The following is a 288,358-nucleotide window of genomic DNA, read 5'->3' as shown; positions in this document are numbered from 1 at the left end:
CAAGACTAATGAAGAGGCTTGCTCTCTCCAAGTAGAAGGCAGTGATCCTGCAAACAGTTGTTATCAGAGGAGAGCTGATGCTGAGAGGGTGGAGGATGGGGTGGATTTGCCCAAGGTCAACTGTATCTGAGGGAGAGGTCTCTGCTAAAAGTCATGCTTGAAAGTATCTGGGTGACCTTTTTCAGATCAGCTGAAGCAAAGGCCCATTATATGACCTATAAAATCATCACCAACTCTGGCTTTGTCTCTCTGTGACAAGTCCAAACTTTGTGACTTTTTTTTTAAAGAGAAAACTCCCCCCAAATAATTTGTTACAAAAGTTGTCATGCAAGCAGATGACTTTCATTTATTTAGCTGAGCTCTGTCTGTGTAAACCTTTCAAGATTTTATTCCCCGCCTTACTCTCTTCTTTTTGCTTTTCTTGATCTGGAATGCTGGGTATCAAGGCAACCTGAGGTAGTGGATCAAACCTTTGACTTGGAGTTAGAAGCCTGGGTTTGGATCTCAGTTTCATCACTTTGTAGGAGGAATAATCATGGACAAATCTATTAAACTTTCTGAGGATCAGTTTCTTCATCTGGAAAATCGGGATAACATTTGCATCTCTCATCTCTAAGGATGGCTTCACAGAAAGTGCAATGGACAGCACAAAACTTGGAGTCAGGACAGTTCGTGTTTGAAGCCTATTTCAGATGCTTATGAGCTGTGTGACCCCGGGAATCTCATTTGATATCTCTCAGACTCAGTTTGCTCACCTGTAAAATGCAGATAATAATAATACTTATTGCACAGGGTTACCATAAAGATCAAGTGAGACTATGTAACTTTGCAAACCTTAAAAAGTTGTATAAATGTTAGCAATTGTACATTTATCTCTCTATTGATCCCTTATCTGTTTTGAGCCTTTTCATGATGTCAGAGACTTTGGGGGTTGAAGGTGACAGAAAGAGACAATATAGTTTCCTGTATCATTGTAAGGATTTGGCATTTAGCACAAATACCTCCTACTTTGAAAAATAAAACACTTATTTATTGTTGCCTGTTTAAGTATCATCTACATTTCTCAATGTATTCCCCCCACGATGATTTATTTTATTTTATATTTTTGGAGGGGGGGAAGGCAAGGCAATTTGGGGTTAAGTGACTTGCCCAAGGTCACACAGCTAGTACGTGTCAAGTGTCTGAGGCTGGATTTGGCCTCAGGTCTTCCTGACTATAGGGCCAGTGCTCTATTCACTGCGCCACCTAGCTACCCGCAGAGTTATTCTTGTAACAAAGTAGAAAGAAAATTTAAAAAATCAGCAAAACTAAACAACATATTGAAACATTCTGATGTTATACATAATGCTCTATACACATGTTCCATTCCCCACCTTTGCAAAGAAGCAGGAGAAGAATGCCTCCCACTTTTATGACCTATATTCCTTGTCTGCCAAATATTATGCCACTTTTAGAATAATCACCAGAAACACATAACTGGAAACCATATAGATAGGATTTCTTTTTTAATTATAGAGGCCCATGTGATGGCACCAACTACTCTTCTCTCTGTGCCAGTTATTCCTGACACTTTAATAAGTAGAGGTGCCAGAGAAGAGACCTTTCCTGCTCTAAATAAACCCTGTGATGGCAGAGCAACTTGATGGACTATCCCAGTGTCTAAGGAGGCAGCATTTTCTGCAGGTACAATATAATAAAGCATACCTTTATTGTGAACAGAATGCTGATAATTATTGTTATCCTATTTCCATAAATTTCTCCTTGGAGATGAGTTTGGGAGGATCTATTTTCCACTGTGCCTTGTGTTTGAAGACAATGCTCTTAACCACATAAATGTGGCTGAAAAGAGTAATGTGCACTGAACAGTCCCTTGTACTCTTCCAATTCAATTCATTTAAATTCAACAAACATTTATCACGCAAATGTCAGAGCTGTCCTTTGATTTGCAGTGTTTATTGGATTGGTGACTAGATTTCTCACACTGATAGACGACTCAGAGCCCAGGCTCTGAAAAGAACTTTCCCACAGCCACTATTTCTGATCTTTCCATAGAGCTGTTTGCCCTCACAATGTCCCTGTTACACTGAGTTGTAATTGGGGTCGATTTTAGGGTTTCATTGCTGTGTATCTTCTGGCCACTTTGAGTTCCACGTAAGCTTCTCACTTGTCAACTGCTGTCTTAGTCATCTCACAGCTATCTATGGGGAAGAATACCAGGCTTGGAATCAGACGACCTAGATTCCTGTTTGACCTTGGGCAAATCACTGAAACTGTCTGTGCCTCAGTTTATTCATCTGTAAAATGTAGGCATTAGACTTAATGACCTCTGAAATCCCTTTTGGTTCTACGAATACAATCTTATGATATTTTATGAGAATATGATCTACCCCACGGAACCGAGTAGAAGCAACTAAAATACTGCAAATGAATAGAAATGATTACATGAGGAAGGAATAACTAATTCTTTGGTCAGACTAGGTCTCAGCAAGATTAAGGAGTTGGAGAAGTTTATTTAGATATTTTCATCTTTCCTTTTACATCTTTCTCTTTTATTGTTGCTTCCCATTCTTCTAGGTTCCTACTACCTGAACTGTACCCCAACTGTCTAATATCCTCCAGCACAGCTGGGGATTCTTAACTGGGAATCCATTTAAAAATGTTTTGAAAACTATTTTTAATATAATTGATTTTCTTTATAATCCATATTTTTGTTTTATGCATTATATTCTGTGAAAGAGTATGTAGGCTTCATAGGGTTGTAAAGGGGTTCATGACACCCAAAAAGTTAAGATGTCATATATGACTATCTCCTGTAGGCCTTCACTCTCAAGTAAATGTACCTGTACTCTGTACCTGTCCCTTCTTTGATTATCTGGAGAATGTTGGACTTGGCATTAGGAAGACCTGAGTTCAAATATTGCCTCGGATACTTATTAGCTATGTGTTCCTGGGCAAGTCATTTAGTCTCTTTCTGCCTTAGTTTCCTCATCTGTAAAATGAGGATAATAATGACATTTATGTTACTAAGTTGCTGTTAGGATTAAATGAAGTAATATTTGTAAATTGTTCTGGAAATCTCAGAACAATCTATGTGTCTCATATCCTCAGCATCTTGGTCACCTTTCCCATGTCTCTTTCTCACAAAATCTTATTGTTTGGTAGCTATCAGGTTGAAAAAAACAATCTAAAAACTGATTTTTACTAAAGTGATTATTTATATTCCAACTGTTGAAAACAATACTCCCTTTTCCCACCCCCTACTCCCCCAAAGAAAGAAACCCGAAGAGTAGAATTTCAGGCAGTGAAGCAAGCTTTTTAAGGGGTGAAGGGTCATGGATAGGGGTTGGGAACAACACACTTTTCATCATACCTCATTTGTCTCAGCATACCTCAAATCACACTCAAAAACTGTTGTCTACTGGGCCTATTCATGAAACCGTCACTGAATCATTTCATGGAGGCCTGAAAGATATTCTCACCGCTCCCTTTAGTCTCAACTCTTTCCTGCCACTGAGCTTTCTGGTCAAAGATGAGGAAGAGAAAGGACCAAGAAGTTTGAGCCTATGCTCCCAAAGACCTGATGAAGATGACCTTGAATTTGCTGCCTGTAGCCTTGCTTTCTCTTTCTTTACCCTTATGTTTTATCCTCTCCAAAATCTTTCCATGCCAGGGATCACACTATGTTTCTGTTCTCAACAGATGGACTCAGGGTGCAGAATGAGGCATATTATTTGGACATGGCCAATGTAGGAATTTATTTTATTTGACTATGCATATTTGTTGCAAGGCCTTTGTTTTTCTTTTCTTTCCTTTTCTAATTCTTTTCTTTTTCAATGGGGGAGATGGTTGGGAGAGAAGATACATTTTTTAAAATTAAAAAATGAAATGAAATTAAAAAAAATAAAAAAGAAATGAGTGTGATACAAGTGCTAAGTTACAAGCGTCAGAATAGGAGCTTCTACGTTTGCTTTAATCTTTGGTTATTTCACTGGAAGCACAATTTCATCAGTTTGTGTACTTCCATAGCTTTAGACTGCAACCTATCCATGCTTTCTCAGCCTGTGTGATTCTTGTCCATGACCTTGTGTAAATCTTCCAGAGAACTAGATGTGGAGGCTCATGATGGTGATCCTTGCTACCGAGGCAGCTGATGCTGGTAGATTGCTTGAACTTAGGAGTTCTGAGTTGCAGTAAGACTAGTAACATTAGGGTGTTTCTATTAAGTCCGCAACTAACATAGTGAGCTACCAGGAGTGGGAGCCCACCAGACTACATAGGGAAGGGCAAACCATTCCAGTTTGGTAATGTAAGAGTTCAAACTTGTGTACTCATGGGATTGAGCCAGTGAGTCATTGCTGTACGTCCAGTCCAGATGAGATGATGGTGATGATGATGATGGTGATGATAGCAATAGCATTTACATACTGTTTTAAGGTTTGTAAAATGCTGTGCAAATATTAGCTCATTTTATCCTCACACCTCCCTCATAGACCCAGTCTCCAATAAAGAAATAACTGAATAATGAAGGAACCTTCCAGATTGTCCAATACAACAGACATTTTCCTCTACTATGGGTCTTTCACATTTCATGGGTAACAATGCAGCTCAGGCTGTTCATCTGATAGCTGTCTAGCTATATGATTGGTTTATCTCCATTTCTGACCATACATTACCTATAAAGAATATCTACACCACCACTCATAAGTCACTGCTAATAATATTCTGCAGTCTATCTATGTCCCCAATATGTCCCACCTTTGGATCACCCACAACTTTGATTCTTCAGCAATTGTAGTATTCTGTGATCTTCATCTATATAACAGAGGCTGCTAAAACTCATAGAAATGTTGTTTCGAGTGACCTTTAAATGATGTTTCTATTCATTAATTTTTCAACCTCATTTTTGAAAAAAAAAAAACCCCAAAGCTTAATTTAGTTTTTTGAGAACTTTTTTGTCACTTTGGCAAAGGACAAGTCCCTTGGAAATAACCATATTGCCACTATGATAAATTGTGCAAGATGTGAGTACTCAACACAATTAGCTACAAGTGTTCACTAGTCATCAATATCAAAGGTCACAGAAAAAGAATATTGAATGCATGTTATTAAAAATGTAGGCTGACTCATAGTTATATTGACTGTGATAGAACACATTTTCAGACATCGGAAAAGAGAACCAAAATAATCAAGCTTATGAATGAGGATAATTGTTAATATGAAAGCATAATTAGTTTAACGTCTCTTTACAATTGAGTACTTTCATATTGAAAACGAGAAGGGGAGAGGAAGATATCTCATGACGCTGCTAAATCTAGGGCCTTCTGAAGTGCAATCTTAGGTCTCATCATATGTCATCTCTGTAATCGTAGAATCTCAAAATTTCAGTTCTGGAAGGGATCTCAGTGTCCATCCAGCCCAATCTATACACAAAATCTCCATTATCACAAATCCAAGTGGCAGAAAAAAGAAAGATTGAGCTTTGTCCAAAGAAAACTTAATGAAACAATCTCATCAGTTTGTAATTCACCAAACTATGTTCTTAAAGACAATTAAAAAGAAAAAAAATTAGTGAAGGAGATTAAGTTGATCTGTAGAGAAATCCATGGAAGACTATAAGTATTCCTGGTGAGTTCCTGGGATACATACTGCAGCAGGGTAAAGTAGCTGAGTGTCTCTAATTGTCTCCTTAACTCTTCTATTTGATGTCCCCTTGTCATCAAACATGTCTGAAACTGAGCGTCTCATCCTCTCGGTCATCCAGGTTCAAAATCTCCAAATCATCTTTGACTTTTTCTTCTCCCTAACTTTTCATATTCAATAAGATGCAAATTTTTAGTGGCTCTATCTATGCAATACCTCTTGTATCTGTCCTTTTTCCCGCACTGCCACGGGTACCACCATGATTCAAGCCTTCCATACCTTTACTGCTCTATCGTAACAGTCTCATTTATTTCCTGCCTCTATCTCCCTTTCTAATTCAGTCTCACATAGCTGTCATAATGATCTTCTTCAGGCATAGGCATTAGCATGTCATAGAAATCTTCAGTGGCTCTGTATTTTCTCCAGGGCAAAATCCAAACTCCTTATCTAAGCACTTAAGGCCTTCCAGAATCTGGTTCTGACCTATCTTTCCAACCTAATTTTATTTCTCTCCCTTCCTCTATCTGTGTTCCAGACAAAGGAGACTTCTATCTCTTTGTCAGATATTGAGGATGCTGGTAGAGGGGTATTAGGCCTGTGTCAAATGCTGAAGGAGCATGTAGTTACTTGCATCTGTTAGCTACTCCCTGGGCCTCTTTAAGTAACTCACATCCAATAAAAACTCTATGTATGTATGGAATAAGGCAACATTCCTTCTCAAGGCTAGAGAGGAGGTTTCTTCCTCTCTTCTCCCCAGGGATAAGCAAGAGAAGATGGACTGAAGTGGAGGGATGATACCAGACACTGAGCATTCTGGCAAAGAAGGTATAACTTTGATATGAGGGTATGCAACTGTCTATAGTTACCAGTTAGTTACTCACTGGATTAACATAAGAAACATAGGAATGTACTTTTGACACTCATATTAAGGTTGTGGGAAAAACTAGACCCTTAGTGTATGGTAGAAAGTTTAGTGCAGGGGTTCTTAATGTTTTTTGTATTGAGGAACACTTTTTGCAGTCTAGTGAAACCTATGGATCTCTTTTCAGAATAATCTTATTTTAAAAAATCATAATTGAAGGAAATGCTCAATTTCAGTTACAAACGAGTGAAAATAAATATGTAAGTTTCCCATCCAAGCTTATAGACCCCCTGAAATCTCTCCATAGACAGTGGACCTCAGGTTAAAACCCCCAGATTGGTGTGTGTACTGTTGAAAGGTGAATTAGTACAGGGAATTTAGTGCAGGGAGCCAATGTGTGGTCCCTGGAAAAAGTAGTATGTGGACTAAGAGGAAACAGTCTATGAATGCTAGAGATTGTATCGAAGAGACTCCATGCATGTTCAGGCTGGGATGTGTAAACTGACAGAGTTATAAGCAGACCCATAGCACAGGGCATGAGTGACAAGAACATGACGGGTTATATGGGGTAAAGAGCATTCACTCAGGAGTCAGAGGACTCAGGTTCAAATTATGCCTTGAATGCTTATTACCTTTGTGGTCTTACTGTGCCCCTTAGACTCTGGACTCTTACGACTGAGCTTTGTGCCTTATCTTGCCCAGTACTGGGCTGCTGTGCCACTTCTTGGCCATTTCTAAACCATACTGATGCAAGCAGCAACCTCACCTCACCTTTGAACTCTCCTGTATGTGATAATTTTATTATTCATATATTTATTTTTATTATATTTACATAACATTAGAATGGAAATTCATTTAGGGCAGGGGCTGTATTTGTACCTCTCGAACTTAGCATAGTGCCTGGCATATAGTAAGTACCTAATAAGCTACTAAATTCTTTTTGATTCACTCACTCACTCACCCACAGATTCATTCATCCATGCCTGGTCTCTGAAGGACAAAAGCAAACGTTCTGAAGGGTCATGGGATATAGTGCCATATGCTGAAGCATTGCCATAACTGAATTCATTCCCATTCCCTCCCTCCTCATTCTCTCCCTTTTTCCCTCTTCTACCATTCCCTTTCATTCCTCCCCCGCCCCCAGCCACCTGCTCAATTCAGCTGCTTTCCAAGCAAAAACATGAGCAACAATAAAGAGCATAACAACAAAATGACAAAACACCAAGGAAATACAGACAACCTCCAAAGATTTTCTCAGGGTAAGTAAATAATTTAAAATTAAATAAATCATTATTAATTATCAAACAAATAATGTTGATTCATTTATTATTAAACAAATAAGTGAATATGGGAGTGTTATGAAAATGAGAGGTATGAAATTAGACTGCAAAGTACAAGGCTGTAATTAAGGCCCTGTAGCTGAAGTTAATGTTGATGAATGAATGAAAAAAAAAAAACATTTATTAAGCACTGAGTATGTGCCCTGGGGATACAAATACAAAAGCAAAATAACCCCTGTTCTGAAGGTCATACCATCTTTTCTCTAGATTTTCCTGAGCCTGCTCTTGGTTCTACTACTTGTCTGATCACTCCTCAGTTTCCTTTGCTGGATCTTTTGTCCAGTTAGCCATGAGTGGGGGTCCTCTAGGGCTCTGTCCAGGTCCTTATTCTCTTTTCCCTAAATAGTATTTCACTCAGTGATCTCATCAGTTTCCATGGATTCAATTATCATTTCTACACAAATGATTCTCCAATCTATTTGTCCAGCCCTAACCTCTCTCTTGATCTCCAGACTCGTATCTCCACCTGCCTATTGAACTTTTGAAAATGGATCTCCCATAGAAATCTTAAACTCTACTTATTCAAAACCAGACTCATTATTTTTCACTCCAAACCCTTCCCTCTTCCCAAGTTCTCTATTACTTTCAAAGGTACCACCATCCTCCCAGGCTCTAAACCTAGGTATTAACCTTGACTCTTCATTCTCTCTCATGACACCCAATCAGTAGCCAAGTTCTGTTGATTCTACCTTCATGACATTGTTCAAATATGTCCCTTCCTTTCCTCTGACACTTTCATCACCCTGGTGCTCTCATCACCTCATACCTAGACTATTGAAGTAACCTACTGATTGGTCTTCCTGCCTCAAGTCTTCCCCTACTCCATTCTAACTTCCATTCATTTGTAAAACTGTCTTTCTTAAGAGCAGACCACTCACCATATCACTTTCCCCTCACTCCCATTCAATAGATTCCAGTGGCTCTTATCTCTAAGTAACATAGAATCCTATGGCTACATAGGGTTCTATATTATTTATGATAATGTAATAAGTAATATTTTATATGAGATACAATCTTATATGTGTTATATGTATTATAGCATATAATAAATAATATAAAATCTGGTGTTTGGTTTTTAAAGCCTTTTGTAACCTGTCCCCTTCCTTTCTTTCCAATATTTTTATCCCTTTTTCCCACTATATACTCTGCAATCCAGTGACACCGGCCCCCCTGCCATTGCTTTTACAGTACATTCGTTCTCCAAGGCTCCTGGCTTTTTCCTTGTCTGTTCTCAATGCCTGTAACTCTCTCTCACCTCATCTCTGTCTCCTTTCTTCCCTGGCTTCAAGTCCTACCCTCTGCAAGGAGCCCTTCCCAATCCTCCTGAATGTTAATGCCTTCCCTCTGAGATTATCTCCTATTTATCCTATATATATCTTGTTTGTACATATCTTGTTTGCATGTTTTCTTTGCATTTTCATTAGTCTGTCATGTTCTTGAGCTCAGGGACTGTCTTTTGCTTTTCTTTGTATCCCTAGAACTCAGCACAGTGTCTGTCATATAGTAGGTATTTAATAAATGCTAGTTGATTGACTGGCTGTTTTAATTTGACGGAGAGGGGAAGTCTGGAGAGTATAGAAGCTACAATGTCAAAGTAGAAGGCAAGAAGGCCAGGGAGAAAAGCGAAACATGGTAAGAGCACACCTGAAATAATGGACCAGGTGAAGCACTCATTGTTCAGGAGGGTAGGGGCCCCCAGGGTAGAATCTAGATTTGTATGAGTCCATCAAATTCTCGAGATGATGAGAGCCTGCACTATGTTGTAAGACTCCTTTCTTTTAAGGAAACAAATGGTCTGAGGAGTGGGGCTGATATTGAGAAACACAAATGTGATCACATTTGTGGTCATCTGAGAAAATATAATTCAGGTGAATGGAGATACATTTTCCCCCAGAGAAGCAGACTATCCAGAAAGCAACAGCGGCAGATTTATCAGTTCAGTGTGTATCAGACAGAACAGAGAGCTCATTGTGAGCTAGGGTATCCTTCCACCTAGGAGATGACTGGGCTGAATCTTAAGCAGCCACAGAACTGACCAAAGCTACTGATCAGAGATGGATTACATATATTTGCAATGTGGCAAGGGCACTCATTCATCAGACTGATAGACCCATTTGGCAAGGCAAGCCGAATTCCTTGACACTTTAGGAGGGAGTGGCTATTACTGGGCCAAGTGAGTTGGGGGTGGGGGAGTGATTTGGTAGCATGGAGGAAGCACATGGGGCAATTTCAGGGAAGGGAGAGTGACCTATCCTTCAGAGAGTACTGTCAGATGCTTGAGTCCCACACCGTTAGAGAACCCCAAGGCAAGGAATGAGGATACTGGTAGTCACAGAGAAGAAGCTCTACTCCTTAATACTTTAGAGATTGGGTTAAAGACCCATTGACCCCTAGAAAGAAACTCCCTTGAGGTTTCTGTGGAGGGGGAAAATATTCCTGAACCACCACTGATACACAGATAATAGTATCCATGGTGTAGTGAATACAGCACTTGTCCTGGGCTCAAATCCTACTTCAGGCACTCACTAGCTGTGTGACCTTGGGCAAGTCATTTAATTTTTCTAGAATTGTTGGTCATTGACAAAATGAGGGGTTGGGCTTGATGACTTCTAAAGTCCTTTGTGGGTTAATCTATGATCTTAATGACAGCATGCATCCTAAATGTTTCCTTTGCAGTGTGCGGTTGATGGTGGAGTTATTGCTGGTGTGATAATAATTTGTCTTTTTGCTCACTCTGATGTTTTTCTTTCCTGCCTTCCAAAGAGAGAGAATGGATGTACCTCCTTTTTCATTCTCCAAAACAAAACAAAACAAAACAAAAAAACCCAATTGCACTCATTGACATGGAAGGAAAGAATTGAAACCTGTAATATTCTGGGAAAAGAAAGCCTTTGGGTTTCTTGTGCATAATTCACATGTTTCCCAGGTAGCAGGTATTGTGGTTTTGTGTTCATTTGGAAAATAGTAACTTCACTGCCTTTGTTTTTTACCCTTGGGCTCAATCAATAAAACTGCCTATATGCCTTTGTTCTCTTAAGACAGAAAATCATTGAAAACTATTCCATGGTTGCATCACATTGAGAAATCTATTCCCTTTTTTTTGAGCCAAGGTGGGGTGTGGCATGATAGGAGGAGCAGGTAGAGGAGATGGCTTTAGAATGACTTTCCTCCATAAATGAGATAACTAATTAGTTATGATAATCTGCTTTGATAAATGATTTTTAAAAAGCAATTTCCCTCATACTTGGACAGTCAAGTCAACAAGAGTTTATTGCCTTTGTAACATCTCTCACATATGTCCCCTTCTCTCTTTTGACATGGCTCTTGCCCTCATGCAGTGGGTGTCCCTATTAACTCCAGGACCAAATATAAAGTTTTCTGTTTAGTTTTATTCTTTTATAACCTTTCATAACCTAGTCACTTGCCACTTTGACAGTGTTCTTCTATCTACTTCCTTCCAAGTATTCTGTGACCCAGTGACACTTGACCTCCTTTGTGTTCTTCCCACACAACATCTTCCAATTGTGCATTTTCACTGGCTGCCCCCATGATGGAATTCACTCTTCCTCTCTATCTCATGGCTTTCTTCAAGTTTCAGCTAAAATGCCACCTTTAATGAGATGACTTTCCTGATCCCTCAATGCTAGTCCTTCCCACTGAGATCATCTCCAACATAGTTGTTTGTATGTTGTCTCCCCCATTAGATTGTGAGCTAATGTGAATTCCTTGAGATCAGGCACTGTTTGTCTGTATTTTTGCTTTTCTTTGTATCCCCCAGTGCTTAGCACAGTGCCTGGCACATAGTAGGACAGAATAGTTAGGTGGCAATAATTTACAAGTTAGAAAAATATGTACACATCAGTCAGCAATATCCTCAGTCCTTCCTTGCTTTGTGCATGTCAGTGATGGTTAGTGCTATATTGGCTGTCATATTTCAGCACCATTTCAACCTATTTCTTTGTTAGCATTGCTAAATATAGCCCTCATTCCACAGGAAGGACATTATTTATATTTAAAATGTATCTTTCAAAGTAACTGCTGGAGGATTAGAGAGATGTTCAAATTATCTAAGACAGAATAACAACGCCATGCATTTGGATAACACTTTATACTTCTTGGAGGGTTTTCACATATAATATTTCAGTTGAGCTTTGATGTTATTGTATCTGGGGCTCCCTAGCACATCCCTGAAGTGATGGGATGGAGTTTCAGAAAAATTGCCTTCTCAGATAAATAGCCAGGACTATTTCTGGAATGATATCATAGACATGTCTTTCTTTTAAATAGATCCTCCCTACTCCTCGGTAGGATGATTGGATTGGGAGATGACAGGATGAATACCAAGCACAAGATGCCAGTGAGAGCAAAAGATAAGCACATCACAATCCTTCTGCCCTTCTCCACCTCATTCCTTGCACTTGGCAGATGGACACACTGGCAGAGCATACAGAAAAATGTTAATGTGAGAGGAGATCATCAGGATATTTACATCCTGTAGTCACATCCTTCTCTTGTCCTGGAAAGCTCCCTCAGATCTGATCCGCATCCCCCCACCCCCGTTTGCCAACAAGGAAACAGTATTGCAGACAGTTATGCAACTACCAACAGTGATAACCATCCATGCTTCACTGAAATGGCCCAGGTAAATGTCATCATCATAATGGTGGCATGATAGGGTTTACTTGCTCCCTGTAGCTCTACTAGGTTAAAATAGATGTTCCTCTCTTTTAAAATCCTTCCTCTTCCTCTTCTTGAGACAGAAATTGTCATCTGGACTCCCTATTATATCCCAAATATGCAGATGACAAGATGCTTGGAAAAGAGCTCACTCACTGAGATGAAAAAGTCAGGATCAAAAAAAGATCTCACCGGTCTAGAACAATAGACAATACTGAAGAAGATGAGATTTAATATGCATAAGTACAAAGTTGCACAATGGTATTTCAGGGGCATGACAACAACAAGAAAAAGCTAATGCAATCTTCGACTCAAATAATAAAAATAAAAGCACCTTGACCAAAACAAGGAAAGATGGTAATCCCTTAGTCCTTTGCCTTGATTAGATTATACTTGCATCAGTGGAAGAAACAACAGCATAAATGCATGGATACTTGGCATATTGAAATGATTATTTACCTATTACGCATTTACAACTCTTCTCAAACCTAGCACATTAAAAAATCCCCTCGACATTCTATTATATTTCAATCTCTGATAAACGCTATAAACTGCATTTCTCAGTCTTCTATTTTATTTCTCCAGTTCTCCCACCAGCATCCTGCAGACTGTTTAGTCTCTTATGTTCCAATGCTATTTATATACATTTTACAAGTTTACTTTCAATTATAGTTTGTACCAGTTTGAATGGACTTGTGAATTTCTTAGCTTCTTTTACATTCTTTCTCCCTCTCTTAAGCCCTATGCTACTCCCTGTCTCCTCTATTTCTATTTCTTTTGGATCTTGGGAAGCTTTAAAACCAGAATTTTCTGCTTTGCCCTTTTTCCTCCTCATTTTTTTAGGTTTCTACTTTTTCACTTTCCCCTCATTTTCTGAGGACCCCAAGCGGACCTTCCTTAGGAAAAAAAATAGCTGTACCTGTTATTCAGTCCTGTTCCTTTTGTTTTTATTTGCCTTGTGTGGTCTCCCCCAGTCTGAAATCCATCTTCTTTATTTCCTTCCATTTCTTCCTGAAGGCTCCATTTTACTGCTTGTCCCTTGTCTTTACAGGCCCAGGTAGGTTCTTTATATTTTGGGGGGCAGATATTTAAGCTCCTGTTGTTTCATTTCCCCTTCTACTCTGGATCTTTTATGCCAGTCCAGTTGCACCTGCTTTCCTTTTACTGTGACTTGATCTTGGACAGTTGACATAAATATGTCCTTCAGCACAGAGATGAGACAGAAGGTCCTTTTCTGCCCTTGTCCTTTACATCTGAAACTCCCAACTACACAATGCTGAGATGGTTTTTCACATCACATCTGTGGTATTTCTTTGGCCTTTCTTCCACATCCCTTAAATAAACAGCAACTGACAGGTATTTAACCTCCTTCTCCCCTGGACACTGCTATGTATTTCACACATATTCCTCAACCCAAACCCCAAACCAGTCTGCCCCTTTTACTAAAGTGGTTGATAACTCAAAATATCTGTTAAATTGTAAAGAGAGCAAAGAGTTCAGGCTGAGCTCTGCTTTTTGAAGGGGATAGGGGGAGAATAGGACAAAGGTGTCCACATTTTTCAAGTGTTTTATACCCTTTTCTAACTACTCCAGTCCTAATTATTTACCTAGAACAGAGGAATATGATGGGGCATGTTAAAAACAGTTTTCTTACTTCAATTTCATTTGGGTCCCTTTTTATATGAGGAAAGAGATGACTGGCAATATTTGCCTAGCCAGGAGATGTGATAAGAACTATGAACGAAACTGGATTTCTGTCCATGTTAGATGAGAGCCGAATTGAAGTAGTCAGAGGATATGGAAGAAGAAAGAGTGGTTTAAAGAGGAAACAAGATCCTAGTCTGGGCATCTTTTACCTTTAGTGAATAGTGTAGATGAGGGAAAATAGTTTCATAGCCACTAGCTGAAATAGCTTCAGGGTCATTGACTGAGACACCTGACCAAGGAGTTTTGTAGCTTTCTTTTTTTTTCTGCAGGAGAAAGGCTTACTAATCATATCATCCCTCTCCCTTGATTCTACCATCTGGTGGAAGGCAGAGAGCAGCAGGTGGCTCTGAAGGCAATACCTCAGCTAAGAGGTCAGAGTCGGTGTTGGAGTGCATAAGCATTTATTAAGTGCCCAGTATCTGTCTGGCACTGTGCTAAGCATTGGAGATACCAAGAAATGGATAAGACACTCCCTGCCCTCAAGGATCTCAGTCTAATGGTGGAGACAACACATAAAAACTAAGTTGAAAAGAAGACAGGAGGGGAGGGGAGGTTCTCTGGGTGCCACTGGAAAATGATCTGAAAAAAATGAGAGTTGAAGAGTTGATTTCATCTTGCAGAACGATGTTTCTTTAGATGATGAAGTCCAGGAAAAGAGTTGCATAAAAAATGATAAGGAAGATTTCCTAAGTTCTCTCCTTAAATGGTGGAGGATCAGAGCTGAGCTCCCAGATGTCTACCTCTCACCCTCTCCCACCAGAGGGAAGAAAGGACCTCAAGGATCTCCTGCTGAGCACAAATGAGTTGAAGAGTTGGTTTCATCTTGCAGAATGATGAGTTTCTGGACATTATTAAGTCTAGGGAAGCATCTGGGTGAGACTGTTGTGTTGTTGTTATGTTTGCCCTTTGTTCTCGACGAGGACCATGACATCAGGGACATGATGACATGACTTGCAGTTGATTTTGATTTGAATGAGGAAGGACTGTACAGGATCATCAGCCTCACTTTCTCCTCCACAGCCCATCTGGGTGAGAAATGACTAGGTGAAAAACTGAAAGAGTAGAATGAAATAACTTTAAACCTCTTCTGCAGGAAAAAGCTTTACTAACCACAGCATCCCTAGTGGGTGGTGGATAGGGTAATAGTAATAGTAGTAATAATGATGATGATGATGATGATGATGATGATAACTCTATAGAATTTTAAATTTTGCAGATTTCTTCTCAGATATCCCATTCGACCTTCACAACAGTACTATAAAGTAGGTACTATTACTACCCCCATTTTCCAGATGAGGAAAATAAGACCAAGAAGGGTTAAATGATTTTTTCAAGGTTAATGCAGCTAGTCTGGGGCAGAATTTGAACTCCTAATTCCATTTCAGTAACTCTATCTACAGTACCATCTAGATATCCTGAGGACAGCTAGAGAGCTAAAGACCAGCTGCAGTGGAGAAACTACACTTGGTGGGGAGCAGAAGAGAAGTGATGTCCAGTGAGGACCAACACGATCGTCTATAAATAGGAACAGATAGCAAAGGTTGGCATAGAGCAGGTTCAGGAGAGAATAGCATGGGGACATTACCAGAAATGTGAGTTGCCCTTCCACATGTACCTTTACACAATCCTTGTGAGTGTCCCCTCCATGTAGCTCCATTGGGCTCACATATTTCTCACGTGTGAATGCCCCATATATGGTTCCTATGCAGCATGAAAGTGAGGAGGTTGTGCATTCTGGAAAGGTTGTTGGAGGGGGGGGTGGCTACCTGTGCAAAGATATGGAAGTAGGAGATGAAATGCTATATAAGGGAAACAGCTAGCAGGCCAGTTTGACTATAATGTGTGAAGCGCTGAGTAAAAGAAGTAGGCAACATGTACAGACATGGTATGTTACCCATTCTGTAATATAGGTGTAGGCAGTTCATTTACTATGCATCTTCCAGATTAACCAATAGTAACAGAGAATGAAGAATAAAAGAAGATTAAGCCCTTTTTTAGATATATGTAATCTAGCCTCCAACTCAACCTTCTGGGTTTGAGTGAGCCTACATTAAATGCATCTTGTTTGTGTTATAGTTGGACAAAACCTTTAACTTGTAAACTTACCCTGACTTGAAGTTGTCTGAGGATCCTGACCTACCTTTCCATTTGTGTAAATTCAGTGTGTTCTTAAGATTTTGCCGCTCAAGCTGCCTCTAAGGCAGACAGCCTATCCAGTTTGTGTGTGACTCCACAGAGGCAACCCTGCAAGTCAAGTCTATTCATCTGTATTTGTTTATAGAAAATGAATTGAGGAAGTTAGATTGCCTGGATCTTGGACAAATCAAAGCAGGAAAGACTGTAATGATGATCAGTTTAAAGTTTATGCTCTTCACTACATGTTTTATCATACTATTTAATTCAATTTAAGCACACTTATCAAATGCTTATAATGTCCTATGGGTATAGCACTTGGGGACATCTTAGTTCACAGGGTTGGGTCGCTGAAAGAATAGCCGTTCAAGCTAAAGTTATGTTGTGGGTCTACTACCCAAGGTGCAAGGTACTCCATGGGTCTATACTCCTTCACCATAGCTCATGAGCCCTCATTAATGTGTTCACCTTCGTTGTTATTGTTCATGTGTTTACCCTCAATAAATAGCCAGGGGACACAAATCGTCTAAAGCAAAGGCATTTAATGAAACGACATGGGATAAACAGCATTAGCAAAACACCGTAAGCCTGGGGAAAACTCTCAGATAAACATGCAGCCTCAGGTAGAGAATGGACATCCATGCACAAAGAACACAAGTGGAGAAATAGACGTGTGGGATGGATACATATGTGGCCAGCACACGCAGGAAAATACATGACTGGGTACATGTTGCAGGGTTGATTGATTTCACTGTGTTGCTATTGCTGACATTGGTCCCATAGTTTTCTTTGGATATTGCTTTGCTGGATGGTGCTGAATGCTTTGCTGCTGGCTTCCTCAGAGTGCTTCTCGCTTGGATAATGCCAGACATTGCTTTACTGGTCTGCTTTGGCTGAAATCCTTAGCTAGAGTGCTGCCATGCTCTTTTTATCCAGCTTTTAGAAAAGAAAAGCAGTAAAATATTTCTCCTAGAATCATCAGAAACATCCTTTATTTTGTTCCCTCAGAGCCTGGGATCTGAGGTCTTCCCCCTCCTGGGAAGGTGGTTTTCAGCCCCCGGTGCCAAGTTCTTTAGACCAAAGAGTGGGGTCATTCCAGCTAGCTAGTGCCCTTAGGCTTTATCATTTATTGTGACTGCTCTTTCTATAGAGGGTTTTGGTGACCTAGGTTAGAAAGCTAGCCTATGGCAAGTATTCAAAAAAACTTTTAATTTTTTCATCTTCCAGAAAGCTAGGCCAGGCCATAAAGAAAAGAATGGTTATTTGCCTAATATTTACCAAATAGTTCTGGGGAATTGGGGTTTCACAGTTTTTAAATCCCAAGTCTCTTATTTGTTCATGGAGATAAGTAGGTAGAGAAAAGCTAAGATAGTAAGCGAAGGCAAGGGCACAAGGCCCTTATCTCTGTTACCTGTTAAGTAGCACTCCTGGCGACTTCATACACAAATGAGACTACTCATAGTCTGAAACAAGATGTGTCCCACCCTTGTAGTAGTGTATACACACTTTACATACAATCCACACAATGCATATGCACATACTTTATGTGTATATCTATATCTATATCTATCTATATATATATATATACCATATAGATGTATGAATTCATATATACATACATACATATATATATATACATACATACATATATATATATATACACATATATATATAAACACAGGCATGGGAAAAATACAAAAATGGGGGTGAATGTGTATAGTTCAAAAGATGTAGTAGATAGGGAATAATTGGAATGTTTTAACTACAACCCTTAAATTTAAGTTACAATATCCCTTTTGGACATAAAATGTATTTTGTGTATTGGACAAAAGTATATTTTGAACCCATGAATGATTCAATTAATCAATAAGCTTTTATTAAGTGTTATCTGCCATGTGTTGTGTTAGGTGCCAGGGATACAAAAAACAAAAATAAAAATAAAACAAAAGCTAAACAGTCCATGCTGTCAAAGATATTAGATTCTACTGGACGGAAACCATATGTGCACATATAAGTACATACCACGTACCTAGATATTTAGACATGTTGTTGTTTGTCCTTTGTGCTAAGATGTTGGGGTCAATATACAGTGTGTCTAGCTATGGACATACATACTGAAAGCTTTCCCTTACTCATATGCAGACACACACACACACATATGCATGCATGTATATGCATGTCTGTATGTGTGTGTGTGTGTGTGTGTGTGTGTGTAAAGTTATTTGGGGCACTAGAAGCTGGAGGTATTAGGAAAGGCCTCATGTAAAGGGTGGTATTTGAATTGAGCTCTGAAGATATTTTAAAGGGAAGTGAAAATAGAGAATCTAAGTGTCTGTAGTGAAGAAGGAATGCATTCCAGGCATGGAGGGCAGCTAGTACAATGGTATGGAATGAATTACCTTAAATGATAAGGAATATTGGAGGAGCAATGAGATTTAACTTGCTAAAATTATATTTTCCCCCATATAATATATTAAAACTGTAAGAAAGAAATGGATGAATAATGATGCTATTTTGCATAATACTCCTGCTACAAATAAAGGTCATGAATTGTCAATGGGGAAAGTGGGCTTACAACTCAGCCAGGTGAAGATGAGATATGTACACAAATAACTATCACACAAATTAGGCTATGACTAAGTACATAGGAGAGATTGAATAAAATGACATCAGGGATTTTAAAAGGGCAGGATTACATTTTTTTACTGGGAGATAAGAGACAGTATCATGGAGGAGTTGTACATGATCCGGGCCTTAAAGAAAAAGGAAGATGTCAGTTATTTGGAACTGGGAGGCAAGGAGTGAATTATAAACCTGGAGTACAACATATGAAAACGTAGAAAGGGGGCAGGACAAGACTAAGGATGAGAAAGCAGTTCAGCTCAACTGAAGCGAAGATTATGTGAAAGGGAATATCTTGAGATGGGGACACAGAAGGAGAAGAAAAAGAGGCAATAGCTTTTTGTAGGAGTTTGAGAAAAGGAGAAATTATGATATCTTGAGGAAAAGATAGCATCTAAGTCAAGTTTTTCTAGGATAGGGGAGAATGGGGCACGCAGAGAAAGAGCCAGGAAGTAAAGCATGAAAGATTGAATATTAGAGAGAGAAAGCAGGGATGACTGATGAGGCAATTTTTATATAAGATAGGAAGGCATAGAGTAAAGGCTAAAGGGGATTCCCCTCCCCCTTATCCAATCACAGCTCTTCTCTGTTCCCTTTTCACTGCACTCACAGCCTCTTCCTTAGTTCCATCGCTCAACACATTTCACATGGTTTATTGAAATCATCTACTGATTGGACTCTGTGCTTCCAGTCCCTCCACTTTCCAATACATCCTCCATAGTGCTGCCAAAATAATCTTCCTAAGGTGCAGGGGACGTGTGTGTGTGTGTGTGTGTGTGTGTGTGTGTGTGTGTGTGTGTGTGTGTATTTTAAATTTCCAGTACCTAGCATAGTTTCTAGAATTTAGAGGGTGTTTCAATATTTTTAAAAACTGGGTTGAATTGATAATCTAATTTCCGGTCTCAGCAAGGTTGTATAATTAATAGTTCAGGGCAATGCAGGAGACAAAATATACCTAGATTTTAGCAAAGTATTTAACAAATTTCTTATGCAGTAGATGATAGTTTGATTTGGTGGCCAGGAAATGATTGAATGATTGAGTCCAGAGTCATCATTTATGGGTCAATGTTGACTCTGAGGGAGGTCCATACTGGAATTCTATAGAGAACTATCCTTGATCTTGTGTCATTTAAGGTTTTCTCTATTACTATCCATGAAGGTATAGATAACATGACTATCAAATTTGCAGATGACACACACCGAGAAATTATAACTGCCAATTTGAAAGAATTACTATCCCAAAAGAGCTCAATAGACTATAAGGAAGGGTTGAAAATGTTGAAATAAAATCCAATAGGGATAAATACTTATGCCAACACTTGGGTTTCAGAAATCCACTTCAGAAATACAAGTTTGAGAAGGCATGTCCAAAACAACATGTCTAATGAAATTAATCTATCAGGAATAATGAATTTCAAGTTCTACACAAGTGAATAACAGCATGGAAGCAAAAAAAAGGATTCAAATTTGGGCTGTGTTGAAAGGCATAGTGTCCAGAAACACAAGAAATGATGAGGGTCCCGATGTACCTTGCTTAATTAAAGAATGTGTATAATATTGTGCTCAATTCTAGCTGGAAAATGCTCTGAGGAGAGTGATCAGAATGGTAAGTGGTCTCAAGACTACGCCAGACTAGCAACAGGGAATGATTAATCTAGAGAAGAAAGGACTTCAGAGTGCCGCATGTTAATTGTCTGCAACTATTTGAAGAGTTGTCATGGAGAAGGATTGAATTTGTGCTCCAACAGCAAGTGTGTGTTAAAGGAAGGACTTGAACACAGGTCACCATGACTTGAAGGCCAGCCATCTAGAAATGATATCACACGTCTCTTTCTCTGTCTTAGATATGTTGAGTTTAAGGTATCACTCGGAGAACCGATTTGAGATATCTAGTACTTTGTTGGAGCTGGAGAATTATAGACATAAAATTTTGGAGTCAATTTCATCATTTGATGAGGATATGGGAGTGTCTGAGGATGCTTATGATGATTTTGAAATAGCCATCTGGGGATGTAAATAGCCCCTATGGTTTTTCATAGTAAGTATTTCATAGTAACCTATCTCTTCAATGTAATTATTGTACTTTCTACATTGTAGATTCCATATAAGAGTATAAGCTTCTTGTGGGTAGGTATTGTTTTATTCCTCACATTCATGTTTACTAGCTATGTGACCATGGATGAGATGCTTAACCTCTCTAAGCCTCAGTTTCCTAATGTATGCAATAAGCATAATAGTAGCTGCAGTACCTACGTACCTACCGTGTAAGACTCATGTAAGATAATATACGTAAAATGCTTTGCAAACATTAAAGTGCCATATAAAAGACAAATACTAAGATCTTACCTACTCTGCCGCCACAGGGGAATAGATTTAGAGTCATAGGGAACTTTTAAAGTTATTCTCTTCCAACTCCCTCATTTTATAGATAAGAAAAATACAATCCCAAAGTTAAATGATTTGCCCAAGATCACACAAGTAGCAAATCATACAGCTGGGATTTGAACACAGAATTTCTGATTCCAAATCTGGTATTTTTAGTATTATTTTATTGTTGTTATCATGGCTCTATTGGTGTCTCTGGACATTTACCATATAATAGATTCTTAATATGAATTTGTTGAATAATATACATGAATTAAAGAGTTAAGTGACTTGGGTATCCAAATTTCTTTCCCAGGTACCCAGTAACCATTAGTACCGAAGTTATAATAGAGATCAGTCAAAATTTATGTCAATCAGTAAGTTAAGAACCCCTAAGTCGTGTCTGTAACACCCCTAAAAAAGACAGAAAATTGAAATGACATTTGTTCAAATGATCATATAGATCAGTGTTGCCATCCCATTATACTTAAACACAACAGTCTATTGTCGGTTCTGGTTTTCTGGTTTCCTGTGAATCCCCAGTGTTTCTGAATATTAAGTGGAAAATAAAAATCACTCCTGTAATCTCTGGAACTGCAGTTTGTGGCTGAAATGAAAGGCAGCACAACAACTCATGACACTGAATTTTGATGGGCAAAGTAGTTTCTGTTTAATGTCCCTTGTCTGGCCAGACATAACAATGACCTTGCTCTTTCCTCTGCTTCTGATGGGAATGAGTAGGGTCCAGTTCTGGGGCTATTGTTGGGAAGCTCATTTGCATCCCTCACAGACTAGGTAGGAAGCTGTTTACTGTGATGAGACAGGTCTAGGTGGGGAGCTGTTCTCCATGGGTCCATGACATCTCCCCTGCCTCTCTCCACTCCTCTTTCCCACGCACAATTCTTGTGACGAGAAATGTTATGACTTCCTTGGGGGGTGAGGATTAATAACCCAGCTTGCAAGCCTTCTACTGGGAGAAGAATGCCTGCTCCCTCTCTCATTTGTCTATTTCCCTCTCTGGACACAATTTTCTGAAGCTCGCATTTCCTTACCTTATATCCTTAAAAAGTAACCAGTATGGTTGAAATAGGAAGTGCCAGTGGTGCCATAAGCAACCAGGGCACACATAGTTGGGTCCTAGAAAATACCAGAACCTGGGTTCAAATACCAGCTCTGACAGCTGTATGGCTTTAATCAAATCTTTTAACACCTTTTAATCAGTATCTGTTGTTGTTTGTCCTTCCTTCTCAAACAGGATCACTACATGTGGAAGGTGATGTCATGACTTGCAAATGAATTGGATTTAACTGAGACAAGCCTGTGCAAAGTTATCAGCTACAGTCTCTCCTCCAAAGCCAACTGGGTCCAATGGCAAGATATAGATCAGGATGACTGGAATGCCTGCAATGCTTTCCTGTTTACTCTTGCAAGTTTCTTTGTTATAGATTTGGAATAACATCAGTAAAGATAAATGGACCTCCAAAGCCTTCCAGTGTTCATTAAATAGTCATTGACTAGATTTTATTTCTTTGCTCAGTCATTTCTTTTCTCACAGGGATCCTATATGACATAGACAGTAATATGACATAGATGATAATAAAAATGGTCCATTCAAACCTCATAAAGTAGTGGTGCCAGTCTATTCACCCCAGACTAGCATTCGCAATTAAGGTCAGTTTTTTCCATCTTTTCTCTGTATGTGTCCATCTTATACACTCTTTCACTGAAGGAAATGTAATTTTATTCATTTTAATAGAATAAGGAGAATTTTTAAAAAGGCAACAGCAGCCTTGCCACTATGGGAAAAAACCCCAAACATATTAGATTTTTTCAAAGCCCTTTATCTTGATTTGGAAGGACTTGAAGGAGCCTCAGCTGTCTGTCATTGCCCCACTACTCCACCCTTCACCATTCTTCCCCAACAACTTTCTGGGCTTCTGAATTTCCTCTTCTCATTGAGTGTGGTTAAGTACAGTGGAATCATAACAGATTATAATTACAGTGGAAGAAAATGTTTGCCTTTTAACTATGACTGAAATCTCCCGACCAGCATAGTTTTTACTTTAAAGTCGAAAGTATATTTACCTCAAGCTTTTTGCTTGGAACAACTAAAACAAAACTACTCAGATGAAAAATTCGTTTCTTCCCCATTTCATATGTCTGCTTATTTCAGGTGAAGTTAACTATCTCCCTTCTCCCAGGTTCTGATTCTTTTGCTGAAAATAGCCTTCTTATTTTTTCCAGAGCCAAAGTTTGTGTGTGTGTGTGTACATATGTGTGTATGTGTGTGTTTGTGTGTGTGTTTACAACTTGATTGATCAAGTGGTAAAGGAGACTGGAACTCTAATGAACCACTGGCTTCCTGGGTTCCCTCCCTCTCTCTCTAGCTCATTCTAGGTAAATTAAAGGTGAGATATACCTTGAACCATTTAAAAGGGGTTCCTATGCTCAAATTTCTATTGGGAACCAGGATACAGGGTTTGTAATAGACTGAAAACATTAATCACATTGATAGAGTCTATTATTGGCCTTGTCTTCACTTCTGTCTCTATACTTTCTATCTTGGTCATTTGCTAGGTGCTTTGCTTTTGATAGAGAGGGAGGGAAGGAAGAGGGAGAGAGAGAGAGAGAGAGAGAGAGAGAGAGAGAGAGAGAGAGAGAGATAAGGATACTTGAGTTTTCTTATGACTACTATTCTGTTCCATTTCATGTTTCTGTCCAGGTAGTCTTTAACATACTCTGATGATAAAAAAAATGACTTTTTTCTTTTATGATTAATTTTCAGCTAAATTTTTTTGCCATGGTTTCCCCCCTCCTGATAATATCTTCTTAAAATGCTGTACAATGTCCTCCCCTTTTGCTCTTCCCTATTCTGTACCTTTTCATTATAGTACCATCCAGAGTTGTATTCTAATAACAGGGTTCCTTGGACCAATCACAGTGGTATCTAGGAGGCAAAATTTACCTCCTTGTATTATAGATTCCAGTTTCTCTTGCTTGTTGACAAAATTTCAGGCATTTGTTGCTCTTCCCTATTCTGTACCTTTTCATTATAGTACCATCCAGAGTTGTATTCTAATAACAGGGTTCCTTGGACCAATCACAGTGGTATCTAGGAGGCAAAATTTACCTCCTTGTATTATAGATTCCAGTTTCTCTTGCTTGTTGACAAAATTTCAGGCATTTGTTGCTCTAAATCACTATTGATTAGAGGAATGCGAATTAGAACAACTCTGAGATACCACATCACACCTATCAGATTGGCTAATATGACAGAAAAAGAAAATGATAAATGTTGAAGAAGATGTGTGAAAATTGGAACACTAATGCATTGTTGGTGGAGTTGTGAACTGATCTAACCATTCTGGAGAACAATTTGGAACTATGCCCAAAGTGGTATAGAACTGTGTATACCTTTTGATCCAGCAATACTACTGTATCCCAAAAAGAACATAAAAAAGGGAAAAGGACCCACATATACAAAAATGTTTATACCAACTCTTTTTGTGGTGACAAAGAATTGGAAATTGAGGGGATGCCCATCAATTGGGGAATGGATGAACAAGTTGTGGTATATGAATATAATGGAATGCTATTGTTCTATAAGGAATGATGAACAGGCAGATTTAGGAGAAACCTGGAAAGACTTACATGAACTGATGCTATGGGAAATGAGCAGAACCAGGAGAACATTGTACACAGTAACAGCAACATTGTATGATTATCAACTATGATAAACTTAGCTCTTCTCAGCAATACAATGATCCAAGGCAGTTCCAAAAGGCTTGTAATGGAAAATGCTATTCACATTCAGAAAAAGAACTGTGGATTTGCAATAAAGATCAAAGGATACTATTTTAACTTTTTTCTTTTTTTTTCTCTCTTGTGCTTTTGGCCTTTTGTTCTGATTCTTCTTTCACAACATGACTACTGTGGAAATATGTTTAACATGATTGTACATGTATAACCCATATCAGATTGCTTGCTGTCTTAGGGAGGGGGAAAGGGAGAGAGGGAGGGAGGGAAAAAATTGGAAGTCAAAATCTTACAAAAATGAATGTTGAAAACTATCTTTACATGTAATTGGAAAAAAATAAAATACTATTAAGTGCAAAAAAATTCAGACATTTGTGCATAGACATTTAAGTTCATGAATTTATTATTGGCTCCTTAAGTTTTGTCTCCTATGAACTTCTGGGTGTTTCAACTGTTATGTTTCCTTTTATTGTTTCTGGGTGACTGGACAACCACATGCCATTTTCTTCCCTATGTCTTAACAAGAACCTTATAGCGATATTCTCCCTTTTTCCTTTTTCTTATTAATCTCGTATTGTTCCATCACATTGCTTTACTTACCTTTTCTTTTTTTTTAATTTATTTTTTATTTTATTTTTTAAAATTTAAAAAAAATTAATATACTTAAATCATTATTTATTTAATATTTTTAGTTTTCAGCATGAATTTTCACAAGAGTTTGAATTACAAATTTTCTCCCCATTTCTACCCTCCCTCCACGCCAGGATGGCATATATTCTAATTGCCCCTTTCCCCAGTCAACCCTCCCCTCTGTCACACCACTCCCCCCCATCCCCCTTTCCCTTACTTTCTTATAGGGCAAGAAAGATTTTCATGCCCCATTGCCTTATTTCCTATTTCTTATTTCCTAGTTGCATGCAAAAACTTTTTTTTTGAACATCTGCTTTTAAAACTATGAGTTTCAAATTCTCTCCCCTCTTCCCTCCACATCCACCCTCCCTAAGAAGGCAAGCAATTCAACATAGGTCACATGCATATCATTATGCGAAACTCTTCCACAATTCTCATGTTGTGAAAGACTAACTATATTTTGCTCCTTCCTATCCTATCCCCCTTTATCCAGTTTTCTCTTTTGACCCTGTCCCTTTTCAAAAGTGTTTGCTTTTGATTACCTCCTTCTCCTATCTGCCCTCCCTTCTATTGTCCCCTCCCCTTTTTTTAAATCTCCTTCAACCTTCTTTCCTGTAGGGTAAGATACACAATTGAGTGTGTATGTTAGTCCCTCCTCAGGTGAAATCCAATGAGAGCAAGATTTGCTCATTCCCCCTCACTTGCCCCTTCTTCCCTCCCAACAGAACTGCTTTATCTTACCACTTTTATGTGAGATAATTTACCCCATTCTATCTCTCCCTTTTCCCCTCTCTCAATATATTCCTCTATCATCCCTTAATTTGATTTTATTTTTTTTAGATATCATCCCTTCATATTCAACTCACCCTGTGCCCTCTCTCTCTCTATATATATATGTATATTCCTTTCAGCTACCCTAATACTGAGGTCTCATGAATTATACACATCATCTTTCCATGTAGGAAAGTAAACAAAACAGTTCAACTTTAGTAAGTCCCTTATGATTTCTCTTTCTTGTTTACCTTTTCATGCTTCTCTTGATTCTTGTGTTTGAAAGTCAAATTTTCTATTCAGCTCTGGTCAGTTCATTGAGAAAGCTTAAAAGTCCTCTATTTTATTGAAAATCCATATTTTGTCTTGCATCATGATACTCAGTTTTGCTGGGTAGGTGATTCTCGGTTTTAATCCTAGCTCCATTGACCTCTGGAATATCATATTCCAAGCCCTTTGATCCCTTAATGTAGGAGCTGCCAGATCTTTGGTTATTCTGATTGTGTTTCCACAATACTCAAATGGTTTCTTTCTGGCGGCTTGCAGTATTTTCTCCATGATCTAGAAGCTTGGGAATTTGGCGACAATATTCCTAGGAGATTTCTTTTTGGGATCTTTTTCAGGAGGCAATCAGTGGATTCTTTTAATTTTATTTTATCCTCTGGCTCTAGAATATCAGGGCAGTTTTCCTTGATAATTTCTTGAAAGATGATATCTAGGCTCTTTTTTTGATCATGGCTTTCAGGTAGTCCAATAATTTTTAAATTATCTCTCCTAGATCTATTTTCCAGGTCAGTGGTTTTTCCAGTGAGGTATTTCACATTGTCTTCCTTTTATTTCATTCCTTTGGTTCTGTTTTACAATATGTTGATTTCTCATAAAGTCATTAGCTTCCACTTGCTCTAGTCTAATTTTTAAGGTAGTATTTTCTTCAGTGGACTTTTGGGCCTCCTTTTCCATTTGACTATTTCTGCCTTTCAAGGCATTCTTCTCCTCATTGGCTTTTTGAAGCTCTTTTGCCATTTGAGTTAGTCTATTTTTTAAGGTGTTATTTTCTTCAGTATTTTTTTGATTCTCCTTTAGCAAGTCGTTGACTTCTTTTTCGTGGTTTTCTCACATCACTCTCAATTCTCTTCCCAATTTTTCCTCTACCTCTCTAACTTGCTTTTCCAAATCTTTTTTGAGCTCTTCCATGGCCTGAGACCAGTTCATGTTTTTCTTGGTAGCTTTTGATGTAGGCTCTTTGACTTTGTTGACTTCTTCTGGCTGTATGTTTTGGTCTTCTTTGTCACCAAAGAAAAATTCCAAAGTCTGAGACTGAATCTGAGTCAATTTTTGCTGCCTGGCCATGTTCCCAGCCAACTGCTTAATCCTTGAGTTTTTGGTAGGGGTATGACTGCTTGTAGAGTAGAGAGTACTTTGTCCCAAGCTTTAGGGGCCTCGTGCTGCTGTTTTCAGAGCTATTTCTACACAGCAAGCTCTGCCACACCAGTGCTCCTCCTCCCCCAACAACTGCCAACCCAGATCAGACTCAGATCTTAAGCAGGCTTTGCACTCCTGCTCTGATCTGCCACTTAATTCCTCTTACCAGGTGGGCCTGGGGCCAGAAGCAACTGCAGCTGTAGTTATGTCCTCTGAGCTGCACCACCTCTGCTGCCCCAGGGCCATGGCTGAACCGCAAATTCCTTTCAATCTGTCCCCACAGCTTTTCCCACTAACCTTCTCTGTTGTTTTTGATGTTTGTGGGTTGAAAAGTCTGGTAACTGCCACAGCTCAATGCTTCAGGGCGCTAGGGCCTGTTCCACCTGGCTGGTTGGTCTGGGCACAGCCCACTCTGGGCTCTGCTCCACTCTGTTCCCAGCTCCGTGCGATAGACCTTACCCAGCAACCATCCATACTGTCCTGGGCTGGAGCCCTGCTTCCCTCTGCTATTTTGTGGGTTCTGCAGCTCTAGAATTTGTTCAGAGCCATTTTTATAGGTTTTTGGAGGGACCTGGGGGGAGTTCGTGGAATTCCCTGCTTTCCAGCCACCATCTACTCTCCTTTTCTTACTTAACTTGCCTTTCCAATAATCTTTTCCTTTTCCTTCTCTTCAGGTTCTTCAACATTATTTTTTAATGTTGTTTGCTGAGTATGCCAGATTGAGCCCTTTCTTATATATTTCAAGTTGTTCTCCTTCACATTATCTTCACGTTCTCCTACATTTCTCCTCTCCTTAAACCAATCTATTCCCTTATTTATAAGTATAAACCCTTCCCAATTTCCTTGAGACTTTCTTCTTATTCAGCAAAAAAAAAAATTTCTCTCCCCTTCTTCCCCTGAAAGCTTCTCACACAGAAGACACAGATAGAATTAATTAGACTACCATCCACTTGTGCATTACTCCCAATGGTACACATTCAACCTCTACCCTAAATTCAAACCTTTTGATCCTGAATTCAAATCCTGCATGTCCCATGAAATTGTAGCACTCGCCACATTCAAAACATAATTTATTCCTTCACAACAACCCTTCTGAGTTCGCATTTTTTGCCAATGTTATCATCATCTTTTCTATCATTTTGCTCTACAACATAGGAGTCATCTTCAGTTCCTTGCTCTTACACACTCCCTGATTTCATATTCAATCAGTTGAAAATATTTTCTCAATTCTACCTTCACAACATTTCTGCCTCTCTCTAATCCAATGGCTATTACTATACTTCAGGCTTTTATCCCTTTTCCTGGTTTATTACAGTGACTCCCTGCATCTGGCTTCTCCCTTCTTCAATTCATTCTCGATATAGTTGACAGACTGATATTCCTAAAGCACAAATCTATGTCACTCCCCTGCTTATGAAGCTTCAGTGGTTCCCTAATGTCTCTATTATGAAAGACAAACTTCCCAGTTTGGAATTTGAAGCCCTTATGATTAAATTTTAACCTACTTTTCCAGAATGATTACAGGTGACTGCTTACACTCTACATTCTAGCCAAACTGGAATATTTGCCATTCCTTATATATGGCATTCTATCTTCCACCAGCTGAACTCCTAATTCTTTGTAGGACTTTTCTAGAATGTCATAGAAACATTTTTTACCCTGGAAACTCACTCCACTCTTGGACTACATCTCACCTTGGATACACCCTTTACCTCACTGAACTCTCTCTCTGATTGGCTGATTCCTTCCAGAACCTCCATTTTAGGGGGGAGTTCAGGCCAAACACATTATTCCTCTTCAAACTGCACTTCTGACTCTCTGGACTTTCTCTACCATTCTGCTGGCCTCAAGGATGAACTACAGCTAGCTCAGTAGTTCAATAGATCTGGCTGTTAAATTTTCAGCAGGAGCATTTACACCTTGGATATTATCAAATTCTACAAATCATAGTTTAATTTATTGTTTTATTGATTGTATAAATTTAAGAAAGTAATGGGGAAATTCCTAATAATGCAAATTAAGGAAAAAGTATATTTAACATGCATTTTTTCCCAGATCTGGTTGATAAGTATTTACCAGCACACCTCTGCCCAACCATTGGTTTTCTTCATTTCTCCTGTGGCCTCCCTCCCCATATCTTCAACTTCTTTTATGTCTTATCCCTAAAAATGATAAGCTCCTTGTACTGTTCCTAGTACTTAGCACAATGCCTGGCACATAGTAAGCATTCCATAAATGCATATTGACTGATTGGCATCTCCGTGCCTTTTCATAAGCATAGAACATCTCCATTCCTGGAATGATCTTTCTCCATACCTCTGCCTCTCAGAACCCTGAGCTTAAGGAGCAGCTTAAGTACCACTAGTGACTCCTATGGAGTAACCTTGTATTTGTTTTGTATTCACCGTACTGTACTGTTCTGTATTTACTTGTTTGTATAGATGTTGTTTCCCCCAGTAGAATGTGTACTCTTTGAAAAAATTACCTTAGCCAACAATTCTATATGCCTACTATACCAGCCACTGTGCCAAGAGCTTTATAATTAATATCTCGTTTGATCCTCGCAACAACCTTGAGAGGTAGGTGTTCTTATTGTCCCTATTTTTACAGATGAACAAATTGAGACAAACAGAGGTTAAGTAACTTGCCCAAGATTCCACAGTTAATAAATATCTAAAGCCAGATTTTATTTCCATCCTTCCAGACTCCAGACTAACCAACAATGGTAGGTGCTCAACAATTGCTTGTTCAATTTAATTAAATGCCCGCATGTCCTCAGACTGATAAAAACGTCAGTTGCCTAATTGTCAGCATTATCATCATCACCCTCATCATTATTATTTGGATTTGCAATTACTTGAATGGATGGAACTACAATAATAATTAGAGATTGAATGTGAACTTGGTTGGAGGCCTCAGGCAGAATGCCACAGGGGTTTTTGTTGGTTCTTGTGCTATTTGACACTTTTGTCACTGATTTATATAAAGATATAAATAGCATCATAGTCTCCTAAAAGACCTTGGCAAACTAGAAATTAGGATTAAATATAACAATGTTATGTTGTTTAGTTGTTTTTCAGTTGTGTCTGACTCTTCATGACCTTATTTGGTGTTTTCTTGGAAAGAATACTGGAGTGGATTTCCATTTCCTTCTCCAGTTCATTTTATAGGTGAGAAACTGAGGCAAACAAGGTTAAGTGACTCACCCAGGGTCACACAGCTAGGAAGTGTCTGGGTCCAGATTTGAACTCAAGTCTTCCTGACTTCAGGGCAGGCACTCCGTTCACTGTGCCACCTAGCTGATCCCAATAACATTATATTTGATAGAAACAAATACAGAAATGAGTTCATTTCATCTTGCTATCTCTTCAAACATTAAAAATTGCAGTGTTCTCCATACCACTGGCCCTTCTTCTAGCCCAGGCCATGACGGAGGGGAGAGGTCACTGCAGAGAAACTTTCACCTTCCCCAATACCACAAATGGCAAATGTGGATCACTTTCCACTGATCAGCAGGTAAGCCCGAGAACCCTGGAAGTGGTTTGCAGCACCCTCTAGGCCACTAGTCCAGCACTGGTAGCCATCATCCTGGGAAGTGGCCCTTTGTGGAGATGAGGCTTAGCAACTGTTACTAGGGTGCTGCAGTCACAACTTCTGAATTTGTGGAAAAGAAAGTTTGTGCCACTAAAGTCCTTGTTTCTTTCAGATTTTTCAAAATCAGAATCTCATGGTAGAAATTACATTAAAAATGATATATTACATTCTAATTTGTTACTGAACCTTCAGTACCATGAACACTTTCATCTCCATCGTACTTGCAACTGAAACAGCCTAATGTTTTGTCTTCTCCATTAGTATGTGGGCTCCTTGAAAAGAGGGGCCATATTTTTCTGTTTCCATGTGTTTCTATCTATGTCTCCTTTGCTTAGCACAGAACAGAGAACACTTATTCATTTGTTCATTCTTTCATTCTACCTCTTATACTCAAGGTCCAAGAAGCCATTGTCTGTTCTTGTTGTCTCTCTCCATTTCTTTAAATCGCCTTTATTTCTCGACATCATGCATTTTAGCTTATGGCCCACAGATTCAGTTTCAATTGTTCTCTTCAGAGTCAATCTTTAAACTGCTAGATTCAATTGCCTTTTCTTGGACCTCAGTCTATTCAATTTCTCCACACCTGTTGACCATCTCCTCTCCCTTTCATGTCCACAACACTGCTCCCTCTTGGACACTCAAGGCTCTAGCTTGGGCCTTCTTTTTTCTTCTCTCCATATACTTTCCCACTTGGACATCTCAACATCTCCCATAAATTCAATTATCATATCTATGATGATGATACCCATATGAAAAAATTAGCCTAATTGTTTCTCCTGAAACTCTTCTGCTAGCAAAAACTCTCTGCTAGGATATCCCTTAGACTTCTCAAGCTCAACATGTCAAAAACAAAACTATCTATGTTTCTTCCCCACCCCCACCTGAACTCATTCCTCCTTAAAACTTCCCATTTCTGTTGCAATCACTACCAACCATTTAATCACCAAGGTTGTTAATATTTGAGTCATTCTCATCTCTTCTCTCACCTACATATCCCAGAAGTTGCCAATTTTTGCTATTTCTGCCTCTATAATATTTTCCCAAATCATTCTTTATTTACACAGACTATTCCCTAGTTTAAGATCTCATCTCTTTTTAAATGAATTATTGACACTCCCAATGGATCTCCTTGATTTCACTGTTTTTCTCCCATGCAAACCATATTCCACACAGCTGCAAAACTAATATTCCTAGAACAGAGAATTCTCCAGTTACAAAATCCCTATTGCCTTTAGAATAAAATAAGAAGTCATCAGTTGGACTTCTAAAGTCCTCTACAAGTTGGGTCCCACCTACCTACCTTTCAAATTTTATTTTATATTACTCCTGTATTATATTGAAACTGGCTTGCTAAGTGTTCACAATATTCCATCTTCTGCCATCTGGCCATTGCATACGTTGTTCTCTATTCCAGTATCTACTGAGTCAATGCCTCTGTTCTTGGATATCCAGAAGCCAATTGGTGAGCAGGGAAGGTGGAAGAATGAGAATCAGGTGTACATCAATTTGAGCAACATTTATTTAGCACACACTGTGCCAGAGGAGGAGGATGGGCAAAGGAAAGTAAAAGAGATAGAGTGGAAAGGGACTCTAAAGTGATTGCTCTCTGACACTTCTGCTGGAAAATAGTCAAAGGATCCATTGGAGTTCTCAGGGCTCCTCTGGGCTTTTCCCCAACAAAACAGGTTGTCAGCCGAGATTGGGGTTGCTGATGTGCAAATCTACCATATGGTCATAGGGTGGGAATCTGGTATGCAAGGGGCAAGGGAAGAAAACATATTAGTGCTTTGGGTGGTACTGAAATCCACTCTCTTCACCCAAATGGCACCCTAACCTGTCCCTCCTTTCCTGCTTACTTCAATAGTGTAGTGGTGCAGGTCTGTGGGGTATCCCAGGTCTGGGTCTGTGTGGTGCCCAAGGTCCTTAAGGTGTGCCTGCATATTCCCACCACCAGTAGGAGCCCTATGAAGATGACTATTAAGCCTCAGAGAGAGCAATGTCAGCCCATTTCTTCAGTCCTCAAGCGGGAACCAAGGAGAAAAAGGTTCCAACCCTTGCTGCTGCTCACATCTTGGAGCTGTTGTGCCAGTTTGTGTAGTCTGGCTACCACTTTCTTCACTTGCTCAGTTTTGGTTCTCCAAAAACAACAGGTGTTGGTTGATGTTATTATCTTGAGAGGGTGCTGAGTGCTACAAGTCTGTGAATGTTTTCTTTTCTCCTATATCCACACAGCATCTGAATTCATTCTCTTCCAAGGGTTCTTGGCTCAGCTCTGTTAGTGTCTGAGGCAGGGTCTGAACTTGTGCTGGGTGATGGGTAATTCTGTTTTTAGGGGGTTTAATGATTGGATGATGGGCAACTAGGTGGCGCAGTGGATAGAGTGGCAGGTCTGAAGTCAGGAAAATTCATTTTCCTGAGTTCAAAGATGGCTTCAGATATTCACTAGCTGTGTGACCCTGGGCAAGTCACTTAACCCTGTTTACCTCAATTTCCTCATCTATAAAATGAGCTGGAGAAGGAAATGGCAAACTATTCTAGTATCTTTGCCAAGAAAACTCCAAGTGGGGTCACATAGTCAGACATGACTGAAAAATGACTCAACAATGATTGGACCACCCCCTTGTCCCAGGCCTGCTGTGTTCCTAGGGTAAGATTCCCAAGTGTATGCAATACCTTAATCTCGTTTGCTATCAGGGAGATAGAGGAGGGCATGGGTGGTGGTAGTAACTAATCCTTTCCTGAATGCTTCCCCAGCATGTATTGACATCCCTTGGGCTCCTTCTCAAGGGTGTGGTTGAGGCTGATCAGGCACCTCTCATGGCAATCTTTTATTGTTCTTTTCTGGTCTCAGGTGGCAGAGAACTCCTGTACCTTTGTCATTAACTTTAGAAGCCCAATTCCTAGTGCTATTGTCATTGTACATTGTACACAGGCTCTCCTGTTCCTCCTCCTATACCCTCATGGTCCCCACTCTCTGTACTAACTCCCTGCACTCCCCACTCCTTAACTCTAACCCTAGAGGGCCTTGAGGGGACTCAGGGTTTGCTTAGCTTAACCCAGGACTTTGTGGCCTATTCTACCCAGCCTGAGCCCCAGTGAGAAGCATATTGATCCAGGGCCCTGTCACTGATCAGGAATAGTTACCCAGTGACAGATGAGGAGAAGCTCAAGCAAGAAAAGAATCATCAAGCAGATTCTATGGGACTAAGGTTAGGTCCTTTTAGGGTGGAGGGCATATGCAGATTTAGGAGAAGGGGTTGAGACTTACTCCCCAATGTCTTAGCACCCCATACCCAGGAGAGTTGGGGTGGTACCCTCTAGGCTGGGATTCCATTGGCAACAGCAGAAGCTACAGCATTTCCTCACTCAAGCAGCGACCTGCTTGGGCTAGTGCTTCCCTTTGTGTCTCCAGAACTGCTCTTGGGAATTCTCTGTCTAGTAGGGGCCCAGCCCTGGGCCCCAGGCACCCAGCTCACTTCTCTTGTCTTCTTACTCTTCTTCTTTTAGAAACACCTTCTGTCAGCTCAGGTGAACCACCTCTGGCACTGCCCTAGACCCTGAGTGCACTCCTTTTGGGCTAAGTCTCAGGCACAGCTAAATACACACTTGGGAAAAGCAATTAGGGCAGACGTGTAGCCAGGCATAGCATCATCACCCAGGGGTGGGGCCTAGGAGAAACAGATGATAACTGATGGCCACTGCCTCCAGGGGCTAACGAGTACCCCATCTTGTTCATGAATTGTGCCAGTTTCAACAGAGTGGATACCTCAGTTCCTGGATTCCCAGGAGTCACTGGGGAGTAGGGAAAGTAGAAAGGGGTGAGCTGGGCATGGGTCAGCTTAAGTAGCATACATTTAGCATGTACTTAAGGTCTTGGAGGAGGATGATCAAGAGATGGTGAAAGAGGCAGGGTAGACAAAGACAATATGAAGGGGGTGCAGTCTTTCCCTTCTGGGTTGAGGCTTATATGATTTTTTTCCCCTTCAGAAGCAAGCTGTCTGCTGACAAGGAGGTGGGTGATTAGTCAACCCTACTGTGGTTGGTGCGGTGCTGATATGTCAGAGGCAAGAGAGGAGAAGGGAGAAGGGACGAAGGGCAGATTTTCACCTCTAGGGATGAAGCCCCTTTGGGGGTTGCCAAGCAGGGCACACTTTTATCCTCATCTCTGTCTCTTATAGTGTTTTCCTTCAAAGCATGGTTTCCCACCCCATTCCTCCTTTTCCTCCACTATCTTCCTTCCTCTCTGCTGATCTTTATTGATCTCCGACTCAGTCTCTCTCTTTGGATCTCTATACATTGTGCTTTTTCCCTTTCCCCAGTGAAATATAAATTCTTTTTCAGAGCTGGGATTTTTTTCTTGGGGGAAGAGGGTCTTCATATTCCCAGTGTTAATTTGAATTGAATTAAATTTAACTGAAAAAATCAGCATTGCAAGTGATAGATGGAAGACATGGCAGACAGTTTATTTGAAAAAAACATCTGGAGGTTTTAGTCAAATAGAAGCTCACTGTCACTTGTCAAAGTGATACGGCAGTAAAGAAGCTAATGCAATCTTAGGCTTCATTGAACTTCATTGAGGGGCATGGCATCCAGGCCTAGGGAGGTGATCAGAGCATTCTGGCTTGCCCTGGTCAGGCCACATCTAGGATACAGTGCTCAGTTCTGGCTCCAAACTTTAGCAAGAGCATTGACAAGATCCAGAAGAGGAAAACCACTATAGTGAAGGACATTGAAATTCAGATGAAAAAAGAGGAGCTGTTCATACAGGAGAAAAGAATTCTCGATGGGGATCCAGGACTGATGTCTTCCAATATTTGAAGCAATGTCACATGGAAGTGAGTTTAGATTTTTTTCCACTTGGTCCCACAGAGAAGAATTAGGAATGATGTGTGGAAGTTGAAGAAAGGTTGATTTTGACTTGAAGCGAAAATAAACTTCCTAATGATTAGAGCTATATAAGAAGATAATACACAGATAGATAACATCATATAGTTTTTAATAGTTTGCAAAGAGTTTTCTATATGTGATCTCATTTTTCCTCCCAACAGCCCTGTGAAATAGATACTATTATCCACATTTTAAAGATGAGGAAATTGAGGCTGAGAGTGGTTAAATGATTTGTTTAGTGTCACATAGCTATTCAATGTCTGAGGCTGGATTTGAACTCAGATCTTTACTCCCAAGTAGAACGGATGGCCCTTGGAATGTATTTGCCCACAACTGTGGTGCTTCTACCCTGACCATCATTAGTACCTCCTCTTCCCAATGAGAACCTTGTACTCTGTCCTTTGTACTCTGCCTCTGACCTCTGATAAGTGAGCTTTTGCCTTATGTACTCAGGATCTTCCTAGCCACCAGTTCTAAACCTTGTAGACTTCAGTAGCTCCCCCTCTGCCTTCCTTTCTAACTCCCCTCTATGTATTATATTATATCCCTCCATTACAATGTAAATTTCTTGAAGGCAAGGGCTGTTTTGTTTATTTTGATTGTACCTCCAGTGTTTAGTTATACCGGTGGGGTATATGGGGTGTCCAGGGAGGACTAGCACCTCTGGTATGATGGACTGCTAAGCCCTTTTTCAGGGCTGCTCATCCACCTTTGGCATCCAATTCTCATCTGTGGCTCCAAGAAGCTGTAGCATAATCAGCAGCCGCACCTTGGTAAAACAGGTTAAGTGAACTGGCTAAACCAGGTTGAAGGTAACTGACAGACTTCAAACCCATTGGTGAGTTACGGGGATGTCTACACCAAACATGTGAAGATTTCCTCCAGTGGAATGCGTGGATGAGAACAATTTGTTCCAATGGCCATGAAGGCAGCTGAAGCAGGTATTTCAAAGTGCTTAGACCTTGGTCAGATATCAAAGATGCCAAGGCCATCCACTTCATCCCAGGCCATTGCCAGTCATCTTGACTTTTGTCCTGCCATTAGATTTTGATGGGAAGAAAGAGTAAGGCTGATGACTTTATGCAACTCTGTCTCACTTAAATCTAATTCACTCAAGTCAAAACATCACCCAGTGATGTCATCTGTCTTTTCTGAAAATGAAGAATGAACTCCAACAGTACCTGGCACATAATAAATGCTTAATAAATATTCTATGTAGTGCAGGGGTTTTTAAGGTGGTGTCCAGGGGTTCCAGAAACTTAGATGGGGAAATATACCCAAACCTATTTCTCCTTCTCATTTATTATTTCAATCTGTGAATGAGACAGTATCTCTATGGTATAGCATATTTGCATCACCATTTTCCCTTTTTTTCCGCATCTGCCATGCTTGTAAACTTGTAGTCATTTTATATGTTTTTCTCTCGCTTCACATATGGAATCAACCAGTTTTCCTAATTTTACCTTCTTCCTCTGGACCCTGCTCTCCATTCCTACGGCCATGGTTGCAGTGCAGCTCTTCATTCCCACCTGCAGAGAATATTGCACAACATTCTAATGGGTTCTCCTACCTATATCTAGTTCATTCTTCATATCACTGGCAGAATAATCATTTTTATGCATAGATTTGATAGCATTCTCTTTTTCTTCTCAGAAACTTCAGTGACTATGTCTTGCCCAGCCTTCCTTTCTAGCCTCACATATACCGTAAACTCCAGTCAAAGTGTATCACCCTCTTTCTGTCCCTGAATATGTTTTATCTTCTTCCACTTCCTAACCCTTGCTCACAGTTTCGTCTGCCTTTTATGCTCCTTCTCAGTTTTCATCTGCTTATATTTTAACCACTACTTAAAGCCCAGTTCAGATGCCACCTCCTCCATGAAGCCTTCCCTCAGTTGTCCCTATGGATAATGACCCTTGCATCTCACAAAGCACTTTGCAGCTCGCTAATGATCTTTTAATTTAATTTTGTGCTTTATAATAATCTATATCTGTGTTCTAATTACCCCCCAAATATATTATGAGCTTCATGAGAATTTGAATTTTTCACAATCCCTAGAGGAGTTTTGTGAATGTACACTCAATTATTAAGTGTTGACTGTGTTTAGATCTCTCTGCAGATGAGATATGATACCTGTCCTGACACAAATTTTAGTCTAGAATTTAAGGCAGCTAGGTGGGACAGTGGATCCAATACTGACCCCAAATCTGACCTCAGAGTCTGAGGAATTTTTTTTTAACCTTTGTCAGCTTCGGTTTGCTCATCTGTACGATGCGGACAATAATGGCGCCTACCTTCCAGGGTTGCTGAAGGGACCAAATGCCATAATATTAATAGAGCATTTTACAAACATAAAAGCCTTATGCTGTGATTGTTGAGTCAGTTTCAGTTCTGTCTGACTCTGGATTGACCCTGTTTGGGGTTTGCTTGGCCAAGATAGTGTTTTGCCATTTCCTTCTCCAGATCATTTTACAGATGAGCAAACTGAGGTAACAGGGTTAAGTAACTTGCTCAGGTCACACAGCTAGTAAGTGTCCGAGGCCAGAGTTGAACACAGGAAGTTGAGTTTTCCCGAGTTCAGACCTGGCAATCTGTGCCACCTAGCTGCTATGTACCATGTACATAGTAGCTATTTACTTAAATACCCTGAATCTATATTTATTAAGAGTTTTATCTCAGCATTAGCTCTATTACCTGCATAGAGTATGTTTTTATAGCTCTATGTCAAGTTACATATAGCGATGTCACCATCATCATCAGAAATAGTCTGATTGAAAGACTGTGGTAAGTTAGGTACTGTGCTAGGCAGCCATCAGGAGTTCTTTACATATTTTGTGTCAAGGCAGTCTATTTTGTCTCTGGCAGTCTACTGAAGCTCATGAGCCACTTCTCAGAATAATATATTAAAATACAAAATATAAACCGTATAGGATTATAAACAAACAATAAAATAAATACTTATTAAGTACTGTGCCACACACTATGTTAAGTGCTGGGCATACAAATAAGAAAAAGACAGTCCCTGCCCTCAAAGAACTTACAATCTAAGGAGGAAAGACAGCACAAAAAAGAAAGCAGGAAAAGGTTGGGGAGGGGGAGCAGGCATCCATGAGTCTAGTGGAGTTGAATCCAAGTAATACAGCTGGTGGGAAATGAAGAGTTGGCTGGGCTTATGAGACCTTTTTAAATGGGGCTTTGGGAAGAATTTTTTTGCTCTGCCCTCCAGCCCTCCAATCAGTGGGGCAGAGCCAATTGAAGTTCCTGATGAGGTGTGAGTACTAAAGCTGATGAAATCTCAGTGATAATGATATTCCTGGTGATGAGTTTTTCCTGGAGGGGAGGGGTGGCCAACATAATGATGGTTGGAATTAAACCAAACAATGCAGCTAGTGGGAAATGAAGAACCAATTATATTGGTTATCAAAATGATAAAACGAAAGAAAACAAGGTCACAAATCTCAGGTTAAAAACCCTTGTATTAGATAAAAAAAATAATTATGCTAATCACTAAAATTATGTAGATCTATAAATCTATAAGAAACTCCCTATATCCATTCTAAAAGCCAAATTGTCTCTTACTCTCTTTTTCTCTCACGTAAATTTTATGAATGATTAGTGAGTGGGCATGCAAAGGTAGGCTCCCTTACCCTTTGGACTGATGCATCCTTTACTCAATTACCTGCTGCCCATGTGAGGAAGGAGTGAAGAAAGAAGTGTCATATTAAGTTCTGAAGGAACATAAGATTAAAGATAGAGAGTTTTAGGATCAGAAGGAACCTCAGAACCTCACCATAGTGACAGACCTAAATAGGAATACAATTTATAACATCCTTGATAAGTGGTCATCCAGCTTCTGATTCAAGACAAAATCATTCCTTCTTGGGAAAGCTATTATTGTTAGGAAGATTTTATTAAGCTGGAGGTTGTCTCTTACAGCTTCCATCCAATGTTCCCAGTTCTTCCCATTGGAGCCAATCAAATCACACATCTAACTAGGCCCTTTTTCACATGACAGCCACTTCAGATTATTGAAGGCAATTAACAAGTGCCCCCAAGAGAAATATCCCTAGTTCTTTCAATGATGCTCATATAATATAGTGTTAGACAGATAACACCCAGGAGGCACTGGAGGCTTCGGACCCAGCCTCTAAAAGGTTCACTCTTGATCTGGTCAGACCAGAAAGACAGCTTCAAAGGGGTAAATAATCTCACTTTGTTCTAGTCTAGTTTTCCCTAACACAGTATTGCTGATAACAGAAGCACCACAAACTCCTACAATGTTCCCTAATCATCCTCCTCACAGGGGCCAGCAATGGGGCCAATTAAGACAGGCACACTTGTGCACTCCTCTAAATCCCCTCAAGTCTCAATGGGGCTGGTTGAGGCACACACAGAATCCCTCCTCCCAGGCCTTGATGGGGGCTGATCAAGGCATACATAGCACCCTAGCTTGTGTATTCAACCATAAAGGTTCCCCCTAAGTCGTGATGGGGGCCAGTCAAGGCACACACAGAAAGGTTCCCCAACTCACTGACCAGTGCCCACCTGTTTTATAGGGCATCAGACAAAAAAGGAATATTGCCAGCAATAGCCTCACAAGTTTATATCACCTTATCCCTGTATCTCACTGGGCAGTTGCAGTGTATGTTTACAGTTTCAGCACACATGTTTATATTATTTATCATTATATAATGCTACATGAGCATGGTGGAGATGTTTTGAACCATGAGACTGAGAACTCATATCTAATACCTGGGAAACAGAGATTATTATGGCCAGGGATCCTGGGAAACTGTACTCTAAGAAATAATAACAAAAATCTACTTTACACACACTAAAATCCACCTTACTTACACTAAAATTCACCTTACTGACATATGGTTTGTAGATCTTTCACTACACTGGACATAAGCTGCTAAGCATGCTACATCTTGTCAATGACCCACTTCATATGTGGCATCTAGAAATGCACATCATGTGCTGTATGTGATCTAACCTGGGCAGAGTATAGCAAGATTCTAACTGAATTGTAGAATTTGATATTTGCAGGGGCACTTAGTGACCAACTAACCCAACTCATACCTAAAGATTTTCCCTCTGCAGCATAGCTTGACAATTAATCATCTGGCTTTTGCTTCCTCCATATATCATAGTCCCCCATTTAAATCAGCTTAAGATCACATATTTTGGAGGGAGTAAGGTGTGTGTGGGGGGGAAGTGGTGCTGCCATGTTGTATTATTATACAACTGAAAGTTCACTCAAATTTGCACATTGTTTTTCTCACATGGACTGTTGTCTAGTCACACCTCTCCCATACTATATTTTTACCCTTTGTGGCTAAACTCCTCGAAAAGTTTGTCAATAGGTGCCTTGTGCCTTTTTTTTCTCTCCTCTCACTTTCTTCTTAACTCCTTACAATCCAGCTTCTGACTTCATAATTTCACCTAAACTGATCTCTCCGAAGTTATCCAATGATCTCTTATTTGCCAAATCCAGTGACTTTTTTTCAACCTTTATTCTCCTTGACTTTTGTGCTGCCTTTGACACTGTTGATTATCCTCTCTTCCTTGATACTTTCTTCTCTCTAGGTTTTTGGGATACCATTCTCTTTTGTTTCTCCTCCTACTTATCTAGCTACTCATTCTCATTCTCCCTTGCTGCCTCCTCATCTAGATCATACCCTCCAATCATCAGTGTCCCTCAGGGTTCTGTCCTGGGCCCTCTTTTCTTCTCCTGTACTACTTCATTTAGTGATCTCATCAGCTCCTCCAGATTTAATTACCATCTCTACACTGATGAGTCTTAAATCTATCCTGCCCTAACCTCTCTGCTGACCTCTAATCGTGCATCTCCAACTGCCTTTCAGACATCTTCAACTGGATGTCCAGTATACATTTTAAACTCAAAATGTTCAAAACAGAACACATTATTTTTCTCTTTAGATACTCTCTCACTTTCTTATTTTCCTATTACTGTGGAGAGAAAAACCATTCTCCCATTCCCTCAGGCTCTCAACCTGGGAGTCACCCTGGATTCCTCACTATCTCTAACCACCTTCAGCCTCCGCAGCCAATTTGTTGCCAAGGCCTTTGTAGCATCTTCACTTTCACCTTTGCAATATCTTCCAAATTTGTCCTCATCTCTCCTATGAAATTGCCAGCACTCTCAAAAGGGCTCACCATCTCATGCCTGGACTATTGTAATAATCTATTTGTAAGGCCAACTACCTTGTCTTTACCTATTCCAATCTATCATCTTCTTAATTTAAATTTTAATTTTTTAAAATTTAATTTATTTAATATATTTAGTTTTCAGCATTGATTTTCACAAGAGTTTGAATTACAAATTTTCTCCCCATTTCTACCCTCCCCCCCCACTCCAAGATGGCGTATATTCTGGTTGCCCTGTTCCCCAGTCAGCCCTCCCTTCTGTCACCCCACTCCCCTCCCATCCCCTTTTCCCTTCCTTTCTTGTAGGGCAAGATAAATTTCTATGCCCCATTGCCTGTGTATCTTATTTTCTAGTTGCATGCAAAAACTTTTTTTTTTGAACATCTGTTTTTAAAACTTTGAGTTCCAAGTTCTCTCCCCTCTTCCCTTCCCACCCACCCTCCCTAAGAAGTCAAGGAATTCAACATAGGCCACATGGGTATCGTTATGTAAAACCCTTCCACAATACTCATGTTGTGAAAGACTAACTATATTTTGCTTGTTCCTAACTTATCCCCCTTTATTGCATTTTCTCCCTTGACCCTGTCCCTTTTCAAAAGTGTTTGTTTTTGATTACCTCCACCCCCACCTGCCCTCCTTTCTTTCATCCCCCCTTTTTTATCTTCTTCCTCCTTCTTTCCTGTGTGGTAAGGTACCCAATTGGGTGTGTATGGTATTCCCTCCTCAGGTCAAATCTGATGAGATCTAGATTCACTCATTCCCCCTCACCTGCCTTCTCTTCTCTTCCTGCAGAACTGCTTTTTCTTGCCAATTTTATGTGAGATAATTTACCCCATTCTATCTCTCCCTTTCTCCCTCTCTCAATATATTCCTCTCTCATCCCTTAATTTGATTTTATTTCTTTTAGATATGATCCCTTCATCTTCAACTCACCCTGTGCCCTCTCTCTCTCTCTCTTTCTCTCTCTCTCTCTATATATATATATGCACATACATACATACGTACATACACACACATATATATATACATACACACACACACACACACACACACACACACACACACATATATATATATATATATATATATATATATATATATATATGTATATATGCAAATTCCCTTCAGCTACCCTAGTACTGAGGTCTCATGAATCATACACATCATCTTTCCATGTAGGAATGTAAACAAAACAGTTCAACTTTAGGAAGTCCCCTGCAATTTCTCTTTCTTGATTACCTTTTCGTGCTTCTCTTGATTCTTGTGTTTGAAAGTCAAATTTTCTATTCAGCTCTGGTCTTTTCATTGAGAAAGCTTGAAAGTCCTCTATTTTATTGAAAATCTATATTTTGCCTTGGAGCATGATACTCAGTTTTGCTGGGTAGGTGATTCTTGGTTTTAATCCTAGCTCCATTGACCTCCAGAATATCTTATTCCAAGCCCTTCGGTCTCTTAATGTAGAAGCTGCTAGATCTTTGGTTATTCTGATTGTGTTTCCACAATACTCAAATTGTTTCATTCTGGCTGCTTGCAGTATTTTCTCCTTGATATGGGAGCTCTGGAATTTGGAGACAATATTCCTAGGAGATTTCTTTTTGGGATCTATTTGAGGAGGCGATCGATGGATTCTTTCAATTTCTATTTTGCCCTGTGGCTCTAGAATATCAGGGCAGTTCTCCTTGATAATTTCTTGAAAGATGATATCTAGGCTCTTTTTCTGATCATGGCTTTCAGGTAGTCCAATAATTTTTAAATTATCTCTCCTGGATCTATTTTCCAGGTCAGTGGTTTTTCTAACGAGAAATTTCACATTGTCTCCCACTTTTTCATTCCTTTGGTTCTGTTTTATAATATCTTGATTTCTCATAAAGTCACTAGCTTCCACTTGGTCCAATCTAATTTTTAAGGTAGTATTTTCTTCAGTGGTTTTTGGGACCTCCTTTTCCATTTGTCTAATTCTGCCTTTCAAGGCATTCTTCTCCTCATTGGCTTTTTGGAGCTCTTTTACCATTTGAGTTAGTCTGTTTTTTAAGGTGTTTTCTTCAGTATATTTTTCAGTATTTTTTGGTTCTCCTTTAGCAAGTCATTGACTTGTTTTTCATGATTTTCTTGCATCATTCTCATTTCTCTTCCCAATTTTTCCTCTACTTCTCTAACTTGCTTTTCCAAATCCTTTTTGAGCTCTTCCATGGCCTGAGACCAGTTCATGCTTTTCTTGGAGGCTTTCATTGTAGGCTCTTTGACTTTGTTAACTTCTTCTGGCTGTATGTTTTGGTCTTCTTTGTCACCAAAGAAAGATTCCAAAGTCTGAGACTGAATCTAGGTGCGTTTTTGCTGCCTGGCCATGTTCCCAGACAACTTACTTGACCCTTGAGTTTTTCAGTGGGGTATGACTGCTTGTAGACTAAAGAGTACTTTGTTCCAAGCTTGGGGGGATGCGCTATTGTTTTCAGAGCTATTACAGCCAGCTCTGCCACACCAGCACTCCTCCTTCCCCAAGAACCCCCAACCTGGACTGGACTTTGATCTTCAGCAGGCTCTGCACTCCTGCTTTGATCTGCCACTTGATTCCTCCCACCACGTGGGCCTGGGACAGGAAGCAACTGTAGCTGTAGTTCTGTAGCTGCCCCACCTCCGCTACCCCCAGGGCGGTGGCTGAACAGTGAACTTTATCACCCTGTCCCCAGCAGCTTTTCCCACTAACCTTCCCTGCTGTCTTTGGTGTTTGTGGGTTGAGAAGTCTGGTAACTGCCACAGCTCAGTGATTCAGGGTGCTAGGGCATGCTTCGCCTGGCTCCTGGTCTGGTTGGTCTGCGTGGCCCACACTGGGCTCTCCTCTGCTCTGCTCCGCTCCCAGCTCCGTGTGTGAAAGACTTCACCCAGCAACCATCTAGGCTGTCCTGGGCTGGGCATCTGCTTCCCTCTGCTATTTTGTGGGTTCTGCAGTTCTAGAGTTGGTATAGAGCCATTATTTTATAGGTTTTTGGAGGGACTTGGTGGGGAGTTCATGCTAGTCCCTGCTTTCCAGCTGCCATCCTGGCTCCATCCGCAATTCATCCTCTTCTAAGTCATCAAAGTGATTTTCCTAAAGTTGAGGTCCAGTCATGTCATTCCTCCACTCAAAAAACTCCAGTGGCTATTGCTTCCAGAATCAAGTACAAAATTTTCCATTTGGCATTCAAAGCCCTTCATAAACTAACCTCCTCCTCCCTTTCCAGTCTTCTTATATGTTCCTCCTTGCCATGTACTCTTCAATACAGTGACACTGGCCTCCTATGAACAAGACACTCCATCTCTAGGCTTTTGGCATTTTTTCTGGCTGTGTCCTATGCCTAGAATGCTTTCCTTAGTCATCTCCCCTACCTGGCTTTCCTCACTTACATTAAGTCCCAACTAAATCCCATCTTCCATCGTTAGGTTTTTCCAAGAATGCTTACATACCTACAGAACTTACCCTCTCTCATTGTTATTTCCTATTTATCCTGTATATAACTTATTTGTACATATTTGTTTGCTTGCCTCCCCATTAGATTGTGAATTCTTTGAGGGCAGGAACTTTCTTTTGCCTCTTTTTGTGTCTCCAGCACTTAGCACATTGCCTGGCCCATAATAAGCATCTAATAATTGTTTATTGACTGATTTACTGACTTCTGCATTGCATTTTTGGTACCTAGTCGTAGTACTTTACATCTTTCTCCACTGTCCATCCCTTTCTTCTTTGTGAGTTTACAGTTTTCCATCACCCACTTTCTTTTTCTATTGCAGCACGAAAGCTCATCTCACACCACATAGATCAAAGCATTTTTCTTCACATAAGTAATTAGAGGAAAGAGAAGAGCAGGACAGAATACTTTCTATTTCTATGAAACCAGGAGCAAAAGCCACAGGATTTGTGCAAGTAATTCAAAGGGGGTAGAAAGGCAGGTATACCTGCCTTTGACTCTAAGCCAGAAGTAGAATATTAAATCAGCAGTCTTAACAAGTGAGAAAGGAGTGAAAAAGAGGAGTCAGAAGTCAAGGAAACAAGTCAGTAAGTCAATGATCATTTATTAAGCATCTACTATGTGCCAGGCATAGTGCTATGTTCTGGGGATACAGAGAAAGGCAAATACAGTTCCTTGCTCTCAAGGAACTCACAATCTAATGGGGTGGGGGAAGGAACAGCTAATCGTCTTCATAGAGACTTTTCAAAGCCATGTGGAGATGAACCTCCTAACTCTAGTTTTTACGATTGAGGGGAAGAGAGCCAATCTGACTGCTCAGTGTGCATTTCTACCAACCACCCACTGGAAACAGCAGCAGCAGCAGTGATATTCTCAAAGTTAGAGCCAAGCTTGCTGTAGTTACAGAGATGACTTTGAGTCAGTCTTCCCTCTTAAGCTTCTAAAGCTTGTAAAATCACATTCATCTGTGACGAGGAACAGTGCTGCCTTCTCTTTATCCTGTTAGAGTCACCTGCTCACGTGGCATATGATTTTAGTTTGTCAGAGAGACACCAGCTAGGCTGCTGACAGCCAAGCAAACAAAGCCAACATACAATTCACAAAAATGCATATGGCAAACAAAACCAGAGGGGAGAAAATGTACTGCTATTCCATATTTCTACTGCTGCCAACCAGATAAATTGTAGCATCTATATTTCAGGAAACAAAGGAGAACTGATTGCTACAGGGCACCTTCTCTGCAATAATAGATCATACACTCATGGACCCAACTCAATTTTATGGTCAAGGAAGGAATTAGGAACTCATGAACCCCGGGGGATAGACCAGGGGTGGGGAACCTGCAGCCTTGAGGCCACATGTGGCCCTCTAGGTCCTCCAGTAAGGCCTTTTGACTGAATCCAAACTTCACAGAACAAATACTCTTCATATAAGGATTTATTAAATCGTTTTTACATGCAACTGGGAAATAAGATATACAGGCAATGGAGTATAGAAATCTATCTTGTCCTACAGGAAAATAGAAAGGGAAGGGAATAAGAGAAGGGGGAATGATAGAAGGAAAGGCAGATTGGGGGAAAGGGTAAGCAGAAGGTAGGCAGTCTTGGGGTAGGGGGAGGTGAGAGATGGGGAGAAAATTTGAAACTCAAAATCTCGTGGAAGTGAATGTTGAAAACTAAAAAATAAGTTAATTAATAAAAAACTGTTTATTCTGTAAAACTCAGACTCAGCCAAAAGGCCAGACCCAAGGACCTAGAAAACCACATGTGGCTTTGAGGCTGCAGGTTCCCCACCCTTGAGATAGGGTGTATTCACCTGAAAGTCTTACCTGCTGACTTTTATAAGAGAATATCCAGAGCCTCACAAAAGTGAATGGACAATGCATTTTACATGTAGACTTTCTGAGCTATAGGTAAGGCAAATTGGATCAAGATCTCTCAATTCTCCTGTTGGGTCAAATGCTTTATCTGGACATACCTATATGTCCCTGCACCAATGTACAAACCAATACTTCATCACAGCATGAAGAGAATACTGGGTTTCCAAAAATTATACCTGTAAGTCCTACCAAATTCTTTTTATGACACAAATATGGTACCAATACCTAAACCAGGAAGAGCCAAAACAGAGAAAGAAAATTATAGACCAATTTTCCTAATGAATATTGATGCAAAAATTTTAAATAAAATATTAGCAAAAAGATTGCAGCAACTTATCAGGAGAATAATATACTACAACTAGGTAGGATTTATTCCAGGAATGCAAGGCTGGTTCAATATTAGGAAAACTATCAGCATAATTGATCACATCAATAACAAAACTAGCAGAAATTGTATGATTATCTCAATAGATGCAGAAAAAGCCTTTGACAAAATACAACACCCATTCCTATTAAAACACTAGAAAGTACAGGAATAAACAGAATCTTCCTTAAAATTATAAATAGCATCTACCTAAAACCATGAATAAGCATTATATGTAATGGGGATAAGCTAGATGCATTCCCAATAAGATCAGGGGTGAAACAAGGATGTCCATTATCACCCCTATTATTTAATCTGGTACTAGAAATGTTAGCTTTAGCATTAAGAAAGGAAAAAGAAATTGAAGCAATTAGAATAGGCAAAGAAGAAACTAAATTATCACTTTTTGCAGATGATATGATGATTTACTTAGAGAATCCTAGAGAATCAAGTAAAAAAAAAACTACTTGAAATAATAAAAAAAACCTTTAGTAAAGTTGCAGGATATAAAATAAACCCACATAAATCCTCAGCATTCCTATACATTATTAACAAAGTCCAACAGCAATAGATAGAAAGAGAAATTCTGTTTAAAGTTACTGTAGACACTATAAAATATTTGGGAGTCTGCCTACCAAGACAAACCCAGGGCCTAAATGAATATAATTATGAAACACTTCTCCAACAAGCAAAGTCAGATCTGAATAAATGGAATAACTTCAGTTGCTTGTGGTTAGGCTGGGCTAATATAATAAAAATCACAATTTTACCTAAATTAATTTACTTATTCAGTGCCATACCAATCACACTACCAAAAAATTATTTTACAGAACTGGATAAAATAATAACAAAATTCATCTGGAAGAACAAAAAGTCCAGAATATCAAGGGGGTTAATGAAAAGAAATGCTAGGGAAGGTGGCCTAGCCATACCAGATGTTAAACTGTGCTATAAAGCATCAGTCATCAAAACTACCTGATACTGGCTAAGAAACAGAGTGGTAGATCAGTGGAATAGGTTAGGTACACAAGACATAGAAGTCAAGTACTATAGCAATGTATTCTTTGACAAACCCAAAGAATCCAGTTTCTGGGCTAAGAATTCACTATTCCACAAAAACTGTTGGGAAAATTGGAAAACGGTATGGCAGAAACTGGACATGTATCAATATCTTACACTGTATACCAAAATAAAGTCAAAATGGGTTCATGATTTAGAAATAAAGACTGATACTATAAGCAATTTGGGAGATCAGGGGAATAGTTTACCTATCAGATCTATGGGAAAGGGAAGAATTCATGACCCAACAAGAGATAGAAAGCATTACAAAATGCCAAATGGATAATTTTGATTATGTTAAACTGAAAAGTTTTTGTATAAACAAAACCAATGAAATAAAGATTAGGAGAGAAGCAGGAAATTGGGAGAAAATCTTTATAACCGGTGTCTGTGATAAAGGCCTCCCATCTAAAATATACAGGGAACTGAGCCAAATTTATAGGAATAAAAGCCATTCCCCAGTTGAGAAATGGTCAAAGGATATGAACAGGCATTTTTCAGAGAATGAAACTAAAGATATCTATAGGCATGTGAAAAAATGCTCTAAATCACCGTTGATTAGAGAAATGCAAATCAAAACCACACTTAGGTACCACATCTCTCCTGTCAGATTGGCTAACATGACAAAACAGGAAAATGATAAATGCTGGAAAGGATGTGGGATAATTGGAACATTAATACATTGTTGGTGGAGTTGTGAACAGATCCAGCCATTTTGGAGAACAATTTAGAACTATGCCCAAAGGGCTATAAAAATGTGCATACCCTTTGACCCAACAATACCATTCCTAGGGCTGTATCCCAAAGTGATCACACAAGTGGGAAAGGGACCTGTATGGACAAAAATATTTAGAGCAGCAATTTTTGTGGTAGCAAAAAATCGGAAATCAAGGGGATACCCATCAACTGGGGGATGACTGAACAAGTTGTGGTATATGAATGTAATGAAATACTATTGTGCTATAAGAAATGGGGAAGATATGGACTTTATAATAACCTGGAAAGACCTACATGATATGATGCTGAGTGAGCGGAGCATAAGCAGGAGAACATTGTACACAACCACAGACATATTGATTCTGTGATGACTGACTTGGATAGACTTGGCTCTCCTCGGCAATACAAGGCTCAAAGACAGCTCCAAAGGACTCAGGATGGAAAAAACTGGCTACATCCAGAGAAAGAACTATGGAGTCTGAATGCAGAGTGAGGCAAACCATTTGCTCTCTCTTTTTTTTTCTCTTCTTTTTTGGTTTTGTTTCTTCTCTCTCATGATTCATTCCATTGCTCATAATTCTTCTTTGCAACTTGACTATTGTGTAAATAAGTTTAATGTGAAGGTTTATATAGAATCTGTATCAGACTGCATGCTGTCTTGGGAGGGAGGGGGAAAAGAAGGGAAGGGAAGAAAATTTGAAACTCAAGAACTTGTAGAACTAGGTGTTATAAACTAAAAATAAAAAATCTAATTTATACAAAAACAGTGAATGAGGTAAAAATATTTTCACTGATTTTTTAAAAAGAGGAAAAATACTTTTAAATATTGTTTAAGGGTTTTTTTTGGTATTTTTTGATCAAAATAAAGGACAAAAGCATTTTCTTCATTTAAAAAAATATACCTGTAGAGCACATGGTCTGATGTGTCCTGTCAAGCTAAAAAAGCTGAGAACATGGGTCTAGCAATGGACTTCTGTATGATAATCTCAGCCTCACCCTAGCTGAATTCATAAAGGCTTATCAGCACAAGGCTGGCTACCAGGTGATTTTTTTTCTCGTAAGAACCCATGAAGCTTCTCTACTAAAGCAAGGATGGACTTGCAATCTGCCTCTGGGGAGGGAGTATCCTCATCAGTGAAATCTCAATTCTTTTGACTCCTTGAGGAATTGAAGCATTTGCTTGACTTTAAACAAATGTGTTTTGACTAGCCCTTTGTCCTCTGGACCTTTGGTTAACGTAGTTATGAAAGGCTAATATTCAGGACTCCAATGCTTAGCACAGTGCCTGGCGCATATTAGGTGCTTAATAAATTTTGATTGACGGGAATGCTGTAGCAGAAATCCCTATTTTCAAATGTGTATGTAGAATGTGTATGTGTATGTGTGTAGGCATATGTGTATATGTTTATATAGAAACACTAACATACAGAAGCAGGAATGATGCCATTGAGCAGTATGTACTCAGAAAGATTTTTTAAATAAAATTAAATATTGCATATTGGATATGAATATCCAAAGGCTTGGCTATAATTATTTGAACTAAGTGGTAAACTGTACAATCATCCTATCATTTAGCAGCTCAGGACTATTCCAGAATTGATCAAAATTATTAAAAGAGCACAATTAAACAGAAGTCAGCACTCAGTATGGAATGGATTCTTTCTAGATGAGGTTCTCCTACTATTAAGATGGTGGGATTCTGATTCTGGTCTGTCAAGATATAACATCTTAATTTTACATTGACTACTGTGGAGTTCTTTATACCAGACATCAGACATCTTAGCCTTTAAGATCCTTTCTAGCCCTCAATTTATGATCTTTCTATCCTATGATGAAAGAAGATGATACTAATTTTCCATGGGTCATAATGTGAAGATGGTCCAGAACAATGGAGGGAAGGCATTCACTATAGTTAATGGCCATGTGACTTGTGATATGGAGTCCTTTGGACTCCATTTACTCACCTCTGAAATGGGAGGACTCATACCTGTAAAATTCTTTCAGTTACTAAAGTTGTGATTCTAATTTTAGCATCTATTGATTTCTACAACTCCCTCCCCCCAATGTAGGAGAGACAAGCTGTTGGGAGCATTTAAAGAGGTAAAAGGCTGAAAAAGTACTTTGACTAGAGTAGTCTTATCTGGACTATGTAGAGAGACCGTTAATGCTTCTAAAATAAATTTACTTAATCAATCAAATGTTTTTGTCTTTCCATAATCTGAAATAGTAAACTGGGGAAAATATTTTTTAAATGGGGACTAAAGTATAAAAGAACACTACATAATATAAAATCACTGTCTCTACGATATAAAATTTGTCCAGGAGATAGATAGTAGTCTTTCTTAATAGTCAGAAGACAGTGCTATGGTTTTGGATTTGATCACCTGGTGTTTAGGATAAAATACTTGGTGATAGCTGTATGTAGTTCACCGAGTAGGAAACTAATCATGCCTCTTTAGTCTCTCCTTTTAAAAGAAACTCCTCTTTAAACTTGGCTTACTTTTAAAAGTGTGCTTATTGCTCTCTGTGGTGCTATCCACACCAGGAGACTAAAGACCTAGATTTTTGCCTTGATTCAGCCATTGGTCTGATTGGCTTCCTATTGTATGCACACAGGTCCTGAGAGGGTGGCATGATTACCTTCCTTTGGATATTAGGTTAAGCTCAGAAGCCATGGTAGTTATTTAGCCAAATTTAGCCTGCTTATAAGAGACCAAGGCAAGAACTCGCACAGGAAATATGGCATAGATTAACCAAGTGAGCCTAGAAAGCACAAGCAGCAATTTAGCCTTTGTGGGAAGTGTGGAAGTAGGTTAAATAATTTAAGACTTTTATTTGGTCCACATCCTTTACCAGTATCTATCTGCTTGCTCATTTAATTCATTTTAAAATGATTATCCTGGAAACCACAAGGATGGATATAATGTATTCTCAGGATTCAAGGAATTAACATTTTAGGTTTGGAGAATAAGACAAATTCACAAATAACTACAATAAAAGACAGGATGTGATAAGTGAATTCAGAGAGCTTCCAACTACAAGTAGAGTTAAGAGGAGTAAGATATCACATCTGATTGGAGTGAGATGGTCAGAGAAGGCTTCATGGAGAAAAGTGGCACTGAACTAGGCCTCCATGCTTACTAGCTGAATGACTCTGGGCAAAACTCTTAACCCTGATTGCCTTCAAAAAAAAAAATAAAAGATAGGAAGGCTTTAAACAGGCAGGTAGGTGATTTATGTTCACCTGCTTCCACAAAGAATTTGAGCTTTTATATTGTCCCTAATACCTCTGAAATTCCTCCTACTTTGACATAGGTTTCTGTTGTGTTAGCCCTGGCCTGGAGACAGTTACATCATTTGTATCACAATTCTAGTTCATTGTTTGCAACTTCTTGTGGTGATAATGTGAGTGGAGATCTTTCCCACCCATTCAGTAGGCCTTAGGTGGGGCAAGTTTAAGAGAGGCAGGCCCATAGTTTTGTGATGCCAATCAGTGATTAAAGATCTTTCCCACACTCTTTTGCCTATTGGGCCCTCGGGGCCCTAAAAGGAACATATACACCTAGAACGTAGCTATTGAGAACTGAGAATTCAGAAGTCAGAAGAGAAGCTAGACTTCAGAATTCAGCCCAACAAGAAGGAGTAAGAACTCCAAGTCCACAGAACTGCAGAAGAGAGTGCTGAGGGAAGAATGGAGACCAGATTGCTGCAGACCAGACGACTGAGAAGGGAGGGGACACAGGCAAGCAAAGAGCTAGGATTCGTGAGTGATTGCTTATGGGAAGGCCCTAGCATGGAGGAAGGTTACAGGATGACTTGGGTCTTTGCTGTGATACTGTGTTTTAATCTCCTTGTTGCTACATTGGCTTGGGCTTACTGGTTTTGGAATACAATTACTGCTATATTGCATTGGAATTACTGGTTATGGGATCTGAGTCTTTGGTGCCTAAATAAATGTTATATTTCCTCTGCCTTCTACCTAGAGAGGTTTTCATACTTTGCTATTCTGAACCATATAGGCATGCTCATGGTCATCCTCCAGGTAATGAATCTTGCCTTACTGATATACTTCTTGAAAGAGAATTTTTAAAAAATCAATTTTCATTGATGACATTTGTATTTGTATCACCTGGTGGAAAATATTATACTATTTTATATCATTTTTAATTTCAACTAGACCCAGAGCCTGAATTAATGAGTAACTGGATAAAGATCCAGGACCTGGGCTTCTTTGTTCTTTCTAAAAGTTTGGTCAGAAAATACCCTTACCTCTGTCAACAAGGCCAGATTAGACTGACCTAAGGACATTCTTACCCCTGATAGTCATTAAAGGATGAGACCCTAACTCCAAGAGAGATTACCTTGCTTAATATTCTACAGATATATACTATGTTATGGAATATAATGAGACACAGAGATGCTGGGCTGTAGTTTCAACTGACTTTTGTCAACATCCTTTACAACTCTATTCCATTAAGGAAAATCCTCTTCTTGTGTCATGGTTAAACATACATGGGGGTCATAAACGTGAGGTAATACAGGCTTGCTGGATCTGCTAAAATAACTTATATAAGTTTTCTCATTGCTTTGTTCAGACAGCCAGAGCTTATGCTCTGACTCCTTGTATGTACAAGTAAGCTAGCTTAGCTATGCTTTAAAAGAAAATAATAAACACGAATTTTTCTATCACCTAGCTCTGTTGTTTCCTTCAACCAAATTTTCAGGTTTAACAACCTACATTTCCTAGCATGATTCTGGGAAAGTGACTCAATCTCCTTTGGTCTCAGTTTCCTAATCTGTAAAATGGGAATTCTTCTTATAATCAAAATATTTACTTATAATTAGCAAGAAGTCATTAAAATACCCAAATTTTTTATTTTCCTCACTGGAAATACTGTTAAGCTATATTCTTGTATCTTGTACTTGTGAAGCTCACCAAAAAATTCAAGTGTAGAGCTTTACATTTATTTTACTTTTTCTCCATGGCCTTTTCCTGCCCTCATCTCTCCACAGCTAATCTTGTCTCTCTACAATTTGACCCCATAATCAGCCCAGCCAGTGATTCATTATACAGACTCACTAGGAGTTATCTTATCTGACACTAATTCTTTCTAACACTCCAATTACAGTATACTCTAGGAAACCCGGACAATGTTTTGTTTTCTGGATATGTCTTATACTTTCTGTCTTCCACTCTCTGTTCTTCCATGAATTGGATAGCTCATGCTAACCATTGTGTTTGAAATGCCATCATCTCCACCCTATCCTCTTTACCAATTCTGTCTGCTGAAATTCTATCAAGATAAAGATAATTGACAGAAGAAGGAAGGGTAGAGAAAGCACTCAGTTGAGCCCTCCCAATATTCCCCACCCAACAACTTTAAAATAATACCTCAAATAATATTTTGGAGTGGCAGAGACAACAAAAGATCGGAGTGAGACATTTTTCCAGCCCAAGACAACTTGGAAGGTTGGAAAGAGAGATCTGTGACATGAGGGTAGAGGCTGATCTGAAGCCCATGTGGATGAAACACCAGTGGTGGGAACAGGTAGTAACAAGAGAAGCAAAAGCAACCTTGTGTGTGAGGTAAATAAAATGTGAAGACTTCACAGGGAAGATATGTATGTATGTGTGTGTGTGCATATATATATATATATATATATATATATATATATATATATATATATATATATGTGTGTGTGTGTGTGTGTGTATGTATATGTACATATATATGTATATGTGTATATATACTAAGAAATGTTTAAAAATCAAGAAATAGGGAAATAGGGAAGTGGAAAAATTCTGAGGCCATGAGAGTCTGATGGCTCAGCCTCTGGGAAAAATTTACCCTGAAACTTTTTGTTCTTTCTTCTGGTTCTGATTTAAAGATTTGCTCAGTAAGAATAGGGTCACTGTGACCTGCTTTCCTTTACTGTAAAAGTATTGTAGAAGAATGGAGGTCTCTCCCTCACCTCATCCTATTCTCCTTCTTCAGATTTATAGATGTCACCTCAGTTGTAATCATTAACTAAGGGAATGGGAATTGGAGTTTCTGTGCTTTGATTTCCTGGTTCTTTGTCTAGCTTTTCGAGCTCAGATTGTAAGCCTGCCTCCCAGCCAATGGTGAGAAGGGTCAGAGGTAGGTGGGAATTCTCTTGTTAGGTATAATTATTGGTGCTTTGTCTCTGGTACTTTGCCTCCTTTGCTGGTTCTGTTCTGTGCTGGCAGAGGATGCCGTATTCTCAAGAACTGAATAAAATTTATTTCTGTTCCTACCCTGAGATTGGCTCCTTATTATAAATTAACTTTTTAATTGATGAGGGTCTTTCATCCCACACACTTGTGAATTGTCAAACCAGAGATGGTCAGGGGACTAGCAATTGGTAAGAAAGAGATTATAGGGGACTTCTGTGCTAGCGCTAGACTTGGGACCAGACATTGTTTGGCAGCTCCATTGCCTATACTCACTTTTGGGTAATACTTCAAGAGTAGAGAGGGGTATTTTTAGTCAAGTGGGAGCAGGTACTCTAAGGAGCAGTATTGCTTTTGGTCCCAAGGGATCAGGGCCCTCGAGGAGCAATATTATTTGCAAGGGATCAGAGGCCCTTCCTGGGTAAAAACCAGAGTACAGCATGAAAGCAGCATCCACATGTCTGCAAGGATCATATTTGAATACTTCAAAACACCTAGAACTAGCTCTGAAAATAACAATTTGAAAAAGCTTGAAGCTTGAGACAGTATCACTCCCCTGCCATATGCCAGGAAAAGATCCCAACTTAAACATAATGTTCAAAACCAAGAAATAGGGTGGAAAAATGAATAAACAACAAAAAGGAGCTGACCAAAAAAAGATGCTATGGTGAGAGAGAAGATCAAGACACAAACTCAGAAGAAGATGACAAAATCAAAACAACTGCAAGCAAAGCATCAAAGGAAAAAAGAAATGTGAATTTGACACAAGTCCCACAGGAATTCCTAGAAGAACTAAAAAAAGATTTCTAAAACAAAACAAGGGCTGTAAAGGGGAAAAAATGGGTAAAGCAATGAAATCAAAGAAAGAAAATTATGAAAAGACAAGTAACAGCTTGGTAAAAGAGGCACAAAAATACTGAAGTAAATATCATCTTAAAAAACAGAATTGGCCAAATGGAAAAAGAGGTACAAAAACTCACTAAAGCAAATAATTCCTCAAAAGTTTGAATTGGGCAAGTGGAAGCTAATAACTTAATGAAACAGCAAAAATCAATGTTGTTTGTCTTTCATTTTTGAAGAGGACCAATGGTAGCATGGGGTAATGTGTGTGTGTGAATTGGATTTAAGTTAGAGTTGTGCAAAGTCATCAGCCTCTCTCTCCCAGGGTCATCAAAGTCCAGCAACAGGATAAAAGTCAAGATGAGTGCCAGTGGCCTGGGATACAGTGGGTAACTTTGGGACCTTTAATATCTGATCAAGCTCTAAGTGCTCCATGGCACCTGCATCAGCTGCTTTCATGGCCATTGGAACAGTTTGTTGTCATCCACCCATTACACAGGGAGAGGTTTTCACATGCTTGGGATACACATTTTCCTAAATTACTGATGGGTTTGAGGTTTGTCAGTTACCCTCAACCTAGGTTAGTCTGTCTGCTGAGATGGTTTACCAGAGCATGTCTGCTATACATGGATGGCTTCTTAGAGTCACAGGTGAGAGTTGGGTCAAAGTTGAAACCAAAGGTATATGAGCAGCTCCAAGAGGTGCTAATAAAGCCTTTATACCAGAGGTGCTAGTCTGCCCTGAATACCCCATATAACAATAAAACAAAATTTAAAATAATGCAAAATAGAAGCAAATGTGAAATATCTCATCTGAAAAAAGAAATGACCTGGAAAATAGATCAAGGATGGATAATTTAAGAATTATTGCATTATCTGAAAGTCATGATCAAAGAAGGAATCGACATTATATTTCAAAAAAATTTCAAGGAAAACTGCCTTGGCATCCTAAACCAGTGGGTAAAATAGAAATTGATAGAATCCATTGATCACCACCTTAAAGAAATCCCAAGATGAAAACTCTCAGGAATATTATAGCCAAGTTTCAGAGAGCCCAGGTCAAAGAGAAAATACTTCAAGCAACCAGAAAGAAAACATTCAAATGCCATGGAGCCACAGTTAGGATCACAAAAGACTTAGCAGCTACCATATTAAGGGAGCAGAGGGCTTGGAATATGATATTCTAGAAGGCAAAAGAGCTGGAATTACAATCAGAACAGCAATTACAACCAATACCCAGCAAAACTGAGTATTATCCTTGAAGGGAAAAAAAAATGGACATTTCATGACACAGAGGACTTTCAAGAATTCCTGATGAAAAGATCAGAGCTGAATAGAAAATTTGACTTTCAAATACAAGACTCAACTGTAGCATCAAAAGGTAAAAGTGAAAGAGAAATCATAAGGGACTCAATAAGGTTGAATTTTTTACCTGTCTATATGGGAAGATGATACATGTATCTTCTAAGAACTTTATCATTATTAGGACAGTTAAAAGGATTCAACATTGAAAGAAGGTGTGGTAGTGTTTTAATAACCCAGCTAGCAGCTTCTGTTGGGGCATAAGATTCCCCCCACAGCCAGCACCCAGGAGGCTGCCGGCACCCAGGAGGCTGCCGGGATGCCGGGAAAGCACAGGTTCTTTCTATCTGCTTAAACAAGGAAAGCACGGTGAAGGGGCTTACTTTAATCCAGCATTCAGTTAGCATACAGACAACATTAATTTAGTTCAGGGGAAAAATGCCAACATTCAGTTAGCATTCAGTTAGTTCAGGGGAGCATACACACAAGCATCAAGAGACATACTTCAGGGGAAAAAAAACAGCACCCTGAGGTTCAGAACATTCATTTGGTTCAGGGGAAAAGAACCAGCATCCCGAACCTCAAAACCAAAATACAAACAAATTACAAATATCAACAGACAGACCCAATACAATTCATAGTTACCAACATCTGGGCTCGGCCCAAGAGCAAGAGCTGGCCCAGAGTCACACTCCCCAACACTGCTGCGCCAACCGGAAAAGGAAAGAGGGCTCTTCAGGCTGTCCTCTCCCCTCTTATAGAGTTTTTTGACATCATCAAGCGCCGCCTGAATGACCAGGGCCGATTGGTTCTTGAGTTGGCCTCTCCCCCTAGAATAGACTAGGTTAACACTCAATAGGGCATGACTCTGGAGTCAACACCTCCCCTCAGCCAGCCCCATGACTCATCAAACAGGAAGTTCTCTTCTTCCTGGCATGGTTTCTGGGCTTCCTGCCCCAGAAGAGAAGCCCCCAGCACCCAGCGAGGCTCAATGAGGTAAGCTGAGTCACTCAAAGAAAACAAGTACTTTGGAGCCTTAGAAGCAAGTAAGGCCTGAAGGAAAACAGGCAGGTGGAATTGCTGGATGAGGTTTCCCAGGGGCTCAGAGCAGGAGATAATCAATTCCTCCCAGGGCTCAAGCTGATAAGCTTGGCCCCAGAGGACTGTGCTGAAAGGGCCAACTTCTTGAGATTATATTGTACATGGAGTTTTGAAACAGGAGCAAAAGGGTCTTGCTCCATCGATAGAATAAAGTTGGGAGCTAAGGTATGGGTAAAACAGAAGCCAGATGAAGTCATACTCGGAGGGAAGGTGACCTCGTGTGATTCACGGAGGAAAAGCTTGTACATCTGGGGAAAGGCTGGGAGGACAATCCTAGTCTCCACCTAGGGTGGGATCCTCTTGGCTTCCTTATCGTGTTCCTTTTGAAAAGAAACATTTCCCACCTGAGTTTGGCTCTGATATTGGATCTTTGCATAACTGAAATCTCAACCAAACTGGAGATGATTTTATTTGAAGGATAATAGCCCATACTTGCCTACTCTTTTTTTGTTCTTTGTTTTGGTTAACTTTGTTGCTAGTTCTGTCTCCTTTAGGCTTAAGTACCCTGCACTTTCCGGTGACTGCCTAAGCATGTAGTGTTCTTGGAATTCCTGCCAGCTCGCTAAAAGAACTGACCTCTGGAATGGGACTCTTTGGGGCAGGCACAGCCCTACGTCCAATTTCAGCATGAAGAAGCTATGGAAAATGAGACCTTCACCCCTTACCCTGAGATTTTGAGCCCCAATTGTTTGGGGGTGGGGAATGATGATAGTGTTCTGTGTACTTATTTTGTGTTATCCTTGCTATATTGTTTTATTGTTATGATATTACTGATCCTATGTAATGGATACAAAGATCTAGGGGTGGACATTTGAATTATTAATAATTATTTAGGGGATGATTGATTGAAGAGATTATCTTGCTGGGACCTAGGGGTGGATCACATTTGAATCGTAAACCAATATTTGGGAATGTCACTGAATGATATGTTTTGCTTTATTGTGAATGATATGTTTTAGTTTCCTACGTAATTGGATCATAATGTGTGCTCTAGGATACATAATCTAGTCAGACATGTACCCTAGAGCACAAGGGGTGGAGTGTGGCCAGAATGGCCTTTGTTTTCTTTGAGTGACTCAGCTTACCTCATTGAGCCTTGCTGGGTGCTGGGGCTTGCTCTTCCGGGGCAGGAAGCCCAGAAATCATGCCAGGAAGAAGAGAACTTCCTGTGTGATGAGTCATGGGGCTGGCTGAGAGGAGGTGTTAAGGTGTTAACCTAGTCTACGCTAGGGGAGGGGCCAACTCAAGAACCAATCGGCCCTGGTCATTCAGGCAGCGCTTGATGATGTCAAAAACTCTATAAGAGGGGAGAGGACAGCTTGAAAAGCTCTCTTTCCTTTTCCGGTTGGTGTGGGAGCAGTGGGGAGCATGACTCTGGGCCAGCCCTTGCTCTTGGGCTGAGCCCAGATGTTGGTAACTATGAATTGTATTGGGTCTGTCTGTTGATATTTGTAATTTGTTTGTATTTAGTTCTGAAGTTCGGAATGGTGGTTTTGTTTTTCCCAAACTAAATGAATAATCTGAACTTCAGGATGCTGGCTGTTTGTTCCCCTGAACTAGCTGACTGTAATCTGTATTTAGCCTGTCTGTTGATGCTTGTCTCTTTGCTCCCCTGAACTAATTGAATGCTAACTGAATGCTGGCATTTTCCCCTGAACTAAATGAATGTTGTCTGTATGCTAACTGAATACTGGATTAAAGTAAGCTGGTCAACCCCTTCATCATGCTTTCCTTGTTTAAGCAGATAAAAGAACCTGTGTTTTTCCAGCATGCCTGGCAGCCTCCTGGGTGCCGGCTGTGGAGGGATCTTACATCCCCACAGAAGCTGTTAGCTGGATTGTTAATACAGGTAGAGAGCTGATCATGGTGAGATACTTAAAAGAAGCAGATAGGCAAGAAAGAGTGATGTCCTGGGAGAAAGAGGAAAGGAGAAAAAAATGGGGAATATTATATAACATAAAAGAGGTGAACAAGGAAGAGTTTTTACAGTGGAGGGGAAAATCATGGCAGGGGGAGCAACATTTAAACATCACTTACATCTAAATTGGTTTAGATAGGGAAAACACACACACACACTTGCACTTAATTGTTAATAGAAGCATATTTTACCCAAATAGAGAAGGAGGAGGGAAAAGAGGTAAAGAAAAAGAGAGGTGATAAAAGGGAAGGCAGATAAAGTAAAGCAGTGGTTAGAAGCAAAATATACCTTAGAGGAAGGACAAGATATAAGAGGGAGAAGGATAAACAGAAGAAAATAGAATGGAGGGAAAAGCACAGGTAGTAATCATAACTGTAAATGTGAATGGAATGAACTCACCCATCAAACAGAAGCAGATGGCAGAGTGGCTTAGAAATAAGAATCCAAGAATATATTGTTTGCAAGAAACATATTTAGAACATAAAGACACACCAGAGTTCAAATAAGGGGCTGGAGCAGAATCTATTATGCTTTAATTGAAGTAAAAATGGCAGGGGGTAACAATTATGATCTCAGACAAAGCAAAAACAAAAATACACCTAATTAAAAGGAATAAGCAAGAAAACCACATCTTGCTAAAAGACCCATAGACAATGAAGTAATATCAATACTAAGCATATATGTACCAAGTGACATATTCCAAATTCTTAAAGGAAAAATTAATTAAATTTCAGGACAAAATAGACAGTACAATTATACTTGTGGGGACCTCAACTTTCACCTATCATCTAGAGAAACCTAACCACAAAATAAATAAGAAAAAAAGCCAGTGAGGTGGATAGAATCTTAGAAAAGTTTGATACAATAAACTTTTGGAGAAAATTGAATGGGAATAAAAAGGAATATAGCTTTTTCTCAGTTGTATATGGCATGCTGACAAAAATTTGACCATGTATTAGGGCATTAAAAACTCAGAAAGAAAAGCAGAAATATGAAATGTACCAATTTTATGCCAACATGCAATAAAAATTACTTTTAATAAAGGGTCAAACTAATTGGATTAAAAGCTAATTGGAAACTAAATAATCTAATCCTTAAAAATGAATGGGTCAAAGAATAAATCACAGAAACAATCCATAATTTTATTAAAGAGAATGACAACAAAAGACAACATTCCAAAATGTGTAGGATACAGCCAAAGCAGTACTTAGGGGGAAATTAGTATCTCTAAACACATAGATCAATAAGAGACAGATCAGATCAATGAATGTGGCATGCAACTAAAAAAAGGAAAAGAAAAAGAACAAAATAAAAATTCCCAATTAAACACCAAAATGGAAATCCTGAAAATCACAGGAAAGCGTAATAAACTTGAAAGTAAGACAAACAAACAAACATTGAACTAATAATAAAACTAGGAGCTGGTTTTATGAAAAAAAATGAAATAGATAAACTATTTGTTAACTTGATTAAAAAAAGAAGAAAACTAAATTACTAGTTTCAAAAATCAAAGTGTGAATGTACCACCAATGAAGATGAAACTAAAGCAATTAATAGGAGTTATTTTGCCTAATTGTATGCCAATGAAACTGACAATCTAAGTAAAATGGATAAATATTTACAAAAATATATACTTCCCAGACTGACAGAAAAGGAAATAGAATACCTAAGGAACCCTATCTTAGAAAAAGACCTTGAACAAGCCATCAATCAGCTCCCTAAGAAAAAATCCCCAGGACTAGATGAATTCACAAGTAAATTTTACCAAACATTTAAGGAACAATTAATCTCACTTCCGTATAAACTATTTGAAAAAATTTATAAAGAAGGAGTCCTACCAAATTCCATTTTTGACACAAATAGGGTTTTGATACCCAAACAAGGGAGAGCAAAAACAGAGAAAGAAAATGATAGACCAATTTCCTTAATGAATATTGAAGAAAAAAATTAAATAAAATAGCAGTAAGGAGATTATAGCAATATATTACAGATATCTTACACTATGACTAGGTAGGATTTATACCAGGAAGGCAGGACCTATTCAATATTAGGAAAACTATTAACATAGTTGACCATATCAATAACAAAAACAACAAAAATCATATGATTATCTCAATAGATACAGAAAAAGCCTTTGACAGAATGCTACTATCAACCATGCCACCTAGATCCCTATGATAAATGTTCAATATGGGGCAGCTAGGTGGTACAGTGAGTAGAGCACTGGACCTGGAGTCAGGAGGACTTGAGTTCAAATCCAGCCTCAGACACTTGACACACTTACTTAGCTGTGTGACCTTGGGCAAGTCACTTAACCCCAATTGCCTTGCCTTCCCCCCTCCAAAAAAAAAAAGACATGATAAATGTTCAATAATCTTATTTATCATTTTATTTAAAATGTCAGCTATGTTGTAAAATAGTGTAGTTCCTTAAAAAAATGTTAAATGGTTGAGTCTAGCTGAGTTAATCACCCAGTGAGTCCGTGAATGAGTTAATTAAAAACAGCTGGGGCAAATGCCTTGCCTTTGTATTCCCAGTATAAATTTCCCACTGGAATGTTCAATGAAATGAGAACATCTCCCACTGCAGCATACTATTGTATAGAAGCCAGAAGTTCTGAATGACACAATGATGTAAAACAGGTAAATTTAAATATCCTGATGAGTGGGCAGAGCTAAGTTACATTACTATGGTAATTAAAGACTAGTACTTTGAGAATAGGCTGTTTCGACCTAGAACTAAAACACTGGAATCTTGAGACTTGTGGGAAGGAACATTAAAAAAACACTTAGATTTTAATTTCTTTTATCTTTGCTTTTTGGAGTATTGAATACTATTAAACCTTAAATTATATGTCTTAATTTGTCATAAGTAAATAACAATCTATATGTAAGCACAGGAGAATTTGGAATGGGGATACTGGTAACTGTTTAACAACTAACTCTCTGGGTTACAAAAATGAAGGCTTGATACACGTGGTTTAATCTAAATTATTAACATTTTCTTTAGTCTAGACAATAAACTAAACAATAAACCAAGTCCTGATTTGTAGCTGGCAATTTTTAAGGTGTAAAAACTTGCAATGGGGCTATTTTAAATTGGTATGAGCTGGTTCTATCGCAACCCTTGGGTTTTTTCTCTCTCTCAAAACTTTTGTGTCTCTATGGTCATACCTTTTCAGAATTAGGGTTCCTTTTGATGGTATGATGGGTCTGACAGGTGAATACTGGAATTCAGAGACTAAGCACACTCAGGTGTGAGATAGGCAATAAAAGAAGTTCCAAAGAACGGGCAGTAAGAGTAAGTTTGGGCAGGCAGTCATTATTAAGGAGTCTGGAAATATTTGACAAATTGATGTTTCCACAGGGCATGGGAGCAACGTATTGGGAAATTTAGCAACAGGTAGGAGGTGGTGGTCCCAAAAGTCAAGTGGTCTGCATCAGCATTTGTAAGTGGTAAAACTTTTACCTCAGTAACTTGGAATAAGATGCCCTCCATTTGCAGGATTTAGGGAGCAAAACATGACCCTCAGTCTTGAACAAACTAGGCACAAGCTAGAAACCATGGCAAGATATAGAGTGCAGAGAGAAAAGAGAGGGCTGGAAGTCCTAGAACTGAGTATTTGGTCACTATATTTGGTCCAGTTAGGGTTTGAGCAGGGTTAACAGCAATACCGACTTGATACAAAGCTATAAATCAAGGGATCCAATTAGTTTCCTTGCCTAAGAGTTAGCTGGTTTAAGCCCAGAGGCTAGGCTGGGTTTGAGCCTAAAGGTAGAGGTTAAAATGATCCCAGCCATGGTTATTGGATGGATTTGGGGAAAGGGAGGGTGAACATCAACATGATTGCTTTCCTACCTGAAGAGTCAGTATTATCATTTGATAGCATCCCCTGGAAATACCATAGTTAGGTGGTACAGTGGATAGAGACTGGCCTACAGTCAGGAAGGCCTGAGTTCAAATTTGACCTCAGACATTTACTTAGTTGTGTGAGCCTTGACAGGTCACTTAACTTCTATTTACCCATGTCTTCTCATTTGTAAATAGCACTTCCCTCCCAGGGTTGTTGTGAGGATCATATGAGATAATAATTATAAAGCACTTGGCATATTGCTAGTCATATAGTAAGCTCTATATACATGCTAGTTATTATTATTGTCATAAAGATGGTATCTAGTGAAAGAACTAAATAGGGTCTTTTAGATATGCCTTAATGCCTTGAAGCATTATAGGACTATTTTAGGAGCTGACTCTTTTTGAAGCTCTGCATAAATGATTTAAAGGAATTTCACTTGATTCTGTGCCTTACCCTGGACTCTACATATTTGAACTGGCCTAGCTGATTTTAGTTGGACCTCCTTCAACTATGCTAAATTTTCAGTCTAGATCTGTGCACAGCCATGCTGTGAGAGGGCATAGCTACTCTTTGCCAGGAGCCACATGCTTCCAAAAGGGTAATTATTGTAGGATCCTTCTTCCAGCTCTGTCTCAGAATCAATGCTGGTGATTTTTTTTTTATTTTTTACTAGGGAGAGAGGCATGAGCTATGTAAGCATCAAGCCTGGAAAAGCCTCTCTTTGGTTGGCATAGGTTCATAACACAGAGATTTAAAAGATCTGTGGCCTAGCTGCCCAGTTGGATGGCCAGGCTATTGAATTAGTACAACAATACATATGTTTGGGATAGACTTGCAGATGGACAATGAGTCAGGCCCAGAACTGAATGAATCGGAGAAAGGGAGAAGGCTGGATTTCATTTCTCTAAATAAGGAGTGTTTTCAGTGTTTTTGAGCTTCTGCCTAGGAAAAAACAAAACAAAAACTGTGTATTAAGTAGATATTGTGGCATATACATGTAGTCTTTAATATTAGGTGATGGGCCTGGTTGATTGCTTGGACTCAGGAGTTCTAAGATACAGCAAGGCTTTAAAACCAATTGGCTGCCTGCATTAAGTTCAACATCAATATAGTGTTCTTCTCAAGGAACTGGGGGGGCATCACCAGCCTGGTCTGAAACAGAGCAGATCAAAGTTTCCGTGATGGTTAGCAGTGGGATCTCTCTCTATGATTGGCTGCTTTACTTCCAGTCTGGGTGAGATAAGGAGACAGTCTAAAAAAAAGTAACCCTAAACCCTAAATTAAACCAAAATATATTAAACAACCATGTTTTCCCAGTGTTTAGTCGTAAATCCTGGAACACCATCACTTCTGAAGAATCAATTTGGCATATGATCCAAAGGGTAATAGAGATTTACACTTAGTCTCCTTTTTAGTGATGACTTATGTATAAGAGGTAATGCAAAAGATAACAAGGAAATATATGATTAAAAAAAGAGTAGAATGGTCAAGCAATGAGAATGAAAGGTAAGGTAACCAGCTGACCCACAAAATAAAAACAAACATACAAACCCTGAAAACCCTTATAGAAAGGTGTAGAGAAATTGTCTCTTGAAAATTTATGAAAAAAATGGACAAAAACTGAACAAAATGAGAATCTCAGAATTTCCAGAGTTGGGAAGGCCTTTACATCCACCTAGTCCAATTCATACCTCAAAGGAATTCCCACTATACCGTATTGATAAGTACTCGTCCAGCCCCAGCTTGAAAATCTCCAAGGAAAGGGAACTCACCTCACCTTAGAACTGGGCATTCTACTTTGGGATAGCTGTAATTGGTAGGAGAAGGCATGCATTACATTAGTACCCATATGGCAACCAGTGGATAAAATGACAAATTTTAAGTACTGAAATAAGGGAGTAACCTGACTCATGCTGAGGAGAGATCGGGTAGATTGATATTTGGCACTTGGTTCCTCATACCTTAGATTATTCATGCCTATGACCTCGGCAGCATTTTTATCAGTAACCCAGTTCATTGGAGATTGGGTCAAATACTTTGAATGAATGAATTAAAAAAACACATGCATTATCTATTTATTATGTGTCATGAGTTAAGCTGATTCGGTATGTTTTGTTTTTCAGAATTGGAGGCAACCTCACTAGCAACTTTTCTCTAATGAAACTCCATTAAGTAAGTAGTTTAAACTACTTGGAGACTAGGATATGAGATGTCCCTTGGTATACATACTATGGGATTATAGACAGAAGACCAATTTATCAGAAAGTAGTATTAAAAAATTTGCTCTCTTGATGGATGAGGTTGACCTATCTTACACTAAATTCTATTTTATAGTGAATAGTATTATAGTGATATTCCATTATGCTAGGACAACAATGTTCTTCAAAAGTTGTCAGTCAATGTTCACTCAAATAGTATTCATGGTCCTGTACAAAGCTTCTCAAGTGACATAAAGAAAATAGCCAGCTGTGATCTCCAACCTCAAGGGGTTTTTGCCAATGGGTTTAAGGATGAAAGGGACGTTTTAGTTTAATAAGATGTACCTGCTCCAACCACAGCGTAAAACTTGAGAACAGTTAACTCAATTTTGGCAGGACTTGATGCTAATGAGGAGGTTGTAGCATACTGCAAACTATTAGTCAGAATCTCTGGCAAATATCCTCCATTTTGTGAGGCATTTGTCACTAGAAGAATCAGATGAGAGTGTGTTGGATAAATAAATTGAAATATATCCAGGCTTTTGGAAAATGAATTCAAAGCCCAACTTAACTGACAGTAGGTCAGTAGCATAATCTTTGTAAACAATGTAGGTACTTTTATTTTTAAAATGAAAGAGTGATCAGAACATTAAAAACAAGTGGGGGAGAAAAAGCAGAGGAAATTTCCTAGATACTTTTCAGTAAGCTTACAAAACCTGATGCTGTTCATTTCTCTTTTAAACTGCCCTCTGAAATGAAGTGAGCACAACTGGCACCTGCTGCCTTCACAGGTTTTTTAAAAATAAACTTTTCTGGTAGATTTTTAAATATTGGACATCTGGGTTAGATTTTGCTTTCTACGGGTGGCCACTTTTTGTCTAAGTTCCCATCTGCCTGAGGAAATTAGCTCTGTGGAGATGAACAGTTAGATTTTTCCGGGGCTATCTATCTGGTGGCTCAAACTGAGCACTGGCTAGATTATCACAGATGTTTAGGAGGCAAGGTAATATGTGTAGATTAGGTATTTGCCTTCATTTGCAGGCATTTTTTTTATTTTGGACTTGTAGGCTGAATGGAGGGAGTGAGTAGCTAGGAAGAGAATGAAAATGAGGGACAGGAAAAAATATAGACGGTGAAGATAACCCAGGGTTGGATATCACATAGTATGACAGAAGGTCTAGAGGGTGAGTAATTCTATAGTTCTAGAGAAGATAATGTTGAAATCACTTGATATGGGACGAGGAATAAGTAGGGAGACAAATAAAGGCAGAAGGAGAAAGATGAACTTAGAGAACAAGGTGATGGTAGGTATTATGATGAGGTCATGATGAGAGTACAGGGTAGATTCATTGGGAGATATGGAAAAGGAAAAAAAAAGTTATGGTCAGACAAGGAATGCTCCTAGTTTGAGATCTTAGATATATTATCCTTCAAGTTTTTTTTCCAGTGAAAACATGTTGGTTAAATATTTGACAGTAAACAGGGAATGGATTAAAACCAGACCCTTTTTTATACTTTAATTGCTTGACTGATATAATATGTCCCATATCTTTGTGTGGTTTTAAATATCATTGAGGGAGTTTCAAAATGGCACTTTGAAAAGTGTAAAATGTGCTTAAGGACAGGAAGTGTGAATCAATGTGGAATTTAAGTTGTTCAGTGGAGGTTGTTAGCTCAATTCCTTTTTAATATACACTTACTAAAGAGGTTTGGTACATGATTTCTATTTGCCAATTTTTGTAAAAATCCTCAAATTGCATTGCAGGGATGACTTTAGAATAGCACTAGTTCTTTGATTCAAGATTATTTAGAGCTCATAGATTCTGATTTCAAGTACATTGGGAAGGATCAAGACTTAAGAAGAATAAAATAAATAACGATGGCTAGCATTTATGCAGCATTTTAATGTTTACAAAGTACTTCACACATGTTATCTCATTTGATCCTCATAAAAGTCCTGTGAGGTAGGTGCCATATTATCTCCATTTTACAGATGAAGAAACTAAGACTGAGAGAGATCCCATGATTTGCTCAGCATTACAAAGTTGGTGGGGAGGGCTGGATTTGAACTCAGATCTACCTGACTCTAGATCCATCACTTAATCTCTTATTCAATATACTATTGGGCACAAGAGCTCTCAGGAGTGTCAAAAGAGTATGGATAGAGTATTGATGATGGGGAAAACGACAAGTGTTGGAGAAGTTGGGGGGTGGAACTAGCAGTTCTACTTCAGTTGGCTTAGGGTTGTTATGGATGCTACTCACAATGATAGGTCTGTAAGTTTCACATCTTGTTAGTTACTATGTACCTATTAGGTACCTATTAGATAACAAACTCCGTGTGAGAAGATACTGGAGTTTGTTTCATTTTTATGTCTCCCCTAGCACTTAATCCAGTGCAGGTGCTTAACATTAATCATATGGCAGAGATGTTTGTTCATTTCAACAAATATTTATTGACTGTATACTAATCTGTAACTGTTTTAATATAGCACATGAGGGAATTCTGCTATAAAAATAAATGTTTTCATGTCAATTGTAGGTATAAAAAAAACCACATGGAAAGAAATTGAATTACGTTCCCCTAGATCTCTTATATTTAGATGTAATATTTTTTAGAATGACTGCAAAGGCAGTTTCACTGGAAGCCCAAGCAACAGCTTGCCTTGATTTTTTTTAATCTTTTAAAATAACTGGCAAAATCATGAGGCGGTGCTCAGAGCTGTTTTCTTCCCTGCCTCTTTCCTCCTATAGCCAATATCCAAATCCCAAAAGAGCTGTAAGAGTTAATGGCCTTATGGGGATAAGTGCTACAGGTGTCCTAAATATCTGCTCAGCTGATCTCAACCTTCAGACATGAAGCAATGGCATGAAGCTATTGAGTCCAATGCTACTTGGTTAATCACTTTTAGTACGCATCTGAGCATATTGTAGTGGCTTCTGAGCTGCAATGGAGAACCCCGTGAAAATGAAATAAAAATAGCACTTGGGTAATTATGCAGCTTTCACTGCGTTGTGAATATTATCCTCAGGATGCATTGACAGCATGCTGCCCTGGAACCCTTCCAAGAAAGTCATTTCTCTGTACCGTCTGCTGTCAGAGCTTCCTAGGAAAAGTACACACTGTCGATTAGGGCAATGTTATGGTGATCATATGCAAAGCTCAGAATTGGTGAGACTAAGATAAGGCAATAGAAATAAATCCATAAAATGTATTTGATGCAAAAAAGGGAATATGCTTTCACTGAAATATATGTATGGTTTTGCTTGCTAATTAATTTTATTTCCTGTAGGTCATTCCTTGGTGGAAAAAAATTTAAAACCTTATGTCTACATTATGGATGAATATTAGTGTCGAGTGATTTTAATAACTGTTTTCTATTTCATATAGTCAGTGAAACACTCTAACTTTAAATATTAGTGTCAAGTGATCTTAATAACTGTTTTCTATTTCATATAGTCAGTGAAACACTCTGACTTTGAGGAGAAGGACCTCATTTGGGTATTCTGGTCACATGGGATAGTCACTCAGATATTTCAGATCAGAGGCTTGGAGGCCATGGATAGCTCTGGATTTTCTCTAGCCCAGTGGGCTGTTTTCATTGAATAAATGTTCAGTACTGAAAGCATGCAAATACGTGTTGATCTGAAATGAACCCAATACTCTTTATCGTAGGATTCATTCACTGCTCTTCTAAGTGGCTCAGGTGAGTTGTTTTTTTCTTGGCTTTCACTGTAGGACCATCTTGTCAGATATGGTTGTGTATGGGATTTGCCCAGAGAATGCATTCTCCCCAGTATGTGAATCTGGATAAAAATGGAATCAAGGAATTAATGTTTTTACTTAAAGGGTACAGGTGTTTCATTTCTGGGAGCAATGTTCACCCTCTTTCTCAACCCTTGCCTGAGAGAGATGAATGTCAGCAATATACTTCATCTTGTCTTTAGCTCTAAAATTAACTTTGAAATGTTGCCACGAAAGCTAGCAAATAAGAGCTGAAGTGGATGAACTGGACCCATTTCTTTCTGTAATACTGCAGGCCTTTCATTGGCATTATTATATGAGCACCACTGGAGAAAGGACATTCTGAAGGTTAAACAAAGATGAGAATGACACCCTCCCTGCCTACGGCACATTTTTACCACAGAAAGGAATGAATATCATTTCAGAATAAGTGGACTCAAAGTGGAGGTTTGCTTTTACTCCCTAATAAGTTTCCTTATTGAAATGCTTGTCATGGCACATTCCACAGGTAACTTGAAAAATATAACATTCCAGAAGAGACTTGAGAAACTTCTCCTAGAATTTTTCAGCACCAGTCAGCACTTTACATTTCTGATGTCCCAAGCAACTCCAAAGTGAGCTGATTGGCTGCTGAAGAAGTAATCGGCCTGAAGTCAATAAAAGATCCATTTTATCTCCAGTCTGATTTTGAGCAAGAGACTGGTAATTTTAACCATGGGGGAGGAAGCCTCCTTTCTGCCTGCAGTTGAAAGAGGGAGAGAAAACTCTGGAGTTTCAGCTTACACACATGTTAGACTGAGTAAGCAAAACCTTAGAATTAACCTCCAAGGCAAGGAAAATGGCATTAAAACAGTATTGCAACTTGATTATTGCAACAAATATATTTGCCCACTTCCTGGTGAATGAATTTAATAGAGTTTAGAGTTTAATAGAGCAACTCCCCGCTTCTAGCATAACATTTGGTAGTGATCCAAAGATTGCTGGGTGCCCACTTGTATGTTATTACATTTCCCCCCTTTCTTGCCTTCTTCTTTTACAAATTTTGTAGTTTTTTTTTACTTGGTGATAATAAATTTTGGAGACCATTTCAAAGTAATTAATTTTAATTATCTGGTGGAGGAAAAATCTATCTCGTGGACAATCACACACACTTCTGGGCAAACATTAGAAAATCACAAGAAAAGAAAAGTATTACATGCACAAAAGCTTTTGGTTGGCAACTGTAATTTAACTAGCATGAGGAACTCCTAATGGAAGATCTTTATTCACCAGTGTCAACAGATAAATTACAGAGCTTTTAACTTATCATCTCAGAGAGTTGCATGAGGATACTAAGAAGCTAAATGACTTGTCCAAGGCCATATAACCTGTATGTGTCAGAAGCAGAATCCAGGTCTTTCTGACCCCAGATCAACCCCTGTATCATTATGGCATATCACCTTATGTAGAAATTTAATTGGAATTTGCAATAAAACACACATTTCTCTTTAAAAGCATAGCATGTCCTTCTTAGAAGTGGCTTCATTTCTAATTGCTGGAAAGATGTTATTGGTGATGTAATCTATGACTCTTTCTGGCCATCCATGACTTTTAAATCTTGTTTTTCAGCGTAAAATATTTTTACTTGGTGGTGGTGGTGGTGGTGGTGGTGTGTGTGTGTGTGTGTGTGTGTGTTTGTGTGTTTGTGTGTGTGTGTGTGTTAATGCATCCATTCCATATACATTCCTCAGGCTTGTATATTTAGTTTTAAGATTTTATCGATTTCTTTTATATGTAAATTATAGATATATATGAGTATATTCCTATTGCTCCAATTTGGTACTCCTTAGTAACAAAGAACTTACTTTTGGCAAAGTAATTTCATGCAATAACAAATGTATTTATTGCTTACAGGTTTTCAATGAAATTTAAATTAGATGAGCTCCTAGGTAATTTTTTCCATCTCTTTTATTTTTAAAAATATTTTTATTTTATTAAATATTTCCTAATTACATGTAATTTTTAAAGGAATCATTTTAAAACTTTTGAGTTCCAAATTTTCTCCATCTCTACTGCCCTTCCCCCCTCATTGAGAGGACAAGCAATTTAATTTTGATTGTACAAGAGGTCATGTAAAACGTAATTCCTTATTAGCTATGTTTCAAAAGAAAATACAAACAAAATAATAAAAGTAAAGAAAGTTTAAAAAGTGTGTTTTAATCTGACCTCAGAGTTCAACAGTTTATAGATCCTTTGGAACCATCTTGGAATATTGTCCTGATTAAAATAGCTAAGTCTTTCATAGTTGATCATCTTTACAATATTGCTGTTACTGTGTATGATATTCTCCTGATTTCCCAGTTTTTTCTGAAATCATCTTGCTCATCATTTTCCTATAGGACAATTGTATTCCATAACAACAATATACCACAACTTGGTCATCCATTCCCCAATTGATGGAGATCCCTTCAATTTCTCAGTCTTTGCCACCACAAAAAGAGCTGCTATAGATATTTTATACAAGTAGGTCCAATTTGATCTCTTTGGGATAGCAGCAGTATTGCTTGGTCAAAGGGTATGCACACTTTTATAGTCCTTTGTGCATGGTTCTAAATTGTTCTTCAGAATGGTTGGACTAGTTCACAACTCCACCAACAATGCATTAGTGTCCAAATTTTTCTACATCCCTTCCAAGATTTGTCATTTTCCTATTTCATCACTTCAGCCAAACCGAAAGGTATGAGGTGGCATCTCAGTTGTTTTAATTTCCATTTCTCTAACTAGTAGTGATTTGAGCATTTTTTAATGTGACCAGCTTTGATTTCTTCTGAAAATTGCCTGTTTATATCTTCTGACTACTTATCAACTAGGGAATGGCTTTTATTTTTATGAATTTGGTTCAGCTTCCTATTTGAGAAGTGAAACCTTTATCAGAGAAACTTGTTGCAAATTTTCCCCCAGTTTCCTTCTAATTTTGATAGTATTAGTTTTGTTTGTACAAATATTTTTTAAATTTCAAGTAATCAAAATTATCTGTTTTACTTAATCTCTTCTATCTCTTGTTTGGTCATAACCTTTCCCCTTATCAATATGTTTGACAGGTACATTTTTCCATGATCCTCTAATTTACTTATGATATCACCCTTTAGGTCTAAATCATTTTTCCATTTTGACCATATCTTGGTATTTGGTATGAGATGTTGATCTATGTCCAGTTTCTGCCAAATGACTTTTTAGTTTTCCCAGCAATTTTTGTTAAATGTTGAGTTCTTATCCCTGAAGCTTGGATCTTTAGATTTATTAAACACTAGAATACCATGGTCACTTACTACTGTGTATTATATACCTAATCTATTCCACTGATCCACCACTCTATTTCTTTACTAGTACCAGATTGTTTTGAAGGTTACCACTTTGAAATCTGGACAAGCTAGGCCACCTTCCTTGATATTTTTTCACTGATTCCCTTAATGTTCTTGACCTTTTGTTCTTCCAGGTGAATTTTCTTATTATTTTTTCTAGTTCTATAAAATAATTCTTTGGTAGTTTGATTGGAATGGCATTGAATAAGTAAATTGACTTAGGTAGAATTGTAATTTTTATTATATTGGCTCAGCCTACCCATAAGCAATTAATATTTGTCTAATTGTTTAGATCTGTCTTTTTTTGAAAAGTTTTTTTGCAAATGTGTTCCCGAGTTTGTCTTGGCAGGTAGACTCCCAAATATCTTATAATGTGTACCATTTTTTTATAAGGAATTTCTCTTTCTATCTCTTGCTGCTGTATTTTGTTGGCAATATGCAGGAGGTTGATGGTTTATGTCAGTTCATTTTATATCCTGGAACTTCACTGAAGTTGTTAATTCTTTTGACTTTTTTTTAGTTGATCTTCTAGGATTCACTAAGTATATCATCTTATCATCTGCAGAGAGTAATAGTTTTGTTTCCTCATTGTCTATTTTTATTCCTTCCATTTATTTTTCTTGTCTTATTACTGTAGCCAGCATTTCCATTAAAATATTGAATAATAATGGTATAATGGACATTCTTGCTTCGTTCTTGATCTTATTGGGAAGGCTTTAAGTTTATCCCCATTACAGATAAATCTTGCTTTTGGTTTTAGATAGATACTATTTATCATTTTAAGAAAGGTTCTTAGCTGGACAAGTTGTGGTATATGATTGTGATGGAACACTACTGCGCTATAAGAAATGATGAGCTCAGTGATCTTAGAAAAACATGGAAAGACTTTCATGAAATAATGAGTGATATAAGCAGAACCAAGAGAATATTGTATACAGTAACAGCAATATTGTTTTATGAGTGACTGAGCAAATAAGCCATTTTGACTATTATAAATACCCAAATTAACTATAAAAGACATATGAAGAAAGACACTATCTACATTCAGAAAAAAAACTGTTAAACAGAAGTATGTGTAAGAATAATTTTACATATAGATACATATAGGTACACAATCATCTTTTTGAAAAATTACATTGTTATGGAAAGGCTTGTTTTATTCCATAAATTAAAAATAAAATAAATCAAACTCAAATAGAAAAAAACGGGAAAGGTTTCATTGATTCCTGTGCTTTTTAGTGTTTTTAATTGGCATGGGTGTTGTATTTTCTCAAAGGCTTTTATTGAGTATATGGATGTAGTCATCTGTTTTTTGTTATTGTTATTGATATGATCGATTATGTGGATAGTTTTCCTAATATTGAACTAGCTCTGTATTCTTGCTATAAAACTCATGTTGTCATATTGTATGATTTTTGTGATGTACTGCTATAATCTCCTTGCTAGTATTTCATTTAAAATTTTAGCCTCAATTTTCCTGCCATTTTTTTTCTGTTTTTGCTCTCCCTGATTTAAGTATCAAAACCATTTTTGTGATTTAAAAAGAACTTGGGCTCTTTTATCTAATTTTTAAAAATTTGTTAACATAGTATTGGGATTAATTATTCTTTGTATGTTTGATAGAATTTACTTGTGACTCCATCTGGTCCTGGAGATTTTTCTAAGGGAACTCATTGATGGTTTGTTCTATTTATTCTTCTAAGACAGAGTTATTTAAGTATTCTATTTCTCATCTCTTAATCTGGGAAGTTTATATTTTTGTAAATATTCATCTATTTCACTTAGATTGTAAGTTTTATTGTTATATATTTGGGTGAAACAACTCTTAATAATTGCTTTAATTTCATGTTCATTGGTGGTGCATTTACCCTTTTTATTTTTGACACTTGTAATTAGGTTTTCTTTTTTTAAATTAAATTAATCAATGTTTTAGGTATTTTTAATCCAACCAGCTCCTAGTTTTATTTATTAGTTCTTTTTTTACTTTCAATTTTATTAATCTCTCCTTTGATTTTTCAGGATTTCCATTTTGGTATTTAATTGGGATTTTCATTTTGTTCTTTTTTCTAGTTTTCTGTTTCATGCCAAATTCATTGATCTGCTCTTTTTCTCTTTTATTGATGTGCACATTTATATATATATATATTTTTTTTCCCCAAGTACTACTTTACCTGCATTCCACAAATTTTAGATTTTTGTCTAATTATTATCATTTTTTTATTGTTTCTATAATTTGTTCTTTGACCCATTCATTTTTAAGGATTAGATGATCTAGTTTCCAATTAGCTTTTAACCTATGCTTCCATGACCTTTTATTAAATGTAATTTTTATTGCATTGTGGTCCAAAAAGGATTAATTTTTTTGCTTTCCTGAATCTATGAGGTTTTATGCCCTAATACATGGTCAATTTTCATTAAAGTGCCATGTACAGCTGAGAAAAACAAGGTGGATATTCTTTCTCTTCTTATTTAGTTTTTTCCAGAAGTCTATCATATCTAACTTTTTGAAGATTCTTTTTGTCTCCTCTACTTATTTCTTATTTATTTTATAGTTAGATTTCTCTAGCTCTGAGAGGCAAAAGTTAAGATCACCCACTAGTGTAGTCTTACTTTCTATTTCATGCTATAATTCATTTAACTTTTCTGTTAAGAATTTGGATGCTATATTATTTGGTACATAAATGTTTAGTACTGACTTTACTTCATTGCCTATCGTGCCTTTTATAAAATGTGGTTTTCCTATTTTCCCTTTAAATTAGATCTGTTTTTGCTTTTGCTTTGTCTGAGATCATGATTGCTATTCCTACCTTCTCTTCCCCTTCCATCAAACTGAAGTTAATAGATTTTTCTCTAGCCCCTTATTTGAACTCCGGTGTGCCTTTCTGTTTCAAATGTGTTTCTAGTATAGCACATATTGTTGGATTTTGGTTTCTAATTCATTCTGCTATCTACTTCCATTGTATATATGAATTCATCCTATTCATGCTCAGTTATGATTGCTAATTATGCATTTCCCTCCATCCTATTTTTTTTTTCTTTTTACCCCTCTCGCTTTTTTATCCTGTCCCTCCTCTAAAGTCTATTTTGCTTCTGACCACTGTCGTCTTTTCTCTGCCTTCCCCTCTTTTCTTTCTCCTTTCCCCATCCCTTCTACTCCCCTGTTGTGAACATAAATTTCCTTCACAATTGAGTATCTATTTATATTTTCCTTTTTCAAACCAATTTAGCTGTAAGCTCAAGCATTGCCCATCCCCCACTCCATCATTTCTCCTTCTACTATAAAAGCTCTTCCTTGCTAATCTGTTTTATGTGAGATGATTTTTCCTATTCTTTCTTTTCTCTTCTCCCAGTACATTTTTCTTTCTCCTCTATCCAATTTTTTTATATCATCCTAACATAATAAACTCACTCCTGTACCTCTTTCTTTGTAGAATCCTTCTAACTGCCCTGATAATGATAAAGTTCTTAGAAGATCTATGTATCATCTTCCCATATAGAAAGGTATGCTATTTAGGTTTATTGAGTCCATTGTGATTACCTTTTTGTGCTTCTTGATTCTTGTGTTTGAATGTCTTTTCATCAGGAACACCTGAAAGTATACTATTTCATTAAACATCAATTTTTTTTCTCCCTTGAAGGATAATACTCAGTTTTGCTAGGTAGATTATTCTTGATTGTAATTTCAGGTCTTTTTCCTTCCCATAATATCATATTCCCAGCCCTCCACTCCCATAAAGTGGTAGCTGTTAACTCTTGTGTGATCCTGACTATGACTCCATGCTATTTGGTATTTGCATGGTTCCTTTCTTGCTGATTAAGGTATTTTCTCTTGACCTGGGAGCTCTGGAATTTGATTATATTCCTGGAATATATTTGGGATTTCTTTCCAGTGGTAATCAGTAGGTCCTTTTAATTTCATTTTTACCCTCTGGTTCTAAGATATTGGGGCAGTTTTTCTTGATAATTTCCTGAAATATGATTTCCCAGCTCTTTCTTTTGTCACAGCTTCAGCTAGTTCAATGATTCTTAAATTATCTCTCCTCAATCTTTATTTTTTCTAGATCTGCTGTTATTCCAGTGGGATATTTCACATTTTCTTCTAGTTTTTCATTCTTTTTTAATTTTGTTTTTTATTATTTATTGATGTCTCATAGAATAATTAACTGCCACTTGCCCAGTTCTAATTTCTAAGGAATTATTTTCTTCAGTGAGTTTTTGTATTTTTTCCCTATTTGGACAATTTTCCTTTTTAAGGAGTTATTTTCATCAATGGATTTTTGTACCTCTTTTTCCATTTTGCCAATTTTTCTATTTAAGATATGTCTTTTCAACTTTCTCTATTGTTTTGCTCTCGAAGAATGTTTCACTATGATTTTTTGTTGTCTCTGCCACTCCAGAATTTGCTTTGAGGCATTGTTTTAAAGTTATTTAGAGGGGAATGCTGGGAGAGATCAGCTAAGTGCTTCTTTACACCACCACCTTGGCTCCATCCCTGGAAGTTCATTTCCATCTTTTTTGACAAATTTATTGACATATCATGAATGGTATTATGGTACGAATTCATGTTCCCATATTGTATCTCCTTTTGGGAGTTATAGCAATTCTGGAACAATTTTGCTTCTTTGCATGTCCACATATTTATCAAAATTTATCACATTATTAATGGAGGTAAAACCTCCAATCCAACTAGTAATAAAAAACAAACATTTTTTGGGAATAGGATGTTTTCATAATTTGATGAAGTCTAAATCTTATACACTTACCTGGACTTCTGACAAGTTTTGCTATATCCATGAATGAAAATATGAGTTTTATCAGCAAAAATTCCCTTCTTCCTATCTTCATTACTCTTGTATTTGTACTGTTTTGACCATAACAATTAATAGCTGCTTTTTACTGGTGGTCCATGGGCCACATGCATGTAACACTCTTGAGTATAGCCCAAACCAGACTACATCTGGTTCCTGTATGATTTTAATCTGCAGATGTCTGTCTGTCTGTCTACCTACCTACCTACAAATGTGGCTTTCTGTCTATATACAGCCCACAGGAATCTTTATGGGTTAGTGGCTCCTTTTTCTATTTAACTTTGACACCACTGATATAATGGAATCAATAACAAATTCTTCAGCTGAGAGGTATGCTGAAGACCTTTGCTTATTTGTTATAGTTGTTTCAAAGCAATAATTTTTCAGTTACTGGTGTAGTTTTCCTGTTTTTGACCATGTGCTCTTTTGTGCTTTGAAATAACTGGTGTTGCTTCTTGTGGGCTTGAATGATCCTTGCAATATTTAATTTCCCTATGCCAATAACCTCTGTAATATCTCTAACAGTCAATGAAGAGGTATAATTTTTACACATTTTATACCTTTAAGAGGTATAATTTTTACACATTTCCTTGGTGTTCTATCTGTTCTTAAAATCCATAGGATTAAATACACAATAAAAGTGAGTAATGAAAAAAGTGTATATGGCCTGAAATCCAACATTCAACTGACAGAGAACTAAAATGGGGTAGCCAGTTTAGTTTGTTTTAATTTAGTCAGAGGTAGACTTTCTGAGTCAGCTTAGTGTCAATAGAAAAATATATGGATGATCATTGTTGTTACAAAGTGAAACTAAATCAAAAGTTTGCTTGTCCCATGTAATTTCCCCACTACTATAAACGATTGTTGATTGATTCTCTCCAGAGTTTTACATTGATCATTATAACTGATTTTCTAGAGCTCTATACTGATCATTTTTAGCTGTCTTTAAGTGTTGTTTTCTTGTTTCTATTCTATTCATAATTCCTGTTCTTTGTGTGAATCTTTGTCTTGTATGAATCTTTCACATTTTAAAATAAAGCTTCTTCTTGCTGCTTAAATCTGCCTCATTTTTTTTCCTCTGGGAAAATCACTCTGTTCTGAACTATCATTAGGAATGTCCCTCTAGGATCATACATCCTTCTTTATGCTTCTAGACTTTTCTCTGGATACTTGTAAACCACATGATACTGGCCACTAGCTAACCTAACTTTCCTCTTGTGGCTTTGGTGAGGTAGGAAAGTGCTCACTGAAAGCTCATGATAGTACTATTCTTAGTGCCATAAATTCAAGTAATCCCTGTTTGTTTACTTCCTTTTCTCTTGGTTTAGAGCTAATGACTTGCTCTTGGCTTATAACAAAGCCTAGATCATTTGATCTCTATTTGCTTTCCTGACTCTGAAACAAAGTTCTTCACTAAAGTTCAAATATTCTCTGAGGATTGTTTGCTTCATAAGTGCCACAAAAGATGGCTAAGTAATTAAAATCTTTGGGACATGTGTTGAGGCTCTGTCATCTTACTTGCACATTCTAGTCATCTTGGGTATAAAACTTCATTTTCACCTTGCCTCCCAACTTGACCACCTCTAACTATTACAAATATTTCTTTTGTCCTGTTAGTTCTCTATAAAAGGGGTTCTTAGCTTTTTCTTGCCTCATATACCCATTAGAATGTACATAGTTTACTTATCAGAGTTATGGAAAAGAAAAGAATTCATGACCCAACAAGAGATAGCATTACAAAATGCAAAATGGATAATTTTGATTATGTTAAATTGAAATGTTTTTGTACAAAAAAGCCAATGCAACAAAAATTAGGAGGGAAGCAGAAAATTGGGAGAAAATCTTTACAAATAGTATCTCTGATAAAGGCCTCATTTCTAAAATATACAGGGAACTGAGCCAAATACATAGGAATTGAGAAATGGTCAAAGGATATGAACAGGCAGTTTTCAGAGGAAGAAATTAAAGATATCTATAGGCATATGAAAAAAATGCTCTAAATCACTACTGATTACAGAAACGGAAATCAAAACAACTCTTAGATACCACATCTCTCCTGTCAGATTGGCTAAAATAAAAAAACAGGAAAATGATAAATGCTGGAGAGGATGTGGGAAAATTGGAACATTGTTACATTGCTGGTGGAGTTGTGAGATGATCCAGCCATTTTGGAGAGTGATTTGGAACTACGCCCAAAGGGCTATAAAAATGTTCATACCCTTTGACCCAGCAATACCACTTCTAGGGTTGTATCCCAAAGAAATCACACAAGTGGGAAAAGGACCCATATGTACAAAAATATTTATAGCAGCTCTTTTTGTGGTAGCTAAGAATTAGAAAGCAAAGGGATGCCCATCAATTGGGGAATGGATGAACAAGCTGTGGTATATGAAGGTAATGGAATACTATTGTGCCATAAGAAATGGGGATGATACGGACTTCATAACAACCTGGAAAAATCTACCTGACATAATGCTGAGTGAGCAGAGCAGAGCCAGGAGAACATTATATACAACCACAGATATATGGATTCTGTGAGGACCCACCCTGACAGACTTCGTTGTTCTCAGCAACACAAGATACAAAGACAACTCCAAAGGACTCATGATGGAGAATGCTATCTACATCCAGAGAAAGAACTATGAAGTATGAATGCGGATTGAGGCGCACTTCATGCTAGCCTCCTCCCCCTTTTTTTCCTTTTCTCTCCTTTGTTTTTGTTTTTGGGTTGGTTTTTTTTTGTTTTTTGTTTTCTTTTTGGTCCTGTTTCTTCTCTCTCATCATTCATTTCATCGATCACAGTTCTTTTTCATAACTTGACTAGTGTGTAAATTAATTCAATGCGAAGTTATACATGGAAACTATATGGGATTCCATGCCATCTTGGGGGGGGGAGGGAAGAAAATGTGGAACTCAAAATTATGTAGAACCGAATGTTGTAAACTAAAGATAAAAATTAATAAAAAAAAAACAAAAAAAGAATGTACATTCCTGGAGGACAGAGACTATCTTGACTGCTTGTACCCACACTCCCCCCCCCCAAGATATTTATACAATGATTGGTACATAAGTGCCTATTAAATTATCTATCATCTCTCTATCTCTTCTCTTTAACTCTCTCTCTCTTATCTACCCTCCTTTTTATAAATCTCTTTTATCTCTCTTATCTTTATCTAATTAACTATTTTATATTGTTCCTCACTTAAATCATAGAATGTTAGAAATATGAGGGTCCTCAGAGGCCACCTTGTTCAACTAATACCCAAAGTAAGACTACTCTACAGCATCTCTCAAAATGGTCATCTGGCCCAGGGTTCAACACTTTCAATGAGGAATAACTTACAGTAGACTCATCATATGGCAGCCAATTCCATCATTCCATCAATTTAGATCCACCTTCCATTGTGTAAATATCTGTGTTCCCATGACTGCCACAAATGGTCCTAGTTATGCTTTAAGAAGGGAATGAGATGTGAAGTGGGAAGTCTATAATCCTGCTCCTGGACGCCTAAATCTGGAGTGGCAGTGGAAGAGTCAGAGAAAGTAGTAATTTCAAGTAATTTCATCAGAAGAAACATTTATAATAGAATGATCTTATTCCTCAGTGATGGAGGGCTAAAGGATATGATTCTCAGGGTCCTTCTATGCTATCTTTGCTTTTCAGGGCTACATTAAGAAGAGCCCAAAGAGCCAAGGATAGGTAACTCATATGACATGTCCTTGGGAAAATCTGCTCTAAAATGGATCCCTCTCTTCTCCAATCATTGTTGTGGACAGCATTCAACTATTAAGATTACAAAGTACTATTAAACTATTAATATAGAGCCTGAAAATCTCCATCAACCTCCTGCCTCACTCTGGATGTCAATCTCTTTGTTCTTGGAAGTCTGTTTGGTGAAGGTAGAATTCTGTCTGGCTTAGGTTAAACATCAGTCTTTGTACCTCTTCTTCACTGCAGCCATAGTTCACTTCTTAGTGCTTCGAGCCCCCACACCACTCTTCATTCCTTTTCTTCCATTGTGACTGTTCTTACTCTCCTTGTGAGATACCCATAGGGACTGACATATAACGCTGGTGAAAGCAATCACCAGATACAATGGGAAAACTCTTCTTGGGGAAAAAGGCTGAGTCTCAGTCATAATCAAAGAGAGAAGTAAATCAGAGATTAGGCTGGGTTAGTTTACCAGCAACTCTAAAGTCTGAGGAGGGTGAGATGGAGGCAGTTACTTACGTGTGTATCAATTTAAAATGGGCGAGCTGCATGGATTAATTATGTTTATGCCTACAGATGAAGGAAAGAAATGAGTATTTGTTAAGCACCTACTATGTGCCAGTCACTGTGTTAGGCACTCACAACAAGCAAATAGAGGTAAAGTGATTTGTCACACAGATAGAAGGTATCTGAGGCTAGACTTGCTTAGTATCATTGTATCATACCTTGGTAGGTATCTGAGGTCAGATTAAACTCGATTTGTCCTGACCCCAAGACCATTGTTCTATCCTACAGCCACACAGCTGCCAGGGGAACTCATGAAATGGCAGATTATCTGATATGGTCTTTCTCTCCTAGGCTCTATGCCTTTGTCTGCATATAGTCTGTGACCCATGCAGATGTGATACTGTATGATTGGACCCTACATGTTGATTACTCTCTCTACCCTTCATTCTCTCTACAATTCTCACTCCTATTTCTCAATCCTCTCAGAGATTATGTCCCAGTCCCCCATTCACCCTAGCTTATGCCTGCCAAGGATTTATGGAAACCACCTTCACAGGTTTTGGTGGGGGACGAGAAAGTCATTCCTAGTGCTTGGGAGAGTGGGGAGAATTCTTGCTGGGATAGCAGTAAGAAGAAAGACATGTTCCTGGGGACCTGTTCAAAAGATCATAGATTTAGAGTTTGGAGAGGTCCAACTGCTGTGTTTTACAAATGAGAGAACTGAGGCCTAGTGAAGTAAAACTACTTGTCCAAAGTCACCCAGGTAGCAAATTGCAGAGTCAGGCTACAAATTCAGATACAGTAGCTCCAAGTGCAGTGCCCTTACAACTTCATTGGGTTTCTGAATTTATTTCCCATGGAAACATTGATAAAAATGGTATCCAGCTTCTGTTGTATTTAATACTATAATTATGTTATTGTTTAAATTGTGGGCTGGTCTGAGAACCTTACTACCATTTTATAACTTTGGTACTATGGGAAAATGCATTCCATGATCTAAACAACTGAGCTTATAAAAAAAGTTTTGGAAATCGATCTGTTTATAATTATAGAAGGATGCTTGTAATTCCTCTCTATAACTTTTTCTAGCAAAGATTCCCATGCACACTACCCTGGTGCCCTTTAATTTTCACTTTATAAGATGTGTAAAGGTTTTTTTTCATAAGTACTTTGTCTTCATTTCCTTTCCTCTGCCTTCAGGCCTTCACCAGATAAGTTCTATCACTGAATTTTACCAGCTTAGTCTTGTCTTATTTTTTTCCTTCAGGTCTAAAACTAAGATTTTTTTGAATTTATTTCACTAAATATTTCTCAATTTCATGTAAATTTTTTATCAATCACTTTAAAAAATTGATTTCCAAATTCTCTCCTTCCTTCCTGTCCATACTCCCTCCTTGAGAAGGCAAGAAATGCGATTTTGACTATAAATGTGGGGTCATGCAAAACATGTTTCCATATTAGCCATATTGAAAAGAAAACACAAAGTACAATAAAAGAAAGTAAAAAGAAAGTATGCTTCAATCTGCATTCAACGTTCATCAATTCTCTTTCTTCAGGCAGATGGCATTTTTTTTATTACTAGTCCTTTGAAAATGTTTTGGATCATTGTCTTGATCAGATTAGCCAAGTGTTTCCCAGTTGATCATCCTTATGATATTACTGTTACTGTTTTCAATATTCTCCTGTTTCTGCTCACTTCACCGTGCACAATTTCATATGTCTTCCTATCTGAAACCATCCTACTTATCATTTTTTTGTAGTGCAATAATACTCCATCACAATCATATTCCACAACTTATTCAGCCATTCCTCAATTGATGGGCATCTCCTTGATTTCTAATTCTTTGCCATCACAAAAGGAGCATCTATAAATATTTTTGTTCATGTAGATCCTTTCCTCTTTTATTTGGTCTCTTTGGGATACAGATCTACTAGTGCTATTGCAAGGTCAAAGGGTATGCAGAATTTTACAGTCCTTTATACATAATTCCAAATTATGGAATTTTCAGAATGGTTGGATTAGTTCACAACTCCACCAACAGTACATTAGTGTCCCAACTTTTCCACATCCCATCTAGCACATGTCATTTTCCTTTTCTGTCATTGTCCTTTTCTGACCATTTATTAACTGGAGAATGGCTCCTGTTTTTATAAATTTGGCTCTATTCCCCTATATATTTTAGAAATGAGGCCTTTATCACAGTACCTGGCTCCAAAAAGTTTCTCCAGCTTCCTGTTTTCCTTTTAATTTTGGCTGTATTAGTTTTGTTTGTGCAAAAGCTTTTTTAATTTCATGTAATTAAAATGATTTATTTTATTTCTTGTAATCTCCTCTATCTCTTGTTTGGACATAAACTTTTCCCTTATCCATAGATCTGACAGACACAATTTTCCATATTCCCCAATTTTCTTATGACATTACATCTATATCACTCTCTATATCTGTTTATCCATTCATCCATTTTGACCTTATCTTGGCATACAGTGTGAGATGGTGGTCTATGCCTACTTTTGCCAAACTGCTTTCCAATTTTCCCAGAAAACTTTTTGTCAGATGTTGAGCTCTTACTCCCAAAGCTTGGATCTTTGGGTTTATCAAACACTAGATTACTATGGTCATTTACTACTGCGCATTGTATACCTAATCTATTCCATTGATCTACCACTCTGTTTTTTAGGCAGAACCAGATTGTTTTGACAATTACTGCTTTGAAACCTGGAGCTGCCAGGCCACTTTCCTTACATGTTCTTTATTCATTCTCTCAAACTTATTGAACTTTTGTTCTTCCTGATGAACTTTGTTATTGTTTTTCTAGCTCTAATTCTTTGGTAGCTTGGCATGGCACTTAATAAGTAAATTAACTTAGATAGAATTGTCATTTTTATTATATTGACTTGGCCTACCCATGAGCAATCAATATCTCTCCAATTGTTTAGATCCTTCTTTATTTGCTTGAAAAGTATTTTGTAGTTGTGTTCATGTAGGGTTTGTCTTGGCAAGTAGACCCCCAAGTAGCTTGTATTATTTGCATTATTTTAAATACATTTTCTCTTTCTATCTTTTGCTGCTGCTTTTTGTTAGTAGAGTAAATTTTCTTAAATGCATATCTGATCATGAAGTTCCCCTACTCAGTCAAATCCAGCATTTTCCTATTGAATCTAAGAAAAAAAAATTCTGTTTAGCTTTTCAAACCCTTCACAACTAGTCCCCAGTTTATCCTTCCAGTTTCACTAGACATTATTCCTCTAACAATCTCCAATCCAGATGCATTGACCTTTTCTTTATTCCTTCCATAGGATTCTGCATCTCCCACAGTAACTTTGCCCTTACTGTCTCCCATGCCTGGAATGTACTCATTCCCTCCTTTCCTCTATCTTGTAGAGTCACTCTTTTCCTTGAATATATGGATCAGGTACAACTATCATATTTCCTGATCCCACAAACTGACAGTGCTCCCATTTCCAAACTACTTTATATTTGATTGCTTTGTGTTTATCATTTTATATTTATGATGATTACATACATACATATACATGTATATATAGACACATAATTGTTTTCTCTCACATTAGAATGCAAGCTCATTCCTAATAAGAATTATTTCACTTTTTGTTCTTGTATTGCCAGTACCTAATACAATACTTGGTATAGAATAAGCACTTAATAAATTCTTGTTGATATAATTGATTGACGGGCTGATTTATTAAGCAATTCATTCAGTTTCAAGCTCTGCTGAGCTCCCCTTTCTACCCTGCTAAGATGTATAGCTTCAATAATTATGGTGATTTTAAAGGTCATGGAGAAAGACTAATGTGTGTCTTTTTTTTTAATGTGATGAATAAAAGAACTTCTAGAAGAAATTTAAATGTACTTGGAACCCAATGATTTTTTTATGTTTTCTTGGTTACTGTGCTAAATTGTTCTTTCTGGAAAAACTGTGTCTCAACATCTACTCAGCCCTCTATCCAAGCCATCTTGCCATTTCCCTGCTGTGACTGCCTTCTTCTCCCCACGTGGATCAGCACAATCCCCACCGTACTTGGGTTTCCAGAATATATGCCCCCAGTCCTTGGTGGAGTTAATCTTTGGAGCTCTAGGCCTAGATAGAACTAAGCATTTTTGACTGACTAATTTTATGAGGACAAACTAGCTCACCTTGCCCACTATATAATCAGATCACCTCCAGACCTTGGACCAAATTTCACTTTTACAAATTTTCTAAGCCATCAGATTTTTCACCCAGGTTACCTTTATATATGTCTGTAACCTGTCTAAAACCTCCTTCACTCACAATAACTAAATGAATTCAAATCAGTACTGTCATTGCATCTGGAAACAGCAAGCCTGTTTGCCTTATATATCAACTTACCTTCTCTGTGACTGCACAGACCGTCCTCGGCCGCCACTCCAATTCAGGTATTGTCTTTTCCTTTAATATTGTAAATTATGTGATGGCAGATGTACAACATGTTACAGGAATACTAGCATTTCTGGTGTGGGAGCTTGCTGAACCCTTTTCAGGTCTTCTTATTTACCTTTGTTGGCCTCCTGGCACACAACTCTTACCTGTGGCTCCAAGAAGCTCTAGAATGTACAGTGGCCACACCTCAGTAAACCATCTTGGCAGGTGGGCTAAATGAGGTTGAGGGTAGCTGACAGGCCTTAAACTTGCCTGTGAGTTAGGAAGGTATCTGCCTCAAACATGTGAAGATTTTCCCTGGTGTCAAGGGCAGATGAGAACAATTTGTTCTACTGGCCATGAAGATGGATCACCCAGGCACTGTGGAGTACTTAGAGATTGGTGAGACATTGAAGATGCCAAGGTCATCCACTGCATCTTGGGCCATCACCAGTCATTCTGACTTTTCTATTGCCATTTGATTTGAATGGCTTTGGAAGAGATCGTGAGGCCGATGACTTTGTACAACTCTGCCTCACTTAAATCTAATTCACACATAAATCAAAACATCAACGATGTTTTGCTCTTCTTCAAAAGCAAAGGGCAAACAACAACAATCTTTGGGGGCAAAAACTCTTTCTCCCCACTTCATATTAGCACAGCGTGTGGCACATAAAAATGTGCCTAAATATTTGTACTTCTTAATGAAAAATCATTCATTCATGCGCTCATTTAAAAGAATAACTGATTCATATAGCATTCTTTTTTTAGTTTAATTTATTTAATATATTTAGTTTTCAGCGTTGATTTTCACAAGAGTTTGAATTACTAATTTTCTCCCCATTTCTACCCTCCCCCCCACTCCAAGATGGCATATATTGTGGATGCCCCATTCCCCAGTCAGCCCTCCCTTCTGTCACCCCACTCCCCTCCCATCCCCTTTTCCTTTCCTTTTCTTGTAGGGCAAGATAAATTTCTATGCCCCATTGCCTGTGTGTCTTATTTTGTAGTTGCATGTAAAAAATTTTTTTTGTTTTTGAACATCTGTTTTTAAAACTTTGAATTCCAGATTCTCTCCCCTCTTCCCTTCCCACCCACTCTCCCTAAGAAGTCAAGCAATTCAACCTAGGCCACATGGGTATCATTATGCAAAACCCTTCCACAATACTCATGTTGTGAAAGACTAACTGTATTTTGCTCCTTCCTAACCTATCCCCCTTTATTGAATTTTCTGCCTTGACCCTGTCCCTTTTTGAAAGTGTTTGTTTTTGATTACCTCCTCCCCCATCTGCCCTCCCTTCTATCATCCCTCCTTTTTATCTTCTTCCTCCTTCTTTCCTGTGGGGTAAGATACCCCATTGAGTGTGTATGGTATTCCCTCCTCAGGTCAAATCTGAGGAGAGCAAGATTCACTCATTCCCCCTCACCTGACTTCTCTTCCATTCCTACAGAACTGCTTTGTCTTGCCACTTTTATGTGAGATAATTTACCCCATTCTATCTCTACCTTTCTCCCTCTCTCAATACATTCCTCTCTCATCCCTTAATTTAATTTTATTTTTTTAGATATCATCCCTTCACATTCAACTCACCCTGTGCCCCCTGTCTCTCTCTATATGTATATTCCCTTCATCTACCCTAATACTGAGGTCTCATGAATTATACACATCATCCTTCCATGTAGAAATGTAAACAAAACGGTTCAACTTTAGTAAGTCCCTTAAGATTTCTCTTTATTGTTTACCTTTTCATGCTTCCCTTGATTCTTGTGTTTGAAATCAAAATTTCTATTCAGCTCTGGTCTTTTCATTGAGAAAGCTTGAAAGCCCTCTATTTTATTGAAAGTCCCCATTTTGCCTTGGAGCATGCTCCATTGACCTCCGGAATATCATATTCCAAGCCCTTTGATCCCTTAATGTAGAAGGTGCCCTCTGTCTATACATATATATATATATATGTGTATATATATATATGTATATATATACATATATATATACACACACACATACACACATATATATATACACACACATTATATATATATATGTATGTATATATATATATACGTGTGTGTGTGTGTGTGTGTGTGTATGTATACATATATATGCATATTCCCCTCAGCTACCCTAATACTAAGGTCTCACGAATCATACACATCATCTTTCCATGTAGGAGTGTAAACAAAACAGTTCAACTTTAGTAAGTCCCTTATGATTTCTTTTTCTTGTTTTTTTTCTTGATTACCTTTTCATGCTTCTCTTGATTCTTGTGTTTGAAAGTCAGATTTTCTATTCAGTTCGGGTTTTTTCACTGAGAGCTTGAAAGTCCTCTATTTTATTAAAAATCCATATTTTGTCTTGGAGCATGATACTCAATTTTGCTGGGTAGCTGATTCTTGGTTTTAATCCTAGCTCCATTGACCACTGGAATATCATATTCCAAGCCCTTCAATCCCTTAATGTAGAAGCTGCTAGATCTTGTATTATTTTGATTGTGTTTCCACAATACTCAAATTCTTTCTTTCTGGCTGCTTGCAGGATTTTCTCCTTGATCTGGAAGCTCTGGAATTTGATGACAATATTCCTAGGAATTTTCTTTTGGGGATCTTTTTGAGGAGACAATTGGTGGATTCTTTCAATTTCTATTTTACCTTCTGGTTCTAGAATACCAGGGCAGTTCTCCTTGATAATTTCTTGAAAGATGGTATCTAGGCTCTTTTTTCTGATCATGGCTTTCAGGTAGTCCAATAATTTTTAAATTCTCTCTCCTGGATCTATTTTCCTGATCAGTGGTTTTTCCAATGAGATATTTCACATTGTCTTCTACTGTTTCATTCCTTTGGTTCTGTTTTATAATATCTTGATTTCTCATAAAGTCACTAGCTTCCACTTGCTCCAATCTAATTTTTCAGGTAGTATTTTCTTCAGTGGTCTTTTGGACCTCCTTTTCCATTTGGCTAATTCCGCTTTTCAAGGCATTCTTCTCCTCATTGGCTTTTTGGAGCTCTTTTGCCATTTCAGTTAGTCTATGTTTTAAGGTGTTGTTTTCTTCAGTATATTTTTCAGTATTTTTTGGGTCTCCTTTAGCAAGTCATTGACTTGTTTTTCATGATTTTCTTGCATCCTTCTCATTTCTCTTCCCAATTTTTCCTCTACTTCTCTAACTTGCTTTTCCAAATCCTTTTTGAGCTCTTCCATGGCCTGAGACCCAGTTCATGTTTTTCTTGGAGGCTTTCATTGTAGGCTCTTTGACTTTGTTAACTTCTTCTGTCTGTATGTTTTGGTCTTCTTTGTCACCAAAGAAAGATTCCAAAGTCTGAGACTGAATCTGAGTGTGTTTTTGCTGCCTGGCCATGTTCCCAGTCAACTTACCTGACCCTTGAGTTTTTTGTTGGGGTATAACTGCATGTAGAGTAAAGAGTACTTTGTTCCGAGCTTGAGGGGATGTGCTGTTGTTTTCAGAGCTATTACAGCCACACCAGCACTGCTCCTTCCCTAGGAACCCCCAACCCGGACTGGACTCAGATCTTCAGCAGACTGTGCAATATTGCTCTGATCCGCCACTTGATTCCTCCCACCAGGTGGGCCTGGGGCTGGAAGCAACTGCAGCTGTAGTTCTGTAGCTATACCACCTCCACTGTCCCTGGGGTGGTGGCCAAACTGTGAACTCCTTCCACTCCTGCAGCTTTTGCCAATAAACTTCTTTGTTGTCTTTGGTATTCGTGGGTTGAGAAGTCTGGTAACTGCCACAGCTCACTGATTCAGGGTGCTAGGGCCCATGCCGCCTGGCTCCTGGTCTGGTTGGTCTTGCCGCCGCCCGTGCTGGGCTTTGCTCCACTCTGCTCCCAGCTCCGTTCGAGATAGATCTTACCCAGAGACCATGCAGGCTGTCCTGGGCTGGAGCCCTGCTTCCCTCTGCTATTTTGTGGGTTCTGCAATTCTTTGTTGTCTTTGGTGTTTGTGGGTTGAGAAGTCTGGTAACTGCCACAGCTCACTGATTCAGAGCGCTAGGGCCTGCTCCACCCAGCTCCTGGTCTGGTTGGCCCTGCTGCCACCCATGCTGGGCTCTGCTCTGCTCCCAGCTCTGTGTGCGTTGGACCTTACCCAGAGACTATCCAGGCTGTCCTGGGCTGGAGCCCTGCTTCCCTCTGCTATTTTGTGGGTTCAGCAGTTCTAGAATTTGTTCAGAGCCATTTTTATAGGTTTTTGGATGGACTTGGCAGGGGGCTCACGCAAGTCCCTGCTTTCCAGCTGCCATCTTCATAACTGATTTATATAAACGTGATATCAGTGAGACTTAGTAGACCTGGATTTGGATCCTACCTGGAAGGTACCATGTGAGACAGTTACTTGCTGTGTGATTTGAGCAAGTCATTTAAAATCTCTAAGCATCAATTTTCTCACCCCTGTCATGAGGTTAATAATATCTCCTACCTCACAGGATTGTTTTGAGAATCAAATGATAAAATGTATGCAAAGTATTTTGCAAATATTAAAATGCTGTCTAGCTGTGATTGATCATGGAGATGGTGATGATGATGACGATGATGACTACAACTGTGCTTTTTACCTAAATACTACGTGAATAATGTAGAAATATGGGATATCTTAAAGACACAATCTCAGATTACCAATAAATTTCTCAGCATATGAATTGAATGATAGCACACAAAGGCAAATTTTCAAGGGACACTGACCTTGTGCTAGTGTTTCTAACCTATTCTTAACATATGAATTTCATTTGCTGTGTCAGTGGTTCTAAGTCGGTAACCATTGATATCGTCCTTTGGGGCCTTTTGTGCTCATAAATGCAGTACTTTCAAAATGGGAATCTATCCTGCTGATGAGTAACTAAGTAATTGTCTCCAGTGATTGGAGAAAGAACTATTACCTTGAAGTTCTGAAAGTTTTTACTGCTGTTCAGTAGAACTGCTATTTCTATAACTTTCTTCAGTAGTTATTGAGCAACAACGAGGCGTGATTCTCATTTCTAGTCCAGGGGGAAGAAAAAGTTCTATGCACTGAGAAATTTGGAGGATGTTTGCATTCTGAAGAGAATCAATTGTATGCCATTGCAAAGTAATCTTGAAATGCTGAGACTGCAAAGACACAACTTGGAAACTTTCAGATGATATTCTCAATTTACATTTAATTTATGAATGTGTGTACACATATGGTCGGCAGTCCAAGTTATAAACCCATTTTTAGCCTTACTTCCTTTTGTGTTCCTTACTATATGTTATTGGTCAGACCTGCCAATGGCAACAGATTGATAACTTGGAATTGAATACTTGAGGCACAGAATTGGCAGTCATATAGAAGTTGCAAAGAGGCAAATTTAGACTTGATGCTAAGGAAAATCCCACTCCAAGACCATTAGCACTATCCCTAAATGGATTGGGCTGCCATTGGAGTGAATAGATTCTCTCTCACCAGAAGTCTTCAAGCAAAAGCTGGATGACTACTTGTCAGGTGTGAACTACTATTATGATTTTTCTTTTGGGGTATGAGTTTACCTAACTGATTCCTGATGCCTCTTCCTACCCTAAAATTCTGCAATCCTATGATTAAGCAACTTGTCCAAGGTCAACAGAAAGTCTGAACTCTTAGCAAAGTCAGTAGTCTTTCTACTGAGATTGTCTTCCTATTTTCACTCTCCCTTCTCTATTCATTCCCACAAATAACCTGTGGACCTAAAATATGGTTTTGTGAGATATGAAACTTATGAGGCTTAGTCTCAGAAAATGAAGGTGACAGTGATTGAATGCTGAAACCCTGATCCCCTCTTTTGGTGTAGATGAATCATTATGACATTAGCTGTCTTCACTTGTTTGTCTAGGCCAGGATATAAAGAAGTGTCTCCCCAAATTTCAAATATCAAAAATCAACACAATGCCATGGTGGTGACCTGAAATGAAGACAGAATTAATTTCTGATTTTTAAAATTCATAGTATCAAAAAAGTACCAAAAATTCATTTATAAAATTAGAAGGTGGATAGAATGGAGGACTTCCATGGGTTGAATTCCCTCTCTGATGCTTAGGATCAGAAATTTAGAGCTGAAAGAGACCACAGAATATAGCCCGATTCACTTTATAGTTGAAGAAACAGATGCTGAGAGTTTCAGGGCTTTACTGTAGGACAAACAGGTAATAAGCAGTTAAGTTGGGATTTGACTGAAGGTCCTGTGGCTCCAAAATACAGTGCTCTGTCTATTGTGCTGTATTGGCTCTTAACTCAAGAAAAAATCACTTAAATTATATAAACCTTGGTTTCCTTGGAGGTAAAATACATATAGTATATACCTCACAGTGTTATTAGAGGCTTAAATGAACTAATGTATGCTGAGTCAGGAGTTGGGGGGTGGCGATGGGAAAGAGAGAGGAAGGAAGAGAAGGACAAGAAGGAAGAGTTTATGGTCATTTTTAACCTGCTGGCTCAGGATAAGTTTAAAATGGAAAAAAAATTAAAGCTTCAGTGACTTGTCCACATACTTCAAAATGGAATGATATATGATTCATTATGTCATTTGTTTTCAGTCTCCTTGATGTTAAACTTGGAGACCTGATTGACCTTGCCACAGAACCCAAAGAATGACTTCTCTGTAATTTTGTCTCATTAATTAGTAACCTTTCCAAGTCAATAGTGATGCTGCTTTTCGTTGATTGAATTAGTGCCAATAAAGGCTGTCGAGCTCCAGGAGTACAGGAGTTTGGTGTATTAGCATTACTTGAATATTTATCACTGATAATTTTAGTAATTGCAGATGATCTACTTACCAAAATTTTGCATTGTATAATGAATTCACCCTATTTAGCCTGAAACATTTCTCCAGAATACACACACACACACACACACACACACACACACACACACTGCTGCACTGGGAATTTGTATCAGGTAATACATGGTAGAGGTGTTTAATAGATTTTTTCCAAAGTGTTCCTTTAAAAGGAGAATTGGTGTATCTCTTCACAGCAAATAGTTTTTTTTAACCACGAAAGAACAAGAACTATAAATATGAAGGAAACAAGTAATGCATGTTTATATGCATTGTGTCAACTTCATACGGAACTGATTTTGAATTAATTATATGTCCTGTCATTGAGTTTTAAAAGATCTACACTTTGTCTCTGAGATTCAAATAATAATAAAACAACAACAACAACATGGATTTCACTGTGTGGCTCTGATGGATGGCATCTCTATCCCCATTCCTTACTCAATTTCCAGCTGAAACACTTGGAGGCTAAGTTATTCAATTTATTTTTTCTGTTGAAAAGTAAATTATTCCAATAGCATTTGCTATTCTTTTCATTTACTATTGAGGAATGATTAACTATAAGTGCAGAGGTGTCTTCATTTGCAAAAGCCAAGTTTTATAAAGTATTGCACTTATTTTTTTTTATTTCCAGTAATTGTGTGATCTTCTTTATAAAACAGAATATCTTAACTCTCCAGATAATGATATCTAATTAGTTTTTAAAAAATAATTTTTTGGTTCAAGTTCTTCAAGTCCCTAACAACAAGTATAATTTATTTTCTAATAGCCTACCTAATTTTCATATTTGTCTTTGTTCTGCCCATTCCTGTTTTATGCCTCCTTGCTATTCCATGAACAAGACTCTCCATTGCCTGACTCCAGGTATCTTCGCTGACTGTCTCTCTTCCCTGGAATTTTCTCGGTCCATGTCACTCTCACCTTGTTTCCCTGGCTTCCTTCAGGCTCCAGCTAAAATCTCATCTTTAAAAGAAGCTTTTTCCAATCCTCTTAAGGCTAGTGCCTTCCTTCTATGATTATATCCAATTTGATCTGATCTCATTTGCACCTAGTGATTTGCAGTTGTTTTCATCATGACACCATTATATTATGAGTTCCTTGAAGGTAAGGACTATTTAGATTTTTTTGTCCTCTTTTTGGTTTCCTAGCACACAGTACAGTTTCTGGCACATAGTAGGCACTTCATAAATGCTTGTTGACTTGAAAATAAAGTAGGCTATCACCACCTCCTTGCATCGACTATTCTAATAGCCTGCTAATTGAAACTCCCTTCTTCCATTTTCCTCTCTCCAATCCAAACTCCACAGAGTTTGAAATAATGATCATGAAACTCATGTCTGAATATATCACTCTTTTGTTTAAGAGCTTTCAATGGCTCCCTATTACTTCCAGGATAAGATGCAAGTTCCTTAGGCCAATATAATTTTTTGTTTCAGCCAATCCAGTCTACTTGATATGTCCTAAACTCCCTCCTTTTGTGATTTTTTAGTGTCTATCCATCACCCCTAGAATGCTCTTCTTCCTCATTTCCATCTTTTGGAATACTTAGGATTCTTTAAGGTTCAGTTCATGGACTGTCTTCCAGGGAAGCCTTTTCTGGACTTCTTAGTTGCCAGTGGTCTCCCTCCTCTTCAGATTATCATGTGTATACTCATCTATTTATATATTGTATTACCTTCATGTAATGTAAGCTTTGTGAGGGCTAGGATTATATTTTGTTTTGTCTTTGAATGATCAGTGCTTATCATAATGTCTTGTATGTAGTCTATGCTTAATAAGTACTTGTTAGATTGGATCAATATGGAATGTATATTCAAACCAATCCATGCACATGCAGGAATTAAGCAAAATACCCAGTTAATGACTAGTTCCTAACCAATTAAAAATAATGGATTATATTACTGAATTCAATCTTTCTACCTCCGCATCTGGACCCAACCCAAAATCAACTGTGACTTAAATGAGAAAGGAGAAAGAAACATTTCATGTTCCAAAGAGAGCTCAAGAATTAAAGCTGTATTATTGTTACATGATTACTATTGTAATAACATTATACTTTTTTGCTTTTCCAAATGGCTCTTATTCCTTTCAGCAATTCCAATGACACTGGCCTCCTGCCAGACACTCCATCTCTTTGCTCTGGGCATTTTCTCTGGCTGTCCCCCATACCTGGGATGCTCTCCCTTGTCTGCTCTGACTACTGACATCCCTGGCTTTCTAAAATTCCACCCTCTACAGGAAGCCTTCCTTAACCTCTCTTAATTACAGTGCTTTCCTTCTTTTAATTATTTCATATTTGTCCTATACATAGCTTGCTTTGTATATATTTGTTTGCAGATTGTCTCCCCCATTAGATTTTAACCTTCTCGAGGGCTGGGACTGTCTTTTGCTTCTTTTTGTATCACCAGAACTAAGCACAGTGTTTGGCACATAGTAGGCACTTAATATCAATTGCTTGATCTGGGTGGGGGGGAACAAAGCTCTATTTATTAGGTTATCATAGTTTTCTCATTTAATTTCTGGTAACACTGAGTGATAAAACTTGGAATCCATACACTGAGTTAATTCCAAGTTGGAGATGAAAGCTCTGTGCTCCTTATTTTTGATCTTGGTCTATCTCCCACCTGCTTTAAGGTGAGCCTAAACTGTAGATTTGAGCAACAAAGTGGGGTCATGAATAAAAACCTCATCTCTAAATCAGGATGACCTGCATTCAAGTTCCTCCTCTGACACATACTGGCTACGGATTTAGGACAAGATACTTAAATGATCAATGGTAGCTGTCCAAGGCTAAAAGTTGGAGAATAGTTGTAGATCTGAATTGATAGAAGGGAATTTCTTATTATACCTATGACATCACAGGTGAGGACAAAAAAAAAATTAGGTTTAGATGGGCCAGTATAAATCCTCTGTCACTGAAAGGAATATACAGGTATACACAAGCATTATCGTTTGTAAAATTATTAGAAATAATAACTAGAAATAATTATAAATATTTGGAAATATTTTATTTCTTGGATCTTCATAATATTTAGCTTTGTGAAAAATCTAAAAAAATTCAGAATGAGATGGAACAATTTCAAAAAGTTTTTCTTATTTCAGACAACATAGTATGTATACATATGTGTATATATATACACATATGTACAAACATATGAACTTCTGTCATATATATGGTGTTCACATTCTTATACGTATATGGACATGTATGGGGTATTCATGGAGGACTAGCATCTCTGGTGTGAGGGCTTGTTGAGCCCTTTTCAGGGCTCATCTACCTTTGGTGTCCACCTGGCACTCAACTCTCAATTGTGGCTGCAAGAAGCTTTAGCATATGTAGCAACCACACCTCAGTAAAACCATCTTGGCAGAGGAGCAGGTTGAGGGTAACCAACAGGTCTCAAACTGGATCACAGTAAGTTAAAATATGTCTTCTCCAAGCATGTGAAGACTTCCTTTGGTCGAATGAACAGATAAGAACAATGTGTTCCAATAGCCATGAAGGCAGCTGAAGCAGGTGCTGTGGAGCATTTAGAGCTTAGTGAAACATCAAAGATACCAAAGTCATCCCCTGCATCCTGGGTCATTGCCAGTCATTTTGACTTTTTTTCCTGCCACTGGACTTCTATGACTCTGGAAGAGAGAGTGGGGCTGAGGACTTTGTGTAACTCTGCCTCATTTAAATCCAATTCATGCATGGGTGAAGACATCACCCTGCAATGTCACTGGTCCACTTTGGAAACAAAGGACAAAAACAATAACAATAACAAACCTATAGAGAAATTGATATACATAAAGATAGGTATACATATAGATAGAAAGGCACAATATACCTAACACATACATGCATAAAACCAAATATGATTCCTCAAAAGATGTGTTCAAAAAGTTTGGAGTCACTTCTCTAAAGATCAAAATAAGAGTAACAAAATAACAGGTAGAATGTTCTAAATCACTAATAACAGGAGAAATCAAAAGAGCTCTGAAATTTTACCTCATTTTTAGCAAATTGGCAAAGATGACAAATTATGAAAAGTTGATATCTGAGGAGCTGTGGAAAGATAGGCACATTAATACATTGTTAGTGGATTTGTGAGTAAAACCATTTTGAAAAGCAATTTGGAATTGTGCAAATAAGGAATTAGACAAATTATGCAAATACGGTCACTAAAATATCCGTGCCCTTTGACCTAGAGATTCCAGTACTAGGTATAATCCCCAAGTGAGTCATTAATAAGAAGAAAGTTCCTATACACACACACACACACACACACACACACACACACACACAAACACACACACACACGTATATGTATATATGTATATATCAGCATTTTTTTCCTGTGGTAAGAAAGAACTGGAAACAATTTAGATACCTATTGATTGAGAATAGCTAAACAAATTGTGATACATAATTGTAACGTGGTATTTCTATGCTTTAAAAAAAAGAGGGCACCTAGTCAGCACAGTGGACAGCACTTCAGACCTGGAGTTAGGAAGACTCATCTTCTCAAGATCAAATCCAGGTTCAGACACTTACTAGCTGTGTGGCCCTGGGCGAGTCATTTAACCCTGTTTGCCTCAGTTCCTCATCTGTAAAATGACTTGGAGAAGGAATTGGCAAACCACTCCAATTTCTTTGGAAAACCCCGAATACCCAAATGGGGTCATGAAGAATTGGATACAACTGGAAAACTACTGAAAACAACAAAAAATAATGAATATGATGAATATAGGGAAGTTTGGAACTAATTGATACTGCGACCTAACTCGTTTTGCCTCTGTCCTTTGGAATACTTAACTTGCTCTGAAGTTCCATTTGGGTGGTCCAGATCCTTCAAAAGGCATTTTCTGTTCTCCCCAGTCACTAGTGTTTCCTCCCTCTTCAAATTATCATGTACTTTCTTGTCTTTGTACATACTATCTCCCCCAATCAAATGTAAGGTACTTGTGGGTAGAAACTGTTTTTCATTTTTTTCTTTGCTTCTCTTGCTCTGATCACAGGGCTTTTCACATAAAAGATGCATAGTATTTCAATTTAATACAAATGGATGATACAAATTTGAGTTGTCACATATACTGAAATAACAATATAGGAGTGAGAAGGCACCTTCAGAATATTAAGGAAGTCAGGAATAATTTATTATAACAATTTGTCTTTCAAGAAAGCATCCTGCTATATTTAAGGAAGGTGACATTTTAAAAAATTGATTCTAGTGTCTTTTCCTATAACTAAGTATTGTTTTATTTGGGATGAAACAAAGTCATTTTGTGTGAGTTGTTTGAAGCTTCATGAATAACTGGTTGCATTTAACCTTGGGTGTGATTCTATCAGGGATGCTCACTCGGACTGGGAATTGATTTAGAAGGAGTAACCAATAATTTGCTCTGGTAGAGCTTGATATATTGAATGAGCACATTGTTAACAACGCTGACTGATCCTGCAGAGCATTGCCCTGCGTCTGTAACCTCTGTCCAACATTTCAGCAGTGGTGGAAGGAAGGTTCATTTGCTGCCCAGCTCTTGAAATCCACTTGTCTACTTGCCAGTAGTGACTAGGATTTGGCTATGGTAATTACACAACCGAAGAAGGGGGAGAAAGCAGGGATTTACATGTTTTTATCTCTCAGATTAGTATAGAACCTGGCTCACAGTAAGTGCATGCTCTCTGTCTCTCTCTGTCTCTCTCTGTCTCTTTCTCCTCTGAAAATTCATCCAGATGCTCCAAGTCTGCATTACTTGCTTCAACTCCAGGGGTGGAGGTGAAGGTAGGGAGGGCCCTTACTAGTATCTTTCATTCCATTAGCCCTCTCAGCATGCTTTTCCATCTGTTCATTTCATACCACCACATCGTATTCTTACTCTCTCCTTCCCACCTACAAACTGTTGTCTGCCATCAAAGCATTACTCTACCATAAGGCCAACTCAATGATTAGTGAGTCTCTGCTAGGAACCTCCATATTTGAAAGACCTAGGCTCTCTGCTCATTCTCCACCAACTCACTCTCTGGCCTCCTCTAGCTCTTTCACTAATTGCCTGACTTCCTGGGGACAATGAAAAACTGCCTGAAATAATTCCTCAAAGGTTAGCAGACTCTCATCATAACTTCCCCATCTCAGTGATTTTTAAACCCTGGTACACACCTTGTTCCCTATAATCCCTCTACTTCCCACCTCCTTATTCCTATACTCCTTAACCTAACCCCTGTCCCAACATCCTACTCAAGATCTACCTGCCCCTTCCATTGGAATTCCTGATGACAATAATTTCATCTTTTTTGTGGGGGTGGGGGAGCAATTGGGGTTAAGTGACTTGCCCATGGTCACAGAGCTAGTAAGTGCTTGAGGCCAGACCTAAACCCAGGTCTTCCTCACTGCAGGGCTGGTACTCTATCCACTGCATCACCTAGCTGCCCCAATATTTTCATCTTAAATGAATTTCCTAATATCTAGGAAAAGATTTAGCTTCTTCTTGATGACATTAATTCCCTGGCCACATTTCCTAGCACTGGTTGCACTTTCACTTATACCCCTTGATTCACTGGTCATGGTGGGGGAGTCAATATTCATTGTCCACCATTGTCACTTTGAGACGCTTAATTTACCAGCATTGATCACTAACCCCTCCTCCTTTGAGGTCTGGTCCATATTCAACATATATTTATCACCCAATTAAAATTCTGGGACCTGTTATCTTCCAACTTTCAGGATACTCTCTTTTAGCCAGTCAACTAACATTTATTAAATGCCTTCTATGTGCCAGATTATGTCCAAAGTGCTGAGAATATAAAGAAAGGTAAAAAGTTGGCCCTTGATTTCAAGGAACTCATAGTCTAATGTCGGGAGACAACTCATGAACAAATAATTATAAACAAGATATATACAATTTAATTTGGGAGCAATTTCAGAGGAAGGCACTAGTATTAAAGAAGCCTGGAAAGGCTTCTTACAGAAAGTGGGACTTTAGCTGAGCTTTTCTTTCTTTAATGAGTTTAATGCCTGTCATAGTCTTTCCTCCCCAACTCCTGTCCTCATATTAAAGGACTTCAACATACATATTGATGCCCCCTCAATTGCTCAAGATTTCTAGCTCCTCATCTTACTCATTTCCCATGACCCACTGTTCCACTACCTCAGATATGGTCATACCACACCATGCATTATCCATAATATTCCACTTCCATCTTCATGAATTCTGAAATTGGTTTATAACAATGACTACTCTAGCCCCTTCTGCCTGAAGAATAGGACTGCCACATTTCACTTCTCTCCTAGGGTTCTTCTATTCTCTTAAGGGGATTAGAGGGTGTCTAGTTTCTATAATTAACTTTATCCAGTATTGATTGTTCCCCCCATTTTAGGGGTCCCCAGCATCCCAACTCTATTTAACAACTTAACAGTCAGACAAGATTTTACTTATTAATGATATTTACTTAAAAGGTACAATTAGGATAAACATACAGAGATTTCTTTCCCACCTCAACATGTGATCTCCCTATATTACCTTAGCTTCTGGGGAATAAAGGAGTAATTAAGGTCACAGCTTACTTCAATTCCTATATAACATTAGTCTCACTAAATTCCAGGTTCAAAGTACCCCTCAGCTTGCATCTCAGAATTATATCTTCTCAGGCTATCCCTGTTGGGCTGGAAGCAACATCGGGCCTGGAACTCTGACTCTTTTGGGTAGATTTGAAGCTTGAACAAGTTCTGCCCACTCAACCTGAGGAAAGAGGATTCTCTCATCGATGTGGTAGGCTAACTCAGAATGTCTTCTTCCAAAAGCTGGTTTCTGGCATCTCCCACATGGGTGCTTCCATTATAGGTGAACTGGGCACTCACTAGAGCTCCATCAAACCTTTATTTAATACTAATTTCTTGTCATCCCACCTATCCCTCTGCCTTACAAACCCTAATCCTGTTCTTTGTTCTCACTACTTACTCTGATCCCTCCACTTTTTAGGCCATCAGTCTTGCACTGGTTACATTTGCCTCCTTTTTCCATCTTAAGTCCTTGATGAATCAGTTCTACTTTACATTATCCTCTTCTCTCTAGTCCTTTGCCCTCTTATCCTATTGCAAATGCTGTCCTACCAAGGTCTAACTTTGCATTATTCCCATCACCCATTGCCTTTGCTCCCACTTATGCTACTGAAAGAAGCTAGAGAAAATCACAAAACTCTACCGACTTGTTCCAAATTATGTTACATAACTGGGCCTTCATTGTACTTAGATAATCCTCTTACCCTTCACTAATTCCATTCACCATCCCACTCAACACAATGGCTTTTCCAAACCTTGTAATACTTCCTTAAACTTCCCATAGCTCCATTTCTTCTACCCTCTCACCTGAGAACTTTGCTTCATAATTTACTGAAAAAAATAGTCCGTTTTCTGAAAGCTCTTCTCTCTTCATCTTCTCATGATGTTCAGATGATGTCTGCCATTTATTTCCTCTTTCACCCCATCTCACATGAAGAGGTGGCCCATTTCTTTGCCATGGTAAACCCCTCTACATATACAAGTGATTCCATTCCATTCCATTTCTCTAGCAGATTGCCTCCACTATTACCCCTCCCCCACAATTAATATTCTCTTTGGCCTACCTGCCTATGTCTCTGCATCCTCAAAAAACTCTCATATGATCCAGTTATACCCCCTAGCTTCCATCTTATATTTCTCCACTTAGTGGCTAAATTGCTAGAGAAGGCTGTCTAAAATTGGTGCCCCTACTTCCTTTCTTCTCACTCTCTTCTTAGCTCTTTGTATTCCGGCTTCTGGCATCATCATTAAATTTAAACTCCTGTCTCCAAAGTTGAAATGATCACTTAATTGCCAAATCTAATGACCATTTCTCAACTCATCCTTTCTGACCTCTAAGTAGCCTTTGACACTGTTGATTACCCTCTTATCTCTATATTTTTGAGACACTATTCTCTCCGAATTCTCCTTCTATCTGTCTGACCTCTGATTATCAATTTTTGTAAGTTTTTCATCCAGGTCATTCCTACTAACCATAGCTGTCCTCCAAGACTCTGACTAAAGCGTTATATTATTTTGCTTGGTTAACTCATCATTTCTCATGGATTCAATTATGATATCTATGTTGGTGATTTTAAGAGTAATTTATCCAGCCCTGAACTATTTTCTGATATCTAGTCCTGCTATTCCAACTGTTTATTGAGCATCTTGAACTAGATGCCTCATGGACACTTTAAACTTAACATATACAAAATTAAACTTATTATCTAGCCCCTGAAAGCCTCTCCTTTTTCTAACTTCTCTATTACTGTTGAGAAAATTACCATCCTCTCAGTCTTTCAGGCTTCCAAGCTAGGTTTAATTAATGGCTCTTCACTCTCTCAACCATCCTCCTGCCAAATGCAATTTGTTGCAAAGTCTCGTCAATTCTATCTCAAAAACGTGTTTTCTATAGGCCCTCTTATCTCCTCTGACACTGCCTTCACCCTGGTGCAGGTTCTTATCACCGCATACCTGGACCACTGCAATATCCTGCTGGTTAGTCTTCCTACCTCCAATTTTCACCCAGTCTAAGACCTTCTTTATTCTGGGATCAAAGTGATTTTTCCGAAGTACATGTCTAAACATGTCAGCCTCCTACTCATTAAACTACAGTGGCTCCCCATGACCTCCAGAATCAAATATAAAAGCCTTCGTCTGCTTTTTTTAAAGCCCTTCATAACCTGGCCTTTGCTTACCTTTTTAGTCTACTTGCACATCACTCCCCTCCGCATACTCTGTGATTAGATGACACTGGCCTCCTTGCTGTTCCTTGCATAATACACTTTATCTTCCAATTCTTTGGATTTTTATTGGATTTCTTTCATGCTTGGAATTATTTCCTTTCTTTCCACTGCCTGGTTTACCTGGCCTTTCTCAGTACCTCCTAATGCAAGTGTCTTTTCTATGAGCTTATCCCCAATCAATCTTGCCTCTATCATACATAGTTGCTTTCATATATTTTCCCCTGGTAAGTTGCTAGCTCCTTGAAGGCAGGTACTGTTTTTGCCCCTCTTCCTATCCCTAGCTTTTAGCTCAATGCCTGGTATATAGTACACACAAGGAATGCTAGTTGACTTGACTTGGCATGATCTTTACTACTGACATAATAGAAAGCAAAGAATACCTGAATTCAAATCTATCTTTCACACTTACTATTTATGTCAGTTTGGGGAGGTTACTTGTCCTCCCCGGCTAGCCAAAAGTTTTGGTTTATAAAATGATAGTTTAGGTACTATATGGCCTCTGACTTTTCATCTTGCTTTAGATTTATGAATCAATATTAGACATTTTGTAATCACACATTTTACTTGTTAATTCTAGGAAACTTTAAACTTTCTCTGAGCTTATATATTGGAATATTCCCCCCTCCTCCACACATATACACAATTGTCTATTTGTATATATTTTGGTGGAAACAGTATTAAAATATTTTTCTATATTTACCCATATTTCCAAAGTTACATATAAATTGTGAGGTCTCAGTTCTGGTTTTTCCCTCTTTAATCTTTGGTGACTTCCATTTGTTTTTCATCCTCTGTTAAATGTCCTATGTAAATTATAGAGAATTTAGGGTAGACAAATTTTTGCTCATACAGCTCATTTTCATGGAATCACTGAGTCACAGAGTGAGAAGGGACTTCAGAAGTCATCTAGTCTGACCCTTACTTAAAAAACTACAAACTTCCTTTCTACAAACTATTTAATGAATGATCATCTAGGTTTTGCTTTGAAGATCTCATATCAGAAAGAGCTCACTACTTCTGATCATACCCAATTCCACTTTTGCAAAGTTCTAATTAATTAGGTTGCTACTCTTTCTTTGTGGCCTCCATTCTGTGCCAAAGACTGTCTTTTAGAAGGTCATCTATGTACTACTGAGCATGACCACTCACTGTAAAACCAAAGGCTTCCATACATACTTCTAGAAGTGCATAAAAGTGCCAGGAAACCTCCCTTATTTATTCATTCTTTGGATTAGACAAATTATAGATAATCCATTTTCTAGTTCTAAAATATGATGAAATAGAGGGTTATAAATTTCCAAAATGCTTGAAAGAATTGTGAAGGATTTAGACTAGATATAAGTAGAGATGTTTGACATGTAGATGATGTAGGTGACTCACCCACTGCTGCATTGGTGGCATTTCAATGTTGTGATTTCAGAGAATTATGAAAGATCAAACGTTCCTCAATCTCTATGACCATCCACTGCCTGCTGCCTGAAATGCCAACTTTCAGAATTTCTTCCTTATATTTAAGATGTTGGATTCATGTTTGCAACACAAATAGCCTTAGAGACATCACACTTTTGTCTGTGAGTCAGTGAAAAACAGTATGTCATAGTGTAAAGCAGCATTCCTTTCTGGAATTAGGATGGGCCTGAGTTTGAATCTCACTTTGGACATCTGTTGTTTTCTCATGAGCAAGTAACTTTTCTGCCTTAAGCCCTAGCTTTGTCATCTCTAAAATTATTCTAATTACACCTGTATGACCTATCTACTCCTCAGGGTTATTTCTTTAAGGATCTAATGGGATAATGGATGCAAAGTGCTTTGAAATCTTCACAATGCTATATTAATTCCAGCTATTATTAATGGCACTTCAGTATGAATCAAGACCCTTAGTCAGGGTCTTGATGTCCTTGTCTGAGGGCATAAAGGCCTTGGGCTTCTGAGCATGGTGGAATAGGGAAAGGGTGTCACCTCAGGAGGAAAAAAAAACATAGAACAGGGAAGTAGGGAATCAAAGGAAAAAACTTACCTATTGGCTAGTCTAGTATCTAATCAGGCTTGTATGAAAGAGCCTTGATAATAATAATAGCTAGTAGCATTTATATAATGCTTTAAATTTTACAAAATACTTTACAAATAATATTTCATTTGATCCTCAAAAACCCTGGGAGGGTAGATGTTACTATTATCAACATCTTACAGATAAAAAAAAAACTGAGGCAGGTAAGGATTAAATGATTTGCCCAGGGTCACACAACCATAAAAATTTGAGGCTGGTTTTGAACTCAAATTTTCCTTACTCCAGGTCTATTGTGTCATCTAGCTGCCTCAATCTTACTTGCAATGGCAGTAAAGCAAAAAGAAGCAGATGACTTGTTTTAGCTCCTGCTCTTTCCTTAGTTGAGTGCCTGAGAGTAATAGTATCATCATGCACTCAATCACTTCCTTTTTAAACTCTAGGCATGTTTTTTTGATGGAAACTAAACTCAAAACGTGAACCAGACCTCATTTCTGATGTTTTATGATCTAGAAGAAAGAAATTCTATCAGAAAAGCTTTTAACACTAATTCTGATGGTCCATCTTCATCTTTTTCTGAGTTTATGCTTCATTCAGTGACAATAAAAAACCGGGGGGGATATGGGTGGGGATGGTTGAAAATAAGAAATTTGGTATCCTTCAAGGCTCTTTCTTGAGATTTCTCTTTTCACTCTATACTATCTCATCTGGTGATGTTATCACCTCACACCAGTTCAATTAATATCTCTATGCAGATGTTTTCTAGATTTATATATCTAGCACTTGTCTTACTCCTTAACTGCAGTACCACATCATCAGCTGCCTTTTGGACATCTCAAACTGGATGGCCTATAGGCATCTCAAAATGTCCAAAACTGGACTCATTGTCTTTCCTCTTCCCCTTTTCCCCAAATCAGTACCTCTTCAAAACTTCCTCATTACTATCAAGAACAGTACCATTCTAATCACATAGTCTGACCACCTCCTTGTCACCCTTGTCTTCTCACTGTTAATCACACATTTATCCTACCCACTGACAAATTTTGTTATTTCTACATTCACTGCTTTCTCATATAAACTCCCTTCTCTCATCTGACACAGCTACACTCTGGTACAGGCCCTTATTACCTCATACTTGGATTACTGCAATAGATTTCTGGTTGGTCTTTCTACTTTAAGTCTTTCTCCATCCCGGTATATCATCCACTTAGTTATCAGATTTTCATAAAGTGCCAGTCTGACCACATCACCTCTTCCCCTCCTATACTACTCAATGAGCTTCAGTGCCTCCTTATTACCAAAAAGATCAAATATAAATCCCTCTCTTTGGCATTTAAAATGCATTATAACATGGCTCCTTGCTACCCTTCCAGTCTTACACTTGACTTTTCTCCTTGCATTCTACAGCCTAACAATACTAATGTACTTGTTTGGTCCTCAAACACAACATTCCACATCCTAACCTTGTGCTTTTGCATCCTTCATTTCTGGAATGGTCTGCTCCTTCATCTCTGACTCCTTGTTTCCTTGACTTTCTTCAAAATTCAGCTCTAATCCCACCTTTTGCAAAAGGTCTTTTCTAATCTCCTTAGATTCAAAAGTTCCCTCCTCAGATTGTATTCCATTTCCTCTGTATATAGCTTGTATGTGCTTAGTTATTTAAATATTGTCTCTCTCATTAGACTATAAGGTCCTTGAGAGCAAGAACTACCTTTTGCCTTTGTTTGTAGCCTCAGTGCTTTGTACAGTGCCTGACACATAGTAAGCACTTAATAAATGTTTGTAGACTGGCTTATTGGACACTATGGAATCTAGGACAGTATTAGTTTTTGGATAGCAATAGATATCATCATAGACATGTATAAGTAGTAGATGGACAGCCCATGTGCTACACTGGTACGTGCAAAATATAAAAAGAACTATAGCAAAACCTCAAGGGATTTGAATGTGTCCTCTGTGGAACAGTGTAGCAACAATTCAGCTAGTAGCTGCTTTTTGGGGTGTACGACTCAACAAGAGCATCAACAAAGGCTGCCAGCACGGGTTCTTTTGATCTGCTTTACTAAGGAAAGTAATGTTAAGGGGTTAACAATCTTACTTTAATCCAACATATACATATAAACTCACTTAGTTCAGGAGGAAAAGTCAGCAACCTAAACCAGAGCAAATACAAACAAGTTACAAACATACACAATAAAAACAGACCAAATCACAATTCATAGTTACCAGGGAAGCATCAACATCTGGGTTTACCATCTGGAGAGCTCATAACAATGGCTTGCCCAGAGTCACATGCCACCTTTCCAGTGACTGAGAGCTCCAAACAAACAACTCTGTTCTCTCTTTTTATACAGTCCTTAGCCATCATCTGATTGACCAGAACTTAGGCACATACCATTGGCTCTGGTCTTAGCAACTCCCCTTAGGGCCCTGGAGGCTTCATGCCCACATTGCTTTAGCACCTAGTAATTAGGGATTTGGGGCCTACTTAAGTGTGAAGATCTAATCAGACCTGCCGTGTTGGCCCCACCTGGAGCCTATTCAAATGGGCTGGAAAGATCTTCTCATTTACTGATTGCCGGTATGAATCTTACATAGGGAGAAGGTATGGAAAGGCTGCAGTATGTACTACTAGAAATCACTTATTCATTGATCCATTGAAATAGCAAATAATTATATTCAAATAATGCTTTTTTAATTTTTATTCTTGTTTTTTGAGGGGTAAGTTCAGAAGGTTGGAAGGATTAGGTCAAAAAACTGATCCTGGTATTTATATCACTAAAATTTCTTCCATTCTAGAAAACCACAAGTAATACAATTTGCGTATGTCCTTACAATAGGATGAGGAGAAATTATCATTAATAGGAGAACATACTAAGATAAAATCCAGTTTTCTAAATACTTATGTTAAAGGAACAGGAGAAAGAATCTGCCAAAAATCAACGTCACTTTCTTCTCAGTGCTCTAGGTGACTGTCTAAGAATATAAGTTGTGGAGAAGGTATTGCCCTGCATCGGTAGAGGAAGTTTCCTTAGCTTGGAGTTCTCTGTACCAATTAAATCATAGGTTTAGTACCAATCTTTTTTCCTATTAAACTGATATATCAGGGGAATGTCAGAGATACTGTCTGGGTCACTTATTCTTGAATGTTAAGTCTACATCCTTGGTTCCTTAATGGTGGTGGCTGATAAATTTGTGTGATCATATATTTGGCACCTCACTACCTGAATTCTTTCTTTTTGCCTTCAAGCAGTATTTTTTCTTTAACCTGGAAATGCAGGATTTTGTCTATAATGTTCCTGGGAGTTTTCATTTTTGTTTCTCTTTCAGGAGGTGACTAGTAGATTCTATTTCAATATGGCCCTCTGATTCTAAGAGATCTGGGTACTTTTCTTTTATAGTTTCTTAAAATATGTTGTCTGGCAATTCTAAAGGACTCATGATGAAAAATGTTAGCCACCTCCAGAAAAAGTTCTGATGGTGTCTGAATGCAGATTGAAGCATACTATTTTTAACTTTCAGCATTTTTTTTTGGTGTTTTTTTTCCCCTTTGGGTCTGTGCCTTCTTTCACAACATGACTAATACAATAATATGTTTTGCATGATTGGACATGTATAATCTATATCAAACTACTTACTGGGTCAGGGAAGGGGAAGGTGAAGGAGAGAGAGAAAATTTGGAGCTCAAAATGTTTTTTAAGTGAATGTTAAAAATTGTCTTTTAATGTAACTGTGGGAAAAAATAAAATAACACTTAAAAAATAAAGACCATAGATCATTTTTCCCCTTAAAAAAATTGAAATATGTTGTCTAGGTTCTTTTTTTTTAAACACTGCTTTCAGCTAATCAAGTGGTTCTTAATTTTTATCTCCTCAATCTATTTTCCAAGTCAATTGTTTTTGTTAGGAGATACATTCCATTTTCTTTCATTTGTTCAAACTTTTGACTTTGCTTTAATATTTCTTGTTGTTTCATGAAGCCACTATCTCCTATTTTTGTTCCATTCTAATTTTTAAGAAGTTTGTGGCTCAGGCAAGACTTTTTACCTCTTGTGCTAACCCATTAATTCCTTTTCAAATTCTTTCTTCCATAACTCTCCCTTCTTTTTTATATTTTTTCCTTTAGAGCTCTCACTTAATTTATAAAAACCATTTTAAATTCTTGCTTTTGACTCTTGTATCACCTCTTCCAAGAATTCTAATTGAATTCATGGTAAGGCAATGTTTTTCTTAGAGGCTTTACTTCCTTGTAGATGTTTTGCTGTCATTCTCCTCTTCAGGGTTTGTGTCGAGTGTCCTTGTTATTCAGCATAATAGCTTCTAATGATGGGATTCTTTTTTGTCGTTGTATTTTATTTACTCATTCTTCCATCCTTCAGACTTAGGGAAAGGCTCTCTCTACTTCGTGGAAGTAGGTAGGGAATGTTTGGTCTAATCCTGCTACTACTTTCTTGTGGTATTGAGTGTCTCAGAGACAACTCAGTCCAGAAACCACTAAACTTAAAGTATTCCCACCCAGGGCAAAGTCTGGTTATTCTTCCTGATTACTCTCAGGTCTGCAAACTGTTTCTCTGCCCCACACCCCTCAGTTTAAACTGGTTTAGGATGGTTTAAAGAGTTTTTCTCCCAGTTTAAATTAGATGTAGGTGGTTTAAACTATTTTTTTCCAGTTTAAGCTGGTTTTAGGCAGTTCAACTGGTATTGCCCAGTTTATACTGGTTTTAACTTTTTTCCAGTTTAAACTGTTTTTCCCCCCATTTAAACTGGTTTTGGGCAGTTCAAAATGGTTTTGGCTGGTTTTAACTGGGGTTTTCCATTTCAATTTTTTTCTGGTTTTTACTGGTTTGGACTGGTTTTAAATGGTTTAAATTGGTTTTAACTGATTTAAACTGGTTTGAATTGCTTTTATCTGGGGTTTACTGGTTTTTTCCTCTTCAGTTTTGACTAGTTTGAGCTGGATTTTTTTCCATTAAAAAACAAACAAACAAACCTAATTTTGGCTGATTTTAACTGTTTTTAACTAGATTTATTTTTTGACTAGGTTTTTACTGGTTCTACCTTCTTTCCTGTTTTTTTTTAAACCAGTTTTGGCTAGTTTTAAATAGTTTAAACTGGTTTTTACTGGTTCTGGTTGGTCTTAACTGGTTTAAACTGTTTTTTCCCCATATTTACTAGTTTGACTTGTTTTCCTCTGGTTTTTTACTAGTTTTGGCTTAAAACTGTGTGTTTTTTCTACTGGTTTTAACAGTTTGTTTTTCCTGGTTTTTATTGGTTTTGGCCTGTTTTAACTCGTTTAAACTGGTTTAGGTGATTCAATCTGGTTTCAACTGGTTTTGACTGGTTTAAACTGGTTTTAAGCAGTTCAAACTGTGTTTAGGTGGTTCAAACTGTTGCTTTCCCTATTAAACTTGCTTTGGCCTATTTAAACTGTTTTTTTTTCCTGGTTTAAACTGTTTTTTTTAAAACAGGTTTTAGCTCTTTTAAACTGTTTTTTTTTTTTCTGCTTTAAACTGGTTTTGGCTGTTTTAAATTATTTCCCCCATGGTTTCAACTGGTTTTGGCTAGTCTAATGTGGTTTTTCCTGTTTTATGTGGTTTTGGCCAGTTTAAAATTTTTTTTTATTTAAATTGGTTTTTGCTGATTTAAACCAATTCAAACTGTTTTTTTTTTCTTCCTGATTTAACCTTGTTTTTTGCTGGTTTAAACTTGTTTTATGCAGCTTGTAGCAGTTCAAACTTTTTTCTGCTTTAAACTGGTTTTAGCTAGTTTGGCTTGCAAAAATATGGACATATGTGGACAAGGCAATAATATTGTTAATTGGAACTGGAATTGGTTATTTGACTAGACTCGAAAAAGAATAAGCATTAATGGTTCAATGCTAAATTGTCAGTGAATTTCCATTGGGGTACAACAGGAATCTTTTTTTTTTCTTGTGCTGTTTAACATTTTATCAATAACTTGTTGAGAAGCATAAATGATATATTTATCAGATTTTCAGATGACTCACTATAAGTCTTGATAAAATTTAATATAGATATATTTAAAGTCTCACAAGTGGGTTAAAACCATAACTTTACAAATTCAACATGGAACAGGGATATTTAGCAGTTCTTCTGGAAAAAAAATATCACTTAGTGTTAGTAGATCACAAATTCCATATAAGTCATCAGTGTACTATAACAGCTAAACAAGTTAATGTCATTTTGATCTGCTTAAAGAGAGGGATAACTTCCACAAATTGGAGGTGACAGTCTTCCTTTACTTTGACCTTACAGACCACTTCTGGAAAAGTCTCTTTATTTCAAGGCACATAGTTTAGGGACAGTGATATGTTGAAGAGTAATCTAGGGTTTGGCTGTCAGGGTTGTGAAGAGTGTTGTGTCCATGCCATATGATAATCAGTTGAAAGAGTTGGGTATGCCACAAGAGGTGGTAGCTTCCCTCTCATGACAGGTCTTCAAGAAGAGGCTGGCTGGCTAATAACTTGACAATTATGCTGTAATGAGCGTTCTTTGTCAGAATAGGTTGGACTAGTTTGAAACTGGGGTTCTTTCTAAATCTAAAGTTCTTTGATGTCACTTATGGAACCACATATCTACAGCAGTGGTTCTCAAACTTTTTGACCACTTTACACCCTAAAAATTATTGAGCACCACCAAACAGCTTTTATTTATTTGAATCACATCTATTGATATTTCCAATATTAGAACTTAAAATTTCTTAGTATTATTACGAACACAGTTTTGATTTCACAGAACTCATGAAAAGGTTGTAATGATCCCTAAGGGTGTCTGGATGATACTTGGAGAACCACTTATTTAGGGAATATGACCATTTTGTTTTTCCTTTGTGTATGGTTAGACCAATTTCTTTCTAGTGGATATGGGTTTCATTGAGAGTTTTATAGTATCTGTGTTTTCATTCCATTTACTTCAGCATTATCTTCAAAGAGGAGATTTGGGGGAACCTGGACTTCTCTAGGGATTCTTAGACTTTGCAAGGGACATCCTCTGTGGCACTGACAAGCACTGCAAGTCAGGATGTGTCTCCATAAAACAAGCTGCTAATCAGACAGGATCAAACTCAGTCCCTTGATATGGAGTTTTATTACAAGGAATGAAAATAAAGTGTAGAAATGATTTAAATGTTTATTTTATAATCTCTACATAGATTTCATACTCCAAAAGGGGCACACCATTATCTGCCTCAGAATTCTAATAAATTCTGAAATGATGCTTTAAAATATCACAAATGACATAAATGACTTAAAACCCACACTTGCATTTTCCTAAAAGGAAATAACTTAGCAGGAGTTTAAAGAAAAGACATCTACTTTATGTCAGTCCCAGAGTGACCTGCTTATTCAGCTATCCACATAACCACCTGTTCCACTAATGAGCTTAGTTCTTTCCATATTCCCTCCTTGCTCCTTCTAAGCTTGATAGAGTTTTATGAAGCCAAAAGGTTATTGTCCAATAAAGATTTACTTAGCATAAACAAAATAGTTCTTTAATTAAGCTTCACTGTGATGCATATTTCACAGAGTATCTTCCTCCTTTTCCATTATGATCATGACCTTTACCACCTTCAAAGCTTTCAGTGGTTCTCTTTGACTTCCATAGGATTCAGGTTACTCTCAATCATTACTTACCAATCCACCCTTGCTTACCTTTTTCCCTATACTTCTATTGAGGGGCAGCCTTGGAATTCAAAAGGTCCCAAGCAAAATGCAACTGTTCAACCCCTTTAGAGTGAGATAGACCTGTTGCCTAAAATAAAATTTGAAGTATCCTATCCAAATATTTGCAAAGAAGCCCATTGGTTTACACAGCTGCAGAGCAAATAAATCTTTAGTTGCAGACTTTTCAATTCAGTGTCTTTATTAAGAGTCAACCATGTGTAAGGTGGGTCCTGGGTATTTTGTTCTATTCCTGTGAGTTCAATGGTATAAGAAATTCCTGTCCCTTTACCAAAGTAGATCCACAATTTCTCTGCATCTTCTAGTCTTAGAGATTTGCCGAAGATACTGAAAAGCTTAGTGACTTTCCCAGGGTCACAAAGCTAGCACATGTCAACAGTAGGCTTGAACCTAGGTCTCACTAACTATGACACAAGTTTTCTATGCCCTAAGCCACAGCAGCACTTGAACTGAAGACCCAAAGGGAAAAAAACAACAACAACTGACTATCAATGTTCTTAAGAGATAATGAATTTTGTGTCATTCTTCCATGCAATATAGCAACTGGTTGGCACAGGAAAGGGAAATATCATGGGATTCTAGTTTTGCCATTACTTGAGTGAACTTGGACAAATCACTTAAATGCTCTGCCCCTCCATTTCCTTATCCATACTGTGCATTTAAGAATACCTGATTTCAAAAATTGAGAATGCAGGAGTTCTTAGCCTAGAGTCTGTGAACTTTTTTTTGAAGATATTGATAACTGAATCATAATATGATTACTTTCCTTTGTAATATCATTTATTTTATTTTAAGCATTTAAAAACATTATGCTGAGGAGTCCATAGGCTTCATCAAATGCCAAGGGGGGCCACAACACATGCGTGCGTGCGCGCGCACACACACACACACACACACACACTTTGAAGAACTGTGAGCATAGTGGAAGGAAGTCTGGACCAAGAGTAAGGAGACCTAATTTAAGTCATGTCTCTGATCAGCTGCATAATCATGAATAAGTTAAGTCATTTAGTGTCTCGAGTTTCAGTTTCCTCATTTGGAAAACACTGGCACTAGTTATTTCCCTGGGAGCTATGAGGAAAGCATCTTATAAACTGTAAGCTTTCATATAAGTATAATTTATCATCATTAAAAAATTACTTCCTTTACTCTGCCTATCTGAGAGTTGTAGGAATTAAATACTAGATGAGAAAAACATTTTGGATGGGAGAAAGGGATTATGGTTACTAGTTGGTATTCATATCATGGGTGAGGGAAAGGGGGACAAAAAGAAATGAGGAGACCCTCTCTAGCTTCTTCGCTTGCTGTCCTTGATCCTTTCATTTCATCTATTAGATTTTAAGCTCTTTGAGGTAAAGTGCTGTCTCTCAACTCATTTGTGTCCTTATCACTTGCCTTACACATAGTAGGTGCTTAATAAACGTTTAATGGACTGGATTCGTGAATATATCGAAGCCCACCTCTGAGACCACACTTTGAGAGAAAAACACAGATAATTCATCATATGATCTTTAACTACACAGACCTAGGTCATGCCTACATGATACCCAACAAGAAGAGCAAGTGCAGGCTTAATTTGGTCTTTCAGATGCTTCCAGGTATTCATAATGTATGCAGAACATTTGGCTACTGGTTAAATTTTCTATTTCTTATTCAGATATTGGATATTTCAGAGACATGGCTGGTGACAGAACAAGAAAATTCCTGTAGCTTGAAATCAGAGTTAGATATGATCTCAGCCCAGTATGCTTACAAATCTAAGTGTTCTTATGGGCAGTGGGGAAGTTTAGGCAGCCAGTTGTAACAGTAGGGGCAAACATAAAGACAGTAGGGCTGTAGATGGCAAGGAGATAAATAGTCTTCCACTCTATTAGAAAGGATTAGAGGAAAGCTTTCTTGAATGGGATAATGTAAGAACCTTTCCAAGTTGCAGTGTTTGCTGTGTGTGTGTGTGTGTGTGTATCTTATTCCTTCTCCTAGGGTAGCCTTATTGGCAGGAAGAACTGCTTTTTTCATAGTATGAACTTTTCAGAGGTTTTAAATCACAGCAATTACCAGAAAAGAAACACTGAAAGTCCAAGGAAAATCTCATGTTGATTACCACGGAATTATAGAATCACAGGACGGGGAGATATTTGAAGAGGTCATTTAGTCAGTTCTCTTGGAGAGGTTGGACTGTGCCTATAGTATCCCCTTAACAAAAGGATTTGTTTTATGAAATTTAGATTCGGACAAAGGGCCATACTTGAGGACTTATCAGGCCACATGTGACCTTGAGGTCACAGGTCCCCCACCCCTGGCTTCTACCTTTCTATTGCCTGAAGGAGAGATATTTTGAGTTAACTAATCATGAACCTTAAGTGAAGGGGGTAGTGCTCTCAGACATGCAGAGAGGAGGAGGCCATAGTATTCCTGTTGGAGGTAAAGCTTTAGGGGTGATTCATTCCTCTTCTGATCCCCATAATCTATAACCTTGTGATATAATTGTGATATAATATGGCATCAATCTGATTAATTCAGGTATTTAATTAACAAGATCAATTCACCTTATAAATTAATTACCTGGCCTATAAGGACATATTTGCCATATGTCCTTTGCCACATATTTATATGATGGTGATGATAAAATAGCATTTACGTAGCAATTTAAGGTTTGCAAAGCGCTCTTACGAACATCATCTCATTTGATCCTTACAAGAATGGAAGGAAGTAGGTGCTATTATTATTCCCATTTAGCAGATGAGAAAACTGAGTCAGACAGAGGTTAAGGAACTTGCTCAAGATCACATAGTTGTTAAATTTCTAAGGCCAGGTTTGAGCTTACATTTTCCTGACTCCGGGTTCAGTGCTCTACCCGCTGTGCTACATAGATGCCTAATAGGAGGTGAGATAGTACACTATCAATAACTCATATTTATTTAAAACCTACTCTGGGTGTATATGTATGCATATGTCTGTGTGCATCTGTGTGCATCCATGTGCTTACTGTTTATGAGAATATAAAGAAGTATAAGACATGGTTCTTGCCTTCAAGAATCTTTCAACCTTACTAAAGAAGGCAGTTAGGTGGCACAGTGGATAGTGTGCTGGACCTGGAGTCAAGAAGATGAGTTCAAATTCAACCTCAGACACTGACTGTCGGCATATCATTTAGCCATTCTCTGCCTCAGTTTCCTCATGTGTACAAGGGGGATAATAGCACCTATTAAAATGAGATAACACTTGTAAAGTATTTTGCACACTTTAAAATGCTATATAAATGCGAGCTATTATTAAAACGTTGTTCCTTAGAGAGGGGCAGGAGAGTTCCTGCTGTGTTGCCTTACACAGAGTAAAGTTGTACACTAATACACCGATGATCTTTAATGTAAAAGTTTTGGCATTTCCTTCCAGCCAAATCCAAGATATCAACTCATATTGAGTGTAAATACAAAACATCTGGCTTCTCAGACATCATGCTGGACTTGCCTTGCGTTACTGCATGAAGATATATAAGATTATATTATAATGTGGAAAAGGGATAGATGGTACATGGCTCATGAACACCCAAGCATTGTAGAGTCCACTTAATCGTGCTAGTGCAGAGATTGACTGCACTGATAATTACTTTGTAATTATTAAGTATAGCATGAAACCTTTTAGGTCCCTGAGTTCAAACTCAATGTATGAAATAGTATTTCCTTCAAGCAACTGATTTGATGTCCTCTTTGTAGGCTTGTTTTTACTCATTCAACCAGTGTCTCTCTCTCTCTCTCTCTCTCTCTCTCTCTCTCTCTCTCTCTCTCTCTCTCTCTCTCTCTGCAATATTTTAAGACAGCCTAACTTAATCCTGTTAAAGCTCTTCACAACTTGATTTCAGCCTATCTTTTAAGATTGATTACACATTACTCCTCTTCAAACATTGTGCACCAGCCAAATGATCTACTTGTTTTTCTCCATACATGGTATTCCCTCTCCTACCACTATGCCTTTATATTTCATGCTTAGAACATTCTCCCTCCTGCCTGTCACTTCTTAGAAACCCTGATTCCCTAAAAGTTTCAGTTTCTCCAGTTTTTACTTCTTTCTGCCCCTATTGTTATATTTTTTGGTATGTATTCTGTATTTGCTTCTCTGTTAATGTTTTTTTTTCCTTATTTGGATATAAGTTTCTTGAGGGCAGGAAATGTCTCACTTTTGCTTGTTTACCCTCAGTACTTAGCACAATGCCTGACAAATAAGAAATGCTTAAGAAATGCTTGTTGATTGATTGTTACTTTTCATCTTAAGTTAAGTCAAATTAACAGCTATTTGTTAAATACCTAGAATGCTTAAGGTACTATGTTCAATCCTCAGGTAAGTACAGAAAACTGCAGGTATCCTCCTACAAAGAAATCTATTAATTAACTGAAACTATAGTCCAAGGGTGGGACTCTTGACATAACCACTAAGGCTAGACTACCACAATGTGATGATATTGGGTGAATTTTTTCAAATTGTGTCATTCAAAAGATCCATTTTTTCCAATCTGAAAATAATTTTATTTTATTTTCTAACAAGTGCTCGGGGAGGGGTATGCAAGGTCACCAGCCTCACTTTCTCCTCCAGAGCCACCTGGATCCAGTGACCAGATATTCATCAGCATGATTGGAGATGGTCCAGGATGCAATGGGAGATCCTCAGGGTTTCAGTTCTAAAGACAAATAGTTACCATTGACATTCATTGTAAGCCAGGAGGGCCCAAAATACAGCCATTAAGTGGAGCCTGGACAGGGATGTATTGTGGTCCAATCTATGAGCTTCAGAGTGAACTGGGTTTAAGTTTTTGTGAAAGAAGAAAGAAAGGAAGGAAGGAAGGAAGGAGGGGGGGGGAAGGAGGAAGGGAGGGAAAGGGCTATCCCTTGACTCACTTCTTAAAGAGGCCTATTAACTGAATGGGCTTCACCTCACTCTAAGTGAGTACATGAAAAGGCCTTAGCCTAAAAGGGCCAAAGTCTCCCATTGCATCCTGGGACATCTCCAGTCATCCTGAGGAATATCTGGCCACTGGATCCAGATGGCTCTAGAGGAGAAAGTGAGGCTGGTTGCCTTGCACAGCCCTCCTTCACTCAAATCAAAGTCAACTGCAAGTCATGTCATCATTTTCCTGATGCCATTGTCCTTTCTGAAAATGAAGGACAAACACACAACAATTACAGCCACCAGCCCATATCTTCACTATTAGAGTATTGAAAGTAATGCTGACTCAGTGATTTCATTGTTTGCATTCCTGCTTGTAAATCAGTTTGAGGGAGTCTCTTTTGGGGGAGGCATCACCCAATCTGCATCTTTTGTATTACATGCTATCCACTATGTGTCAGGTCACCCTCTAAACATAGGTGGTCATCTCCCTATCTGTTAGCCCTCATGAAAATCGGGGTGGTCAAGATGGTGGCTGGAAAGCAGGGACTTACTTAAGCTCTCCCCCAAATCCCTCCAAATACCTGTAAAAATGGCTCTGAACAAATTCTAGAGCTGTGGAACCCATGAAAAAGCAGAGGGAAGCGGGTCTCCAGCCTTGAATGGCTTGCATGATCACTGGGAAGGGTCTCTCGCACAGTGCTGGCAGCTGAGTGCAGCCCAGTGTGGGCTGTTCCAGGACAGACCAGACCAGGAGTTGGCTGGATCAGGCCTTAGGGCCATGAATCACTGAACTGTAGCAGTTACCAGACTTCTCAACCCACAAACGCCAAAGACCATAGAGCAGGTTAGTGGGAAAACTGCTGGCTCAGGGTGAAAGTGGTCCAGTCCCAGCCCTGGGGGTGGCAGAGGTGGTACAATGGAGGTGGCTGCAGCAGCAGGAAGTTCCTGCAGCTGCTTCCAGAGTTCCTGGCCCATGCAGTAGGAGGAATCAAGCAGTGGATTAGAGCATGAGTGCAGGGAGCACAGGGTTCTCTTGCTTTGCCCTGCTTGGATCTGGGTCGAGGTCCTGGTTGGTGGTTCTCGGGGGAGGAGGAGCATAGCCATGGCAGATCTTTAAGCAATGGTGGAGTAGAAGTAGCTCTGAAAACAGCAGTGCTTGGACCCTAAAGCTTGGGACAAAGTACTCTCTACTCTACAAGCAATCATACTTTGACAAAAAGCTCAAAGGTCAAGTGGTTGGCTGGGAGCATGACCAGGCAGCACAAAAGTATTCAGACTCAGATTCAGACTTTAGAATTTTTTTTTGGTGACAAAGAAGATCAAAATGTACAGCCAAAAGAAGTCAACAAAGTCATAGAGCCTGCATCAAAAGCCTCCAAGAAAAATATGAATTGGTCTCAGACCATGGAAGAGCTCAAAAAGGATTTGGAAAAACAAGTAAGAGAGGTAGAGGAAAAATTGGGAAGAGAAATGAGAATGATGGGAGAAAACCATGGAAAACAAGTCAATGACTTGCTAAAGGAGACACCCAAAAATACTGAAGAAAATAACACCTTAAAAATAGACTAACCCAAATGTCAAAAGAGCTACAAAAAGCCAATGAGGAGAAGAATGCCTTGAAAGGTAGAATTAGCCAAATGGGAAAGGAGGTCCAAAAGACCACTGAAGAAAATACTACCTAAAAAACTAGATTGGAGCAAGTGGAGGCTAGTGAGTTAATGAGAAATCAAGATATTATAAAACAGAACCAAAGGAATACAAAAATGGAAGACAGTGTGAAATATCTCATTGGAAAAACCACTGACATGGAGAATTGACCCAGGAGAGATAATTTAAAAATTATTGGACAACCTGAAAGGCATGATCAGAAAAAAAAAAGAGCTGAGACATCATTTTTCAAGAAATTATCAAGGAAAACTGCCCTGATATTCTAGAACTAAAGGGAAAAATAGAAATTGAAAGAATCCACAGATCACCTCTTCAAAAATAAAACTCCTAGGAATATTGTCACCACATTCCAGAATTTTCAGGTCAAGGAGAAAATACTGCAAGCAGCCAGAAAGAAACAATTTGAGTATTGTGGAAATACAATCAGTATAACACAAGATATAGCAGCTTCCACATTAAGGGATTGAAGGGCTTGGAATAAGATATTCAGGAGGTCAAAGGAGCTAGAATTAAAACCAAGAATCACCTACCCAGCAAAACTGAGAATAATGCTCCAAGGCAAAATATGGATTTTCAATAAAATAGAGGACTTTCAAGGTTTCTTGATGAAAAGACCAGAGCTCAATATAAAATTTCATTTTCAAATACAAGGATCAAGAGAAACATGAAAAGGTAAACAAGAAAGAGAAATAATTAGGGGCTTACTAAAGTTGAACTGTCTTGTTTATATTCCCACAAGGAAACATGATGTTTATAATTCATGAGACCTTTCTCAGTATTAGGGAAGTTGCAGGTAATATACATACATATATACACACTTACATACATACATATATACATATATACACACACATATACATATATATGTGTGTATATATATATACATATATATAGACAGAGGGCACAGGGTGAGGTGAATATGAAGGGATGATATCTAAAAAATATAATAAAATTAAGGGGTGAGAGAGGAATATATGGAGAGAGGGAGAAAGGGAGAGATAGAGATAGAATAAATTATCTCATGTAAAAGTGGCAAGAAAAAGCAGTTCTGTTGGAAGGGAAGAGGGGGCAAGTGAGGGCGAATAAGTGAATCTTGCTCTCATTGGATTTGACCTGAGGAGGGAAAAACATACACACTCAATTGGGTATTTTCCCCACAGGAAAGTAGGGGGAATGGGATAAGGAAGGGGGGGATGATGGAAGGGAGGGCAGATTGGGGGAGGAGATAATCGAAAGCAAACACTATTGAAAAGGGACAGGGTCAAGGGAGAAAATTGAATAAAGGGGGACAGGATTGGATGGAGGAAAACATAGTTTGTCTTTCACAACATGAATACATGTGTGGCCTATGTTGAATTACTTGACTTCTCAGGGAGGGTGGGTGGGAAGGAAGAGGGGAGAGAATTTGGAACTCAAAGTTCTAAAAGCAGATGCTGAAAAAAAAAGTTATTTTTGCATGCAACTGGGAAATAAGATATACAGGCAATGGGGTATAGAAATCTATTTTGCCCTACAAGAAAATAAAGGCAAAGGGGATTGGGGGGGAATTGGGTGACAGAAAGGAGGGCTGACTGGGAAATGGGCAATCAGAATATATGCCATCTTGGAGTAAGGGGGAGGGTAGAAATGGGGAGAAAATTTTTAACTCAAAATCTTGTGGAAATCAATGTTGAAAGCTAAAAATATTAAATAAATTACCCCCCCCCCAAAAAAAAAGAAAATTGGGGTGGTGCTGAGATGCAGTGGCTCATCTCTTTCTGCTGACATGGATCTATTCGAATTGTCTTTATCTCACTACAAAAGTTATCAGTAATAGCTGGCTCCATCTTGAAACCCTTGTTGATCTTTAGTGATCAGCCCATCAATGTGTTGTCACTGATGTATTTTTAATAAATTTTTAATTCTTTTTCCTGAATTTTGCTTTATTAATCAGGGTGAAGTCCCAAACAAATAATTTTCCTTTTAGTAGAGCCTTCCTTTTGAGATTGTCTCCCATTGACATTCTATTTGCATTACTACCTACTTCACTGCTGACCCCTAAGGATCCCAAGACTTTTCTATCTCATTTCTAGCTGAAAACTTCTATATGTGCTGTCTCTCCCATTAGAATGAGCATTTCTTGACAGTAAAGACTATTGCTTTTCCATTTACATCCTCAGAGTTTAGCACAGATAATAAATGCTTAACAAATTCTTCATTCATTCCTTCATTCATATATCTTAGAGGTATATAGTTTGCATATTGTCTCTTACATTAGACTCTGAGTTCCTTGAGGGCAAGGGCCATTTAAAAAAACTCACTTTCTTTGTATTCTCAGCACTCAGTAAAGAATTTGGCAAATAAAAAAAAGTACTTAAATGTTTATTTACTGTCTTCCTGCCTATACATATTAACAGGTTTTTTTTTTGTTGTTGTTTGTTTGTTTGGGTTCTCACATGGATGAGTGTGTATTTGTTTTTTTATCTCTTTCAATGATTATAGTAATGACAAACCCCATACAGTAGAATCAGCTATGCTACCAAAAAAAGCAAGAGGTTCACCTTTAAAGATGGGATCTCCTTAAGTATTATCTTGTAGGCCAGTGTAGTGGAATTGGGAGGAGTGGTGGAGCAAGAGGATTGGTGCTGACCAACAAAGTTCTCCAGGTCAGGGTCAAATAATAGCAATAAGGAATCAACTAAGAGTGAACCAATAAACCATTTATTCCAGCAGGCCAGGATAGATAGCAAGATGAGAGGCATATACAATGAGGAAGAAATCAATGCTATTGATATTCATATAAAAATACTCTAAATAATTAGTAATTAGAAAAATGCAAATTAAAACAATGCTGAGGTACCAGTACACATAATAATAGAAGTATTGCAAGGGTAAACAACTGTGAAAAACTTAGTAACTTGTATGAATGCAATGATTTATCAGTACTTCAAATTACTAATGATGAAAAATACTATCCATTTCCAGAAAGAAAACTGATGGACTCAGAATGCATATTAAAGCACATTTTTTCTTTTCTTTATTTTTCTTGTCTCCCTTCCTAACCTACTTCCCATCTTGAACATAGCTAATATGGAAATGTTTTGCATGACCTAATATGTATAATGGGTATCATATTTTTTACCATCTCAATAGTTAGGTAAGGGGGAGGGAGGGAGAGAATCTGTAACTGAAAATAAGAAGAAACTTTAAAAATGAATCTAGTATAAAAGATCCCTTATGCAGTTTTAAGGGCAACATCTATAAGCTGAAAATTGTTCAGGGTATCATTGTGTGAAACAAAGAAAAGATGGTTATTTGTTAAACACATGGTTATACAAAAATAACATATATGTAGAATAAAATGTATATTATTAGTTACAGAAGATAGATAATGGTGTTATTATCCTAGTATACCTAGCCTCACAAAATCAAAGAAACCTGCCTGTCAGGCCAGACAGGGAGGAGAACTTTCCCAGGACTCTGGAATCCTCCAGCTTCAGTATTTAAGTCTTTTGTAGTGATAAAAGGAGAAAAGGAGACAGTGACTTCTGTAGCAGATCGAGCTACGGATATATCTATCTATCCATCTATATATATCTATGTATATATCTATCTATATATAGATAGATAGATATAGATATATAGATAAATATAGATAGATATAGATGTATGTATGTATGTATATATGTATGTGTATATATGTATATATGTATGTGTATATATATGTATGGGCATATATATGTATGTATATGTATAGCTATAGTATGTAGCTATAGGGATCATTTATAGCAAAACGGCTGATACAGAACAAAATGGGGTTGGCATGACTTTCAATAGGGCTGTTTTTAAGGTGGGGTGTCTATGTATTTCACAAACATGTCAGAGAAGTTCATGGTGTAGTAACAGGGAGTTTGGTAAGGGATATTAAGGCAAGAGTAGAGACAAAGCTCACTGGAAGCTGCCAACCTCAGGAAATTGCTCAGGTCAGTCTCTGTGGCCATCTGGGGAGGGCAATTTTGTCTACTTCTCTCACACCTATAAATGTTCTTTAGGTGTAGGGTGTCAAGACATGATTTATAGTTGTTAACCCAGCTATAGGAGCCAAACCTGTACAGAGACCTCCTTCTACACAGGTGCAAGTTAGAACAGTCATACAAAAATGGGGCCCAGTTTTTAATTTTCAGTGTTAGTGAAGAAGATGATGAGGTTCAGGAGTTGGGTAATCCAGAAAGAATTCAAGAGGCAGATATTTGTCTAGTCAATAGAGCTTTATTGATGCAAAAGCTATGGACCAGCCCTGGGAGGTGGGTACTAACAGTTTGCAGGGAGACAGGGGTTGGTTTTATGCACAACTTTTGGCCACTCAGCCAAGAGCAGAGTATGTTCCTACCTGAGTAGTTAGCCACAGGGAAAGAGGGGGGCAGGAAAGGAAGCAGGTGTGCTGAAAACAGTTCAGGGGTGTGATCACAGAACAAGGAACTTAGCTTGCTCCAGTATGGGGGGCTAATCATGTACACAGAATATGGGCTAAGGAAGTAAGGTTTTTGTTATTTGACAGACCTTCCTGTTACTAGGCAGATTTAGATGAGGCCCTTATAGTTGCTGGGCAAGTCACCCTCATCATTAGTATTATGGAAAATTGGATGAGGGACTGTTTTTGCATAGAAAATTAAATACCTGTTGAGATGCTCTACAACATTAATATGGGGGAAAAATCCACTCCCAGCAGTTTTCTGGGCTCAGTTTTAGTGAGTAGTTATTGGCATCGTTACTTAGTAGGAGACTTTCCATCAACTGAGTTGGTGTGTCTCTGGTCCCTAATTTAATGTGTGCATATATTTTTCTGTTAGAAAGCTGGATATTATTATCTGTTAGACTTGGTTGGAAAACAAAAAAAGCAGAAAGAAGCATGAAATACAAAATCATGAGCTCTAGCAAGAATGATATTTGTGCAAGAAAACAATCCCATGTAAAAGAATTGGGTGAACTAGAAACATTTTCTGATATTCCATGAAGATATTCCATGAGAAAGTATCATCATGAGTGTGTTGAAATTGTGTCTTGGTTTGGTTTCCCCTGACTACTCCATAGTATGGCAAGCAAGTAGATAAATAACCAGGGTAAGATAACAATAATACGAAATGAGAGTAAAAGAGAACATAGAAGTCAATTGCAAACTGCCTTGTAAATTAACTGAGGCCATATCCTGAGACTATGTGTTAAATTAGGAGAAGCTGGTAGACCCCAATATTATGCCTCCTTTGTCTGATTAACTGCCCTTGATCTATAAGCTGCAGAGAAGCTCCAGACAAGGGCAATAGAACCAGCAAAATATTTTGTAAATTAGGAAACCCTAATGGGACAATGATAGCTTTGAGATGACATTGACAGGTTAGTGAACCAAGTCTAAGGTGGTCTGGACAGGAGTTAGTTTGTATTTCAGTACCAAAATTCTATAAAAAATGAGGCCCCCAAATCCTGTCTCCTTTTCTCCTTCACTTGGATTATCAAGTATATTTCCTTATATAACAAAGGTTCATGCTTCCCAAGTGCTCTCAGCTCCAGTTTGCAGCTATGGAAGTGACTCTCTGTGCCCTTCTCTCTGCCTGTCTCTTTTCAGAGCTGCTTACCTCCTTCCACTACCTAGTTCCCAGCCCTGTGCCATCTGCCTCTATACTCTGCACCTTATTAAAGCGAGATTGATGTACTATCCCCACTTGCTGCTAGCATGGTCTTTCCCAGGAAGCATCAAAAGACCAGGATGTGTTTACCTTCACCCATTAGGGATGGTTCCCCTCCTTTAGCTCAACCTGGTCCACATCCAGGACCAATGGTGGATGATCAGACAATAAAACTTGTGCTTCTTCCTGGCAGGGACCCCTTCATTGCTGGGTTATAATAGAGCAATAGATTAATCAATTTCATTTGTTCTACACCACATGTTGTCTGAGTTCTGACTTGAAAAGTGATTTTTAACCGTTCAGGAAAAGATTACCTTTGCTTTGCAAATAGCTTACGACAGCAACTGGCCCGTAACATTTTTCACTGGCCTTTAGAATATCAGGCTATAACCATCCTGTAACCACAAGTGATTTCAAGGCAGCAACGGCACAGGCAATAGTCTTTTAATTTAATTCAGTTCAAGGAACATTTTTAAAGCCCCTATTATGTGCAAGGCAGCACCAACTTGGTCCTGGAGAAACACAAAAAATGAAAGAAAACAATCTTTGTCTTTCAGAAGCTGACATTTTTAGATTGGGAGTTGCTAACTTTTCCTATGTCAAGGACTCCTTTGTCAGCTGGTGAAATTTATGGAACCCTCCTCAGAGTAATGTTTATAAAGGTACAAAAGAAAAACATAGGATCACAAAGGAAATCAACTATATGGAAATACTGTTACTAGATTATTAAAAAAAATAAATGAACAAACAAGTTATGGACCCCATATTACCCAGATTAATAACCTCATGCTCTAGGTAGTTCTTATTCAACTCTTCATCTGGTTTCTCTAAGAAAAGGCCATTAAACGTTTCTTAGTCTGTATTCATGATAAATTACACCAGGTTGTTATAATCACAGAGACATGAGATTTTGGGGGTGGAAGCCATGATGGAAGAGTAGAGAAAGCACTCTGCTGAGCACTCTCAACATTTTACTCTAAAGATCTTTAAAATAATGCTTCAAATCAAATTACAGAGTGGCAGAGACAATAAAAGGCCAGAGTGAGACATTCTTCTAGGCCAAGACAATATAGCAAGTCAGAAAGAAAGATAAGTGACACAGGAAAGGAGGCTGGCCCTAAGCCCAGGTGAATGAAACACCAATGGCAAGACTAGGTGGTAGAGACAGAAACAGTAGCAGCTTTAAGAGCTCTCAAGCCAGAGGTAGTAAGAGGACCTGGCAACTGATCAGAAAGAGATCACATGGTAACCCTAACCCTGTGGTAGCACTGGACACAAGACTAGATGGTGTTTGGAAACTCAATTGCCTGTACTCGCTTGTAGGTCATAGCTCAAGGGCAGAGGAGCATATTCAGTCAAGAGGGAGTTGAAGCCACTTCTGGTCCCAAGAGATCAGGAACCTTGAGCAATAGTATTGCTTCAGGTCCAAAGGGAGAAAGGGCCATTGGAGCAATATTAGCTGCAATCACAAGGGATCAGAGGCTCTTCATGGGGCGGAGTCGAGAGTGAAGACAAAGAAAGCAGTGACCACACTTCTCCCCAGATCGCACCACCTTGGAAGTATCAGAAACTTCCAAACCCTCAGAACTGGCTTTGAAAAGAGCAGTGCCAAAAAGCCTGAATCTTGAGACAGAGCCCTTTCAACACCCTATGTTGGGAACAAAGTCAGACATTAAAAAAGTTCAAAATCAAGAATTAGGGTGGAAAATGAGCAAACAACAAGAACTGACAATAAAAATCTACTGTGGTGACAAGGAAGATTAAGACACAAACTCAGAAGATGACAATGAAGTCAAAAGTGCTACAAGCAAAATCTCAAAGAAAAAAATGGATTGAACACAAACCCAATAAGAATGCCTCAAAAAAATTGAAAAAATTATTTTCAAACTCAAATAAGAATAGTAGAGGAAAAATTAGGTGAAGAAATGAACGCAAAGGGAGAAAATTATGAAAAGGCAATTGACAGCTTGGTAAAAGAGGCACAAAATATTGGAGGTAATAACACCTTAAAAATAAAATTGGCCAAATGGAAAAAGAAGTTCAAAATCCTGTGATGAAAATGACTCCTTAAAAATTAGAGTTGTGCAAGTAGAACCTAATGACTCCATGAGACATCAATAAACAAAGCCCCCCAAATGAAAAGAAAATATAAGAAAGCATGAAATATCTCATTGGAAAAAATATGACCTGGAAAAGAAATCAAGGAGAGGTAATTTAAAAATTTTTGGATTATCTGAAAACAGTGATCAAATAAAGAACAATCACAATCTATTTCAATAAATTATTAAAGAAAGTTGCCACAAATCCTGGAACCATAGGGTGAAATGGAAATTGAAAGAATCCATTGATCACGACCTGAAAAAAATCCCAAAGTGGAAGCTTACAGGATATCATAATCAAATTCCAAAACTCCCAGGTCAAAGAGAAAATACTTCAGGCAGCAAGAAAGAAACCATGCAAATAGCATGGAGTCCTAGTCAGGACCACAAAAGATTTAGCAGCTACCACGTTAAAGAAGCCAAGAGCTTGGAGTGTGATTTTTCAGGAGGCAAAAAAGTCGGAGTTACAACCAAGAACAACCAGCCTAGCAAAACTGAGTATAATCCTTCAAGAGAAAAAAGGATATTTAATGAAATAGAGGGATTTCAAGAATTCCTGATGAAAAGTCCAGAGCTGAATAGAAAATTTGACTTTCAAATAGAAGACTCAAGAGAAACATAAAAAAGTAAACATGAAAGAGAAATCGTAAGAGACTCAATAAAACTAAACCATTTACTTTCTGTACGGGAAGAGGATACATGTATGTTCTAATAATTTTATCATTATTAGGGCAGTTAGAAGAGTTCTACATAGAGAGAATGAGGGAGTGAGTTGATTATGTTGGGCTGACATAAAACAAATGGATAGGATAGAAAGAAAGATACCCTGCAAGAAAAGAGACAGGAAGAATGGGAAAAAATGTTTCACATAAAAGAGGTATTCAAGGACGAGCTTTTACAGTAGAGGGGGGAATGGTGGGCTGGGAGTAGACAATGCTTAAATGTTACATTTAAGTTGGTTAAAAGAGGAAAAATATATATCTATGCTAAATTGGCTATAAAAATATATCTTCCCTAACAAAGAAGTAGGAGGGGTAGGGTGTAAGAGAAAGGGAAAGTTGTAAAAGAGAGGGCAGATACAAAAAGGCAGTGATCAGAAGCAAAACAGACTTTAGAGGAGGAATAGCATAAAAAGCAAGAGAGAAGGATAAACAGAAGATGATAGGATGGAGGGAAATTCACAACTGCTAAACATAACTGAATGAGAATGAGATGAAATCACCTATAAAACGGACATGAAGAGGAAATGGATTAGAAATCAGAATCCAGTAATATGTTGTTTATTAGAAACACACTTGGAACCTAGTGACATACAAAGAATTAAATTAAGGACCCAGAGCAGAATCTATCATGATTCAGCTGAAGTAAAAAAGGCAGCAGTAGCAATCATGATCTTAGCCAAGCAAAAGCAAAAATTGAGCTAATTAAAAGGGATAAGGAGGGAAACTAGTTTTGACTGAAAGGAATCATTGACAATGAAGTAATATCAATACTAAACATATATGCATCAAATGGCAGGGAATCCAAATTCTTAAAGGAAAAGTTAAATGAATTACAATAGGAAATAAATAGTAAAATTATACCAGTAGGAGACCTCTACTTTCCCCCTCTCAGTGCTACATAAATCTAAACATAAAATAAATAAGAAAGAAGTCAAGGAGATGAATAGAATCTTAGGAAAGTTAGATATGATAGACCTCTGGAGAAAACTGAATGGGAATAGAAAGGAATATGTATTTTTCTTAGCTGTCATTTCTCAATGAAAGAACCCTCTCTTGTAACAAATAAGTACTCTTAAGTAAAATAAATCAACCCTGGGTCACATTGAAAATGAATACTCCATTTCACTTCCATTGTCTACCTCTCAGAGTCCATCTATTCTAGGTTTGCTGAAAAATGATATTTCATTTGTGGGCTCCCTGTGATCTGACTGGTTCTAGAAAGAGCTAACCAGGGAGAAGAGGCATGCCAGAAAGAGGAAAGAAACCTCCAGGGGGAATGGAGAAGATCACTTGGCTGACCACACTCAAGGAACTTTTCTCCAACTAGGTAGGGGAGAGTCCTGATCTCTTCTGAGGCCTCTAGGAATCCTATCACTCAAAGTGCAATTGTGATATAGAGCATTGATCTCTGGAAGTAGTCCTAAGCCAGAGTTAAACACCTGGAAAGAGGGATGGGGAGACAGAAAACAATTCAATTGTCATAGTGATGGGGTGAGAAGGAAGGGATCATTAAGATCAGGGAGTTCAAGGAATGACCAGTGTGACTCTAGCAGACTTGAAATAATCTTTAGAAAAATTATTTAATCAGAACTCAATCCTCTGACCACCTAGCAGAGCAGTCTGATCAACTGATGTTTTACTACATTCATTCTGACCCTTTATTTGTGATATTATGATTCAAGATGATATGTGTAATTGATCATAATAATGCTAACTAGCTAATACTATCTAGTGTTTTAGAGTTTGCAAAGTCCTTTACAAATATACATCCTCACTGTAAAAAAAAACTCTAATTTTAATTTAGATAAAAATGCTAGTTATTTAGCATGCAAAGATGAACTGATGCAGTTCCTGTCATCCAGGAACTAAGAAAAAAGCTGCTTGTAATAATGATGATAACGGCTAACACTTATGTGACATTTTAAGATTTGCAAGATGTTTCATGTATGTTTTTTCATTTGGTCCTCACAAAACCCTTGAGAGTTAGGTGCTATTTCCTCCCCATTTTACCAACAAAGGAAATGAGATTTGAGAGGGGTTTAGTGACTTGTTCAGGATCATTTTGCTAGTAAACATCTGAGACAGTATTTGAACTCAGGTCTTCCTCACTCCAGGTTCAGTGCTCTATCCATTCTGTTGTGTGAGCATAACACAACATAAAGATGAAAACAAAGTGCTCTTGGAAAATTGGAGGAGATATGACTTTCAGCCAGGAGTGATGATTCATGGAAAATATGGCATCTGAGATGGGGATAAGAAAGGAGTGAATTCTGGGAGAACTTGTGTGAATATGCAGAATAGTGACAGACAAGACCAGGTGTAGCATAGATTTAGAGTTGGAAGGGGGCAGAGGTCATCGAATCCAACCCCCTCATTTTACAGATGGGGAACATGAGGCCTAGAGAGGTTGGATATTTTGCCAAGTCTCACAACTACTGAGTAGTGAGCTAAAACTCAAATCCAGGGCCTCAGGCACCATCACATGGTAGCACATGGTCTCCAGAGCTAGCAGTGAAGTTCAATAGTACTACTGTATGTGAAAGGAAAGAAATATAAAACAAAGCTGGGAAGTTAGGCTGGGATTGGGTTGTGGAAGGCCTTAAATGTTTCTTTTTATTTATAAGCAACACGGAACTACAGAAAGGTTTTTTTGAGGAAGGGAGTGATAGCAATTCATATTAGAAAGATTATGTTGGCAGCTCTGCTAAGGATGATTTAGAAAGGGGAGAGGTCATAAGTAGAGAGACTAGTCAAAAAGCTATTGTTGTGGTTCAGGCAAGAGGAAAACTAGGATGGCTGGCAGTGGAAAGGAGGAGAGAGATATAATGGGGTGTGAAAGTAGAATCAGCAAGATTTGACAACTGGAACTAGATGTGGGAGGGGAGGCATGATTTTAATCTTTTTCTATTGCCAAACTTTGTGAAAATGGTCAATGGGATTGATTTCTATTTTTCCTTCTTTCCTTTGCCAATACTTAATTGCTGAAAGGGCCAGGTTTGCCCAGAGCCTACACAACTTCTATTTTATTGTTTAATTGGTTATTGCCCCTTTCTGAGATGGGACTCCTGGCTCATGTAGGGTACTCAGGAGAATATACAGTGAATAAATGTGTTGTTTTGTTCTTCCTTTCTTATGTCTTGAAACAGTCTTGACCTTGTTTGTCTGGTTACCTTCAGTTTAGGCCCAAAGAGAGCTTGGTCAAAAGGAAAGTGAATCTGAGCAATGTGTACACAGCATTAAGGAGAATTCTCTCATGCCTAAACTTCCAAGAACTCTGACAGTTGCTAGGAAAGACTATTTTTGAGTGAGATTATAAAAAGGCAAAACCATTCAGTAATTATATTTACCATTGTGAATCCTTTTCCAGCTACCCTTTTCTCTGAGATATTTATTTTTTTCACAAGCCCAAGGTTTTTTGGACACTTTGTTTGCAAGAAAGAATCTTCAAATATGTTCCTAGGATGGATGCCTGGTAGCATCATTGCATCTTTTTCATGATTCTGAATATATATTGATTCCAAATTCAGATAGCACCGTAGGTACACTTTAAGTTTGAAATATGTCAGAATGTTGTAATAGAGCCAGAGTTTGAGGTTTTTGTCATCTTGATGCAGTAGGAATAAAGGTGAATTTGGGGAGTCTTGACCAGCAGACATCTTTGATGGTATCTCTTTTTGACCTCTGTGTAGAGATTCTTTGTTTTTGCCCAGTTAGAGAGATTATATATGAATGAAGCCTAATATGTATGAATTCCCCTCCATGATACTATAAGACAAGGGCATGTCAAATGCTAGATTACAAAAAAGGTTATAGATCTAGAAGGTGAGCTGGTCCAAACTTCTCATTTTTCAGAAAAGGAAACTGGGGCCCAGATCAGTGAGTAACTTTGTCAGGTAATAAGGGCAAAGGCAACACTCAAACCCAGGTCCCCTGATGGCAGAATCATTTCTCTTTTCATGTTATAATACTACCTCCTAATTCTTGATTTCAAAATTAAGTTTGGGCGTTTACCCATTAATTTATTGTTGTGGTTCAGTCGTTTCAATTGTGTCTGACTATGGGACCCCATTTGGGTTTTTTTGTCAAAGGTATTGAATTAGCTTACCATTTCCTTCTCAAGCCCATTTTTTACAGATAAGGAACTGAGGCAAACAGGTCTAAGTGACTTGCCCAGCATCATAGGCATCTGAGACCAGATTTGAACTCAGGAAGATGAGTCTTCCTCACTTAGGGCCTGGTACTGTATCCACTGTTGCCACCTAACTCCCCCTTTACCCATTGAACTTCTTTGCTATGCTGTTAATTGGTGAATGAGCCAGCATGGGAAGACACAGGCAGCAGAAGTGACAAGAAAGTGAGATCTGGGTCCTGTATCATCCACCAACTGAATTACCATGATAATCACCAGAATAGAAAGAAATAACAATATCTTCTTGATATGAATAATGAATACATGAAATTAATTTAATGCCTTATCTCCTGAAACTGTAAGCAAGTTTAAGAGACATTTACATAAATTCATGGACAATAACTTCATAAAATGATTTCCAAGGGAAATGACAAATTCTTGGGAGTGTGAACTTTGCCAAGCCTGCCAATTTTTCCTTTTGTAATAACCCTTATATTATATCTCCTTTCTCACCTCTGATACTGCCACCACTCTAGTTCAGGCTCTCATCACCCCGCACCTTGACTACTGCAACAGCTTACTGGTGAATATGCCTGACTCAAGTCCCTCCATTCTCCATTCAGTCACTAAAGTAATTTTGCAAAAGGATCAATCTGACCATTCCACCCCTCTACTCAATAAACTTCAATAGTTTCCTATCATCTCCAATATTAAATATAAAATCCTGTGTGGCATAACCTGGCCCTATTCTACCTTTCCAGTTTTCTTATGTATTACTCCCAATGCCCAAATCCCTGGTGACACTGGGCTTCTTGTTTTCCTCAGACAAGACAATCCATCTCTTGACTCTGGATGTTTTCCACTGGCTGTCCCCATGCCTGAAATGCCATCCCTCCATATCTCTACTTCCTGGCTTCCTTCCAAAGCCCAGATAAAATCTAATCTTCTAAAGGAAGCCTTTCCTGATCCTGCTTACTTATAGTTCCTTCCTCCTATTGATTATTATCATATATATTGCGACTGTTTGTACATGGTGGTCTGCATATTGTCTTTCCAATTTTGAGAGCAGGGGCTGTCTTTGGCTTTTCTTTGCACGCCCAGCAATTAACACAATGCTTCACACATTGCAGATGTTTACTAAATGTTTGTTGGCTGATCAACAGACTTCCTTTGAAAGGCAACTGGATTGCAAGTCAGAAGAGATTGGTTCTATTTCAAGCTCTCTCACTAGCCATGTGACCGCAACCAATCATTTACTCTCCCTGAGTCTCAATTTTCTCACCTGTAACATGAAGATGATAATCCTGGTACTACGTACATGTTAACAGTACTTAGTTACTGTCTGCGTAGCAGGGTCTCAACAAAGATTTGTGTAGCTGATTGAGTAAATACTAGGCTTTTTGATGAAAGTTGCTTGGTTAGCACCACTTACTTATGGTGGAAGCAAAACACTATATGGGCTGGATGGATCCTTAGTTTGACTGAGATGTAATTATGTTCTAAAAGTTTATCTCCCTTAAATATCTAATGCATTAGATTCTCATAGTTTCTATTAACCCAAATCTAAAGCACTATGATCTGATGTCCTCAGAAACCAGAAGCTAGTCCAGGACCATTTATCCGTTTCTTGTAGTTTATTTGCTAATACTATTCATCTACACACTTCTGTTCCTTTTTCTAAATTTTCCATTAAAAAAATACATTAATTTATTTATTTTTAGTTTTCAACATTCACTTCCATAAGTTTTAAATTTTCTCCTCTCTCCCCAAAATGGCATGCACTTCAATATAGGCTCTACATATACATTCTTATTAAATATATTTTCACATTAGTCATGTTGTATAGAAGAATTAGGCTGAATGGGAGAAACCATGAGAAAGAAAAAAAACAAAATAAAAAAAGAGCAAATAGTATGTTCCCATCTGCATTCAGACTCCATAATTCTTTCTCTGGATGTGGATGGCATTTTCCATCATGAGCCATTTGGAGTTGTTTTAGATCCTTGCATTGCTGAGAAGGGCTTAAGTCTGTCAAAGTCAGTTATTGCCCAATGTGGCTGTTACTGTGTACACTATTCTACTGGTTCTGCTCACTTCACTCAGCATCAGTGCATATGTGTCTTTTCAGGTTTTTCTGAAGTCCGTCTACTCATTATTTCTTATAGCACAATAATATTCAATTGTATTATTATATACCACAACTTGTTCAGCTATTTCTCAATTAATGGGCTGCCCCTCAATTTCTAGTTCCTGGCAACCACAAACAGAGCTACTGTAAATATTTTTGGACATGTAGGTCTTTTTCCCATTTTTATGATCTTTTTTGGGTACAGCCCTAGAAGTGGTATTGCTGGGTCAAAGGGTATGCACATTTTTATAGCCCTTTGGGCATAGTTCCAAATTGCTCTCCAGAGTGGTTGGATCAGTTCACAGCTCCACCAATAATGCATTAGTGTTCCAATTTTCCCACATCTTCTCCAACACTTATCATTTTCCTGTTTTGTCATGTTAGCCAATCTGATAGGTGTGATATGGTACCTAAGAGTTGTTTTGATTTGCATCTCTCTAATCAGTAGTGACTTAGAAGAGGGCTGTCCAACCTTAGGTTACCTTAGGGACGCATTAAAATAATTATTTGAGGGCTGCACTCAGAATGAAAAATACAGTACACTAACAGAAAGTGGGAGAATGCATGTCATCAATACGACATGCAAAGGTGTGAAGTGCAAAAGCAAACACAAAACAACAAAGTGACAGCACAACAGTATAAAAGTAGATGCATACTGAGTAGTCTGCATTGTACAGACAGAATGTATCCCACAGATTGATTGAAAATTCCATGTGATATATTCTGTCTGTAAAACTGCTTAAAAACACCAAAGAAAATTAACACCACTGAGATTATTTATTAGTGATGAAATTAAAAAATCTAATACGCATTCCATGCAAATGATTATTTTTTTTTTCTTGTGAAAATTAAAACCCACCAGCAGGCTGCATAAAATTGCACTGGGGGGCCTCATGGCGGCCTGTGGATCATATTTTGGACGGCCCTGACTTAGAATATTTTTTCATATGCCTATAGAGAGCCTTAATTTCTTCCTCTGAAAACTGCCTGTTCCTACCTTTGGACCATTTAACAATTGGGAAATGACTTGTATTCTTATAAATTTGACTCAATTTTCTATATATTTTAGAAATGAGGCCTTTATCAGAGACACTGGTTGTAAAAATTCCTTCCCAATTTTCTGCTTCCCTCCTAATCTTGGTTGCATTGGCTTTGTTTGTACAAAAACTTTTCAATTTAACATAATCAAAATGATCCATTTTGCACTTCATAATGTTCTCTATCTCTTGTCTGGTCATAAATTCCTCTGTTCTCCATAAATCTGACAGGCAAATTATTCCTTGTTCTCCTAACTTCCTTATAGTATCAGCCTTTATATCTAAATCATGTACCCATTTGGACTTCATTTGGGTATACAGTGTAAGACTTTGGTCTATGCCCAGTTTCTGCCATACTACTTTCCAGTTTTCCCAGGAGTTTTTGTCAAATAGTGAGTTCTTATCCCAGAAGCTGGGGTCTTTGGGTTTATCAAACACTAGATTACTATAGTCGTGGACTACTGTGTCTTGTGTACCTAACCTATTCCACTGATCCACCACTCTATTTCTTAGCTAGTACCAAGTAGATTTGATGATTGCTGCTTTATAATACAATTTAAGATCTGGTATGGCTAGGCCACCTTCTCTAACATTTCTTTCCATTAATTCCCTTGATATTTTGGACCTTTTGTTCTTCTGGATGAATTTTGTTATTATTTTTCTTAGCTCTATAAAATAACATTTTGGTAGTTTGATTGGTATGACACTTAATAAGTAACTCATTTAGGCAGAATTGTCATTTTTATTATATTAGCTCAGCCTAACCATGAGCAGCTGATGTTTTTACCATTATTTATATTTGATTTTATTTGTGTGAAAAGTGTTTTGTAATTGTGTTCATATAGTTCCTGGGTTTGTTTTGGCAAGTAGATTCCCAAAAATTTTATAATGTCTATAGTAACTTTAAATGGAATTTCTCTGTTGCTGTGGGGCTTTGTTAGCAATATATAGAAATGGCGATGATTTATGTGGTTTTATTTTATAACCTGCAACTTTGCTAAAGTTGTTTATTATTTCAAGTAGTTTTTTACTTGATTCTCTAGGCTTCTCTAAGTATATTGTCATATCATCTGCAAAGAGTGATAGTTTTGTTTCTTCTTTGACTCTTCTAATTCCTTCAATTTCTTTTTGTATTGGTATTGCTAAAGCTAAGGTTTCTAGTACCATATTGAATAACAGTAGTGATGATGGAAATCCTTGTTTCACCTCTGATCTTATTTGAAATGCTTCTAGCTTACCCCAGTACATATGATGTTTGCTGATTGTTTTAGGTAGATGCTACTTTAGGTAGATGCTCCCTTTATTCCTATGCTCTCTAGGAATGGGTGTCGTATTTTGTCAAAAGCTTTTTCTGTATCTATTGAGATAATCATATGGTTTCTGTTAGTTTTGTTGTTCATATGAACAGTTATGTTGATAGTTTTTCTAATATTGAACCAGCCCTGAATTCCTGGTATAAATCCTACCTGATCATAGTGTACTATTCTTCTAATAAGTTGCTGTAATCTTTTTGCTAGTATTTTATTTAAAGATTTTGCATCTATATTCATTAGGGAAATTGGTCTGTACTTTTCTTTCTCAGTTTTGACTCTTCCCAGTTTAGGTATGAGTACCACATTTGTATTATAAAAAGAATTTAGTAGGACTCTTTCTTTGCCTATTTTCCCACATAGGCTATTGAAATAAATAGTTCCTTAAATGTTTGATAGAATTTACTTGTAAATCCATCTGGCCCTGGAGATTTTTTCCTAGGGAGTTCATTGATGGCTTGTTTAATTTCTTTTTCTGAGATTGGGTTATTTAAGTATTCGTCTGTTAATTTGGACAATTTATATTTTTGTAAATATTCATCCATTTCCCTAAGATTGTCAAATATATTGGCATACAGTTGGGCAAAATAGTTCCTAATTATTGTTTTAATTTCCTCTTCATTAGTGGTGAATTCACCCTTTTCATTTCTGATACTGGTAATTTGGTTTTCTTTCTTTTTTAAAATCAAATTAACCAAAGGTTTATTTATTTTATTGTTTTTTCCCCATAAACTAGCTCTTCGTTTTATTTAGTAGTTCAATTGTTTTCTTAATTTCTCCTTTGGTTTTCAGTATTTCTAATTTGGTATTTAATTGGGGATTTTTAATTTGTTCTTTTTATAGCTTTTTCAGTTGCTTACCCAATTCATTTATCTTCTCTTTCTCTATTTTATTAATGTAAGCATTCAGACACATAAAACTTCCCCTAAGAACTGCTTTTGCTTCATTCCATAAGTGTTGGTATGTTGTCTCATTTTTGTCATTCTCTTGGATGAAGTTATTGATTGTCTCTATGTTTTATTGTTTGACCCGTGCATTCTTTAGGATTAGATCATTTAGTTTCCAATTAATTTTTAGTCTATATTTCCATGGACCGCTATTACATATAATTTTTATTGTATCATGATGTGAAAAGGATGCATTTAATATTTCTTCCTTTCTGCATTGAATTGTGAGGTTTTTATGCCATAGTACATGTCAATTTTTGTGTATGTGCCATGTACCACTGAGAAAAAGTGTATTCCTTTCCATCTTCATTAAATTTTCTCTACAAGTCTACTGTATCTAACTTTTCTAATATTCTATTCACCTCCTTAACTTCTTTCTTGTTTATTTTGAGGCTAGATTTATCTAGTTTAGAGAGGGGGAGGTTGAGGTCTCCCACTAGTATAGTTTTGCTGCCTGTTTCTTCCTGTAACTCCCTTACCTTCTCTTCCAAGAATTTGGATGCTATACTTGAGTGCATATGTGTTTAATAATGATATTACTTCATTGTGTATAGTGCCTTTTAGCAGGATATAGTTTCCTACCTTACCTCTTTTAACTAGATATATTTTTGCTTTTGCTTTGTCTGAGATTAGAATTGCTACCCCTGCTTTTCTTTTTACTTCAGCTGAAGCATAATATATTTTACTCCAGCCTTTTGTGTGTATCCTCCTGTTTCAAATGTGTTTCTTGTAAACAGCATATTGTAGGATTATGGTTTTTAATCCATTCCACTATCTGCTTCTGTTTTATGGGAGTCCCATTCACATTCACAGTTATCATTGCTATCTGTGTCTTTCTCTCCATCCTATTCCCCCTCCTCATTTATGATTTTATTTCTCCTTTCTGCCTTTCCCTCCTCAAAAGAGTTTTGCTTTTGAGCACCACCTCCCTCAGTCTTCCCTCCCTTCTATCAGCTCTCTCCGTTTTCCTTCCCTTTTCTCTTACTACTTCTTCTTTTCCTTCTAACCACCCCTCCCTTTTCTTTCCCCTTTCCTTTTCTACTGCCTGTAAGGCAAGTTAGAGTTCTATACCTGAGTATATTATTTTCTCCTTGAACCAAAATCAATGAGAGTAAAGTTTAAACAATGCTCAACTCCCTCCCTTCTTTCCTTTTATTGTAATATTTTTGTGCCTCTTCATATGATGTAATTTACCCTTTTTGCCTCCTCCTTTCCTCTTCTCCCATTACAATCCCTTCTTACCCCTTAATTAGGTTTTTTATCATCACATCAGTTAATTTTTACCCACACCCTCTGTCTATGTGTATCCCTTTTAAATGTCTTAATAAAGATACACTCCTTAAGTTTTACAGGTATTATTTTCCCATGTAGGGATGTAAACAGTTTGCCCTTATTGAATGACATGTTTTTATTTTCCTTTCCTGTTTACCTTTTTATGCCTCTCTTGAGTCTTTTCTGTCTTTTCATCAGGAAGGTCTGGAAGTCCCCTATTTCATTGAATATCCATCTCCTTGCCTGTAAGATTATGCTAAATTTTGCTGAGTAATTGATCCTTGGTTGTAATACAAGCTCCTATGCCATACTCCAACCCCTCTGACCTTTTAATGTAGAAGCCGCAATGTCCTGCATGATCCTGACTGTAGTTCCATGATACTTGGATTGTTTCTTTCTGGCTGCTTGCAGTATTTTCTCCTTGACCTGATAATTCTGGAATTTGGCTTTAATATTCCTTGACATTTTCAATTTGGGATCGCTTTGAGAAGGTGATCGTTGGATTCTTTCTATGACTATTTTACCCTCTGGTTTTAGGACCTCAGAGAAATTTTCCTTGATGATTTCTTGGAAAATGCTGTCTAGGCTCTTTTTTTTTCATCAGGGCTTTCAGGTGGATTAATAATTCTTAAATTATCTCTCCTAGATCTATTTTCTAAGTCAGTTGTTTTTTCCAATGAGGCATTTTATGTTTTCTTCTATTTCTTCTTTCTTTAGATATTGTTTGACTAATTTTTGATGTCTCATAGGCATTAGCTTTCACTTGCCCAATTCTAACTTTTAATGAATTGTTTTTTCTTCAGTGAGCTTTTATACTTCCTTTTCCATTTGACCAATTATACTTTTTAAGAAGTTGTTTTCTTCAATGTACTTTATTTTTCTATTTTGTCAATTGTATTTTTAAAGAAGTTGTTCAATTTTTCTTCTAACTTCTCTAATTTGACTTATAAAATCCTTCTTGAGCTCTCCCAAGAAGGCTGGCTTTTTGGGCTTGAGGACAGTTATTGTGGGTGTAGTGACAATGCTATCCTCTTCTGAATTTGTGTTTTCATTTTCCTTGTACCCATAATAAGAATCTATGGTCTTTGTTTTTCTATGTTGCCTCTTGCTCATGGTATTTGCCTTTTTCCTGGCTTTTAAAGTTGATCTCTCCTTCTGGGGCATAGGAGGCACTGTCTCACACTTCTTGCGCTGGGGGCTAGTGGCCTAGTTATTGGTTTTTGTGCTGGGGCCTCAGGTTCTGACAGCTGGAGCCTGTAGAGGCTGTAGCTTACCAGGGGCTGAACTGGAGTTGGTGGTGGTGACTGGTGTGTGCTGATGCAAGGTGGGGTTTTACTGGGTTTGTCCCAGGTTACACTGAAGCTCCTGGGTTGAGATGTGAGGGTGGGGGTGGTTTGGCCAGTGGAGGTTGCCTCCTTGTGATGAGCTGTGCTAGAGCATGGGTAGGGTCAGCTGCTGGTGGGCACCTGACTGCTGTGCAAGTAGTGCTTCTCCACACTGGTGTCTGCTGCTTCCCTTGTCTATGTGAAGGCATGCAGAGGGTCCTGGTGTTGCCACTTGCCTGCTCCACCATGCTGGGGCTCAAGATCTCCCATTGGTTTGCTGAGGTGGGGCTTGCCACTAGCTTGCCTGGATGGCTCCCATTCTGTGCTGGTCCCCTTCAGCCACAACAAGAGGGGCCTTACCTTTTAATCCCCCCTAGCCTTGCAAACTAAAGAACTACTGCCCTCTTTCTTTCTGCTGGCTCCACTGTTCTAGGATTTTTCCTTGGGCAGTGTTTTCTGAGTTTTTCAAGCTCAGTAAGGGAGAGTGAGAGCAACTTACTGCTTCCTCTGCCATCTTGGCTCCTGGAAGTCTTGATTTTTTTAAAAAAGCTACTACCCTAGAATCAATCCTTTGTTCCCTGAGCATTCTTAATCAGCATTTCTTCATGAGTGAATTATTCTGAATTTGTTAAACATGAGAAGTAGAATTGTTTGTAAATCTCTCTCCCTCTCCCTCCCTCCCTCCGCCCCCCTCTTTCTGTCTCTTCCTTTCCAGTGATTCTATTCTGATACATCCAACAGAATACACCACTTTAATAAAAAAGTATACCCCAATGCGTGTGAATGTAAATGTAATAACAATTAGATTTGAAGATCTTTCCCAACCATTAATAGGCCATGTGACTTGCTTATGTCACAGGAAGCCTAAGTTACATGTGATGGAGGAGCTTTCTGGCAGGAAAAGGAAGTTTTGTCACAGGAAATGCTGAGAGAGAGAGAGAGAGCACATGCAGTTATGGCTACTAATTGCTGCTAATAGCCACCCTCATGATTGCTAGAACTGAACAGGCTGACCTAGCTGTACTGTGGTTTGTTTTGGGGAAGACACCAGCAGGGAGTTGGAGAGGTTTTGGGATGGCCAGGCTCCAGGCTGTGATATGGTGTTTTAAGTTCCTTGCTGTTATGATAAAGTGGGCTGACTGGCTGTGGGAGCTGAACATTTGGTTATGGGATACAATTTTCTGGTGTCTGAATAAATGTTATATTTCTTTTACCTTCTTTATGGAGAGTCTCTCATACCTTGCGAAACAGAATTACACAGGTATTTTCATGATTATTGTTGATGTTGTATTTATTGCCTTATTGTTTCAATAAGCAAAGTAGAGAGTTAAAGGGATAGTTTAAAGAACCAAATACCCTAAAGTCAAAGGATAGTTTTAATTTATCATGAATTCTCCCCCAGAATCCTTTGTTCCCTAACTTCCCACTATCCCTAACCTGTGAATCCTCATCCTTGTATAACACCATGTAAAGCATGCTGCAAACTTTAAAGCATGATATGCATGTTAGTTTTGATTATAAATACTATTGTCTTTATTGCTGCTCCACAAGGGTAGAAAATCATGAGCTTCAGCTGATTTCTTCTATTAAGAATTCCTGTTCCATTAGTTCAGCTGGGCCCTTGCTGCTGTTAAACAATTCTACTCTTCCTTTATTATTTCATTTTATTCACTGCTGTGACTATTACAAAGTTTTTCTTTGCTTCCACTCTGACTGCCGATGTCAGATTATTTAATTAACACTGGCCATTGTCATCAAAAAATTAATCAACACTTGCCATTGTCATCTCCCTTAGCTTCCTTCCTCCACTCTTCCAACATTCTCAGCATCATCATTTTTCCTTACTTTCTTCCTCTAACCACAGAAACAAAGCTGACACTATTACTAAATGAGCTTAATTCTTCTATTGGTGCCATTAATTACATTCCCTCCTATCTTCTCCAGGATTGTGCTCTAGTAGTCAGTTTTTTCTGATGCACTGTCAGTGACTCCATTGCCACTGATTCCTTACCATCATGCTACAAATATATTCAAATGTCCTGAATAAGGGAAAAAATCCCACCATTGTCCCTTATAGGCCATCCAGCCTCCTCATCCCTTCATCATTTAAAATAAAATGTCTCTATTTGATGCTTCTGATTTTTTGCTATTACTGTCTCCTTATCTCCTTGCAATAGGTCTTTCATACCTACTATATTACTGAAACTTGGTGTTTTGTGAGGTCACTAATGAAATAGAATGTCAGAATAGTATAGTAGATAGGGCACTGGAATTGAATTCAGGAAGATTTGGGTTCAGATTCTACCATTAGACACTTATTAGCTATGGGAACCTAGAGAAGTCATTTAAACTCCCTGTACTTCAGTTCTTTCATATGTAAAATTATGAACTTGGTCTCTAGCATCCCTTTTAGCTCTAAGTCTATGACCTGATGATTTTTTTTAATAACAAATATAATGAAGACCTTAACACTGTATCTCATTTGATACTCTGTCTTTGGAATACTGTTAGTGAATACTCTCTCTTGTCTCACTTTCAGAGACAATGTACTCTCTTGGTTCCTCTCCTTCCTCTTGGATCACTCTTTCTCTGTCTTTTTTGTTGACTTCTCATATTCTGCGTCCCTTTATGTTGTTGAAGCATATGTCCTTGGATCTCTACCCTATTTCCTATAACAGTTATATTTTCCCATAGCTTTAATTATCACACCTATATAATAGACTCTTAATTTATATCTCCAGTCATGACCATTATTCTGAGTTCCACATAATACAACGTTAGTTGTCAATACTCTACTTGGACATCTCTCTGTTTCCTCAGATTCTATGAAACCAAATACATTGTCTTTCCCACTAAACCCATTCCTTCTTTTGATTTCATTGTGTTGTCTATGGCAACATTATTAACCAGTTATCATTTTCAATAACTTTAGATTGTCTTGTCCCACTTCATATTCAATCAGTTATCAATCACTGCTGATTCTAACAAGACAAAAGAGCATTCTTTTCACATCTGTCCTCTCACATCTCTTCCAATAAATTACATTTCCCTTTTGTTATCTTTGCCAATGTGATGGGTATGAAGTGGAACCTCAGAATTGCCTTAATTTGTTTGAATTTCTTTTATTATTAATAATTTGGAACACTTTTCCCATATGACTATTGATAGCTTGGATGATATAGAATGTGAGAACTGCTGATTCTTTTCCTTTAATTATTTATCTATTGGAAAATGGCTCTTATTCTTAAATATTTGAATCATTTTTTCCTATAAATGCTTGGATTTCAGATTCTTATCAAAGAGACTTCCTGCAAATTTTTTTCCCAGTTAATTGCTTTACTTCTATTTTTAATTGCAGTGATTTTGTTTGTGTGGAAAGTTTTCGATTTTAAGAGATCAGGCATCCATTTTATCTTCTTCTTTCCAAAGTTGTGAAAGGTCTTTCCTTTTCAGATCCTCTAATTTTTTAAACTTACTTTTTATATATAGGTCATGTATCCATTTGGAGATTACTGTAGGTTTTTTTTTCTAAATCTAGTTTCTGCAAGGTTGATTTCTAGCTTTCCCAGAATTTTTTTTGTCATATGTCTTTGGATTTATCAAACATGATGCTACTACATTCTTTTGCTTTTGTATGTTTGTATTTAATCTGTACTATATGGACTGACTTCTCTATATTTTAACCAGTATCAAAAATCCTCTTGAGGATTATCCTTTATATTATAACTAGAGATATAGTACAGCTAGGCTTCTTTCCTTGAAAATCCCCATCCCTAATTTTTTTATTTCAATTCTTGACCTTTAGTTCTCTCAGATGAATTTTGATTTTTTTTCATGACTCTATAACATAATCCTTTGGTCTTTTGATATGGCACTAAATAAATAAAATAATTTGCATAATATTTTAAATTTTATTATTTTGATATGATACAAACATGAATGATTACTATATGTCCAATTATTTAGGGCTGTTTTTCTAGTTGTATTCATATAGATTCTATGTCTTTCTTGGTGAGTAGAATACCAAAATTTTTATGCATGTTATAGTTATATTGAATGGTATTTTTTTAAACTTTTCATGATGGGTTTTATTGGTAATATTTAAAAAATCTGATGATTTATACATTTGTTGTATATTTCACTAGTTAATTCATTTATTAATTATTATCAGTTGAAGTTATTGTTTAAATTTTTTTGGTTGATTTTCTTTTTTTAGTATAATTAGAAAAAGTGAAAAGGGAGTAAGAAGCCTCTTGATGAGGGTAAAAGAGGAGAGTGTAAAAGCTGGCTTGAAGCTCAATGTAAAAAAAAATCTAAGATCTTGGCAATGGGTCCTATCATTTCCTTGCAAAGAGAGGAAAAGGAAATGAAAGTAGTATGAAATTTTATATTCTTGGGCTCAAAGATCACTGCAGATGGTGATTGCAGCTATGAAATCAAAAGATACTTGCTCTTTAGAAAGAAAGGTATGGCCAATCTGTACAACATACTAAAAAGCAGAAGCATCACCTTGCTGACAAATGTCCATATAGTCAAAACTATGTTTTTCCAGTAACAATATATGGCTGTGAGAGTTGGAATATAAGGAAAGCTAAGTGCTACAGAATTGATTCTTTTGAATTGTGATGTTGGAGAAGACTTTTGAGAGTTCCTTGGACAGCAAGGACACCAAATCAGTTGATACTTAGAGAAATTAATTCAGGCTATTCACTGTAAAGTCAAATACTGAAGGTAAAGATTAAATAATTTGTCTACATAATTAGAAGATGGGACTTATTGAAGAAGACTTTGATGTTGGGAAAGATTGAAGGCAAAAGGAAAAGAGGATGGTAGAGGATGAGGTGGATAATGTCATGAAACAATGAACATGAACTTGGACAGACTTTAAGAGATAGTGGAAGAAAGAAGGGCCTGGTCCATGGGGTCACAAAGAGTTAAACATGACTGAATGATTGAACACCACCACCACCACCAATCACTAGGTCTTTCTTCACAATTCTCCCTCCCTTTCATCATTTCTTTTTAAATTCTTGACCTTTAGTTCTTCCAGATGAATTTTGATTTTTTCCTGGCTCTATAACATTTTTTGTTAGTTTCATTTTGTATTCTATAGTCTCTATAGACCATCATTCCATCTGCAAAAAAATTCCTATGCATTTTCACTCAATATATTTTTCTTCTCTTATTATTATAGCTAAGATTTCTAGCATTATATCAGATGGTGACAACGGAAATACTTGCTTTATTACTGATCTTATTGATCCCCCATTATTTATTCATTATATATAATGCTGGTTCTTGGTTTCATATAGATATTACTTACCACGTTAAAGAATTAATCCTATTTTATAGTACCACAGTATTGTACAGAAAGATGTCATATCACAACTTTCTACGGGAGTATAACCTATACAAATCAATATCTAGAATGGGGAGGCTAACAGAACCTAGAAACTTCCTCATCCAGGAAACTTGATCATAAGGGCGACACTAAATAAAATCTTCATAGAATGTTATGGAGGATAGTGGAAGACTCTTTGCCTCCCCAAAACAGTGAAGAAAAGTGGAAGGAAAAATATGGCTGCAGAAAGCTTGGGATGAGTGGGGGGTGGAGCCAAGATGGTGGCTGGTGAGCAGGGACTGGAGTGAGCTCCCTACCGAGCCCCTCCAAAAACCTATAAAAAATGGCTCTGAACCAATTCTAGAATGGCAGAACCCACAGAACAGCAGAGGGAAGCAGGGCTCCAGCCCAGGACAGCCTGGATGGTCTCTGGGTGAGGTCTATCCCACACGGAGCTGGGAGCTGGGAATGGAGTGGAGCAGAGCCCAGCCTGAGCATGGAACATCCAGACCAGAAGCCGGGCGGAGGGGGCCCTAGCGCCCTGGATCAGTGAGCTCTGGCAGTTACCAGGCAACTTGACCCACAAACACCAAAGACTGCAGAGAAGGTTAGTGGGAAAAGCTGCTGGAGTAGAAGGAGTTCCCGGTTCGGCTTCCAGCCCCGGGGGCGGCGGAGGTGGGGCAGCTACAGCTGTTGTTACTTCCGGCTCCAGGCCCACCTGGTGGGAGGAATTAAGTGGCGGATCAGAGCAGGGGTGCACAGCCTGCCGAAGATCTAAGCCCAGTTCGGGTTGGGGGTTCTTGGGGAAGGAGCAGTGCTGGTGTGGCAGATCTGGCACCTCCCCCCCAAACGTGGAACATAGAACTCTGTAGTCTACAAGCAGTCATACCCCACTGAAAAACTCAAAGGTCAAGTTAGTTGGTTGGGAATATGGCCAGGCAGCGAAAACGCACCGAGATTCAGTCTCAGACTTTGCATTCTTTCTTTGCTGACAAAGAAGACCAAAACATACAGCCTAAAGAAGTCAATAAAGTGCAAGAGCCTACACCAAAAGCCTCCAAGAAAAACATGAACTGGTCCCAGGCCATGGAAGAGCTCAAAAAGGATTTGGAAAAGCAAGTTAGAGAAGTAGAGGAAAAATTGGGAAGAGAAATGAGAAGGATGCGAGAAAACCATGAAAAACAAGTCAATGACTTGCTAAAGGAGACCCAAAAAAATACTGAAAAATACACTGAAGAAAACAACACCTTAAAAAACAGACTAACTCAAATGGCAAAAGAGCTCCAAAAAGCCAATGAGGAGAAGAATGCCTTGAAAGGCAGAATTAGCCAAATGGAAAAGGAGATCCAAAAGACCACTGAAGAAAATACTACTTTAAAAATTAGATTGGAGCAAGTGGAAGCTAGTGACTTTATGAGAAATCAGGATATTATAAAACAGAACCAAAGGAATGAAAAAATGGAAGACAATGTGAAATATCTCCTTGGAAAAACCACTGACCTGGAAGATAGATCCAGGAGAGATAATTTAAAAATTATTGGACTACCTGAAAGCCATGATCAAAAAAAGAGCCTAGATACCATCTTTCAAGAAATTATCAAGGAGAATTGCCCTGATATTCTAGAGCCACAGGGCAAAATAGAAATTGAAAGAATCCATCGATCGCCTCCTCAAATAGATCCCAAAAAGAAATCTCCTAGGAATATTGTCGCCAAATTCCAGAGCTCCCAGATCAAGGAGAAAATATTGCAAGCAGCCAGAAAGAAACAATTTGAGTATTGTGGAAACCAATAAGAATAACCCAAGATCTGGCAGCTTCTACATTAAGAGATCGAAGGGCTTGGAATGCGATATTCTGGAGGTCAATGGAGCTAGGATTAAAACCTAGAATCACCTACCCAGCAAAACTGAGTATCATGTTCCAAGGCAAAATATGGATTTTCAATAAAATAGAGGACTTTCAAGCTTTCTCAGTGAAAAGACCAGAACTGAAAAGAAAATTTGACTTTCAAACACAAGAATCAAGAGAAGCATGAAAAGGTAATCAAGAAACAGAAATTGCAAGGGACTTACTAAAGTTGAACTGTTTTGTTTACATTCCTACATGGAAAGATGATGTGTATGATTCATGAGACCTCAGTATTAGGGTAGTTGAAGGGAATAGGCATATATATGTGTATATATGTTTATGTATATATATAAGTGAATGTGTATGTATGTATATATCTATGTGTATATGTATGTATATGTATGTATGTGTATATATATATGTGTGTGTATATATATATGTGTATATGTGTGTGTGTATATATATATATATATATATATATATATATATATATATATATATATATGTAAAAGAGAGAGAGTAGACACAGGGTGAGTTGAAGATGAAGGGAAGATATTTAAAAGAAATAAAATGAAATTAAGGGATGAGAGAGCAACATACTGAGAGAGGGAGATAGGGAAAGATAGAATGGGGTGGATTATCTCCCATAAAGGTGGCAAGAGGAAGCAGCTCTGTGGGAGGAGGGGAGAGGGCAGGTGAGGGGGGAATGAGTGAACCTTGCTCTCATCAGATTTGGCCTGAAGAGGGAATACCATACATACTCAGTTGGGTATCTTACCCCACAGGAAAGAAGAGGGAGGAAGATAAAAAAAAATAAAAGGGGGGGGATGATGGAGGGGAGGGCAGATGGGGGTGGAGGTAATCAAAACAAACACTTTGGAAAGGGGACAGGGTCAAGGGAGAAAATTCAATAAAGCGGGATGGGTTGGGAAGGAGCAAAATGTAGTTAGCCTTTCACAACATGAGTATTGTGGAAGGGTTATACATAATGATACACGTGTGGCCTAGGTTGAATTGCTCGACTTCTTTAGGAGGGTGGGTGGGAAGGGAAGAGGGGAGAGAATTTGGAACTCAAAGTTTTAAAAACAGATGTTCAAAAAAAAAAGTTTTTGCATGCAACTAAAAAATAAAATACACAGGCAATGGGGTGTAGAAATTTATCTTGCCCTACAAGAAAGGAAGGGAAAAGGGGATGAGAGGGGAGGGGGGTGATGGAGGGGAGGGCTGACTGGGGAACAGGGCAACCAGAATATATGCCACCTGGGAGTGGGGGAGAGGGTAGAAATGGGGAGAAAATTTGTAATCCAAACTGTTGTGAAAATCAATGTTGAAAACCAAATATGTTAAATAAATAAATTGAAATTAAAAAAAAAGAAAGCTTGGGATGAGCTCCAACTAAGGTAGAATTATCCACAGATTAAACTCATTCAGTCAGTCAGACAACAAGCTTTTATTAAGAGTCTACTATCTGCTAGTAGCCATGCTAAGTACCTGGTATGCAGAGAATGTTAAAACAGTAAAAGGAGAGCATAATAAATAAAAACTGGAATAGATCTTTCACTGATTTTGTAGATTCCTACCTTTATTATTGATGGCAGCAAAATTATTGCACTAGATTCAAACATGTGAGTCCCCAGTGAGTTATGAGCAAATAGAATGACACTTAAATGAAGTAGGGAAGGGCAATTTGACCAGGCCAACTGTACACGGAAGAAATTAGTACTGCAGATGATGCAATTTTGAAAGCTTTGAGGCACCATCACTTTTAATTGATCTGCAAAGGAGGAAGATTTCCTCCTCCCACCAAAAACCCCCCAACAACAAGTTGTAAACAAAATGATTCACAATTATTACCAATAAAAGGTATTATAGAAGGCATTAGTTACTACTGGACCACATGTCTACCTTCTCATCTCTGTAAAATCTTTAAGAGAATAATCTATTGTAAACAAATTGAAAGATATACTTGATGGAAAATATGAGAAAGGAACAGAAAAGCTTTTATAAAACATTTTGACAGCAGAAAATCTCTTTAGTCACACAACTGAATGAGAGGTATAGAATATGAAATCCTTCAATATTTTTTTTTAATCAACAAAACTCAACTTGATTTACTTTCGCAAAATGCAGCCTTATAGACTCTCATCCAACAAAGTATTGCCTGTGCAGGTAAGATTTTTTTGCAGGATTTCTTGATAGGTACATTCACCATTTTTTTTCAAAGGCCGTATATCAGTCAACAAAGGCGTTCTCCATTGCCCTGGAAGATGTCCTGAACAGAATCCAAACACTAGAGGGATTCCTCATATATAGGAAAGTCTTTTAGATATTTTCATTCACAGATGGCATATTGGTAGTACAAAATGCCAGAATAAATACTAAAAAAAGTCACATTGAGCTCCATGACCATTAAGATGAAATCAGCCTTATGTAAATCATGGAAATATTCCTCCAACCAATAGATGAGGCAGTTTCTGTCAGTTAACAGCAACATTATGGATTATTTTTTGGTATTCCTTTCAATCTTTGCACTATAGCATAATATCCAGTTTATTCTCCTTTCCTTTTGTTTTTAATGAGGTAGCTAGGTGGCACTGTGGATAGAAGGTTGGGCCTGGATCCAGGGAGACCCGAATTCAAATCTGGCCTCAGACATTTACCAGCCATGTGACCCTGGACAAGTCAGTTATCCTCTATTTGCCTCAGTTTCCTTAAGTGTCAAATGGGAATAATAATACCTATTTCATGTGAGTATCAAACGAGAAGATATTTGTAAAGCATGTAGGACAATATCTAGCGTATTGAAGGTAAATGTTATTATTATTATTATTAATTATACATAATGCAGTATTTGACATATAGTAGGTACTTAATAAATGCTTATTTGCTTTTTCCTTTCCCCCTTTTCACCCACAATGTTACATTGTACTGTATTGCTATTCAGTTCCAACTAGGAGTGAAGAACTAAAGAAACTTAATATCTTAATATTATATGATCCCTGCCCTGGTTTCCGCATTCCCAGCTCTTTTAGAAATGTCTCATTCCTCCTTGAATTTATCATTTCTCATTTTGACCTCTTCCATGCACTTAATAATTTTCTAACTTATGTCAGAGTTTTTTTTTTAATACTTGTTTCCTCCCACTCCTGCAGGGACTATGTCACTTTAATTTTGTATCACAGTATCAGACTTAGAGCTGGAACAGATCTTTAAAATCATCTAACTCATCAGTTTTCAAACTTTTTGGTCTCAGGACCCCTTTATACTCTTATAAATTATTGAAGACCCAAGAAGGTTTTGTTCGTATGGGTTAGAGCTATTGATATTTACCATGTTAGAAATTAAAAGAAATACATTTTAAAATATTTATTTACTTATTAATTTAAAAAATAATACTGTTAATGAATTAATCACATATTTTTATGAATATAACTATATTTTCCAAAACAAAAGTAGTGAGGGGAATAGTGTTGTTTTACATATTTTTGCAAATTTCTTTACAGTCTGGTTTAATAGAAGATGGCTGGATTTTCATATCTGCTTCTGCATTCAATCTTTGATTTTATGTTGTTTTGGTTGAAATATATGAGAAACATCACTTCTTTATACATACATACCTAGAAAAGGGAGAAGTACTTTAATAGGCAAATATCTTTGTATTAAAAGTGGTCTATGGCTAGGCCCTATCTGGCTCAAGTGAGTCCATATTTGATTCCTGATTGACCTACCTATGTGTACTTAAAAACTGACTTAATCACCTACATTTAGGGTTAAGAATGAAAAGTAAGTAAATTGTCAGTTTAGCAAACTCCATCTAATCTAGCCGTGCAAGGATAGCAAACTTTCCTAATCACAATGGCATTGTGGTCAATGAGGGAGGGGTTGCAGTTAGGATCACCCACTGATTGACTACCCCTAAGTTCCCTCTCCCATCTAGTCCCTATGAATCTGCCCAGCAACAACAATAAGATTTAGACGATCTGGGCTCTCCATGGTGGTATGCACCCCATTGTATGGCTGTAGCCAGAATGGCCTTTGTTTTCTTTGAATGACTCAGCTTACCTCATTGAGCCTCTGGACACTGTGGCTTGCTCTTCCGGGGCAGGAAGCCCAAAGAGCATTCCAGGAAGCAGACAACTTCCTGTGTGATGAGTCATGGGGCTGGCTGAGGGGAGGTGTTAACGGCTATGCTAGGGGGAGGGGCCAAGTCAAGAACCAATCGGCCCTGGTCGTTCAGGCGGTGCTTGATGATGTCAAAAACTCTATAAGAGGGGAGAGGACAGCTTGAAGATTCTCTCTTCCTTTTCCGGTTGGAGCCAGAGACAGTTACAGCGACAGTTACAGCGACAGTTACAGCGACAGTTACAGCGACAGTTACAGCTACAGTTACAGCCACAGCCACAGCTGAAGCAGGAGCTGCCAGTAGCAGAGCTGACCTACGGGAGGAAGCTGAACAAAGACTTCAGTCCAGTGGGTAATCTTATTACCATAGAGGGGGAAACATGATTTTGCTTTACGCAATCATGCTTCTCTGTAGCCTCCTGGTTACTCTTTCAAGGCGTACTTATTGGGCCTGGAAGCTTTTGATCAATATATCAAAATGGGGTTGCTGGTTCATGGGTTGGTTACTGTGGAGCCTAAATAAATGTTTTGATTCTTCTGCCTTCTACTTTGAGAGTTTCTTATATCCGGCGGTTCCGAACGTTTCAGACATGTTTATGATCCTCTTTGAGATTATAAACTCTGCCCTCCTAATACATTTGGCGACGAGGATGGGATCGCTAGGTATAAGATCTCTATTTAGAAGCAGAACAATTCCAGAGGAAGAGATGAATATCCCAGGATGGGAGGATCCATTTTATTCCTCCCTAGCAAAAGAATTGGCTAAAAAAGCTGGACCCTGTGAAAACTGGGAACCAAGGCTACGGAGAGGAGATCCTAGGGATTTGGAAAAGTGTTTACGAGAAGTTGGGATTCAGTCAGGGGCATCACTATCTAGGCAAAGCTGGATAGTGTTATCAGCCTACCGGCTAGTATACGAAAGATTGAGATTAAGTGAAAGACATGGGGGCACTCCTACCCCACAGGAAGAAGGGGAATCTCAGATAGCAGGAGACCAAACTGACTCAAATGAGAACTTTTCTATTAATGTGGCTAAGAGCAACAGGAGACCAAAAAAGCCCAGAGTGCATTTCAACCCAGCCCAGAAAGAGCCTGACTGCCTGCTTCGTCCTAGCCATGGTGGCAGAGGAAGTGAGTGGGGAGAGAATGAGACAATGTTAGGGGCTGAGGCACAAAACACTACTGGGGTTCAGGATGTGCCTCACACAGAGAATAGGAGATGGTTAAATGATCAGACAAGGGCTCGACCCATACAAAGGAGGAAGACAGAAACCCGAGGTGAAGATTCAGTTACAAGGGAAATTCAGGAAGATTTCTCACCGCAAGAGGTCACAGATATTTTGAGTAGATTCAGCCAAAGAATAGGAGAACCATTGATATCTTGGATGGTAAGACTCAGTGATCAAGGGGCCAGTGGAATATCAGTAGATAGGACAGACTGCATGAGATTCATAGGTATCAGCCATGATCCTCTAGTTCAACAAGCTTTTAGGGAACATCATCAGCAAGGAGATGGTGATAGCAGGACTACTCTGTTGGCATTAGCCGCTGTGGGATGCAATAAGAGATATGCTACTGATTCTATGTGGCCCACTGAGCACAGACCCTGGTATTCACTTAGAGATTGTATCATGAGACTAAAGGAGGAGGTAATGAAGACTGCCATTATGATAGGAACTGCAGACAAATATTACAATGATCCAATGGGACTGCCTCATAGGAATTTAATAATTAGGACAGCTCCCCCTGCTTATAAACAACTAATTTTGAATTTATTACTTGGAGAAGTAGGGAGCCGTCTTACAACAGTGATAAATAAGATTTTACAGTTACATGACTTAGGTAACTGGGGAGGGGATAGATCTCCTCGAGAGAGAAGGGTGAATAACCAGCAAACTTGGCGCCAAAGGAGAGTAACAAGGAAAGAAATGTTTACTGCTTTATTGAGAGCAGGGGTAGGTTTTGAAATGATAGATGGAATTCCAACCAATGAATTATACAGAATGTATAGAGGACTTGATAACACGAGAAATAGGGAAATAAGAACTGCTCCTGCAAGCCCACAAGCCACTCAGACTGAAGGTGACCTTGTGTGATTAACGGATGAAAACTTGTACATTTGGGGAAAGGCTGAGAGGACAATCTTAGTCTCTATCTAGGGTGGGATCCTCTTGGCTTCCTCATTATGTTCCTTTTGAAAAGAAACATTTCCCACCTGAGTTTGGCTCTGATGTTGGATCTTTGCATAACTGAAATCTCAACCAAACTTGAGATGATTTTATTTGAAGAATTATAGTCCATACTTGTCTATTCTTTTTGTCCTTTGTTTTGGCTAACCTTGTTGCTAGTTTTGTTTCCTTCAGGCTTAAGCACCCTGCACTTTCCGGTGACTGCCTAAGCATGTAGCATTCTTGGAATTCCTGCCAGCTCGTTAAAGAAATGACCTCTGGAATGGGACTTTTTGGGGGCAGGGCCATCTCTACATCCAATTTCAGCATGAAGAAGCTATGGAAAATGAGACCTTCACCCCTCACCCCAAGATTTTGAGCCCCAATCGTTCAAGGGGGGTGGAAATGATGATAGTGTTCTGTTTACTTATTTTGTGTTATCCTTGCTGTGTTGTTTTATTGTTATGATATTATTGATCCTATGTAATGGATACAAGGATTTAGGGGTGGACATTTGAATTATTAATAATTATTTTGGGGATGATTGATTGAAGAGATTATCTTGCTGGGACCTAGGGGTGGATCACATTTGAATCGTAAACCAATATTTAGGAATGTCACCAAATGATATGTTTTGCTTTATAATGAATGATATGTTTTAGTTTCCTTTGTAATTGGATCACAATGTATGTTCTAGGATACATGGCTGATTAGATTATGTATCCTATAACAAGGGGTGGAGTGTAGCCAGAATGGCCTTTGTTTTCTTTGAATGACTCAGCTTACCTCATTGAGCCTCTGGACACTGTGGCTTGCTCTTCCGGGGCAGGAAGCCCAAAGAGCATTCCAGGAAGCAGACAACTTCCTGTGTGATGAGTCATGGGGCTGGCTGAGGGGAGGTGTTAACGGCTATGCTAGGGGGAGGGGCCAAGTCAAGAACCAATCGGCCCTGGTCGTTCAGGCGGTGCTTGATGATGTCAAAAACTCTATAAGAGGGGAGAGGACAGCTTGAAGATTCTCTCTTCCTTTTCCGGTTGGAGCCAGAGACAGTTACAGCGACAGTTACAGCGACAGTTACAGCGACAGTTACAGCGACAGTTACAGCTACAGTTACAGCCACAGCCACAGCTGAAGCAGGAGCTGCCAGTAGCAGAGCTGACCTACGGGAGGAAGCTGAACAAAGACTTCAGTCCAGTGGGTAATCTTATTACCATAGAGGGGGAAACATGATTTTGCTTTACGCAATCATGCTTCTCTGTAGCCTCCTGGTTACTCTTTCAAGGCGTACTTATTGGGCCTGGAAGCTTTTGATCAATATATCAAAATGGGGTTGCTGGTTCATGGGTTGGTTACTGTGGAGCCTAAATAAATGTTTTGATTCTTCTGCCTTCTACTTTGAGAGTTTCTTATATCCGGCGGTTCCGAACGTTTCAGACATGTTTATGATCCTCTTTGAGATTATAAACTCTGCCCTCCTAATACAATGGCCAATCCATTATCCTTTATACAGCATAAGAGTGTTTGGGTAAGGGACCACACACTTTGTTTTAACAATCTGGGTAGCAGCTTCTGTGGGGGTATAAGATTCACCCACAGCCAGCACCCAGAAAGCTGACAACAGCACAGGTTCTTCTGATCTGCTTAAGCAAGGGAAGCAAGGTGAAGGGGTTGACAAGCTTACTTTTAATTCAGCATTCAAATATTATTCAGTTAGTTCAGGGGAAAAAGCCAGCACCCTGAACTTCAAAACAAAATGCAAACAAATTACAAACATCAACAGACTTTGTCTGATTCAAATCCTAACACAGTTACCAGAGTTCAACAAAGTTTCAGCATCCAGGTTTACAAGCTGGAGGGCTCCTTAGCTATAGCTACCCAGAGTCTCCTCATCAACATCATCTCCAGAGCCCCACACAAATGGCTCTGTCCTCCCTTCTTATAGGGCTTCAGATATCATCAAACATCATCTGAATCACCAGAGCACAAACTCTGGTGATTGGTTCTTGAGTTGGCCCCTCCCCTTAGGACCCTGGGAGGTTCACATCCACATGGATTACGTTAACACCTAATGGGGTTTGGGCCTGGGGCTTACCACCTAGTAAAGCTCACTGAAATAAATTGAGTCACTCAAAGAAAACAAAGGCCATTCTGGTTACACACTTGCGTGTCTGTGAGTGATAAAATGCCTGACTCATAATCTTTTGAGCACTTATATTCCTTTTTGGTGCCTCACCCACCTCACGCACCTCACCTCTCCACACAAAATATTATTAAAATAGTTTTAACCTCATTGACCACCTGAAATGGTTTTGGGGATCCCCAGGTAGCTACAAATGACACTTCAGGGATGCTGACCTAATTATAAATGAGATAACTAAGGCCAAAGAGGTTTTTGGCCTTGACCAATATCTTACAGATAGAAGAACTGGGATTCAAACTCAAATCCTTTGAAACCAAATCTAATGTTCTTTCTGCTCTCTATTGCTAGCTAGACAGTGCCTCACAGTGAATCAGTGTGGTTCAATGGGAGGAGCAATGTATCTGGAGTCAGACCACAAGGGTTTAAATGCTTATTCTGTCCACTCTTTCTTTTGTGACCCTAGACAAGTAGCAACCTCTATGGGATTCAATTTCCTCATCTCTAAAACAAAAGGGTTGAATGAGGTGATTTTCACTGTTCCTTTTAGCCCTAAATATATGATCCATTTAGGAGCCCAATGCCTTTTAAATTATGAGACTGGATAATTAATGTATCCTCATCTAGTCATGTTGCAAAAACTACTACTGGTCACATTGAGACCCTGGACCATGGATTGTCTATGTAAATCAGTACAAATCAACCCATACAACTCCTAGAATAATGATGACTCAAAGTGTGTCCTACAGATGGTACCTCAGTCACTTTCACATGACTGCTATTGCATGTACTTCCTTAAATCTGTCCAGATGCCACTTCAAAGCCCTTTCTAGCAGATTGTTTTCCTTGTGTCTGAAGAGTTCAAAGCAAATGTAGTAGGTTATAGACAAGTACCAAATTCTGATCTTAACTGAAAATTCTTGCTCAAGATGCCCGCTGGTCAAAGTAGGACATTTAATGAAAAGTCTTGTTTCCAATTTCTAGGCTCTCCCTGTATTGGGTGCTATTCTTGCTAACACTTTTCAATTTGTAACAGACCTCTTTTTCTACAAGTGGAGGCTCTCTAGCTTTGAAACTAAACCTTGTCCCAGCCCTGTGGCAGTTACATAATTACCAGTTAACAAAAGACCCAGGGTTTATGAAAGGTTTTATATATATATATATATGTATCTTTTTTTTCAGAGTGATCTGAGATACCTCCACCCTTAAGACATATTCCAAGGTAAAAATATTCCATGAAGCACCTCCCCTTTAAACCCATATTTATGAGTCTCTGGCTTTTCCCTGTCCAATTAAAAGCAAGAAACAAAAATACCCATGAACACTTGCTTATGGGAGTAGGGCTCTATGCTATTATCTCTGATCCTGGCATTTTCACTTATATTGCCGTGGCAACCTTATCCAGGGGGTAACCTTGTCTCAAGGATCTATAATGGAATTAGCAACCTTGCTTTGTGTCTAAAAGATGAAATTAAGCTACCTAAACTCCCATGATCAAGAACAAATTTAGTTTTCCTTTCCCCTATTTGAAGGCTTGATTTTTTTCCTTTATAAATCTGACTTTATTATGAAACCTGGAGCTTCTCTCTGCATCACTTTGTGTGTATACATGTGTATTTTGTTGTTGTTGTTGCAATTACTGTTTTTTTGGGAGGGATGAATCTAGTGTTCCCTGATCCGTGAATATCTTGGTCACATTATTAGGCTTATTATTCTGTAGTGGACCTTAGCAGTTGCTATGAGTCTTTGTCTCTCTCAGAGGCTAAATTCTTTTTGTATGCCTTTAGGTGGGATTTTTTTCTTTTTAAAACTTTTTAGTTCTCAGAACTCAGTGCTGTCATACTTGTCTGGAAACCTATTTATTAGGGAATACTGTAGACATGGCACTGGATTTAAAAAGCAAATACCAGTGGGAGTAATGTTTACCTGTAAAGAAACTGGTGAGCAGATAATTTTTTTCATATTCCTGTCTCCCATTTTTCTATTTTCAGTGATACCTTTTTTTCCTACTCGATACGCTTTCATATTCCCAGTGTTTTGTGGGTACTATTTCCCTACTTCCCCTATCAAATCTTCTGTCAGGAAAATATTCTAGCTTTGAACTACCTGTGTGACCTTCGACAAGTCACTTATTTAGATTCCATTCCATTTAATCGTCACATGTTAAGCACCTAGTATATATGCAAGACATTGTCATAGGTACTAGCAATGCAAGAACAGATAAAGCAGCCCCTGACCTCAAGGAGTTTACATTCTCCGTGGAGGATATAACATATCTAGATAAGTACTTATATAAACTCTCTGGACCTCAATTTACTTGTAAAGTAAAAGTAGTAGGATTGAATGACCTCTAAGGCTCCATCTACGATTCTCACACCATTAACTGTGTAATTCAGGTATTCTTAACCTCTCTACCTCTCTCTCTCTCTCTCTCTCTCTCTCTCTCTCTCTCTCTCTCTCTCTCTTTCTTTTTGTTTCACCCCTTTGTCAGTCTGGTGAAACTTATGGATCCCTTCTCAGAATGTTTTTAAATGAATAAAATAAAATATATAGAATCACAAAAGAAACCAATTAAATTGAAATAAATATCTGATTTTTCCCCTGGGGGTGGGATTCCAAGAACCATAAATTAAGAAACTATCATAGTATGAATTTTATGTAGGCCTAATTACTTCTCTCAAGGTTTTTTTTTTTTTATACTTAGTAATCAATAGCAAAAGTCTCTCATCTCCTATGAAGGAAATTTGAGGTAAAAGGCAACAGAGAGGGGCATGCAATTGAATCCCATCCCACAGACAGCTTTCTACTTTGCCTAGGTGTAAAGTAGACACTATACAGGGGCATAGCTTATCTAGATTGGAATTCAAGATCGACAAAGCTAGGAAGGACCATAGAGATAATCTCCTCTTACTTCCCCTAAAAGAGCTTACGTTTTCCAGAGAGGGGAAAATTTGTGCATTCCATATGTGGTAAATACAAAATAAAAATAACTACTAAGTTTCAGGGCTAAAGAGCACCAAAAACTGGGAGGAACAGGAAAAGACCATTGCACAGGGTAGAGTTTGAAGTGAACTTTGAAGAATGGAATTAGGGATTCTAAGGTGTGTAGGTGAGGTGGGGAGAGCATTCTAGTAATAGATGCTTGTCAGTGGGAAGTTGATGAGTAAGCATTATCATTTCCATTTTACAGATAAGGATGATGCCCCAACCCAGGCCATTTTCCCTTCTTTCTCAAGGAGTTTGGTGCCTGGTTTCAACACCTTTCCACTTCAAGTCCTGCCTTTATTTATATTAGGGGACTCTAATAACCATGTACATGCTCCCTCAAGCTTCCTGGTCTCCTATTTCCTCAATATCTAATGCTATGATTTACTTCTTCAGTTTACCTTAGCCACAGCTAGGTGGTGCAGTGGGTAGAGCACTGGTCTAGGAGATGGGAAGATAGGAGTTCAAGCTTGCCTCAGATGCTTACTAGCTATGTGACTAGGACAAGTCTCTTAACCCCTGTCTCACTTTCTTCTACAGTAAAATCAATATCATAACAGTGTCTACCTCACAGGGTTGTTGTGAGAATCAAATAAGATATAAGCAAAATACTTAAAACACAGTGCCTGTGTTAGATGCTTCATAGATGGATTATTCCCTTTCCTTCCTACAAATAGGGATAGCTACACTACATCTGCTCATTACCCATGTGTTCCACTTTCCTAATTAGAAACTGTTTTTCCCCTTTCAAAACCTCTTATCAGTCCATCCCTACCTATGCTGTCATGGAAACCTTCATTTCCTCCATCCCTCAGAATTTTCTCAGGCCATCATTTCCTCTCTGACTTTACTTTCTTCCTTCTCTAATAGTTACTATTTAACCCAATAGTTGATCATTTAAATTCCACATCGTCCTCATTTCTTGAATACATTGCACTCTTGCCCTATTGCTACTCTTCTCTTGCCAAGCCTCAGTTCTGACATACTGGGAGTGCCATCATCTGCCTCTTCCACTCCTACACACCAACCAATCAATGGAATTTTAGGAGAAATTTCACAACCAGGCTGATTTGGTACATTACAAATTCATATTACCCAATATTATCTGAAATGAAAACTTCTGTTCAAATGCAAAATAGACATACAGATCTAAGCCTTCCTTATCTCCTCTATCACCTCCCATGTGAAAATGAGAGAATCCCAGGCCCTCAGCTGGGCCCTTTCTGCAGCAAGACAGTTTTTTTAACCTCTCTAATTAATTCCCCGAGTTCCTCTAAAACCGTTCCAGATCTTCTCTTCATTCCTTAAGCCCCCTAAATATAATCCCTGTTCTATGCTTCACTCCCACCAAGGTAAGGATCTTGCCTCTTATTTTACTAAAAAATTGGGCCATTCATCATGAGTTCTCTCTTCTCCCATTCATTTAATTTCAAAACCACTTTACATAATTTCTCACTCTCTCCTCCTTTCCCTAATCTCCTTATTAAAGAAATGGCTCTTCTCCTTGCCAAGGCCAATCTAGCCATATGTGCACTTGGTGGAATCCTTCCTACCCTTGCTTAAAACACACGTTAGGTTTACAAAGCACTCTTTCATAGTACCCTTTGTGAGGTAGTACCCATTTTATAGATGTGGCTACTGAGGATGAGAAAGGTTCTGGCACACATGTAGTAAGTTAGAAAACTGATAAAGAGCTCTTATGCTGAGGATGATGGAGACCAATTTTTTAATTTATTATTTATTTTAACTTTCATTTAAAATTTTTGAATTCCAAATTTTTTCTCATCCCTCCCTCACTCATTGAAAAGAAAAGCAATATAATATAAATTATACATGTGAAGTTATGCAAAACATATTTTTATGTTAGCCATTTTGCAAAAAAGCAAGAAAAATAAAGTAATAAAATTGTGCTTCAATTCACACCCAGAGTTTATCAGTTCTCTCTACTGAGGTGGATAGCATTTTTCATCATGTTGTTGTTATTCACTTGTGTCCAAATCTTCATGACCCTACGTGAGGTTTTCTCATCAAAGATAACAGAGTGGCTTGCCATTTTCTTGTCCAGTTTACTTGGTGGACCAATTCTTGGAATCCATTGAGACTAGAATAAGAGGAAAAGGGTTTGAGTTTCATCATGACAATTTAGATGAGATATAAAGAAATTCCTTCATTAGAGTTACTATATGCTGAAATGAATTTCAGGGGAAAAAACCTGTGAAAACTTCTTTTCAAGATCTTTTCAGATCATTTAGCTTCTCAGTTCCCTAAGAAAATCTTGCATAAGGGACAGGGAATAGTTTAAATTACCTTACAAAAATCCTATTGCTCTGAGATTCCAGGATTATCTCTCATTCCATGGTAAAAAAAAAAAAAAAAAAAAGATCAACCAACAAACCTTTAATAAAGAAAGGCATACCTACTATGGGATTATATTCACAAAAGCTAAACAGTCATTGCCCTAACAAAACTTACATTCTAAGGGAGCATGAAGAGTACATGTATGTATATGTACATGTGTGTGTATGTATATATGTATATGCATATGTACATGTATGCATACCTATATACATACATATATACACACACACACACACATGTATACACACACACGCATATCTATCTATCTCTATCTCTATCTGAGGTGGGAATTGAACACAAGTCTTCCTGACTTTGAGGCTGCCTCTGTAGCCACCAAGCCAAACTCTTGACACATCGTGATCTGATTTCTGAACCTCTCTAGACAGGGCATCAGCTTTTGTTCTGTGAGATGATGGCCAGGGGCCCAAGCTGTCTGGCTTGGCTTTGAACTGGCCAAATGGAAACAATCTGAGGCAGCAAAGCAGTGGTGGAAGTATGACAAATATAGCCAGAATCAACTTGTTGCAAAGGCTATCTCCCCACAGACCACTTCAACAATATTTTCCCTGCCTTTATCTCTGGACATTAATGAAGAGAGGAAGAGTATTCTTTTCCCAGAACGGTGTATTATCAACATGATAATGTTATATGCTCCATGTGCTCTATGCTGAATCCATTATAAAATCTGGGCCTTCACAATGGATTTATTTTTCCTTGCTCTGGCCATGTACAGATGAGGGGTGGAGGCTGGGGAGAGGAGAACAACAGGGAGTTATGGATTCTGAGTACTTGCCAAGTACATCTCCTTTCTAAAGTTTGACCTCAGACATTGGTGTTATTTTCCTGGGTTCGTTGACTTTCCAGTGACCTTGACAAATGTTTTGAAAAATAATGTATGACAAAGTATTCTCACTGATCGGGGTCTATATGGTCTTACATTCCTTTTTTTGGGGGAGGGGAGGAAAGCTTATTTTCGAAAGAAATTTGGTGAATTAATAAAACATATGTGTTATTTTCTAAGTATTCTAAGAGAATTGACTATTTTCTGAGATTGTTCTTTGTTAATTTCTTCTTAAATCTTATTTACATCATGTTAATTGCATTGTCATTTCTGTTTTGGCGATGCCACTAATCTGCTTTAGAAAATGGTATTTTCATATCTGAATGCTATACTATATATATATATATATATATATATATGCATACATACATACATACATACATATATATACATATATACATACACACACACACACACACACACACACACACACATATATATATATCAACTAGATGTTAGGATTCTTGAGACAGCGGCAGTACAGATGTATATACCATAGAATCTAAGGGCTGGGAAATACTGGCTCTAACTGACCAATTGCTAAATGTTTAGTGTGAGCATTTATACCTTATCAATTAACAATTGCTACAAATCAGGGCCTGATTTTTTTTTTTGTTGATTGTCTACATTTAAGAGAGTGTCAATAATATAGTTTAAACCCAAAAGTGTATGTACATTTTTTTTTGCCAGAGAGCCTGGTTGTTAAACATTTACCAGTTTATACCCACATTGCTCTATCAACATTGCTTAAGCACATGAGGAGTGCTAGGTAACAGGTTTAGGGAATGAAGTCATCACCAGACTGGAGACATGGTGACTATAGGTTAAAAATAATAATGATAAACATTCACATAGCACTTTAAGGTTTAGAAAGGGCTTCACATTCATGAACTCATTTGAACCTCACAACACCCCTGCTAAGAGCCCATCTAACCCAACCCACAGCTGATCAATGATTCTCTCTACAATTTTAATAAATAGTCATCTACCTTCTGCTTAAAGTCCTTCAACAACAGGAGCTCACCATCTCCCAAGGCAATCTATTCTACTTTTGGATGGCCTCATGTTAGTTTTCTCCTCTTTTCCCTTTACCTCCAAATCAAGCTTAAACATCATTTACAAATTGAGGCCTTAAAGAACAAATCTAAACGTTCTTCTAGGTGAAAGTATTTTAAACATTTGAATATAACTACAGCCACTCCCTAAGTCTTCTAAGATGAAGAAACCCAGGTCCTTCTATAGATTAACACATTGGGAACTACTCACTGCAAATCTAGGGTAATTTGGAGACTAGATTTTCAGGGGAAGAAGCTTGTGAGATTAGGGTGCATGATTTATCTCTCCTATCATGAGCTTTGTTCAGCAATCAGATCTTGAGCCCTCTATTTTTAACTTTGTCCATTCCTTTGATTTAAATTATCTTCATGTAGATCATGCCCAAATGCATATATCTAGTCCTATTTTCCTCCCTGAAATCTAGTCCCATGTTTCTAGATAATTGCTGGACATCTCCACTTGAATTTCTGTTGGTATCTGAAAGTGAATTAATTCTCTTTTTGCCCAGACTTGTCCTTCCTCTTGTCATCCTTATCTTTGTGGATGGCACCACATCAATCAGATTTGTAATCTCAGAGTTTTTCTTTACTCTTTTCTCTCCTTATCTAATCACTTGTTCTATATGTACAAGGTCATCCAGCCCTGTTTATTCTTTCTCAAACATCTCTCTCAAATCTATCCTTTTCACTCAGTGCATACCACCAATGCCCTCATTACCTCACACCTATACTGTTCTAGTAGCCTCCTAACTGGTCTTTCTGCCTCCAATTTTTCCCTTCTCTGAACCATCCTTTTCACTGCTTCCAAATTTAACTTCCTCTACACATTTGCTTACATTACTTCCATGCTCTAAAACCTAAAACTTCTACTAACTATAGAACAAACTACAAATTCCACTAACTGGCATTCAAGGCTTTCACAAGGTGGATCCAAATGATCATTCCAGTCTTATTTAATGCTCTTTTTCTTACTTTCTAGTCAAACCCAGGCTATCAGCTATTCCTTAATATTGCCCAGATCCATCTAGTATCATTTGTTTGGTGAGCTATTTCTCACTCCTGGAATGGATATCCCTTCATATCTCTGCCTGTCAATATCCTTCTCTCCCTTCAAACCCTTGCTCAGGTGGTATTCCCATCATGAAACTTTCTTTGAACCTTATGGACAGTATATTCTACTCACCTTCTCACATTCCCTACATTCTGTGGTTCAGTCAAACTGGCCTACTTGTTGCATAACTCTCTATCTCCTCTTAACATGCCTTTGCTCTGGCTATGTCCACTCAGCCTGGAACATACTCCCTCTCAGCTTTCATGTAGTCACTTCTTTGATTTCCTTTCTAACTCAGATCAAGCACTATCTTTTAACATGAAGCCTTTCCTGATTCCCATCTTGCCCCTAAGTTTAAGTTTAACCCTAAATTACTTAGAGGTTTTTGTATACATTTTTGTATACGAGTTGTCTCTCTGATAGAAGGCAACTCCTTGAAGGCAGGAATGGATTTCATTTTTGTCTTTATGTCTCCTATGCCTACCACAGTTTCTGACACAGACTGGGAGCTTAATAGACAATTGCTAGTTGATCAACTGACCTGTTCTCTCCTTTCCTCCATTTTCAAATCTCCTCTCTTACTCTGAAAATCCACTTTATATTTGTCGCTTGCTAACTTTTATTTTAATATATTTGTGTCCAGGTCTTATCTTCATGGTAGATTCCAAACTTCTAGAGTTTAGAAATGGTGTGTTTTGATGTCTATAGTGTCTAGAGTGTCTTTTACATAGTTAACAAATGTTCATTGAATTAAGTTGTGACTATTTTGAAACTGAATGCTTTTGTATTTATCCCTAGTTCAGTTTAGGTAGAAGAGGATATGTATTCTATTTTGAAACCTTTCATAATACTTCAGCTCTTTTCCTTTCTCATAGAACATTTGCCAAGGGAAAGAATTTGTTTTCTTAGACTTCCCCATAAAATGATGCCCTTCAGAAGTCTTAACTGTGATGGCTTTTCCTGGGCTAATTTGGCCTAGTTTTAGTTTGGGGAATAGAGAGCAGAGAATTCTAATGTACAACACAGGACCAGAGGAGTAAAGAACAAGTGAAAGAAAAATATAGCAATAAATATCTACTGTGTTAAAAGATGTTCACTGACTTGTGGTGAAGAATTGTAACATGCATCAAAAGCAAAGAAAACATAATAAATTACTATTACCAGGAAAAAAGAGCAGCCCCTTAATCTTCTTGTTTCAAACCGAAAACCTGGTATTGCAGGCTCATTTTCTCCTTTGTGAGATCTGAAGTGATTTTAGGCAAAAAGCAGTCTAATATTTTTAATTTCTTTGGCTGTATGTGGGTGCATTATTGAACCCGATTGCATGTTTCTAGTAAACATCTTCTTATCTGCCCTTTCCCTACGACTCAGTCATTCCCCATTGCTTCTGTTTACAGCCTTCCTAATCTAGGCTATGAGGAAAGAGAAGAAATGCCAACAAGTCTAAATATTGAAAGGTCATGGTAGTCACACTTGCTAGTTTCCTTTTCAGCATGCATTAGACATTACAACCTTGGCTGGATCTCTTTCCGCTTTTAGATATTAAATTGATATTTTGCCATTTTCTCTTCAGGAGGCAATTTTCAAGAATATAAAAGGGTGCAGGAGACATGGAAATGGAATGTGTGTAACACCTGAGGGAATTTTCTAGCCATAGGTAGTTGAAGAAGAGGAGGAACAGAATCTGAGTGAGGACTCTGCTTTGTCTGTGAGTGGTTTCTGTCCCCTTGTTGTGTTTAAAATACACACACGTCAGCACAAAAACAACTTAAATTCTGGAGGTGGATTTTGATTTCACTGAAGTTTGGCTCTGGGGACTGCTGAATCTCTTTGCACAGCTGTTGTTGGTGCCGATCTTTCCTACCTCCCTCCTTCCTCCGACTCCCCACCCTGCAGTGCACTGCTGCTAACATTCCTGTTGTATCTGGCAGAGGAAATACTGTACTGACATTCTGAGTGAGAGGGATGCTATTCTTTCAGACTCATAGAAATCTGGATTTGTGGAGAATAGGGTAAGCATAAGAACTACAGTATAGCAAGGGGACTAAGGGAGATATTGATGAGTTCCTCTCCAAACCTCCAATGGAAGAAGTACTCTTACCAGTCAGTCATCATGTTCTCTTTAAACATGGATCAGTACATGATGCCCCAGGCCATCTCTCCACCTTCATTCCCTCCCCCCAACAAACACATCTTGTTTTCCAACTCCCTTTTAAGTGTGTATTGTCCTACTAGGATTCAAGCTGCATGAGGGTAGGGGTTGTCTTTCTTTTCACTTGTGTCTGTACTCTCGGCACCTAGCATAGTACCTGGCAGCTAGGTGACACAGTGCATAGGGTGCTTGGCCTAAAGTCAGAAAAACCTGAATTGTGTGGTCTTAGGCAAGTCACTTAACTTCTGTTTGCCTTAGTTTCCTCAACTATAAAATAGGAATAATTGCACAGCAACTACCTTGCTGGATTGTTGTGAGAATCAAATGAGATAATATTTATAAAGCACTTATCAGAGTGCCTGACACATAGTAGGCACTATATAAATACTTATTCCCTTTCTCTTTCTCACCATCATCATTGTCATCATCATCATCATTGTCATCATCATCATTGGTAGTCATCCTCTTGGGGCATTTCCTGCCCCACAGCCAACTCTCATGAACTGAAATATTTAACGCTGCTTCTAGCTCATTCCTTTGTCCTTCTTGGATTATAAATAGGGCTTTCCTAATGGGTATACGGATTAGGGCAGCTAGGTGGAGCAATGGATAGAGTTCTGGGCCTGAAGTCAGAAAGACCTGAGTTCAAATTGGGCCTCAGATACTAGCTGTGCAAAGAAGGCAAGTTGCTTAACCCTGTATGCCTCAGTTTCTTCATCTGTAAGGAAATGGCAAACCACTCTAGTATCTTTGCCAAGAAAATGACAAATGGGGTCGCAAAGAGTCAGACATAACTGAAATGACTGAAAAAAACCCCAAACCTACCAGATTAGAGTGTTGCTTAATTGGTATGACTTCATGACACCTGGGAAGGCCTCCTTTCCCTATAATAGAACTCATACCCATGTTAATTCTACCATTAGGAATTATCAGCATTGTTCCTGGCTTGCTAAATGCTTTTTTTCCTTCATTCTTTTGGAACTAGTTGGGATCTTTTTCTTATTTTCTACTTTTAACAGACGGGATCTCAGATTCACAAAATTTTAGAGTTGGTAGGGACCTCAGTGGCCACCTAATACAATTTGTTCCTAACAAAAGAAGTCCCACTACATTTCATCCAACAATGGATCAGCCCCAGATTTTTCCTGAAGATGTCCAGTGAGGGAGGATCCTTTGCTTCTTGAGGTAGCCCATCCAAATTTTTGGTTGCTCTAATTGTTAGGAAGATTGAAAAATCTTAATTTGTTTTTCTTCAACTTTATTCATTGCTTCTACCTCTGCCTTCTAGGGCCACATGCAATAAATATAATGTTTCACTGGGCAACCTCAAAAACATAATTAATCAATAAACATTTATTAAATGTCTACTACATTGCAGGCACTATGCTAAGTGCCAGGGGTACCAAAAGAGGTAAAAGATGGTCATTTACCCTCAAGGAGCTCATAATCTAATTGGGGTAGACAACATGCAAATATATACAAAGTAAGCTATATACAGAATATATAGGAAAGGAAGGCACTGTAATCAAGATGGTTTAAGGAAGGCTTCCTTTAGAAGGTAGGATGTTAATTGAGACGTAAAGAAATCTAAGGATGTCAGTAGTCAAACCAGAGGGGAAAGAGTGTTTCAGGCAGGGGGGACAGTTGGAGAAAATGCCCAAAGTTAAGAGATGGAGTCTTGTTCATGGAACAGCCAGGAGGCCAGTACCACGGGAAGGAAGACTACATGTTGAGGAGTAAGGTATAAGAAGACTAGAAAGATAGGAGGGGGCTAGGTCATGATCATGTCCTCCTTGGACTTTCTTTCCTCCAGTGTAAAGACCTCCAGTCCCTACTGTTGAGCCCAACATGGCATGAACTCAAGGACCTTCACCATCTGGATTGTGCTTCTCCTTGGGCACTGTCCAGGTTATCAGTCTTTTCTAAAATGAGCACGCAGAATTGAACACAAGATTGCAGATGCCATCTTACTATATAGAGTACAGAGGGACTATCACCTCTCTCTTCCTGGCATCTATTCCTCCCAAGCTGCCCAAGATTGTATTAGTTTTTTGGCAGCTCTGAAACTTTTGACTCCTATCAAGTTTGTAAGCCACCAAAACCCCATCCATCTTTTTTGGACAAACTACTGTCTAGCCTTGTTCCCAGTACTTTATCTACATTCACCCCTATTAAATTCCATCTTAGAGTTGGTCTAGGATGCAAATGTGTTCTCTTTCTAACCCCTCATTTATTGTGCTCTATTCTTTTCAAACCTGTTATTTTACCAATGAAATCATGAGTCCAGTTCATGTCACTGTCTTTTCAATCTAAAGTTCATTCTTCTTGGTGGAGAAAACAGAACAAAGTAAGAATTAAACAGCCGTCTTCTCTTATCAGTCATCTTTATCCTTCCTATCCTTAGCAGGATATTCTTGTCCTTTTTGATCTTCCTCTTTCCCTCAGTATAATGAAAAACAAAGCAAAACACACAAAACAAACAAACAAACAAAAACTCTTCTCTCATCCTTAACTTTTTTCACTAGCCTCATCTCATCCTGAAATTTTGCACTCCTGTTACTATTTTTACAGGAGTTTTCCATGCTTTTATATTCATGTCTACTAATCTTGGGTATTCTACAAGCCTCTCTCCTGGGACCTCTTCTCTTCTTCCTCTATGCTGTTTCACTTAGTGGTCTCAACCGTTTCCATAGATTTAGTGATCACATCTATGCTGATGTTCCTAGCATGTACTTCTCCTGCCCCAATCTCTCTGCTGACCTCCAGTCTCAAATCTCCAATTGCCTTTTAGATGTCTTGAACTGGATGTCCAGTAGACAGTTAAACTCAGCATGACCAAAACTGAACCCATTATCTTTCCCCCTTAATAATAGTAATACCTAATATTTGTATTGGTCTTACTATGTGCCAGTTGCTTTATAACTATTATCTCATTTGGGACTCAGAACCCTTCTGGGAGGCAGGTTCTATTACTGTTCCCATTTTATAGATGATGAAACTGAAGCAATAGAGATTAAGTGACTGGTGTAGGGTCACACATGTAGCAAGTGTCTGAAGCTGGATTTGAACTCAGGTCTTTCTAACTCTAGGCCCAGCACTCTATCTATTGTGTCACATAGCTGCCTCATAACTTTCATTCCTTCCAAACTTCACTGTTACTATTGAGGTCACCAACATATTCCCAGTACTCTAGGCTGACAGTCTTGGTATGATCCTTGACTTCCTCACTCTTTCTCACCCTCCTCCTTGCCCATGTCTAATCTGTTGCCAAAACTTAGAGTTTTCACCTTTGCAAAATTTCTCAAATATGCTTTCTCTCCTCTGGTACTGTCACTAACCTGCTACAGGCCCTTGTCATCTGGACTATCACAACAGCTTGCTGCTGGGTCTGCATGCCATGAATATTTCCTCACTCCAGTCCAGTTTTATTTCTTTTTTAGATTGAGAAGACTTTTATACTCTACTAGATGTATACATATTTTCCCTTCTCAAACCCATTCCCAATGAAAGCAGGTTTCCAGAACTAACAGCCCCTCATCCCCATCTAATTCCTCTGTATTGGTTCTTCCTCTTGCACCTCATTTGTATAGGATAATTACTATTTTAGCTGTTCTTGAACAATTTTACTTTTGAAAGTCCTATCATACTCAGGTCTACCCCAATATTTCTTATAAACTACCTAATTACTAGTAACAATCTTAGACACAGGCTTTACATTTTCTATACATAACTCTTTTTTGGCAGGTGACTGACAGATGAACCCCGATCTTCTCTATTCCCATAGTAGCTCTCTATGGTTGGATTCTTTCTCCTTTGCTTGTGCATTTTTTTGGTAACAATTTAGTTTTTATAATCACCTCTAGGCCTGGGGTATGGGGGATAGTGCCTCTGGCCTCTGACCCTCTTCAGTTCTCCCTTCTGACCTTGATGGAATGAGATATTACTGAAATGCATTTATAATGTATTTCTTCTTTCTCTGCCTGAGTCTTCCTTGACCTGGAACAGCTTATTATCTCCATGAACTGCTGAGTTCATCTTGGAGCCTTCATTTTGTGGAGAGGTCCATTCTGGCCTGCTTCTTCTGACCCTGCTGATGACTTTTTCTGGACTTTAGAACCATCCTCTACCCTCATTTTCAGCTCCCTTTTGTATGTTGCCTTAGCCCATTCAAATATATGCTTATTTTTTTCTTTTTCCTTGAATTTTTATCGTTCACAGTTAGCACAGTGTCTGGTACCTGGTAAATGTTTCTTTCTTCCCTCCCTGTTCCCCTTCTTTTTCCCTCCCTTTCTTCCTCCCTCCCTCCCTCCCTGCCTTCCTTCCTTCTTTCCTTCTTTCCCTTTCCCCTCTATCCCTGTGTTTTCTGTCCAAGTAGATATATTATACTTGGAAAGCAAAAATCACTTCTGCTTATTCTTTCATTAGCCTTCACCCAAATGCCTTTCTCCGTACTTCCCTTCTCTGGTTCTTAGATTTCCTTGAAATCTCACCCCACCAAGTCTGTCCATTTTTTGCTGTCTCTTATGAATAAGGTAAACCTATCAAGAGCTGCATTTTAGTAATATCTCATTCCATCAAGTCTCAATGATACCTACAAAACAAAATTTGTCATGTACTTTGCATTTTCACTTAGGGCCAGCCCTGTGCATAGGTCTTATGCTTGGACTGGTATTTGGACCAGAGGAAAGACAATTCTCTCATTGTCAATTCAGGAGAACAAACATGTATTAAGCACACAATATGTGCAAAACACTTTGCTAGGTGGTGAATGCATAAAGATTAAAAACATTATACTTGATGTCAAGCAGCTTTACAGCATAGTGGAAGCAGGGCAGGTAAGATATATACTCAGATAACTATAAGATCAGAAGTGATGGAAACAAAAGAAGATATCCAGAAAAATGTGCTCCAAAGAAATTTTCTTTTTTTTCAGTCTACCATTGACGCTTTTCATTTTTACATCATATTCATTTATGAATATTATCCACTTCCTCTTCTTCCAGCTCCCTACCTAGAAAGCCTTATGTTCTGTGGAAATTTGATATGAAATAGAACACTTTTAACTGTGAGAATGAAGGAGGGCTACATGAAGGACATGCACCTGAGCTGAGCCTGAACATCAAAGACAGAAAAGATTCTCCAAGGCAGAGAAAAGGGTTAATGGGGACTGCTCATTTTGACCAGAAATATACTCAAAATGAGAAGGAAGAGCTTGAATGTAGACATTGAAACAAGAGATCCATGTACTCACTTGGACACCTAAGTGGCTTTCTGTTTTTTCTCGAACAAAATTCAAAGGACAAGAAAGAGGAAGGGAGAAAACTGCTTATGTCACTCTACTAAGTAGCAGGAGAGATATAGGAGTTCCCAAGCCAAAAAAATTCCTCAAATGTCTCCATAAAAATTCACAATGTGTGACAAACAAAATGAACTAGATATCATAATATAAGAAGGCAAAGTAATCTCAAATACCATTCAAACATGATAAGATGAAACCCACAAGTGGAATATGCCTCTTAAAGTACATAGTGTATTCAAAAGAAACAGGAAAGGTAAAAGATTGAGGGCTCACTAACACTGAATGCTAAGATGTTGTTTGGTTGTTTTATTCGTGTCTGACTCAGTGACCCCATTTGGGGTTTTCTTGGCAGAGATACTGGAGTGGTTTGTCATTTCCTTCTCTAGCTCATTTACAGATGAGGAACTCATGCAAACTGCATTAAGTGACTTGCCCAGGGTTACACAGCTAGTAAGTGTCTGAAGCCAGATTTGAACACAAGAAGTTGAGTCTTCCTGATTCCAGGTCCCGCACTTGATCTACTGCACCACCTAGCTGCCCTTAAGACATACTTGTGAGAAAATTTAGGAAAAAGTTAGGGATAAAATATGGTAAAGAATAATATAGTATAAATAAAAAAGTCATAAAAAGAAGTAACATTGCCACCAGATTATACTGTAGACCACCTGGACAGAAAGAAGAAATAAGCACTTCGGCAAACATGGCAAATCTGACATAGTTCCACAATATAGTAGTGATATGGGACATCAGTTTTTTGGAGACCTACTGGAGCCCTCTTCCCCAAGCAGAGCAGCTAATACATTTTTGCTTCACCTTCATAATAATTTTATCTTCCCCAAGATAGAAGCACCAAAAAAGGGGAAATTCTCTTTTGTTTTTGATTCTTACAAATAAACTGCTAGGGTAGAAATGATGGGAATCATGGAGAACAGTGACTCCTCCATCCTTTAATTTGTAATGGAGGAGAGGATAATTGTATCCTTTATTTGTAGAAAGCAGAATTTGGATTATTTCATGATAGAATAAGCAGAATATACTGAACTATTATTGTAGAGGGGAAGTCAACCCAGTAGCATTTGGAAGATCTCAAAAATGAAATTCCAAAGATAAAAAGAAACCATTTTGATGAGGGATGAAAGAAGTTATCTGAAGACATCAATTTGGATGCACAGAGAGCTAATAATTCAACTTAAATTCAAAAATGACTTCTAGAAATGATGAAATTGAGGGCATGTAATAGAGGAGTAAAGTATATCATGGTCCTATTGGAAGAATTTCAGGAACACTGAAGTTTAGAATGAGATGAAGCTGGCAAAAAAATTTTTTTCTAAGGGCAACAACAAGATGTTTTTGTAGCTACAATGGGGAAGAATGGTGATCAAAGTGGAGACAGACAAGATTGTTCAGTATCTATCAGATGATGATAACAAAGAAAAAGAAAGCTGAGTTGCTCAAACTTGTACTTTCGTTATATTTTTTTTCTGCCAAAAGCTATGAACTTAGGATTGGAAGGAAAAGAAAAAAATTACCAATACACGTGTAAAGCAACGATAAGTAAGGAGATATTAAAAGAGCATCAAGCTTCCCTGGATGAGTTCATGTCACAGAGTCCAGAGGAACTACATGCTCCCAATGCTGAAACACTGAGAGATGTAATTGCTGAGCCAGAATCAGTCATCTTGCATATTTTCCATTATCTTTCATACATCCCATAGGATTGAAGGACAAATCTTCTAGTTTTGAAAAACAATGGAGTCTATAACTTTTTTGACCAGTCAGCTTGACTTAATTTCCTAGGGGAAATTCTTGACATATTATTAAAGGGATGATTAGTGATCCTATAGGAGAAAAAGTAATCCCAAAGAGCCCCCATAAATTCACAAAGTGTATAGCATGCCATACTAACCTTATTTATTTTATTGACTGGGTTATTAGGTTGGTTGGGATACTGCTATAAATACAGCTTGCTTATATTTAGGCAGACATTTGACATTTCTTTTGCTATTTTTGCATAAACGACGTAGTCTATACAATAGCGTGATTTTATAGACTTAGAAATAGTAGAGTAGATACTGTGGATATGCTCAACTCTTCTTTTCCCTAGACCCATTGGCCAGAGACAAAGAATAGTCATAGAAAAGTTAAAGGTCAATATAAAAAGAAGTCTTCAGGAAAGTTCCCCAGTGATCTTTTCTGGTTAATATTTTTATCATGATTTTGATAAAGGTAAAGGTGGAAGGCCCTTTCAATTTGCAGATGACACAAAACTTGGAGAAGTAGTTGACACACTGTAGGACAGACTCTAGATTAAATTAGCTCTTGACAAGATAGAACACTGGACCAAACTGACCAAGATGAAACTTCATATGGATAAACATAAAATCTTACACTTGGTTCCAAATAATCAAATTCATAAGTACAAGATAGAGGCATGGCTGGAGAGAATTTCACCTAAACAAAATCTGAGAGTTTTAGTGGAGTAAAAACTCATTCTAAGTTTATTATTATATGGTAGCTAAGAAAGTTGATATAATGTTTTCTGTACTGAAAAAAAAAGTTATGCGGGCAGAGCCAAGATGGCAGCTGGAAAGCAGGGACTTGCGTGAGCTCCCACCCAGGTCCTTCCAAACACCTACAAAAATGGCTCTGAACAAATTCTGGGACTGCAGAACCCACGAAATAGCAGAGGGAATCAGGGATCCAGCCCAGGACAGCCTGGATGGTCGCAGGGTAATGTCTATTGCACGGGGCTGGGGAGCAGAGCAGAGCCCAGCATGGGCTACGACTACCCTAGAACAAGCCCTAGCGCCCTGAGTCAGTGAGCTGCGGCAGTTATCAGACTTCTCAACCCACAAACACCAAAGACAACAGAGAAGGATAGTGGGAAAAGCTGCAGGGATAGAGTGAAAGGAGTTTGCGGTTTGGCCACCACCATGGGGGCAGTGGAGGTGGTGCAGCTACAGAACTACATTTTGCTTCCAGCCCCAGGCCCACCTGGTGGGAGGAATTAAGTGGCAGATCAGAGCAGGAGTGCAGAGCCAGCTTAGATCTGAGTCACTGTTCAGGTTGGAAGTTCTTTGGGGAGAAGTAGCATGGGTATGGCAGAGCTTGCATTGTAGCTCTGAAAACAACAGCACAGCCCCTCAAGCTCGGGACAAAGTACTCTACTCTACAAGCAGTCATACCCTGACAAAAAACTCAAGGGTCAAGTATGTTGGCTGGGAAGACAGCCAGGCAACAAAAACAGACTCAGTTTCTGACTCAGACTTTGGAATCTTTTTTTGGTGACAAAGAAGATCAAAACGTATAGCCAGAAGTCAACAAAGTCAAACAGCCTACATCAAAAGCTTCCCAGAAAAACATGAACTGGTCTCAGGCCATGGAAGAGCTCAAAGAGGATTTGGAAAAGCAAGTTAGAGAAGTAGAGGAAAAATTGGGAAGAGAAATGAGAGTTATGCAAAAAACCACGAAAAACAAGTCAAGGACTGGGTAAAGGAGACCCCAAAAATACTGAAGAAAATAACACTTTAAAAAATAGACTAACTCAAATGGCAAAAGAACTCCAAAAAGCCAATGAGGGGAAGAATGCCTTGAAAGGCAGAATTAGCCAAATGGAAAAGGAGGTCCAAAAGACCACTGAAGAAAATACTACCTTAAAAATTAGATTGCAGCAAGTGGAAGCTAGTGGCTTTGTGAGAAATCAAGATGTTATAAAACAGAAACAAAGGAATGAAAAATTGGAAGACAATGTGAACTATTTTATTGGAAAAACCACTGACCTGGAAAATAGATCCAGGAGAGATAATTTAAAAATTATTGGACTACCTGAAAGCCATGATCAGAAAAAGAGCCTAGATATCATCTTTCAAGAAATTATCAAGGAGAACTGCCCTGGTATTCTAGAACCAGAAGGTAAAATAGAAATTGAAAGAATCTACCAATTGTCTCCTCAAAAAGATCCCCAAAAGAAAATTCCTAGGAATATTGTCATCAAATTCCAGAGCTTCCAGATCAAGGAGAAAATCCTGCAAGCAGCCAGAAAGAAACAATTTGAGTATTGTGGAAAAACAATCAGAATAATACAAGATCTAGCAGCTTCCACATTAAGGCACCAAAGGGCTTGGAATATGATATTCTGGAGGTCAATGGAGCTAGGATTAAAACCAAGAATCACCTACCCAGCAAAACTGAGTATCATGCTCCAAGGCAAAATATGGATTTTCAATAAAATAGAGGACTTTCAAGCTTTCTCAGTGAAAAGACCAGAACTGAACAGAACAGAAAATTTGACTTTCAAACACGAGAATCAAGAGAAGCACGAAAAGCTAATCAAGAAAGAGAAATCATAAGGGACCTACTAAAGTTGAACTGTTTTGTTTACATTCCTACATGGAAAGATGATGTGTATAATTCATGAAACCTCAGTATTAGGGTAGCTGAAGGGAAAATACATATATATAGATCGAGGGCACAGGGTGAGTTGAATATGAAGGAATGATATCTAAAAAAATAAAATAAAATTAAGCGAAGAGAGAAGAATATATTGAGAGAGGGAGAAAGGGAGAGATAGAATGGGTTAAATTATCTCACATAAAAGTGGCAAGAAAAAGCAGTTCTGTAGGAAGGGAAGAGGGGGCAGGTGAGGAGGAATGAGTGAATCTTGCTCTCATCGGATTTGACCTGAGGAGGGAATAACATACACACTCAATTGGGTATCTTACCCCACAGGAAAGAAAGAGGAAGGACATAAAAAAGGGTGGATGATAGAAGGGAGAGCAGATGGGGGAGGAGGTAATCAAAAACATACACTTTCAGAAGGGGACAGGGTGAAAGGAGAAAATTGAATAAAGGGGGATAGGATGGGAAGCAGCAAAATATAGTTAGTCTTTCACAACATGAGTACTGTGGAAGGGTTTTACATAATGATACACATGTGGCCTATGTGGAATTGTCTGCCTTCTTAGGGAGGGTGGGGGGGGGTGGGAAGATGGGAGAGAATTTGGAATTCAAAGTTTTAAAAACAGATGTTCAAAAAAAATAGTTTTTGCATGCAACTAGGAAATAAGATATACAGGCAATGGGGCATAGAAATCTATCTTGCCCTACAAGAAAGTAAGGGAAAAGGGGATGGGGGGAAGTGGGGTGACAGAAGGGAAGGTTGACTGGGGAACAGGGCAACTAGGATATATGCCGTCTTTGAGTGGGGGGAGGGTAGAAATAGGGAGAAAATTTGTAATTCAAACTCATGTGAAAATCAATGCCGAAAACTAAAAATAACAAATAAATAATTGCTTAAATAATAAATAAAAACCTTAAAAAAAGCAAAATATAATAAATAAATTAGAAAAAAGAACAAAATTTATATTGTTCAGGGTGCCGGGTTTTGATAATCTTGTAGTTTGCACTTGTTTGCAGTTTGCCACATCAGGTTTTCAGTTGTCTCCTGCATTTAAGAAGGTTACTGAGAAACTGGAGACCCTCTACACCAGGACACATCTACAACAGGACACTCAAGGTGAAAGACCTTGAGTTCATGTCATATGAGAATTATTGGAAGAAACGGGATGTGGTTAGCCTGGGGAGGAGAAAATATTGGGGAGCATGATTACTATCCTCGGGTGCTCTAAGAACTTCCGTGTGGAAGCAGGTTTAAACTGCTTTTTAAAGTTTTGCTCTTGTTGCAGTTATTGTCATTTTTGTTCTCCACTGTTTCTGAAGAGGTGTTTGACTTGCTTGTGAACTGAATTTAAGTGATGCAGAGTGGCACAGTGTCATCAGCCTTACTCTCTTCCTGAGACATGGAAGTTCACTGGGAAGACAAAAGTCAAGGTGACTGGCAAGGATCGTAGCATTTCTGATGTCTGACCAAGCTCTAAGAGATCCACAGAACCCGCTTCAGCTGCCTTCATGGCCACTGGAACAAATCATTGAACTAGCTGCAATGCATAGAAGTTGCAAATTGGTCAACTTAGGCTTGAAGTCAGGAAATGTGCTGTACAAATTAGAACTCCCCCCCAAAAGAATTGCCTACTTCAGAAGGTAATGGGTTCTCATTCTCTTGAAGTCTTAAGCAAGCGAAGGCTGGAGGACCACTGGTCAGGAATGGTATAAAGGGGATTCTTATTCAGGTACCAGTTGAACTAGATGGCATTTGAGATCCCGCACAGCTCTGAAATTCTGTAAAAGTTTCTGGATAGAGGAGTGCCACAGTCAGACCTCTACCTTGGAAATATTATTGGGGCAGCTGTGTGAATGATGGGTGAGGAATAGCATGAGAAAAAGTAAATGTAGGGAAGTCAGTTAGGAAGATATATCAATATCCCAGGCAAGAAAACAACATTATTATCTGTATGTGTGTGTGTATGTGTGTGTGTGTGTGTGTGTATGTGTGATCTTCTTCAAGATATGAATAAATTGGCTAAAATATGTTATTAATTCATTTTTCTACATGTCATGACCTAAATATTGGGTTTGTATACAATTATGGTCAGTGCCATGAAATTTATTTTTATTTTATTTTGCATGTTTGGAGCAAGGGCTTCTTGAGCTCCCTGTGCAATATTATGCAAATTAATACACAAATTACTTTGTTGAGTGAGGAAGCCTGCACCATAAATTTAATGGGACTGAAGTACTGATGAGAGATTAAACACCACGTAGTCTGAGTTCATTCCCAGTTTCTGTGTTACATGAGCACCCAGATGATTGATGCTTTCAATTTCCCCTCCCCCAAGTGAGCTAAGCATGCCTGTTCACTTCAAGACAGAGTCTATGATAATAATGATAACTCATGTTTATTCTGTACTTTAAATTGACTATGGGCTTTTTTTTTACAACATCCTTGTGTGATTAGTACCACAAGTATTATGATCTTTATTTTACAGATGATGGAACTGAGTTTTAGGGATTTTAAGCAACTGGCTTAAAGTTACAAAGCAAGCAACTGGAGAAGCCAGTTCTTGAGACTTCAAGTCTAGTGTTTCATCCACTTTACCTTGTATCACCTAAAGGGAGGATGGGATTGTATGGTGAATAAATGGTCTGATGACCTTCAGGAGAAAGTCCATCTAGTTAGTTCAGAAAGATAATGACTAATTTTGCCCCCAATCAAGCAAGTTTTTGGTAGGTCAACAACATCTGATTAGCCAAATATTTGCAACTCTTTCCCTCTCTCTATTTCTGTGCAGACAGAACCTACAAAATCTGTTCTATATAACTGGTTCTACCGTATTTCAGCAGAGATATTGACTTTGAAAGGTAGTATGGCCAGAAATGTAAAGGTGCCATGTTATTTTCTCTAAATACTTGATGAAGAGAGCAAAATGCACTAGGTGGTTCCAGGAAACTTCTGCCTACAGTGGGCCATGAGTGTTTTGGGTTTTTTTTTCATTTTTAAGCAAACATTGGCATCACGTGATCTTAGATTTAGCCTTAGATGAGATCTCAAAAGATGTTATCGGGGAGATCGTCCTGGGGTGGAGCCAAGATGGTGGCTGAAAAGCAGGGACTAGTGTGAGCTCCCCGTCAAGTCCCTCCAAAAAGCTATAAAAAATGGCTCTGAACTAATTCTAGAACTGCAGAACCCACAAAAGTGTAGAGGGAAGCAGGGCTCCAGCCCAGGACAGCCTGGATGGTCTCTGGGTGAGGTCTATCCCACACAGAGCTGGGAGCAGAGCAGAGCGGAGCGGAGCAGAGCCCAGAGTGAGTGGCATGGACCAACCAGACCAGGAGCTGGGTGGAGCGTGCCCTAGCGCCCTGAATCAGTGAGCTGCAGCAGTTACCAGTCTTCTCAACCCACAAACACCAAAGACAACAGAGAAGGTTGGTGGGAAAAGCTGCAGGAGTGGAAGGAGTTCGCAGTTTGGCTACCGCCCTGGCGGCAGCGGAGGTGGGGCAGCTACAGAACTACAGCTGCAGTTGCTTCCAGCCCAAGGCCCACCTGGTGGGAGGAATTAAGTGGCAGATCAGAGCAGGAGTGTACAGCCTGCTGAAGATCTAAGCCCAGTCTGGGTTGGGGGTTCTTGTGGAAGGAGGAGTGCTGGTGTGGCAGAGCTGGCGCATCTCCCCAAGCGTGGAACATAGAACTCTTTAGTCTACAAGCGGTCATACCCCACTGAAAAACTCAAGGGTCAAGTTATTTGGTTGGGAATATAGCCAGGCAGCGAAAACGCACCCAGATTCAGTCTCACACTCTGGAATCTGTCTTTGGTGACAAAGAAGACCAAAACAAACATCCAGAAGAAGTCAACAAAGTCATAGAGCCTACAACAAAAGCCTCCAAGAAAAACATGAATTGGTCTCAGGCCATGAAAGAGCTCAAAAAGGATTTGGAAAAGCAAGTTAGAGAAGTAGAGAAAAAATTGGGAAGAGAAATGAGAATGATGCCAGAAAACCATGAAAAACAAGTCAATGACTTGCTAAAGGAGACCCAAAAAAATACTGAAAAAATACACTGAAGAAAACAACACCTTAAAAAATAGACTAACTCGAATGGCAAAAGAGCTCCAAAAAGCCAATGAGGAGAAGAATGCCTTGAAAGGCAGAATTAACCAAATGGAAAAGGAGGTCCAAAAGACCACTGAAGAAAATACTACCTTGAAAATTAGATTGGAACAAGTGGAAGCTAGTGACTTTATGAGAAATCAAGATATTATCAAACAGAACCAAAGCAATGAAAAAATGGAAGACAATGTCAAATATCTCATTGGAAAAACCACTGACCTGGAAAATAGATCCAGGAGAGATAATTTAAAAATTATTGGACTACCTGAAAGCCATGATCAAAAAAGAGCCTAGATATCATCTTTCAAGAAATTATCAAGGAGAAATGCCCTGATATTCTAGAGCCACAGGGCAAAATAGAAATTGAAAGAATCCACCATTCGCCTCCTGAAAAAGATCCCAAAAAGAAATCTCCTAGCAATATTGTTGCCAAATTCTGGAGCTCCCAGATCAAGGAGAAAATACTGCAAGCAGCCAGAAAGAAACAATTTGAGTATTGTGCAAACACAATCAGAATAATCCAAGATCTAGCAGCTTCTGCATTAAGAGATCGAAGGGCTTGGATTACGATATTCCGGAGGTCAATGGAGCTAGGATTAAAACCAAGAATCACCTACTCAGCAAAACTGAGTATCATGCTCCAAGGCAAAGTATGGATTTTCAATAAAATAGAGGACTTTTAAGCTTTCTCAGTGAAAAGACCAGAGCTGAATAGAAAATTTGACTTTCAAACACAAGAATCAAGAGAAGCATGAAAAGATAATCAAGAAAAGGAAATTGCAAGGGACTTACTAAAGTTGAACTGTTTTGTTTACATTCCTACATGGAAAGATGATGTGTATGATTCATGAGATCTCAGTATTAGGATAGCTGAAGGGAATATTCATATATATGTTTATATATAATATATAATATATATATATATGTTTATGTATATATATGTATATGTGAGTGTGTATGTATGCCTATATGTATGTGTTTATATATATACATAGACATATATATATATATATATATATATGTATATATATATGGAGAGAGAGGGCACAGGGTGAGTTGAAGATGAAGGGAAGATATCTAAAAGAAATAAAATCAAATTAAGGGAAGACAGAGGAATATATTGAGAGAGGGAGATAGGGAGAGAGAATGGGGTAAATTATCTCGCATAAAAGTGGCAAGAAAAAGCAGTTCTGTAGGAAGAGAAGAGAAGTCAGGTGAGGGCAAATGAGTGAATCTTGCTCTCATCAGATTTGACCTGAGGAGGGAATACCATACACACTCAAGTGGGTAACTTACCGCAAAGAAAAAGAGGAGGAAGAGGAAGATAAAAAAGGGGGGATGATAGAAGGGAGGGAAGATGGGGGTGGAGGTAAGCAAAAACAAACACTTTCAAAAGGGGACAGGGTCAAGGGAGAAAATTCAATAAAGGGGGATAGGTTAGGAAGGAGCAAAATACAGTGAGTCTTTCACAACATGAGTATTGTGGAAGGGTTATACATAATGATACATGTGTGGCCTGTGTTGAATTGCTTGACTTCTTAGGGAGAGTGGAAAGGGAAGAGGGGAGAGGATTTGGAACTCAAAGTTTTAAAAACAGATGTTCAAAAACAAAAAAAAAAACTTTTTGCATGCAACTAGAAAATAAGATACACAAGCAATGGGGCGTAGAAATTCATCTTGTCCTACAAGAAAGAAAGGAAAAGGGGATGGGAGGGGGGTGGGGTTACTGAAGGGAGGGCTGACTGGGGAACAGGGCAACCAGAATATATGCCATCTTGGAGTGGGGGGAAGGGTAGAAATGGGGAGAAAATTTGTAATTCAAACTCTTGTGAAAATCAATGCTGAAAACTAAATATATTAAATAAAAAAAATAAAGATGTTATTTAGCCCTCTCATTTTACAAATATGGAACTGAGGCTCATGGGTATAAAATGACTTGCCCAAAATTATAAAAGTAGTTAATATTAAAGTTGGGATTTGAATCCATGTTCTCTGAATGCAATGCCAGGGATTTTTCCACTGTATAATTTTGTGATTTCTTTTAAAACAGTATTTCTTAACTTCTTTGTGTCATAAAATCCTTTGACAGTCTGATAAATCCTATGGACTTCTTTGCACAATAATGTAAATCCATCAAGAACAATATATAAATTACATAGGAATAATAGTAATAGCATCTAGCATTTATATAGCAATTTAAAGTTTGCAAAATATTTTCCATTTTACATATGTCATTTCATTTGACCCTCACAATAACCCTGGGAGGAAGGTGATATTATTACCCCCATTTTACAAATGAGGAAACTGAGGCTAGGAGAGGTACAATGCCTTGATCAGGGTCACCCAGCTGGTAAGAGTGTGAGGCAGGGTTGAATTCAGATGATTCTCTCTCCAAGTCCAGTGCTCTATACGCTGAGCCAGCTAGCTGCCAATTATATTGAAATAAACCAAATGAAATCAATTCTATTGAAATAAAGGTGTAATTTTTTTCCCATCAAATTTCACAGAGTCCTTGAAATCAATCCACATATCACCTGAACCTCTGTTTAAGAACTCCTGCTCTAAAAAGATTATTATTTGGTTGATTCTTGCTTTCCTTGTTTGATACCTATGAAGCTATCAGCTGAAAGGTGGGTAGGCAAGGTGCTGATAAGCTCAATTCTCCACCCATAAATAAGAATTTTATTTATTTCTGAGCTGTCCTGAGTTCCAGAAAGAGTGGATCTAAAAAGTAGTGATCTAGTGTAGTGATCTAGTCTCAGACTGGATGTACCTGGATGTGAGCAATCACTGGGGAAATGCTTGTTCTCCTCTTGGTAGTGAGGCCTCTTTTAAGTAGACAGGAATAAGTATTGAAAGCAGTCATCAATGAATTCAATGAATATTTATTAAGCAGCTACCGTGTGCCAGACACTTTGCTAAGTCCTAAAGGAATTTACAATCCAATGGATCTTAACTAGAATGGGAAAAAAAAAATGAAACCTTATCAGTATTTTTTTCATATCTCCCCATCCATACCCTTTTCATTTCAGTCTAGTTTGACTCCATGTCTAGCAAAATATTTTTCACTTTTGTGTCTTTGCAGGGGTTGGCTCTCATGTCCAGAATTCCTTCTGTCCTCAACTTTGAAACCACTGGTATCCTCCAAGACAGTGAAACTGCTGCCTCTATGAAGCCCTTCCTGACCGTCACCCCATTCCCCCAATTGTTAGTAGTCTCTGCCTCTTAAAATTGTTCTTAATCATTTGCATTTCCTTATTTGTGCCCATGTTTTATCTCTCCTCTGGCCTTCTACTCAGAATAAAATACAAAATTCTTGAGCACAGACACAGTTACTTTTGTTTTGGTCTTTGAATTCTGGTTACCCACGACAGTGTCATCCACACAAATGATATTTAATAAATACTATCTAAATTGAATGAAAAAAATGTTAACTAAATTATGGGAGATGTCTGTTTTAGCTAGCCTGCTTCCCGTTTCTTTGACTATTTTCTTATTCCAGAATACCCGTTGAAGTAATTGATTGATTTGGATGACATTGGGAACACTACTAAGGCATTTGGACAAGGGCCCATTTCTACTTTTGTATTCCCCAACTGTGGTTTTTCTCAATTCGATTCAATTTGATCAAGCATTTCTGAAAGTTCCTGTTGTGTGGAGAGGACAGTGGAGGAGGTAGGGAGTGATCTCTGCTCTCACAGAGCTTAAAGGCTAGCAGTTTCAACCTCCACTTTTTTTCTCCCTTGCTCCCAGACAGCCAAGCATTTATGTAGAAAATCAAGAGGATTTTGTGTGTTGTATATTGTGTAATCTCAGATGGGCTCTTTTTGCTGCCCTGCAACATCACCAACTCCCTATAACATTCCTCACTCTACCTATTCCACATGTTCTCACTTAACAGGTAAATTTATCTTGTGGTTGGTTTTTTTTTTCTGAGAATATAGATAAATGGAATCTTGGGTTTGGAAGGGACCTCAAAGACTGTCTATTATAATTCATACCTGAACGTAAATATCTTCTACAACAGAGACTCATAACCATTTTTGTTTCATGGACCCCTTAGCCTTCTGGTGAAGCTTGTGGACCTCTTCTCAGTATAATGTTTTAAAATGCATAAAACGAAACAAAAGAAGCCAATTATACTGAAATAGAGTTATTAAAATATTTTTAAATTTCATGGATCCCAGGTTAAGAACCCTTGCTTTTTAACCTCCCCTCAATTGCCACAAATAACAGTCCAGTTTTGCTTAACGTTGCCAGTGACATTCATTGCCTCCTTCATCAATGCATTGCCATCTAGAAGCAGTTAAGACAGAAAGATAGACCTGGAGTCAGGCAATCCTAAATTCAAATCTGGGCTTAGACACTTACTAGCTCATGTGACCTTGTACAAATCACTTAACCTCCATCTGCCTCAGTTTCTTCAGTAAATTGGGGATGAAAATTGCACCTACCTCCTAAGCTTTTCCCCCAACTTCCTTCAATTTGATAGCTCAAATTGTAGGGAAATTATTGTTAAAAGATCTGGAAATTGCTTCTCTAATCACCACCTTTGTTTTTATTCTGCTGGATGCTACCTTCTTAATATCTTTCTTAAAAATGTAGCTTCCAGAACAATACTCCACAAATGGTTTGATCAGGGGACCATAGTGGTATTATGTTCCATGTTCTAGAGGAACATGATTTCTCTCCTATTAGATGTATCAGAATTTGTTTTGACTATGTTTAATGTTTTTGTCAGTGACCTAAATAAAGGCACAAATAACCCAAATCCAGTAGAGATAATTAACACACCCTCTGTCTACCTCTTCCAAAGCTCACAGAGGCCCTCACCAGAGATGACACCCTGGGTGAACCTCTTCCCTGGAGTTCTCCTGATTAGTGATTGCCTTTCCCAGATCATTATTTGAGGAAGGCCCTGATCATGCTCCATTCACTTCCCTTTTCCCTCTTTGACTACCTCATTCATAGCCCCCTTGCCAGCTGCCCAAGGCATATCATTTCTAATCTCCCCTCAGTAACCATAGGCCTTAAGTTCTGAAACATGAAGGGAACTGAAATGCTAGCTTTTCTACAAGTTTAGAAGATGGCAAGCACAATTATATTCATAATTATTCACTCAAAAGCTTCCCCCTGTGGCATTTATTAGTTTCCTCTCAAAGGTGAGCCTGATTCTACCTCTTTAAAGAGAAGGTATCATATATTCATTAACAAAATATGAAAACACTAGTGATCCCTCCAAATATAGGCCAATTATATGTTTTACATATTTTATACAAAGAATCCACAGATGATACAGTTTTTTAACTATAAATTCTTTTATAAGAGAATAATACATCAGCTAAGAAACAAAATATGTGAACCTCAGAATCCCAGGAGTATAAAGACCAATTTGTTGTTGATTTGGTAATTATTGACTAAGCAGCTTGAATGTGCTATAACATTTAAACTGCCTTTGATAACTGCAAAAGCTTTGATTCAGTTTACAATCATCACATATTCCTCCACTACAAATATTTAAAGCTAAGTCAAATAGAGTAAGAATGCTAGCATATTTGATGGCCACTTGGAAAATAGTTCTCTATTCAAGGCATGCTACCAACCAAAAAATGTCAAGAACAGTTGACGTAAAACAATTGATATATTTTTCCAGGGAGACATTTTATACCCAATATGGTTTTGCCTCAACTTAAATTCTTTATCATCTCATTTAGATCAGACTAAATATGCCTTCCAAATTAAAGGGTGAGTTGAACCAACATATCTCACCATTCATTTGATGTATATGGAATGTATACATTAAGTTAAACAGCCCCACAAACACACACAAACAACACACACACAACACACAAACACACATTAAACAGTTTTTGTATCTCTTAAAAATCTTTCTCCAGAGATATCAAAATGTTATTAATGGATTATAGGGATATCACCAAATATCTTCATCTCCTTCAGGCATAACACAAACATGACTTGTGTGTGACCCAAACCCACTGCCACTGCAACTCCCTAGCCATCTCCATGCCATGCACAAACCCTGGTACCCTTCAACTTTCTACCTCTGGGTGAAACTTTTTCAGTTCTTGGAGCAGTAATCAAATCAATAATAGCATTCCTGGAAAGAAAACGTCAATCAATTGCCCTATGACTCCAATTATCATCTTTGTAACTTCTGTGACCAAAACCCATCTCCCTGGCTACCACTCCGCCTCCCCTACATATTCTGTCTTCCCTTTTTAGATTTTAAGCTTCTTGAGGGCAGGGACTGTCTTTTTTTGTATTGGTATTCCCAGCAGTTAGTACAGTACCTAGCACCTAGTAAGTGCTTAATGAACAATTTTTCATTCATTTATATAAACACACATGTATATCTATATGTATAGAGTATAAAGGGAATTTTAGGTATTAGGAATTTTGCTATGACTTTGAAAATCTGCAGAACCTCCCCTTCCTATAACCAGAATAAAGTTGTTTTTTTTCCAAATTACAGCTAATAATCTTAACAGTTTTGAATGGATTACTATTAGCTTTCATATTGGGCAAGACCAATCTGACTGAGCAGGTAGACAGATTTCTATTTGTGGATTTTAACTTGCCACTCTGTATCAGATACTTTTAGAGAGTAGTAGATATGGCAAATAGATATGGTTGCGGTCTTAGGGTTTATACTATGGAGTACTTACAATGTGCAGGCACCTGGATGGTGCAGTGGATAACTGAGCCTGGAGTCCAGAAGACCTGAGTTCAAATATGTCTTCAAATACTTACTAGCCGTGTGACTCTGGGCAAATCATTGAACCCAGTTTGCCTCAGTTTGATCATCTCTAAAGTGAGCTGGAGAATGAAATGGCAAACCACTCTACTATCTTTGTCAAGAAAACTCCAAAAGGGGTCACAAAGAGTTAGACATGACTGAAACTCTTTAAATAACCTAATTTTTTTTTTAACTGTAATTACGGAATTGTGTCTGTGTATACATATATCCTCTACCCACTTCTTCAGAAAACAAAAATTCATTATAATATATTCTCTCAAACATTCTTAAATACTTAGCATGAAAAATCCATTGAGAGGAGCCTGTCTTAAGGGTCAAAAGTTTTGAGTCTATGCACTATTTGAGGCACTGATGGAACTGCAGGCCTGAAGTCAGGAAGACCTAAATTCAAATTTTACCTCAAATACTTCCTAGTTGTGTGACCCTGGGCAAATTATTTAACCTCTGTCTTCCTCAGTTTCCCAAATTGATCAAACATGGTAATAATAGCACCTATTTCCCAGGGTTGTTATGAAGATCAAATGAAATAATATTTGTTAAGTGCCCAGCACATAGTTAAATGCTTAATCAATGCTTTCCTACCCTGTTTCCATATAATGAGACTATGCTCAACTAATCTTACTCATTGCAGGTGTTTTTTTTCTCTGATCTTGGGAGCTTGGCCATATCACTACTGTAGTGTTTGCCCAAACCTTTGCCATCTGACAGCACAGGTTTTCAGGTTAGTAATTTTCCAATCAACCTCACTCTCCTTGTCAAGTATATTGATGCCAACCAAGGTGAAAACCTTGAGTGGGAGAGAGGAGGGAAGGGTGCACTGCTGGTTGAGGATGAAGGCAACACTGAGAATAGGATCAGATGGGAATGAAGACATGGGGTCATGAAATCAGGGATGGGGAACCTGTGGCCTCAAGGCCATATGTGGCCTTCTAGGTCCTTAGGGGCAGTCTTTCAACTGAGTCCAAGTTATACGGAACAAATCCTTCGATTAAGGGGATTTGTTCTGTGAAGTATGGATTCTGTCAAAAGGCCACACTTGAGGACCTAGAGGGCCACATGTGGCCTCAAGGCTTTAGATTTCCCTCCCCTAGATTAGGTCATATAACTATGCCTGCCTGTAAACTTGTCCTTAACCTAGTTCAGGTTCCTTCTCCTTCTTCCATGTCTGTGCCTGCTGCTTAAAAGATGTTTTCACTTCTTTCCCTGATTCCTATTATCTAAGCCCATTCTATAGTCAAGGGGAACTACCCAAGATGACTGAGTCAGAGGCCCAACGAACTGAGTGATAAGGGGTGGCTGAGGTTTGGGGGAGGGGTGAGGAGAGAGTCATAGGATAGAAGTCTATCTCAGGCTCCTCTCTCTCCTGCGTGAGTTAGGAAAAGTCAGTTATATGCAGCGTGCCACTGTTTTCTTACCTATTAAGTAGAGAGACTGATATTTGGGGCTTTTGTTATTTGAACAGAAAAGGTTGAGATTTCACTCAATAACCCACCAAAGCTGAACTCTCTAGAGGAGAGATTACTTATTCCTTATTAATAATAATAGCTCACATTTATATATTATTTTAAGGCTCATCCAGTGCTTCCCTCATGACAACCCTGAGAGATATGATAAAGGCAGCTGTCAACTCTACTGATGTTCCTGTTGGAGTCTTAGGAGCAGGGGTAAAGTGATATGCATACATAAATGCCAACTTAAATAATACCTGGCCAGAGGGAGCTGCCAAAGAGATTTGGGTGATGCCTCTCCCACTAAGAGAAGACAACTGTCAGGAATGATGGATATTTTTGAGAGTATTGGGGTTGGGCAGAGGTTCTTGGGAAAAAACATGAATTTTTGAAGTCAGAAGATAGGGGTTCAAATTCCTTCTTTGCTACTTATTACCTGTGTGACTTTAGGTAATTTGCTTAATTTTTCTGGGCCTTACCCTCCTCATCTGCAAAATGAGGGAGTTGGACAAAGGCAGGTCCCTTTCTGCCATAATAGATAATTTTATGAATCATGAGGATATATTTCTTTTTAAAAAAAATAATGTGATGCATGGCCATTATCAGGGATGGTTGCACCTATGGCAAAGACCAAAGGTTGATCTTAATTTGAGTGAGTAGAGATGGGAGTGGAGGTGAGAGGAAAGCTCCTTCACTTCAGTTGTCACTGAAATTGGGGTTGAGTTGAGACATAATCAAATATGGCCCAATTCCCACCAGTTCATAGTCTGAGTTATTAGGTACACTTTGTCCACAGTCTTCATTTTAATGGATAAAACACCACTAGCATCAGAGTAAGATAGATCCCAGGCCTCCTGGCTCCCAGTTCAGCGTTCTTTTAGATGAGCTGTTGAAATAAGGACTTTGAGATTTGGCTAAGACCCATTTGGGAAAAGGAGTCCTTTTAAAGCTTGGATCCTAGTCTCATGATGCTGGACAAGCAGGAGAAAAGAGGACAATTAGTGTTTCCTAGAGGATCCAATGACCTGAAACTCACCCCTACCAGAGAAGGAAGCTCATCAGTCTTCTGAAGGAGCATAGTCCTGGGATTGCCTGAGGCACTGTGGGTAGAGTAGGGAGAGCAGATAGTCTGTACTCCAGCTGCCAATATCTATACTGCCCTGGTCCCATAGTTTAGACAATCAGACAGATGGTGGCTGCTAATGCCAAGGAGATACAAGGCTGGAATGGATCTCTGAAACTGGAGGATATATTTTTTATCTTTTTTCCAGTATCCTTCTCTCTGCCACCTCCCAGAGAACTATCTCATATAAGAAATTTTAAAGAAAAAAAAACAAGAAAAAAGAGAGGAAAAATCAGCAAAACTGCTCAATACATAAAAATGTCTAAAAGTATGTCTAATTTACCACATCAGTGAACCTCTCTCTTCTATAAGGAATAAAGTGTGTGTGTGTGGGGGGGGAATTCTCCTATCTCTTTGGAAACTTGCTTTGTTCTTTGTGATTTTATAACATTCACTTTTGCTCATTTTATGGATATTCCTTCTGTTCATATTGTTGTAGTAACTGTGTATGTTGTTTTCTTGGCTCTGCTTCACTCTGAATGAGATCATGTAAATCTTCCCATGCTTCTTTGCATTCATCATATGAATCATTTCTTACATCAAAGCAATTACCTTGTTCTATCACAGTTTGTTCAGTCATTCCTCAATCAATGACCATCTGCACATTGTTTGCAATTCTTTGCTGTCACCAACGAAAGTACTGTTATAAAATTTTTGGTTATATGGGTACTTTTTTTCTTTTCAATAATCTCCTTTGGCTATAAGTCTAATAATGGGACCTCTGGGTCAAAGGGCATGGACACTTTAGTTACTTTACTTGTACAATTCCAGATTGCTTTCTACTATAGTCATACTGTTTTGCAGTTCCCCCAACAATGCATTAGTGTGCCTATCTTCTCATCATCCCCACAGCATTGACTATTCCCATTTTTCTTCATCTTTGCCGACTTGTAGAGTATCAAGAAAACCTCAGGGTCTTATCAATTCACAACTCAAAGTCTACCTTACTGGGTTTGTTGGTGTTGTTCAGTTCTTTCAGTTGTATCCAACTTTTCGTGATCTTGTATAGTTTTTTTTTCTTTTCCTTTTTGGCAAAGATACTGATAATTTGCCATCTCCTTCTCTAGATGATTAAGGCACACAGAGGTTAAGTGACTTTCCCAGAGTCACACAGCCATTGAGTGTCTGAATTGAGATTTAAATTTAGATCTTCCTGACTCTAGGCCCAGCACTCTATCCTCTGAGCTATCTAGCTGCCTCCTTCATACTAGGTAGAATCTGACAAAGCTTAACTGCTGGCATAAACTATGAGAACTCAGAGTGACCTCAACCCTATGAAATGTGTTAGGGTGGAACTTTAGTAGAGGATATTTACAAAAAAGAAAAATTGAAAAAATGTACCTCATTACCCCTGTGCACCTCTCATTGACCTTCCCTATGAGGCTGCTTCTATTTCCTGTGCCTAGTCTCTCAAATGTCGTCAACTGCCATTCTACTTGCATATAAGAACAGCTGTATTTCCACTCACTAACTTTATAAAGGCTCTGCATCTCCAGTTGTAATTTGCTTTTAATCTGGATCTGTTTTTGATTTGCATTTTGCTGGAGACACCTAGGGTTAAAAACACATTCAAAATGAATAAAGCCCATTTCTCCTTCAGACCATGAGTGCTTTGGAAAGCTATAGGAAACCGGTGGTGGAAAAATCAACTTAAGCCAGATGGTACAAGCAAGAAAATTACTTTCTATTATGGCTCCCATTCATACAATTAAAAATGAAAACAAAAACAACATTCCCTGACTGCAGGAATCACTAATTTGACAAACTGTTTTGCTTATATAAGTTTTAAAAGTTTTACTTTGAATATCATTTATGCTTGCAGGCATAAAGTTACTATTAGACCAACTGGAAACCAAACAAAATACAAGGCATCAGACTCTAAGTCAGGGCTTCTTACCATTATTTGTGTCACAAAGCCCTTTGATAGGATGATGAAGCCTATTAATTGTGTCTCAGAACACATTTTGATGTATAAAATAACATTTATACGTATATGAAAATGTTAAACTTAGTTATCAAAATATTTAAAAGATTCATAGACAGCAAGTTAAGAATTCCTGCTAATGCTGAAAGACACTCATTTTTATGCAGAAGTTGCATTCCCAAATTGTTAAAAAGTCTACTGCTCTTCTGTATAGTCTAAAATTATAAGCCAATATACCTCCATATATTTCTAAATTGAGCACGAATGGATACACATTTGTACGCATTTCAATATATCCGTTAAAGGGTGGGCAGATCCATTCTGAGAGTGCAAGTTTGAAGACTTATTTTCTAAGAAATAATTATGATCTTGTCTTCTATGTCTAAAACCTTCCAATCCTAACTAGGTTTTAAAGGATTTGCAACAGAATATAGAATGAGTATGTAAACAGTGCAAGTTGGAAATCTGAGTTTGTTCTATATCACCTTTGCTACTCAATTATGTGTAAGGGAAGGTAATGCATTTCTTAATGTGACTACTCAGGTGTGAAATTCCCACTTCTGTGAATTTATAGATGGACTTTTGAAAATATGCTTTTCCTTTCCAGGATAACTTAAATATATTACATGTTGTTCCAGAAAAAAAATAATAAAGCAGTGGTACAATGTTATCTTATCACATCAGCCCTAACACAGGGCTATGAATTTGTATACTGCTTTGTCACAGCTGAGCAAATGATATGGAACCATCATATGGAGCTGCACTATTATGATAGATAGTGATGCAGAAGGAGAAAATTATAAAATAGGATGAGCTTAAGTTCATCTCCAGAGCATTTAATTGCTTTTGACTCCAAACTAGACTCGGTTTTAAATTGGTTATGCTTGAGTAGTAGAAAAATATGAATATACCCACTGCTATTTCTACTGAATACATTTTGCTTCTGATATTAGCTGAAAAGTATGCCATGTGAGCCAAAGGGAAAATAAATTTGCCCACTCCTCCATCATTTATTTTTGCATCATCTGCAAAGGGTAAGGTACTCAGATATTTTCTGTAGAGCAAGGTTAGCCCAGCTGAAAAATGAATCATCTAGGCAGTAGTGATCTAAGGTAGAAAATAATGCTGTAATATGCTGCAGAGCCAATTTGGTATACCAGAAGTCCTTTTCCTTTTTTGAAGACTGCATTTCAGAAAGAGACTTTGATGTGGATTCAAATATAAGACAAAAAAGGTTTGTGACTTGCAAAATATTGTTTAATTGTCATGATCCTTGCAAGCATTTCAGCAATGATACATTAGATGCTAGGGAGCAACAGAGACTCAGAGAAATATAGGAAGAGTTATGGGATTTACATTTTCCATTTTTGTTAAAATATTTCCTTTCCTACTACACAGTTTATTCAAGGCTCTATTTGATTCCACTGTAGTCCTGAGTCTCTAGACTAGCATTGATTTAGATAATAGTTTCAAGAGAATAAGGCTTCCTGTAAAACTTTTACTGAATAAGAATATAGAATTTTATGGACATCACAATCCCTTATATTTTTATTTTTGGTTGCTTTCTGTGGGTGAAATGGCCAAGGCCAGGTCAGGAGGTTTTTTTCTAAAGGCTCAATTCGGTAATAACTCGTTTAGAGGTTTAGATGGCATGTTTGAATGACATGAAGCTGAGAGGATAGCTATACTTTAGAAAACAGTATCAGGGTCCAAAAAGATATCATCAGGTCATCACCTTGAGACCAACCTTGAAAGATAAATCTAATAGGGTTAAACATAAAGTTACACTTGGATTGAAAAACAAGAAAAAAACAATTTTGGTAGTTCAAGATTGGAGATTTTGTGTATCTGGGGCTATATAGTAGTTAATTTTCAAAAAAAAGATATTGAGATTTTGTCAGCCAAATAAAACCTAAAGTGATCTTATGCAAGTCTGAGGTTCTAGGTCTTTTCTGACCACATTTCAGTACTCTATTCAGTTTGGGGTACCACATTTGAGGAGATGTGACATCTCTATAGCTCTGTCCATCTATCTATCTATCTATCTATCTATCTATCTATCTATCTATCTATCTATCTATCTTCAAGTATTTGAAGGGCTGTCATATAGAAATGTTTGCCCCAGAGGGCAAAGCTAAGAATGCAAGGAAGTTTCAAATAGGTAGATTTAGCCATAATTCTATGAACATTTTCCTAACAGTTACAGCTATGCAAACATCTAATGGGATGCCTTGTGGGTAGTATTATTTCCTGTCATTGAAGGACATCAAGTAAAAACTGGAATTACTACTTATTATTCATGTCTGACTCTTTGTGACCCCATGAACCATAGGGGACAACCCCTATGGTCCATGGGGTTTTCTTGCCAAAGATACTGGAGTTTTTCTTCTCTAGTAGATTGAGGCAAACAGAGGGTAATTGATCTGCCTAAGGTCATAGAGCTAGTAAGTGTCTGAAGTTAGATTTGAACTCAGGTCTTCCTACTCCTGCCCCAAAGCTCTTTCAATTGAGCCACCTAGCTGCCTCCTAGGCAAACTGAGATTAAGTGACTTACCAACATGGTCTCACAGATAATTGTCTGTGGCTGGATTTGAACTCAGGTCTTCCTGACTTTAGGCCCCATGCTCCACCTAGTTTCCCCTATTATTTATTAGTGGGATTCTATTATAAAGTTTTACTTATGTATTTTGATCTTACATTACAAACATTTACAGATTACCCCTACCTACTCTGATACATTTCTTGCAGCAGAGTAAAACGATTAAATAAAACTGATAATTCAGTAACCTCATCTGAAAGTACTTGTAACATCACAATCTGTTGCTTCCCCTAACTCGCCATTGTTTATTTTTTTAAATTAACAAATCTATTTTCTCTCTCTCCCAACCCCACCCCCACCTCATGGGAAAAGAAAAAAGACAGGAAGCACAAACTTCTTGTAACAAATATTAATACTCAAGCAAAATTCCCTCATTGCCTACATATAAATAGATGCATATATTGTATATACACACATATCTATCTTTCTATCCATCTATCCTAAATTTATTACCTTTGTCAGAAGTTGGATAATATGTTTCTTCATCAATTCTCTGGAATCATGGATGGTCATAGTTTTGACCATAGTTCTTACACCTTTAAAAGGTTTTTTTTTCTTTTGTTTTGTTTATGCATTGTTGTTATTGTATAAATTGTTTTTGTGTTGTGCATATCATTCTTCATCACTTTGTAGGTCTCCAAAGTTATTCATTTTGAATGAATGAAATCGATTATAATATGAATTTTAGAGTATAATTGTTCTGTCCTTAACTTTGCTCTGATTGGTTCAAAACTCCTTGTGATCATCTATTTCCTCATTTCTTACAGTCTAATATTATTCTATTCTTTTCATGTGCCACAACTTGTTCAGCCATTTCTTAGTTGATTGACATCCTGTTAATTTCCAGGGTTTTTTTTTTGGTTGCTTTCTTACTACAAAAAGCTTCTATAAATATTTTTGACCAGATAGAACCGTTTCCCATTTCTCTGATATTTGGGGGATATAGGCATAGTAATGGTATATTTGGGTGAAAAGGCGTACACTGTTTAGTGACTTTTTGTGAATAATCTTAAACTGCTTTCCAGAATGAAAATTTGAGGAATTCTTTTACTAGGTAATCTCCAAATTTCTTTCTGACTCTGATATTTTGAGACTTTCTATAGCTATTGATACATTGTGACTGGGAAGGAGGGTTTTCATGAACCACTAACCCCATGCTTCCTCACATACATTATAGGGGAAACATTAAAATCTAGTGTAAATTGAACTACTAAGCTTTGTGGCTATGAAAGCCCCCATTGGGCCAACATATATGAAATTTTTTGCTGCATATGTTCATGACCCCATTTGAGGTTTTTTTTTTTTTTTGGCAAAGATACTGGAGTAGTTTGCCATTTCCTTCTCCAGATCATTTTATAGATGAGGAAACTGAAGTAAACAGGGTTAAGTGACTTACTTGCTTAGGGTTACATAGCTAGTAAGTGTCAGGCCAGATCTGAACTCAGGAAGATGAGTCTTCCTGACTTCAAGCCCTGCACCCTATCCACTATCCTACCTAGCTGTCGATTTCATGACAGCATTCTTCCATGGGTTCTGGATAATGGATGATGCTCTTGGGATTTTCCAGTCACCGTTGGAGTAAAACAACACTGTCTGCTTGCTCCCATGCTTTTTAGCATGATGTTTTCAGCAATGTTGTCAGACACCTTCGGTGAGGACAAAAACGGCATGAAGGTCAGCTACTGAACTGATGGTAAATTATTCAATTTGCAAAGGGTACAAGCCAAGACCAAAGTGGAAGGAGAGTTAGTGCATGACTTCTTGTTTGCAAATGATTGTGCCCTCAATGCAGCCTCTGAGGCAAAGATGCAACAAAGTATGGATTGAATCTCTGCTACTTGTACTAATTATGGTCTAACAATTAACACTAAGAAAATACAGGTTCTGCACCAGCCAACACCACACCCTCTATGTGTGGAACCATCAGTTACAGAAATGGAGAAATTTTAAATGCTGTGGAAATGTTAATTTAATTGGCAGTATACTTTCCAGGGATGTATACATAGATGGTGAGGTTGACACACACATTGCCAGAGGCAGCTTAGTGTTTAGGAGGCTCTGAAGGAAAATGTGGAAGAGAAGAAGTATTAGACTGCCTGCCGGACTGAAGGTCTACAGACCCACTGTGCTCACCTCATTGTTGTATGCCTGTGAAACCTGCCCAGTGTATCAGTGCCATGTCAGGAAACTGAAATGTTTCCACTTGAACTGTCTTAGGAAGATTCTGAAGATCTCCAGGCAAGATGAGGTACTGTAGTAGCAGAGAGCACAACTGTGATGGGTTAGCCATGTTGTTAGAATGCCAAACATACATTTGCGTAAAAGACTGTTTCACAGAGAACTCACACAAGGCAAGTGCTCTCAGCGGGGTTAGAAAAAGTGAGACCAGAACACTCTCAAGGTCTCTTAAGAACTTTGGACCTCATTGTGAGACATGGGAGACACTAACATAGCTGTGTTCCATGAGAAAGCAGAATTGCAATAGCTGAAAAGAAATGCAAGGTGCACAAATTTAAAGATATCTCCATTCCAAATGTGGACTATTTGTGCCTGACCTGTGGTAGAGTGTTCTGAGCTCACATTGGTCTGATCAGTCACAGTAGGACACACTGTATCCTTTGACCGCAACATAGCAAAGTAATTTTGATCCTCTTCAAGAATGAAGGACAACAACCTAATGTAACCTAACCTAATTATCAGGTGCTGCAGATTCATTATATAGGAGCAATTTTCAAAAGTTGTGCATGCCTAATACTTAATGAATACATCACTTAGCATAGATCTTAAAACACTCAAAAGCACTTACCTGTGACTAATAAATGTTTTTCAATCATGCATCTTCCTTCCTTCCTTCCTTCCTTCCTTCCTTCCTTCCTTCCTTCCTTCCTTCCTTCCTTCTTTCCTTCCTTCCTTCCTTCCTTTTCTCCTTCCTAACAATGAGCTAGCCTCTAGGGATATACATATATAGCTGATACAGTCCCTGCCCTCAAGGAACTTGCATTCTAATGAAGAAGCCATTTATACACATACCTATGTATACACAGAACATATATGGAAGATGCAAGGGAATTTGGGAGAAGATACTAACAACTCAGTAGATCAAGAAAAGAATGGTAGTAGAAAGAGTGAGATCCTTTAGGAAACTGGGAATTTTTCCTCTTTGGAAATTTGGAAAGAATTTCCTCTTCTCTGATTCCATTCATTAGTTGTTCTTAGCATTAGGTTTGGAAAAATTTTGAAGTAAGTGATTCTTAGATGCTCAAATTTGGGCACATTTAACAATATTTGAATGTTTACACATATATGTATATATACATATATATATATATATATATTCCTCATACTTCACACATTTTTCTACTACTTTCTAATGTATTTATTAGGTAATACTATATTACATGTTATCTGTTTGGGGTTTTATCTACCAATTGAACTATAAGTTCTTTGAGAGATTATGGCTTATCTAAACTTTATATTTCCTCCACTATATAAGACAGTGCTCTCCACAAAGTAGAAGATTAAAACATGTTTTATAATAGGCCATACTATTGGTAGGATTATTCATATAGTACCATTCTCTTGATTTATAATTTTACAAAAGAAATATCATCAAAAACAGACAGACCTAAATTGTTAGAAGGATCTCATTTTTATATGGACTCTTTATTTCTGGACTTTTTATTATTATTGTGAACTCTATTTTATTTCTATAAAACTAATAAAAAGATTAGTGAAAATACAACCCATTGTTTCTTTGCAATAAAGACAAATAGAAAAGGGGTGCTGGCCCCCAAATTTCACAAGGAATAATCACGGGTGAAACAGCACACTTTGAAACATATTGAGTGCCAGGTGGTGGTATCAGGTTGTCGACACTGGAAATGCCATTTTTACGAGTTATCTGGCTTGCAATTCTGTTTTTAAATCATGTTCAAACTTCAATCTGTAAATTCTTGGCCTTCTTGGAAGGAAAGCACTATAACTTGGAAATTATGTCTGGTGTTGGTTGGGGTTACATATGTTTAAAAATAAATTTAATTGCCCAATGAGAAATATTGTAAAATATTACTTGCATTTGGTTCACTCTGCTGTAGTTTATTAACAGGAGTTTTAATTAACTCCATTGACAATGTTATTTTTCTCCAGCAGCAGCTGACTAGAAAACTAGGGCAAATTCCAGAGATAATTGTGTTAAATCTCTTTAGGGGAAAAGTGAAAATTATAGTCCTGATTCTGCTCTCCTGTGATCTATATTCACTGAAAATATTCCTGAGATTGGTTTTCCTAATTCTAGGTAACCCACATTTATATTTTAAGGATAATGCATTCAAGAATGCTTTCACTTTTTAGGAGTAGCTGCCAGACAAATCTTTGGCAAAGTGTTTGAGAGAAATTATTACGAGAGAATTGTGACTTCCAGGATTTCAGGGCCCCATAATATTCAGCAGAGCTGTAGCTAGCACATGGTGAATGGTACATTGCTCCAGGGCAGAAAAACTGGGGACTTGAACTTCCTCAGGTTGGGTGGGGACAGTATCCAGTTGTCACCGCCAAGGTCCTGTCATTGTGGCACACCCTCTCCAGGGCCTCTTTCCTTCAAACCAGGGGTGGGGAACCTGCAGACTCGAGGCCACATGTGGCCCTCTAGGTCCTCAAGTGTGGCCCTTTGACTAAGGCCAAGTTACAGAACAGATCCTTTCATTAAGAGGATTTGTTCTGTGAAGTTTGGATTCTGTAAAAGGGCAGCATTTGAGGACATAGAGGGCCACGTGTGACCTCGAGGCTGCTGACTCACCACCCCTGCTCCAAAGCCTTATAGAGGCAAGAGAAGAAAATGTAGCAACTCTTATATTGGTAGGACTCCATCAATAGTCAGATTACCCTTTATGCTATAACTATCCTCCCTCCCTTGTCCCCTTCACACACTTAATTTCCTTCAGGAATAATAATTCCTAGTTCTGACCAATATTTATTAACCTACAAGTGGAGGTTGCTAGTGTCCTCAGTGGTGTATATACCTAAATATACTGAAGAGATGTCACTATACAATGTTGACAAAAGGCAATTTGAGCGTTTTTGTTTTATTTTAATTAAGTTAGAAAAAAATGTAGCTAGACAGAAGTTTAATAAAAAGGCTTGAAAAAGCTTTTAAGAAACATACAAATCCATTTGAAATATCTGTATTCTCATCAAAATTGTAAATGAAGTTTCTAATCTATAGCATAGATGTTCCAGGAGTGTATCAAAACATCTACCTCCTTTATTACTGACATAACCTTTTACAATTTCATTACTAAGTTCGTCTTCCCTTTTTTCCTCCTCTTATTATTTTTAGGCAGTTCTGCAATTCTAGATTTGGGTCAGGGATTGAAACTGAGTATCAAATTCTGCTGAGAAACAAGGTTTAGTATTTTCTTTCTAATATATTCTGGGTTTTCCTGGCCATGATGATGATTAAAGTGGGTTCTCTAATTACCTCGGGCTACAAATCCATATGATATCTTTATCAGTCCCAGCAATAGAATCAAACCAATTTGACTATCTTCTTTATTTCAATAAAAATATTTCTTACAAAGCAGTTTGTTTTCATTACTTTTACATTTCAAGGGAAAGAGCGGAAACTTAATAAGGGGTAATGTTTGCTATAGAATAAAAAAGCTAGTAAACCCATTTTTAATGAATTGCAGTTGAATTTTATTTTAAAAATCTAACACTCATTTAACTCTTTTATACTGCTTTGGGGTGGGGAGAGAATTTTATGTTTATTATTTTATTGTTATTATGAAAATCCAGTAAGGAAGATACGAATATTAAATTATCCCCATTTTATATATTAGAATGTGGAGGTACAATTTAAATGAACTCATGTTTTTTAGGCTAAAGAGGGAAAGGCTTGCAAAATGGGCAGCCTTAGGAGTTATTCAATGACTTTTTGTTGGAGGTCTTCACATAAAAGTTGGATGGCCACTCATTAGATATGTTGTAGGGGATTCTTTTTGGGCGGGTGGGGTGGGGAAGGAAGACTTTGGGTTGGACTAAATGGCTATTGGGTTGCCTTCAAACTTTGAAGGTCTCTGAGAATTATCTCTGATCACAGGGTTACTTACTGGTCAAACTGAAAGTAAAATTGTGCAAATAGAGATCAAAGACAGCTACATGAGAGAGCTGAGACAATTGGCATGATAACTAATCCAAGAGGCTGCTATTTAAAGACAAAGAGGCACTTTTGTCCAGAATCATCATGAAATTTCACATTTTTACTTATAATGTTCCATTCTCCATTTTGTTACATAGGGAAGTATAAAGAGAGGCAGAGGAAATATGTTTCCCTTTTGGATTGCACATTTTTCAATATCTTTACATGGTTCTGTAACACATGCTTTAGAAAGACTTTCTCAAACCCTCATTCATATTAGCAGATCGTGTCCCCAGAACAAGGTTGCTGAGGCTCTTCAGGGCTCTAGGGGTGTCTCTGATGCATTGAGTGTGTTTTCTCGTATTGTGGATAATGGGACCCCACTATTGGGAATCCTCCATGATTATTAGTTGATATCAATTAGTCAGCCATTACCAAATAAGTTCTAAAAAGTGGTATTTACTGAAGAGATTCAGTAAGAACGATTTGTATAAAACAACCTCTTTTGAAAACTCTGTGACACAATCTCCAACAAGGACACTCAGAATGCAGGGGAAAGAGGTTTCAGGCTAAAAGAGCTCTTACAGCAAAGGAATATTTCATAGCCATTAGGAGTCCTTTGCTGGAGTCTTCAAGATCTCCTATGTAGGTGGACTTCTATAGTGACTAGTGACTTCCTCCATATAGCCTAAAGCCTACTACTCATCGATTCAATAGAACTGTACTCCCATTTGACAAAGGTGTCAAGATGGAGCATCTTATCTTAGCCCTTACTTTAATTAGAGGGGAGAAGTAATTGACTAGGATGCCTTCTCCTATCCTCATAGTTCATAATGTAAATTGTAAATGGCCTTCAAGAGTGGCTAGATTTTAAAACATGAGGAATATCTTGGTCTTTTTAACTCTTACCCACTAGGGATGTTTTCATATTGTCCTTATTTCAGAGAAGATGTTTATTTCAATTAACAGTTCCTTATCTAGCTATCTTTCCAGACAGTTTGTAGATTGGGGCAGATGGTCTATTCTGTTATTCTGACCCATAAACTGTGTAGTGTTATCACTGGTTAAATTTATAATCAGAAACTGTCAATCTTATTTGCATATTCATAAGTATATACTTATACTGAGATAGCTTCAATAATTCCCAAACCAAATTTAAGTCAGAAGGTGTAAGTAGCCCATATCTGAATCCTGAGGTGATCTTGAACAAATCTATGAGTAAAGTAAAGCCTCTCTTTGCTGTCTCTTCAGTTCCCTTCCTGCTTCTCCAAAGGCTTCCAGTATTCATTAGATTGTGAACTCCTTGATTAGGAGGCCCCATTCTCATCAATTTTAGTATCCTCAGCACTGAGCATATAGGATTTAGGACATGGTTGTTCTTCAGCTATGATTTATTAAGGACCTACTATGTGTCAGACACTGTGCCAAGTGCTGGGGATATAAAGAAAGGCAAAAAAATAAGTAGTCACTGATCTTAAGGAATGTATAATAGGCAAGAGAAAATGCAAACAACTATGTACAAAGAAACTATAGACAAGATAAATTGGATATAACCAACAGAGGGAAGGGACTAGGATTAAGGGGAATCAGTAAAGGCTTCTTACTGAAGGTATAACTTTAGCTGAGACTTGAAGGAAGCCAGGGGTGCTAGGAAGTAGAGCTATGGAGAGAGAGAGAGAGAGAGAGAGAGAGACATTGACAGAGACAGAGAGAGACAGAGAGAGACAGAGAAAGACAGAGAGAGAGACAGAGAGAAATTGCAGTCAAGTGGGGCAGCCAGTGAAAATTTCTGGAGTTGGAGATGGAGATTCTTGTTTAAGGAATAGTATGGTCACTGTCATTTGATCACAAAGTATGTGGAGTAAGGAATAAGAAGACAAAAAAGCAAGAAGGGGCCTGGTTATGGGCTACTTTAAAAGGAAAGCAGAGGGTTTTTTTTTATATTTGACCTTGGAAGTAATAGGGAGCCATTAGAATTTGTTGGTAGTGACATGGTCAGACTTCTACTTTACAAAGATCAAGTTGATGGCTGAACAGAGGACAGACTGGAATGGGGAGACCAACCCAAAAGCGAAGCCTGAGGTGATGAGGACCTATACTAGGGTGGTGTGGTGGTGGTGTCGGAAGAGGAAAAGGGATATATGTTACAATGGGAGAGATCTTGAAAAAGTAGAAATCATAGGACTTGGCAACTGTTTGGGTGTGGAGAGTAAAAAAGAATTGAGAGGTCGAGGACGATGCCTAAATTGTGAACCTTAGTAAATATTTGACTGACGGACTGCTCTCTTGATGTCTTCAGACTGTCCGGGATTACCTAATTGCCCAATTGCATCAAACTATAAAAATTAACTGTTGCCCACCCTTGACAAACTGAGGGATTTATATGTCCTAATTTAGGAATTTTGCTCTCTCGAATCAATATGGATGTTGCTAATCAAATCAAATAAGTAATATAGTCCACCTATCCTTCATATCTTTTTCTGTATTAACTAACACTTTCTTCAACTAGCTAACATACCTTTACCAGGGCCATACATAGTAGATTTTACTTCAAAATTATGATATGAGAGTGAAACACTTTTTCTATAGCAATTTCTCTCCTTCCCTCAGTTTATCTTATTCTGTATACTTCATGTCTGTGATCCTATGCTTTCCCCATCCCTGACCTGGCAGTTGTCTACCAGTCTGCCAGGGTCCCCATCATTGTGATATCTTTCTTTCAGGATTGACCTTTCCCGTTCTGGCCCTCAGGCCGAATAGAGATATAGACCAGAACTTCAGAAGATAGACCATCACATCTTCCACGTATGACTATACCCATGGTCAGAATATCATGTGACCCTACCATTAACTTCCTTCTCTCAGATAAGTTCGTCCAAGGTGTAAGAATTCTGAGTTCTGCCTTTTGTCTTTACTCAGTCATAATGCATATGTCTTAATCAGACCTTTAAGAAGAGATATTAAGTATGTTGCATTTAGGCACTGACCAATGAATTTTGATATCCTTTAAATCATGCCACAAAGATAACTGTAGCAAATAAGTGGTAAATGCAGCAAAAGATGCAAAAGAAAAATTAATTTATTATTCCCATGATTAAAAAAATCATTAAAGATAAAACAAACTTCTGTAATTCCTCTAGTCAGGAAATTTTCATGTCATTGTTGATTCGTTTCAGTCACGTCCAACTCTTCTTGACCCCATCTGAAATTTTCTTGGCAAGAATTGGTGCTGGGAAGAATCCATCATGCTTCAGGTGAAGCAGAAAGGCAGGGGTAACAATCATGATCCAATTAAAAGGTATATGTAGGGAAACTACATCTTGTTAGAAGGAACCATAGACAATGAAGTACTATTGATACTAAACATATATGCATCGAATGACATAGAATCCAAATTCTTTTAAAGAAAAGTTAAGTGAATCACAGTAAGAAATAGAAAGGAAAACTATATGAGTGGGGGACCTCAACTTTTCCCTCTCAAAGGTAAACAAATCTAACCATAAAATAAATAAGAAAGAAGCCAAAGAGATGAATAGAATCTTAGCAAAGTTAGATATGAAGAGATTTCTGGAAAATAATATGGGAATACAAAAGAGTATACCTTTTTCTAAGCTCTACATGGGACCTTCATGAAAACTGACCATGTATTAGGGCATAAAAACCTCACAATCAAATGCAGAAAAGCATAATTATTCAATACACCCTTTTATATCATAAAACAATAAAATTACATTTAATAAAATGTTGTGGAAGTACAGATTAACAACTAATTTTAAACTAAATAATCTAGTTCTAAGGAATGAGTGGGTCAAAGAACAAATCATAAAAGTCAATCAATAATTTCATTAAAGAGAATAACAATAATGACATCCCAAAATTCGTGGGGTGCAGGCACAGCAATATTTAGGGGAAATTTATGTCATTTAATATGTACATGAATAAAAGAGATAAAGGGTAGATCAACGAATTGAACATGGCACTAAAAAAAAACTAGAAAAAAACAAATTAAAAATCCCCAATTAAACATCAAAATGGAAATCCTGAAAATCAAATGAGAGATGAATAAAAATGAAAATTTAAAAAATCAAACTAATAAATAAAATGAGGACCTGGTTTGATGAAAAAGCTATAAAATTGATAAACCTTGATTAATTTGATTTAAAACAAATAAGAGAGAAGAAAACCAAGTTACTAGTATCAAAAATGAAAAGAATGAATGCACCACCAATGAAATTTAAGCAATTATTAGGTATTATTTTGCTGATTTATATGTCAGTATAACTGACAATCCAAATGAAATGGAATAATATAAACTGACTGAATTAACAGAAGAGGAAATAAAATACTTTAATTCTATCTCAGAAAAAGAAATTGAATAAGCCATCAATGAGATCCCTAAGAAAAAAGTGAATTCTACCAAACATTTAAGGAACAATTAATTCCAATACTGTGTAAACTATTTGGAAAAATAGGTAAAGAAGGAGTTCTACCAAATTCCTTTTTATAACACAAATATCATTTTGATACCTAAACAAGAAAGAGCAAAAACAGAGAAAGAAAACTAAAGACCAATTTCCTTAAGGAGTATCAGTGTTAAAATTATAAATAAAATGCTAACAAGGAGATTAGATCAATATATCACAAAGATCACATACTATGACCAGGTAGAATTTTTACCAAAAATACAGGAACTTGTTCAATATTAGGAAAACTATTGTTATAATAGTCCATATCAATAATAAAAACAAAATCATATAAACATATTAATAGATGCAGAGAAAATCTGTGACAAAATGTTCTATCTATTAAAAACACTAGGAAGCATAAGAATCAATGGAAACTTTCTTAAAGCAACAAGTAGAATCTACTAAAACCAATATCAAGCATTATCTGTAATGGACTAAAAGCCTTCCCAATAAGATCAAGAGTGAAACATACCTATTACTCAATATCATACTGGAAATTCTAGCTATAGCAATAAGAAAAGAAAAAGAATTGGAGGAATAAAAATAGGCAATGAGGAAACAAAACTACCATTCCTTGAAGATAACATACGGTATACTTAGAGGACTCTAGAGGATCAACTAAAAACTAGTTGAAACAATTAACAAATTTAGCAAAGTTGAAGGATATAAAATAAACAAACATAAATCATCGCCATTTCTGTATACACCAACAAAACGCAGCAGCAAGAAATAGAAAGAGAAATTACATTTAAAATAACTGTAGATGGGGAGGGGGGTCGTTGTGGGCAGAGCCAAGATGGCAGCTGGAAAACAGGGACTTGCTTAAGCTCCCTCCCCAAATCCCTCCAAACACCTGGAAAACAGGCCCTGAACAAATTCTAGAGCCACAGAACTTGCAAAATAACAGAGAGAAGCTGGTCTCTAGCCCAGGATGGCCCAGATGTTTGCTGGGAAGGGTCTATCACACCTTACTGGGAGTGGAGTGCATCCCAGCATGGGTCATGTCAGGACAGACCAGGGCAGAGGAGATGGGGTGGAGCAGGCCTCATGGCCATGAATCACTGAGCTGTCACAGTTTCTAGACTTCTCAACCCACAAACACCAAAGACCACGGAGCAGGACAGTGGGAAAACTGCTGAATCTGGGTGAGATAAGTGTGTAGTTGGACCCCAGGCCTGCGGGTGCTAGAGGGAGTACAGCTGCAGCAGCCCGAAGCTCTAGAGTTCCAGCGAGGCTGCTTCCAACCCCAGGTCCACATGGTGGGAGGAATCAAGAGGCAGATCAGAATGAGAGTGCAGGGAGAGCTTTACTTGCATAGAAGCAGGGTTCTCTTGCTTTGCCATGCTCGGATCTGGGTAGAGGTCCTGGCTGGCAGTTCTTGGAGGAGGAGGAGCACTGGTGCGGCAGAGGTTGTGGTGACTGTGGAGAAGAGTCCTTCTGGTAGCTACAGGGCAGAAAAGAGTGCTTGCATTCACAGACCAGAGCACAGGCCAGGAGAGGAGTATCATACCATCTCAGAATAGAAGTAGCTCTGAAAACAGTAAGTCAAGATCCCTGAAGCTTGGGACAAAGTGCTCTCAATTTTGAAGGGAGTCATACCGTGACCAAAAGCTCAAAAGGCAAGTGACTGGCTGGGAAGATGAGCAAGCAGCACAGAAGGATTCAGCCTCAGACTCTAGAATCTTTTTTTGGTGACAAAGAAGATCAAAACATACACGACCAGAAATTGAGGGAATGCCTATCAATTGGCAAATGACTGAGCAAGCTGTGGTATATGAATGTAATGGAGTAATATTTTACTATAAGAAATGATTAACAGGCAGACATCAGAAAAACCTGGAAAGAGTTATGTGAACTGATGCTAAGTGAAATGAGCAGAACCAGGAGAACATACAGTATGGGATGACTGACTTTGATAGACTTAGCTCTTCTCAGCATTGCAAGGACCTAAAACAATTCCAAAAAACTGATGGAATGATGGAAAATGTCATCCACACCCAGAGACAGAAATATGGAGCTATTATGGTAATTATAGTGGGACTTCTTTGCTTTCTCTTTTAGAATGCTCAGATAATCAAGTACCTTTGATGAGTCTTTTTATTGTCTTTTGTTTCTTTGATTGAATCAAAGGTCTTTGACCTGCTTAAGAAACAAGAAAGCCCAGTTCACACGGGTTTGAGTCTCATGGTTGTGACGCTCTCTAACCCTGAAAAGGATATATAAGATCTGAGGTTGGTGTTTTGTATTCTTTTAGGGCTCTCACTCACTGGAAGAGTGTTGTGTGATCTGACCAGACAAGACTCTGGGTAGCCGTTGTTAGGAGTCCCCCTGCTTTGAAAAACCCACATGTTAGGGCTTCTTTGGTAACTATGTATTGCATTTGGTCTGTTTATATTGTCTCTGCTTATAATTTGTGTTTGTATTTGCTCTGAAGTGAATGATATATGTATGTTTGATTAAAGTGAGATTGTAAACCCCTTAAAGTTGCTTGCCTTAAAAAAGCATATCAAAGAATCTGTGCTAGCAGGCCTTCTGTGTGCCCTTGTTGTTGGTCTTTCACCCCAACAACAGCTGATAGCAACATTGTTGTTACAAAAGCCTGAATGCAGATGGAAGCGGACTATTTTCTTTCTTTTTTATTTTGTTTTATTTTTTCTTTCTCATGGCTCCTCTTATTTGTTCTAATTCTTCTATACAACACGACTAATGTGAAAATATGTTTAATTGGAATGTATATGTTGAGCCTATGTCAGATTACATGCCATCTTGGGGAGGGGGAAGAGGAAGGAAGAAGAGAAAAATTTTAAACTTGTGGAAGTGAATGTTGAAAATTAAAAATAAATAAATTAACTTATTATTAAAAATAAAATAAAATAAAATCCTACCTTCAAAAAAAAAAAACTAGATGGGAAGGTTTAGGCCATATTCTGGAGTGCTTTAAATACCTGGTTGAAGAGTCTGTATTTTATCCTAGAGGCAATAGGGGGCCATTGAAGATTTTTGAGCAGTGAAGTGACATGGTCAATCAGTTAAGTAACATTGTATCTACTATGCACCAGGCACTGTGTTAAGTACTGAGAAGACAAAGGCAAAAGACAGTTCCTGTTATTAAGAAGCTCACAAATCAGATCTGTATCTCAGAAAGATTAGTTTAGCAGTTGTTTGGAGGATAGATTGGAGAGGATAAAGACTAGAAACAAAAGGACTTGTTAAGGAGGGTATAACAACAGTTAAGGGAGAGGCAATAACCTGTGTGAAAAAGGAACAGATAAATTATGCACCAGGTATCAGAGGTAATTTAGAGATAAGGACAGCTAGGTGGTGCCATAGTGCCCAGAGAGCCAAGTCTGGAGACAGGAAGACTAATAATCTTCCTGAGTTCATACCTGGCCTCAAACACGTAATAGCTGTTTGACCCTGGGCAAGTCCCTTAACCCTGTTTGCCTCAGTTTCCTCATCTGTAAAATGAGCTGGAGAAGGAAATGGCAAACGACTCCAAGATCTTTGCAAAGAAAACCCCAAATGGGATCAACTGAAAAATGACTGAATAACAACTGAAATTTAGAGAGAAAGGAGGAATTAGAAGCCAGTGTCTGAGTAAGAGGTTTGGAAACTAGAAATAAAGGTGATCATATTCAAACAATGTCTTCTGAAGCTGGGGCTCCTGAAATAGAGTTAGAACTGGTGCTATGACATGAATGGACCTGAGCACAAAGGTCTAGTCGAGTCAAAAAAATTTTATTAAACACTTCTTATGTGCTAGGCACTGTGTTAAGCACTGGGGATACAAAGGATGAAAAAAACAACAACAACAACAACAAAACAGTCCCTGCTCTCAAGGAGCTCTCAGTCTAATGAAGGAAACAACATCTAAATAACTATGTACAAATAATATAAAATAGGATAAATAGGACACAATCTCAGAAGGAAGGCATTAAGATTGAGGAGGACTAGGAAAGGCTTTGTGTGGAAGGTAGGACTTTAGCTGAGAATTGCAGCTTCCTTCAAGTCTTTCTTCCATTGCTTCCAGGGAAACCAGGAGAGAGAGATGAGAAGGCAAAGAGTGCCAGGCACAGGGGACCGTCAGGGAAAATGCACAGAGCTGGAAGATGGATTCTTATGTGAGGAGTAGCAAGGAGGACAACATCATTAGATTGCAAATGTTTTGGGGAGAGGGAGTGAGGTTTAAGAAATCTGGGAAGGTAGGAAAGAACCAGGTTATAAAGGGTTTTAAAAGCCCCCAAAAGAGGATTTCATGTTTGATCCCGGATATAATAAAGGGCCACTGGGATTGACTGAATAGGTCCATATCTGACATGAGTAGAGGAGGTTTGGTAAGCCTGTAGGGAGCCATGCAATCCTTTACACAACCTGAGGTTGATTGCGTGTGTGTGTGTGTGTGTGTGTGTGTGTGTGTGTGTGTGTGTGTGTTAGGGTTGTGGGGGACCTTCAAAAGACTCTCTCTCTCTCCTGAGGTGTTTGATGGAGAAGCATGAAATCATATAAATATAATAGTCAGTTTCTTCCCACTATAGAGCTGTATCTTTTTACAGCAAGAGCTGTATCTTTTTCTTTTTTAAAACTTCTTTTTAATCCTCCCCTGGAAGAATAGTGAGCTGAATTTTCCTTAACCAGCAATCAAACTGTTAAAACATTGTCTTTCCCCCTGTATGGAGGGAATGATCAAGGTGAAACCATGAGAAAAGACTCTGGTGATCTTAACTTTCCATAATGAATTTTAGCATGTTTGGAAATGAACTTACTTCATTTGTCAAAAAAGAAAAAAAAACCCTGATATTCCTACTTGAACCATGGAGAGATCTTGTGAAATCAAAGAGAAGGTGATTCACAAGAGACCTTAGGATGATATTACTAAACAAGGTTGGGTTTATGTGATACCAAATTAAACTAAGTCCAAAATTCAGGTGGTCATCTGGATGATATCACACCATATAGGCATTTGTCTGATTATTTTTCTAAATTGATTTGATATTCCGGGCATAATAATAATTTCCATTTACATGGCACTTTAAGGCTTACAAAGTGCTTTGTATGTGCTATTTTATTTTCTTTTTTGGAGGTAATGGGATTGAGTGACTTGCCCAGGGTCACACAGTTAAAAAGTGTCTGAGGCTGGATTTGAGCTCAGGTCCTGCTGATTTCAGGGATAGTGCTCTATCCACTGTAACACCTGCTGCCCTAGTGCTATTTTGGTTTATAACTCTGTGAACTAAATATTACAGGCATTTCCCATTTTAAAGATGAGGAAACATGTCTAGGGAATTTTAGTGGCTCACCCAGATTCTAATAATTATCTGAAATAGAATTTTAATCCAGGTCTTCCTAACTCTAGGAATACCATGCTATCTGCTATAGTTTGGTCTCTTCCTTTTGATTTTGTATTAACGTAAGTTCAACAACTTGCTTTTTAAAAAGTCAATCAAACCAGTTATGTGGTGCCATAAACATTAGATAACTAGTTGATACAACAAGCTTTCCTCTGTTAAACTGGTGGTCTTGGTGTGTGGAGCAAAAACTATAATGAATGCAGACCTCTTCTTTTTTCTTGTTAAAATACCAGCACAGCAGGTGCCTGCCTTTGTTTCAAAACAGTAAATGCTAACAAGAAGCATGATCCTGTGGCTAGTTACATACTGCAGAAATCAGAGATGTGAGTATGTTTGTGGTTGGGAGGTGGTACAAAGAGATAAAGAGAGAGAGAGGCGGAACCAGAGGAGTTAGGGTGTCCTGCACATATCCTCAAAGGGAATTTTCATTAATTCCAGAGAAGTTGTAGGTGTCCACCAATGACTTGAGGCAACAAATGTAATCCTTATATGAAAATGGGATGTAGGAGAAGCTGGGAAGAATATTGAATAAGAGGTAAGAGGCAAGATTAAAAAAAAAGCTGAGGAGAGACCAGTCTTCAAATCCTTCTTCCTCTCCAAGGTATCAAGATTGACTAGTCAAATTAAACTAAATAAATACTTAGAAGGAAGGAAGGCTAATTAAGACTCTACATGTTATTAATACATGTGTCTATGCCTTTCAAATATCTTTATTTAATTTATATTAAATACTTTAGTAGACTGTGTTATTTGAAATATTGTGCCTTAAAAAAAGCAAATAGTATAAGCTATTGTGTTTTGAGTTAATTATACTCCAAATGCAATCTTTTAGTAAGCAGTGGGAAAAAAAGCAACAATCCAAAAACCTAGATGTGAAATTGAATAATGAAGAAACATAGGCTTAAAATAAGGTCTTTTCTAGTACTGTGATTTGTTTGGCATCTCAGTTAAGTGATGTGATCATAGTATTTTAAGTTAGATGCAAAATTAGAAATTTTCTGTGACTGAGGAAATGGAGGCTTGTGAATTAAACATGTTCTCACTTAAAGTCCTATGGATAATGAAAACAACACAGCTTTAACAATGTCAGAGCCTGTGAACTTCACATGTGTTTTCAGGATGGGTTGCCAAAATAGGAAAAAGAGAAATTCTTTAATGGGGGCAGGGAGATTTTTGAAAAAAGAATACCTGCTGAAGAGTATTTGATGAAACATCTATTTCAAAATAACATACCAGAAAGAAGAAAACAAAAACCCATATTAACAAATGTCAAGTTAGTTCCTATGGGGAGAAGCATAAATCTTTCTTAGTAGAAGGCAATTCCTGTCACTAAGAATTTTGGGGTCTAGCACAAATACTACAAATAATAAACAAGGCAAATGGCAGGAAGAATACCCTTGGTGGGAACATTTACTTAAAGATACTTCTAGGGAGGCCACTGCATGTAAGGGTGGGTAAGGAACATGCTCCAACTATTTTGTGGCATTCTATTTTAACTAACTAGTGATTTTCTCTAGGCCATGGTATCATGTAGGATGCTAGATCTCGTTTGCTAGAAATCAGAAGCTATGGGGCAGAGCCAAGATGGCTGCTGGAAAGCAGGGACTTGCTTAAGCTTCCCCCCAAATCCCTCCAAACACCTGTAAAAATGGCTCTGAACAAATTCTAGTGCTGCAGAACCCATTAAATAGCAGAGGGGAACAGGTCTCCAGCCCAGGAGTGCCTGGATGGTTGCTGGGAAGGGTCTATCACACGGTGCTGAGAGCGGAGCGTGGCCTGGCTGGGAGAGACCAGACCCTGAGTCAACCAGTTGGAACAGGCCTTGGGGCCATGAAACAGTGAGCTGTGGCAGTTACCAGACTTCTCAAGCCACAAATGCCAAAGAGCAGGTTAGGGGGAAACTTCGGGTTGGAGTTCAGAGAGGTCTAGCCACAAACTCTAAGCGTGGACGAAGTGGTGCAGTGGTGGCCACAGCATCAGCAAGAAGCCCCTGAGGCTGCTTTCAGAGTGTCAGGTGCTTCCCAAAGTCCTTGGCTCACATGGTGAGAGGAATCTAGCAGCGAATCAGAGTGGGAGTACAAGGAATGCTTGGTGGGCACAAAGGCAGATTCTCTTGCTGTGCCCTGCTTGGATCTGTATTGCGGTCCTGGTTGGTGTTTCTAGGGGGAAGAGGAGTGCTGCAGTGACAGAGCCTGGGGTGATGGTAGAGTAGAAGTAGCTCTGAAAACAGCAGTGGTTGGACCCTAAAGCTTAGGAAAAAGTACGCTCTACTCTACAAGCAGTCATATCCTGAGAAGTTCAAGGGTCAAGTAGTTGACTGGGAACATGAATAGGCAGGGAAAAAGGAACTCAGACTCAAACTAGAACTCTAGATTCCTTTTCTGGTGACAAAGAAGACCAAAGCACACTGCCAGAAGAAGTCAACAAAGCCAAAGAACCTATATCAAAAGCTTCCAAGAAAAATATGATTTGGTCTCAGGCCATGGAAGAGCTCAAAAAGGATTTGGAAAAGCAAGGAAGAGAAGTAGAGGAAAAATTGCGAAGAGAAATGAGGGTGATGCAAGAAAACCATGAAAAACAAGTCAAGAACTTGCTAAAGGAGACCCCCAAAATACTGAACAAAATAACACCTTAAAGAATAAACTAACCCAAATGTCAAAAGAGCTTCAAAAAGCCAATGAGGAGAAGAATGCCTTGAAAGGCAGAATTAGCCAAATGGAAAAGGAGGTCCAAAAGACCACTGAAGACAATACTACTTTAAAAATTAGATTGGAGCAAGTGGAAGCTAGTGACTTTATAAGAAATCAAGATATTGTAAAACAGAACCAAAGGAATGAAAAAATGGAAGACAATGTGAAATATCTCATTGGAAAAACCACTGACCTGGAAAATAGATCCAGGAAAGATCATTTAAAAATTATTGGGCCACCTGAAAGCCATGCTCAAAAAAAGCCTAGATATTATCTTTCAAGAAATTATGAAGAACTGCCCTGATATTCTAGAACCAGAGAGTAAAATAGAAATTGAAAGAATCCACAGATCGCCTCCTCAAAAAGATCCCAAAAAGAAAACTCCTAAGAATATTGTCACCAAATTCCAGAGTTTCCAGGTCAAGGAGGAAATACTGCAAGCAGCCAGAAAGAAACAATTTGAGTATTGTGGAAACACAATCAGGATAATACAAGATCTAGCAGCTCATACATTAAGGGATTGAAGGGCTTGGAATATGATATTCTGGAGGTCAATGGAGCTAGGATTAAAACCAAGAATCACCTACCCAGCAAAACTGAGTATAATGCTCCAAGGCAAAATATGGATTTTCAAAAAAATAGAGGACTTTCAAGTTTTCTCGATGAAAAGACCAGAGCTGAATGGAAAATTTAACTTTCAAATACAAGAATCAAGAGAAGCATGAAAAGGTAAACAAGAAAGAGAATTCATAAGGGACATACTAAAGTTGAACTGTTATGTTTACATTCCTACATGGAAAGATGATGTGTGTAATTCATGAGACCTTTCTCAGGATTAGAGTAGATGAAGGGAATATAGACAGAGGGCACAGGATGAGTTGAATATGAAGAGATAATATCTAAAAACATGAAACAAAATTAAAGGGTGAGAGAGAAATATATTGGGAGAGGGAGAAAAGGAGAGATAGAATGGGGTACATTATCTCACATAAAAGTAGCAAGAAAAAGCAGTTCTGTTGGAAGGGAAGAGGGGGCAGATGAGGGGGAATGAGTGAATCTTGCTCTCATCAGATTCAACTTGAGGAAGGAATAACATACACACTCAATTGGGTATCTTACTCCGCAGGAAAGTAAGGGGAAGGCGATTAAAAAAGGGGGGGAATGATAGAAGAGAGGGCAGATGGGGGAGGAGGTAATCAAAAGCAAACACCTTTGAAAAGGGACAGGGTCAAGGGAGAAAACTGAATAAAGGGGGACAGGATAGGATGGAAGGAAATATAGTTAGCCTTTCACAACATGAACATTGTGGAAGTGTTTTACATAATGATACACATGTGATCTATGTTGAATTGCTTGCCTTCCTAGGGAGGGTGAGTGGGAAGTGAAGAGGGGAGAGAATTTGCAACTCAAAGTTTTAAATGCGGATGCTTAAAAAAAGTTTTTTTTTTGCATGTAGCTGAGAAACAAGATATATAGGGAATGGGGCAAAGAAATCTATCCTGCCCTACAAAAAAGTAAGGGGAAAGGAGATGAGGGGGGCAAAAATGGGGTGAAAGAGGGGAGGACTGACTGGGGAATGAGGCAATCAGTATATATGCCATCTTGGAATGGGGGGAGGGTAGAAATGGGGAGAAAATTTGTAACTCAAAATCTTGTGGAAATCAATTTTAAAAACTAAAATATTAAATAAAAAATCATAAAAAGAAATCAAAAGCTATTAAATCAAATATGTTTACTAAATTCTCTTCTTTCTGTGTTGGTAAAGAACTGCAAGTGACATCAGCCTCAACTAAGTTTGGTGGCCCGGGACTAAGTTCCAATCTCCCCATACTAATTATATATCCCTGGGGAGTCCTGAAATGTTTGAAGCCACAACCAAAAGCTTTGGGTATTCACTGTGATACTGAGGTAACTTCTCAATCCCCTCCTTGTAAATGGCACTAGCATGGCATCAGAGTCATTACAACAATCACAACCCCTGCTTTCCAAATACTTACAATATCAACTGAGTTTACATGCTACAGATCAGGCAAATGAAAGAAAATCTGTCAAGACAGGATCCTTCCTTTGGCTTTGCGGCTCCGCAGTACAAATTAATGCTACAATGACATATGAGATCATTAGAGAGCAGATAATGATTTGTGTGGTATACTCTACTAATGAAGCTTTCAGAAAAAATAGCAGAAACACATCTCAGTTTCCTTCTACTTACACTGCAATTTATCTCTGCCATAGATCTGGGAATTGAAACTTGAATTATTTCCAGATTTTGGATTAGAATGGATATAGAATTTTATTTCTCTTAGGATAGTTTAAAAATGGTGTGGAAATGCATAATGTCTTAGTATGGCAGTCTTTATTTTAAATTATCCAGGTTCTAAATTTGTCTTTTTAATATGAAGTAAGGAAAGGCTGAAGGAAAATTAAAGAAATGATCTGTCAATTCACTCAAAAAACTAATTAAGTAAAAATAAATAAATAAATGATAGGAGACAAAATAAAGACCAAACCTAATGAGTAGTCAGTTTCAGGAAAAAATAGTCCAGAAGATAGTGTGTAAACAAAGTCTGAGTTCATCTATGTCACTTTGTCCTAAATGTGCCCTAGACATGGTTGTGCCAAATAACGTTTGCTTTTTGGTGGCCCTATAAATACTTGGTGCCATTATTTCCTGTTGCCTAATCACCCCTACATATCAGACCTTTCTCTCCACCAACTCTAGGTATTTGTAACACTCCCTTTATTAATCCCACATCCCTATTATCATCAACACGATATTTTATATACCATCTTCTCAATGTCAAACCATTGTTTAAAAATCAATCCATTAAATATAATAATAATTTATTAAGGCTCATTTATTAAGAATTATTGTGCTAGACACTGGGTGGGGGAGGGGAAGATAAGCACATTACCTAAAATATAGACCCTTCTTTCTTAAAACTTATGGTCTATTGGGGAGAATATAAAGACATCAATATTGATATAGCATGGACTTTGATGGGGTTGGAGGAGAAAAGTCCAGTTTCTCCATCATCTCTCCAGTGTATCTTGTCCTGAAATAATTTTCTCTCTTTCTCCTTCTCTTCCTACTTGTTTCCTCATTTTTCTATTCTTTCGTGTTTCCTCTGTCTCTCACTCTTTGTTTCACTCATTTTCCCTCATTGTTCCCCTCTTTTTTTCCTGTTCGCTCTCCCTTTCTCATTTCTACCCACTAAAACATAATCAGGCAAAATACATTTGTCCAATAATAATAAAAAATGTTCTGTAATTCATAGTTCCTCAGTTATTATCTCCAAAGTTCTCCAGTCTCTCATGTTCAAATGAACAACTGAAGCATAGAATCCTGAGGCAAGCTTCTCTTTAAGAAATTATGTTGTTTCTGAAAAGGACAGAAGTAAAAATAAAATTAAAACAACAACAAATGTTAGACTTACACTGAGATAGCATAGAAAATCCTCTGTTTAATGGTTAAAGACCTTCAAAACATGTACCTCTTTATATTTCTCATCTTCTTAAATCCTGTTTGATGCTCTGTGATCTAGTGACTCTGGCTTCCTCTCTATTCCTTGAACTCTCCACTCTGTAAACTTTCACTAGCTATCCACTATGCAGAGAATATTCTCCTTTATCATCTCTGCCTCCTGGCTTCCCTGACTTCCTTCAAGTCTCAGCTAAAATCTCACCTTCTATAGGAAGCTTTTCTCTGATCTCTTTTAATTTTAATACATTCTCTCTATAATTTCCAAGGTATCCTGTATATAATATGTTTGTACATAGTTATTTGCATGTTGTATCTCCCATTACATTGTAAGCTCCTCAGGAGGAGGGACTTCTTTGTATCCCCATCACTTAGCACAGAACCTGGCACATAGCAAGTGCTTAATAAATTTGAGTTATTTATCAAAGGGATATCCACAAACTAAATTAAAGAACCTGAATAAAATGGTACTAATTCCCTCATTACACCTCCTTGTGCTTGATCCTCAGTCCCTATGATCATGGAGTTTTCAGGTCTACTTTAGATCCATCAGTATTATCTGCCATCGGTGGCCTCTTCAGAAAAGCCATTCTTAATTCTGTAGATCAGTCTATAGTTTCAAATAGCCCTAGGGGTCATAGAGCCTTTACAACTAGTTCCCTGCTGCCTGGCTTCTTCACAGGCTGGTTGTAATTGAGGCAGGTTGGTAGAGCAGTGTAGAGACTGTTGGACTTAGAGTAAGGAAGAAATGAGTTAAAATCCTGCCTCAGACACTTACTAGCTAGCCATGTGGCACTGGACAAATCACTTGATCTCTCAACTTTGGTTTCTTCACCTATAAAATAGGGATAGCAGCAGCATGTACCTTGCAGCATTGTTGTGATGTTTAAATGAGATAATATTGATAAATCACTTTGCAAACCTTAAGCACTACACAAATTCTAGCTATTAGTATTGTTATTATTATTAGCATCTATAGCAAATTTTGATACTCCTAACAAGGTGGTATAGTAGCCCTGGAAGAGGGCATGACCACATTCATATATTATACTTTCCCTCATCTTCTTCCTGTCAACGGTTAAACTTCTTATCTCCTAAGGATATGGCTTCTTCCTCCACTTGGGCATGCTGCTAAATGTTGGGTAATGTCAAGAGAAGCTGATCAATTTTTAACAACCAGAGTAACTTAGCAATTCCATTCAGCAAAGATTTATTCAGTCTTTACAATGTACTAGGAGCTCAGGATACAAAGATAAAATGAAAAATAATCCTAGCCCCCAAAGATCTTGCTTTTTTTCTGGAAGAATATATTCAAATAAGTAAATACAAGAACATTTGAGAATGGAGAGTTATAATAATTGAGAGAAAAGGAAAAGCTTTGCCCAAGAGGTAGACTTGAAGTGACCCTTGAAGGAAGATACAGGGTGAAGAGGAGGTGCATTCCAAGCGTGGGGACAGACTCTGTACAGGACATGAAAGATGCATAGTGGAATGATGAATTTGGGGAACAACCAGAAATCTGGTTTGACTGGGATATAGTCTATGAAGGTGAGTTGTGTGAAATGCCTGGAAATGTGTCCAATGGTCTGATAATGAAGGGTTAAATGATAAGCTACAAAGTTTCTAAAACAAAGGAAAATCATAAAAAATTTTTCTGTATGAGGGTACCAGGAGTATAGCATAATATTGTTAGAGGGAAGTCTGAAGTAGTTAGGAAAAACACTATTATTAGCTTTGGATGGCAATGCCTTTGCAAGTTTCTAATGAAGGGTTAATACTGAGAGTATTTTCATCTAAAAAAAAGTACTGAAGAGTAACACTTCAGTGAAAAAAGCATTATGCTGAATGCTATCAGTCAAAAGTATGCCATAATGGTCTTATAATATAAATTATCTTGATTTTTTAGTATGCTGTGCACTTGCCTGAACTTAGTTCAAATCTGTGCCCATTATATTGCAATCTCTCTTCAGGGGACACAGTGTTTGAAATGTCATTATAGGAATAAAACAGTTGTGTTTGGTTTTCACTCATTTCCAGATGCCATGAAACATTAATGTTTTTTATGTCTAAGGAACAATTCCTGTTGGGAGATAATTAAATCAAATCCCTGGGCCAACCAACCCCCCAATGTTACTGCCTTCCATCTACTTAAATGATACTCTTGTGTCATCTCAAAAGATGCGACATTTATTTTGCTTTATTTAAGATATGGACCCTTCTTTCTTACAAAAGGATTAGATATGGCTTAGAGATGAAGACTCAGCATTAAAATAAACACTTAAAAATATAACTAAACAGAGGCCATTTTAGGAATGAAGAAAGAGTGGAAGCCTTCAGACATCAGAAATGGGTAGATTAAAATACTCAAGCAATAAATTGGCTTTAAATTTTCTGCCTAAGACCAAAAGGTAAATGCAAGTAGCTCCATGATACAGTACATTGAGCACTGGGCTTAGAGTCTAGAAGGCCTGGCTTCTAATCCTGCCTCATAAACTAATAAGCTGTGTGACAGGGGAAATAATTTAACTTCTATTCGCCTCAGTTTCTTCATTTGCAAAATGAAGATAACAATAGCAATTACCTCCTTGGTCGGTAGATCCTTGAGGATCAAATGAGATGATAATCTTGAGGTATCTGGTACGTAGTTAGTTGGTTGTTGTCCTATGCTAGAGTCAAGTTTCAGTGTGGCCAGCTATGGCTAAGCAGACCAATATGAGCTCGAAATGCTCCACCACAGGTCAGGCACAAATAGTCCATGTGAACATTTGGGGTGGATTCTCTGAATTTGTGCATCCTGCATTTCCTTTGAGCTGTTTCAATTCTAATTCACTCATAGAGCACAGCATCTTCTCTGATGTGGGCACACCATGCTGGGGGGTCCTATACCAGTGTCTTCTGTGTCACACAATCAATTCTGAAGTTCTTAAGAGAGACCTTGAGAGTGTCCTTGTATTGCTTCTTCTGACCACCATGTGAACACTTGCCTTGTTCTCCATAAAATAGTCTTTTTTGGCATGTGTGTGCTTTGCATTCAAGGACAGCCCATCAGGGTTGTGCTCTCTGACGTAGAGTTTGAATGCTTGGCAGTTTAGTTCGGGATGACCTCGGTGTCTGGTATTTTAACCTGCCAGTGATCTTCAAAATCTTCCTATGACAATTCAAATGGAATTTTTCCTGGCATAGTGCTGGTATACTGTCCAGGTTTCACAGGCATACAACATGAGGTCAGCACAATGGCTCTGTAGACCTTCAGTTTAGTAGTTAGTCTAACACCTTTTCTTTCCCACACCTTCTCCTAGACCCCCAAACACTGAGCTAGCTCTAGCAATGCATGTGCCAACCTCATTATCAATGTGTACATCCCTGGAAAGCACACTACCAAGGTAAGTGAACTTATCCACAGTATTCAAAACTCCATTTGCTGTAACTGATGTTTCCACATATGAATGGTGTGGTAGTGGCTGATGGAGCACCTGCATTTTCTTGGTGTTAATTGTTAGGCCAAAATTAGCACAACCAGCAGAGAATTGATCCATACTTTGTTACATCTCAGCTTCAGAGGCTGCATTGAGTGCACAATCATTTGCAAACAGAAAATCAGGCACCACCACTCCCACCACTTTCGTCTTTGCTGGTAGCCTTTTCAAGTTGAAGAATTTACCATCAGTGCAGTAGCTGACCTTAATATCGTGTTCATCCTCATTGAAAGCATTTGACAACATGGCTGAAAACATCATGCTAAAAAGCATGAGAGCAAGCATACAGCCTTGTTTCACTCCATTGCTGACTGGGAAAGCATGAGAGCATTACTAGTGCATAGTAACCACTATACAAAAGTTATAATCATTATCATTAGTAACAGTAATATGATCCTGGAAAGATAATTTCACTTCTTACAGATTCAGTTTCCTTATTCATAAAATGAGAAGATTGGGCTTTGAAATAATCAGATTGATTCTGTCTTTTTAATTGATCTGGTCCTGTAATTGGCTAAGTCATGATTCTTTGTCTCTGAACTTCATTCAGAAATTCAATTGGCCTGTAAGGAATTAACTTTAGAAATCCAGTTCTCTCTTTTTTTGCAGGGGTGAAGGCTGGGCAATTGGGATTAAGTGACTTGCCCCAGGTTACAGAGCTAGTAAGTGTGTCAAGTGTCTGAGGTCAGATTTGAACTCAGGTCCTCCTGACTCCAGGGCCGGTGCTCTACTCACTGTGCCACCTAGCTGCCCCCCAGTTCTCTTGTGTCAAGAAAATGTGTTAACCTGGAAGGGGGGGTGGACACCAGGGAATCTGGTTGGGTTTCTTTATACCACCCAGCTATCCTTCAAGCATGTCTGTTTTTTTTTTTATCCAAAAGAATCTCTAACTTTGTAGGTAGACTCAAACAATGAACAATTCTTATTCACAGGAGGAAACAAGTAAGTTATTGCTAGCCCCTAATTGCCAATTTTTAGCCAATCATCTTACCCCCACCACCATGATACTGGTTACTCCATAAAAAATTGCATTGTTTTCCCGTCTACCCACACCTGTTCTTTGTTCTTTTGTACTTCCCAAAGCTATATGAAGGCTAGTAAGCCCTATCTCATGTTCTTTGGCCATTGAGAGAGAACATTGACCCAGTTTATTGGTCACCATTAGTCTAACTAATAAATTGGTCATGGTTGACTTTAATTTTCAAATGTAAGAGCTTGATGTCCTCTACGATTCTTTTTAGTTCTAAATATATGATCCTATGAATACCCAGGGAGGAGGTCATATACTTTTCATTTTCTTAAATTGGAAAGCCTACTAAACCATCTGTAGGGAAAACATTTTTTCCCTAGAAATAACTTAAGTAAGAGTTTACCATTTCTATACAGAACACTGGATGGCATACTAGGCAATGTCTTTAAGTTTTGCAAAAAAGATTCGGAATGCTATTCAGCTTAATAGTTCATGAATTAGCTTTCAAATGTATGGCATTAAATTGTAACTGAGTGAAAGCAAGTCTCCAATGGCTTGAAATAATAGCATATGACAACTAGGTAGTTGCCTTAAAAAAAGAAGAACCCCTTAGAGAGTGGTCCTAGTGGTCCTCAAATCCATTTCCCCCCACAAGGTACCCCCTATCCCTAGTAGTGGTGAAAAAAAAATTACTCCAAGCTTACCTGAGCCCTGACTAGGTTAAAAAAGTTTGTCTACTTCCTTTAGTTCTTGCCGAAATTCTTCATATAGTCAGTCAATCAATAAACCTCCACTGAATACCTACTATGTTCTGGGCTCTGTGTTAAGTGCTGAGGACAGAAAACGGCATAAGAAATCCCTGTCCTAAAGGAGCTCACAATATAATAAGAGACACTAAGCAAACAAATACGTATAAACAAGCTATATGCAGGATACATAGGAAACAACTTACAGAGGGAATGCACTAGAATTAAAATGTTTGGGTGAAAGTTTCATGAAGAAGAAACTCAGACAAACCAATAAGTGGAGATATGGAGGGATACAATTCCAAACGTGGTGGACAGTCAGAGAAATTTGTTGGAGCTGAGATGATTGTCTTGTTTGTGGAATAGCAAGTCCAGTATCACTGGATAGAAAAGATTGTGAGGATAAGAGGAAATGTAAGGTGTAAGAATACTGGAAAGGTGGAGGAGAAGGACTAGGTTTTGAAGAGATTAGAACACCTGAGAGTTTTTGTATTGGATTCTGATCCTGGAGATGATAGGGAGCCAGTGAAGTTGATTGAGTATGGTGTCGACACAGGAAAATCTCTTTGTTGACTGAATGGAGGATAGATTAGAGCAGGGAGAGATTTGTAGCAGGCAGACCAACTAATAAGTTACCTCAATAGTCCAGGCATGAGGTGACGGGAGGAGAGAAGCGGTATTGAAAAAGTAAAATCAATGGACCTTAGCAACAGATTGGATATGGGGTATGAGAGATAGGAAGGAGTTAAGTAGATTGTGAGCCTGGGGGACTGGGAGGATGACGATGCCCTTCAGAGTAATAGGTAAGTTTGGAAGAGGGAAGTTTTTTGGAGAAGAATGAATCATGTATGTTGGAAAACCTTCATAGTCCTCACTATAAAAAAAAGAAGAAGGTCCAGGACAAAAGGTGCAGGACCCTGGAACTCCAGGGTTAGTGGGTGTGGACTGAATGAGGATCTAGCAAAGGAGACTGAGAAAGAGTGGCTATATAGAGCCAGGAGAGAGTGGTGTCCTCAAAACCTAGACGGAAGAGATTATCAAGAAGTGGACTAGTAGTTTCAAAGCTTACAAAGTGGTCAAAAAGAATGAAGACTGAGAAAAGGTCATCGGATTTGGTAATTAGAAGATCAGTGGTAATTTTGGAGAGAGCAGTTTTAGTGGAAGACTGAGACAGTATGGAGTTAAGAATAGAGTGATCGGAGAGGAGCCACAAATGGTGATGGTTGTTGTCCTTTGTTCTTGAAGAGGACCAAAATGACATCACTATATTAGAATTATTACAATGTGTCCAACTGTGGCTGATCAGACCAATACAAGCTTGGAATGCTCTACACAGGTTGGGCACAAATAGTCCATGTGAATATTTGGGGTAGATTCTCTAAATTTGTGCATCATGAGTTTCTTTTAAGCTATTTCAATTTTTCTTTGCTCATAGAGCACAGCACATTCTCTGATGAGTGCGTGTCATGCTCCCATGATGCACAATCAATTCAAAAGTTCTTAAGAGAGATCTTGAGAGTGTCTTTGTATCACTTTTTCTGAATACCATGTGAGCACTTGCCCTGTGTGAATTCTCCATAAAAGTCTTTTTGGCAAGTATATGTTTGTCATTCAACAGAGTGGCCAGCCCATCAGAGTTGCACTCTTTGTAGTAGTTTGAAAGCTTAGCAGTTTAGTTTGAGAAAGGACCTCAGTGTCTGGTATCATATTCTGCTAGGTGACCTTCAGAATCCTCCCAAGACAATTCAAATGAAAGCAACTCGTTTCCTGGCATGGTGCTGATATATTGTCCAGATTTCACAAGACAGAACAATGAGGTCAGCACAATGGCTCTATAAGACCTTCAGTTTAGTAGTCAATCTAATGCCTCTTTTCTTCTACACTTTCCTTCAGAGCCTCCTAAACACTGAGCTAGCTTCAATATGTACATTCCTAGAAAGTATACTGGCAAGATAAATAAACTTACCAGTCTTCAAAACTTCTCCATTTGCTGCAATCGATGCTTCCACATATGGATGGTGTGGTGCTGGCTGATGGAGCACTCATGTTTTCTTGGTGTTAATTGTTAGGCCAAAATTAGCACAAATAACAGGGAATTGATCCATACTTTGTTGCATCTTAGCTTCAGGGGCTGCATTGAGTGCACGATCATTTGCAAACAACAAAAACAAAAATCATGCACCATCACTACCTCCACTTTGGGTCTTGGCTTGTAGACTTTTCAAGTTGAAGAATTTACCATCAGTGAGGTAGCTCACCTTGATGCCATATTTGTCCACATTGACAGCACTTAACAACATGGCTGAAAATATCATGTTAAAAGAATGGGAGCAAGCATACACCCTTGTTTCACTCCATTGGTGACTGGGAAAGCATGAGAATATTGTTCATTATCCAGAACCTAGGCAACATGACTTCATGAAATTGACATAAAATACTGATGAACTTCTCAGGGCAACCAAATTTTGACATAACTGTCCATAAGCCCTCATGACTGACCATATCAAAGGCCTTGGTCAGATTTATAAATGTTGTGTACAGACTTCTTGTCTGCTTCTGGCATTTTTCCTAAAGTTGTTGGGCAGCAAACATCATATCAACCATTCCTTGGCCCTTTCTGAAGTCACACTGCCTCTCAGGTAGACGACCACCTTCCAGTAGAAGGATCAGTCTATTTGGGAGGACTCTAGCAAGAATCTTGCCAGCAATGACTAAGAGAGAGAGAGCCCCCTGTGGTTGCCACAGGATAATATATTTCCTTTACTTTTATTGTACTGGACAATGAAGGCATCCTTGACCTACTAGGGGATAACCTCCTCTGGCCATATCACCTGGAAAATTTCAGTCAGCTTTTGTATGAGTAATGGACCCCCCACTTTGTAAATCTCAGCAGGAGTAGAATCAGCACCAGGTGCTTTGCCACATGAAAGGAGCCTAATAGCATTCAAAACCTCTTCTTCAGTTGGAGCTTCAGCTAGGGAGGGATTGACTTCAACCTGAGGTAAACAGTTAGTAAATTCATCATTGATTGATGATGGTCTGTTTACAACATTGTGGAAGTGTTCAGCCCATCTCTCTAGGATCACATTCTTATCACTGATCAATGTGGCTCCATCAGCACTGAGTAGTTGAGATTCACCATAGGTCTTTGGGTCAGAAATAGCCTTCAGGGCATCATAAAAGCACTTTTCATTGTTACTATCAGCATAAAACTGAATTTCATCTGCCTTCTTACTGAGCTAAGAATCCTGCATCTCTCTAAGCTTTGTTTGTACTTTACTTTTGATGGAATTAAATACTGCCTTCTTAGAGATGGATGAACAATCCTGCTGGTAAACCCTGTGGAGTTCTTGTTTTTTATTTAGTAGTTTCTGAATTTCCCCATCATTTTCATCAAACCAGTCTTATGCTTTGCAAGTGTTCTGACCGAGGTGAGCAAATGCAGCATTGTACCCCAAATCTCTGGAAGCTGCCCACTCCTTTTTTGCTTCACTGTTGTCAACTATGTGTTGGCTCAACTTTCCCTCCAAGTTAGCAACAAACTGTTTCCAGTCAGAGAAGTTTTCTAAGCTATTGATGTTAATTCTTCTGGCAGCCATTTTGCCTTGGGGATGCCACTTTTGTTGAATGTGTATATTTAGCTTGGAGAGGATAAGACTATGGCCAGTTCAGCACTCCGTGCCACACATTGCCTTTGTCACTCTCACATCCTGTCTATCTCCTCTCCTTACAATCATATAGTCTAATAAATGCCAATGTTTGCTGCGAGGTTGCATCCGTGAAGTTTTATTGCACTTAGGTAAATGGAAGACAGTGTTGGTGATGAGAAGGTCATGCAATGCACAAATCTTCAGCGGTAAGTGACCATTGCTGTTGCTGTTTCAAATCTATTCCTCCAAAGGACTCCCTGCCATGTTTGCTATTCTGAGCCTACTTTAGCATTAAAGTCACCCAGAATTATAAGCTTGTCCTCTTTTGGTACGTTGATGATAAGGATCTTCAGGTCTTCAAACATTTTTTCTTTGACCTCATCAAGATTGGGAGCATAGGCACTGGTGATGGTGGCATGGTGATTTCTTGCAAATGGCAACTGCTTTGTCATGAGCCTGTCATTTACTCCTTTTGGTAGGCACATAAGCATGTTGATGGATTAGTTTTGATTGCAAAACCTACACCAGCTTCACTGTGCTTCCTTTCACTTCTGCCACTCCAGAAAAACAAAACAAAACAAAACATGAGTAAGCTGGCCTTCATATGCCAGCCTTGGTTCACTCAGGGCTGCTATTTGCCTGAGATACCTGCTGGGTTCTCTCATAAGAAGAGCTATTTGTCTTGCAGGTAGGTCTACTGGATTTTGTTTTTTTGTTGTCTATAAATGCATGCACATTCCATGTAGTGACTGTGAGTGGAATCATCTTTGCAGAAGTTTTTTTTGTTTGTTTCACTTTTTTGGTGAATTTTGACTATAAGGTGGGATCCACACCTGCTGCTATAATCAGGCCAGGGTTGGGTAAGCAGACATAACAAGTTTTAGAATGAACTGGCAAATTTAATTGAAAGGAAAGGGAATATGCATTTACATAGTACCTTCTATGTGTCCTCCTCCTCCTTAACAGCAAGCAATTATTAAGCATTTACTGTGTGCTAAGTGTTAGGGAAACAAAGAAAGGCAAAGCATATGCATCTAGGTGACTCAATCAATAGAGCACTGGGCCTGGAGTCAGGAAGACCTGAATTCAAATCTGACCTTGGACACTTACTAGCTATATAGCCCTGGACAAATCACTTAATCTCTGTTTGTCTTAATTTTCTCAGGGGTAAAATAGGGATGATAATAATAGCATCTTCCTGCAGAGTTGTTATTGTGAAGATCAAATGAGATAATATTTGTGAAACACTTAGCACAATACCTGGCACATAACAGGTACTATATAAATGTTGATTTCTCTCCCTCCCCTTAAGAAACTCATCTTCTAATGAGGGAGACAACAGGCAAACAACTATGTCCTTAGAAGGTATATGCAGGTGAAAAAGAGGTAATCTCAGGGAAAAGAAACTAGTAGTGGGGGAGGGGCAGTCTGGTGATGGGAACCTGTAAGGCCTCTTCCTGAAGGTAGGAATTAAGCTGAGTCTTGAAGGAACCATATGGACGTGCTCGGGCGCTTGAAACTCTTTTTTTCTCAGTCATTTCATTTTTCACTTATCACACCAGGGACAGTTATTACATGAAGGATTCAGGAATTCCAGAAGGACTTAATTTGAAATCTTAACCAAATTCTAAAAAACCTTAATAAAATAAATGGCATCTGAGCACTTAGAAAATGAAATAGTATATGCCTCTTTGTCACAGAGGTGATGAGATGTCGGTGCAAAATGAGGCATGTATCATTAGACAGAGACAATGTATTGATGTTTTTGTAAACTTTGTCATAAGGGACAATTTTATTGGGAGAAGGTGAGTACTAAAACATGAAAGTGATATTCAAAAGAGTTTCAATGAATCTTTTTTTAAGGGAAACGATCATTATGTTGTAAGCAAAAGGAAAATTAAAGAAAGAACAGAATGTAGCTTAGGATGGATAAGATGATGACCAATGCAAAGAGAAGGCTCAACTACTCAACTCTCGTTATGCTTCTGTCTTTGTCTGCCACAGAGTATCAATTTTAGCTTAGAAAGGAAAGAATGAAATAGTTTAACAGGGAGTAGAAGTCAAACATTAGTTGGAAGATGGTAACAGAGCACCTAGCAACCCTCAAGGAGTCAAAACGCTGGTAAGCGTCAACCTTAAAATCAAATGACCAAAGAGTCACAGAGGTTGTTGCAACCACTGTTAACTCTGAAAACACCAAAGTGCTCACACAGGTTGTCACAACCACAGTTAACTCTGAAATATAAAATAAAAAATAAAATAAAACCAAAGAGATTATAGTGGTAATAAGCAAAAAAGCTTTCTTTGTTCTGTTGGAGGAAGGAAACTAGACACATGTCCTGGGTCTCCGTCTAGTAGGAGACCCACTTTTGTGTGGCCAAATCTCAATACATGTATTAGTGGCTACGCAGTGAGCTGTTGTCCTGACAATGAGACACGTTTGACTCATAGCAGGACTTCATGACTGGAACATGGGTACAACAGGTGCTTATCGAAGCTCAGAGACCACCTAGTGCTGGTGTGAAACAATTCTGGGATTTCACTGTGGCTGAGATCATCCAGAGGGTGAACACAAAAGATTGTTGTCATGTCAAACTCAGGGCACAGCTTGCTTGCTGGGCCTTAGCTCTGGAAAACAGGGTGTCTACTAATAGTAAAAAGAGGAATACGAAGAAAGCAGGGTGGCGTTGGCATGGAGATCCTGACAGGAGTCATTAACCCCAGCTCAGCTACATCACAGGTTGCAGAAAGAATTGGCAGATTGAATCACCTGGGATTGTTATCTTGATAAAGCACAGCTTTCTGCAGAACAGGACATACCATACTAACCTTATTACATTTTTTGATGTGGAAGCTAGATTGGCAGACCAGGAGAATATGGTAGAAGCAGTATGTTCAGATTGCAGTAAACCGTATGATATATTTTTTTTTCATGTTATTCTTATGGACAAGATGGTGAGATGAACTAGTGAGTTATATAGTTAAGCAGACTTGAAACTGGTCAAATGACTGGAACTAAAGAGTAAAGATTAATGGTTTGATATTTGGAAGGTGATTTCTAGTGGAATGCCCCAGAGATCTGCTGTTTCTCTCATGCTGTTCAGCACTTTTATCAGTGACTTAGAGGATTATCAGTACATTAACCAGATTTTCAGATTGCTCTGACAAGTTTGATAATACAATCAGGATCCAATGAAGCTCAATAGGCAAGACTGATGGGCCTTATAAAATACAATGTAACTCAAACGGAAATATATATATATGTGTGTGTGTGTATGTGTGTGTATTTTTTTGCTTTGTTTTGTTTGCATATGAGTACAAAGAATTGCATGTGTATAGATAAGAAGAGAAGTGGCTAGATTAGAGTTCCAGGGGAGAAAATGATTAAGAGATGGGTTTTTAGTGAACCATAAACTCCATATAAATAAATAGCATGACACAGAAGACCAAAAAGCTGATGTCAGCCCAGTCTACATTTAGAAAGTACCACAAATGATAGAAGTGATCTTTTGGCTATATTCTGTCTTGATCAGACCACGTTTCTCTGGATGTGTACCACCTTCAGTTCTAGATACTACACTTCAGAAAAGGAATAGCCAAACTGGATCACCAACATAGAGGAGGGCACCTATGAAAGTAAGAGGATTGAAGAGCATGACTTAAGAGAGAAGATATAAAATTTGTTGTTGTTGAGAGTTCAGCAGGATTGCTTCTAATCTGACATCTTGGCTCCATTCTGTCTCCTTTTTTTTTTCTTGTTGTTCAGTCATCTCTGACTCTTTGTGACCCCATTTGGGATTTTCTCGACAAAGATACTGGAGTGATTTGTCATTTCCTTCTCCTGCTCATTTTATAGATGAAGAAACTGAGGAAAACAGGGTTTAGTGACTTGCTCAAGCTTGCACAGCTAGTGTTTGAGGCTAGATTTGAACTCAGGATCTTCCTGGCCCCAGGCCCAACACTCTATCCACTGTGACTGTCCTAGCTTATAGTCTAGCAGGAGAGTTATTATCATCTCTCATAAAAGCAATGTTGTGACCTGTTCTTTTTTGTTGTTTGCAATTGTTTTTATTCTTTTTTTTGAGGGGGGAAGGCAGGGCAATTGGGGTTAAGCAACTTGCCCAAGGTCACCCAGCTATAGGAAGTGTGTCAAGTGTCTGAGGCTGGATTTGAACTCACATCCTCCTGACTCCAAGGCCAGTGCTCTACTCGCTGTGCCGCCTAACTGCCCTGCAGTTGCAATTGTTTTTAAAGCTCTCTATTTGTACAAAGTGTAGATAAATTTGCTAGCCGTTAAGTCTAACAGTACTTTAACTTCAGTATTTCTGAAACTTCTTTAATGATATTGGTACTGTTTTCATATCATCTATGAGTATTCCCTGTGATCAAGAAGAAAATCTTGTCCCTTGAAAGGTCTATGTTGACAAGACTTAATTTAACAACGATGCCGTTTGACAATTGACATTGGTTATTGATAATTCATTTGGAGAGGATTATAAAACTGGAACTTCTTTTATGACATTTTCAAGCACATGTTTGCCTGCATAGACTGTTATTAAAGAGAAACCTAGATCACTGCTAACTAAGGTCATCCTGCAAGGACAAGATTCCTCATTGAATTCTAGTTAGCCTAAGAATTCTGGTCAGATGCCAGCTCAGGTAATTGCTTTTTGCTCTCCTAACTTTCCAATTCGATTTTGAATTCATATGCTTAGTTTCCTCTCTTCTGCAGGCACTTACATGAGCTACTTAATGTTGGCTATGCTTCACCCTGAATTTAGCTGCCTGTGGCTGGTATATAAAGTGATCCTTATGGACAAGAAACTAAAATGTTATGTTATGTTTTCCTGAGCCAGGTTTTCTGGGGAGAATGTCAGCATTGCAGAATTAAATTGGCATTATGATTTCAATTTGGTAGAGGTGGGCACTAAAGAGTAGCAGTTTTAATGTTTGCTCTCTTGATTTAGTAGGAGCAGTTGTGTAACTTCTTATTTCTCATCCCTGGGCAATATCAAGAAAAAAACAGGTTGGGGAGAGGAGACTCTCCCAGATTCCCAAATGTCTTAGTATCATTGGATCTGTTAAAATATATTAGGGTATGTTATATCAATCCAATTCAACAATCATTCTTTATAGTTCCTGTTATGTATTGAGTACTATTCTAGGCACTTGGGATATACAAATTTAAAAAAAAAGTCAGGATATCCCTTTCCAGGTTGGGAGGGCCTTGTCTTTGCAAATAGTTTCTGAGATTCTTTTCTTTGTTATTGCCTTCTCATTAAGTAGATCTGTCCCTTTACTACTTTGATTGTGGGAGATAATAGCATTTTTTCTTTAGGTCTCAGGGCATCGGTATTTATTTATATATTAATTTGTTCAGTGTTAGGAACAACATCTAATTGTTCCAGAGAAAAAGAGTATTGATGGAGGATTCTGGGAAGACGGCATAGTAGGTCAGAAAGTTTCAAGCTGTCGAGATTTTCCCCCACAAAAGAGATAAAATAGCACCTTTGGGTGAATGAGGTATGGGTAAAAATAAAGAAGAATGGGCCACAACAGGGATCTTCTCAGGACAATTCTAGAAGATCAGAAGAAAAATCCTAGGATGAGGTTTGATCTTGGTGAAGAGTAAACTCCTCCAATCTAGGGTGCCATTAAGAACAAGTGACAGGCCCCTTAAACAACATGAAGCAAGTCTGTGGGTTAGTTAGTTTGGGAAGTTGCCTCAGTTCCAGCCACAGGAACTTTTATCCCTGGGATAGTGAGGGGAGTTGGAGAGCTGAGCTGGGGAAGATTGAGGGAACCTCTGTTGATGAGGAATGCCAGACTCAGCTGTGCTGTGGAGAGTAGCAGGGGCAAGAAGGAACCAGCACATGCCCAGTGGGTGCAGAAGCAGTGGGGCAGAATGCCCGTGGCTGTGGGCACTTGCAGGAGGGTGGAGATTTGGTTTTGGTTCCAGCCTAGAGGGGAGAACTGAAGATCTGGGGCAAGAGGCACCATCTCACATATCCCATGGCTGCAAGTGATTACAAAAATTAAGCTATTACTACAAAAAAATGCCCAGGAAAAGGAGAAAGAATCTGACCATAGAAAGTTATTGGGGGAATAGAGAGTACTGGGGTTCATCTTCAGAGGAGGATATTGAAGCAAAGAAACCCTCTTCTACTCCAAAAAGTAATGTCAAATAGTCACCTGCCCCAAAAGAATTCATAGAAGAACTTAAAAAAGACTTTAAAAATCAAATGAGAGAGATGGAAGAAAGCTAAAATAAAGTAAGAGTAATCCAAGAAAAACAAGATTATGAAAATAAAGTCAACCAATTAGAAAAGGAGATACAGATTTTTTGGGAGGATTATTTATTTATTTATTTATTTATTTTGTTTTCAGCATTGATTTTCACAAGAGTTTGAATTACAAATTTTCTCCCCATTTCTACCCTCCCATCCACTCCAAGATGGCATATATTCTGGTTGCCCTGTTCCCCAGTCAGCTCTCCCTTCTGTCACCCCACTCCGCCCACCCATCTCCTTTTCCCTTACTTTCTTGTAGGGCAAGATAGATATTTGTGCTCCATTGCCTGTATATCTTATTTCCTAGTTGCTTGCAAATACTTTTTTTTGAACATCTGTTTTTAAAACTTTGAGTTCCAAATTCTCTCCCCTCTTCCCTCCCCACCCACTCTCCCTAAGAAGGTAAGCAATTCCACATAGGCCACATGCGTATCGTTATGTAAAACCCTTCCACAATACTCATGTTGCAAAAGACTAACTATATTTTGCTCCTTCCTATCCTATCCCCCTTTATTCAATTTTCTCCCTTGATCCCGTTCCTTTTAGAAAGTATTTGTTTTTGATTGTCTCCTCCCCCATCTGCCCTCCCTTCTATCGTCCCCCCCTTTTTATCTCCTTCCTTCTTTCCTGTGGGGCAAGATACTCAATTGAGTGTGTATGGTAGTCCCTCTTCAGGTCAATTCCGACGACAGCAAGATTCACTCATTCCCCTCACCTGCTCCCTCTTCCCTTCTTACAGAACTGCTTTTTCTTGCCTCTTTTGTGTGAGATAATTTACCCCATTGTATCTCTCCCTTTCTCCCTCTCTCAATACATTCCTCTCTCATCCCTTAATTTAATTTAATTTAATTTTTTAGATATCCTCCCTTCATATTCAACTCACCCTGTGCCCCCTGAATTATTAGAACAAGGGGGAAAGTAGAAATAGAAAAAATCCATTGATCACCACTTGACAGAGATCCTATGAGGAAATCTCATAGGAATATTATGGTCAAATTCTGAAACCCCCAGCTCAAGGATAAAATATTAAAAGCAACAAGAAAAATCTATTTCCATATCATGGTACCACAATTAGAATCACATGTAACCTAGCAGTGGAGACACTAAAGGACCACATGGCTTGAAACACTATATATCAAAGAGCAAAAGAACTGAGGCTCTAGCCAAAAATATCATACCCAGCTAAGTTAAGCATAATCCTGAATGAAGAAAAATGGATATTCAATCAACTGTTAGACTTTCATGACTTTGTTTAAAAAATACAAACCCTGAACTTATTAGAGAAACATAAGGTATATGCCAAAGACTAATTACAAGGGATTCAGTAAGGACAGACCATTTACTTTTCATATATGTAAAATGTATATCTAAGATTGTCATTAGTAATTGAGTAGTTCGTAAGAAATATTGGGGTAGACCTGAGCATGATATGACTTAAAAAGCAAAACTATTTAGGAATGGCTAAAAAGAGTAATAATTTTATGCAAATGATGTGCAAAAGGAAAAGTTGATACAGGGGAATTAGGTGGTGGAGGAGAGCTGGTAGTTCTGGTAACTTACTTTCATCAGGAGTGGGTTTAAGAGGGAACAATACATATATATCTAGAAGAGTGCAAAAGTCTTCTAAATTCAAAAGAAGTAAAATGGTAAGGGGATAGGAGGGGAGGAGAAAACAAATGGGTATCTCTAGAGTGGAAAGAGAGGGAATAGGTTAAAGGGGGCTATACAAGGGTGTGTAGGTTTATGGGAATGGGAGGATAGGGGAGATCTTGGAGGGGTGTAGGGTAAGTAATAGGAGGGCAACAGTAGAAGTAAAGTAAAGGAGTCAGGAGGGATAGGAAACAAGAGATATGCACAAACAGAAACAAAGACAAGGAGTAGAATTTGTTAGGAAAAAGTATATGTCTATATATGTGTCTATATATGTATATATGTACATGTGTAAGTGTATATCTATATAGAAATATGTCCTCACTTAATTGCAGCCTTCTGGGAGGAGAGGATGAAAAAACAACAAAGTTGAAAGTGTACAGCAGAGAACAAAAGAAAACTTACAAGAAAGCAAAGAAAAGATGGACAGCTCTCCATACAATGTATAGCATTTATTATGCAGGCTTTCTTGAAATGAAAATTTATCATTATGTATTTTGAATCCTCTCTTATGTTCTGCTATGCACGTCACATGCTTTTTTTTCTTTTGTTACTTTGCATTTAAGTTCTAATATTTAATTTTATGATATGTTTTTTTCTCTGTTCTATATTTGTGTTCTGGTGTTTGAATCTAAAATAAAAAAAAGACTATTGACAATTAACTATAGTTTTTATTTTTATTTATTTATTTTGGCAAGGCAATGGGGGTTAAGTGACTTGCCCAGGGTCACACATATAGTATGTGTCTGAGGCTGGATTTGAATTTAAGTCTTCCTTGACTCCTGGACCAGTGCTTTATCTAGTGCACCATCTAAATATACTTTTTAAGAAAAAGTTTGCATATGTTGTTGTTATGTATAATTGTGATGGAATCCTATTGTGCTATAAGAAATGATGAGCAGAATGTCAGAAAAACCTGGAAGGACTTACACGAACTGATGCAGAGTGAAATGAACAGAACCAGGAGAACATTGTACATAGTAACATGCAATATTGCTGTTACAGCAATATTGCATGATGATCTATGTGAATAACTTAGCCATCTCAGCAATACGATAATCTAAGACAATTCTGAAGGACTTATGATGAAAGGTGCTGTCTGTCTCCTGAGAAGGAACTGGTGGAGCCTGAGTGCAGATTGAAGATACTTTCTCTTTATTTTTGGAGGGGTTCTTTTGGTCCATGTTTTCTTTCACAGAATGGCATATATGGAAATGTGCTTTGCATTACTGCACATGTATAATCTATGTTAAATCGCTTGCCTTCTCAATGATGGGAGGCGGGGGGCAGGGAGAGAATTTGGAACTCAAAATTTGAAAAAAAAGAATGTAAAAATGTTTTTTACATGTAACTGGGGAAAAATAAAATATTAAATTTTAAAGAAAATTTAATCTCTCTCCTCTCTCTCTCTCTCTCTCTCTCTCTCTCTCTCTCTCTCTCTCTCTCTCTCTCTCTCTCTCCCTCCCTCTCCCTCTTTCTCTCTCTCTCTCTCTCTCTCTCTCTCTCTCTCTCTCTCTCTCTCCCTCTCTCTCTCTCTCTGTCTGTCTCTCTCTGTCTCTCTCTCTCTCTTACTCTCTCTCTCTCTCTCTTTCTCTCTCTCTCCCTCCCTCTCTCTGTCTCTCTCTTTCTCTCTCTCTCCCTCCCTCTCTCTGTCTCTCTCTCTCCCTCCCTCTCTCTGTCTCTCTCTCTCTCTTTCTCTCTCTCTCTCTCTCTCTCTCTCTCTCTCTCTCTCTCTCTCTCTCTCTCTCTCTCCTCTTTATACACCCCTCCCACCATTACTTTATTTACTTTATCAGGTTCAACTTCTAGGCACTCTACATCCAAGGATTTAGATTCCAGGAATCATTCCCCAACAGATTAGTCATGTGGCAAGCTGTATAATAATTGATGGAAGTCAGAGGTTAGTCCTTTTAGGACTCTTCGTAACATACTTGTTTTAACCCATTTTCTGATCTCATTTGACTTTTCTACTTAAAAGAACACTGGATTTGGAGTCAGAAAACTTCATTTTGAATCTCAGCTTTGCTATTGACTGGATATATAAATGTGAGCAAGTCACTTTAATTCATACTCAATTTATCTATAAAAAAGAAATAACATTGCTTGAAAGACCTTCCTTAAACAGTCACTCTTGCAAAAAAATACTTAGTAAGTCTTAAACCATTATCAAAATAGAAATCATTGCTCTTATTAATATTGTGTTTTTGCCCAGTTATTTAGCTTGAATTTTCAAGGCTATAGGATCTTGAGTAACTTGTTTAATACTGGAAGCTGAATCTATTGCTTAAGCCGTAGTACTGTACAGGTTGGAGACCATCTGACTCCTGGTCTTTTGCTTCCATCTCTAAATCTTCATACAGTTTTGTATCGATTGGATTGCTCCTTCTTGCATTGAACCTCACTGCCTACATTTTTGTCCTATTCCACAGCTCGATTTAGGGTTGGTAAATATGTATCTATACATTTTAACTGTCAGGAAATCCATATTATTGATTTTCTGGTTAGCAGGTGTAGTAAGGAGGAATGTGATTTACAAAGGTTATTTTGTCAGGTTATTGTTTAATACTGAATCTACACGGGAACCCTGGAAAGATCACAGAGTGAGGACCCTAACATACCACACAATACAGCGAAGAGTCTCCACCATTCCTCGCCCCCCAAAAGTAGAAAACAGCAATGACAAGAAGAGCAGAAGTAAAAGAACCTAGCGCAAGGCAATTTTTTACAGAAAAAAATAACCGAAGATCAACTCATTAGCCCTTTGTTCCTGGGGATCCCATTTTGCCTCTTTCCTCAGAATCTTTGCTTTACCATATGGTGTCCTGAGTGCCCCATCATTGTAAAGGGTATAAACATTTTGCTCAACAACTTTCTGAATTAACCCTTTGTCCGTCTCCTAAGAGTGTACCTTTCCAGAAGGGAGGTAGAGGTACATGAAACAGACAACAGTCCAGAAGAAGGAAAAGGGTCTGTTGTGGAAGTGTGACGTCTTAGGGAGATTTTAGAGGGAAGAAACCCAAAATTTAGTCCTGGTTACAACTATTAGATATAGCATAGGAGGACAAAGCCGCCTATAGAAGGAGGGAAAGAAAGGGGGAAAAGAGAAGTCAGTACAAAGGATTCTTAATGTATCACCTCTCAGAAGTGTCTTGGGAAGCCCTCTCCAAACTCCTTCAATATCTTCCTACCCAGACCAGCCTAGGGATGGAGGAAAATAAAGTCAGAGCAGGTCTGATAAAAGTGGAAAATAAGTCCCAATACAGTGATCACTCAGGGTATCTGTGTAGTAATATCCCCATGGATATGTATATATTAGATATCGATATTTATTCATTATCTATGATGCCTTTAAACACAATTCAGTTTCCCTGCTTGTCTTTTTTTGTCATTCTATTTTTATTATTGCCTTTTCTGAAGTCATGATTGCCACCCTTGCTTTTTTTGAGTTCAGCTGAAGCACAATAGACTTTGCTCCCACCTTTGATTTTAACTCTTGGTGAATCTATTTGTTTCAAATATGGTTTCTTATATTGTGAATATAATAGCCCTTATGGTAAGGCTTGCGCTGGCCCCCTTGCAGGGGGTGGGAATGTAGAGGTGGAGGCAAATTGCTAAGGACACTGGGAGTTGTATTTCTTCCCTCCTCACGAAGATAGATTGCTAACATCAAAGTAGGCCTGGAGGATGAAGTTTTCAGTTATAGTGAAACTTAGAGGAGGTAGAGAGAGGTGGCAGAGCTTCCCCTGAGCAGTAGAAGCAACAATGATGCTGTCAAAACTGACAGCTCCCCTCCCCAAAGCCATGCCTCTGGGAAGAGAAGACAGGAACAGCAAAAGCTAAAGCCACAAGGTATGAGACTGCTTATTGAACTATTGGCTAATCCCACTAATGGATATTGACTCAAAAATTATAAATAAAGCCCTTGCAGGGAGACTAAAGCAATATGTCCAGAAAATACTTCACTTTGACCAAGTTAGAGTCATACAGGAGTGCAAGGATAGTTCAGCATTAGGAAAACCATTAGCCAAATTTTTAATGATAAAGATAATTAAAAAAAAAAACCTCATGGCTATTTTAATAAATGTGGGGAAAGGCTTTGACTTTTTTTAACATTTATTTCTGTTAAGACCCAAAAAACACTTAGGTGTGGGAGGATAATATTTTAATATATCTGAAAATATACATATAAAACCAAGAATTAGTATTATTTGTAGTAGAAAAACATTAGAAGCTTTCCTAGTACAAATAAATGAGAACAAGAATATGTTCCTGTTTCCCAACAATTTTATTTGACATAATTTTAGGAATATTAATTATAGTAATGACAAGGGACATAAATTAAAGGCACAAACAGTAACAAAGACTCAGATCTTTAACCATATTTATAGATGACATGATGATGTAATTTAAAAAATAAAACAATACATGAATCAGTGATAATTAACAATTCTGGTGAAAGATAAATTAATCCACAGAAATTATCACCATTTCTATACCGTTTCTATACATTTCTATACACAACTGAGGAAGAAATTATAAAAGAATTTTGTTCCTTTTCATTTTAACATTCATGAGATATCTAAGAGTTAAGCTTTCAAGATACATGCAAGATTAATTTAAATAAAACTGCAAAACACTTGCCCAAAGTCACCTAGTTAGAGAATATCTGAGGTTAAAATTGAACTCAGGTCTTTCTTACTCCCAGCTATTCACTGCTTCACCTAGTAACTTTAACTAACTTTTATATACCACCTTAAGATTTGCAAAGTGCTCTACAGAAATTTCATTTGATTTCCATGACAACCCTTAGAGGTAGATGCTTTTACTCTCATTTTACAGGTGAATAAAGCCATGCTGAAAGAGGTTAAGTGCATTGCCCATAGGGCAGATAAGGCTTCAAACATAAGGCAGTAGGAAAATAAAACAGAAAAAAAAAAAACTAAGGCCTGGTCAACACAAAGATTCCAAACTAGGTTGAAAATGAAAGAGGAAGGAAATATTAACTGAATTAGATATAAAACCAAAGATATAAAGTATTAAATTGAATATTAAATAGAATAAAAATGACTTATTCAGACACACTCCATCAGGTACCAAGACTGGACAACTCTCCCACCTGTTCCTGCTCTGATACCTTCTATTTCCTTTTTTGATGGGCAAGTGAATGGAGCTGATTGAAAGGCATTGCCTAACAAACACTCTGTATCTTACTAACTAGTCTGCAGGTTCACATTCTTTGAAGAAACTTTTATTTTAAGTACTAATATAAATACATTGAATGGACTTTGCTGAGGAGATGATTCCAGTAGAGACCATTTAGCAAACACTTAGTAAAGTGAACTAGTTGCTATGCAAATAGAATACTGGTTTTTCTCCCCAGACCTCTACTTGGCCTCTCTTTTCCCTGGTTTCCTATACTTATTCATCATCCATATCCCAGTCACTAATTCCAAGTTTACCCCAAGGCTCTGTCCTAGGCCCCCACCTCCTTAATCCTTGTACTCTCAATGACTGCATCAGCTTCCATGTGTTCAATTAACCTCTCTATGCCCAGATAATTGACTTTCAGATCTATCTGTTCAGTCCCTGGCAATCCCCAGAACTCTAAGCCCACATCAGAAATACCTTGTTAAATAGTTCAGACTGAACATGCTAGAAGCATCCCAAACTCAATGTTTCCAAAACGGAACTCAATATTTTCACCCTAAATCTTCCTCTCTCCTGAACTATCCTATTTCTTTTGAGGGTACCACTATCTGATCAACCAAGTATACAACCTCAGTGTCCTCCCAGATCCCTCACTCTCACCAAACATATTAAATCAGTTTACAAATCTTGTCATTTCTATATCCACATCATTTTTCACCTTCTTCCCTATTCTCCACTTATACAGCTACTCCACCCTAGTTTAGGTCTTGGGTATTGCTCATCTGGAATATTGTAATAGCTTGCTATTTGGTCTCTCTACCTCAATTCCCTGCTCCATTTAAATATCTTTTCCATAGTGTATCAACAATCTGGATAGCAGCTGCTGTGAGGGTATAAAGTCAACAACAACCAGCTCACAGAATGCTGTAAGCCCAGGTCCTTTTCATCCGCTTTACTAAGGAAAGCAATATTAAGGGGTTAACAATCTTACTTTAATCCAGCATACAAATAACATCCACCTAGTTCAGGGGAAAAAGCCAGCACCCTGAAGTTCAGAGCAAATACAACATCTGAGTCTTCAGCTAGGGAGCTCATTACAAGGGCTGGTCCAGAGTCATGTGCCACTCTTGCTGTGGCTAAGATCTCTGAGAGAAAATGCCAAGCTCTGTGCTTATATATCCTGTTCAGGGCCCCGAGGGCCCCAACGTCACCCAGGCTGGGCGTGGAAAAGTTCCCCACCCCCAATATCACATCAGATCCAAATCAATCAATGACTCCCAATTGTCTCAGTACTGAGATATAGAAAAAACATCCCACTTTATCTGCCCCATTCAAACAAAGGCCAGAACCATTAAAGGTCAACAGCAAAAAGTCCCACCTTAATTACCATTACACATAGTCATCAAAATTATTTTCTTTAAAAAGAAAATCATATCATGTCATCTCTCTCCCCTTTCCCTTCAATAAATTCCAGTGGCTCTATTAACTCAAAGATCAAATCTATGCTTTCTCTACCTGACATTAAATTCTTTTCACAACCAGACCCCTTTCTACCATTCTAGCCTTTTTACAATTATTTACTTTTGAATTCTAGCTATATACGCTTACTTAGCACTTTGTACACAGAATGCTCCATCTCACATCTCTGTGTCTTTGCATTGGCTTGCTCCCATGCTTAGAAATGCCCTCTCTCCTTACCTCTGCTCTTGGATTCTCTGGTTTCTTTTAAGATTCAGATCAAGTGTTACATTCTATAGGATGCCTTTCCTGATTCTACCCAACTCCAAGTGCACTTCCTCCTGAAACCATACCAGGTGAAAAGTCAATATGTTGATTTCTTGCTTGAGTCCAGTAATAAGGGAAATGAAGTACCACATGAACAGCCCAAGCCAATTCCAAGCAGAAGAATCAACTGGTTACTGGTAAAACAATGGACTTTGGTCATTACAAAGAGGGTGGTCTACTCTAGTTTACAAAGTATACAAATAACATACAAACTAGTATCTTCTCTAGCAAGTAGAATCCTAATTTCTGACTTGTTGTTGCTCTTCTTCTTCTTCTCCTCCTCCTCCTCCTCTTCCTCCTCCTCCTCTTCCTCCTCCTCCTTTCTTCTTCTTCTTCTTCTTCTTCTTCTTCTTCTTCTTCTTCTTCTTCTTCTTCTTCTTCTTCTCTTCCTTTCCTTTCCTTTCCTTTCCTTTCCTTTCCTTTCCTTTCCTTTCCTTTCCTTTCCTTTCCTTTCCTTTCCTTTCCTTTCCTTTCCTTTCCTTTCCTTTCCTTTCCTTTCCTTTCTTTTCCTTTCCTACCTCTTGAGACCAAAAATAACAATGTCATAGATCCAGAGCTAGAAGGGACCTTAAAGATCATCTAGTTCAATGCCCCATTTAAATATGAGAAACCTGTCTTTATTTTAGATATGCTTTCAGTCCATCCTTTCATATAAACTAAAGCAGGTAAATGATCAAACATCTTCATGTCCAAGATCTCACTTTATGCACAAAAAGGTATTGTATTTTGGGAGGAGACTGAAGTCAATTTAAATTGATGCCCTCCACTTGAAGTAAAAGATTACATCAACTAGCTGCATTAAATTTAGAAAGACTGAGACACACAGTGATCTGATGGTCAGTGCTAACAAACAAAAACCCTTAGACCCAAACCATGAATCTTTTGGTTAAATCTGGTTCTGCTATCAGTTTAGGATCACAGAGGAATGTACTTTAATACTTGAAAGTAGGATAACCATTTCAATTCATTCCTGCAGTTTCCTTCCTCCCTTATGGTTTTATAATAAAAAATGTGAATAACTTTTTATAAACTCATAAAATTATTTTGACACAGAATTTTATCAAATAGTTTAAAGCTTCATTTTAATATCAAAACTTTTCAAAGATTCCTATGTAATGTTTTGGTTGAATGCTACTGCTGAGGCTGTGACCATTAAATTGCTGTGTGAATAGGTACTTCTAGACTTAATGGCCCCAGCTGATTTAATCTTTAACTTTGAGGTCCCTTCCAGCTCTGGATACACAAAACAGGAATAATAATAGCATGAACCTCTTAGGGTTGTTGTGAGGATCAAAGAAAAAAAATTTGTAAAGCACTTAGCACAGTGCCTAGCACATAGTAGGTACTATATAAATACGATTGTATGATGATGTTGATGATGATGGTGGGGGTGGTGGTAGTGGTGATCAAATTCCATTGTCTGGAAGCAGATGTTAGAGTGGAGAGGGAAATAGTGAAACAGGCACTGAATCAATTGACAAAGGGGAAGAATGTTCTTGAGGGTTGTAGAGGTCACTAGGCCCTAGACTGGGTGATAAAATTGATAGAGTGAACCTATGAGGAGTGGCTGACAATACTCTGGGCGCAGTAAGTTGAGGGTTATGAGAAAAGATGTCTCTAGTACCAGAAAGGAAGGCCTGGGAAGTAGTGTCATGTAGGATGAAGAAGGTCTCTGTAAATCAGAAGGAATATGAGTGGAAGCAGTATAAAATAAAGGGACGTTTCCATTTTGCAGGTGAGGGAAAACCTCAGAGACATTCATTGGCTTCCCCATAGTCACATAGCTAGTTTTAAAAATTAGAAGCCAGATCTTTTTGGCTTTATAGCCAGAACACTATCCACTATTCTGTGATACCACTCACAAAGTATTACTGGGTCCTGGATTTAGAATGGAATAAGTACTTAGAGATCATCTTTTAACATGGCAACTGGGGCCTAGGGCTTCCTAAAGTCACATGGATATTATCTATATGAGTCAGTATTTAAACCCAGGTTTTTTAAATCTTCAAAGGCTATAAGTAATCTTTTATCTTGCCTTAAGTCACTTTCTTTTTTGATTTTCTAATGTTTTAATTAAACAGTCTGCTCATTTTGCTTTAGTCTTAATGAAATAGGACATTGGAGATGTAATGAGGCTGCAGACTGTCATGTGACATTAAATAAGTGAGGCTGTTTTATGATGATTTCCCAAGATTGTTAATAAAATGCCTCTTAGAGGTAACTCAAAAATCCCCCTCCCCTTTCTTGATTCGAATTATAACTGTTTAAATTATTCTCAACACAAACTCTGGAATAGGAAGTTGGAGGAGGGAGGGATTTGCATGTTTGCTTTGTTTATCCTCTAGGAAGAATTAATTGGAGAAAGCCTTTAAAAGTGGATCAGAATGCAGGGAGTTAATAAAATAGGAAATCAAAAACAGCAAAGACTACGAATATTCATGCTTAGTTTAAACACTTCCAGTCCAAGATGGATCTTGTATAAAGGGCTTGAATTCTGTTGATTTTATTTAAAGCCCAAACATGATCATCACAAAGATATAAAGAAGGCACAATGATGGAGCCTCACTAAGTAACTTTTGTTTACAAGATAAAGCTTGAATGTGGGTGGCATAAATTCTTAGGCAGAAAGTACATTGTCATTTTAATGGTCTTACCACACAACTTGGAGCTGGGGTTTCTTCTAATTATCTCTGGCCAGATTTTTCAGTTTAGTAGTAGTGAAAATGGTATGATACTATGGTTAGAAGTGCTGTCAAGGATAAGGAAGACCTGGGATTCATCCTAGGAGAGTTAGTTAATGTCTCAATCCTTCACATAATTAATTAAGTCTAAAAATTTAAAAAAAATTGATCTGCCTTAATAGAGGGAACTTGCTTCCTGGGAGGTCTTTTCTACAATGAAATTAGAGGTCAAGTTAAAACAACAAAAACAAAAACAAACACAAACAGGCTAGATTTGTTGAAAGCTGTTGGTGGTAGCTCTTGGGTACTTCTTTAGCAATAGTTCTGGGCTCTTAATAAATGCTTGTTGACTTGATTTGACTTGGCTTCCTCTTGTTTAGATGTCGTTTCTAAGACTGAGAATTTCGGAATTGGAAGGCACTGTGGAGTCAGAGGACCTAGGTTCCAATCCTGAATCTGGAGCTTTTCAACCTGAGTGACTTTGGGTTGTTACTTAATGTACCTGACTCTGGTTTTTCATATGTGAAAATGAGAGGCTTGGCCTAGATGGCCTCTGATGTTTTTTCCAGTTCTATATCAAAAATCCTAGGATACATGTAGTACATACTATACCTGAAAAAGGATCACATAACTCACACATTGCTCATATGGGGTTGACCATTTTGATCAGTAATAACATTCAACTTTAATTCCTTCTGTATCCACATGAAATTTTAAAATCCCAGTTCATTTGAGTTGTCTAAAGAGAAGTGTAACATTAAGACTCCTTTTTTTTTACCCTCTCCTTCCTCCTCCATTGCTATTCCCTTCCCCCCATACACTTTTAAATTAGGATCTAAATGAGTGTCAATTATATAACTTCCAATCCAAAGCATTTAATTTTGCACTCAATCATCATAAAGCATTATTTAATTATTTCTGAATTTAATCTTGGCTGAATTGGAGTGTGACTGACTCTTCTTTGAAGTTGTAATTCTACTGCTGTTTGGCACCTGATTCCATTTAGCAGCATGGTGACTTCTGCAGCCAAAGGACCTGGATTTACACCCCAGCTCTGTTACAGAATGCTTGTGTGAACCTTGATTAAATCACCTTATCTCTGGGTCTCAATTTACTCTTTGTAAAATGGGGGAGGAGTTTAGGGATTCACTGGTAAATGTTTAACAGCTAGTTCTCAAAAAAAGAGAAACTATTTAGGGCATAATATTATGTTTAACACTCATTATTCACATTTCAGCATCATTTTCTTAAATTTAAACAATCAACAAAAAATAAATCAAATCCTAATTTGTAACAGCTGCCAATTTCTGAGGTATAAATGTGCACACTGAAAATTTAACAACTGATTCTTGAGAGACAGTTTGAGCTGGCTCCAGCACATCCCTGGTAGGGTTGGACTAGATAACATGCATAGTAGACTGAAAGGAGCTTCTAGAATCAGAGGACCTTAATTTACATCCTGGCCCTAATGGAGTGATATCAGGTAATTTACTTCTTCTTGATATTCCATTCTGTCATCTGCAAAAATGAAGAGATTGGATAAGGTGGCCCCAGAGCTTCCTTCCATGTTGAAATTGATGATCCTTTAAATTCATTATCTTATTATTCTAGACTTTTCTTATTAAATGATGCCCTTGCAAACAAGGTCCTGTTGCATCTACTGCCCTTTCTCCAGTACCCTGCTAAGCAAATTAGCAAACATCTCCTGGAAGTGTAAGAGTCTGGCCTCCACACAACTAAGAATGTTAATATCCCAAAGTAAAGTATTCTATGACTGTTTTCCAAAGAATAGTAATAACTCACAAAGGCATAGCACTTTACAGTTATAAAGTACTCTGGATTCACTCATTTGGTCCCTACAACAGCCCCATAAAAGAAGTAGAGAAACTATTATTATTCCCATTTTATGGAAGACAAAACTGACATGGAGAAGTTGGGCAATTTTCAGAGTATTCCTTCCGTAAAGTGGTGGATGAGGGGATTAAAGTCAGATTTTCTGACTCAAAATTCAGTGCTTTTCTCACTGCGTCATGCTGCTTTGGGAAGAATAATGAAATACTTGCACTATCATCTTTCATTATGTTGCTATAATTTAACATAGTATTTTATGGTTGGTTGTTTTATGTGCTCAAGGGCTCTGCCATTCATTGATAGATCTTAACCATTTTTAAAGGTATGCTATAAATAACTTATTAAAAGAGTGTCATATAAAGACATTTTCATTGCATTCCTTTTGATCTGAACATCAGTTGATGTCTTTAAAGAGACTCTATGAGTCAGAGTTGTAGAACAGCTGATTAGCTATGCACTGAAAGTAACCTAGTGGGCAAAGTCAGCCACTTTTATAGTCAGTCTGAATGATCCCCATGTTTAAAACCTAGCTTAAACTTTGGGCACATGTGCAACCAGCCTTCAAGTGATGGTGGTGGGAAAACACTTGCACATATGGACTTAGACACAGGGGAAAAGCTGAAGTAGCACAAAACTCATCTTTTTATGATGAATGTACCAATCTGCATACTTTTGTCGTTGTATAGAAGTTGTTTGCTCCTGTCTATAAAAGCCCCATGCAGTTGGAAATCTGAGCTGATCACACTCCAATTGCTTGCTACCTGGTATGCTAATAAATATTTTTGCCTTTCTTTTCCTGAGTTGGCCTCATTGACCAGAGGAAGGCTTGAACCAAGATTTCTTTTTTTTTAAATTGTCCCAGCTCTTTTTAATTAAGATTTTTTAGTTTTAGTTTACAACACTCAGTTCTGCAGGATTTTGAGCTCCAGTTTTTCTTCTCCTCTCTTCCCCCCTCCTCCCCAAGACAGCATGGACTCTGATATATTTTCTACATATACTTCACATTAAACTTATTTATACAATAGTCAAGTTGTAAAGAAGAATTCTGACCAATGGAACGAATCATGAGAAAGAAGAAACAAAACCAAAAAAACAAAAACAAAAGAGAAAAAAAAGAAAAAAAGGAGAGCAAATAGTTTGCCTCAATCTGTATTCACACTCCACAGTTCTTTCTCTGGATGAAGATAGCTCTCTCCATCATGAGCCCTTTGGAGTTGTCTTTGAACCTTGTATGGCTAAGAAGAGCCAAGTTTATCAAGGTTAGTCATCACAGAATCAATATATATGTGGTTGTATATAATGTTCTCCTGGTTCTGCTCTGCTCACTTTGCATTATGTCATGTAGGTTATTATGAAGTCTGTATTTTTCTCATTTCTTACAGCACAATAGTATTACATCACATTCTTGTACCACAACTTGTTCAGCCATTCCCCAATTGATGGGCTTTCCCTTAATTTCCAATTCTTTGCTACCACAAAAAGAGCTGCTATAAATATCTTTGTACATACAAGTGCCTTTCCCACTTGTGTGATCTCTTTGGGATACAGCCCTAGGATGGTATTGCTGGGTCAAAGGGTTTGCACATTCTTATAGCCCTTTGGGCATAGTTCCCAATTGCTCTTCAGAATGGCTGGATCAATTCACAACTCCACCAGCAATGTAACAGTGTTCCATTTTTCCCACAACCTCTCCAGCATTTGTCATTTTCCTGTTTTGTCATGTTAGCCAATCTGACAGGAGACATGGGGTACCTAAGAATTGTTTTGATTTGCATTTCTCTAATCAGTAGTGATTTAGAGTATTTTTTTCATATGCCTGTAGATATCTTTAACTTCTTCCTCTGAAAACTGCCTGTTCATATCCTTTGACCATTTTTCAATTGGGGAATGACTTGTATTCCTATAAATTTGGCTCAGTTCCCTCTATATTTTGAGATAAGGCCTTTATCAGAGACACTAGTTGTAAAGATTTTCTCCAAATTTTCTGTTTCACTCCAAATCTTTGTTGCATTGGCTTTGTTTATACAAAAACTTTTCAATTTAACATAATCAAAATTATCCATTTTGCATTTTGTAATGCTCTCTATCTCTTGTTGTGTCGTGAATTCTTTCCTTTCCCATAAATCTGATAGGTAAACTATTCCTTGTTCTCCCAAATCGCTTATAGTATCAGCCTTTATTCCTAAATCATGAACACATTTTGATTTTATTTTGGTATATGGTCTAAGATATTGGTTTCTGTCCAGTTTCTGCCCTACCATTTTCCAATTTTCACAGCAGTTCTTTTGAAATAGTGAATTTAGCCCAGAAGCTGGATTCTTTGAGTTTATCAAAGAGTAGATTGCTATGGTCATTGACTACTATGTCTTGCGTACCTGACCTATTCCACTGATCCACCAAGCTGTTTCTTAACCAGTACCAAGCAGTTTTGATGACTGCTGCTTTATAGTACAGTTCAACATCTGGTATGGCTAGGCCACTTTCCCTAGCATTTATTTTCATTAATTCCCTAGATATTTTGGACTTCTTGTTCTTCCAGATGAATTTTGTTATTATTTTATCCAGCTCTGTAAAATAATTTTTTTTTACTTTGATTGGTATGGTACTGAATAAGTAAATTAATTTAGGTAAAATTGTCATTTTTATTATATTAGCTTGGCCTAACCATGAGTAACTGATGTTATTCCATTTATTTAGATCTGACTTTACTTGTGTGAAAAGTGTTTCGTAATTATGTTCATATAGGCCCTGGGTTTGTCTTGGCAGGTAGACTCCCAAATATTTTATAGTGTCTACAGTAACTTTAAATGGAATTTGTATTTCTATCTCTTGCTCTTGGGCTTTGTTAATAATGTATAGGAATGCTGAGGATTTTTGTGGATTTATTTTATATCCTGCAACTTTGCTAAAGTTGTTTGTTATTTCACGTACTTTTTTACTTGATTCTCTAAGTAAATCATCATATCATCTGCAAAAGTGATAATTTAGTTTCTTCTTTGCCTATTCTAATTCCTTCAATTTCTTTTTTTTCTCTTATTGCTACAGCTAACATTTCTAGTACCAAAATGAGTAATAGGGATGATAATGGACATCTTTGTTTCACCTCTGATCTTATTGGGAATGCATCTAGCTTGTCCCCATTAAAAACAATGCTTGTTGATGGTTTTAGGTAGATGCTATTTGTAATTTTAAGGAAGGCTCCATTTATTCCTATGCTTTCTAGTGTTTTTAATAGGAATGGGTGTTGTATTTTGTCAAAGGCTTTTTCTGCGTCTCTTGAGATGATCATATGGCTTCTGCTAGTTTTCTTGTTGATATGATCAATTATACTGATAATTTTCCTAATATTGAATCAGCCTTGCATTCCTGGAATAAGTCCTACCTGATCATAGTGTATTTTTCTCATGATAAGTTGCTGAAATCTTCTTGCTAATATTTTATTTAAAATTTTTGCATCAATATTCATTAGGGAATTTGGTCTGTAATTTTCTTTCTCTGTTTTGACTCTTCCTGGTTTGGGTATTAGAACCATATTTGTGTCATAAAAAGCATTTGGTAGGATTCCTTCTTCACCTATTTTCCCAAATAGTCTATAAAGTATAGGAATTAATTGTTCCTTCAATGTTTGATAGAATTCACATGTAAAACCATATGACCCTTGAGAATTTTTCCTAGGGAGTTCATTGATGTCTTGCTCAATTTCTTTTTCTGAGATGGGGTTATTTAGCCATTTTACTTCCTCTTCTGTTAACCTAGGCAATTTATATTTTTGTAAATATTCATCCATTTCCCTAAGGTTGTCAAATTTATGGGCATACAATTGGGCGAAATAATTCCTAATTATTGTTTTAATTTCCTCTTCATTGGAAGTGAATTCACCCTTTTCATTTTTGATACTGGTAATTTGGTTTTCTTCTTTCTTTTTTTTAATCAAATTGACCAAAGGTTTATCAATTTTACTGTTTTTTTTTTCATAAAACCAGCTCTTAGTTTTCTTTATTAATTTATTTTCTTGATTTCAATTTTATTAATCTCTCCTTTGATTTTCAGTATTTCTAATTTGGTATTTAATTGGGGATTTTCAATTTGTTCTTTTTCTAGCTTTTTCAGTTGCATGCCCAATTCATCGATCTCCTTTTTCTCTATTTTATTCATGTAAGCATTTAGAGATATAAAAACTTCCCCTAATAACTGCTTTTGCTGTGTCCTATAAGTTTTGGTATGTTGTCTCATTATTGTCATTCTCTTGAATGAAGTTATTAATTGTTTCTATGATTTGTTCTTTGGTCCATTCACTCTTTAAAATTAGATTATTTAGTTTCCAAATTAATTTTTCGTTTATTTTTCCATGGTTCTTTATTACAAATAATTTTTATTGCATCATGATCTGAAAAGAATGCTTTGGGGACTTCTGACTTTCTGCAATGGATTGTGAGGTTTTTAATGCCCTAGTACATGGTCAGTTTTTGAGTATGTGCCATGTACCACTGAGAAAAAAAGCATATTCCTTTTTATCTCCATTCAGTTTTCTCCAGAGGTCTATCATGTCTTCCTTTTCTAAAATTCTATTCACCTCCTTAACTTCTTTCTTGTTTATTTTGAGGTTAGAGCTATCAAGCTCAGAGAGGTAGAGGTTGATGTCCCCTACTATTATAGTTTTGCTGTTTATTTCTTCCTGTAACTCCCCTAACTTCTCCTCTAAGAATTTGCATGCTATACCACTTGGTGCATATATGTTAAGTAATGATATTGCTTCATTGTTTTTGGTGCCTTTTAGCAGGATGTAGTGTCTTTCCTTATCTCTTTCAATTATATCTCTCTTTGCTTTTGCTTTGTCTGAGATTAGGATTGCTACCCCTGCTTTTTTTTTTCCTTTAGCTGAAGCACAATACATTCTACTCCAGCCTTTTAGCTTTACCCTGTGTGTATCCCCCTGTTTCAAATGTGTTTCTTGTAAACAGTATATTGTAGGGTTATGGTTTTTAATCCATTCTGCTTCCATTTTATGGGAGAGTTCATCCCATTCACATTCACAGTTATGATTACTATTTGTGTCTTTCTCCATCCCATTTCCCCCCAGTTTATGCTTTTATTTCTCCCTTCTCCCTTCCACTCCAAGATTTCTTTTAACACTAAATCATGTCCAGAGTGAAATAAATCAAAGTAGCCACCAAATTTGCTAGATTTAGGAGCAGTCAGATAAATCAGAAGCTATAAAACTATATAAGACTGTAGATATACTATATATACAATGTTATGATATATCACATATTATTTATATTATGTTACATATAATATAAAATTATATGTAAACAATGTAATTCTAGATCTTCTGAGTTGGTACAATTTTTTTTTTTTTTGCAGAATGCCTTTTCAATCTATTACACCTGACTAAAAGTAAAATGTATGAATTTTCCTTTTATTTTTAACTAATAAAACTCTTCTAAACAAGCAAAATGAAATCCTATAACTTAATATTTTAATCTGGTGACATATGGGGAAAATGCTAAAAAGTAAAAATACTCTACCTTCTATTTTCCCAGATTTCTCCCCCAGATCCTCTATATGTCATGTAGTTCTATAAAGCTGTTTATAAAGAAGTTTAACTGGCAATTTTTATGAACTACAGAATATCTTTAATTTTAATGAGAGATTATAAACCCTGTAAATATTGACTTTTGTCAATGCATTTTGGAAGCTTCAGGCTCCCATAGTATCTAAATGTGATGATAGTTGTTGAGATAGGTAAAAGATATTTTTCTTGATGGCACTGCTTGTTTGCCTAGTAATCAGTCACTTGATATATTTGGGGAGCCTGACAAAGCATGAAAACTCTGAGAGTGTAAAGAATTCACATGATCTTTTACAAGGACTAATTACATGTACAGTAGCATCTGTTTTAGCTTCTGTTCAAGTGCTGATAATATCTCAAAGTAGGCCAACGGTAGCTTTTGATTAGTCTCATCATAGAGAAAAGGTGGTCTTAGAGCAGATGGGTTATGTCAGTGATTGGACTTTTGAGGAGACAGAGGAGTTCTCAGGAGATTTCTGAGATTCCAGAAGCCATCCATTGACACTGACACGAGTTTTATGGATCTTAGAAAGTGGTATTTTGAAAATGTGAGAGGTTGGAATTCTGTAATTCAACTCACATCAGCTCTTTCTAATTAAGAAAGATAAGCAAGCCAATCCTGCTCAAATATAAGCCTGTGAGAATGTTTGGTTTTTGTCTGGAAGGATATGAATACTTGAAGAGTTAATTGTGCCATGATATTTTCATAAGATGGGAATGAGTAATAAAAATTCTGTATTAGATGTTCTATGTTACTTTTTGTGTCATTAATTAATTCTGACCATGAAAAAGACAGAATAGCAGATGTAACTCTGATTTGTTTGTCCTGTAGTTGTGTGAGAAGAATTAACCACTGAATAAGATTTGAAAGTGATAGCAGAGGTCGAGATGATGATACAATTCTCTAGATGGCTTCTCTAAAACAAGTTTGAAAGGAACATAGCATTATCACTTATAAAGCAATTTTTTTTCTAAGAGAAGATCTGAGACTCTAGACAAGGGATCATTTTGCCCAGCCCATACCAAAACAGAAATCCCTTCAACAACATCCTTAATAAGGTAACATTCAGCTTTTATTTGAGGATATGGACTTTTGTCAGTCCTCATCATCCTCTATCTCTTTGCAGCTTTTGTTACTTCTGACCATGCATTTCTGGATACTTTCTCCTTCTTGGGTTTTGGGGACACTTTTCTGTGCCGGTTCTCCTCCTCTTTGTATAACTACTCCTTCTCAGGCTACTTTACTGTATTATCACCTATTCCCATCCCTTTTTTGTGGGTATGCCCTAAGATTATCAGATGACCTCATTTCTCTCTCAATAATTGTGTTATCATGTTGGTTCTACTATCTTTGTTAATGCTGATTACTACTGGATGGAGTGTTGGACATGGAGTAATGAAAGTTTGAGTTCAAATCCTTTCTCAGACACTTAGAAGCTCTATGACTGCAGGCAAATTGCTTTACCTCTCTCAGCTTGTTTATCTGAAAAATGAGGTTAATGACAGTATCTATTTCACAAGGTCGTTATGAGAGTCAAATGAGACAATGGATGCAAACAATTTTGTATATCTCAAAGTTCTATATAAATATTATTTATTATTATGATATTTGTATGTCTAATCCTCATCTCTCTCTTTTGAATGACAGTTTCATAACTGTTTACTGAATATTTCCTTGTGGATGTCCCACAGAAATCTCAAATTCAGTATGGCCAAAACAGATCTCACTATCTTTCCTCCAGAATTATGCCTTTTACTTACTTCCCTATTTCTACCAGCTATACTGGCATTCTTCCAGGTAGCTTTGCTGATTTGCTTTATGTTTTTTCTCTTCTTCTTTGCTAAAAGGAGTGGTTCTTTGTGAAATGTTTTTGATGAAAAAATAAATGTTAGCAACAATTTTAAGAAGTCTGATATGATACCTTATTGATATATTTATTAGGTTATTCCATTAATGTAGTCATACTTTGAGAAATACAGTAAGGGACTCCATCTTTCTTTAACATTCCACCGATCCTCCTTCTATCTCTACTTATTTAAACTTTTCTCTCTTGTAGCTTTTTTTCCTTACAGTTGGCTTTGATTAAAGTCTATCAACTTCAGAACTGATCTTCCTTTTTACACTATGTTTCCTCACTTCCCTTTACCTTCTTTACTGTTTTTAAGTCCATCTCATTTTATTTCCCAATTGTATTCTGTTCAAATATTACACTGAATCTCTCCTATACAGATTTCCTTATACAATACTAATTAAATTTTACTTCTTAAGTTGCCTAGTCTGTTTCAATTTAGGTGACTTAGCTACTAATTTACCTAATAATTAAATTCTGTTAAGTCATTTCAAATCAGCTTCAGTTCTGCTTATTCTCTAATAGGTAAAATTACCTTTTACTAGATTAATACATCTATCATCCTCTAGGAAGGAGATGGGTGTATGCTGTTTGGGCTTAATCTTAACCCTAGTTGCAAACCTCCTAAAATCCACTAAGATATTTTGGCAGTTATAAAAATCTCTAAAAAATAATTTGGAAATTTCAGTAAAGATACTTTTATTTATAATTTTTAGTCTTCAGTTTATAATGCCATAAATTTATACATACCAGTAAAACATTTTGTTCCTTTTCTTGTTTGTCTTTACCTGTACAATCTCCAACTTGGCCAGAGTTGTGAAGGCAGAGAGAAAGAAAGAATTCATGCAGTTTTCCTCCTTATCCCCCACTGAAAACCTAATCAAAAAGTCAGTGAGAATAAGTCCTTGCTTAATTCTACAGATAGCTGAGAGAGCTGTTTTAGGTATGAGACTTCATTAGTCTTCCTCACCCTTCTAAGCTCCCTTTCTATGCTGTTTTACAACAGTTCTTGTGAGGTGTTCCCCTTCAAAGTTTTCCAAGGTAAACAAGATCTTGTACATGCTAGAGAGCTTCTGAAATGAAAGCCTCAATCAAAACCCATCTCACTGCCTGCCAAATACAAGTTTTTCTTACTAACCTAGGGCCATCCTAAATGAATGAGACTCTAATTAATGCCCATGTTCACCAAGATATCTGGGTGTTTACTGGCCATTCATAGAACACAATATTAGGAGAATTGAGGAGAAGGACAAGAAAAGAAAGAAAAAGAAAAAAACTAAAAAACTAAAAAAAGAAAAACTAAAAAGCTCCAGTCTACTCTACCAGCCTAATTTTAACCAAAGTTTTAGTTTTTAGCAGCTGTTTACTGAGCCAGTGAGTAATAACATCAAAGGGATTATTTATTTACTGATTAGGATGGCCTGGGAGAATTCTAACCCTGCCCAAGTTTTTCCTTGGGCCAAAGCCAAGCATAGCCCCTTAATTTTCTCAATGCATGTGTTAGACTTGAACCCAAGGGGACTCACCAGATTCTCATTGGATTCAGTGTAATGCCATGTAAGTAAACCCCACCAATGCTCAATCCTACAATCACAAACTTTGCTTAGCTTCCATGAAGAGCCTTTGGATTTATTCAGGAGACCACCAGGGAATTCCACTTCTGAGACCATATTATTGTTCCCAAGAACAAGTCCAAAAATTTGAAATAGTTTTAAAAAATTAATTTGGTCATTTGATAGAAGAGAGTGAGCTGAAAAGAGGTGTGGCTCCCTCCCCTAGGTTCTAGAAGGTTTTATAGAATTTTGACAAAGGTATCCACACATGGATCACACATGAATCATATAACGAGGTTATTGTGAACAAGTCACACATTAATCACGTGAAGGAAATTCAAAACACAAACTTGAATGGACCCAAAACTATTTATGAGTATGAAGACCTAAAACAAGAATACTTTGGGTGGATCCAGGATCTGGGGGAATCCTGAATTCTTTGTAGCCATCTCCAGTGTTCTTAGAGAGTTACTAGATCAGGATGACCTTATGGGTGCAAACAGTTTCTAAACATATAAAATTTAATTCAAACAATATTAATAAATGACAAATAATAATTCACATCAGGAATAGGGAGATAAGTGTATGTCAGTATGTGGGGGAGTGGGGAAAGTGGACAGAGGCTGGCAGGCAGATAGGACAGGAATTAGTTTATCTGGGTGTAGCGGCTAGTTTGCTCTATAGTAGCTTCCTATTTAAAATAATTAATCTTTCCAACTAGGTGATAAGTTCCCATGTTTCTATATGACAGAAGGACTGCTAATAGTGACAGTGCCATGGTCATCCCATCCTAGTTTCAGCTCTATATCTACGTATCCATTTTTTGGCATTTTTTTTTTACTAGCCTAACTTATTTAGTCTGCATGTTCCTGAATCAGTGTTGAGTATTAGTCTACCTAGGTGATGTACCTTCATAAATGTTACTGGTATTCAGATGGAAATACTACAAGGCCTGACTCTCAGCACAAAAGAAAGATCTTTCTTTTCTGTTTGACGGATATTTCCTGAGGACTTCCTAGGAAAGTCATCTTCTCTAGTTTATGGCCTAGTAAGGTATGTTGTTACAGTCTCCCATGTCAGAAATTTTTCATGTTTCATTACCTTCTTCTCTGGAAGAGAGTAATTGGCCATGTGTATGTTTAGGGCTATGCATAGGGAGATATGAACAGGTGATTAACAAACCTGACAGACCAAAGTAGAAGAAAGTCAGAGCCAATGACCCCAGACTATCTAAGGTTGGTTTGGTTTGAATATAATGCCAGAGAGGGGTTGTAGTAGGTGACAATCAGTAGAGTAGGAAGCGATATCCCCAAGGTCAAACCTCAGTATTCATCAATAATCAAGCTGTTTATACTATAGCTAGGAAGGAAAACATTGTTAAGAATTCACTGATAACATCTCAGAATTCAAGCAATATTCACATAGAGCACAGTTAAAAAAAACGTGGAGGGAATGATGGGCTGCTTTGATAATGATGCTTTTCTTCAAGTAAAGGATAAACTCAAGAAGCACTGTTTAGTTTTTGCTACAGTTAACCCAATCAAAATTTAGCACAGAGCCCCTATTCACTTTTGAAATATTGCCTCCTTTTCTGAATTTGTTGTTGTATCACCTGCTTCATTAGGCCCTCCTATAGAGACAACAGACACTGTCTTTTAGAGTCAAATGGGCTATTATATAAAAGACAGTTTTTAATGATCAGTTTGGATAGACTAGTGAGAGTGATGGCTTGAGAGAAGGTGAAGAGAATATTTTATGGTCATGGTTGGGGAGAAGCTGGAGAAGACAGAATAAAAGAAGATAGTTATATCTCTCTTGATGGAGCTATTTTAACCTTTATTTCACAAAAAAGGGATAGATTTCTTGAGAAGATAGCTTGCTTTTGTTATCTTGAGTGAACTAAACTTGAAGCTAGGTTTTCTGAGTTTAGGAGGAGTCATTTGTAATTATGATGACCCTTTGAGTTAATTATGGCTGTGAACGTTTTATAATCAAGCTGTTGTAAATTATTATTATTTGTGTTATTGTGTGTTTACATATAACCAGTAACTTTAGTATTCATTTAATCCAAGGAGATTAATGGTTTAGATCTGAGAGCTATATGAATAACTGATAATTAGAGAATTTAATGAATTAAACTTTGTTTACTTCATCAGATAAATAATATTTAATGAATCAGACCCAACTTAAATGATTAATGAGAAAGAGATAGAAATTGTATTGGTTAATAATAGTATATCATATTTCTCCTGACTCTGGAATTTGGGATGATGTAAATGAATGCGTCAAGCTGTAGGCTGAATGAATACAGTTGACCCGTTATCCAGTTACATCGTATTTCAATGGGCTGTATTTATGGGATTTTGGTATAGTGGAATTGGTTCTCTGCAGAAGTAGTTACACATGCTTAAGTATTATAGGTAAAATTTACTCAGTATACACTCAATAAGCAAATAAACACTTTATAACAACTAGACATCGATGTATAATAAATGTATAAAACATCTACCAGTGCTGCAAGTGCTACAGGACTGCCACTATCAAGACCCTGGAAATATATGGGACTAAGAATCGATCTAGATCCAGAAGTTCTCTGACACCACCCATTAGCATCTTTACAGTTTGAGTTTGTTTAGTTCTCTACTGCTGCTCCCCTTCAAGCACACACATGAGTGCCCATTCCAATGCTCAATTCGTTAGACAAAGAGGCAGACACTCTGAATGGACTCTGGATGTGGGACTTGTGACATACGGAGTGGATTTAGGCCTTTGGATCCAGTCTGAAAGGAGAATCTGGTTGGCTTCAGGGTCCTGGCTTATTCAGTGGCATGAAGGACAGCCATGGCTATCTCATCACGGGCAACAGCCTCCAACCTCTTCTGGGCATAGATAAGCTATCATAGTACAGTGTGGGCAGACTCAGGGGCCATCCCTGGCAAGGAGGAACCCCAGAATTCTGGGTTCTGACATTGCCAATCCTGGTAACTCTCCTACTCTAATCCTGAACTTGACTGCAGCATCCTCTGCAACAAAGGTACCTCTCTCCTCATTTCTTATTGCCATCTCAAATCAAATAATAATTAATAATGAAAACATGTGCATCATGTTTACTTTACGCCAGGTACCATGCTAAGCCTTTTGCAATGTTTATCTCATTGGATCCTCACAACAGCCCTGGGCAGTAGGTGCTATTATTTTCCCCATTTTACAGATGAGGAAGCTAAGGTAGAGGTTAAACAACTTTCTCAGGATCATACAGCTACTAAATGTCTGAGGCTTGAATTGCACTTATGTCTTCCTGATTCTCAGAACAGTATTTATCCACTGAACCACTTGGCTGTCTGTAAATCCCAATGAATCTGTGCAACAGGGTAGGAGAGACTCAGACAAAGTGAGAGGAGCACAATACAGACACATTTTCTAATTGATAATAACAATTTCCTTTTTTCTCCTCTTAGTTGTATCTGAGGCACAAAGGCACTAAATGACTTACTGTGTATATTGATAGAGTATCACAGTTGAAATTAGAATTCAGCTCTTTTAGCACTATTTTTATTCTTTCAACCTAGTGTAGTGAAAAAAATCTTATGGAATATGGAGTCTCAGGATATGATGTCAAATTCTGGCACTTTTATTTATTACCTTTGACCTTGGGCTAGCCATTTAAGTCTCACGAGCTATGGTTTTCTTATACATAAAATGGAGGTGATGGGGTGTCTCTTGTTGCCGTTGTTTGTCCTTCATGTTTGAAGAGGACCAATGACATCAAGGGGTGATGTCCTGACTTGCATGAGAATTGGATTTAAGTGAGGCAGAGTTGCTCAAAGTCATCAGCCTCACTCTCTCTTTCTGAGTCATAGAAGTCCAGCGGCAGGATAAAAGTCAAGATGACTGGTGATGGCCCATGATGCAGTGGATGACCTTGGTGTCTTCGATGCCTCACCAAGCTCCGCAGCACCTGCTCATGTACAAAATGTATATGGTTCCCAGTCAAGCCTTAAGGAATTCATACAGTATTTCAGAGTCCAAAGTGCAATCTAGAGCATTGGAAAAGCTTATTTCTATAACTTTCTCATATTCATCAGTTAACCAGCCTTTGTGAAATTAAGCTAAAATAATGAGGGGTGGCTCTAATAACACCTAAGAATCTTTATGGGCCTAGAACTATTATCCTATCATACCAGGCATACAAAATATTGACTAGCTTTTAAATACACTTCCAATTTAATATATCTTTTCTGAAAGCAGAAGGATTTCATTTCCTGTATGCCTCAAACACAGGATAGTTTATTTTTTAATCATGTTAACGCCTGCTCCCTTCAGTAGTCTAGACTTCTCATTTATTTGAGTCTCCCACACTCTGATAGAGCTGAAAGATAATTCTGAATAGCTACAAGAATTTTATCCTCTTTTGAAGTATTAAATAAAGATTTGAATGAACTTAACCCAAAACACACTTGAAGTTTAGATGATATGGAAATCACTCCTCTGTTTGTTTTATTTGGATGGTTGGATTAAGAATTAGAAGGAAGCCTTGGAGCAGAAGAATAACAAGGGTAAATGTAGGACACATATCTAACATGAATTTACTATCCTAAGCTATTAGGATGAGGATCACATCAAATATCCTGCCTCAGCTGTACAATTAATTAGTTACAATGATGTTTTTTGAGATCAGTTTATCCAATCATGGGGCAGTGTAAGGTTAATGGGGAATATCTTCCCCGTCCATCAATAGGTCTCATGTGGAGCCCATTAAGGGAAGCTTGCTTCCTTGTAGGAAGGCTTACACACCTTTTGTTAATTTCTAATTGGGCACTGAGCCTATTAGCTGAAAGAGTATATATTCTAATAGGGGAGCTTTGCTTTGGGGACTTGATTTTGAGAAAGATGTTGTGATTCCGTGGTTGAGACTCTGAGTGGCTGTATGTTCAGAGCTCCCTGACTTCTCAGAGGTAATGGCTCTCTCGATTCAGGGGTGGATGTAAAGCTTTGATTCAGGCAGTAGAGCCCTGTCTCTTGGTCTTTATTTCTCTTATCTGTATTTTTTTCTGTTTAATTAAAGAAGGTTGTTGACCCCTGAAACAGCTGTCTTTCCTAATAAAGCAGATGAAAGAACCTGCACTAGCAGCCATCCTGAGTATGCCAGTGTGGTTGCTATGTCAGGTGGTTTAGTGGATAGAGTGCCTTGCCTGGAGTTAGGAAGACTCATCTTCCTGAGTTCAAATCTTGCCTCAGACAAATACTAGCTGTGAGACTGTGGGTAAGTCACTTAACTCTGTTTCCCTCAGTTTCCTCATCTGTCAAAAGAGCTGGAGAAATGGCAAACCACTCCAGTATCTTTGCCAAGAAAACCCCAAATGGAGTCACAAAGAGTGAGACATGACTGAAAAATCATATCCAATCATGTCATTTAACAGATGAGGAAATTGAGGGCCAGAAATATTAAGGCCTAATGGACATGTACCTAAGGGAGTGTCAGAATTTCTGAACAGAATTCTCTTGTCTCTCAGCCCAGCATTCTTCATAGCATACCATACTATCTTTGTCATGGGTGTGTTAGAGCCAGCTCATACTGGTTCAAGAAAGCTGGTTGTTAAATTTTGAATGTGAGCATTTATACATTGGGAATTGGCAAATGCTACAAATCAGGGCTTGAATTATTGTTTTCATTGATTGTCTAGTCTTAAGAAAGTGACTGAGAAAGTGTTAATAATGTATATTAAACCTGAAAATCAATTGTAATGAAAGTGGTCAAAGGGAATTTTAAAGTCAAGGCAACTGAGCTTCAGACCAGAGCCAGGAAAAACAAACAAACAAACAACAACAAAATTATACACCAGGATACTGAAAGATCTGGAAAGCTGAGCTATTATGCATTCTTTTTGAAAGAAAATGGACAAAAGGAGCTGGAGGTACTGGGTTGGAGCTTTTGTGGCTTACTAAGTAGGATATAACAATTCACCATCTTATGACTGGTCTAGTAAACTTATCTTTCATACCATCTTTCCTAGACTCTATACCCTCTGCTCCTTTGAGATTCATCCCATACAGATTTATCACCATCCAGATTCTGTTTATAGTCATCTCCTGCTTCTTCCTCTGAGGCCCCTCCCCCCAAAAAAACAAAAACACAACAACCAAAAAACAAAACAAAACAAAAAACAAGTCAGATCTTCCTCTTTTCTAGAGAAGTTCTGAATCTGGCTCCTAGACTTGAGCTCCAACCTGTCCCCTGTCCTTATACTTGGGTATTTCAATATGTATATAATATACATATATATATATATATATATATATATATATATATATATATATATATATATATATACATATATATACATATGTTTTTAAATTTTAATTTTTGTTATTTTGACCTTGACAAAAATTAACATGAGTATTTCCCTATACCAAGGAGAGATTGCCCAGTCTCAGCCATATTGGACTCAGCTTGCCCCTCTACTTTATTAGACATGCTGGTATTGCTAATGTGGTTCACTACCTACTCTTTGAAAAGGTTAGCTAGATGTCAGGTCATTTCTAGTCATATTACCTGATAAATTTTTTCACAAGAAATCTTTTCAAATTCATATAGTGGAAATGTCTATTTTATCTTTTGTGCACACGTCTGTCTCTTGCTTTGGTTAAGAATAGTCATAGCCATGAAAAGTACCTTATCTGCTTCTCTTCTGATATTTTTATGGGGTGACATTTAATATTTAGGTCCTATATGCCTTTTTGTTTATTGTAGCAGATGGTGTTAGGATGTTCTAAACATAATTTCTGTTCAACTGCTTTCCACTTTTTCCAGCAGTTCTTGTTGAATAAGAGGCTTTTCCTCAAGCATAAAAATACCTCTACAGAAATCATTTGGGGGTCTTTGGGTCAATAAGTAAATCATATTCCTTCAAATATCAACTGTTAAGTTATCCTACATTGGCTTGAATTGAATCACTTGATGAAGCTCTGTTACTTAGATCTATAACCAAGGAAGCATGGCATGGCCTGGGCTGTCCCACAGTGCACAGAACATAGAGGACTTAGGAATTTGAGGGAAGAGACTTCAGTAGATGCTGATAGTACTTGTATTCCTTCATAGGATAATAGGGTAAGAAATTTAAACCTGCAAATGACCTTACATCTTACATTTGAGGCAACTTATATTAAGAGAATTTTAGTGACTTGTTCACGGTCACATAGTGCAGAGGTATGTGAATTATGATGGTCAATAAATAATTTTGATATGATTTCATTTTGTGTGTGTCTACTGACATGACTAATTCAGGATGTTTAAACTTTCCCAGATCAAACTATCTTGATCTAGTTTTTCCCTTTAGTAAATTTTCAGACTCATATGAAGACTGGAGTACTGAAGGTTAGGAAAATATAATTTTTACTGATAAAACCCACATTTTTCCATTCAAAGCTATATGAAAACAGTCTTTGGAAGAAATCCATGTGAGAACATCTACTCAAACAAATGTTTGGGAGTTTTTTTTTTAAACTTCCAATATGCCTGGATATCTTCCTCCATAGGAAGAATGATAAACTCTGATAAAAGTATCAATACAAAAATAAGAAGAACTGTTCCAACATTGTGGGAATCCTAAAATGGAGATGGAACACTGCCACCATGAAAGGTGATATCTAAGAGATGGTGATAAGCGTATTTCAGTGGCTTGGAATTTGTTTAAGTTAAATATTACTGAAAACCGTTGAGCATTAATCAAAGCTAGACTTTAAAAAATCCCCTCTTCTCAAAAGATGTAGTCAACATTCATTGTAATAAAAGTGTATCTTGATTATGAAGAATTAAAGAATATGTCAAAATCTTGTGAACTCAGCATCAGATCCTGTAAAACAAGTGATTGTAGCTAAATGAGGATATATTATATACTATAATTTTTTTTAAAAAATTAAAAAATTTTTGAGATTTTCTGTTTGAACCAATGAACTAAATTATTTTACTTTGTTCTGGGAAATTTGCAAACCACTAAAAGTGTTTGACGTAGGGTTTGAACCCAGGTATTCTTACCATGAGCACTTATACTATGATTTTTTACCATAACTGCTATCGCTGCCTTCCAACATCAGATGTCTTCCTCATATTTTTTCATTGTAACTGAAAAGATTATTATTCTACCTTCCCTTTTTGTAGAAACTGGACGGTGGCACTTTAAAAGATTTAGTTGTGTGTGGTTGTGCTTTGTCCTTCATTCCAGAAGAGGACCACATCATCAAGAAGATGATGCCATGACTTTCAAATGAATTAGATTTAAGTGAGGGAGGGCTGTTGGAAGTCACCAGTCTCACTTTCTCCTGCAGAGCCATCTAAGTATCAAATGCTATTGTCTTTGTAAACAGAATTCACATTATTGCTAGTAACATTTCTTGCTTAATTTTTTATGATTGTTAGGACAATTAGAGATAGAATTCTATCACTTAAACATTGATAGAAAAAGAAAACATTTAAGGTGACCACTGAGCCATTTCTTTCCTTTAAATGCTTATAAATGAGTTCCTATTTAGCAGACACTTGGGGAATTGTCCACTACATCTCAGGTCATTGCTAGTCAACCTGACTTTTGTCTTGCCACTGGACTTCAATGACTCAGGAAGAATGAAGCTGATGACTTTGCCCAATTCTATCTCACTTAAATCCGATTCATGCACAAATTTAGACATCATCCAGGATATCATTCATCGTATTCAAAAATGAAGGATGCACAACGATCTCCCAATCTACTGCTGCCTAAGAACAACAGAAGTTGCCACTTAGCTAGTTAGAAAAAAAATAATTAAAATGGGAAGTTGCCAGATGGGTAAGGGAGAGCTCCTCTCCACCCTCCCTTGCTCCCAACCCACCCAACAGCTTTCCCAGCAGTGGAACCATACCAGTGTTCAAGCATCTTTGTCTCCCCGATCTGCTGCAATGTTTACTTAACTCTCCTACTCTCACTGCGGACCCACTTAATATCCCTTGACTCAGCCTGAGTTTTTTGTGTTTTTCATGGGAACACACACACACACACACACACACACACACACACACACACACACACAATATCCTACTTATGCCTTTGGAGTACTTGGGCTGTGGGCTAGGAAATTCTGATTGCAGAGGGGAAAAAAATAATGCATGAAGAGGTTAGTCACACATCAGGAAAGGGGAATGGCTTGAAGATTTCGGCCAACTAAGGAACTAGCTCATAAGCACATGGGAGAGAGCTCTGGAGAGGCTGGTAGAAAAGCTTTGTAGCTGATTACAGTTTGAGTGGAAAATATGTACTATTGGCACTTTTGCCCAGCATGAATTCTGTGGCCAGTGCTAACTGACCAGACTTTCCACCGTGCTGTTCTGTGCTCACTTCATTTCTGCCCTGGTCCAGGACAAGTTTATTCACACTATTTATCTTTATTTTCTGCTACATCAGCTATATTAATGAGACAATAGATCTCCATTGTCATTACAGAAGGTGAAAGCTTTTTTCCCACCAGCAAGATCTTTTATGACCTATATTATGTCTTTTCTTATGGAACAAAAGGGGACAGTAGGGAAATGCTAGAACTTTTAGTTTTCTTATCACCTGTGACCCAATAGGCATGTCCTGTTTGTATCTAGCCAGAGCACAATAACAGGTCACAAAAATCTACACAAATAAGTTTAAGAACAGTACACTGAGTTCCAACCTTCTTGAAAGTGAAAAATAATACTGTGGTTCTTTATATATCCCCATATCTGCTCCTCTAACAAACAAAATAAACCCAAGCCACCAAAATATTTTATATACAGTTCTACATCCTGACAAAATTGTTTGTTTTGGGGTTTTGTTTTTAGCTCTTCATTATATTATAGAGATAATTAGAGAGAGGTTCATAACATCATAGATTTAGAGGGAAGGAACCTTTAAAGTCATCTACAGCAACTCCTCATTTTACAAATGAACCTGATGCCCAGGAGAGATGAAGTGATTGGCCTAGGCTCATGTAGATATTTTATTGAGGCCTTCTGATACCCAATCCAGCATTCTTATCACTATGTGATGTTGCCTTTTATACTATAGGAGTGCAGTGAGGGGAGTTATAAAACCCCAATTATTTTGGGAGTGTTTTAAAGGTTTTTATAGAAACCTTTTTGGGGAAAGATTACAAATACTTTGAACGTAGGAACTGTGTATATTTTTAATATCTAGTTTAGAGGCAGCTGGATAGCATAGTGGATTGGGTGTTAGACCTAGAATTGTGAAGACCTGAGCTCAAGTATGGCCTTAGATACTGGGTAGTTATTTGACCATGGTCAAGTCACTTAGCCTCTGGCTCCATTTCCTCAACTATAAAAGGGGGATTAAAAATAGCACATACCTCACAGAGTTGTTGTGAGGATTAAATAAGATAAAATTTGTAAAAAATTAAATATACTATATTGCACTCAGTAGTTGTATAAATGCTTACTTCCTCCTTCTTTAGTGTAGGGCTTTGAAGAGAGTAGGTATTCAATAAACATTTGCTGAATTGAATTTTTGAAAATGAGGTTTTTTTCTCAATAATAAACTTTTGTTGCTAGATTGGTCTCCCAAATTGGTTTTATCCAATGAGGTCAAATGTAAAGGACATTAAATCTCCAGAAGAACTTTATGGGAAGCTAAAGTAGAAGAAAATGGTGTTCAACTAAAGAAAGGGTGCTCTACTAAATACTGTGGGAGAGACCTACCCCTAGGACATGTCCATTCCATTGTACTAAAAATGGTTTTTATGTTTTTACCTAGATCCTTAACTTTTATAATTGCTTCTGAGTTGTTCAATCAGTAATCACAATCAACAGCCCCAAGAGTACAATGTCTTGGTGCTAACTTCTTTTGGACTATGGAAAGAATTTTGAATCTTTAGTTAGAGGCCCTGGGTTGAAATCTCAACTCTGGCACTTTTCTGTGTGAGCCTGGGCAAACCACTGCTCTTCTCTGGGCCTCAGTTTTCTGATCTGTAAATTTAAAGGTTCAGACTAAGATGGCTTTGGCTATTTCAAACTGTAGAACTCTGATCCTATGACTAAGATTTTGGTGCTTGATTTATCATCTAAGACTGATGTCCTTCTCTTCCACTCAGTTCAATTAAAACAAACGATATCATGGATCCTGGAATAGTGATATTTTGGGAAGCAGAAGCTCAGGAAGGATTTTTGGACACTATTTTCTGGACTATGTATTAAACCTCTTCTTCAAGATGGTTCCCATTTACCTCCTTATATCTGTTTAGTAATGTGTTATCAGTGGTAGTTTTAAGTCTTTGAAAAGATTTCTTGATCTTTGTATGCACTTAGAACAGTTTTCCCTTAAGACTCAGCTCAAGTACTACTTTCTACATGAGGCCTTTCCTAGCCGCCCCATTCCCCAGCTGCTAGTTCATTCCCTCCTTAAACTAATAATATTTATAACAACAACATTTATATAGAGTCTATTATGTGCCAGGCACTGTTCTAAGCACTTAACAAATATTATCTCATTTGATCCTCACAAAAAAACCTTGGGAGGCAGATAAGGAGGGAGATGCCTTTATTACAACCATTTTACAATTGAGGACATGGAAATGAATGGAGCCTAAGTGACTTGTACAAGGTCGTACGGCTAATAAGTATCTGAGGGTAGATGTAAACTCAGGTCCTTTAGACTCTGTAATTGGCACTCTTTCAGTATACTGCACCATCTAGCTGCCCAACTACCCAATTTTCATTTTATATTCATCATGTATTTATATTGTATACTCTCAGACACATACAAACATATATATATATATATATATATATATATATATATATATATATATATATATATATATATACGTATATGCTTATAGACAGAATCCTTGGTACATATGTATACACTTACCTGTGTGCAGGTTTTCTTCCTCATTAGTATACAAGTTCTTTGAAGGCAGAGATTAATTTTACCTTTCTTTGTATCTCCAGTACCTAGCACAGTGCCTGGAACATAGCAGATATTTAATAAATTAAATGCTTGTTGGGGCAGGTAGGTGGCACAGTGAGTAAAGCAATGGCCCAGGAGTCAGGAGGACCTGAGTTCAAATCCGGCCTCAGACACTTGACACGTAGTAGCTGTGTGACCTCGGGCGAGTCACTTAACCCCAATTGCCCTGCCAAAAAAAGAAAACAAAAAAAAATGCCTGTTGATTGATTCATCGATATCTTCTTCCCCTAAACATCAATAATATTATTTACAGGTATAATTGATTCCAAACTGCTGCTACCCCAGGAATTTTTCCAATTGGGACTCAAAAATGCTCACAGTAACGCCCTAAACCCTCACTTAGTGAGTCTTCCCTCTTTGAAACACCCAGAAGTTGTCACATGACCTCTTATGTAATGAGAACAAGAATAGTTTGCCTAAAATAGAAGGCATGGAGATTTCAAGGAAATACCAGATGATGAACTTCATGAAACGTATCCAATGCAGTTACCTTCCCAAGCCATAGTTTTCTAAGGCATTCCTTCCCATGGTCTCAGCTCCCAGCGGCCAGGCTTCAATTAACTAGGGCTACAAGTGCTGGACCTCTGCCTGAATGGCTCTATTCTAGAAATACTCTCAGTATGTGTGGTTTAGGGGGAAATATGGTAGAACTTGCCACAGATGACCCCTAAACGTGCTATATGCTAATGTCTGGCTGGGCAGTATTTCTTGTCACTGGACTTATGAGTCTTTAAGGGCCCTCTACAAGTGGGAGGTTTCAAATGTCGCACTACTGCATCATATCCTTAGTGCTGGTGGGAATGAAAGAAGCCTTCATAGTCTTGTGCTACTGCATCCGCCATTGAATCTACCATTGATAAGCATGAGAATATGTCAATAAATATAACATTCAGTAGGGAAGATGGGGATTATAGGCTCCCTTGCTACGGCAATCATTCTTACCTCTGCTGATGAGTTGTTTTCTTTCTACTAAACTATAGTTTAACCCTGATGCTTCTCTCTCTTTTGTCAACTCATGGAAATGGACACCATTCCAGCTGATCAATTCCATAGGATGGAATTGTTGCTGCATCTAATGGATTCATTAATGGTAGCTATTGAAAGACACAAGTTCAGGGAAACCTAGGGGACCTCATCTGTCTGTTACATCAGCAATCAAGGGAAACATAAGGTAGGTGTTTTTAGAATAAATTATGATTTTTCTGAAGTTGAAATGAAGGAAGGTAACTACCAGAATACTTCTTGCGGAAGTGTTTTTGCTGAGACTAGAGCACAATATTCTGCTTTTAATAATGGCACCAAGCTACTGGACCATTTGTATTCAGTGAGGACAAATGCAATGAGGCAGCACTAAACCTCAGATCAAAGAAACAATAAATCACAAGCTATTGCAGGCCACCCACAACAATGATGAATGCAACCACTGGCTCCCAATGGCATTGTCTGAATGGGAGAGGCACTTGTGTATACTTATTCCTATACTCTACTCCACTTTGTGGTTGCTGGTAATATTATAAAAAGCTAAATGGCACCCAAGGAGATAGTAGAAGCCACTTAATTGTGATATAAAGTAAAGGGAAGGTTCGCTTGAGTGGGCCAAATGCTAAGGATGTGAATTAGTCTAATCTTGCATGGCTGGCCATTTTGTTGATAACTGGAATTTGCAAAATGTTTTGGTTGGTAAAGCTTGTGGTCATTCCTTATGGCATCAATCAATGAGTTCCAGCTTAAATTTCCTCCCAGTCTTTTTTCATTTTGTTTCTTAATGTGACCATTTCCCCCCCAAAGTTCGGAGCTTACAATTCTTGTTTTAAGAAATGAATTTCATATGTTCAGGAATTCCAAAGCTTTACTAGTCACCCGAGTATAGTATTAGCATAATAAAGCTCAGATAAGCCATGGTTTCCTTTCATTTGATGTCATGTACCATATATTTTAATAGACTATATGTCTATTAGATTGAGACGATTTCTTAATTGGCATCTTTCAGCTTCTAAGAGGCTGGTGCCAATTAAAGTAGGTTCTACTCTGTTCATTATGGATGAGTTGGTTACATCTGGTGACATTTCTGTGACTCTTAAAGAAAAATTCTCCATTCTAGAATCAGCTTTTGTCTGATCAAGTAGGAAACAAAATTGTTTTCCAAAACTGAATCATAGGACTTTGTTAAATCATGAAATAAGTGGAGACAATAAAGACTAAATAAAGACAACAAAAATGTGTTGATTCTTCATTTAAATTTATGCTGACCTGATTTGTCCTTCAGCACTTATATCTAGTCAGTCAAAAATTTAATTAAGTATCTAATATAGACCAGTCCCTGTACTAAGTGCTGGGGATATAAAAAAAGAAGACAAAAGACATTTCCTCTTCTCAAAGAGCTCATAGTTTAATGGGGTAGACCACAAACAAGACATATACATCAACCAATAAGGCAATCTGAAATGCAAAGCCTTGTAAAATATGTATTATGGAAATACTTTTAAAAAAGGAGAAAAAAATGGTTTTTGAGGTATGCTGCAGCCCCTGCAGTATAGTAATGGATTAGTATCATAGCGTGATAAACCTGGAAGGGACCTTAGTGATTGTCTAGTTCAGATCTATCATTTTGTAGATCAGAGAACTAAGCCCTAAAGTGGTAGAGGAGCTTGTTCAAGGTCATATTAATGAGAGCCAAGACTAGAACTCCAGTGTCATAGGATCATAGCTCTAGAGCTACAAGGAACTTCCAGAGGTCATCTAGTTCAACTTCCTCACTCTATAGAGGAGGAACCTGGGGCCTACTGAGCTTTAATAACTTGTCCAGAATCTCTGAGGTAGTATCAGAAAGGTTCAAATCCCAATTGTCTGACTCCAGAGTCAGTACTCTCAGAACTGTCCTGTCCCTTATGTTCTTTCTGCAACACCATTCTGACTATTTTCGCCCTGTATTTCATATTTGAATCTACCTTTGCACCTACCTTCTCCTCTCTGATTACCAAGTCCTGTTTCTTCTAGACCTCTGCCACAGCTGTTTCCTCTTTCTCCGTTACTTTTACCCCACTGTGCATCCACCTTTAAAGTCTGACTGAACCATTACTATAGGCTTCTAACAGGCCTTCCCTCCTCTCTGCTCCAATTTGTCCTTGATATTAGTGTTTCTTAAACTTTACTATAAGGAATCCTGAAACACTTTAAGGTTTCTTTTTTTTATAATGAATTATGGTATTTGTTAATAGTCATTAAAATAATAATTTTAGAGGATTTTTACTATAAGGGTGCTGCCAGTTTCATTTAAATTGAAGTGTTCTATCACTGCAAACAAATTTGAGAACTTTACCTTATTCTCCACATAATCTTACTTGTATGTATAATTATCCGTGACCATCTCATGTGCATATCTGTCCACTGAAACTTTTATCTTCACCCTAGCTTACTCCCTGCTAACATCCCAACTAGCAGCAGAGTATCGAGTAGAGCAGGCAAGGAGAAAACTTGCCACTTCCTCAGGATATGCCCTACCTGGATAGAAATTAGGTATCAACTTCAATCACGACCTAGGGCCCATTACACCACTTCAAACATCTTTCCCCAAAATGGCCACTCACACTGCTTTGATCATGGAGAAACAAAATACAATTCTTTCAATAAGATTGAGGACCACCAATCCTTATTACTTATCCTACAACTATGCCCCCCTAGCTTTCTGCTGCCTAATCATCTGCCCTGTTGTTGACCTGTCCAGACTTTTTTTTGTCAGTATAGGACACTGATACTTTCATAGTCCTGCTAAAGATCACTAAGCTTGTCTCTTTATCTTATTGCTTATTTCTATAGTTGTTAAATTAAATATGAGTTCTTAGAGAGAAAGGAATATCTAGCTTTTTCTTTTTGTACTTAGCAGAGTGTATAAACTAGAGTAAGCTCATAAATGCTTTTCCATTCATTTATATTACTTTTCTGTGCAATGTTTTTTCAGTAGCTTCCTATTGCTCATTGAGTATAACTCAAGTCATTTATTCTCTTTTCAAAATCGTCCATAATTTGGTGAAACTTTAACTCTTTAACCTTATTTCCTTCCATGCTCTCTGTGTCCTGGTCAAACTAGACTATTGTTCCCAGAGATGCTCCAGTCTTTCTTCCTTCCTTTTCTTTGTTTATATTGTTTTCCATGACAGGAATATTATCCTATATCCCTTCATATCCTTTAAAGCCCAACTTAGTGTTGCCTTCTCCAGGAAGTAAGGCCTTGTACCTCACACAGCACTTTGTTTTGCATATCAGAAGCATACTGGACATGTACTATTCTTTGTGTGTGCAGTTCTATTAGTTTATAAACTCCACAAGGACAAGGACAGACCATGTTTAGTTTTTTTTTTAATTTTATCAGACAGCACATCTGTTTTAGTCATATGATTTAAAAATTCAAATAAAGTATACTTTACACCCTGTGTACTTACTACATTATTTTTCAACCAATTTTCCTTATTCGTTCCCAATAACAGTAAAATCAATAACAGTCCTATCTCATTGAGATAGTGCATTGAAATACTTTTTCTTTGTTCTTTAGTAGCAAGGTGATGCATTGTAATTTCCCCATTCTTTTGTGACTGTGTGCTTAAGTGCTTGAGTTTTACTTCAGAGCAATACTACTACACAGCAATCAATTATATAGAAAAAATGAGGCATATCACAGCATGAATATCTTTTTTTAAAAAAAATTGATCTATCTCTTCCAGTACCCTCTCCCTTTTGAGCTATTTTTTATTTTTAAAAATATATTTTAATTATTTCATTAAATATTTCCCAATTAAATGTAAACAATTTTTAACATTCATTTTTTAAAATTTCAAACTTCACGTTCTCACCTATCCCTCTCCCACCCCTTGAGAAGGCAAGCAATTAATGTTGATTATACATGAAAAGTTATGCAAAACATATTTCCACATTGGTCGTGTTACAAAAGAAGATGCATACACACAAAAAGAAAAATGAAGGAAGTAAAAATGTACCCTTCCATTTGCACTCATAATTGAATATATGGGTGAATATGGATAGATACAGTCAAATAATTTATAATTTGTATAGTTATTTTGAATGAAATTTCTCTTTCTAGGTGTTCCTTCCAGGTTTTATTACATATGTAGGAGTGCTAATGATTTATATGTCTTTATTTTATATCCCACAACTTTTCTGAAATTAGTAGTTATCTCAATAAGTTTTTATTGTTGACTCTCTTCTCTAAATACACCATCATATCATCTGTAAAAACAATAAGGTTATGTCCTCTTTGCCTGTTCATTTCCTTGTTCTTTTTCCTTATTGTTGATATAGCTAGAACTTTTAGCACTATATTCAACAGTAGTAACGATAACTGTAATTCTTGGCTTACTCCTGATTTTAACTTTTATGTATGATATTTCCTTCTATAGTCAGTTATTTACTATTTTAAAGAAAGGTCTATTTTTCTCAGTGATTTTTAGAGTTCTTAATAGAAATAATTGTTAAACTTTGTCAAAATATTTTTCAGCATCTATTTATATAAGCTTATATTTTTATTGATATTATTAATATGATTTTTTAACATTTATATTCTTCCATATGTTGAACTAATTATAAATTCCCAGTATAAGGCCACTTTGATTATGGTGTATACTCTTACATATTGTTATTGTGGCACTGAATAATATTTTATTTTAAAATTTTTGTGTTGATTTTCTTTGGGGATATGGATCTGAAGATTTCTTTCTCTACTTTGTCACTTCCTGATTTAGTTATCAAGACAATATTTCATAGTAGAAAGAGATTGTAAAGGAGCCCTCTTTTCTTATTATTGCAAATAATTTATTTTGTTTGGGAATTAATTGAATGATTGATAGAATTTACTCAGAAAACATATATTCTAAGCTTTTTAATCTCTCCCAATATTTAGCATAGTGTTCTGGACAAAGCATTCACTTACCAAGTCTAAATCTTCAAAAATATTAGAATTGACATAATGGGGAGAAAGAGGAAGATGAGAGAAATAAGATTCATAAAGTAATTATTTAATAAATAATTATTACGTATAACCACAGCAAATATTCACTATAATATGATATTCTAATGGAGTGCTATATTTAATTAAAGCACTATACATGGAATCTTCAGAAAATTGGAAGGATGCTGAAGTAGAGAGAATTAAAAAATAAAAATCAGGAGACTTAGGAAATGTGATTCTGGCTCTATCCCTAGGTATCCTCATGACATCAGCAAATCTTATCTTACTTCTCTGAGACTCAAGTTTCTTGTCTATAAAATGAGGGAGTGGGATTAGATCATCTCAAAGTTCTAGCCACTTGCTAGAGTCATCAGATTACAAAAAAGATATAGAAAGAACAGAGTATTGGGCTAACTCTAATAGATGAAATGCAAACGGATAAATGCAAAGTCTTACAATAGTGGTGGTTTTTTTAAACACAATAAGTATATGACAGGGAATATATGGTTAGAGAAAAGATGATTAAAAATGATTTGTGGGGAGGGACTTGATAGTTAATTGCAGACAATATCAGTGAACTGTGTGAAATGGTAGCTAGAAAACAAACAAACAACCCCCCCCCCCCCATTACCTTAATCTAATCTGGTTTTATGAAGTAAGACATGGTTTCTAAGAGTAAGGAACTGATAGTTTCACTGTAGTCTGCCCTGGAGTATTCGATCCAGTTCTATTTGCCACAATTCAAGAAAAATTAGTTGCTATCCTTTGTAATGGTAATTTAAATTTGAAGATCTTTCCCACCCATTAATAGGCCATGTGACCTTCCTACCTCACAGGAAGACTAAGTCACATGTGGTGGGAGGAGCTTGCTGAGAGGAAAAGGAAAGTGGGCCACAGGAAGTGCTCACAGAGCAGTTAGAGCTGAGGGAGAGAGCAGACAGGTGCTGCTTGTGCTGTGAGTGATTGTCAGTGGCAAGGCCCCAGCAAGGGGTGGGAAGGTTATAGCGATGGCTTGGCTCCCTGCTGTGATGTCATGTTTTAGTTTCTTTGCTGTTATTACAAAGTGGACTTACTGGTTCTGGAATTTGTTTGCTGCTTGGATGGGTCAGACTTATTGGTTTTGAGACCTGGTTCTCTGGTGTCTGAATAAATGATTTACTTCTGCCTTCTATATGGAGAGTCTCTTATATTTTGCAATACAGAACTACATAGGCATATTGACAATTATCATTGATATTGTGATTACTGTCTTGCTAATACATCCTTTGAGTTCAAAGAGGACCAAAATGATATCACTATGTTTAGAGGGAGGTACAGTGTGTCCAATTGTGGCTAATAAAGCTTGGAACACTCTAACACAGTTCAGGCACAAATAGTCCATATGAATATTTGGAGTGGGAGATGTCTCTAAATTTGTGCATCTCATGTTTCTTTTGAGGTACTGCAATTCTGCTTTGCTCACAGAGCACAGCACCTTCTTTGTTGCAGTCATGCCATACTGGGCAGTCCTGTGCCATTGTCTCTCATATCTCACAGCTGATTCCAAAGTTCTTCAGAGAGACCTTGTGAGTGTCCTTGTATTGCTTCTTCTGACCTCTGTGTGAGGACTTGTCTTGTGTAAATTCTCTGTAAAACAGTCTTCTAAGCAAACATAGTTTGGGACAACATGGCCAGATCATCAGAGTTGTGCTCTTTGTAGTAGAATTTAGATACTTGGAACTTCAGTTCGAGAAGGGACCTCAGTGTCTGGTAACTTATTTTGCTGAGTGATTTTAAGAATCTTCCTAATAGTATTCAAACGAAACTGATTTCAGTTTCCTTGCATGGCATTGGTATACTGTCCCCAGGCATATAACAATGAGATCAGCATAGTGACTCTGTAGACCATCAGTTTGGTAGACAACCTGATACTTCTTCTCTGACAACCTCTTTTTTTGGCTCAGCAGGAGATATAGCAGGATGCTACTAAGTAGGAGAGTGTTCAGAGAAGGAAAACTAGGATGTCCTTGTCAGATATTGAAGAAACTTAGAAATTTAGCCTGGAAAAGGGAAGTCTTAGTTGGGGGGAAGAAGATGATACCTGTCTTTATGTATTTGAAATGCTGCCATACAGAGGGTGCATTATCCTTGTTTTATTAGGGCAGAACTAGGAGCAATGGTAGAAAATGTAAAGAAGCAAATTTGGATGTGATTGGATTTAGGAAACTTCCTAAAATTAGAGCTGACCCAAAGTGTAATGTGATGATTTGAAGAGTTATGAGTCCTCCTTATAGAGCTATATAAAATTATCTAGAAGTGATCCAACACATGCTAATTGATGATTTATTGGGCATATGCAGTTTGGGCATGGGCAGCTAGATGGCACAGTGGAAAGAATATGGGGCTTGGAGTTAGGAAGTTGAGTTGGATTTTTGTTTCTGACAATTAATAATTGTGTAGGCCTGCACAAATCACTTATCCTCACTAAGCCTCATTTTTCTCATCCGTAAAATGGTGATAACAATAACACCTACATTATCAGGTTGTCATGAAAATCAAATGGAATAATGTATGTAAAAGGCATTCAAAATGTAAAGGACTATCAGAATGATGGGATGATGATGATGATGGTATCATATTCATCATTGCTTCCAGTCATGAATTGAAGAGACCCCTTCAAAATATAAATTTTGTTCTTTTATGATCTCTTCTAATTTTAATATTTGACTGTTCTTGCTTTTTCACACATGTGAACTGATTTTAACTTTATTGATAGATTTGTAAATTGTTAGACTTGGCTCAAATTCAGCCTTCTACAAGAGGCCTTTATCTTTACTTTTCTTGCACTTATGCTTCCCTCTGAGATTAACTTCCATTTCTACTGTACATGTCTTGCAGGTCCGTAGTTATTTCCACGCTGTGTGCTTCATTATAACATGAGTTCTTTGAGATTCTGTTTTCACCTTTCTTTTTGTTTCTGTAACTACTACTAGGCAGATATTAAGTACTTAAGACATCCTTGCAGACTTATTGACCGAGAGGCAGAACAATTAGGAAGCCCTTTCAATAGTCTGGTCAAGAAAAGATGAGAGCCAGAATTAAAGGGGTGGCCATATGAATGGAGACAAAGGGATGCACACATGAAATGTGGTGGAAGCAGAATTGACAAGACTTGAAAAATTATTGACTTTTTGGAGGATGGAGGATATTGAGGATTTGAAGATAACTCCAAGTTTTCAGAGCTAGGTAATTGTAAGTATGGATGACCTCAAACAGAATTAGGAAAGCTTAGAAGGATTGGTCTTGGAAAGCAGATAGAGTTCTGTTTTGGATACGTTGAATATGAGATACCTATAGGAATATGGTTTCAAATGTCTGTTGGACCACTCATGTGAAAATGGAGCTCAGGTAAGAGGCTAAGGCTGGGTATATAGATTTGGGAGTCCTCTGTATAGAGATAATAATTGAATCAATGAAAGGTAATGAGATCACCACAAAAGGGAGTTTAGGGGAAAAAAAGACGAGGTCCCTGGAAGAAATTTGGGGGGTATTCCCTTTATTAAGGGACATGATATGGACGAAAATCTAGCAAAGGAGACTAGGGAGTGGTCAGAGGGATAGAAGAACCAATAGGCAGGTGATTCCATTAGGCAGATGATGATGTGGGACTGGAGCTCCAGAAAAAGGTATATAAAGAAATCTGGGAGCAATCTAAAAAGACAGGAGAATTGAACACATGAGAGTTTACTCTTGAGATATCCAAGAGGATAGAGCTTGTCAAGAAAGAGAGGAGATAATGGCCCAGGATAGATACTTTGAAGATACCCATGTTTAGAAGGCTCTGTCATCATTAATGAAAATCCTGCAGTAGAAACTGAGAAAGTGTAGTTAGACATATATGAGAAGAGCCAGTAGAGAGAAGTATCAGGAGATGAGGAAAGAGAGATGAAACCAGGAAGAGATGAGGATCAACAGTGTTACAAGTTTGATAGTGGTCAAGCAGTAGAACCCAGGAAAAGTTAAATAAACCTTATTAACTTTGGTGAGAAGACTTTTTTTTAAAAAAAAATTATTATTTATTAATTTAATATTTTTAGTTTTCAGCATTGATTTCCACAAGAGTTTGAATTACAAATTTTCTCCCCATTTCTACCCTCTCCCCCACTCCAAGATGGCATTTATTCTGATTGTCCCATTCCCCAGTCAGCCTTCCCTTCTGTCACCCCACTCCCCCCCATCCCCTTTTCCCTTACTTTCTTGTAGGGCAAGATAGATTTCTATGCCCCATTGCTTGTATAGCTTATTTCGTAGTTGTATGCAAAAACTTTTTTTGAACATCTGTTTTTAAAACTTTGAGTTTCAAGTTCTCTCCCCTATTCCCTCCCCACCCACCCTCCCTAAGAAGACAAGCAATTCAACATAGGCCACATGTGTATCATTATGCAAAACCCTTCCACAACACTCATGTTGTGAAAGATTAACGATATTTTGCTCCTTCCTATCCTATCCCCCTTTATTCAATTTTCTCCCTTGACCCTGTCCCTTTTCAAAAGTGTTTGCTTTTGATTACCTCCTCCCCCTATCTGCCCTCCCTTCTATCATCCCCTCTTTTTATCTCCTTCCTCCTTCTTTCCCTTGGGGTAAGATACCCAATTGGGTGTGTATGTTATTCCCTCCTCAGGTCAAATCTGATGAGAAAAAGATTCACTCATTTCCCCTCACCTGCCCCCTCTTCCCTTCCAATGAACTGCTTTTTCTTGCCACTTTTATAGAAGTTAACTTACCCCATTTCTCCCTCTCTCAATATATTCCACTCTCATCCCTTAATTTGATTTTATTTTTTTTAGATATCATCCCTTCATATTCAACTCACCCTGTGTCCTGTCTCTCTCTCTCTCTCCCTCGCTCTCTCTCTCTCTCTCTCTCTCTCTCTCTCTCTCTCTCTCTCCCCCCCTCACTCTCTCCCTCTCCCTCTCCCTCTCCCTTTCTCTAAATATATTCCCTTCATCTACCCTAATACTGAGGTCTCATGAATCATACACATCATCTTCCCACATGAATGTAAACAAAACAGTTTAACTTTAGTAAGCACCTCACGATTTCTCTTTCTTGTTTACCTATTCATATTTCTCTTGATTCTTGTGTTTGAAAGTCACATTTTCTATTCAGCTCTGGTATTTTCACTGAGAAAGCTTGAAAGTCCTCTATTTTGTTGAAAATCCATATTTTGCCTTGAAGCATGATACTCAGTTTTGCTGGATAGGTGATTCTTAGTTTTCAATCTAGCTCCATTGACCTCCGGAATATCGTATTCCAAGCCCTTCAATCCTTTAATGTAGAAGCTGCTAGAACTAGTGTTATCCTGATTGTGTTTCCACAATACTCAAATCGTTGCTTTCTGGCTGCTTGCAGGATTTTCTCCTTGATCTGAGAGCTCTGGAATTTGGCGACAATATTCCTAGGAGTTTTCTTTTTGGGATCTTTTTCAGGAGGTGATCAGTGAATTCTATCAATTTCTATTTTACCCTCTGGCTCTAGAATATCAGGGCAGTTTTCCTCGATAATTTCTTGAAAGATGATATCTAGGCTCTTTTTTGATCATGGCTTTCAGGTAGTCCAATAACGTTTAAATTGTCTCTCCTGGATCTGCTCTCCAGGTCAGTGGTTTTTCCAATGAGATATTTCACATTGCCTTCCATTTTTTCATTCCTTTGGTTCTATTTTATAATATCTTGATTTCTCATAAAGTCACTAGCTTCCACTTGCTCCAATCTAATTTTTAAAGTAGTATTTTCTTCAGTGGTCTTCTGGACCTCCTTTTCCATTTGAGTAATTCTGACTTTCAAGGCATTCTTCTCCTTGTTGGCTTTTTGGAGCTCTTTTGCCATTTGAGTTAGAATATTTTTGAAGTTGTTATTTTCTTCAGTATTTTTTGGGGTCTCCTTTAGCAAGTCATTGACTTGTCTTTCATGGTTTTCTTGCATCATTCTCATTTCTCATCCCAGTTTTTCCTCTACTTGTCTTACTTGCTTTTCCAAGTCCTTTTTGAGCTCTTCCATGGCCTGAGAGCAGTTCGTGTTTTTCTTGGAGGCTTTTGATGTAGACTCTTTGACTTTGTTGACTCCTTCTGGCTGTATATTTTGGTCTTCTTTGTCACCAAAGAAAGATTCCAAAGTCTGAGTCTGAGTCTTAGTCTGTTTTCACTGCCTGTTCATGCTTCCAGCCAAGTACTTGACCCTTGAGTTTTTTGTCGGGGTATGACTGCTTGTAGAGTAGCGATTACTTTGTCCTAAGCTTGAGGGCCTGTGCTGTTGTTTTCAGAGCTATTTCTACACAGCAAGCTCTGTCACACCAGCACTCTTCCTCCCCCAAGAGCCACCAACCCCCACCACAATTCAGATCTATGCAGGCTCTGTACTTCTGCTCTGATCCACCACTTAATTCCTCCCACCTGGTGGGCCTGGAGCCAAAAAGCAACCGCAGTTGTACCTCTGGAAGTAGCCTCATTGTTGCCCCACCTCCGCTGCCCCCAGGGTGGTGACTGACCATGAACTCCTTTCATTCTGTCCCTGAAGTTTTTCCCAGTAACCTTCTTTATTGTCTTTGGTGTTTGTGATTTGAGAAGTCTGGTAACTGCCACAGCTCACCGATTCAGGGTGCTATGACCTGTTCTGCCTGGCTCCATGTCTGGTTGGTTCGGGCGCAGCCCACACTGGGCTCTGCTCTGCTCCACTCCCAGTACAGTGTGATAGACCTTACCCAGTGACCATCCAGGCTGTCCTGGCCTGGAGCCCTGCTTCCCTCTGCTATTTCATGGGTTCTGCAGTTCTAGAATTTGTTCAGAGCCATTTCTTTTAGGTGTTTAGAGGGTCCTGGAGGAAAGCTTTGGGCAAGTCCCTGCTTTCCAGACGCCATCTTGGTGAGAGGACTTTTAAGCCGAGTAGAGGAATCTGAGGTTAAGAGTATCAAGATTTGAGATTGAATAGGAAAGGAAGAAGTGGAGGTGAGAACCAGTTTTTTCTAGGATTTTGTGTACAAATGAAAGGAGCTATATGATAATAATGTTCTGCTTTTACCAGCTCTTCTTGATGACTTGGTGCTAATTAAGTCATGCATGGACAGTGCAACTTGGCAGGCGTGTAGTGACGGAAGATAGTGGAGTAAGGCAGGAACTCACCTGAACTCTTCCAAATGCACTTCAAAATCACAATAAAATAATGTCATAAAACATATTCTGGGGAGACATAACCAACAAAAAGATGGTGGCAAAACAATTTTCTAGCCCAAGACAACTTAGAAGGTCAGCAGGAAAAGTCTCTTTCACTGGGGCAAAAAAGGGAATGCAGTCCGGTGTAGGCAGTGTCCAGGCAAGCAATCAACAAGCCATGCCCCAGCAAGCCAGCAATGACATCCTGAGCCCTGTGTAATGGCAAGCAAGGTAGGACTTTTTGCTGTTTTTTTCTTCTGGAGTGCTGCTCAGCACTAAGGCAATCAAGTGCCTTTGACTGAGTCTTTGATTGAATCAAGAGTCTTTGATGACCTGCTTAAGTCACAAGAAAGCCTAAGTCCTGTGAGTTTGAGTCACATGGTTGTGATGCCCTCTGACCCTTAAGAAGTGTATATATACTCTGAGATTAGCATTTTGCTTTGGGGCTCACTCATTGGAAGAGTGTCTGTGTGATTCGGCCAGACGAGACTCTGTTAACGAGCCCCCGGATTTGAAAACTCAGATGCTGGTGCTTCTCTCTCTGGTAACTATGTATGTGTAGCTTTGGACAGACAGAAGCCCTGTCTGCTGATTTGTGTTACTTGCTCTGTTTATGTAATTTCTGCTTGTAATTTCTGTTTGTATTGTCTCTGAAGTTCAGCGTGCTAATTTTCCCCTGAACTATGTGAATGATATATGTATATTAAATTAAAGTGAGATTGTAAACCCCTTAAAGTTGCTTTCCTTAAGAAAAGCAGATCAAAGAACCTGTGGTAGCAGCCCTCCTGGGTGCTGCTGTTATTGGCTTTACACAGCCACAGCAGCTACAAGTAACATTGTTGTTACACCCTGGGACAGGCCCCTAGTAAGGCCCTGCAGCCCAGCCCAGCAGTGAGTCCCTGTGCCCCTGGCCCCTGGCACAGATCAGCAATGTCTCATGGTCCCTGGTGTAACCCAGCAGAAAGGCCCCATGGCCCTGAGCAAGAAGCTTGGGACAGTTCCCCTTCCACCACAGGAGCATAGCCCAACTTTAAGATAAAGTAAAAAGTCTTGAAATAGGCTGGAAATATGAGCAAAACAAAAACAACAACAAAAAGAATCTGACTATAGAAAGTTACTATGGTGACAGGGAAGATCAAAACACAAACAGTAGAGGACAATGATATCAAAAAGCCTATATATGAAGAAACTGCAAAGAAAATCATGAATTGGTCTCAGTCCTCAAAAGAACTCCTAGAAGAACTCAAAAAGGATTTTAAAAAATCAAATAAGAGAGGTTAAAAAAAACTTGGGTAAAGAAATGAGAGTGATACAAGAGAATCATGAAAAAAGAGTCAACAGCTTTGTATAGTATCAGCTTCCTACCTGTCTCTCTTCCACTAGATTGATTATTGTCTGAATACAAATAGAAACCAAGTCACCTTTATTGTACTGTTCATGATGATAGTAGGTAAGGCCTGGTCCCAGGCAATGGGTGGCAAATAGTTTTGACAAGATGGCAAATATGGAGACTACCTGGTTATTGTACCAAAATCAAGTAGGTACCCACTAGTAACCTCATCTCCTCTATGATTATAAGATGGGGATAACAAGAGGAAAATAATTGTGGTGGGCCACATACTTTTTCCTCAGTGTTCATGAGTGGTCCAGGTACCTCTATCCTCCTTTTGTTCCTGGGGAAGTCTAGCTACAAGGGAAAGAAACTTGAGAGGAAAGAAGTGTGAGGGCACAGGAGTTCATGGTATCATTATTCCTGGATAATTATTGGTTTTCCTTCTTTCTATCCACTTCATTGTAGTATAGTCCTGGGAAACCTCTGAGGATCCTTTGGTCTGAGTTTCCTATCCAATGATAAAAGACCTGGACATTTTATTTATGGTCCATTGAATTGTGGCAAATCGGGTTTTCTCCCAATTCTTCCTTGAATGGGGAAAAACTCCATTTGCTTTACACTAATTATTGCTTCAATTTAATGTTTTTGAAGGAAATAATCCAGCCTAGTTTAACACAGAATACATGGGGTAGTAACACTGGATAAGCCTAGGGTAGTGCCAGATTAGGGAAGAGTTTGAATGTTAAGCAAAGAAGTTTTATATGCAACTCCAAAGGAAACAATGAGTGATTTTATTTGAGTAGTGGAGTGTGACCTGTTCAGATATTCATTATTCATTAATTTTTTGCTTATTGATGTCTTAACAATACACATTTTCAAGCTTATTCAGTCTAATGTTGAATAGATGATGTATTCCTATTGTTTTTACATTAGCTCTAACTTAAGTAATACTTCAAGAAGCATATCAATAGCAGTCTCTTCCCTTTTTCTTTATCAGGTGACTTTATAATAATTAAATATCTGTTCCCCTAACCTGGCAATAACCAGTTGTACACAATGTCAGCATTTAAATCTCTGCTTTATTATCATAGAATGCTCCTTCTCATTATAAGACTGCATGACATGTTTTTCTGTCACACACGGTGGGAGGATTTCCCTTATGATATGGATCTTGCTTTGTATTACATTGTTCAATTGTTTCACAAATAAAAACAATGTGCTCTTAGCAGAGGCTTGATCTGCTGAAAGTTGACAATTTGAATTATTTATGGATGATTTGAATCATGGAATAATTTCCTGCTTGAATATTTCACTGTAAAATGAAAGCAGAGAGAATTATAGGCTGCTTTTTTTTCAGTCTGAAACAAATCTAGGCTCCCAATTCTTCTGACTTCCCTTGGGAATGCAAGAGAAATAAACAGGGTTGATTGCTGAGGGCTGTAGCTAGGGTCTGCACTTGGACAGTTTTATTATTTTCCATGTTTCACTGCGTGCTCCCAATGTATTTCCATTCTCCATCATTTAGGACCATCTGTCAGATATTGCTTTCCAAAAGACCAGCAAGACTGATCACATAGGAGAGATAAATCAATAATCAAGAGAACTCTATTTGACCAACATACATAATTTACTGGCATTTCAGAAACAAGATGCCCCATCTTCCCTATATGTATAAAACTTAGTTATATAAAATTTCTCCAAAATGAAAAGTCAGAATAATAAATGGAAAAACAAAAATTTCCTGGAAGAAAAGCCTGTTCAAAAGTAGAAAATAGTCAAATTAAGGTAAAAAAAAAAAACTTGATTTCCTAAATTTTCTCCTGAATCAGACCTAGTCAGCAATTTGCACTAATAATGCCAGAGCTTTCCTTTTCTTACCTCAGATGGCCTGAAAATTGTTGATAGGAATTTGGTTGTTCTTGTTGCTTTTTGCTTTTATTCAGACCCATAATCTCCTCAGTGAGGATGACTCCCAGTGTGGGAACTTCCTCCGATAAGACAGGTAGACAACTTGACTGTTACTTATAGAATTAGAGTTCATAATAACTATTTACAAGATCTATCTATATTTCATCCTATTTTACATTATGTAGAGTGTGCATATAGAAGGATGCCTACAGTAAAGATAATAGAAAAGGAAAAAATCAGAGTTTTCATTAAATAATAACCAACAACAGCAACAACAACCAACATTTATGTAGCATTTAAGGGATTGCAAAGTTCTTTACGTACATGATCTTGTTTAAAAAAATGTGTATGTGATGCCAACTCAGTGAGTTGCAAAGTGAAAAATAGAGCTAATCCCTTTACGTTTTCATGATGTCAAATGAGAAGTTGACTCATCTTTTTTCTTTTTGATAGAACTCACCTTTCTTTGCTATCAGATAGACAAAATCCTGTGGATACTTTATTGTTTTTTTAGTATACTGTCATTCAAAACATATTGTGATGGAAAGAATACAATGTTTAGAGTCAATTAACCAGGAAAGCAGTAGCAGCGAGTCAAAGGACCTCAGGTGGAATCCTGACTCTGCTACTGCCTCTTTGATCTTAATTAAATCATTTCATCTCTCTCAGCCTCTGTATTCTCCTCTATAAAATGGATCGGTTGATTTCTAAGGTCCTTTCCAACAGCAAATCTATGATCTTGTGGTTTGAATCCAGGGCCTGTTATGTATAATTTTATGACATTGAGAAGGTCTCTTAACCTCTATGGGCCTTGTGTGTCAAATGGGAGGGGACTCTAACCACCCCTCCAAACCCCTAGACCCTCCACAATCTAGCTACAAGCTACCTTCCTAGCCTCTTACTACTTCATGATTAATGTGGTCTAGTGTAACCAAGCTACCATAATTGTTCTACTCTTTCCCATTTCCATAGCTTCATTCAAAATGTCCCTCATCCCCAGAATAATAAGTATTCTTTTTTTTTCTTGGATGGGGAGGCAGGACAATTGGGGTTAAGTGACTTGCCCAAAGTCACACAGATAGTAAGTGTGTCAAGTGTCTGAGGCCACATTTGAACTCAGGTCCTCCTGAACCCCAGGGCTGGTGCTCTACTCACTGTGCCATGTAGCTGCCCAATAACAATTATTCTTACAATAATTATATGTAATGAGAGAGACCTTGGTGTGTAGGTATATCTCATTAGTTGTGGATGTTCACATGTGACTTTGTAGAGAAAGAATAGACATCTCTAGCCTCTTCTTCCCATACACTTCTTCAAGGAAAACTTTAATTTTTGTCAGAATTGGAAGCCTGAAGTTGAAACTAGAGGCCTCTCTGCTCTCCTTAGATGGCATACCAGGATAGAATTTTATCTATCTTCTTGCTTAAATATTATTTATCTAGCAGATATGATCAGGTTCAATCTAATTTCTAATCACTGTGTGATTATTATTGTGGAAAAAGCTACCCCAACCTCCATATCCAAGACTTGACCTCCTTTCTACCCAAAATCAGTTCTACAATGAACATATATAATGAATAGCAAAGAAAATCCATTTATACAAATTTGTAGCAAATAGAAATCAGAGAATATGCACACACACAAATGTATGTATGTGTATATATATATATATATTCACACACATATATATGTATATGTATAAGAATATATGCCAGACAATGGAGAGGTACAGAGGGAAGGAGCTCTCCCTTTGGGAGTAAGATAACTTAGTTCAACCAAGAAAGTCCTTCATTTCACCCAAGGAACAAGTTCCCCAAAGTCTATAAGGTAGCAGTCTGGGGACAGGTACATAATGGAGTCCAATAGCTCCTCTCACATCCTCCCAGAGTCTTTTCCTTCAGCGCTCTGCAGTAGAATTGGTCTCTTCCATCTTCTTTCTTGAAGCTGGAAGGCAGAAGTGCCCAAAGCAACTAGAAGCTCAAAAAAAGATGTGAAACTCAGAGTCCTAATGAGAACTGAAGAAGTCTGGTGCTTTCCTATTCTCTCCAACTCTACCTGTCCCTCATGAAGGACAGGGTCTTCATTTCTACCAGTTAGAAGAGTCCCACACTCGGGGTTTGGGGACAGAGGTTACTACTGCTGCTGCTGCTGGTGGTGGTGCTACTGATATACACAGTAGTAGTAATAATAACTAATATTTACATAGCACTTTGAGGCTTCTAAGGGATTTTGCGTATATCTCATTTTGTCCTCATTATAACCTTGGGAGGTAGTTGCTATCATTATCTCCATTTTATAGATGAAGAAAGTGAGGTAGGCAGGGGTTAAGTGACTTGATGAGGGTCATACAACTAGTAAGTGCTGGAACTCAGAGATGAATCAGGTTTTCATGATTCCTGGTGTAGTACTCTATCCACTGGCCCACTTAACTTCTGCTAGAATAGATTTTATTCCACCTCCTCCTCATTTGTTAAAGTCCTTCCTTCCTTTTTAAAACCCACCCAAAACATCATTCTCTTAACAACCTTGTTCTTCCTTCTCAGGTCACATTTCTATAAGACTTCTATAAAACTTAAACTTAAAGTTTACAAAGTGCATTTTGTGCACTATCTCATTTGCTCCTCACAACGTTTTTAAATGGTAGGTGCTATTATTATGTTCATTTTACAGATGTATGAGGCTCAGACAGGCTAAGAACATACAGTTCAATAAGGTAGGATTAAATCCAGTTCTTCCTGACTCCAAGTCGCCACTACACTATACTGGCTTTCAGTAATGATCAGCTGACTCTGATGAATGAATCAGTTTTGAAAATGAAAGCATTTCTTGAATGAACTAGATTAATTATGCTTCAAGTACAAATTGCCTTGTTGTGGCAGAGGTGCTTGTGTAGCTCACCTATGCCATGAAAGGTTACTGAAGACAGCTAGGTCATAGTGGAGAGTTCTGACAAAAAACTGACCCACTGGAGAAGGAAATAGCAAACAACTCCAGTACATTTTCCAAGAAATCCCATGGATAGTACTAAAATGATAAGAAAGGTGACATCAGAAGATGAGCCTCTCAGGTTGGAAGGTAACCAACACATACAACTGTGGGCAAAAATCCCCTAGAAGAAATGGAGTAACCCTTATAGTTAATAAAAGCCTGAGAAAAATAGTGATGGGGTATAATCTCAAAAATGGCACAACATCTGCTGAAATCCAAGGCAAACCATTTAATATCACAGTAACACAAGTCTACGTTCCAACCACTGATGCTGAAGAGGCCCAATTTGATTAGTTCTATGAAGACCTACGACAACTTCTAGTAACACCAAAAAGATGCCAAATTCATAATAGGGGATTGGAATCTTAAAACAGGAAATTAAAAGATAGTTAGAATAACCGACAAGTCTGGCCCTGGAGAACAAAATGAAGCGGGGCAGAAAATAATAGAGTTCTGTCAAGATAACTCACTGGTCATAGCAAACACTCTGTTACAACAAGCCAAAAGGTGACTCTACACATGGGCATCACCAGATGGTCAATATAGAAATCAGATTGATTATGTTTTTTGCAAACAAAGATGGAGAAGCTCTATACAGTCAGTTAAAACAAAGCTGGGAGCTGACTGCGGATCAGACCATGAGTTTCTTACTACAAAATTCAAACTTAAATTGGAAAAGTAGGAAAAACCACTACACCACATAGCTATGACCTAAATAACATCTCTTATGAATATGAAATGGAGGTAATAAATAGATTTAAGGGATTACATCTGGTAGATAGAGTACCTGAAGAAGTGTGGAATGAGGTGCACAATATTGTACAGGAGGCAGCAACAACAACAACAACAAACAAACAAACTTTCCAAATGAAGAACAACAAAGCAAAATGACTTTATGATGAGACTTTACAAATAGATGAGGAAAGAAGGAAAGTAAAAGGTAAGGGAGAAAGCAAAAGATGTACCCAACTGAATGCAGTATCCCTAAGAACAGCAAGGAGTGACAGAAGGTTTTCTTAAGTTAGCAATGAAAAGAAATATAAAACAATAGAATGGAAAAAACAAGGGATGTCATCAAGACAATTACAGCTATCAAGGGAATATTTCATGCAATAATGGCATGATAAAAGAAAAAATGGTAAAGACTTAATGGAAGCAGAAGGGATTAAGGTGAAGTAACAAGAATACATAAAAGAATCATGCAAGAAAGATCTTAACACTACTGATAATCATGAAGGTGTGGTTACTGATTTCAAACCAGACATCATGGAGAATGAATTCAACTGGACCTTAGAAAACATTGCTTATCGCACACGGAACTGGGAGCAGAGTGGAGCAAAGCCCAGCGTGGGCTGCACCCAGGCCAACCAGACTGGGAACCAGGCAAAACAGGTCCTAGAGCCCTAAATTAGTGAGCTGTGGCAGTTACCACACTTCTCAACCCACAAACAACAAAGACAACAGAGAAGGTTAGTGGGAAAAGCTGCTGAGGACAGAGTGAAAGGTGTTTGGGGTTCGGCCCCTACCCCAAGGGCAGCGGGGGTTGTGCAGCTACAGAACTACAGCTGCAGTTTTCCAGCCCCAGGCCCACCTGGTGGGAGGAATTAAGTGGCAGATCTGAGCAGGAGTGCAGAGCCTGCTTAAGATCTGAGTCAGTTCCAGGTTGGTGGTTCTTGGGGGAGGAAGAGCACTGCTGTGCTGTGTAGAGGTTGCTGTATAGAAATAGCTCTGAAAACAACAGTGCATCCCTTCAACCTTGGAAGAAAGTACTCTTTACTCTACAAGCAATCACACCCCCCCAATTCAAAGGTCAAGTGGTTGGCTGAGAACATGACCAGGCAGAGAAAATGGACTCAGATTCAGACTCAGACTTTGGAATCTTTCTTTGAGGACAAAGAAGACCAAAACATACAGCCAGAAGAAGTCAACAAAGTCAAAGAGCCTACATCAAAAGCCTCCAAGAAAAACCTGAATTGGTCTCAGGCCATGGAAGAGCTCAAAAAGGATTTGGAAAAGCAAGTTAGAGAAGTAGAGGAAAAATTGGGACGAGAAATGAGAATGATGTGAGAAAACCCTGAAAAACAAGTCAATGACTTGCTAAAGGAGACCCAAAAAAACATTGAAGAAAACAACACCTTAAAAAATAGACTAACTCAAATGGCAAAAGAGCTCCAAAAAGCCAATGAGGAGAAGAATGCCTTGAAAGGCAGAATTAGCCAAATGGAAAAGGAGGTCCAAAAGACCACTGAAGAAAATACTACCTTAAAAATTAGATTGGAGCAAGTGGAAGCTAGTGACTTTATGAGAAATCAAGATATTGTAAAACAGAACCAAAGGAATGAAAAAATGGAAGGCAATGTGAAATATCTCATTGGAAAAACCACTGACCTGGAGAATAGATCCAGGAGAGATAATTTAATAATTATTGGACTACCTGAAAGCCATGCTCAAAAAAAGAGCCTAGATATCATCTTTCAAGAAATTATCAAGGAGAACTGCCCTGATATTCTAGAGCCAGAGGGTAAAACAGAAATTGAAAGAATC

Source organism: Trichosurus vulpecula, chromosome 3 (genome assembly GCF_011100635.1).
Source record: "Trichosurus vulpecula isolate mTriVul1 chromosome 3, mTriVul1.pri, whole genome shotgun sequence".
NCBI lineage: Eukaryota > Metazoa > Chordata > Mammalia > Diprotodontia > Phalangeridae > Trichosurus > Trichosurus vulpecula.
Note: the sequence above shows the minus strand (reverse complement) of the source record.